The sequence below is a fragment of the Thunnus thynnus genome, chromosome 15 (genome assembly GCF_963924715.1).
Source record: "Thunnus thynnus chromosome 15, fThuThy2.1, whole genome shotgun sequence".
Classification (NCBI taxonomy): domain Eukaryota; kingdom Metazoa; phylum Chordata; class Actinopteri; order Scombriformes; family Scombridae; genus Thunnus; species Thunnus thynnus.
The window spans coordinates 5,550,503-5,838,860 of NC_089531.1; the positions used below are offsets into that span (position 1 = coordinate 5,550,503).

At 39.9% G+C, this 288,358-nt stretch overlaps 9 protein-coding genes, 1 long non-coding RNA gene and 1 other non-coding gene across 32 annotated transcripts; 7 read left to right on the forward strand and 4 right to left on the reverse strand.

The window, feature by feature from the left end:
• Positions 1-3,833: 3,833 nt before the first annotated feature.
• slc2a3a (solute carrier family 2 member 3a) lies at positions 3,834-21,157 on the forward strand. The gene is made up of 9 exons (XM_067612042.1): positions 3,834-5,202; positions 6,596-6,756; positions 9,003-9,243; positions 9,406-9,568; positions 10,789-10,976; positions 12,730-12,834; positions 12,938-13,036; positions 14,593-14,796; positions 15,010-21,157. Exons 1-9 carry the CDS (start codon positions 4,927-4,929, stop codon positions 15,325-15,327), a joined length of 1,755 nt encoding a protein of 584 aa, XP_067468143.1. The 5' UTR covers positions 3,834-4,926; the 3' UTR covers positions 15,328-21,157.
• Positions 21,158-22,463: 1,306 nt separating this feature from the next.
• LOC137198299 (polyhomeotic-like protein 1) lies at positions 22,464-37,109 on the forward strand. 7 transcript variants are annotated; one of them, XM_067612035.1, is made up of 16 exons: positions 22,464-22,788; positions 25,099-25,223; positions 26,745-26,861; positions 27,341-27,412; positions 27,505-27,633; positions 27,896-28,060; positions 28,175-28,256; positions 29,185-30,176; positions 30,721-30,856; positions 31,006-31,196; positions 31,304-31,394; positions 32,236-32,323; positions 32,946-33,165; positions 33,643-33,684; positions 34,222-34,435; positions 34,543-37,109. In XM_067612035.1, the coding sequence occupies exons 2-16, from the start codon at positions 25,101-25,103 to the stop codon at positions 34,692-34,694; spliced, it is 2,814 nt and encodes a 937-aa protein (XP_067468136.1). In that variant the 5' UTR covers positions 22,464-22,788; positions 25,099-25,100; the 3' UTR covers positions 34,695-37,109. The 7 variants fall into 7 exon arrangements, with proteins under 7 accessions (XP_067468136.1, XP_067468135.1, XP_067468137.1 ...); XM_067612034.1 differs by having other exon boundaries at positions 22,533-22,788; positions 25,096-25,223; XM_067612036.1 differs by having other exon boundaries at positions 22,538-22,788; positions 25,096-25,223; positions 26,745-26,855.
• A 1,541-nt stretch (positions 37,110-38,650) lies between these two features.
• On the reverse strand, positions 38,651-50,326 carry styk1a (serine/threonine/tyrosine kinase 1a). The gene is made up of 10 exons (XM_067612064.1): positions 50,212-50,326; positions 46,941-46,996; positions 44,336-44,539; positions 43,946-44,182; positions 43,382-43,563; positions 42,024-42,104; positions 41,398-41,612; positions 40,983-41,023; positions 40,789-40,885; positions 38,651-39,585 (listed from the first exon to the last, which is right to left on the reverse strand). Exons 2-10 carry the CDS (start codon positions 46,993-46,995, stop codon positions 39,390-39,392), a joined length of 1,308 nt encoding a protein of 435 aa, XP_067468165.1. The 5' UTR covers position 46,996; positions 50,212-50,326; the 3' UTR covers positions 38,651-39,389.
• A 2,070-nt stretch (positions 50,327-52,396) lies between these two features.
• trnae-uuc (transfer RNA glutamic acid (anticodon UUC)) lies at positions 52,397-52,468 on the reverse strand. Its single transcript has one exon. It is a non-coding gene; the product is annotated as a tRNA-Glu (tRNA).
• Positions 52,469-53,219: 751 nt separating this feature from the next.
• Positions 53,220-96,290, forward strand: clcn1a (chloride channel, voltage-sensitive 1a). Of its 2 annotated transcripts, XM_067612058.1 has the most exons (24): positions 53,220-53,378; positions 62,872-63,181; positions 63,264-63,395; positions 64,016-64,144; positions 64,373-64,506; positions 64,677-64,754; positions 64,886-64,964; positions 65,319-65,444; positions 65,981-66,065; positions 66,743-66,844; positions 67,417-67,501; positions 71,237-71,392; positions 77,023-77,092; positions 77,994-78,104; positions 79,407-79,620; positions 79,916-80,049; positions 80,262-80,353; positions 82,071-82,163; positions 82,304-82,403; positions 84,930-85,012; positions 86,558-86,602; positions 88,087-88,191; positions 92,041-92,127; positions 92,488-96,290. In XM_067612058.1, exons 1-24 carry the CDS (start codon positions 53,220-53,222, stop codon positions 93,058-93,060), a joined length of 3,282 nt encoding a protein of 1,093 aa, XP_067468159.1. In that variant the 3' UTR covers positions 93,061-96,290. The 2 variants fall into 2 exon arrangements, with proteins under 2 accessions (XP_067468159.1, XP_067468160.1); XM_067612059.1 differs by lacking the exon at positions 64,016-64,144.
• Positions 96,291-100,659: 4,369 nt separating this feature from the next.
• On the reverse strand, positions 100,660-166,870 carry fam131ba (family with sequence similarity 131 member Ba). 9 transcript variants are annotated; one of them, XM_067612050.1, is made up of 11 exons: positions 166,562-166,870; positions 133,242-133,276; positions 118,242-118,277; positions 113,871-113,976; positions 110,009-110,227; positions 109,055-109,195; positions 105,991-106,146; positions 105,731-105,906; positions 103,141-103,275; positions 102,205-102,339; positions 100,660-101,859 (listed from the first exon to the last, which is right to left on the reverse strand). In XM_067612050.1, exons 1-11 carry the CDS (start codon positions 166,587-166,589, stop codon positions 101,629-101,631), a joined length of 1,398 nt encoding a protein of 465 aa, XP_067468151.1. In that variant the 5' UTR covers positions 166,590-166,870; the 3' UTR covers positions 100,660-101,628. The 9 variants fall into 9 exon arrangements, with proteins under 9 accessions (XP_067468151.1, XP_067468152.1, XP_067468150.1 ...); XM_067612051.1 differs by having other exon boundaries at positions 113,880-113,976; positions 133,242-133,279; XM_067612049.1 differs by having other exon boundaries at positions 133,242-133,279.
• On the forward strand, positions 101,754-161,177 carry LOC137198307 (uncharacterized). 2 transcript variants are annotated; one of them, XR_010931618.1, is made up of 5 exons: positions 101,754-101,839; positions 110,094-110,236; positions 129,313-129,375; positions 159,748-159,855; positions 159,929-161,177. It is a non-coding gene; the product is annotated as an uncharacterized lncRNA (long non-coding RNA). The 2 variants fall into 2 exon arrangements; XR_010931619.1 differs by lacking the exon at positions 129,313-129,375.
• Positions 166,871-195,495: 28,625 nt separating the features above from the next.
• On the forward strand, positions 195,496-207,107 carry LOC137198308 (glyceraldehyde-3-phosphate dehydrogenase-like). Its single transcript, XM_067612057.1, has 12 exons — positions 195,496-195,645; positions 196,113-196,160; positions 201,991-202,090; positions 202,282-202,391; positions 202,497-202,587; positions 202,730-202,845; positions 203,153-203,234; positions 203,559-203,710; positions 204,665-204,743; positions 204,990-205,073; positions 205,432-205,529; positions 206,697-207,107. Exons 2-12 carry the CDS (start codon positions 196,138-196,140, stop codon positions 206,764-206,766), a joined length of 1,005 nt encoding a protein of 334 aa, XP_067468158.1. The 5' UTR covers positions 195,496-195,645; positions 196,113-196,137; the 3' UTR covers positions 206,767-207,107.
• Positions 207,108-208,732: 1,625 nt separating this feature from the next.
• Positions 208,733-229,229, forward strand: iffo1a (intermediate filament family orphan 1a). Of its 3 annotated transcripts, none has more exons than XM_067612060.1 (10): positions 208,733-208,856; positions 209,191-210,335; positions 219,201-219,261; positions 220,113-220,208; positions 221,023-221,163; positions 221,241-221,434; positions 221,596-221,713; positions 223,999-224,100; positions 224,325-224,455; positions 225,798-229,229. In XM_067612060.1, the coding sequence occupies exons 2-10, from the start codon at positions 209,323-209,325 to the stop codon at positions 225,940-225,942; spliced, it is 2,001 nt and encodes a 666-aa protein (XP_067468161.1). In that variant the 5' UTR covers positions 208,733-208,856; positions 209,191-209,322; the 3' UTR covers positions 225,943-229,229. The 3 variants fall into 3 exon arrangements, with proteins under 3 accessions (XP_067468161.1, XP_067468164.1, XP_067468163.1); XM_067612063.1 differs by having other exon boundaries at positions 221,599-221,713; XM_067612062.1 differs by having other exon boundaries at positions 221,244-221,434.
• A 3,870-nt stretch (positions 229,230-233,099) lies between these two features.
• Positions 233,100-243,619, forward strand: vamp1a (vesicle associated membrane protein 1a). Its single transcript, XM_067612065.1, has 5 exons — positions 233,100-233,391; positions 236,029-236,158; positions 237,061-237,219; positions 240,173-240,224; positions 241,268-243,619. Coding segments are annotated over exons 1-5 (360 nt in total). The 5' UTR covers positions 233,100-233,389; the 3' UTR covers positions 241,285-243,619.
• A 2,180-nt stretch (positions 243,620-245,799) lies between these two features.
• Positions 245,800-276,940, reverse strand: LOC137198314 (chromodomain-helicase-DNA-binding protein 4-like). 4 transcript variants are annotated; one of them, XM_067612070.1, is made up of 41 exons: positions 276,740-276,940; positions 276,088-276,247; positions 272,902-273,011; positions 271,760-272,002; positions 267,886-268,004; positions 267,360-267,625; positions 267,002-267,132; positions 266,741-266,879; positions 264,208-264,377; positions 263,007-263,240; positions 262,316-262,519; positions 262,018-262,226; positions 261,158-261,289; positions 260,952-261,051; positions 260,562-260,753; positions 258,466-258,666; positions 258,215-258,352; positions 257,265-257,386; positions 256,889-257,062; positions 256,619-256,760; positions 256,168-256,299; positions 254,620-254,737; positions 254,366-254,490; positions 254,156-254,248; positions 253,904-254,042; positions 253,616-253,794; positions 253,205-253,382; positions 252,298-252,387; positions 251,620-251,711; positions 251,351-251,484; positions 250,944-251,088; positions 250,131-250,284; positions 249,872-249,969; positions 249,474-249,765; positions 248,480-248,530; positions 247,527-247,748; positions 247,325-247,433; positions 247,055-247,187; positions 246,714-246,909; positions 246,240-246,415; positions 245,800-246,127 (listed from the first exon to the last, which is right to left on the reverse strand). In XM_067612070.1, exons 2-41 carry the CDS (start codon positions 276,146-276,148, stop codon positions 246,113-246,115), a joined length of 5,958 nt encoding a protein of 1,985 aa, XP_067468171.1. In that variant the 5' UTR covers positions 276,149-276,247; positions 276,740-276,940; the 3' UTR covers positions 245,800-246,112. The 4 variants fall into 4 exon arrangements, with proteins under 4 accessions (XP_067468171.1, XP_067468169.1, XP_067468167.1 ...); XM_067612068.1 differs by having other exon boundaries at positions 248,480-248,533; positions 264,208-264,374; positions 276,740-276,939; XM_067612066.1 differs by having other exon boundaries at positions 248,480-248,533; positions 276,740-276,939.
• Between the last annotated feature and the right edge of the window lie 11,418 nt (positions 276,941-288,358).

Genomic DNA, 288,358 nt, shown 5'->3' on the forward strand with positions numbered 1-288,358 from the left:
TATGCTTTAAAATGTTATTTTATATCAGTGAATATACACGCTGAGCCAGTGTACCATATTCTCTAAAAATCTCTAAAAAATACTCTAAAAATACTCATAGTAAAGCAGCAATGTCATTTTTATGTTTTTACACCCTTATTCAAACAAACTGAGAGTGGATAAAGAATATTAAACTGCACATGTGGATACAGAAGCTAATTATTCAACATCTGTAACATTTAGAGGATCCAGCAGATGTGAGTGTCATTGTTTTGTCATTTCGTACTGGCTTTTAAAAATATTAATGTAATTTGGTGGAAAGATAATAAAACCTATTAAGAAACTTTCAGAGACTTTAGTCCCTTTGTGGTCTCCATCCATTATAAACACTGAGTAACAATGAGAGTAGACAAATCCCCAAACGGTGAGAGATGCAGTGGCTTTTAGTCTGTGTGAGCTCACCGGATTATTGATCGCTCAGAAATGTCACCTAAATCCTCGGGGGAACGTATGTAAATGAAAGCAGGCAGCAAAACAGTGAAAAGGCTGCTCGCCAAAGAGGAAATTTTATCAACCTTGAGAGCTGAAAGGGATGGTTAGTTTGAAAATGTTTCACTGAGGAAGTACATGTCTTACTGAATGTATTGGAAGACATTAGATGGTGGATATTCTGCACATCCAACACCAGATGCAGGGCTGGATGCATGTTTGACCTTGGAGCTTGAAGGTTGAAACGTTGCTTCGTTGCATCTTTGTCAGCTTGCAATGTTTAGTGTACAGACTAGCTCTCCATTCCCTCTGTAAGAAATTATTTTTCACAATCAGAGAAGCCATAAATCTAGCAGAATTCCTGGTGAAATAAAACACTAACCATAATTTCTGTCACTGTTAGCATGAGGACATCAACCAGTCAATGACAAACCTTCTACAAACCTGCTCCACCGCTATGGTTTCTCTGTCGGACATGATGGATTTTATAAGGGTTCAACTGAACTGTAATTTAATTTCTTAAATGGATGTGCATCAGAAATGGCTACATAAATTCTTCCACAGGGTTTGATTGGTTGGGAGCAGTGCAGTGCAGTTTCATGGCATGTGAAGTTAAATCCAGCTTACTGGTTCTGTTCAAGGCTTAAAGGATAAGTCTGCTGGTTTTATATATTTTTCTTACTGTCAACAAGTCTCATGTTTGGAGCTAAACCAACAATGAATTGATCTACTAACAAGTTTTGTTGTGTGTATCCAAAACCTGATATATCTTATTCCTCTGTGCTCAAGTTCTTTGAGAAATTTACAATGTAGTACAAAGTCAAGATGTTGCGATACGTAGCGCAACAAGCTAGCAAAGTTGTAAACAGAACCGAGATCCTGCAGCAGCCTTGATCGCTGTTGAAGCCATTTCTAAACAAACTAACGTGATTAAACTCTTCATAATGAAGGAACATGTCACCCAGTGCAGCCGTGTGACTCATTGATGTCTTTTTTAATAGTTTTTGGACAACAACCAACAGAGGAATACGATATATCAGGCTTTGGATACACACACAATACTTGTTAGCAGATCAATTCATCGTTGGTTTGGCTCCAAACATGAGATTTGTTGGCAGTAAGAAAAATATGGAAAATCAGCAGCTTTAAATAGCAAGTTTCTGCAATATTTTGTGCAGAAAATGAAAAAGTGATTGTTACAACATATTTCGTTATATGCTTCTTTAATTTTCCTTTTCTTTTCGACATAATCATCATATACGATGACCACAAACGTTGACCTCCCTCCTTATCAGTACATTTCCTGTCAAACGTCCTAGCATTGAGAAAGTGAATGATGCCATTTCCTCTTCCACCTCCAATATTTTTCATACAGGACACCTCATCATGTACTATCACCAGCTAAAAAAATGTCTCACAATTCATGGTTGATGCTGTTCAACGCTTAAATTGGGATATTCTGAGATATCATGGAAAATGTTGAGGAACAGGACCACTGAAAAACATGGTTTTATTTCCTTATTTCTGGGGTCAAATTAACACTTTAACACACTATAACCACAAACTTTGACCTCCTTACTGTCAGTGGCCTTTAAAAGTTGCTGATCTAGGGCTCTGGATTAGACCATCAGATACACATATGAACTGTAAAATGCAAAAAAATCATCTTCTCCGCAGACGCTGCAGTTTAAAATCACTCATTTGACCTTCACATCATTTCTTGTGAATGTTTCTCTTCCTGTGCAGCCAACACCCTACGGCTAAAATGAATCCTGAAAAGCACGGTCCACACTAATATTATCTGACCTTGCTTTGATATTCTCATATTGGTTTAGCAAGGGCAGTGGATCACCTGAGGCCCCGCCAGGTTCTTCATACCGTCTCATATAACAGCAGCACATTCTGCACCATCAGCAGAGAGGAGTGTTTATTACTGACGGTGTGCTGCATGTCTGACATCAGCAGGAATAAAGACACAGTGGCCTAATTTCTACTGCTGCGACCCAGCGTGACCTGACCAGGAATTTTATATTGTTCATTAATATTAAAACGAGCAGAGATGTCTAACAAACTTTGATCTTTATTGACCTCTATGGTGACCAGGAGGGACTGCAGCTACACTGGTAGAATATGGGAAGAACTGACGGACTGAAATGTAGTTTTTACTGGTAGAGATCTACTGGACTGGTAGTCAAATGTGCTGGGAATGCTGGGATAGATTCTAGATAGATGACTTAATTCACTGAGACAGAAAAAAAGATAATTGTTGAGTTAAAGGATTCATTTTTCTCTTTAGCAGAGAGCAGTAAAGTTAGGAAAGTTAGGAAGTCTGTGCTAAAATGATTAGTTAATTAATTGATTAGTTTATCAGTTATGATAAGGGATTATTTATGAAGAAAAATTTCTCTGTTATATGTTATACTGTTATAAAATGAGTATATTTTGGGTTTTGGACTGTTGGTTGGACAAAACAAGTTTTTTTCCCACTATTTTCTAAGCAATTAATCAATTAATTGAAAAATAAGCAACAACAGATTATCTAATAATGAAAAAAGTACAGTAGCCATTTTTTCTGGAGGTTGTGTTATGGTTGCACTTCAGGCATTCATTCATTATTCATCACTCGGATCAATAAAGTATTATCATCTTATTTCAGGAAGTTGAACACATGTATAATCAGTAGTGTCTTGTTCAAGGATACTTTGACTGTTGATGCTAAATAATGGGTTAAAAAATGACAAATAACAGTCTTAAACTAGAGATCTGTCACTCAATCAGTAGTTCAGAGGAATAAAATACCCATATTTTATGGAATTTTTGATACCCTTTTTGATATTATTTCATAACTCTGCATTAGACTGAAACCGTATATAAATACATTTTTACCCTGACATTACACACCCTTAACACTTCTGCTAACTCCTACAATATTAACCGAGTTGTTAGCATGCCATCTTGCCTCAATCACCACTGTAATTTTTCATTTATTTTTCTCAGCGGTTGGATCCCCGGCTCCTCCAGTCCGCATACATCAATATATCTGTCTACCTCTTGTCCTTGGTTTGGGTTTTATTGTTTTGTTGTTTAATCTTTCTGTTCCTGTGACTTTGAGCTGCAGATATGTGCATTGCAGCAAAGCTGTGACATGGACATTTTCTCTTATGCTCACTTGTTAAATAAATGGAAAATCTTGATAAAAAGCTGTTTTAAAAAATGATAAGTAAGAAAAAAGATAACAAAATAGTGGAGAACTAATTAATAATAGAATTATGCAATATACATCTATTTTTTTAGCACAAGAGGCTTTTTGTTGTGTGTTTATGTGATTTTTGTTTTCTTTTTTTGTCAATAAAACTACAGTTTCTGATGTCATGAATAAATTTCACTCTCTGTGGTTACAATATCCAGGGCTTTTAATATAAAAATATTATGGTTGGTACTTGTGTACATAGAGAAGGGGGGGGTCAGTGACCTCACAGGACTCCACTGTGACACTGTGTTTTCTTATAATGTGCTTTACAAAGACCACATCCTCATGACTCTCTACTACAGTACGACCATTACCGAAGCTCGATGAGGGTCAGACGTTAGTCTATAACATCTGATCTTCATGATGACTGAGACTGCTCCTTTAATACCGACATTGATTTCATTACAGAGATGAATCGATAGCATGACAGGGCCTGGCTCAGTCGCAGACGCAGGTTGAACGGCTTCAGTATTGAATTTCATCTGTTTATGAAGCTGATTATGTTCAGGAAAGAAATACAATTGATCAGGAAGATGGTGCTCTACATACAGTAGAAAAAGTTTACCACAAATATTGTTTGATTTGATTTATTGATTGGGACAGTGTGCAGTTTTAAACATTAAAGATGCACTCGAAGCTAATTAGCATCCGTAGTCAATCCACAATCAAAACATACAACAGCATAACAACAAACAGTACAAAGCAAAACAAAAAAATAAAAAAAAACAAACAACAAAAAAAACACATACACACAAACACACACACACACACAGAACACACCATACAAAATACAAAGCTACACACAAGAGCACATCACATACACCCACAATGTCAATTAGAAATTAATAAGGTAAACTAGACTCAGTAATTATATGTAGTGCAAATGGGGTTATGTTACTTTACTTAAGACAAATGATAAGTTTTATTTTTAAGTTTTATATTCTATTTCTATTTTTGTTTTATACTTAACTCCCTATTTATAAAAAAAACACTATTTACATGAATTACATCAGGTTGTAGTAGCAGGTGCAGTGATGTCAGTATTAATATGATGAATAATCTTGTGTGGCTGCTTTTGAGTGAAATGTGAGCACAAGTTCACTGTTCGATACCCGATATCATGTCTATTTGTTTATATACTGGTGTGTCACCGCATCACTGACCTGTCTGGCATCAGCGTCACAGTTATACCGCATCTGTCGGCCGCAATGATTGAAAATCCCATTATGAGCTCAGATTTCATATTTATTACGACCGTGTTTCTTCCTCCCTTTGACATCCTTTCCTTTCCTCCTTCATCTTCATTTTCTGTCTGCTCTCCTCATTCTTCTTCTCCCCTTTTCCTGCCTGTCTTCTTCTCTTTTTTTTCCATCCCCCTACAGGAAAAGCAGGTAACAGGTTATCTCCTGTTCTCGCTGGCCACCGCTGTTATCGGCTCTCTGCAGTTCGGTTACAACACAGGAGTAATCAATGCTCCAGAGCAGGTTGGATTTTGCTCTTATCTCTTAAACCCCAAATGCCTGTTTGTAGAGAAGCAATCATACTGCACACCAGAATTTAATTTGGGTTATCTTCAGCTTGTTAATTAGTTCAGATAGGTGAGTTTTTTCTGACGCAGGAAAATATTTATATTTAGACAATGTAGACAAAGTCAGTGGATGTAAACATAAAAATCTTCAGCCTGTGCAGATTTAAATTGGGTTATTTTAGTACAAGTTAAGCAAAGCAGTTGAAGCTTTTCAAACGTTCCTTAATTTTGTTAATATAAACCATAACATTTTTACTCTGTTACTAATTTGGCAGCTACATTAAGTGTCAAACTCATAGAAAAAGGAGCACAAACATGCAAATTTTCACTCTGGATAAATATAGATACTGGATTTATTTTGGGAAGTTCACACTCATATCTGTGCATTAAATGTGGATTAGCCTGGTTTAGCATAAAGACTGCAAGGGGAAATACGCCTACCAACAACTCTAAAGCTCACTCATCAGAAGGTTGTATTTGATTTATAAACAGAAATATATAAAAATGGACATTTGTAGTTGTGGAGGGAGTTGGGTGCTGTTTCTTGAAGTGCTTTAGAGCTGTTGGTATGCATGTTTAACTTTGGACAGAGCATTGCTAGCTATTTCCCCACGCTGTTAGTGCCTATGCTAAGCTAAGCTAATCACCTCCCGCCTCTAGCTCCATACTTAAATTCTTGGGAAAAAAAGTGAATAAATCTGTTTCCCAAAATGTTGAACTATTCCTTTAATGTAAGCTAGCTACAAAATTTCTCCCTGATTTTAGAGTTTATGCTAAGTTAAGCTAATCATACTTAAACTCTTGGAAAGAAAGAATACACTTTCTTTCCAAGAGCGTAAGTATGGAGCTTCCAAAACATTTAACTATCCCTTTACTGTAAGCTAGCTACAAAATTTCTCCTTCATTTTAGAGTTTATGCTAAGCTAAGCTAATCATACTTAAACTCCTGGAGGGGAATAAAGAATACACTTTCTGTCCAAGAGCGTAAGTATGGAGCTTCCAAAATGTTAAGCTATTCCTTTACTGTAAGCTAGCTACAAAATTTCTCCCTGATTTTAAAGTTTATGCTAAGCTAAGCTAATCATACCTAACCCTAACCCTAACCCTTTCTTTCCAAGAGTTTAAGTAGCTTCCAAAACATTTAACTATTCCTTTACTGTGACTGATCAATACTAAACTACTATTATAATTAGCAGTGCATTTTTATCTTTGAATACTGGCAAGGTTTGAGAAACAGTAGCATCATCAGGCCCTTTTTCTACTCTGAAGTTTGTTGAATTGGCTCCAGCTACTTCTGAGATTTTTCTTCTCTTCCCTCAGTCTATTTATTAATCTGTCCCTTTTATCAGAAACTACGATCTTTCTTCAACGATACCTGGATGGAGCGTTACGGCGTACCCATAGAAGCGGGGGTCTGCACCACCGTCTGGAGTATCACTGTCGCCATCTTCAGTGTGGGCGGCATGGTGGGCTCCTTCAGTGTTGGCGTCATGGCGAATAGATTTGGCAGGTGGGAATCGAAACTTGTTGGATCTGTTGTAGAGTTTGTTATTTTCTGTGTCGTCTTTACTGACAAGCTAAACATATTCTTGTCAATAATACTGACTGTATAATGTGTAAGTTCTGTCTTTTGTCTGTCCTTATCAACTATTTCTTTACTTTGAACGTTTTTTCCCCCCTTTAATGGCTCTGTGTATTTCCTGTTTGCCTCAGCTGAACCGTCACAAGCCATTACTGTTAATGGAGCTTATGAAGCGTGGCTGTCTTGAGCCCACTGCTCGGCTCTAATGTTCCCCAGAGTTGTTCCTTCATTTCTCCATTTGGCTCTGAAAATTGCTCTGCTTCACAAACCACACTCCCTTTTTCATTCTGTCTAGAGACTGTTGTTGTTTTGACTGTTGCCATAACACTCAGAAAGAAAGAAGGAAATTTGGTGTTCACAGTGGAAATACATTTGGCTTTTTTTCCAATTCTTGACACATTGAAAATACACTTATTTGCTTTCTTTCCAAGAGTTAGATGCAAATATTGACACCACTCTCATGTCTGTGTGTTACGTATAGAGCTAAAGCTGATAGAGCAGTTAGCTTAGCTTAACCCTGGTCTCATTTTACACCCAAAAAGTCAGAATGAGTATAAGTGATCCTGAGAAAAATGCTGCCAAGGCTTCAGTTACCCAAAGGTTGGACAGAATGGAAGCAGGGGAAAACAGCTAGCCTGGTTCTCTTTAAAGGTCACAAATACGACTGCCAACACCTATAAATCTCACTTATTACAGCATTATTTTTCATTTTAGGGGTAGTTAAATGCTGTAACAATATGACTTCACCATAGACTTCATCACAATAAAGTTGCTAGCGCTATTAGCCGATTAGCCAGACACTAAAAGTTGTTTGTCAAGAAGTAGTTAGCAGGCAGCTCACAAATTGCTTTTAACTCTCTTTTTATATACAGATTTAAATAAATAAAAGATACAACATTTTAATTACAAAGTCTTCAAGGTATATTTGAACATTGGAGAGAGCCACACAAGTTGTTTACCCTTGCTTCCACTCTTTACGCTAAGCTAAGCTAATCGCCTCCTGACTTCGGCTCCATATTGAACACACAGACATGACAATGGAATCAATCTTCTTATCTTACTCTCATAATGAAAATGAATAAGTGCACTTCCAATAAGCACTGTTAAAACCCAAGAGTTAACAGATAACTAATGGAGGAAGAGCTTTTTTTCCCCATTATATGCACGCAAGGGCATTTATACCCACTAATGCATGTCTGTCAATTAACTAATTAGACAGAAAAACAAGTGACCTTCACAAACACTCAGGCAGGACAGTCAGATCTGACACACTTAGGGTTATTTCTAAGTTAATCAATGGACTTGTCCATTTTTATCTTCTTCAATCACAAACCTCCTGGCTGCTCTCCACACCACCCACCCCCATTTTTATTTTATTAGGAAGAGAAACAGCACAGAAACTGCTAACCAAACTACTGAAATATATTGGGATTGCTATGTTGTATGTTTAGAGATGCAGTTTAATCAGTTGTTCACAGCTACTGCTCCCCAAAAAAGGACCTCCAGTGTGCCTGTTCAATGAACCAATTATTTATTCTTAATGTGAGGTTTGGGCACCCCTGGGGGTCCGTAACACAGAGACAGGCAAAATAAATGTTATTATTCTATTACTATTATTAACTGCATGATGTAAATTGGATATTTATTTGATCTTTCAGTAACACATTATTTTGCAGGGTCATAATATTCAAATCATTTGCTAGTAAGTTTAAAGAACTATGTAAATTGATACTAATTATACTGCAAGAAAAACTGTAGAGAGAGTGTGCAGTAGGTACACATAAGAAATTTCAATATTTCAGTCAGTGCACAGTAGGTCAACTGAACCTGCAGAATGTGTATTTGCTCAACAGGCGTATATGGAGGATAACGTTTCCGATAAATGAATAATGGATGAATATTTGCTGTACTTTAGATGTAAATTGAGTAAGAAAATCAGTATTTTCACTTAAATTACTATGAAATCACATCCAGGAAGCTAAAATTCTAAGGAAATTACAGACTCATGAAAAGTGTTCCACATGTTTCATTTGATATTACAGTATGTTTTCTTAGAATTAGGGTTAAAAAACTGTATTGTTCACATTTTGTGACCATAACTAAACTTGTATCTCACATCTGGGTTGTGATTTGTTTTTCCCGTCCCTCCTCCTCCTTCTCCTCCTCTTCTTCAGGCGTCGCTCCATGTTCCTGGTTAACTCTCTGGCGTTGATCGGCGGCCTCCTCATGGGCTTCTCCACAATGTGCTCCTCCTATGAGATGGTGATCGCCGGTCGTTTAGTCATCGGCCTGTTCTGCGGTCTGTTTACCGGCTTGACTCCTATGTATGTGGGCGAGGTGTCACCCACTCCCCTCAGAGGAGCCTTCGGCACCCTGCACCAGCTTGGTGTGGTCGTGGGCATCCTCATCGCTCAGGTCAGCAGCCTTAGATTAACAAACTTTACTCTACAAGCAGTTGTCAAATTACAAGCTACTAATCTTGAGATCAGCAACTACATCAATATGAATTAGGTTTCATGCGATAACTGTATTACTATATTTGTCTCTGACCCTGCTGTTGTGGCCCCTGGTGTTAAGGTGTTTGGTCTGGAGGCTCTGCTGGGTTCATCCAAGCTGTGGCCCCTACTGCTGGCCCTCACCGTGGCCCCTGCTGTGCTGCAGTGCATCCTGCTGCCCTTCTGTCCTGAGAGCCCTCGCTTCCTGCTCATCAACCTCAAACAGGAGGAGCAGGCACGCAAAGGCACGCACTGATACTGCTTAAGTACTACTGCAACAACTGATTATACTGTTGCTTCTACTGCTATACTACTGCTCATACTGATGATACTACTACAACTATTGACAATACTACTGATTCTACTGCTATACTACTGCTCATACTGACAAGACTACTGCTTCCAGAGACAATACTACTGGTTCTACTGCTATACTACTGCTCCTAATGATGATACTACTACAACTATTGACAATACTACTGATTCTGCTGCTATACTACTGCTATACTACTGCTCATACTAACAATACTACTACTCCTAATGATGATACTACTACAACTACTGACAATACTATTAATTCTACTGCTATACTACTGTTCATACTGACAATACTACTGCTTCCAGAGACAATACTACTGGTTCTACTGACAATACTACTGATTCTACTGCTATACTACTGCTCATACTGACAGTACTGGTTCTACCATTGCTATATCTGCCAATATTAATTTAACTACTACTGCAACCTCTACTTGTGCTACTTCAGTCACACAAAATACTTTGTTGTCACTGTTAGTATAATATGGGCTATAGAGAAATACTATTACATTAAAAAAAGAGAGAGAAGAACAAGCAGAGAGGCAGACAAACGGATGAATATCAGATACTGTGAAATGGAAAAAGTGAGTGAGAGAAATAGAAAAGTAAAGATGGAGAATTATATGTGAGAGAAAGAGAGCAGGTAGAAGTGAGAGAAACAGCAACAAGAAAGAGAGAAAGTGACAGGTAGAGAGAGAGATCAGTAGTTATAGGTACAGAGAGAGATGAGATCAGGTGAGTGAGGATGATGTTTTAACCTCGAGAGAAGAGTCCTTGAACAAGCAGAAGGTTTTGGCGTCTGTTCAATGCGCAGCCTGTCAGGGTCGACTCTGAGGCACTGACCCACTTCTCCTTCACACCTCTCGTCTGACATAAACAACAACAAGCAGCAGTAAAACAGGAGGATGTTCTTATTTATGGTCAGTTGAGAAACAAACACATTATTCTTCTCATAGCCAAACTCTTTTTAACTCTCTGGTTGTGACTCTTGCTGTCAGATTTTCCAGTTTTATTACCAGTTATTGTAGCTGCTTGTTTTTCACACCAGTGTGCCAGCGCATGATTCAACACGACCAACCTGTTAGCGCAACAGAACCGACTGTAGCTCGTTGGTACCAATGTTTGATTGTTTCTGTTCTGTCAACAGTGCTGGTGCGTCTGCGCGGCAGTGAGGACGTGAGTAAAGACCTGCAGGAGATGAAGGAGGAGAGTGCTAAGATGGCCATGGAGAAGAAGGTGACCATCCTTGAGCTTTTCCGTGCAGCGGCTTACCGACAGCCCCTCCTCATCGCTGTCATGCTGCAGCTCTCCCAGCAGCTGTCAGGGATCAACGCTGTGAGTCAGCAACAGGCAGCATGCTCACACACACACACACACACACACACACACACACACAGGGAGCTACACACAAACAAACAATATTAAACACACAAATTTATTGTCTATTCTTCATTCGGATCCCCATTAGTTGTTACCTTGGCAACTACTACCCTTCCTGTAGTCTATGTTAAAAATACACACAATATAATCATTAAATGTTAAGCGTGGCGGACAGCTTTATACATGCCTGTGTATCGGAGATAAGTCACAATAGAGAGACTGAGCTTCTTTAATAATTCAGAAAAGGAACCACTTCATTCAGTAAGAAGGTCACTTCATAATACTTTATCCCGCTGGGTCACTGGGGACCCAAATGTCAGATACGTTCTCCCAGTAAGTGGCAGAGCTGAAATTTGGTTCAGGCATTCATGGTTCCAGTGTGACGAACTGGTTCAGAGTCAGTGACAGAGAAGGGAATCACACATGAATAAAGCTTCTAAAAATGAGATTTATTGTCAACTTAATATAAAATATAATAATGTTAGTCAGCTAAATCAGTCGTGAATGCAACGTATGGATGAGTGAAGTATGTGATACGTGCAAGCAAAACAAAACAAAACCAAAGTCTAACCCATCTGGCTGGTGGAGGCCTGGAAGGAAGAGAGAAAGAAGACACCTTAGGGCTGGAGGCCTAAACTACCCAGGTAGTTCCCTGACGTCCTCTCCAACCCCGCCCACTGGCTCCTGAATCAGGAAGCCCAAGCAACCTCTTAAGCAAGAAGGCAGAGAGAGGGACGTCACACGAGAAGATGATTCCCTCACTTTTCATTTAGTGCCACCAGCAATTTTCAGTTTTCCACTTGTGAAATGTCTCAACATATTCTAGAGGGATTGGCCTAAATGAATAACTTCTACTGATCTAATGATTGCCTCAGTCATCCTCTAGGGCCACCATGGGGTCAACATTTGTGGTTTTGAGTGAAATATCTCTAGTATTGGTTGTATTTGGTGCAAACATTCAACTTTCCCACAGGATTAATGTTGTCCTGACTTTTAATCTAGCATCATCATCATCTGGGTCAAAATATCACTCTGTCTAGTATTGTTTTATAAACAAACACCTGCAGAACTAATGACAGATACCATCGGCCTCAGCTGTTCTTTGTGTTCAGGCAAAGCAAAGCAAGGCGAGTTTAACTGTAAAGCACCTTTCAGCAACAATTCAAACTGCTTTATGTAAGACATAAAAGGTATTTGACTAAATGTAAAAGAAACACGACATTAGAAAAAAAGACAAATTTTAAAGAATCAAGTCAATTTTATTTGCATAGCCCAATATCACAAATCACAAATTTGCCTCAAGGGGGCTTTACAATCTGTATAGCAATATAACATCCTCTATCCTTAGACTCCTTATCTTAGAATAAGGAAAAACTCTCCTCCCAAAAAAACACCTTTAACAGTGAAAAAGTAGAGGAAACCTCAGGAAGAGCAACAGAGGTTGTTAAGAGTTAAATAGAAAATAAAAAACAAGCTAAAATAGAACAGGGCAGATAAAACAGTTAGTGAGCTAATTATGATAACACGTTAAACTAAGATGGTGAAGATAGTAAACATTACTCATGTGAATATACGTGCTGATGTTGGCATTTAGTTCAAAGCATGGTTGTGTTGAAGCTGCTGTGGCTCTACATCAGGAAAATACCTAAAAACGTTGGTATTTAACTGGTAAACTCATTTTTTTTTTTTACTCTCTGTGTCCCTTCAGGTGTTTTACTACTCCACAGGAATCTTTGCCTCAGCTGGTGTGAAACAGCCCATCTACGCCACCATCGGAGCCGGCATCGTCAACACCATCTTCACCATTGTTTCTGTGAGTGCTGTCAGTATGTGTGTGTGTGTGTGTGTTTCTCTAAGTGTATCTATGCTTTTCAACAGTACATCACTCCCTCCTGTCTCCCGTCTCCATCCGACAGCTCTTCCTGGTGGAGAAGGCGGGGCGTAGGACTCTGCACCTCCTCGGTCTTGGTGGAATGGCGGTCAGCGCTGTGCTCATGACCATCTCCCTCCTACTGGTGAGTTCAGCCTATCAGAGGGTTGTAGAGGGACTGAGTGGGAACAGCTCATGCGTGCAGGTGGCAGCAGCCTCGAGGTTAGAGGGCTGGAAAATGTGGGAAGGAAACAATTTGATCTTTTTTTCCACCCTCAACAACCAAAGTATGTTTCCTCGAACAAGGCATACAAATATATATATATATATATATATATACAAATGCCATTCATTCTGTAATTATGTTGTTTCAACTGCTTTTGAATTGTAGTCAGTAACCAGCAGCATGTAAGTAAAACAACTACAGTATCACAGACTTTGATGAATACCAAAAAGTAAGGGAAAATATATACAGGAAAGCAATGATTACTGCCAGTTATTCTACATTTTATCATATTTTTTGTCTTATTCTATGTATATTTATTTAGATTCTTGCTCAGCTGCTGTAACACATGAATTTCTCTCATGAGGATCAATTAAATGTTATCTTATCTTAAGCCCCCATAGAGTTGCACTACAGTTTTAATAAGCCTATTAGAGCTTGAATGACCAATTTTGGACTTAAAGAGCAACTTAAAACCAGATGACAGGCTTGGGTTTGACGACCTTCAGTGGTTTAACTTGTCACCTAGCTACAGTGATGTGTACTTTGTGTACACCGTGACATGCTGTCGGGTGTATCAAGTAGGGTTGTTGTTATGGGTAAGAGGATTAAGACTGTGGGAGTCTTTTTAATGACTGTCCAAATTCTGCAGAATAATGAAGAATGCTTTCTTTAAGCTGCATGAATTGGTTTTATGGCCACTTTTTTTTTTTTGGCAGCGGAACAAGCTGTTAACACAAATTTGGCATATTATCACCATATAAAGCTGTCACACTAACCATGTTAGCAAGCAGCCGCCTAGTCACACATCCAGCAAACACAGAGCAACATTATAATTGTTTGGGGTCGTGTTTCTGGCCATTCAGTGAATTTAATACCAAGATTCACTCTCTGTTAAGCTTTTTTTTTTTGTTTTCCACCTGCTCCTGAGGAAAATATCCTGACCTTAAACTGATAAATTCTCCACTTTGTTCATCAGCAAATCTGTAACCTTTTCTGCCTGCTGTTTGGTGCTGGGCCAGTGGTGGGTAAAAAACAAAACAATGAACTAAAAGATGCTAAAACGCTCCGTAAGCTGAGGTGAAAATTCTCAGTGGGGTTTTTCATGACCAGCACCACCTTTATACATAACGAATTTGACCCATTGTTCCTTTAAAAATATTGATTAGTGCAGCTTTAATACCAGAATTCTGACCTTTTGCCAGCATTTTTGAGAAACTCTTCATCCAAAATGCTCAGCCTCTGTTCAACAAACTAATACATAAGATCTAAAGTCATATGCAGAAACATTGCAGTAATGCATTTTTGCCACAAGGTGTTACTAGTTCATTTGGTTAGAAATCATGAACACATAACAGATTTATTTAAGGTTATGTCATTGACCACTAAAATGTAATTTTAAATAACAGAGTATATCTCTTGTCTGATGTCTCTCTCTCTCTCTCTCTCTCTCTCTCTCTCTCTCTCTGTCTGAGCAGAAAGAAACTCCCGCTATGAGCTACGTGGCCATCATGGCTGTCATGCTTTTCGTGGCTATGTTTGAGTTGGGACCCGGTCCAATCCCATGGTTCATTGTGGCCGAGCTGTTCTCCCAGGGGCCCCGCCCGGCAGCTATGGCTGTGGCCGGCTGCTGCAATTGGACGGCGAACTTCCTTGTTGGAGTCAGCTTCCCCACACTAGTGGTAAGGGAGAGGCGATGATCCTGGTTTGGACTGGTTAGGGCTCGGTTTGGGTTTCATTTGGACTTTGGACATTTTTAAATTAAACTAGATTTGTTCTTCTCCTTTCTCTTTGTCTTTCTGTTTTCCTGCTTTTACATATTCTTAAAGATCACCTTTGGGCAGATTGTGAGAACCCATTATCTCTATATAATTTTAACTTCCCTTCCTCCTCAGGAATGGTGCGGGCCTTGGGTCTTCCTCATCTTCGCAGTCCTCCTCCTCCTCTTCTTCATCTTCACTTTCATCAAAGTCCCGGAGACCAAGGGCAAGACCTTCGACGAGATCGCCCGCAGCTTCGGCAGCGCCCCGCCTCCCACCTCCTCGTCCATCGAGGACCCTCCAGCCAGCGCCAGCGCCGCCGCGACAGTCCCCGCCTCACCAGTGAAGGAGAAAGTCCCGCTGGTGGAGGCGCCTGTGGCAGCTCCGCCTGCGGCAGCTGAAAGCACACCACTTGACGATAAATCAAAGTCACCAGTACAGGAGAGTGTGTAGAGCAGCTGGAGATATAGTTTTAATAGGTGAGGGAGGTTATAAATGAGGGAAGGGTCACAGACATTTCAAAAACGCTGTAAATTGTTATTAACTATCACACTTTGGAGCAATAGAAACTCTATAATTTTATAATAGACCTAGAGTATGACAGCATTATCAATTTATAGGCTTTGACCTTTAAAAGCTTTCATGGTCACTCCTAGGGCTTCTTACTCTTCTGTGACATCTCCTTAAAATTCCTTCTTTTAAATCCTCCCTTCCTTAAAAGTGAAAAGGGAAGCAGTCACTGTACAATACTACAGATTAAATATACATTCCTAGGAATTCAGCTACACTCATTAAAACGGTGTGTCTTTTTCAAGACGGCTAGTGTGTCTAGTTTGGGATGACGCACTCTTCCGCCACGGCTCCACATGCTGTGTTAAAATCACTTAACAGGTGTCAGATAAAGAGGAAGGTAAAACGTCCACAATCATGACAGACTAGAAGCAGAGTGCGTTAACAATGATGCAGCCTCTGTGCAGGTGTTTCCAGACGAGTCCATTAACATAACATCTGAGTTCAGGTCCACTCAGGGTGAGGAAGGTGACCTGGATAGTGACGACGTGCATTTTTAAAAAAATTTTTTTTAGGCGTTATAATGGATAGTTTAGTGCAATTTTAACTATAGTATCATTTAGTAATATATAATTGTGTTGTATTTATTTTGTTCATTGCTGTCATGTTTTCAGAAGTGTTCTAAAATCACAGGTCAAAGAAGGGATTTTGTTTGTTTTTTTTAGATTTATGTTCTGCCCTCAGCTGTTGAACATGAGCTGATAAACTGGAGAGCTTTTTAGGAATGCCAAAGTACGGAATTTAAACCATCGCCTGGTCGAACACATGTAACCTCAGATGTGTTTCTTCTGGTTGTTAAAGTCAGGGCAGGAAACTAGCAGCCACAGGCCATGGTGGTAAGTTTATTAACTGTGGGAGCCACCTTGGTTGTTAAAGCTGTAATCCTACAAGTTGGTTTTAACCATTAATTGTTGTAGTATTCAGTTGATGAAGTTGGTGCTCAGTTTTACTATTTCAAACAAACAGGAAACTTACAACACTAAATTTTCTGTGCACCAGAATATTTTTTTCTTATATTATATTTTTGCTATATTAATAGGCAAGTAGTAAATATGAATGACATTTTTTTTTATGAATTTATGCTTTACTCAGCCAATATTTGGAGGGATTTTGTGCAGGTTGGTGAAATCATGATTGTGGCTTATAAATGTTAGGACTTGCTAACGACTGTGGCCTGTGGACAAAAACGTGTCGGCTAAAATGTTTCACACATATAGAATAGGGTAACGTGCAATTAGCTGTACATCTTTTTTGTTGTTGTTAAAGAGAAATATATGATATTTATTACCATAGTAATTAATTTTTGTATAGAGTATATAATTACCAGTTAATACACTGAAGAAAATTTAGAGTTGTAATGCTTTCCAGACTAGCCCTGAGTTAGTGAGCTTTCCCCGCAGTGGTGTAAAGTAAAACCTACATCACATGATGTGTAGCTCAGAGATTTACTGTAGATGAAGACACAGAGAGAGTTTAACACTCTAAATCTTGTTTGTTATTCTCTACGTAGATGCACTTTGTTACCAGATAAGCAGCAGAGCAACCATTAGAGCCACAATCACTAATAGAGGCTAAAAGTCATCGAGCACAACAGCGCTTTGAGTGAAATTAAGACTTTTAATGAATAATTCAAAACTGTATTTATCTGAGCAGTTGCTTATATCTGGCCTAGATGATGTTAGACTATATGATAAAATGTGCAATTAATGTAAACTTAACTACAGCCTAAACAATGTAGGAGCTGATAATGAGTAGAGGCAACTAAAGGGGGAAGTGCTAATACTGTATAAATGACGGGTAAACAACATTTTAGTGTAACACTTAACTCTCTTGAGTGGCTGCATTTCCATCAGTAACAACCACTTACATTATTCATTTTAATGTTCATGTTAATTTTTAATGACTAGGACTACTCAATTGTGTTGATCTCTTATGATAATCAGAGAAGATAATGATCTATGTAGCCTACTGTGAGTTTTAGATGGTCAATCTTCAATCAACAAAGGTATGATGCATTTAATGTGACATAAACAACATGCTGAAGTTTTTCAAACAATATTCGGAGGTAGCCCTTGACTACTTTGGCAATAATGATAACATTTCTAAGTAGTTTAAAAGGAAAAACTAAGAGGAAGATGCTGATATATTGAACCCTGGCATTCTTGCTCCAAAGTTAGCAAAATTAGCCAAAGTTGGCTAAGTTAGCCAGTTAGCCTAGCGATAGACTAGCTTATTCCTGTCAACAGTAGGTAAGCTAGCTAAGAGGTGTAAGTACCATCCAACATCATATGTGGCCATGAATGAAAAAGGGGAAAAAAAAGATTTTTCTTAGTAATTATTTGACAAAATGTCCTTATTTGTCTCTTAACTTTGCCTGTTGACCAGGTTAGCTATCTTGTGCTTCACAAAACTGTATTTTCAGTGTCTCAGTATGAGGAACGCTCAGAGAAACAAGGGTTACAGGTGGCACAAATAACCACAGTTTTTCTTGAAAATAGACGTACAGCATTTCAGAGTAACTCTCAGACGTGTTAACTTGTCACACGTGTTTCAGGATGCTAACATGACGTGTCTTTGTGACTCAACATGACGAATGTGTTCAACGCTTTAAAAATCCTTTGTATGACTCTTAAGGCCCAAACGCACTGAACGCATTTTAGTGTTTAGTGAGTGACATATTCTTTACTATTATAAATGCTAAAGCTGATCTTTGAACTTTTCAATCATGCCAATGTCGTGCACTAGTAATGGTTCTTAAATAACAAGATCTAAAATTGCACTGTAACGTTTAATACAAAAATTTTAATGAACTATATACTCAAAAATGGAAACACCTATTGAGATAATAACAAAACTAACCTTCTTTTCCCTTCATTTACCCCAAAACATTGCTTGTTTGGTGCAAAATTCAATGATTTCAGTGCGTTTCTGGCTTTAAATGTCGGGTCGAGTCGCTGTCTACGTCATGACAGTTTGTCTAAAAAAGTATAGCCATCTGTAGCATTGTTAACCTTCACCAATTTATGTATGACCAACATTGTACAGTATGTGTGGTGTTTAAGTGTATGACACAAAGTATATTTTCTATATTCTGTCGTGATTGCGTGAATTACTGTAGTTTGTTGAAAATACTACTTTCACTTTTACTTGCTGCACTTTGAGAACATATTTATTTATTTATTTATGCATTCTGTGTTTATTTGTCGACTACACTGAAAAAATATTGATCTTGACAAGTAATTTAAGTAACTTACACTGGTGACTCGTTTTAAGATACTGACTGATTTTAAGGCATATAAGCTTGTTAAGATGAATATTTCTCACAGTGAAGGGGGTCGATTAGGTTCGGAGTCATGGCTTCGTTGTGTATTGCTGTATTTGTGGATGATAGTGACGTGCTGTGTTTGCACTGGAGGAGGTGCGTGGTACACTCCTCTCACGGTAGTGTTCAGTGTTGTATTCAGCCTCTCCTGCAAGGCCCCTCCACCTACACCGCTCCTTCAGTATGGCACTAACACTGAACTTTGCCAAAAAACCCTGTGTCTAATATGGATTTAAAATGTTTTCTAATGCTTTCTGTGATATCACACATTTCACATACCTCCAAGATTTGTTCTCGTCGCACTCCTTTTTCTCTGAGTCTTAAGGTGAAATGGTGTGTGAAAGGTGACAAATTGAGAATTGTGTTTAAAATGGAATTTGAAATGTTTTAATCTTCCATTCAGAAAGCTTAAACGTTGTCCTTGACGTGCCAGATGCAAGACTTAGATTTGAATTTCTGTTAAAGGGGCAGCTCTATGGCCGATGCTGGGATGCAGTCACACCTATAATTAGTTTCCTCTGGTTTCAACCGTAGTGGAAAAGCTAATTTGCCTTGTTACTTAAGGTTAAACCTTTAACAAGTGACTGATAGCCTTTTTAACTAATAGAGATTTGGTTATCTCTCAAAAACAAATCCACATAAACTGAAGTGACTGAGTAAATACTTCAACCTAAATTGTTTGGTGCACCCTAACTACTGTGCTACTATGCACATGTACAACCTTCCACTCACTGTAAAAAAAAAATAGGAAAGTAGTATTAATTTGTATATATGTATTTTTTAAAAGAGGTGTTGTTGATATGTTGACCATCACGGTCACACCTGTGTTCGGATGTCTTTTTGGGGTGTTTTCATCGTGTAGAGAGGAGCAAAAAAAAAGATTGTGGATCCTGATTGTTAATAATTTAGCTATAATCTCATTTGACTTCCTCTGTGTGTGTGTGTGAATAATGGTGAATCACTGACTAACACTACCGTCTCCTCTCTTTAATTTACGTCTCACGTCTTCCCCGTCACTCAATCACAGCCGTTTATCCGTGTGCCTCATCAGATTACACTCAGAGCGGCTAATAGTTTAGAGTTTTGTCAGGTTTTTTTGGATCGATGTCCTTTTCTGTATTTTCATGTTGCCATGGTGACTGCCAACATTCTAAAAGTCAGTTACTATGGAGTTGTGTTACCTAGCAACAATCAGAGTAAATTCCAAATTTTTTTACCCAACAACAGCTGACTCGTTTACCTTTGAGTCAACAAAGAATCCAATTAGAGCTGCAACTAATGATTATTTTCACTATGGATTAATCTGTGGATTATTTTCTCGATTAATTGATGAGTTGTTTGGTCCTTAAAATGTCAGAAAATGGTGACAAATGACAATCAATGTTTCTCAAAGCCCAAGATGACATCCTCAAATGTCCACAACGAAAATATATTCAGTTTATTATCATAGAAGACTAAAAAAAGCAGAAAATATTCATATTTGAGAAGCTGGAATCAGAGAATTTGGACTTTTTTCTTTTAAAAAAATGACTCAAAACAATTCATATCAAAATAGTTGGTGATTAATCTCATTGCCGGCGACTAATCGATTAATCGTTGCAGCTCTGTGTAATTACACATGCAGGTGTTGTCATCTTATTCAGCCGTATATGGCTGCAAAGTGTCCAATACGTGTTCTATATTAAACCATTTGGCTCTGAAATGAATCATGTAGTATCACAGAAATCTAAGTCAAAGAAAAACCTCTCATCGACATGCTTTGGCAGCTGTGATATTTGTTTTGTCTTGTTTTTCTATCGTTTGTTCGGTCCTGACCTGCACGTTATCACTGTTTAAATAAATGTAGTGACTGTATGTTTGCGTACTGTAAGTCTAAGCTATTTGTGCCTCTCTGCACTGCACGCATACATAGACTGTTACTCACCGTGTGTGTGTGTTTGTGAGAAAACTTCCCCCTGCTTCTGTGTGTGAGCCGTGTCTGAAGTCGCACCCTCCTCCTCGTCACTACAGATAGTGAATGTAGTGCTTTGACCGGAGCGATGTCAGACTCACACAGCTGTCTTTTTGTATGCTTTGCTGTGTCGGTGGCAGCCGATAACTCAGATAAGACTAAGTCAGGTGATATTTACAAGATGTTTTGGGATTTCGGTAGCACTGTTGGATCAGTTTTTGGGGTAATGAATGACGACAGATTTGACTCCTGTAATGTGACATGAAGTGAAAGTGTGTAACAGATGATGATATATTGTGTGAATATCAAGGCTTTGTAACACGGTCTTTTCTCTGTGCCACACCAGTGATGCACCCTAACAGTTTTTTTGTTTTACTTGTGTTTGTATTGTACATACCAGATATAATGTTGTTAAATAAAATATTCATCATGTAACAAGACACAGTGTGAATGTGTACTAATGTTTTTTTTCTGTCTATGATTTTATTCGATTCATCAGAGTTTTTGAGACATGAGAGTTTAAATTAAATAAATTGAAGAACAGCAGCCGCTCTGTGAAACCACTGCTAATATCAGTGATCATCGAGCATCAATGACCTTATAATAAAAATTCAATAACATTATATTCAAAGGGACACATCAAGATGAGTTTATCAGTTTGTTTCAGAACAAAAACACTGTTATTTTAGCCCAGGCACATAAAATTATGTATAATTTAAGGAAAATTCCTGATTAATTTGATTAAGATTGGGGTAAACTAATCCATGTACGTGCATGTGTGTATGTATGTATATATATATATGTATATATGTTGTATTTAAAAAAAAACTGGGGGAAAAAATAAAACAAATGAACAATTGATTTTCCCCCTAGCTTTTAGTTTCCAATATTTCTGAGGTCAGACAGTGTTAAAAACTGTCTCCATCTTTCGTCCAAATGAGTCAAATCAAGTAGATATCTTTCAACGTTTTTTTTTAGTCTTTTTAGTGCCAAAGTTCCTCTTTTTGTTACTATACTTCCACCGCAGCTCAACAGGGAAAGACAAAGAGGGAATTTGATGCTAAAAAGACTGTAAATGTGGCAGATATCCACTTGATGTGACTAACTCAGACTGCTGAAGCCTCATATAAGCTTCACATCAACTTTTAAATGCATTTTTGCACTGAATGACTGTGTGGACACACTGTGGATTTTGGCCTCCATCACTTACACTGAAAGCACATTTGAAGGATCTTTTAATATCCAGTATGAACAGGAGGAATGTTTACAGCAAAGAAAACCTCTTTCACTGTTCATATGGACACCTGACTGATGTTTTAAGACACACTTGAAAAACCGTGAACCCGTCCTAAAACTTTTTCACATCAAGGACCCCTAAACTGACACAAATTAGACCACAGACCCCATTTGATAAGATTTTTGCTTTTAGATGTTTTATTACAGAGAGTGTATGTCATTGTGTTACTTATAGATGCAATTATAGTGCAAATAAATGATTCCCCTTTTTGCTGGGGACCCCCTAGAACCCCCTCAAGGACCCCTAGGGGACCTCACTTTGAGAACCACAGCTTAAACAAATATAATTGATTATAATAAATAAAACATTTTGGTTTGGTTTACCATCTTATCCTTCAGATTGATGTATTCTGAAGGTCCATAAATCAAATCAAATCCAGATCACTGTGTGCACATTTGGGGAGAGGGGCTTATCAGATACCTGCATGGGACCCCAGGAGGGCTTGGTCCGGCCCTGATGACATGAACCGGGGGAAAGTCCCCCTCTCTCTCCGGCCTGTTCGTCATTCCGTCGCGCCGGAAAAGGCAGAGCAGCGGAAAAAAGGAGGCGTTGCCCTCCAACAACACATCAGCTGCAAATTTATGCAAAACACTGAAAGCACTGCTGCTGCTGCTGCTGCTGCCGCCGCTGCTGCCGCCGTCCTGCAAAGCACCAGAAAGCAGCAACAACAAACATCACGTTAGAAAGAAGCTCCGCACACCGTCCAGCCGCTCCGAGTCGTTTCACCGCCGGCAGCCGGTGCAGGAGGAGGCTGAAGACCCCGGACCGGTGACGGTAAGGACGGACCGTGAGCTCCCCCCTCGTTAACGAGCCAGACAGCAGCGGCTAACGGGATGCTAGGAGGAGTAGCCTCCGGTTGGTCCAGCGTTAACGGGTCTGATTACACGGAGGGCAGCCGGCCAGCCAGCTAACGTTATGTGTGTGTTTGTGTCTCGGATGGTTGTTGCAGCTGCGGCTTTTACAGGCTGTGAAGCGAACAGACTGGCCGTGCTGGGACAGGATGGTGTGAGAGGAGGAGGGAGAGGAGGAGGAGGAGGAGGAGGGGTGATAAAGATACTGCAGGGATGAAAAGGTTATAAATCAACAGTAGACCTTAATTGATCTTGAGGATGTTAAACTAGAGGCCAAAAATAAATAAAGAGAAATAAAGAGTGTGGATGTTTTTGTGAATGAAAACAAAGATGAAGAGAGTTGAGCAGCTCAGAACCAGATCCTGAACAAGTTCTGAAGGTTTTCAGGCTCATTTGGTGACAAAAAAAAAGAAAAAAGGAGAAAAGAAAGAAACTAAAGAAGAAGCAGTGTGTCAGTTTTACACATATATGATGTTTTTGTTCCACCCGTCTTGATTTTCTTAAACCCAAAAAGATTTGATGTATTTATTTAATTTCTTTCAAAATCCTGATTGCAACTGCAGACTTTTGCAGACGGGGTTAATCTGTGCAATGTTGCATTCAGGTACAGTTTAAAAAATAGGACTGATATATTAGGTAATAAAAGACATATCAGTATTGGTTGTGTTTCAGGCAAAAAGTTACAAGAAATTGCAGTACAGAAATACCAAAGATATGTTTGCATATTGATGTATTTTAATCCATGAAGTAATAATGAATAAGTTCATTTATCAACTGTAATGTTGGTTCTCTCAGCTCATATCTAGTATAATAATATAGTCACAATTCTCTAGTAACCAAATGTCAGAGATCTTTATCATAAATGTTTCTTCATGGTCAACATCAGCTGATATGTTGCTGTTTATATCGTTAAAATGTTGATATATTTCAAACCATTAAATATTGATATTAGTATCAGCCTCAAACGTCCAGCGCTGTAAAAGAAAGAGTTGAAAAACTGTATTTTCTAATCATAAACTTGTCTTGTGAATGTGTTGCTGGTAAGTGTCAGACGTTGGACCCATCACTCATCAATCAATCAATACCTCTAATGTTCAACCTGTGGGAAACTCTGACTGGTTGATATACTGGTTGATTTAGTCTTTTTATGTTTAATATTTAATACATAATATATTTAATATTTGATATATCAGTCAGGCTCTGCTACACAGCAGCGATAATACAACAGAATCAAACTGAATCATGAACTTTGTGAATCATTACACCCTTACAACATGTGTTTGACTGATTTATGGGGGTTACATATTGCTTTCCCCCCCCCCCCTTTTTTTTTTTTTAAAAAATTGGATATTATATTACAGAGAGAAACAAGTCTCAGTTCTAGTAACAAATGTGTTACATGTTACATAAAAACGGGATTTATAAATACAGTATATAATATGATAACTGGGGAATGAATTACGTGCATCATCTGAACCACAAATGAATAAAACCTATTAGTCTAATAACATAATTAATACATTAATTAACTCATTAATTAATCTAATAATCATCAAATAACATTTGCATTTGGAATTCTTTGTTTTGCATTTATTTTCACATTTCTGAATCTGTATTGAAAAGTGGATTTGTTTTTCACATACATGCAGCATTTAGTGCTAATGAAAAAACTTTTCTGAGCATTATTTATTGAACAGCTTGTAATTAATATTGTAAATGTAAATGTATCATGAAACACACAGTTGTCACTAGTGTGGTTCCTCCCTGAACACAACTTAAAGGAAAAACTATTTAGAAATGCTGCAGAGAAGTTTGAATTTTAGATTTTTTTTTTTTTTAAAATGTTTGATTTAAAACCTTTTAAATGAAAAATCATCCTAAAATAAATAAGGTACAACCTGCTTGGTACAGTTTCACTAGTTTGCGTTTTAGTGCCCTGATTCTGCTGATTTTAAACATTTAGGAAACAAATTCAAAGTTATCATGACTTATCGTCAAAATGTTGATGTCAGTACAAGCAGGAGCGCATCAGTCAGAGTTAACGTCAGCCGCTCAGTAAAACATTGACTCAGTGTTGCTCAGCGTCTCGGCTCAGTGGGCGACGGTGTTTGTCAGGAACACTGACGGCCGGTTCTTCATCAGCCGGATGCTCTGACAGAGAGAAAGTGAAGTGTGTGTGTGTGTGTCTCACTCTGTGTTTGACGGACCTGTTCTTCCGTCTCCTTCTCAGCAGCCATGGAGACGGATGGAGAGCAGAACCAGCAGGGGGCCTCCACCAATGGGAACGCAGCATCCGGGACGAGCTCCCGACCCTCTCCGATGAACTCCATGTCTCTGTATGAAAGACAGGCGGTGCAGGTAGGCGTGTGTGTGTGTGTGTGTGTTAGTGTGTGTGTGTGTGTGTGTGGGCCTGAGCTGTCAGAGCTCTCGTTCTGTCCAGATCGATGTTTTTTCCCTCTTGTCAGCTCGAAAAAGCGTTTAAAAATCATCAGAGTGACATCCTTTGAGTTTTGTCCGAATCAAAATCTCTCCATTAGTGCTGATATTTATCCATATTTATAAGGGACACAATTAGTTGTCAATATTGCAACAGCTTCACTCCCTTGATTTCACAAATTAAATTTACAAATTACAACAAACTCATTAAATCCAACTTTTGTGTGTTTTTATTTTCTGTGCTGACTCAGCCGATCTGTGGTGTTGTCCATGACGACAACAGATGCATCAAGTGTTCAGAGGCCCTGCCAGTCATAAAAAATAATCAAATAACAGTAAACCAAAACATTTAGAATATTATAAATAGTGTTTATTAACTTTCCTGTCCACTGTTAAGTCTCATTTATCCTGATGTTGTTTTGTCAGCTGCTTTCTCTGCTGTACCTGTTCGCTGTGTATTACTTGTTTTAAATGAGATCATTCGGCTCTTAGTGTCTTTTTGGGGATTTATGACACAATATTACCTTTAACCTTTGAGAGGATTCACAAACTATTTTTATCCAGTTGAAATATATTTCCACCCTGTAAGGAACAATCTTTTCTTTTTCTTTTTTTTTTTTTTGTACCTTAAACTGCCCGTGTCATATTTCATCTTTTGGTTTCTCTTTCTCACCAAACTGTGCATCTAGAATAAGAAGCAAAGCTGAGAGGCAAAATCGAGGATTATCAGGAATTATTTACTCTTATTTTTTCCACAAATATTCCTTTTTCTCTTGTTATGAAGACAAAAGCCGGCCTGTTTGTGGATAAGTGAGGCTGAGAGAGAAGATGTGCCCGTTTTGTCTTCATAACTTCTGATTTATGAGTGAACTGATTGACAGAAAGTGATGGAGATTGAATGAAACCAGTCCCGCTGGTTTGATGGGGGCCTCTGTGTAATTTTCTCAGGCTTCTGTCACCCTGCACAGCCATCTGTCTTTGTCACCCTGCGCGCACTAATCCAGACCGCCGCCGCCGCGCTCGCTTTCATCCCTCGACTTATTACTATACGGGCCTCCACTCGTACATCAGGCAGCTGGCAGGAGGCCTCCACACTGCCACAGCATCCCTCCCTCTCACTTTCTCTGCCCTCGTTTCTCTCCTCTAATCTTTCATTTTGTATCATACTGTCCTTCCTTTTTTCTTCCCAGGTCTACACATTTGTCTTTATACTTTCCTCTACATCTTTCTGTCCTCTTTCCTTCAAGATCCACTTCTAATTATTTGCCTTCATCCTCTTGATGTCTCTTTTTCTACCCGATTCCTCCATCATCCTTCAGTACATCCTTCTCTCTTCCTTCCCCTTACTGCTCTCTAATCTCACTCTCAATTGCTTTACTGCCTCTTCGTTTTTCATTTTTCTCCTCTCTCTCTCTCTCTCTCTCTGTCTCTCGCTCCCACCAGGCCCTGCAGGCGTTACAGAGGCAGCCGAACGCAGCTCAGTACTTCCAGCAGCTGATGCTGCAGCAGCAGATCAACAACGCCCAGCTGCAGAACCTGGCCGCTGTGCAACAGGTAAAGGTGTGTGCATGTCATGTCGTTTCATAATATACTGCCCCTAAATTTATGTCATATTACATAAAGGCTGTTTTCAAGTTGAATTATTCAGATAACGGCTTTCACAAACAGGTCACAAATATCTTAAAAGAGACTAAAATTAGAAAACGCCACAGTTACTCAGCAGCAACTAGCACCTGTCAACCATGTACACACAAGAATAAACACCCATGAAAACCTCACTAGAAAAAGATGCTGGTCTGTTGTGGTTGGTTTGGTGTTATTTTCATACGGGTAAAGTGATGTATTTGACTAAAAGAAAGAACCAGATGTGCAGATTGGTTCCAGTTGCAATGATTCCTTCTGTCTGGAGTCGTCAGTGAGTCTTCTTGACTTGGCTCACAGTAATTTATTCGATAGCCTCGCAAACATCTCACATTTATTTTTGTTTGAAGTTGACAGGAAACTCTTCCTTTTCCTCTTCCTTTTCCTCTTCCTCGCAGGCTACTCTGGCTGCCAGTCGTCAGTCAAGTCCTTCCAGCAGCAGCTCCTCTCAGAACACCAGCACCACAGCTGTATGTACATGACAACCAGGATCACCATAACACCGTTTTCCCCCCACAAATGACCCACTTCTTTAAATAATGACTTATGACTGATTTTTCAGGCCAGTGTAACATCTGGATCAGGGTCCAGTACCAGCAGCCGTCCTATGGGCGCCTCGGCAACGTCCACAATCAGCCAATCGGTGCTGCTGAGTGGGACGGCGGGAGGGCAGGGTCAGATGTATCTGAGGGTGAGTTTTGTGTTAAAGACTACATTGTCTGTAATCACTTTTTATATATTGTAGCATCAAAGTAGTGTTTTATTGCATTTTTAGCGATTTGGGAAACAAGTATTGAGCATTAAAGCAGGATGAGAAAGGTTTACTTGCTGATTTTATAGCAATTTGAGTCAGATTTTATCCTCCGGGGTCCCACTGACGGGCCGATACTCACTTACTACTTGACACCAGTATCGGCTTAGTTTTGTGTCTTGATGACTGTCCTGCCCTGTAGGTCAACCGCTCCCTGAGGGCCCCCATCTCCTCACAGCTCATCTTTATGCCTGGCAACACGGCAACCGCTGCTGTGGCAACCGTTACCCAGCAGCCCCAGGCTCAGCAACAGCAACAGGAAGTGACACCAACTTCCTCTTCCAGCAGCCAATCAGATAACGATCAGGTTTGCGTCATTTTCGCGTCTTTTTAAAATTCAGCTCACGCTACGCTGACTCCTCGCCTGGCACCGTCCCTCAATGTATCGCTGTTTTCACAAAGATTTCATCTTCCTCTCCAGGTCCAGAACCTTGCTATGCGAGGTGTGTCCAGTCCCAAAGGTGTAGGTGTTAAGACTGAAGCCCCGGAGAGGAGTGACTCAGGTAAAGTGCTCAGTTCACGTCTTTTATACCGTTCATTCCTGGCTGATTTCACAGACGTGGAAAAAGCACAAAATTTGCTGCAAAAGTTCACATGGATTCATTGGTGATCACCGTCATGAACAGATGCACTAATCCTTCTTAAACCTGCATTAACTGATCTTTTTAGCCATTAGTTTTCAGCAGAAACAAGTAGTAAACACAACACTGACATATCATCACCTTTTAAGCGGATATGTTGAACTTGTTGGCAAACAGCTGCTTTTTTCCACATCCAGCTGTTACGGAGCAACATTATCTTTCATTTGGAGTCGTGTTTCTGTCCACCTGGTGAATATAAGTCCAATATTCACTCTGTTTTCTCCACCAACTCCTGAGGGAAATATCTGGCTCTTTAGCTGCTAAATGCTCCACTATGTTCACCAGCTAGTCTACAGCTAACTGTGTCTGTTTGCCGTTTGATGCTGAGAAGGTGGTGTACAGTGGCTTTTTAGAGCTTGAAAACAGCAGAAAATGACACCATGAGAGCGCTGAGAATGAACCAAAACAGTAAAGTTGCAGCCGGACAGATAAACAACAAGCTGAAACTCATTATAAAACTCCGTAAAGCCAAGAAGAGCTGCAGAGTCGTTGATAATTCTCTGTAGGTTCATCACCATGAACCATGACTAACACATTACACACTGACAGCTCACACATTATTATAAAAAATATTGATTTTAGCCACTTTAAAACTGCTATAATTAATAATAAATTACATGTAATGTGTTGTGTTTGTATTGATGAACCTTCAGAGACTCTGCAGCTCCTCTTGGCTCTATGGAGTTTATAGTCTCATCAGCCCCCGAGTGTCCAAAAAAATCAGTTAATGCAGGTTTAAATGTGATAAATTTTGGACTAACTTGTTTCTCTGTTTTGTCTTTTTTCCCAGCTGCCTTCTCCCTGGTCCAGCCCTCCCACCAGTCGAACCCCCAGTCCCCCACTAAGCCAAGCCAGCCTCAGCCCCAGCCGCCCCACATCAAGATCCCCACCTACCCTCAGCCCACCAACCTCAAAGCCCACCCTGCCTCCTCCTCCGGCGCCTCCTCCTCCTCCTCCTCCTCTTCCTCCACCTCCTCCATCCCTCTCTCCCAGCTCCTGCTTCACGGAACCCGGACCCTCACCACAGTAACCACATCTCCCACAGCAGCGCACACTTTGGTGCTGACGTCAAACGCGGCTTCCCAGCCCCACGGGTACCCTGTTGGCACGGCGACCATAAAACCGGCCGTCAACGCTCAGACTCTGGTGGTGCAGCCTCTGCAGAAGACGTCGCTCAGCGCCGAGAAGTCGGGCCACGGCAACGGACCAATCCCCATCCAACCCAAAACTCTGCAGGGCCTCCGCCTGCCTCTCCAGCTGCCTTCTAGAAACCCCCCTCCCATCCTGCCCGCTCCACCGCCCGCCAGCAGCTCCGCCCAGCCCCCCCAGCCGCCACACATCCCGGTTCAGATCGTGGGCGCCAGACAGAGCACGCTGGGAAACGCCCAGGCTCTGGCTCTGGCCCGGGGCAGCTGCAGCCAGGACGGAGCCGCCGTCCTCACCAGCTCGTCCAGCCTGCTCACCATGGTGGCGTCCATCGCTTCCAGGGAGGGCGGGGTCATGGGCAGAGGGGTGGGACTAAAGACCCTTCAGTTGCCCCAAGAGGCTCCTCCATTGGCTCAGGTCTCTCAGGTGCATCCGCAAGCTAATCAGAGCTCTGGACCGAGTCAGAACGGACCCCTGGCTTCGAGCCCCGCCTCCTCCCAGTCGCCCACCATTTCTTCTCCTCCCCCCTCGCTGTCTCGCTCAGCGCTCTCCCTCCCCCTGGCAGCGGAAGAGCAGAGAGGAGCGGCAGCTGGTGTGACAACCAATGGAGACTCAGCAGGAAGTCAGACACCACAGGTGAGCTGCTTAGACTCCGATTCGCCACATTGAATATTTGGACTCTTAGGGGTCATTTTAGAGTGTTTTAGTGAGTCACCAGAAAATAAAATATAGTTTAATTTCACAACAATTTAATATACTCGCAGTTTTTCCAATCAGAGACAGTGTTTAAAGGAGTGGTTTGACATTTTGGGAAATTTGCTTATTTGCCAGGAGTTAGATGAGAAGATAAACTTACCATAAAAACTGGAAGCAGAGGGAAAAAATACGCTGTTTGTTTAATATGTACACAAACAAAATATGTAGTTTTAAGGAGAGTTATGTGCTGTTGTTCTTTGTGAACAACAGCCGGAATGTCATCATCAGGAGGTTGCTTGGCAACAAGTGGAGATGCAGCATGCTGAGCAAAACAATGACTGAAACGGTGACTTCCTAAAGTTGTTGTCTTGTGTTTTCTCCTGTGTTGTTTTCTTTTATATACCACAACAAACTGAGATATGCTGTTAATTGGTTTGAATAAAATGGCATAATCAATTTATACTTTCATTTTTTTTTTTTTTAGGGAAAGCAGATGACAGGCTCGCTTAAACGTAAATCGGACTCCAATTCAGCTAATGATGAAGATGGCCCCTCCCCCCCACAGCTCCAGCCTGTCAGAGATCACGCCACAGCACTACCGACCAATCCCATCGAAGCAGGTAACGACGACAAAGAAGCACGAAAAGGTTCAAAGCTCATAAACATTTGTAACAAAGTGTAATGGCGCTGATACCGACAGTAGTACTTATATTTGAGCTTTAACTCTTCTACTGCTCCTCTCTTTTCCCCTGCTTCACCTCCTCGACAGTCCCTGTTGCTCCTCCTCCCGCCTCCTCCTCCTCCTCCTCCTCCTCCTCTCCCTCTCCAGCTCTGTCGGTGTCGCGGGGAGGCTGCGTTCAGGGGGAGAGAGCTCCTCCTCCTCAAGCCGTGGTTAAACCGCATGTCCTTACTCACCTCATAGAGGGCTTCGTCATTCAGGAAGGGGCAGAGCCTTTCCCTGTGAGTACCTGGGATTTGTAGTTTCTAATACAACTTTCCTACAGGAGACGTGTTTAATACTTGAACTGGTCATTGAGTGTTTTTTTTTCCTGCTGTTTGACCGACAGGTATGTGGTTCAGTAAAGGACTCGGCTGGTGAGGATTTAACAAACGACAGTCTGGACACTAATCAATCAGAGACCGTTACCACAGCAACAGGTAACAGCTCATCTCTGAAAGTACTGCTGCCTTCCAGACATGTTAGAGAGTAGGAAATTTCAGTTTTGCTTTAAATGAGAAGTCCTAGTGGGAAACATGATGAGGATTTTTTATCAGTGAGGTTTGTGACGTATGTTTATCTCCAACAAACAACAGTACTGTCATTTAAAATATGAAGAATCATCAAAATACACTTGAATTGGATTTTTAGCATCATATGAGTAAAATCTCTCAAAACATCTGTGTAGTTTGGTTTGTTTTGGTTTTATTCTGTCATGAAAAAAATCTACACATAAACACTTTTCCATGTATTCACCAGTAAAAAGAAAACAAAAAAAAAAAAACATTTAAAATGCAGTGTTATGCTTGACACACAGGTCACAGACACTGAAGCTGAGTCACAAAGCTGAAAATAACATAATGAAAGGATAAACACCATACATCTGAAATGTAAATTTGCACTTACAGCTAACTCCATGTTAATTAGCCAGTCAACCTCGCCATATATCATCACCGCAACATGACCCTCGTTTGACCCTTGTTTGTCAGAGCCGCGGGAACGCTCGCAGGGTTTAATTACAACCTGCGAGTTGGGAATTTCCCACCTCTGACTTTGACTGCGATGCAGCGTCAGGACACAGTAAATGTCAGGAGAGTTCTCCTATCTCAATACGAGAATAAGGAACAAGATTTAAAAACAATTTGTCCGCATTTACAGCTTGTTTCTCTCAGTTTTCTGATGCAACATCGTAGTGATTCAACATATTTATTTGTGCACAAATTCTAGAAACGCTCGACTTGACACCTGCTCTTTCTCTTTCTGAACTTTTCCCCCCTTCAGTGCTGAAGTGTGAGTACTGTAAAAACTTTGCTCCTGCCAGCCAGTTCAGAGGCACCAAAAGGTTCTGCTCCATGACTTGTGCCAAGAGGTACTTCAACATGCATGAAATATAATATATTCAGTGGAAGCCATCTTAGAAAAAAGCCCCTGAAACCCACAGCCGCTGTAACCTGTTCTCACACACATTTTAAAGAGAAATTACTGCAACACATTTAGACGTTTTTTTTCTACTTCTGAATGAGAGAAAATCAGTTTTTTCAGAATTTCTCAGGTGGCTACAGCTGGATCTTTCACAGCATGTATGTTTCGTTTGTTCTCATGTTGTTTTTCTGTTTGAATACGGTGTCACTTCATTCACTTTTCTCTTCAAAAGCAAAGGCATGTGAATTTAGTCTGTTTTTATGTCAAATTCCAGCAGTCCAGTTAGTTTTTTGATGTTTTTCTTTTTTGAAATTTGCTCCATATAAAAAAAACTGCATTTATCATGTTAAACTGTACGTTTCACTATATGAACAATGCTCTTGTTTCGCATTGTTTGAAACTGTCAGCATATGATTTTTTTACATTTCTTGCTTCTGCTTTGCATTTGTCTCTTTGACCACTACATGAGTATAGATTATATACCACGTATGGCGCAAAGAGATAAAAACTGTATGTGTTGCTCGTCTTGGCTTCAGTACCGTATATGTCACTCTTTGTCTACGATACAGTATGTATTGGTTCCCCAGGTACAACGTCAGCTTCAGGCAGCACTTCTGCGTGCGGCAGAGTCACAGCCAGGGTCAAGATCACGCTTCGGGTCAGGATCAAGGCCAAGGTCACTTCTCGAACTCGGACGAGGAGGGAGGCATCGCCAGGCGGAGGGTTCCACGCAGGACCAGCTCGGAAATAGCCAGTGCCAAGATAGCAGGGAGACCCATACCTGTGAAGGTGAGACGGGAGCGCACGTTTCCTACACAGCTCTCAGAATTAAATGAATATATATATATATGGAAAATGTATGAATTGGCTCCAGATTTTGAAATAAGCAGGTGAAATTGTACAGTAGCAGCAAGTGATCGCTGTTTTAATGTTTAAAAAGTGTAATTACCCAGAAATAATCAAAGCTGATGTTGATGATATCTATCCACACCTCAGAGGAGAGGGTGCAGAGAACAAATTTAGTATTTTGCTCACACTATAGGTTGTTTTTTAAATTCTTTGGCCTATTTGTATTAGAAAGCTGTAGTAGAGAGAGACAGGTCCCCGGCATGATGTAAACAAGGGATGTTGCGGTTCATGGTCGGCTTCCTTTGCTCATAAGTTTTAATTTAGGAAGAAAGATTTCATCGTTAATATCTTAATTAGTTGGGACAGAAGAGTTTTATCAGCTCGTGTCAATGTCAGATATTTGTTTTCAACCTACAGGGAGAAATTCAACTCGCAGCAAAGTGCACCGCACAGCCAAAAGTATGTGGACACCCGTACATTACATCCATATATGAATACTGAACATGTCATTCAAAAGCCATGTGCGTTAATCTGCTGCTCCATTCCTCTGGGAAGGCTTTGTCACGTTGAAATATATATCTGTGCAGTAGCTTTAAGATCACTTTTAATTGGAATTAATTGGAAGTATATGGGCAGGGGGGTGTCCACATATTAATGCAATGAAAACATCCCTGATTTATGTGTTTGTGTGATTGTAGGGATGGACATTTTTTAAGCTGAAATGCAACTTATTGATCCATTAATATCATTCAGTTAGAAGAAAAGCCACCCTGCCTCCTAGTGGCTGCTGTTAGGAACTGCAGGGTTCACAAACAAATCTCTAGGTCACTCGCTTATCTTCCCTCTGTGATGCTGCTTCACAGGTGTTTTATCTTTATTTATCTGCATCACCTTTATCATTTGTCAAACACGTCCAGTTCAACGACAGGCTCCGACCTCTGAGCGGTTTTTAATGCCTCGCTCACCTCTGCTTCCTCTGCTCTTCCTCCCCCACAGTGCCGTTCAGAGTCCAGCCATTCAGAGGAGGAGTCCAGCGTAGAGGAGGACGAAGACGACCCCATGTCCCTCTCGCCCGCCTCCTCAGCTTCCTGCCACCACCAGCCGCCTCCTCCTCCGCTCCCGACGGAGAGTTCCGCGCCCAGCTGCCTGACGGCCAACCCCGCCCAGTGGAGCGTGGAGGATGTGTCACAGTTTATTTCCTCGCTACAAGGTCGGAAGATCTTTAAAGCGAAATATCTGTTTAGCCTTCTTTCTATTTCTATTCTTTAATTCATTTTCTTTTCTCCTCCTCTTCCTCCCTTCTCTCCCACCTCACAGGCTGCGAGGAACTGGCCTCTCAGTTCCTGTCGCAGGAGATCGACGGTCAGGCTCTGCTGCTGCTGAAGGAGGAGCATCTCATGTCCACCATGAACATCAAGCTGGGTCCCGCCCTCAAGATCTGCGCCCACATTAACAATCTGAGAGACTGATGTCAGTGTGTTTCCATAAATCCACCATGTTCAAAGTCAAGCCCCGGGCATTTACCCCAAACTCTTCTTCTACGCTCTTTAGCCCAAACTGGGGCACTTGAATCTGTTGTTGGTTTGTCTACTCTTCACCACCATTTTTTTTAAAAGAGCACCTTGCAAATCTGCCATGTGTCGCAAGTTGCAAATGCAAATGACCATATTTATTTTGGTGATACATGTCCTCTAAAAAATACTATTTCTACACAAAATCATTTGCAATCCATAATTGTTGTGATTTCTTTGATTGCTTTTTTTTTTAGATTTCAGTTGTCTGCCTGTCATGAAAAAATGGAGAGATACTGTAGAGGAATGCATAGCTGTTTGTGAATGTATATTTTTAATGCAAAAATCATTTGCGTTAATCAGAAAACAAGAAAAAGTCAAATCTACAGTAATTGCACAGGATTCCCCAAATTATACCAGTTATGTGCAAATAGGGCTAAAGTTGTTCTCTCTTTGACTTAAGCTGTGCTGCTCTCGCTACACTTCTGCTAAAATACTACAAAACAGGCAAAAAGAGAGGGAATATACTGAAAAGGAAACGCGCTGTTGTTTCATTCATTGTATCATATTGTACAGGAAAAGTATTTTTTGAAAGGTTCGCCCACTTCTTTGGCTTCAGCTGAGAAAAGTCAAACACTCATGGCTTTTCCCTGATTTTTTTTTTTTTGTCTTGTTTTTCCGATAATATCGCCACACCTGATTTAAGCTACACTCTCAGTATATAATTAGGACAGCAACGCAATAAAGAAAACACGGATTTCATTTAAGTCGAACCAAAATTTATATATTAAGTCAATATCTCAAAGATTACAGTTGACTATTTTCAAAAAAAAAAAAGTATTTTGGAGGGAAAACACTCAGATTATTTAGATCTTTAAAGTTATGTATGTGATAAAATATGGTACTTTCAACATTGTAATTATTTTTAAGAATAGGCGTACTTTTTAAATTGTGGCCTGTTCTATAACTTACAGGGTACAGTGAGAGTTACAGGGTACCGGCTGCAGAAATGCTCCACATGAAAACCCAAATGTCTCCCGAGAGAATTTCAACCTTTTAAGTGAAAAAAAAAATACAGATTTTTGCACCGTTTTTCTTACATCTCTATGGTTTTTACATACAAAGCACATCGACAGTAGACGAAACCGCTGCTGCGGAACGCTTTTCTAAAACTGTTTTAACATTAAGAGTTTCTCACTCTGTATCTCCAGGAGATCCAGCCTTTTAAAGTGTTTTTTAACAGAGGACTTTCTGTTTATTCCACTCTAAAAAAAAACAACAAACTGTGATTCTTTTGTTATCAATATATCAATATTGTCACTTTTTTTTTCTTCAAAATGGTACACTCCGGCTGCTCCTGATCTGTAATTATGTGTATGAGTGGAGGGTAACGTCACGGGCTTGATTTTGTGTAGTGACAAGTGTTGAAAGAAATGCTGACGGAGATGAAGAAATGCAGCAAAATGTGATGATAAGCTGTTAACTTGAAGTATCTTTAAGCTACATTCATGAACAAAAACCAGAAAAGTAAGTTTAGGAAAATAGGCTGGTAGCCACATGGACCTACAAGTACAGTACGTTTAGGATGGATGAAATAAAATCATACCTGAATGAATGAGCGTGTGAATCGGTACACCTTAAACTATACTGTAATAAGTGTAATATTTGCCTTTATATTTAAATGCACATTTGTTTGCTGGACTGCCTTGTTTAAGCTTTTTACTGTAGAAGTTTTTTCTCATGTTATATATCTCTCTCTGTGAACCTTGTGGCCTTTTCTCACTAGTCTCTTTAATAGGTTTAGATGAGGATTGTCTGTTTTTTAACTGCTTTTCATATCATTCCTTGTTTTATATTAGTGCTTACTTTTTTACAATTCAAGCAATGACATCTGTTGCCTTTCCCAAAAAGCGTGACTTAATAGTAGCTACCTTGATCAAGGAAACTTGCTGTCTTCCTCATAGCTTTTGTCACATAGCGTGTAACTACCAACAGTATTTACCTTTTTAGCTAGCTATCTTTGGCTTTATTGTTAGTGACTGTGACTATTACATTATTATCTTTCAAAAAGGATGATAATCTTTGATAGCTGTGTGTTTATATTTCACAGTCGCCCCAGGATTTTGAAGTGTTAAATCAACAGGTCCCTCTGCATATTGGGAAAACCAAAAAAAAACAACAAAAAAAGCACTTGTACTACATTACAAGTGATGTGAGCCACAATTTCTCAGCCAAATCATCGCAATTCTTAAGTGTAACATTTGTTAACAAGCAGACTGTCGTAACTTTGTTCAATCAATCATTGTTTTCCCAGAGAAGTAGCACTTTTCTCACAAAATAACAGTGGATTCTGCAGAAGGCTTTTTTTTTTTTTTTTTAATAGAGAAGCTGCTTCAGAATCAAAATGCGTTTGCTTGCAATAATCAGAAAAACTGCAAAATCTTGGAGTGACTGAGTTCGGCGAGGAGAGGTTAACAATACTATCATGCAAATAAATAATCAAGGAATTGTTTTAAAACTGGGCTTTTGTTTTTATTTTTTGAAATGGTACTGAACTGACCTGAGTTTTTATCTTTTACTTGTATGGATTGCTTTCAGTATGCACCATTAGCCTGTTTGACAGGTGAGAAAAAGATAATTACAGGTTTATTGGGAGAGTTATTTGAGCAAACAGGGTCTTTCTCAGCAGTGCAATGCTTAAAAATTAACATTCATTAGTCTCCATCCTCCATCCTTTAGTTACTGTTGCTATGGGCATCAAGCTGTGCTGTATTCTTTGACCTGATTCAGGACCTGAATAGAAATTTCAGTCCTCAAGAAGATCCTCTTGGGGTTAGATGTCACAGAGATGACTTGTTAGGACTAAGGTTGTTGCTAAAGTTTAATGTAAGGTAAGAAACACTAAGGCCGAACAATCTGATGGGTCAAATGTAACACTGTTCAGTGATGGAAGAAGTACTCCAATACATCAATGTAAAAATACTCCATTACAAGTAAAAGTCCTGCATGAAAAATCCTACTCAAGTAAATGTACATAAGCAGGAAAATGTAAAATGTACTTAAAAGTATTGCAGTAAAAGTACATAAGTATTATGAGCTTGATGTAGTTAAAGTATTGCAGTAAAAGTACATAAGTATTATGAGCTTGATGTAGTTAAAATATTGCAGTAAAAGTAGTGGTTTGGTCCCTCTGACTGATATATTATTGTATATGACATCATTAGATTATTAATAGTGAAGCATCAGTGTTAGAGCAGCATGTTACTGTTGTAGCTGCTGGAGGTGGAGCTAGTTTACACTACTTTATATACAGTTAGCTAGTTTAGTCCAGTGGTTCCCAACCTAGGGATCGGGCCCCTCCAAAGGGTCAGCAGATAAATCTGAGGAGTCATGAGATGATTAATGGGAGAGGAAAGAAGAAAAAACAAAGTTCTGATACACAAATGTATTCTTAGTTTTTGGATTTTTTGTCTAATCTTTGATTTTTGGTGAAATATTGGATCATCTGAACATATTATTGAAAATTTACTATTTGGTGGAGCTGTTAACAACTCACAGACATGTGAAATGTGACCCCGACTACACACTGCTTTTTGTAAGATGTCAAAAGCCAAAAAGGTTGGAAACCACTGGTTTCATCTTTAACAATGTTTTGTATTTTAAAAGCTTGTTATATTATCCATTGAGTCAAATCTTCATCTGAAAAGTAACCAAAGCTGTCAAATAAATAAATAAAATAATAAAATTGATGAAATATTGATAAAATAGTGCAAAGTACAATATTTCCCTCTGAAATGTAGTGGAGTGGAAGTATAAAGTAGCATAAAATGGAAATACTCAAATAAAAGTACAAGTAACTCAAAATTGTACTTTACTTCCAATGTTCAATTGTTTTTACTTCGAGCAGTGATGTTGTAATAAGGTTCAGAACAGTGACTGTTTTGCCAGTTGAAAATCTTGATTTCAAACAGAAGTAGACAAAGTCTCACGTTTAGCCTGCAGCCATTGATTGTTGGCAGCTGTTTTTATCTGGTTAGCTAATTAACATTAATTCATGGAGTTTGTCAAACTGTCTTCAGCTGACATTTTGTTTCTGTCTGGCTGAGTCATTTCACAATGACAACCCTGCATAAGCATGTTCTGTATGCATTTGCATAAATAGTACCATGCTAACTATAGCTTACAGGTCCCAAACAAATAGTCAGCATCCTCATCATTTAATGGTCAATGTAGAAGACATAATAAAAGAGCAGCATTGTTTTCCATAGTATTTATAGTGCGGTATTATGGTCACTTCAGTCTCTTGGGATCTGTAATGTAAAGTGCATCCTTCCATTATCTGCTGTTCATTTCTGAGAGGCTGTGTTCCTATAATCTTTTGTTACATTTAAAAAGCATCGGAAACATGCAATATTTTCTGTCATTATATTAGTTCTTTACAGTTTACAGAAAAACATATTTACAATCCATATATTACTCTTTAAACATATTAAGTGGATGTGCTTTATAAGTGTTCTAACAATATAAACAAGTATAAAAAGATTTACGAACAAGTTAAATTATTTTTCAGCAGGCCTTAGTAAAAAAAGAATCAATTGGACAGTAGGCCGGTACAGCACCAATGTAGTCCTGACTGATGGCACTCTTAGCCAATCAAAGCACAGCATAATTGTAGGCTTCTCCATATCCCGCCTCCCTCAGGTATTTCTCGATGTTCAGTGGCTCAGGCACTCTGAGAACTGTCCTCCCATTGGCTGATTTCTCTCCCGCCTGAAGTTTTCGAATTAGCTCCGACATGGAGAGACGTTGCCGGGGGTCCCACTGGCAGCACGACTTGATGATGGAGTACCTACAACCCAGGGTAAAAGATAGTCAAACTTCGGCAAATTATTTATTATTATAATTATTTATTTACATTATTACAACATTTTGATGATGTGCTGAGTTATGTGCCCTTTTTTGCAGTTGGAACTGGCTAGCTTAAGGCTAACGGTTAACCGTTAACAAAATGTCGGCAGTTAGTCAGCTAGTTTGTCAGTTAACTTAACTAGAAATTTGACAAATGTATAGTAATAAGTAAAGTAATAAAGTAAATAAAACAAACAAACAAAAACCCAAACAAAAAGCCGTTTTATATGTTCCAGTTTCATATTTGACCTGCTTGCTTAAGAATACGTTAACTGACAGTGCTTTCTTGTTAGCCATGCTAACAGTTAACGGTTAACGTTAAGATAAATCAAGGAATGGCAAACTGACTGGACTCTATGGCAGGAAAGGTTACAGGTTTTCTGCTGCGAAGTGTAGTTAGTGGCTGGCTCAAAAAATATGCAGTTTATACCTTTGAATTGAAATGTTAACATTACAGGGAGGCACCAAATGCCCAAACTGTGAAGAAAATGGTGCAGAATTCTTATATTTCCACTGCATTTTCTTTACCAGTTCCCGTTATAATGATATAATACGTTCTTCAGTTAGAGTCAGAAATAATATGTGTTCTCAAAATTAAAATGGCTGATGCATCATTTGGGTAACATATTCATGCAACTACTGCAACAGGCAGTTGTGTAGTGTTTGTGGTTAGTTTAATAGGCTTGTTGACAAGTAGTGTTACCAAAATATCTTATTATTATTATCATGAGTCGTTTTTTGAAGAAACTTTTTTTCAACATCAAATGAGTGAAATATCTCAAATGTGTGTTTTTAATTTTGTCTACAGCCATACAAGAACTTTGCCCAAATAAAATAAATTCAGAAAATCTGCCTTAATTGACCTAATTAATTTCAGGTGTGACGGAGTATTGTCACCGGTGGAAAATCTTGTCAAGAACCATCATATTGTTAAAACCATAACTGCTTGAATAGCAGTCCAAATGATGGCTGAATCAGAGGAAAATGCACATTTGATTTTATATCTGAGGAGTTGATATTAAATGATTTGTGGGTAATGACGGCCTCCAAAGAGTCTGTTATAATTGTGCTACTGGGGGTTGGCGGTGTGCAAAAGTCGGCCATCTATAACGTTATAACTCATGTGCTCTGCTGTCGCTCTTACAGTGAGTTGGAGCAGGAGGCCGGTCGATTGAGTTGCCTTCCTCTTTGGAGATACTGCAGGAGTTCAGTGGCCATTAGCTGAGCAAACGGTGGGTCACCTGTATACATGGAAGGACAGTATTAGATTGAAATGTTCAGGCTATCTGGTGTAATTGTACTATTGTATGAATATAGGAATTTCTTAACAACATCTACCTAGTGTGACCATTTCATAGAGCAGGATACCAAAGGACCATCTGCAAAAAGGACAAAACAAAAAAAATTAAAGAAGGGCATTATGTAAATAAAAGGGAGAGAAGAATGAAACTAAATATACTGGTGTAAAGACAGTAGAGAAATGTTTACTTTATGTCCCCCAACAATAAGGTAGAAACACAGGAATAAACGTGCATTTTCAAACACACACACACATTTTTCACTTATCTAAATTATGCACAAGAAATGTGGCGAAATGTGTCAAATATGTAAGTTATTCAACAACTTAAAATGAGTTGTGATAGTAGTCAAGCAGCAGCATCTGTCTCCCTCTTTATTCAACTCTGGCCGGGACATTTCAATGACATGCTTTATATTCAGTTTTAATATTCTCACTGAGGACTCGGGCACTCACACATCACTGCTCTGACTGACATCTCTCCTGGACAGCACTTCGGGGGCCTGCCACTTTCTCAGCTCCATGTGCTCCACTTCTCCTGGAGAATCGACCTGTGTTGTCCTGCGGTAGGCCGAGCCCAGTCCCCACAGCTTTGCTGTCAGATCTCCGCCAACCAGGACGCTGCGAGCTCCCACGTTGCCGTGAACGCAGCTCTGACTGTGCAGGTACTCCTAGAAGATGTTCAGATGAAGACGGAGAAGAGAAGGATGCTGCTTTTAGGACCTGACTCCGGACTTCAGTATAGTTATTATGATTAAGTAGATGATGATTAGTAGTTTTAACTGCATTCACACTTAATTAACATTGTATTTGGTTTAAACTGACAGCATCACCTTAACCTCAAACTAAAAACTAAAGCAGATTTTTGAAAAACATTTTTGTCTAGTAATTAATGACTTGACTGAGAAATGGACAGTTATAAACTAAGAGACTTTAGCTGAGTTTGCCACAAAATAATACAAATTAAAATACAGATAGATTGAGACAAGCAGGGAGACAAAATGAAATCCCTCTTCAAATAATTTCCACATATACAGTATTTTGGTCCATGACGTAGGGAGAGAGACGGACAGATAACCAACCAGAGCAGAGGCCACCTGTCCTGCCATGGTGAAGATCCTCTTCTCTGTCATGTCACACGAAGTCTCAAAACCTGAGTTATCCTTCAGTGAGAGAAAAGGAGAAACATGTTTATATTATTGTTAGTCTCACCTTTTGAGTCATACTGCCGGACCTGTCTTTTATGTATAGTGATAAACTCCTCTCTCTACGCTGCTGCTACACTGGAACATGAGTGTATCAGACTACTTTTCCTGTAACTTATAATAGAAGCAGGTGAACATACTGTAACTGTTTCTGTTGAGTGGATGGATAATAGTTTCACTCTCTTTCAGTAACATGATATATATTACCCTCTACTGCCCCTCAAAGGCCAACAGCAGTCATGACTTTATCATTTGTCATGCCAAGCATTTGGGAGTTCATAACCAAGTGATTATCATCATAAAATGATGTACAGTCATTATACAGTCATGGTGTGAAGAATATACAGCCCATTTCAGTGTCATTGATTTTGTTTGGAGTGAAAGATTTGAATTACTTTACAGGTTTCAGTCTTAAAAAGATTTTTCATATATTATTATGTATTTTTGAGGAGTTTTTCCTCAGCTGAATGGAGGATGATTTTCTGTACAGATTATAAATCACCCTGAGGCAAATTAATGATACTGGTCTGTACAAATGAAGATTTACTTGACTACTCCCCAACTACTGTAAACAGACTTTGATGTGTAAATCTGTGGAGTTTAACTTTACCCTTTTTTGCTCTTTAAATAAACCTTCACACAAAATATTTATATATATATATCTATCTCTCTCTCTCTCTCTCTCTCTCTATATATATATATATATGTATATATGTGTGTGTATGTATGTATGTATGTATGTATGTGTGTGTGTGTGTGTGTGTATATATATATATATATATATATATATATACATATACATATATATATACACATATATACATATATATATATATATATATGTATGTATGTGTATGTATGTATATGTATGTATGTATGTGTGTGTATATATATACATACATATACATACATATACATACATATATATATGCAAAGTCTGAAAAATTCACCGTCACCCTGCAAACAGAATAGTTCTTCTTCTAGATGGTATATGTTTAACAAGTCAGTTTTGCTTATTAACACAAATGAGTTTATAAAAAGTTTTGTATTAGACTGATAAAGGTCCTGTATTCTGTTTGAGATTATGACATTCTATACGTCAAGTTATATAGATGTGACTCAGGTCACCAGTAAGTTTTACAGCTTGCAGATTAAATATAAACCAGATCGTAAAACTGTCTCTGACACCCTGAGTATATTTTACTTTTGTGGTGGAAGGTAATAGATTACTTTACCTGTCTACATCTCCACAGGAATCCCAGCAGGTCCCTCTGATGCAGCTCCTCCACAACCATCGTCAGGGGCGACTGCACTGAAACCACACCCAGCAGTGCAGGTAGGAAGGGATGCGGCCTCAGTCCAGACACGAAGGAGGCAAAACCCAAGAAATGCTGCTTCTCACTCTGGTTTGTTGTATCTGTGGAAGAGGTTTAGTAAGTTTGTGATCTTTACTCAACAGGGGCAGTTTCTATGAGCAACAGTACCCTGCTTCCTAATCACACTCTATTGAATATTTAGTCGTTTTTTTATTATAAGGATTTAACTTTGTCTTTTCAATTGGACAAGTCACAAGAACCAGCAACACATTTATAGCTTTTGAACTTGTGCTACTGATTGTGTAAACTCTGATATGAAGTAAAACCAGGTTCATAAAACAGTATAAAACTCTACAATCTCAATATAAACTGGTTACCAGACCATTCTTTGTATTTTTCTGTGGCTGAAACGAGTAAAACAAAACTGCACTAATTCAGCAGGGATGCATTTATCAGCTGTCAGTCCAGGACAACTCAGTTTACCTTTCAGCACCCTCAGGACAACGTCCCTGTTGTCCATGCGGGCTCTGTAGAGGGTGACTGTGTTATCAGGCTTGATGGAAAAGGACAGTGGCAGGGCAGTGACCTGGCTAAAGGCTCCATGATGCCTTTGTGTGGACGTCTGCGGTACTGCAGCGAGAGTGGGCACTACCCTCTGCTGCACTTGTTGAACTGACATTGGCAGCTCCTCATGTTCCAGTGGGTTTAGCCCAGGGGGCGCTAGAGAGAAAGAGAAATAGAAAGCAGGAAATAATGATGAATCTGTACTGTGTGTTGACTTGGAAAAGTAGTTCTTAAACATGTTTGCTTCACCCTGACCGTATCCCTGCGGTGTCTGACATTAATGTGACAAAATGAAGCATGTTCGCTCACCATCGATACCCTGCAGGTGATGCCTGTGGCTGTTCCTCTGCGTGTGTCTGTGCGTGGAGCTGTGGTAGTGTTGAGGGGCAGCGGTCCGTGTCCGCTTCCGTTTGGGACAATACCTCTTGAAGAACAGGAACAGTAAGACGACCAGAGTGGCAAAGAGGAGCAGCGTAGGGACGATAATCACCGCCTGTTCATGCTCCCGGATTCCTGAGAGAGAGAGAGAGGGAGACAGACAGATAGAGAGAGAGAGAGGGGGGGGGGTTCATGTATAAATGTCAGGTCCAAGAAGAGTTGAAGCATTCTCAACACTATGTTGTACCAGGTTTAATGGTGTGCACAGTGACAAGTCGCTCTGATGAGAAAAAGCGTCACACAGCTGAAATGTCACAGGTCCGACCCGTGTGTTTCTTCTACTTGAGTTAGGACAGTAAGTAGTGTGGCTTGTGTGCATGCATTTTGTGTCTCGCAGCGGATGTGCAAATACACAAATTCCTAATCACACTGTTTGGTGCAGGTTTGGTTTCAGTGTCTGACTTTAGGGAACTTTGACAGGATGAAAATGTTGGCTGTTACAACTGTTGGACCTCTGAAGTCATGACAGGATGTTCTCTCTTTAAAAACATCCTCACATTAGATCCCCTTTTATGACTGTGTTGAAATGTTGATGTATAACTAGCTGATCATGATATGCTCATTGTAATGGTACAAGCTAGAAAATTAACTCATAGATCTGCAGAAATCTCCACTGTTAATCAGACTATAAGCAAGTCAATCATTGTCATTTTATCTGTATTTCTCTACTTTTTAATCACTATGATAATGAGGCTGCATCAGTCGAGGCATGTAGACAGCATGTTAAGACAACAGCATGTCATTGCCATGTCATTGCAGCGCTCACTACCTTTGCCTCACTTGGCTGAAACAATTTTTGTCCTGCTGCATTGTTAATGTAACACAATCAGCCAGTAATTAGACAGTCAGACTGGCCTCAGTGAACTAGGATGAGTCATGATCTCACACCCAGAGAATAACACATGTACACAGCACTGATTCTTTCATTATATGTATTTCTCTTTAATGTCATTTGTTTGATTGCCGTGCCAGAGAGTTTACACACCAGCTGAGACTTTTTATCAGCATATTATTAACTGTAAAATGTAGAAATTTATAACTAAAGGAGGATTTTTTTTTTAACATGGCAATCATTTTTACTCCTTTATTTGAATTTCTGCGGCTCTCTATGTATTCATTCAGTTTTCATTTATTTACGGCTTTGATTTAATAATTCTCCATATTGACCCTTCACTGACTGATTGCCTGAGTAGACACACACACACACACACACACACACACACACACCCTTATACAACATTACCGCAATAGCATGTTAGCAGTAACTGATCCATCAATTTACACACCTGCTGCTGCTGTTGAAATCCTGAAGTCAATCTAATGTTAGACGGATGAAACTAGAATGTAAAAGCACTGGTCCTGGTGAACGTTGCGGTCTGGTTTGGGCACATTCTTAGGTGTGGTCGGGGACGTACAGAAGGACATAAATCGTTTGTTGTCACTGTCATTAAAGGCTCGAACTTAAAACACCTTTGCCCTATAAAAACTCAATACAACTCCTTACTATACATGTTACACCCATTCTATTCTTTTTAAACAAATATTCACCTTAAAGAACCTGCCTGAAATGATCGTTAACTATTTTAAAAAAGGTGTTCTTCCTGGAAAAAGTTAACTCAAGATAGGACTTGTGTGTCACATTATTAATACTTGGTAATACAGTTAAACGTGCAGATCTATCAGCTGTTTGGAGTCTCTGTATTTAACAGAAACCTGCTGAGATGATGGGAAAAACATGTTGAATAATCTGACTGTTATGGTCTTTACATTATTGTCGACCATTTTAACATATTATCATAATTGAATAACTGTGTGAACACAAAGGCTTCCCAGCAGTAACAGTCATTAAACAGTTATTACACCATCTGGTCATGTAATCACACATCATTTAGAGCTCCAGTGTTAAATGTGACAATATCGCCTAGCAGTTAAATAAATGAAACTAACCATATACTTCACGCTTGTTTAATACCAAGACACCAAAGATTTGAAGAGTAAACGTCTGTGTGGCTTTGAACCAAACTCAGCAGAAGCATTCACGGTTTGTCTGCTGATGCACCGCTGTCAGTTTACAGCCAGAATGAGGTAACTGTCGGTATTGACAGTATGTGCAGAGTTTGACACTAGAAGAGCGTGTTCACATCCATCTGCTGGAGGAGTATTTTTTTCAATGAGGCACAAAGATCAGATGTCATTTTAAGGATTTGAATGAGATGATTGAACTTATTTGCAGAAATATCAGACACAAATTATTAAAATATATCTAGAGGGGATCTTTAATGAAAACAGATAGCAGAGAACTGAAAAATTTGATGAATATGAAGAGAAATTAACCAGAGTCAAAATGCAAAAGCTAGAAAATCACAATAATCATCAATAAAGATTAAAAACAAGAGAAAAATGGAAAGATGTCCTGCTAATTTAAGGATAGAAGATGATAAAAGAGAGCGAAGAAGAGTGACAGTGGTGTCCTTACTACATAGGTTGTCGTCCGGTGCACACAGATTATCGGCCGTGGAGTTGGATGACATGCTGGAGAGGAAGACAGGAACACAGATAGATCAACGTTACTATCAGCTGGGGGAAGAGATCAACATTACGTCTGCTCAGCAGCAAGCCTAAATCCCCTTTAAGCTTAGACAGAGCGGTGCAGCATCTGCCTCTCCAATAACTGTATATAGTAGCTGGATGAAGCAGCCTGTTCAGAGTTGAACTGAGCCTAACGAGCTATCAGTGAAGTTCAGTAAACAGCAGAACACACACCAAGAGAGATGCTGTTAGTATTTACTGTCTGTGACCTTTTTTCATCTGGACTCACATAGCAAATAAAAAGAAGAGTTCTCAGTTACTTGTTCTCTATGTGTTTAGTTAAGCAGCTATCAGTTACAGAGATAATAAAGGAGCAGAGATCAGTATTACCAGTGCGCAGCAGTGACCCGAAATCCAAGTTTTGAAATGAGAACTTGGCATTCAGTAGCTCATTAAACTTCTGATATAACAGATATATTTTAGCATTACTTTAGAAGTGTTATTGGTTTCAAAGGTGTCATATTTTTGTGTACACTATAGTGTCATTGTGGGGGAAATTCGTCTTGCAGCCAAGTAAAACATAGAAAACAGACTGACCAAAGTGCATTAAACGTGATCAAATACATAAAAATACATGTATACACCAAGCGACACCACAAAATGTCGAGTATGTTTAGCCACCAGCCATTCAGTCTAACGGTCAAAGGTTAAAACAACATCCCCATAACCCCCCCCCTCAATAGATATATGAGAAACTCCTCATCAGCTGGGTCATCATGAGTATTAACAAGCAATGATTCACTGTTAGACCTCTGGTGGTCTAAATCTCCACCCGGAGCGAGGAATCTCGAACTCTGTGTACAGAGGATGAAGAGGACACTGTAATATAACTCGGGTCCTTACGTCAGGTATCACTTCAAAGCCAGTGATCTTACCGGACACTTTTACTATCTGTTGAAACTATGTTTCGCAACCTGTTCTTGTCACTTATTGAGATATATTACCTGCCTATATAAGGAGCTGATTGGTTGGTTTTTAGATTTTAGGGTTTCAGAGAGAGTTAAGGATTGTTTTATAATTGTTATAATTTTAAAAAGGAAGCAATGAGCCATTTGTAAAGACAATGTATGAGGTAAAGTCTGAGGGAAATGAATTATAATGTGCATGGCGACTGCTAGCCTGTCAATCTGATGCATTGTCTTTTCAACAAGGGTCACCATGGAGTAATTCTGTAAATTCATACACAGTGGGTAATTGTTTTGAGTGTTGTAGTCAGGTTTTTTAGAAAGCTCTCTATGCAGGAAACTGCCCGCAGCTGTGATGTTGTATATACAGTATTTAACCCGACTAATCCTTAAATAAGCAGGTTTCAAACGATAACACAACTAACAAAGTGCAGTATCTGTAAAGCAAACACAATGGTAACGGAACACAATGATAGTAACAAGGGAAGTGAAACATAACTGATGGAGAACATGAAGCTTCAGGGGAAGTGTGTGTGTGTACTGAATGCGGGGGGGAGGAGGGGGGGGACACTGTGTCTGCGCTTGTATGCAAATATCCTCTGAGCACATTTGACAATGTAAATTTGAGCTTGTGCCCTAGATCTTTTCAAATAAGCATATTTTACACAACTAAAAGATCACGTTATCAAAATCAGGAGGTTAAAAGTAAGGGACAACCATCGCCACGGCAACCACTTTTATTCTGGCCAAGTCGTCGAGGCACGTACGCTGTTGTCTTCCCGTCCGTTCGATTTGTTTAACATATGTAGCCGTGACAGAGAGAGAGAGAGAGAGAGAGAGAGAGAGATGAGATGTTTGGGTGGAATCAAAACAGTGATTGGCTGGGATTGAAGAGTTCACAACAGTACCGCGCCATCTGAAATGTTGCAGGTGGCCTCCGGGTTTTACTAAAACCTCCCCCTGTCAATCACCATTATCCAAACTTACTGTCAATTATAAGCATGAGAATAGTCTGTTTATAAGAAGAAACAGATATGAGATGAAGCCTGGATGTATAAATGTTATCAGCCAGGGCTTATGTCTATGTGCTCTGTAACATGAAGTCATACATTAATAAAGTAATAACCACGGAGACAGACAGAGACAACCTCCTCATCTCTTATTTTAGTTGTAATATATATTTTAAAGCATTTAAATCTAACTTATTAATAATAAGAATTTAAAAAAGCTTTGAATAAATCTGTTTGCCCTTTAAACGCTTTGCTGTTTCTGGTTTAATCATCACAGCAGATTATTTAGCTTGTATTTAAATCATAATATCACAGAAAAATATGATGTGTCAGTGGAATACATTAGTCCCTTAGTCGACTATTCTATCTATCGGTAGTTTACAGGCTGTCAGTCAAACAACACTTAATAATTAGTTCACATTCCTACCTTGTCCTCTTCTGTCATGTGAAGAACAGTTTCACCAAACACTCTTAAACCTACACTGGCGGTTGCGGTGATGTAATAGAGCAAAGATATTCATTCACAACACATTTACTCTACAAGTACAAGTGTGTAGCAATAACTCATCGTCATCCTCACCTCTGAGAACATTGACATTTCTATTATAACATACTTTCATTGTGACACATGTACACACACCCTCACGCAGTCACACTGGTATTTAGTAAGCATTTTTTTAAAGACAAAACATTCTTGACACACCGGCACCGGAGTCAACCTTTTAGACAGAATGGATGTGGCCCAACCTGTTTGTCCGCATCACTCCCTCACTTTCATATGCACCAGTAACTCCCCCTGCATCAACACACACCTGCCTGCACAACAATAGACCGGGCCATCTCACAAACAGACACACACACACACACACACACACACACTGTATATACAGATACACTCAACAGTGAGAACAGACAGACACTCAAAAATATGCCGTTGAAAAAACACAGACGTTCAAGTAAACAAAACGGTGCCGTCAAAACACATGCATGCTGTTTAGGATGATACCACTAATAATAAGGCTCTAAAACACATACTTTTAATTTGAAATATGTAAATGTGAATCCTAAAAATACTTGAAGTGGCCAAACCTGAGCACTCTGCGCTATAAAATTTGATGTTTTGTTGTTTGTGTTGGGAAAAAAAATCACAAACAAGTGATTTTTCCACTGTTAAATTGGCGTGTTTTACATCCCCACATCAACAGTATTTAATTTGCCTTAACAGAGTTGTTCGTTGTCTTACCCTGCTGACTCTGTGGGACTCGTCAGGTGTCAAACTCTGTCTGCCGCCCGCATCCAAAACATATAGTTTCTCCTCCCTGCGAGCCATATAACTCTAGAGTCGCACGAGTATAAATTCAAGTCTCGGTTTGTTCATGTTTTCCCAGTCAGGCCGATGCACATGTCGATATCCGCGGGCAGATACATTTCCACTGAAGATAATGGTATGGTTAGAATCTCTGTCTCTATGCTGCAGCACGGTATATTTCCTTATGACTCTCTCTCTCTCTCTCTCTCTCTCTCACTCACTCTCCCTCCCTTTGTCTCTCTCTCTCATGTTAGCCACACCCACCCCTCCAACACTTTTTCCTTATCGCCTTTATGACCTGCACGCAGCCTGCAGTCCATATTTGTGTGCGTATATGTGTTTGTGTGTCACTGTTCATGTGGTTTTTGAATGTGTGTCGAGCATCCAAACCGCTCGCTATGCTGTATTTTAGTTACTAAGTGGAGGCGAAACGACAGATTACACATTTTTCTGTCACCTGTGATTTGTTTTATGTTGTATCTTATAATTGTTGAGGTGCAACTTCAAAACTAAAGAAACTAATGAACTTCTATCCAAATAAATGAGTGCAGTGTAATGTGTAGTAGAGAAAACTGGTTGAAACAGCTGAGGAACTGCTGTGTTATTGTGTTTGCTGTGTTATTGTGTTTGCTGTGCCCCACAGCAACTTAGCAAGAAAGTTTCCATGATGTAACAAAGGGGAAACTGTTAAGAAATCACTTTTAAAAAGTGTTGGACTTATCTGCTTGATGTTATTGTGTTTGCTGTGTGGCTGAAATGGAACCATTTTAACTTAGTGGTCAAAATGTGCCAAGAGTTAAAAGTTTACATACATCTACTTTAATCAAACAATTAAAAAAATATATAAAAATGGCCTCCATTATCAAAGCCTTAGCTTTATATTTCTCCCTCATGCTCTCCTTGTAATAATGTCCTCATGATGCTAAATGTATAGTTGCTCAATCAGGAACAAGTATGTTTACGTTACTGTATCTTACGTGTCAAACTGAGGTTTCAGAAAGGTTATCGACTAGATCCTCCAGATAAAAACTACACTGTGTTGAAGCTGCTGTTGTACTGGAACCTTCAGATAGTCTTCAGGGGTTTGTTTACTGTATGCTCACACTGGCAGGCTATAAAAGAAACAGACTCCAATGTACATAGTGCTTTTATTTGAGCTGAAAGGTGTGCCCACTGGTGTCTTTGTGTGTGTGGTCAGTATTATTGCTGCATAATCATGACTTTTCACCTGCTGGGACACCTCCGCCCTTCTTCCCTTAAGGAAGTCAAGCTGGTGTCTTTGTGTGTGTGTGGTCAGTATTGCTGCATAATCATGACTGTTTACCTGCTGGGACACCTCCACCCTTCTTCCCTTAAGGAGGTCAAGCTGGAGTGTTGAGACACACCCGCAGACACTGATAGCAGAGGGTTCACCATGGCTATTCTTATCTATTTAGAACTAAAATTATTTCACCAGACAAAACATGAATTGTTTCATGTATTTGTAAGACCTCAGTGCAGTGATCTTATGGTTACCAGTATGATCTGCAAAGGTCACAGCAGTGTTTGTTCAGCTGTAGACACTTGTCCTGTAAAACTGTCCTTTAGGAAGACACATAACTTCTGTGGGTGCTTTGGTCTGAAGCAGTAGCTGCATCACTGTTGATCCCGTCACTGTATTGTTACGGCCGTGTTATGTCACAGTCAGAAACGAAGATGTGAAAAATCCTCCGTACTCTTTTTTGACAAGCCAAATATCAAAAATGTAATATTTTTACTTTGGTTGAATTACATTTTCTCTCTGCTTTCTGAGAGATTTAGTGTACATTATTTGGTGTGATTTTGTGTATTAATATTGTATTATGAAAGCGGTGTACCTGACTTACATTGTGGCTGATAAACACACAACTAAAACTGAAAGAAGAGCCGATTTAAGGAAGAATCATCAGAAAATTTACCTACATAAAGTTTAGGATCTAATAAAATAAAAATTGACTAGACTTACAACAGCTGATCTTAACTTGAAGAAACCAGGGTGAAAACCTGGACTCTTGACCACATACAGCTGACGTCTCTACTCCTGCCTTCAACTTCACATTGAACATAAAACACAGGATCTGCTATAATCATTAAACATGACTTCCCACACCGGGAATTGAACCCGGGCCGCCTGGGTGAAAACCAGGAATCCTGACCACTAGACCATATGGGACTATAGGAAACACTTGTGTCATTCCTCACTGACAGCCAGAAAGCAAGTCCACGTTTAAACCGCAAACTAAGAAACAAGCAAGACAATTAGTGAGTGAAGCTTCAGTAGAAACGCCCGCTCTGTAGAGTCTATGAGAGTATACTTAGTGCTTTCTGACAGGGACACATGTGTTTCCTCTTGATAAACACAAAGTCACCAGTCTTTTCACCTGCCAGCAGGAGCTTAACTGAAAGGGACCGACATGCACGGAGGGTCATGTTGCCCCTTTAGATCTTTACCAACTCCCACACAGGTGCTCTAACTAGCCGGTAGGAGTTGCTAGTGCAATGACAAAGAAATCCCTCACTATCTGTTCACGTGCAAACACCGTAGTCGTGTTCGATGGAGCTCCTGGACGAGCCCGGATCGAGGATGTCGCCGTGGATCGACCCAGGTGGCGGCAGCGGCACGCAGGCACCCCATTTCGCTTTAAATGTTGAGCAATCATTGAGCAAGTACAGTATCACTTTGAATTTACTAGATTTAATCTTTCTGGTTCACTCACTGCTGACTTTACTTCACAGGAGTTAGCTTGGCGTTGTGTGTGTGTGTGTGTGTGTGTGTGTAAGGGGGGGCAACCCCAGCTGGAGCTCGTTTACACCGTGTCAGAATATATGTGTGTGTGTGAGAGAGAGAGAGAGAGAGTGTGTGTGTGTGTGTGTGTGTTTGTGTGAGGATCCATGCGTGCGTGTGTAGCGTATGTGTGTAGCGTATGTGTGTGTGCGTGTGTGTGTGTGTGTGTGTGTCCAGAGCGGTCCTGGTAATGCTGAGACAGACGGTGAGCGGGTGGGTTTATTTTTGGGTCAGTGACAGTGTGTCAATGGCCGCAGATGCGTCGGAAAGGAAGGCTCTGAGATACAAGCAAACCCTGGTCAGTGTCCCTCTCTCTTTCTCTCTCGTTCTCTCTTTCTCTCTCTGTCGCTCTTTCTGTCTTTCTCCGTCCATCCGTCCGTCTTTCTCCGTCAGAACTCTCCCTCTCAGGTTTCCGTCTGATTTTTTTAATGTCGTGTGTCTTCAGTTTTTGAATCACTTGTGTCGTTCTTGCATGACGCACCTGTATTAGCAGTGCAGACTACATTTTCATGGATGGAGCCTGTCTTTTTTTTATGTGTGTGTGTGTGCTTGTTTATGAGCTGCATACTGTTTGTGTCTGTGTGTGAGTGTGTGTGTGTGTGAGAGAGTTGTAGGCATGGTGAAGACCAATTAGCTGATGTATAACAACAGGGTCACGCATACGGTCACGCAACAGGTGCTTAGACACTGTGTGCACTTTCCTCACCCCTGTTCTTGGCATGCATATTAACACGTGCACACACACACACACACACATAGACTCACTTTCTCACTGTCTTGCTGTTTCCTACTTTCTCTGCCGGCCACCTGTTTGCTACCCTCTCTGCGCCTCGTTTCTTAAGCTCTGGTCGGTCTTAACACATGTAGGATTGACTTCTGTGATAACCCAGTATGTTTCATATGTGTGAAAGCGTGCACATCCATGTTTTTCTTCGCATGTTCCATCCATGCACATCTACATGCATGTGTTTGCGCTTTTGTTTTCTTGTGCTTATACATCTCTGTGTGTGTGTGTCCATGCGTGTGTCTTAAAGAGGTGAAACCTGATCGTACATTTGCGGTGGTGATAATCTCCGTCATTCATGTAGTTACATGTATGTTTTGGAACAAAGCGGCGTTTAGGGTCTTTCTGAACAATTGGAGGATGTTTATGTTCCAATAAAGAAGTCTGAACATTCTCAGAGTTGTTTAGGGATGTATATTGAAAGACTGGAAAAATGGAAACACGTATACAATAGCTTTGAAATGATAATAATAATCCTTGTTGTGAGTACACAGTTGACATTAAACACTGTTGTGTGATGGAAAAAAAACAAACGCTGCTGCTGATGCTGCAAATCAGCCAGAAACAAAAACTGGTGCAACTGAAGAATCTTCCCACTTGCGCCTGCATTTATTATTATTTCATTTTTCATCTGGACTTTACAATATTATTATTATTATTATTTTTACATCAGATTGACTCAGGTTTTGTTTAATCCAAAATAAAGACTAATTTAGTCTCGTTGTTTTCCATATTCTGAATTATTGGTTAAGGATACCAGTATTTATTTGTTCACTTAATGTAAATATCATGATTAAAGACGTGCAATAATAAAGCTCCCCAATATAAAAAAAATAAATCAAGTGCAATAATAATAATAATAATAATAATAATAATAATAATAATAATAATATCTTCATTTATATGATACTTTTTAAAAATAAAACACACAGCACAAGCACATATGAAAAATCAATGTATTTTTGAATTACAGAGTTAAAACACAATACAATGATATCAACAGATTAAGATAAAGGAAAAGAAAAGGAGAAATTAAAAACTCGGGGTACTGAACAATAAAAGGCCGTGAAAGACGACATCACATAAAAGCACATCTATAAAAATACGCTTTTAACCTCAGAGCCTCTGGCAGGCTGTTACATCATTTTGGGGTCCTAACAGTAGTGTAATTGTGTAATCATAAACATCAGAATAACAGGTTATTTTGGAGTCTCAGTTACAAGTTTGAAATTGCAGCGATGATCTGTATGTTTGGATTATTTACGTCTGTCTCATATGAAGCTATATACTCTAATGTTATAAGCCTGGATTTGCTCCAGAATCTCTTACACTAAAAACTCTTTTCATTTCACAGTCTGGCAAAGTTCATTTTACAAGCGTAGGAACAATCTTTAAACACTTAAACACTCTTATTTGTCTTGAATGATACACCGTCTTTGGAATAAAGTCGTATTCCTCTCTAGAAAACTGAAGGACTAATCCATACAGCTGCAGAGCCTCTGCCGTGTTGATTGGCTGGTATGTGAGGACTGGTGATCATGGTGACCTATAGAGTTTAACGATTGTTGAAACCCTACGCCTATGGCTGGTCCAGGCCGTGCAAAGTCATCTAACCTGTGTGTGTGAGTGAATATGTGAGTGTGCTTTTGAAGGCAATGCAGGCTGTGTTAACCCTCATGTTTACACTGTCACCCATGGGAGCAGAGCTATAAACAGGAATGTTACGTCACTTTTTGTCCCTTTTTGAATGGGAGTTTTTGCTATTTTTGCTCATTTTGAGTGCATTATGTGAGTGTTTGTCTCTGTCTCTATGTGTTCTAACCATTCGATAGTTAATGATCCCTCATAGATCCTCTTAACTTGACCCACAGACTAGGCTGAATTGGAAACCATTAAAAAAAACACAATAAATAAATAAAAAGACATAATAAAAGTGCTCCCCCGCTACTGTAATCTGTCACAAAGACAGGACACGTGGCTGGAGAGTTGGCAGTCATGTAGAGAATGTATGGAGTTAAACCCTTCTCTATTTTAGAAGACCTTCGTATGCATTAGGTTTGACTTAAATGACAGCTTATAACGGCATGTACTCACATTCAGCTGCACACACGGAGTTATGCGGACATCAGAAGGCTGACAAATGACGTTCAACGGAGTTTATTCTCACAATGTGATAAGATCCAGCTCGGAAAAAAAACATCATCACCATATATCACTATATCACCATCGCTATGTCGTCAATAAATATCTCTAAATGTCTCTCAAAGTAGAGAGTTGTTCTCTAAAAGTGACTTTTTTTATTGTTTTGGTTAGAAAGTAATATATGGTTAAGATGAGGTAAATTATATATATTGTTTTTAACACTAAAAGTAAGAGTCAGTGTACAATAGAGCTGCAACGAATAGTCAATTAATTAATCAGTCCGTTGACAGAAAATTAATTTGCTAACTGAGTAATCATTTCAGTCATTTTCTAAGCAAAAATGACGTCGTTCTCTTGTTCTAACTTGTGAGGATTTGAGGCATTTCTCTGTTTTAAATCATTTAAAAGTGAAAAGCTTTGGGTTATAGACTAAACAGTCCATCGATTAATCGAGAACATAATCAGCAGATTAACTGATAATGAAAACACTTGTTAATTGCAGCCCGGTTGAAAAATATAGTGGATTACAGAGTTTTTTATAAAGTGTTATTCCTTTCCTCAAGGTTATTGACAGGAAATAATGTGATATATTAGATGGACAACAAAAATCATCTCAGTAAATGTGTTTGGTATGTATAGCAGGTAATAAATGGTCAGGAAACACAGTAAAAAGTGTTAGGTGTGTAAAAACACTGTGTAATTATCAGAGGTTAGAGTTATCAAAGGGCAGAGCAGGTTTTTATTTAAAACAGAACAGAAGGCTGGGTCGTTTACGCTTAATAATGTCTCCAAAAAATGTAACAGCATACCGTTTATTAATTTAACACTGATCGTTATTTTCAGTATGTTAATGACTGTCAGTTCTTCATGGTCCAAACAGCCTTGACCTTCACCATGACAGCTACTGTTACCACAGTTTGAAGATTCATTCCACCTCTCATTATACGTATGCAGATAGTCTGTTACTGCCTGTATCTGTGTGTGTTGTGTTTATGTGTGTGTGTTTTTTATCTTTGGGTGATCTGAGTTTTAGATCTTGACAATGAGGCTGTTTTTTGGCTCCATGAAAGGCCTGTTTTAAGTCCAAGACAGTTGTTTGCATACTGTTTCTCTTTACGCATGTTTTATCAGAGGATTTTATCAATGAGTCAGTCATCAGTACATTTACTACTACTCACATACATTTCCATGGCTGCCAAAGTAGTTGTTAGAAAAAAGAGCAGGTTCAAACAGACTTTTGTATCATTCTATAAAGGTTAGTACAGGGCTCCTGTTTCAGACCAGTCAGCTGGAAACTTTATGCTTTTTGTATTTTAATGGTTTGGGTGTCTCGGGGGTCTCCAGAGGGGGATTTGGGTTTTAGGGCGGATCGTGAGTAGATAGGAAAAATTCCCCCACTCCCTATGATGCGTGCCAACAGATATGTTATATGATATATGTGTGATTATATACAGTATGTATTTACTAATGTGGGTGTGTGACAGGTTTTTATGGTTTTGTCTGTGTTTTGTTTGTCTTTAGAAAGTGATTCTTTAGGAAACATACCTAATATGTTTTTATATTCTTACTTTTAGATACTTTGACAATGACTTTTCCCACATTTAGTATATAGATAAATAGAGTATTTCTGCTAAACATGATTTTGAACTGATGACACATAAGAAGTATCAGAAAATCTGATACAGAAAATGACATGTAGTGTTTGTTTAGGGCTCCAGCTGTAAAACATGGTTGAATATAATGAATTCTCATAATCTAAATCAGTGATTGGTGTTGACTAGGGCTGCAACTAACTATTATTTTCATTATCAGTTAAATTGCAGATTATTTTTTCAATTAATCAATCAGTTCTGTCCATAAAATGTCAGAAAATAGTGAAAAATGTTATATGACAAATACAAGCATGAAATCATCACATTTGACACTGATTACAACAAATATTTGACATTTTTGCTTAAAAAATGACTAAAACGGTTGGCGATTAATTTTCTGTCGATCGACTAATTGATTAATCGACTAATCATCACAGCTCTTGTGTTGACAGTACTTCTCACACAGCACTAATGAAGTCTATTTAGATTTCTCTTATTAAAGTCGTATAACAGCTTGTTTAGAAGAGGCCTCACATGGAGTTAGATCTCTACATAAGTAACATCACTGTGTAGGATGTGAACGACCTTTTGGCAGAAAAAAATAATATATATTTTTTCATGCATATAAGATTAGTTGGTCTAATAACATATTTCCTCATTTTTGTAGCAGAGGAAAGATTTACCACTTCAGCACTTTTCTACATATTGAGTTTTAGGTCAGCAGAAAATGAAAAAATATTTAAAGGAAAATATTGGGTGATTTTTAGTAGTGGAGTCCAAAAAAATGACAAAGTAAAGGCAGTATCATCACAACATAAGGGTTAAAAAACATATTTCCTCACTTGATCACCTTCCTGTAACGGAGAGGAAACCTTTATTAGTTCCTCTAGCAGGAAGAGCAGAATAACCTTTTTGTATGGAAATAAATTCTTAGCATAATTAAATCAGCAGACATTTGTGAGTTCATCATCTATGTTTTTTACTACTATGACCCACCGGCTCTGGTCCCAGCTCGGACAGTCCCAGTTGAGTTGCTCTTGACCTCAAGATACGCAGAAGTGACTGTGAGGAAGGAACTCAGTAACTGATCCTCCGTTCAGTATAACGTATGTCCACGCTGCGTGTTACGTAACTTAGCGTATGTTGGCACATTGTCTAAGAAAGAATTTTGTGAATCTGTTCTGGGCGGTTTATCTTTCCTGTTCACAAGTCCATGATGGGACCAGAAGACAGCTGGAAGGACACAGAGAGAAAGAGAGATGGGGGGAAAAAAGAGAGGGAATATGATGAGGCTTTGAAAGGTACACTAATGGTGAGAGAGAGGGGAAAGAGGTGTGGGGAAGTGTAATGAGGAATATTGGATCACACCACTACTAAATTTAGCCTAGAGTAGAGTTTCACCAGCAAAGACACAGAGAGAGAGAGAGAGAGAGGGAAAGATAAAAAGGGGGAAAGGGGGTAACGAAGGAAGGAGGTAGAGGAGTACGAGTGATTAGTAGCAGAGTAGAATTTCACTGGTGAAGAGGGAAAACAGGAAGGAGAGGTGGAAGGAGGTAAAGGAGGGAATGCGTGGTTAGAGATAGATATCAGACAACATGATATACACTGTGGTGGCCATATTGGAGGTCCCCCTGTCCTGAGCCGCATAGTAGAGAACAGCTGGTTGCTTTTCCAAATATATGACTCGGACGTCTCAATCAAATCCAGTAGAGAAGGTTCATTTATGTAGTTTATTATAGTAGATATGATCAAGTCACTGCTTTAGTCAGATTGACAATAATATCTGGTCTGTGGATGATCATCACTTTGTTGTCATTGTAACTTATCATGTATAGATCGTGTTTGTGCTCGTCACAGATGCAGATTTTATATGATTAATGTTAATTAAACAACACACAAATAATTTTGATCGTCCTCAAAGTTAATGAAGAACATCTATCAGGCAGTTGTATGCATCCCTAGTGCTCACCGTGTTCACAGCTGCATTATAATTAGTCACTCTTCCAGTTATGTCCATCATGTGGATCAGTAGCTAATTCATGAATTGATTAATTTACTGTCGTCCCATGTAAACGTACATTTATGCAAGGTGAGAGTATATATTTATTCTGACAAAAGGCTAGATAGGGACAAGGGTTGAAGACAAAACAGATCTGTAAATATGAAAACAAATCTCTGTCATTAAACAATCAACCTTAAAATTATAACAATGCTAAATTAGCTTACCCTGAAGCTGCAGCATTTTGATCCTGGTTGTGACATTTAGACTTATTTAGAAATAAGTTGTACACAGTTCTCCACCGGACTGCTGTAATGTTTTTAAAAAAATCCAGTCTGAACAAATGAAAACTAACATGTAAATCATTCTAAGTAATTAGAAAACAACCCAAGTAGCCTAAACTATGTTTGACGCCCCCTGCTGGAGGACAAGACTCCACCTGTTGTACTTATACACTCTGGACCATGAGATGAGGTAATTCTTTGGAAAACGAGTGAGTGGACCTTTAAGTTGAGATGTTTTTTACTGTACATATTATACAGATTGTAATGTCCTGATTTGGAAGAAAAAATGAAAGCCCTTAAAGCATCTATTAGAGTAAATTGGAGAGGAAGAATTTATTTAAATCCCCAGCCTGTCTGTTTGCATTAGTAAGAGGAGCCTGTATACAGTTTTTGTCTTTATGTTTAATATACAGGGGTTGCCGAGGTGTTTTTATATGAATGAAACTGTCTTGAGTCTTAAGAGGAATCAGTTTCGTGTGGTTACTTTAGGGTGTGATGTTGACAGTGTGTCATGAATCTGTGTTATGGTAAGGTGATAGTTGTCCCCTTTCCAGTGTATTTGTGTGTAATGCCCTTGCGGTCATGAGTGTACAGGACATGTCAGGAACAATTTGTAATGAGAGAATCCGCACTGAGCATCTTTTGGAAATGTTGGTTTTGAACCACGTTGTGCACTCATACAAAAACACATGTCCAAGTCTTGTGTATCAGCAGGACAACAGTGTGTGTTATAACATTAAACAGTACTGCCTACCAGGTCAAGTCATTACTGGCCTCTATTATTTGAGTCTGTGTCGGCATCCCGTTACAGCACATTGTGTCTTAATGCTCCTCGAGTTTCACTGTGCATTTACCGTCATCTCTGCTCACACAGCATCCCCAGAACTATATGTACGTGTGTGTGTGTGTGTGTGTGTGTGTGTGTGTGTGTGTGTGTGTGTGTGTGTGTGTGTGTGTGTGCGTGTCTAAATCCATCCATCCATCAATCTGTCCGTCCATGAACCTGCTAAATTAGAAGCTGTTGAAAGGTTACTGCCCGAACATCCAAAGTGTCAGCACCAGACACAACTTACCAGCTTGTCACTTGTATTCCTGGAGTGCTATTGTCTGCTGTTGATGTACTAAGAATATATATCAGCGCTGGTGGAATATTTGTAGCGCAGTGTTGGAATATCAGGCAATGCTTCAGTCATGTGGATCGATGGATAGTTTCTGATTAACTGTGATAGTTAGTGATGGGAAAATGACTTGATGTCCTGTTGCACATTAAACTCCCAGTACTCAGTATTATAGTCAGTGCTGCACAGTGGAAAGTAATGTATTGTATATATTTCTGGGCTTCATTGTATCTTTTCTCACATTGAATCTTTGTACATCATGAGCAGGACAGTGCTGTATAGTAGTTTTGTGTATTTTATAAAGGATGTTTGTCATGATTAGACTGTCTTGGATTGCTACTGATTGCTTGTCTCTCCTTCTTACAGAGTATGTTATTTTTTGTTTTATTTGTTTTGTTTTATATCTTCATGTGTGTGTTTTTGTTTTAATTTCTTAGTGTGTATGTTTGTGTATATTAAGTATTGTGCACATATGTCAAACCACTTTCCCTCTGGGATAATAATAAGTTAATAATAAGTGCAGCTTGCACATAACTAGAATCCATATGTGTTATTGGCATTTATGTGTACAGACTGAATCAAAATGACATGAAAGCCTTTTACTTTCACATTTGAACCTTTATAACTTTGCTGACCTCTGGTGTCCCCATGTAGTATTGTTTCATGTTTACACTTAAACATTTCATTATAAAACAATTGCGCCACTTTTCACAGTAGAAAAACTTTAAAACCAATGCATTGCACTATTTTATCGATCAGAAAAAGCAGGAAATGTACTAATATTCTACACTTTCTTCAGTATAGATTTTTTTGGTCTTTCTGTAACTACATTACTGGTAATAATGCAGAACATATACAGAACCTTACCTCCACTTATCTACCTAAACACTAAGGAAGCGCTACTACAAGTTTGTTTGGAAGAGATAGAAGTTTATGACAGCGGATAGTAAGTTAAAGCCAACTATACAGAGGTGTTATTGTAATGTGCGATAATTAGTCAATTAATCGATTAGTTGATCAAGAGAAAGTTAATCTGCCACTATTTTAACAATCAGAATTATTTCAGTTATTTTTCAAGCAAAAATGTCAAAGGTTTGATGGTTAAAGATTCTCAAATGTGATGATTAGCTGATTTTCTTGGTCTCACATTATGGTAAACAAAATCATTTGGGGTTTTATAATCTTGGACAAAACAAGACATTGGAGTCAACTGATATTGATATTTTTCACAGTTTTCTGATTCTTTTTATAGACCAAACAATTAATCAATTCATTGAGAAAATAGCTGTCAGAAGAATCTATTATGAAAAAAACTGTTAGTTGCAGCCCTAGTCTCTTTAAACTGTTGAGGAGAAAAGAAAGAATATATGTTATATAGTTGATAGAGAGAGAAGAATGTAATGTATGTCCTATAATGTCTTGGATATAGACGTTATGGGACATAATGTCTATATCCATAATGTCTATGGATGAAGAGAAGGACAAAACAAATGAAAGAGGGCATCTCCTACTGAAGGGGTTGAGATATCTTTGCAAGGGAGAGAGAGAGAGAGAGAGATGAGAATTAAACTCTTCCCCAGATGTCCCGGCCAATTTTCATGGAGTGTGTCCAGAGGTGATAAATCTCGAGGCAGAGCCCATGTTTCCGCTTCCATTAGAGCTGTTTGGGTCGACACGTGGTCCTGTCTATTTTTAAATTCAGCCTCTCTCTGCCAGGGTGCCAACAGGAGAGTACTATAACACTCCACATTCTCAATTGCTCTGGAACAGCTTGTGCATGTTTACGTCTAATGAATGACTGCTGCATCTTTTAGTATTTCCTCTCTTCTGTACTAATTGATTGAACGGATCGCTTTACCGATTGATCGATAGCTCTATGGAGAGTACCAAGAACACCACGGAGGCTCCCGCAGACGGGAGGCCACACGCCTACTGACCGAGAGACAGATCAAGAAACATGGCAACCATCCCCACGGCCACGGGAGGTCTCGCCACGGACACGGCCGCCGTGGTCACGGCCAGAACGGATACCACGGTCGCCACGGACACCAGCATGGCTATCACGGCAGGCATAGAAACAGGCGTCAGTCCAACATGGAGGGGGATGCTTCTGGAGAGCAAACAGCTGAACCCGACTTTACATCTTCACTAAAGAACAAACGCTCGTACTCCAAGTGTAGAGGTGAGCAGTCCAGAGGAGAGATGTAAAAACCAGTAAAAATAAGATGCTTTTTGTAAGCTTTTGTGCCATTTGCTTTCATCAGACTGCATAGCATGGGTGCAGCGGTTCCTCGTGACCAGGTTAGGAGAAGATTGGATCTTCCTTGTTATGCTGGGCATCACAATGGCACTGGTCAGCTGGACGATGGACTACGCTAGCGCAAAGAGCCTGCAAGGTAGGACCGCAGAGGCCGAACATAAAGGAAAAGCAGGTGCAAAATAGGTCAGATGTTCTTTCTCTTAGTCTCTGAATATTCTTATGTTTTTTATGCCTGTCTCATTCCTTTACCTTTCATCTCCTTCCACTATCCTCTGTTCTCTTTCGTAGGGCTACCCCCGAAAAGTCGCCAAGTCGATGCATCGGCCGATAAATCCCTGAGTCGACCTGCATTTTTTCAGTCGAATCGCTCCCTTTTTTTTGCTGACTTAAATACATAACTGTGATGAAAACAGAGCGAATGTGTTTCCTGCTGCTAGCTCTGGCGTTAATTACAGCGAAGTCGGCTAACCACCTGTTTAAACAAACACTGAACACTTTTTATTTCTCTGGCTGTGGAAATCGAGCGTTTTCACATCACAAATGATGAATAACAGCATTAAAGTATGAGCCACCCCCCCCCCCTACCGAGTCATGTATCGGTCTGAAGTGCTGAGTCGGGGACAGCCCTACTCTTTTGCTTCACCCTTTACCTACTCCCACTCTCCTGCCATTCATCCATCCCCATTTCTCTTCTTTCCAATCAATCTAAATCTTTCTTCCACTTCTCCTTTACCCCCCCCCCTTTTCCTCTCTCAGCTTATAAATGGATTCACGGGGAGCTGAGGGGGAACATCCCCCTGCAGTATCTGGCCTGGGTTTCTTATCCCCTGCTGTTCATCCTGTTCTCCTCCTTCTTCTGTCACCTGGTTGCTCCTCAAGCTATCGGTCTGTACCTCTTTTCTCTCTTTTTCCTGCTCCTGCTCATCTGCCTTTAGTCTTTTGTATGCAGAATGGTTACTTTAAAAGATTCAAGGTTATGGAAGTGCTTTGAATCAGATCAGTTTCCAGCTTTTCACATGGCTTTCCACTGCACAGTTGCTCCAGCATTAACAGGACCTCTCTTCGTCGTCCTGTCTCCCCTCTGAACAATCTCTGTCTCGCCTTCTGTCTCAGGTTCTGGTATCCCAGAGTTGAAGACCATCCTGAGAGGCGTAGTGCTAAAGGAATATTTGACCATCAAGGCCTTTATTGCTAAAGTCATCGGTCTGACTGCTGCTCTGGGCAGCGGCATGCCTGTAGGCAAAGAGGTGGGTGAACTTAGATAGAGCTGGACCATCCAATCTCTCCCTATAGCTTTTTTCACTCTGTCTGAGCATTGAAACAGCAGATGTGGTTTTCTGTGGTCTTGTACTGTCTGTACTTCTTATAATATAACATAATTTAACTTGATTGTCTTGTGCCCTCCTCCCGCACTCAGGGTCCGTTTGTGCACATTGCCAGTATCTGTGCGGCCGTTCTCAGCAGGTGCATGTCTATCTTTTCAGGAGCTTATCAGGTAAGCTGATGTTAGGAAAGGTTTCCATCTACATTCAACTATGAGTGGAATTATAAAAGAATGTATAAGATATTCCTTCATCTTTATGTTTTGTTTTTTTTTCTCCCTCCTCCTCCTCTCTGGATCAGTAGAATCCATACTGTTATACAGACATCCTGACAGTGGGCTGTGCTGTGGGAGTGGGCTGCTGCTTTGGTACTCCACTTGGAGGTACACAACCTTTTGCCTTTTTCTTATTCTACTGTTGTTGTTGTTGACTCTTCTCTTCCTGAATGTATATATGATAGCCATCTCTGCACTAGGTTTTTTAAAATTTCCTCAGCCCATATTGTACACTCTGACACTCAGGAAAATGTGATGGTAATGGTTCTTGGTTTTATGTGCTGATACAAGTTGAAGGAACCATTAAAATGTGCCATTTTACAGGAAATACAATGACAGAGGTCATATTAGAATTTTAGAATATCACCTTGTTTGTTAATATTTCTCTGTTGCTATGAATCAGTGCCTTGTTCCTACCTGTTAAACTAATGTTTCTTTTTCCCTTTTTTCTTTGTTCATCAGGTGTGCTCTTCAGTATAGAGGTGACATCCACATACTTTGCTGTGAGAAACTACTGGAGAGGATACTTTGCTGCTACATTTAGTGCCTTCATATTTCGAGTATTATCTGTATTTAACAAAGATGCAGGTATGGATGGGAGAGAAAGATATCATATATGTATAAACACTATTTATATAGCATATTTTCTGTTTTATTAATTATAGTATCATCACAAGCACTCTTGACAGTCATTGTATTTGCGTGTACGTGAGCTAGAGGGCGCCCTTACTTTAAGCAAACTGTTGTATCTGTTCAGTGACACTGACATAATGAAAGTACTGTAGGCACATTGTGTATTTTCCACTAGATGGTGTTGTCCTCTACCACATGTAGCAGCTGGGTGTTTAATGCATGACTCAGGTCACCCGAGTGTCTCTCGCAAGAATATTGAAATGAGTCTTTGACAAACCAAGAAATATATTTGCTCATCTCACTGTGCCAACACTCTCCCATCTCATTTAGTTACTAGTAGTTTGAACAATACTGCAAATCATACCGCCCAGTTCTGTATGCAAACAGATGCTGAAATGCTGAGAAGAGCACCAGTACCCATGCTGTCTTTTTAGTCCTCTGGAATGAAATACTGATGGTACAAATGTCACCTTCTCATCTTCATTTTGCAGTTACCATCACGGCTCTGTTCAGGACAAATTTCCGCATGGATTTCCCCTTTGATCTGCAGGAGCTACCTGCTTTTGCCATCATTGGGTGAGTGACTGGAAAACTGGAAATCCTTACATTTTGGTGTGTGTGTGTGTGCGTGTGTGTTTGTGTAGACTTCCTCATGGAGATGATAAATGCAGCAGTTAATAAGTCAAACTTTATGCAAATGTAGCATTTGAGAGACGACGAGAGAATCCAATTTACTAGTTCACCGTTTACCTCGAGGAAGGAAGGAGAAGCTCAAAGAATGAAGATGAACACCTTCATGTGATGATGCTCTGGACTCATGTACTGTATGTCATAATGTGAAAAGTTTATTGCCAAAAATTAATAGCCACTATGTTGTTATATGTATGTATTGTATTTTAATGAATTAATTAGAGCATTTACTAAAATTAATTAATAAATTACCTATTTTGTTACCTTAGATTGAGTCCTTTATATCTACACAGGGAGCAGGTCCTCTTCCACAGAGCCCACCATGTTGCACCTGCATGTTTCTACAGTAGCCCAGAACAGACAAACCAAACATTAGCTCTAGAAAGGACCTTTCATGCCACCTTAGGCCCTATACAGGCTTGAAATGAAGTGGTATTCAGTTGGTTGCAATCTGCAACCTAAGTGCTAGATGCCACTAAATCCTACACACTGGTCCTTTAGAGGGTGTTGCAAATGAACAGCTGACTTAATTTGGCTAATGTGATGTTTATTTGTTTGTGCAGGATCTCCTGCGGTTTCCTGGGGGCGTTCTTCGTCTATCTCAACAGACGGGTGGTATTGTTTATGAGACGACATAACGCCATGACCCGCTTCCTGACCAAACAGTGAGTTTCTGTGCATCAGAAGGGCCAATATTTCACACATGAATAAAGCTTTTAAAAATTAGATTTATTGTTAACATAATATAAAACTGTAATAATGTTAATCAGTTAAATCAGTCATGAATGCAGTGTATGGATGAGTGAAGTATGTGGTGCGTGCAAGCAAAGCAAAACAAAACAAAACCAAAGTCTAACCCATCTGGATGGTGGAGGCCTGGAAGGAAGAGAGAGAAAGAGGTTAACACAGAAGACACCTAAATAGGCTGTAGGCCTAAACTACCCAGGTGCGGGTAGTTCCCTGATGTCCTCTCCAACCCTGCCCACTGGCTCCTGAGCCAAGAAGCCAAAGCGACCTCTTAAGCAAAAGGCAAAGGGGACGTCACACCTTGCAAGGCAGCTGGATTTGCGATGCTGATTGGTAGTGCAGACACATACCTGACAAGATGGATTATCGCGTGATGTCTTGATCTCATGAATCCAGCTGCCTCACAAGGTTTCCAGGTTTAATTGGGATTTTGAAAGTCGAGGATTATTATTAAAGTCTGTTTAATAACCAAGTTTGTCTCCCATCGCAGCCGACTGATCTTTCCTGCGATGGTAACTTTGGTCATCGCCACCTTGACCTTCCCACCCGGGTTCGGACAGTTCATGGCAGGAGAGGTCAGCGTTCATATCTATTCATATCTTGTCCTCTTCTACTGCCTGTTATGTCATGTAAACAAAGGAGAATACAGGGCATGTGAATCTGTTTGTACCTGCATGCAACGCTGACAGCAACAGAGAGTTGATGAGCAAAAACCAGCAGCAAATGTCACCCCACAAAAGCAAACAGCGGTAACTAATTTACATGTTTTAAAACTCAACCAGGAACATAAATTTTTTTAAAAATGCAGCTGCTTAAAAACAACACAGAACAAAGTGGCCATGAGAAATAATAACCCAAAAAGAAAGATTTTAACAGCAGGGAGAAACCTGCACTCAACCAGTGAGCTTTTAGATCTTTTGTCTCTTTGGTTTACTTTGTTATAAAGGGTTTAAAGCATCGTCACAGACCAGTCGACTTGATTAAATAAGCCTGCTCTGTTCACAGGATTTTGGGGTATTGAAGTTAAAAAAAATTTGAATGTGACCTCTCGGTGCCACAGGGAGACACCGCCTCGCGCACCTTTGAGATACAAACAGCAACAAACTTTGATCAGGTATCGGTATGAGGATGAGTTCACTTAAAGGGGAACTCCACCGATTTTACACATCAAAGTCTGTTTACAGGCCTCGGGGAGGACTATTGCATATGTGAAAAGTAGTAATAAAGCCTTTATTGGCTCCAGAGGGAGCTGTGTGAAATCTCTTAAATTTGAAAAGAGAGAAGCTGCCAGACCTCTGTAGCGCGCACGCCACAAATCTGCTTGAGGCTACACTAGCATAATATACCTGAAACTGAGACAAAAACATAAATTTAGGAGTGTCTGTTGAAGGGGACCTGAAACTATTAGAAAATATGAATTCAGCTGCTGGCAGTGCTGTACTGTGACAGAAATAATAAAAAAGAAAAGAATACTTTGTCTTTGAGTTTGGATGCTAAAAATGTCTTTCTAAAGCAAAGCAATCCATGATGGGAAGCGGTCATGTGACAGTAACAGAGGTATCGGAGGAGAGCATATTATAGCCTACAGTAGGTGATGTTACATTGTCGGCTGCAACACAAGATGATACTGGACAGAGAGCTGCAGAAACACCCTGAGTCTACAACAACTACTGATACATAGAAGCTGCAGCACCTAAATATGACAGTAAAAATCATAAAATCTAAAAAACCTCGCAGTAAATTGGCAGCCAGGATGATAATATGGTTAACAGAACATTCATTTTGCATTTTTTTCCTTGTGAAGAAAGTCAGACTATCTGTTCACGACCTGTACGACGAGGCCTAAATTCACAAATCATACCTAAGAGAAAATTCTCTATATGAGAATATTGATTGAATACCCCAAAATTGTCTTAAATTACTCGTACGTGCCTCTTAACCCTCCTGTTGTCCTCGGGTCAATTTTGACCCGGGAGGACAACAGGTGTCATTATGTGTCAGTCAGTGTCAGATAAAATAATTCATAATTTCTTAGTCAGGATACTGTTTTGAAACCATTTCAATTTTTTTGATGACAGCACATAATGACACCTGTTGTCCTCCCGGGTCAATTTTGACCGGTTTCAAAACAGTATCCTGGCTACATAAGAAATTATGAATTATTTTAACTACAGTTGAGGTCAGAGGAAATGTGTTGATGGATTATGGCAAACTGGTATATGACACATAATGACACCTGTTGTCCTTCCGGGTCAATTTTGACCTTAATGACACCTGTTGTCCTTCCGGGTCAAAATTGACCCAAGGACAACAGGTGTCATTAAGTGCTGTCATCAAAAAAATTGAAATGGTTTCAAAACAGTGTCCTGACTAAGAAATTATGAATTATTTTATATGACACTGAATGACACATAATGACACCTGTTGTCCTCCCGGGTCAAAGTTGACCCGAGAGGACAATAGGAGAGTTAAGAATGAATCTGTTTGTACAAGTAGTTCTGTTGCATTAACTTCGATACTGTTAACTGCCTATCTCGAGTCTGACAATGTTAAATGCTGAATTGATGAAGTAACTGATGAACTCTTTGGAGTGTGTAAGAAGCATAAAAGGATGTTTTATATTAAATCTACAGGAGACATGACAGATCAATTTCTGCACAGCTCGCCCAAAGCCAAATTTTCGTTCAGTATTCTGGCAAAGTGGAACAGCAGGTTAGATGAAGTTGGACACCCTAATGTTTTTAATAATCGGGATTAACAGTCGGGGTATGAGCCGTAAGAGCTGTTGCTTTAGCATGAACCAAAACCAAAATCTATACTTGAATATTCAGAACACCATCAGCTTATTAAATCTGCGGTGTCAGTGTCTTGCGTTTCTGCATGAATGGAGGCTTCGTGTCTTGTAGCCTTCACTGACGTGTGCACAAAGGGAGTTTTAAGGTGAAAGCTCAGACAGCCACATATCAACAGCTCAGCCACCCAGAGCTAACAGCTAATCATGTGTTTCACAGACGCTCAAGAATAGAACCACAAAGTGTGAACCAGGTGTGTGTGTGTTATGTGCTGTTTTAAGTGCATGCAGTCTGTGTGCATATGTCAGCGAGCAACACCTTAACATGTTTTTTTTGTGCCCTTCGGTGCATGTCTTTCACACCCACGATTGTAGAAACGTCTCACACCTTTTTTTCTAACAAACGCACAGCATTGTTTTAACACAGAAGGGGGAGTGAAGTGATATCTCAATCTGAATCAAATCTAACCGGATAGCACTGCGCAGAGCGACAGAAGAGGCAGCGCAGCGAGAAGAGATTAAACGCTACACGGGTCGCGACCCAGACGTGAACCCGCAACTTCAAAAAGACACAGGGAAAGCCTGTCATTACATCTGTACCGCGGCCCACAGCAGCCTCTCACACAGCCCATCCTCTGCAGTTTCTACTCACACACCCAATGATGAATTTCAGGTCCTCGATATTCAACTCAAGTCAGGAGGTACAAAAGTAGAATGACGTTGGTGTTGTTGTTTTTTTTTTTTCGCCCCGGCAGCGGCGTTATGCAGATGCAAGAGGCGCCGCTGCAATTTGTGTGCCTGTGAGCAAAACCGGAGGAATATATGCAAATGTGGAGCAAAAAATGATTGAAGTGAATTCGTCAGTCATGAGTCATCTAAAGAGAATGAGTCATTGGACACGGCTTTCAGCTTTCTGGATGACTTCCTGCCTGTTTATCCCACTTGACATTCTCCCTTCTCTTCACTCTCTGTCTCCCCTTTATTTTTTATGTCTTTACTCACTTTCCTTTACTCTCTCTTTCTCTTTTTTTTGTCCTCACTCTCTTCTCCTTTTCTCTCCTGCCCCCTCTTCCTTAAACTTTCATTCTCTCCCTCTTCATCCCTCTCTCTTTGGCTTCCTCTCCCCACTTCTCATCACCTCTCATATCTCAACCTTTCTTTCTTTCTTTCTTTCTCTCTCACCCTTCCACCTTTTCACGACCTCTTTACTCCCTTTTTCTTTCTTCTCTTCATGCATCTATTTCTCTATTTATTTCCATCCTTTCTCCCACTTAATATGTTCTCCTCTTGTCCTTCCCTGCCTCCTCTCCTTCCTCTCTCCTCTCATTTTTTTCTTCTCCACTCTCCCTTCCTCCCTCTATGTCCTTCCCTTTTCCATCTTTTCCTCTCTCTTCCACCTTGCCTCTCCCTTTTCTCCCTACTTCCTGCCCACCCCATCACACCCTCATCATATTCCCTCCTTACTCCGTCCTCATCTGTTTCCCTCCTCTCCTCTGCTTCTCCTTCCTCACCTCTCTAGTTGATGCCCAGGGAGTGTATCAACTCTTTGTTTGATAACTTTACCTGGACGAAGATTTCGGGGCCCCCACTTCCGCCCGGTCTGGGTCGTTCCGCTGCCTGGCTGCACCCCAACGTCAGCGTCTTCATCGTCTTGTTGCTCTTCTTCCTCATGAAGGTCCGTGGCATCTGGGAAATGTATTGTTGGATGTGTGTGTGTGTGTTTGTTTGGGTGTCTTTTCCAGATTGAATTTGTGTGAATTTGTGCACCAGCCCTTTTTGTCTATGTGTGTGTGTGTGTGTGTGTGTGTGTGTGTGTGTGTGTGTGTGTGTGATTGGCTCCACCTGACGTCAGCATTTTCGTCATCATCCTCCTCTTCTTCATTAGGGGCATTTGTTGCAGGTCACTCATGTCGTGTGTTGGTGACAGGGACATAGTGTGCGTTTGTTTGTGTATGTGTGTGTGTGTGTGTGTGCGTGTTTGTCTTCTTCCTGTTCTTCCTGTCCAAGGGCACCGGCCCTGGCAGGCTGCCAGCAGTTGTAGCTTTCTTATGCTTTCTTAAAAGCAGCCACACACACACACACACACATGCTGGAGACCAGCATTCCTGTGATGCTCTCTGTTGTTCACTTCAATATTTTATGAGCAGAAATATGTTCATAAATCTGGTCTATGGGTGCTGGGTTGACTGTGAATCAGCAGAAAGTTCACGAAACTATCAAATCTGTAAAAAAAAAAAAAAAAAAAGCATATATGGAGAAATAATCAGTAACACACCATAAACAAACCATATCAATGTGAATCACAGACACAATGCAGCCACTGAACACTAATGAGCAGTTTGTCATATCATCGTAGGCGCATACAGATCAGAAATGTTCAAGACAGCATGAGGTAACTAAAGAGTTTCAGGGTGGCCGAGAAGCCTGATGGATCACTAAAGCTGCCGGTTATTTATTGGCTAAGAGAGCAGCCTAGAAAACCAGACACACTGCATCTACAAAGACAACAAGAGCCGAAAGCTGAAGCTTACTGACAAGGACAATTATACAAAAATGCAAACCTTGTACTGTATGTATAGAGTGTGGAACTTAATTATGTTCATTTTCCTCAGCAAATGGCGACTTAACACTTCAAACTCACAAACAGCATGATGTGTCTGTATACTGACAGCTGTCCAGTGGGTTAACAGCAGCGTTGAGGAACATAAAAGGAACATAAAACTTTTTTTTAACACCACACTGAAGTGCAGAAATCACCTGAGACAGTGTTGCAGTTTTTCCACAGCCTCATTCAGCAGATAGATCTTGTAAATATCTCCACAAATAATACAGTATGACAAGACAGAAAACCAGGGTAGCCCTTCTCTTTATTACTTACGTACTTAAGTTATATTTTAAATATTTATATACTTGATACTATAGAACATTTTTCTAAAAAAAAAAAAACTCCATGAAACAAGAGTGAACAGAAATTCCAAACCTGCTTGTAACAGTAACATAGTTTGGTTGCCACCCAGTTTTTTTTATCATACCAGTAACCAGTAAACTATTCAATTTGACTTAAAGTGTTATCAAGACACAAACAAACGTCTCCAAGAATCACAGCTCCTCTGAAGGTAAAGAGTAACCTTCCTCGTGCGTAGCCTCATGATATTCATACAGTCTGTCCGCCCCTAGTATCGTTCTTCATTTAGAAACGGTACGACCAGAGCTTCCCAGTTCAAGCGTCTCGTGTGAAAAGCGCAGACAGACAAAGCGCAAAGTCTGGTCTCTAAATACTGTGAGTCCTGACCCGCCTACAGTCTGTCTGTTGCTGCAGGAAACAGCACCAAGCTGTTGCTGCCTCCTGTTTGATGAGAATCCGCAGCATCTCAAGAGCTCAAGCAGAGAACAGCCAAGAAGCCGGTAACTGGGAGAGCAAATCAAACCCGCTCTCTTCCATACTGCCAGGCGATCTTTATTAAAAATCTGACAAACAGCTGTGTTGTATTGGCCAGCATTGTCAGGTGTTGTGAATCATAATTTAAAATTACTGTCCAGTAAAGTTAAATTGTTGGGATTGAGCTCTTCTTCTTCTCTGTTTTTCTAACACAAGCAGGGTTTGTCCTGAGATTCAAACACTGTAAACAACAAACTGCTGTCAATTAACTCTTAATTTTGACTTTTTGTCCTAAAATTTCAAACTGGCCCTACATAATTTGTCTTAGATCGGCTCTCTGTGCAGATAAGTGTTATTAGATTTCACAAAAGTCAACCTCACTCTGTTTGTTGTTTGTTTTTGTTGGTCAAATTAAGCATAAATACCACATAAATAATCCTATCAAAAGCATATTAAAGCCCGTCACTCACTGTCACACACCGTATCGGTTGAGTCACGGTGATTCTCAGCCGAGCAGAGCGGCGCCTTGTCGTGAAAACTCGATTCAACCAAAAACTGAGAGCAGCTGGCTGGTTAAAAACTCTGCTCACAACACAAACACAACACACACACACACACACACACACTCGCAGTGTTCCCTGCTTTTCCGTCACCCTCTGCTGCTGTCAGCCTTTCTCTAATACGCTCTCAAACAAACACGCTCTCTCTCTCTCTCTCTGTTTATGTTTCTCTCTATCGCCCTACACAGGATTAGACTCTCTATCTGGCTTTGTCTGATTTCTGTCCAACAGATAAGCGAATCTTAAGAATATCATGTCAAATGAAGTGCGAGTTCGGTACATTTCCAGCCAGAGCTCAGCTATAGTGAAGTTTAAAAAAGATATTGTGATGCTTTCACACTGGCAGCTCAGTATGTCTTTAGTAATAAAAAGCCTTTTTCTTTTTTAATACACTGTGACTGTTCCTGAACAAGGTGTTCTGAGACTGCGTTTCAAGTATTATAATTATCCTTATTATAGCTGGAAGACAATGAACGCGCTCATGTGTTGATATCATGTTCTGTGACAAAACGCCTCATTAATATAAGCAGAGAATAATTATTTTTAGGAGGGTAGTGGTTACATTGCTCATCCAGTCCTACATTGTGTTCTGGCACCAGTGGTAACTGGTAAACATCTGCACTTTGATGTTGAAAGCGTTGCACCAACCTACCGCTGAACACAACAACTGTAAACAAGTGTGAAAGACGACCAACAGCGATAAAAGGAAACTAAATTTGGTTACACAAATTTATCCTGGAAATGTTTTGTTTGTTTTCTTTATCGCATATAGACGACCCCTGATGATTCAAATCATCAAACAGTGCAGAATAACAAGATCACTTTTACAAACCGAGTCTCAAAATGACTCAAAATAACTGTAATGGAAGTAGAGATGGAACCAGCGTGACTTGTTTCTGTTCACTCTCAGCTCCAGCGCTGAATGTTTGCAAAGTGGGATAAACTATTGTTGAACCAGATGGTGGCACAACCTCCTCCACCGCCGTCCAGTGTAATTAACTCTTCATCTGACAGCGCAGCAACACAGGAGAGACGCTTCATGGTGCAGGAGGATTTTAGAAGTGAACAGGGTGCACATTTTTTTATTTCTCTGACTCTGGAAATTAGACAGAGATGATGAACAGAACAGAGGCATCAGTGTTGTAGGTAAAACCCGAGACTTGACATGTAGGTTGTTGTTGGATTAAAGTGAGGGTGTGCTGGGCTGTACTGTAGCTGGGCAGACAGATAAAACAACAAGCACAAATTAAAATACAGAAGTGGAGTGGAACATACCCCTCTGCTCTCTTTGGTGTTTATGCTAGCGAACCGTATGACTGTTCTCTCTCTGTCTCTCTTTGTGTGTGTGTGTGGTTCCTTTTGTCTCTCTACTACACAGTCAACCTTTTCCTCTCTATCTTTATTTTCCTTCATCTCCACATCGTTCTCAATCAAACATCAGAGCTTATTTTATGTCTCAGTGTTTCTTCTCCCATCTGTCTCAGGATGTGTGTGGTATTTTTTGTAGTGCTTCATGTGTGTTTCTGCATGAAACTGTCAGGATTAAAGGACCAGTTTGTAGAATTTAGTGGCATCTAGCAGTGAGGCGGCAGATTGAAAGCATGTAAGAGAAGCTACAGAGAATGCAAGAGGCCCTCTTTAGAGCCAGTGTTTGGTTTGGCCGCTCTGGGCTACTGTAGAAACATGGCAGTGCAACGTGTAGATATAAAGGATCATTTTAAGGTAATGAAACACAATGATTCTTATTTTCAGGTGATAACACACTAATTAAAACATACCGCTAGTCCGTACCGCTAGATGCTAGTGAATTCTACAGACTATTAGACCTTTAAAAGAGATCGTACAGTTAGCGGATCAGGATAGCAGCCACCCTGTGAAAGACGCGCTGATGAGTTTTTATCTTTTACTACAGTAATTAAGTTTTCAAACGATGATGACAAATGTTAAAATGATAACGTAGAGCGTCTCACCAATACCTTCAAATCAAAAAGAGAAAGCCCAGCATGTGGCGCCTGTGAAGTGATGCTGGTGAAACACACACAAAAAAACACACACACACACAGCAAAAATCCAGAGCCTGTGTAAAGGTAATCATTATCACTGATGAGCTCTCTGCAGCCAGGAACAAAGCATATTATTAGGCCAGCTATTCTGAAGTGACATCCTGATGTATACAGAAATTGTTTGGAGACAGTGTTTGTGACATTAGAAAGGCGAGTTAGGCTTTAAATCTTCCTACAGAGGAGTTTTACACATTTGCTCTTTTCACACTCACTCTTAACACTGTCGCACAGCAGCTGGGAGCCGCCCAGTACCGCTACAGCACCATCATCTGCGGCTTCACTGGAGCAGCTGTTGATTGAGTGCCTTGCTCAAGGACACCCAAGGGTAATTGGGTCCCTCCTCCCCCCCTCACACACACACACACACACACACACACACAAATTATCCAGATTCACCACTCCTGCAACTCAAGAAGCCGTGACCAAGTAGGAAGGTTATTTTTTTTTTCTCTCCTCCTTGAATGCGAACACAGAGATGAGAGCTTTAAATGGTGCAGGGACTTTACATCACTGCTGTTGCTATGCAACACAACATCTTGGAAGCGATCTAATTAGTATTAGGTGGGTAACCTGCAGAAACAAAGGAGATACTACTGAAAACGGTGAACGCAATCATGAAAAATAGCTGTTGACCTGTTTGCTCTTGAGAGAGAAGGTGATTATTGTGATTATGGAGCAGGTGTGCCGGCATGTTCAACATGTGATGCTGATATAATGTAAAGCTGGAATATAGACTTTAGCCACATTAATATTAGGAAAAACACTCACTTAAGTATTTAAATTGTATGAAAACAAAAGCAATACTGTCCACAAGTGGTTTCCATCACTGATTAAAGGATAATGTCAACAAATCAACATGCAGAGCCAAACCAACAACCTACAGTACTCACATGTATTGTGTGTGTATCTAAAGCCTGATATATCTTATTCCTCTGTGCTGTAGACATCTGATGTTTTCCAAAAACTAATATAAATACGTCAACGCCGGTAATTTGTTTAGAAACGGCTCCAAAGACTAACGACAGCCATCATGTTTTCAGTCTCTGTGTACGTATAAGGCAGACACCACTGAGCACGTGCAGGAACGTGATACTGTTTACAGAGCTTTGCTAGCTTATCGCGCTACATAACACAACCTCTTGACTAAAATTCTTTGAGAAATTTACAATGTAGTAAACCCAACAATTGATTAATTAAACGTGAGGTTTGTTGACTGCAAAAAAATGATTCAAGGCCTCACTGATATCAAGCTAACGGCACAGTTTATTATCGGTCCTCATGTAGAGTGTTTCTTTTCCTGCAGTTCTGGATGTCTGCAGTGGCCACCACCATGCCCATCCCATCCGGAGCCTTCATGCCCGTCTTTATTCTGGGTGAGCAAACACACTTGACACCTTACTGGTATATAGCATGTGATTATTATTGTGAAAATGTAAGGAAAACAACATTAGTTTACCAGTTTTTGCCAACATTATTGCTAGTTGTTTACTATCTAAAGTTAAGTTAAACTGAAGTTAGAAAACATTGCTTTCCTCCTGTTCATATAGTGATATTTGCCCAGACTGACAGATTATTATAATACAGATCAAGGATTACATTAGAGGAATTAGTGCTTATGTGCAGCAGTTTCCAGCTCGTGTCTTGTTTTTTGTCTCTGTGAGGTGTTGGGAGCGTGACCTTTACCAGTGCTTCACTTTAAAATATTCATCATTACCAGCAGTAAACAAGTTGAATGAAAGAAACTCGGCATATGCCGGGTCATGTCGCGTGCGTGCGTTCGGTTTTAAAGACGTGATCTTTCGCACCGTCACGCAGAGAACATTACAGGAGAATAATAAACAATACAAAGCTCTGTAGTGTTTCTGTTTTGGACATTTTCAGAAATGATTAGTCACTTAAATGAATTCGACAGCTACACTGACAAAACAGTTTATGTGACGCAGTTGAAATAATAATAATAATAATAATAAGTCACTACTGTTATATCTTCACTGAGGAAGATGATCCTGTTGGAAGTGATTTATTTCATCAGCATTTCCGCCATCTGCTGTTAGTAGAAACACTGAAGACTGTTTGATCTGCTGATGTCTGATGTAAAACGCAGTTAAAAGACCAACACATGTTTTTGTTTGTTGACAGTATTCATATGATTTAATTACAGTAAAAGGCCACTTACGGCATTCTCCCATCTTCCAAGGTTGATCTTTTATTTTGAGGATATGTTTACTTGCAGCAGTTTGAAAGCTAACTTTCAGTTTCTCTTTGCTTTTGTAGGAGCTTCGTTCGGCCGGCTGGTGGGAGAAATCATGGCCACCTTGTTTCCTCACGGGATCGTGTTCGATGGCATTCTGTACCGCATTATCCCCGGAGGGTACGCAGTCATTGGTTAGTCTCCCTTTCCTCCTCTTCCCTCCTAATCCCTCCTGTCCTCAGAGTGTCTGCAACTTCAACTTTCAATCAAACCTCCACTTATGACTGACCTGACTGACAACATGCAGGGGCAACGTTTGAGAACCGTGTTCATTTGTGCTCCTGACTGTTTAAGACTTTAAAAACCATGAACCCATCCTTTAAGGCAAGATTTGATCAATACTATCACTGTCACATCACTCGTTTGTATCGGCTCTGCCTTTCTAAAAACCCATATCAAGCTGTCCCCCTCCCCTCTCCTCACCCCTCTTCCTCCTCCTCCCCGTCTTCCTCTTTCTTCTCCTTAACTGTCTACCTCCTGCGCCCTCAGCTCGTCAACAGCGGTCAAGACGTCCTCTTCCTTCTCTCCTGTCACTTCTCTCCTCCTCCTTTAACTTCTCCTCCTCCTCCTCCTCCTCCTATCCTGTCAACCTCTCCGGCCCCTCGACTTGTCACTTGTTGTTAAGTCGTCCTCCCCAACTAATCCTCCTCCCCCCTTTTCTTTGTCATCCTCTCCCTCCTGCTATTCCTCCTTTCCATCAGAGCATGTGGTGCCTCTGCTCTGACAGTAAAATGTCACCGTGATGTTCCCTCCACTGTCCTCACCTCAGCCACTGACCCAGAAACACGGCCCTCCTTCAGTCCTCCTCCTCCTGTTGCCCTACAAAGCTCATCCCTCATCCTTCCTCCTGTTACTCCTTCCCTTCCTGTTCTCCTCTTCGTTTCATCCAGCTTTTTATTCTTCTCTTTGTCATCGCTCGCTCTCTGATATCCTTCTCGTGACCTTTGTTTTCCTGCCACCTCCTGTGTAACTTCTTATTAATCTATTTTTGGTTTAAGCATCCTTTTTGTGGAACTTTCTCTTGCTGCCTTTCCCTTTTTCACTCAGCTGTCCTTTCTTTTCTCCCTCATCCCCTCTTCCATTCTGTTCTTCTCACTCCTATCCTACTCATGTTTGATTCTCCTTTCTTCCTGTCCAGTCCCTCCTCTATACCTCCTTCCCATTATCTCCTGGTCTCACGCTCTATCTTTTAGCCTTTTCTCCACTTTATTATTATTTCTCCTTCCTTTCCCTGCTACCCATCCCATGTTTACTCCCTCCATCCTGCTTCTACTCCTCCGCTTTTCCCTCTACTCCCCCAATCGTCTTTTTACCTTTCCTTCCTTCCTTGTCCTCCTCCCTCTTTACCTTCCATCCTCCCTCCTCCCTCCTTCCACCTCAATACTTCACCCTCCCTCCCTTCCTCCCTTCATCATCCCATCCCATGTGTCTGACAGGAGCGGCAGCGTTGACGGGGGCGGTGACTCACACGGTGTCCACAGCGGTTATCTGCTTTGAGCTGACAGGCCAGATCTCACACATCCTGCCCATGATGGTGGCAGTAATCCTGGCCAACATGGTGGCCCAGGGCCTGCAGCCCTCCCTGTATGACTCCATCATCCAGGTCAAGAAGCTGCCGTACCTGCCGGAGCTTGGCTTCGGGCACATGAGGTCTGTACACGGTTGGATGTTATCATGTGTGGGGAGGATTAACGAGGTCGTCCTCTGCTGTGGAGTTTGGCTAATTCAGTTTTTAGGAGACGGTCTTTTCTTGTTTTGCTTTTGCATCTCAACGACTTTCGCCTGATGTCCTGCATGAATGCAACAAGCAAACAAATACGTGCTGTTTCTGTGTAATCTGTGTTTACAGTAAAGGTTAACTGCCTGTACAGTGCTATTTTTTGAGGGCATGTTTGTGTTGATTTGTATATATTTCTTTCAAACATAACGTGTATGTGTTCCACAGCCAGTACAACATCTTTGTGGAAGACATCATGGTGAGGAAGGTGAAGTTTATATCCTCTCAGTCCACCTACAGAGAAGTCAAACTCCTCCTGGACACCTTTACACTCAAAAAAATCCCTCTGGTTGATTCAAAAGGTAAAAAAGCTTCATTCTGAAATTCATCTGAATTCATCTCAGTGTGAAGAGAAATGTGTTGTTACTTCATATAATGGTGCAGAGAGAAAGTTTAAGTATTTAAATAAAGGTTTTTTGTCACAGTATTAATGAAACCATGCAAATGAGCATCAAAGTTCAGCCGCTATCAAACTCTGTATGATAGTTGAGATGATTTTCCTTCCTGTTTCCAGATTCGATGATCCTATTGGGCAGCATTGATAGGCTGGAGCTGCTGGCTCTCTGTGATTGGTGGTTGTCACCAGAAAGGCGGCTCCTGATGCAGGTGAGGACAGTCTCAGGCTGCATTTGTTAAAGTGTGTATTTTTGTTATTTAGTTTTCAGTCAGGGGCTCAAACACAGGACCCTTTAGATACTGGGCTTTAAAAACATATCTCGACATATTGAGCTTCACTCTATCACAAGTGGAGCAGAGCAGATGAATCTAAATGCAAGAGACGGCCGTCAGGCAGACCACCAAACTGAGCAGACCACTCGACAAAGACTGAACTGAAGACTGGACTGAAATACTAACTAAAGTAACAAGGAGAAGCTCAGGTGAGGGGAGCGAGGTGACGAAACAGGAGAACAGACAGGGAGGCGATGGGCTGGGGGGAAACACTCTGCAGGGCACAGCTGATGAGCTTGACGCAGGGCGTGTGTGGAGGGAAAAACAGACTGGAGAGGAGCGCAGGCACACAGGAGGGAAACACAGAGCAAACAGAAAACACAAACGTCCTCATCACTAAGACTGAGTCATCTGTGTGAGTACAGAGCGAAATAAAAACAAAGACAGACTGACTAATAAAGACAACTTAATATCACGCCTCCTCCAACACAGTCCGGTTTTAACATAACAGGGAGGAACAGAGGAGACACAGAGACGCACTGTGACAGAAAACTTAACAGGATTAATAAGCATAAAGAAGAAGTGGAATTTAACAGACACACAGAGTGAACACAGGAACCCAAAAACACAAAAACTATGAGTCCACGACACCTCCAGGCTTCAAATAAATAGTAAAGAGTTCAGTAAGAAGCCTCATGAAGTTAAAGAGCTTCACTCCAAGGTGAATTACACTCTTATATCATTGTGATAAACACAATAACTGAAGCCAGTTACTCTGTACAGACTGTACAATATTAGAACTATATCTGAACATCGCAGATCCATTAGAGATTATGATATGAAAATATTATTATCACCAATGTGTTAAAAAACAAAAACAAGCAGTGTTACGATTGATTTAATTATTTACCTGAATAGCTCGACAGGTCATGTTTAATTTACACGGTGATTATGACGCTACATTAGGCAGCACAAGTACCACTTTTAGCCAAAGCTGTTTTTTTTACCCCTTGTTTCCATGGAGACAGACCACGGTGCCAAAAAGTAAAAGACAAGCCACAGGTGTCTGCGTTTCACTAAAATCCGTTGGAAATTAAACGATGCACTTTCACAAACATCCTTCACTGGAACGAGTGGAAATGTAGATGATGTCATAGACGAAGCTGCTGCAGTCTGGCTTTTATAGAGATGATGTCATCCAGCAAAGACAAACAGCCATAATACTGTGTTTCCCTTAAAAAAGCCCAGAAGAAGAGACATCACATCCTTGTGCAAAATGTGTAGAGCTGCAACAATTAGTCAATTAACAGATTAGCTGCCAACTTGTTAAATTAATTGTCAACTATTTAGATTACGGATTAATCATTTTGTGTAATTATTTAAGAAGAAAATTGCTAAATTCTCCTATTCCCACATGTGAATATTTACTCATCTGTTATAGTAAAATGAATATCTTTGGCTCGTGGACTGTTGCTAGTGAGAAAACTAGACATTTTAGGATGTTATCTCAGACTTTTTCACAATTTTCTGACATTTTATGGACCAAACAACTAATCAATCAGGTAGCACATGCTTTTCATGCTTTTTCACACTGAATTCTGATAATATGACAACCGCGGTCTGTATTGATCTGTTCACCTGGATTTGGATTCAGGGTCGCAGTCTACAGGAGCAGAATCAGTCTGAGAAACACAGCTGGGAATCCTTCGCCTTCGTAGATGAGGAGGAAGAGGAGGACGGAGAGAAGGTGGGGCTCCTAATTCGCCACCAGTATTAAGAGTATCCCGTGCCTACATAGTCAGAGGTGGTTTGTTTCAATTTTCAGTTAAAGGTGCTGTTTTATCTCAACAACTTGTAGTTACATGTTAATCAAGTTGTCCTCTGCAGGGCAGCCCGATGCAGGAGGAGAGGAACGGCCCGCTGCCTTCTCCAAAACCTCAGGAGCCTTCCTCCAACCACACTGCTCCTGTTCCTGGAGAGCAGACTGGTGAGTTTCGTCTTTATATCTAGGGCTGTAGTCAACCAAAGAAAATGTTGGTCGACTAAAATCCTACATAATCTTCAGCTAATCGATTAGTGGCGGGGAGGGGAGATTTATGGGATTTCTCAGTTTTCTATTTCTCTGTTTAGCGTCTTTATGCTAACCTATTGTTGCTAACTTTGGAGCTAACCTCCTTCACTTTTCCAGCACTTGAGGAAACAACAGACGTGACTTTTTAGCATTTATTAACTGACACACTGTAATCTGTACTGTACATTTACTGCCAGACTGACAACTTACTACTAACCTTTTCCTCTGCCCCGCTGGCATCCACCATCACTTCTCTGTCGCTCACTCTTTCCCACTTGCTACGCAAACATACTCCTTAACGGAGTTACGCGACCAGTGGTTTCCCAGCAACAACACAGAGGTTGACTCACGTACCCAACAGCGCTGCACAGACTCGCAAACGCTGTCGATTTCTGAATGAACGGATATTTGGCGTTCATTTTGGCCTTAAAAAATGTTTTTTCGGCCTGGCGAGGGTTCTACAGCCCTAATAATTACCTTCTTCATAAAGTTTTATGGGAGAAGGTGCTTGAGCAGGAATAAATGAATCACAGTGGTCTAAATAGGATGTTATAAAAGCATCAACAACTGTCTCCAGGTCAACAAAGGATAAAAAGACCTTTTGGAGTCCAGTTGAGTTTGAGTTAACGCCACCCTCCACATGGAAATACATTAAACTGTAGAGGACAATTACAATCTCTGAGCTCTTCCGTGAGATCTTCTTTAGCTCCGTTACACATGTGGAGTTGTGTGTGTGTGTGTGTGTGTGTGTGTGTGTGTGTGTGTGTGTGTGTGTGTGTGTGTGTGTGTGACAAGAAGGCGATCCAGGCATTGAAAGCCTGGCGGTGGCTTGTCATAGTAATATTGATTCCTTCAGACAAGTTTTGCTCACTAGGGAGATGTAATTGAATTTATTCTTTTCCACGTCTCCCCCCCCTCGACTTCTCCTCCGAAAAAAAAACATGTCAACTGATATGACTAAGCTTTTAGTCAGAGCCCAGATGGTTATGTGAAACTCACCGGCTTCACATATGTGTTGTCTAACACACAACACACACACAAAGGTCAAACACATCATATCCAAACACACACTGTTGTTTGTGTTGTTATGAAGCTGAATATTTGACGAGCAGGTTGTCGTTTGTTTGTGTCTCATTTCACTAATACATAGACGATACACACATGTACCATTTTTCTTAGTCAAGACTTGGAAGTTTGTTAAAGTGATTTCGTAGAGAACTGGGAAGCCATTAATCACAACTAGCAGCTTTTCTTCCACTTTGTTTTAAAGTTATTTTCGGCAGCGTGTGATTGGTTCTCACCATGTTGTCGCTCTCGTCCGTTATTTACATAAAGAAGAAGGTTTCTCAACTTCCCCTCACTGCGCTGCCGGGCACCTTTATAATCTTTTAAGCCTGGCAGATACCGTACGGATTGAGCCTGATTGGTCGGTCGCCCTCCACTAATTTTAGAATTGGGTAGAATTTCTGCTAGATTAGGTTTGTCGTTCGACATGCAGCGTGAGGTCACGTCGTCCCAATTAATCGCCTGAACGATCGACGATCCAGCTGTCGGACCATCAGTCGGATTTCTGGCGTGTCTGAAATCTTTGAACAGTTCCACAGTCAGATTTTCATCCATCATACTGTTAACTCTAGCGATTACTGGAGTATTTTACATGTTGTAGACGTGACAGAGACTGCTGAGATCAAACTGAAGCCTTCTTATGCTCTCATCATAGCAGAACTGCTCAAAATAACGTTGCTTTTCTCTCCGTTTGTCAACACTGTCGAGGATGCCTCCGCCTTGCTGGAATAAGCTTTATCGGGATTATCGATGGACAAAAACAACCAGAATTTCTTTAGTGAAACTGCACAGTGTCTGCTCAGCTTGAGTTATGGTGGCTGTCACCAGTGTGTACAGTAGTAACAACTGGAAACTTCTTAATGCTAACGGACAAGAAAAATTCCGTTAATTCCACATTAGCTGCACCCTGCAGCCGCCCAGATGTCCGTCAAAGCATTTAGTTTGAGTTCCTATCTGTTTGATTAATTCGTCAGCCTTTCACACAGTTTGCCATATTGTCTTGTTTGTTTGTCTCTCCGCCCTCAACAGATGTCACACATTTGGACTTTAATAACTTTCGCTACTTTAACAGGAATAAAGGAATGTTGGGCAGCATGTCGGCTACAAATAACCAGATGGCCTTTGTGTATCTATCGTGGCGCGCCGTGAACTCCTCAGCAGCCTATCAAACACAACAGCAGACATTTTTCCCCACTGAAACGGTATCCAGGCAACAACAATAATGGGTCGGTCGGGTTTGTCAGGAGTCTCTCTCAAAAAAAAAAACCCTCCATTTGCTGTTAGGCTTTTCCGTCCAAAGGCTGCAAGTCTTTCAAAAGTCACATTTGTATAATTTATTGACCTTCACCTCTTTCTCTCTTTCTCTCTCTCTGTCAGAAAAAGGTCCTCTGCAGTCTGTGAGGAAAACACTCAGGAATCTCTTCACCCCTAAGAGCAGACAAGCAGAGGGACAGTCGCAGGTGTGTGTCTGTCCACGTACGGTAAACATCTATAAGACGTGTTGGTAATCTTGCTCCTTGTGTGTTTTACATGTCTTAAAGCTTTTCTAACTATTCAGAGATGTTCTCAGTAGCCAAGACATTTTCCCTCGAGTTAAGAACCATTGAAATGCAAATAAACCTCCTCATTTGTTTGGCAAAGCCGTCCCAAAACCACAACCTCACACTGGCACACTGAGGATATAAATATTTATCCATTATTTATTTATTTTTTTTTGTGCTGGGTGAATTTTTCATTACGGGGGTCTGCTTTCTATTCAGGCAGATACTCTTTATCTGATTGACAGAGGCACACGAATACACAGACAAACTCCCCAACGTGGAGAATCTTTCCCTCTGTCATGGAAATGCGGAAGCCAGACACTGGAGGAAGAGTTATTATTCGTCCTGGCAGTGCTCCCGCCTCACAAGAAAACTAATACATGTCATCTCTTTTATACGAGCGGGAAGGAAAACCACACTGGAAATAAAGCATACGCTTGTAAGCTTGCAAGATTAGAATTTGATTTTTTATTTATTTTTTTGTTGTGCCCACTGCTGTGGCTTGTGTATTACCAGTCTGATTTTCTATTATGTTTTTTTTTTTTTTTTTGGATTCAATCCTATTCCTGCATGGGGATTGTTTTTACAGCTATTCTACAGCCCTGAATATCAAATAGACACACAGTGGGAAATTGCCATCAAGCGTCGAGCCAAATCCTGGCTGTGAAACAGGTATTTGTCGACATTACCAGCCACTGATGTCAGCTAACCAAACACTGACCTTTAGAAGAAACCATCCAGCCGCTGTAACGGTGTCAGCGTCTCGTTTAACTCTAAGATGAGTATAATCGCTGCGGTTGCAGTAATACGACTACACAGAATGCAGAGATGTAACTGCTGATTTGTGCAGATGAGATGATAATAAAAGTGTCAACCCTTTCATTCATTTAAAGCCAACTTCCTGTGCTGTCATAGACAACTGTTGCTTTCTCGTGAGCAAGGTGACGTTATTATTTTTTTTTGTGGCTTCAAGGACAGAAGCAGCCGACCCGCCTGGACAGCGAGTGAACAAATGAGGGAAGCAAAACAGGTCACAGCAGGTGTCGCACTGAGTTTTCACCAGTTTACTCACAAAAAAACCTGCCGGATATGTCGGGCAGTGAAAGATGACACGAAGAAACTGGACGACAGTAACCCGTTTATCTCTGTAGACAATTTAAAATACAGATACAGAATATTCAAATGATATTTCATACGTTTTCTTCTACAGATGGCAGAAATCCAAAAGTAAATGTTGAGTAATGAGATGAAACAAGTCAGTGGAAGTGCTGTGAATATATGAAAGAACGATATGAAACAGATTGTACTTTCCCTTCACTCCCCCTCATGTAAGATTCAGAGTATTCTCGACTTAGAGGTCACATCCAGCCTGTTTCAAAGGAACCAAAGTGAAAGACGATGCTCTTAAAATAATTCACAAACATGTCTCATCTCTCATGTGTCTTTTTTTTTTTTTGTCTCCAGGAGCCCTGTCCTCCTCCCCTTTCAGACACGATGACACCAGAGGAGGTACGCTGACGATGAGTTTGCATGCTTTTACAAAGATATATGAATACTTTCTGCCAAAGAAATAGTGCTTAAGGAAAGCAAGGTCTGTGGGTAATTTTTCAGCACAATAAAAACTCATTAATTACCTTTATTGTATTTGCAGCAGCAGAAGTGTCAGAGATGTTGTGATATTTTAATATCTGGGGGATAAAAGAAACCCCAAACCTATCTGGCAAGACTGGTGAATATGGGTGAAAGGATCCTTTAAAAACCTGTATCTGTCAGCATTATGATTATTTAAAAACACATTAGCAGAATGACAGTGTGTTTACATGCACTTAAATGACTGTTTACAGTCAGCTTTTTCCAGTTAGCTGATTTCTTCACTGTCTTGTAAACGAGAAACCTGGTTACAGTAATCAGCGCAGGGGATTAACCTGAGAAACCAGGTAGATATATCCTGGAAAACACTGGTTTTATGACCATGTACATTTACAGTATATGCATAATGGACTTCCTAATCATCTTTTTACAGTATGCATGTGCAAGACAAAAGACTGCAGACATGGAAAGTAACACCAGAGCTAATAAACTAACACAAACTACACAGTAACACTGAACGAAGCCTATCTGTTAAATTGAGAATCATGCCTCTCCTCTCACTGTGCTCTCAGTCTCTCTCTGACACAGACACTCATACTACCGTGCATGTAAAAAGCGTTCCCCCATTAATCCAGGTAACCCGGTTGCTCCGGGTAACCTCGGTTGCCTAAGTGCACATATTAGCAAAATTGCAGCTGTGTCGAGCACATGACAGCCTTTTGAACTGAAGCATCTCTGCCAACACAAGCGAAACATATCACCGAAACACTACAGCCACAAATTCACATCCATATCACATGTATGTCACAAGTGTTAGAGATCTGTCACATCTCTTAACTGCAGCCAGAATTTAAAAGTGTGTGTGAACAGCAGCAAAACAATATTGTGTCCTCCAGTCCTCTTCCATCTGCTGCTTCCTTTACTCTTCCTGACATCGTCCCAAAAAAAACGCCCCGTAACACAGTCCCTGTAAATTCTACAAGACCGCCCCCCCACCCCCCTCCCGTCACAGCAGGCTGAGGCTTGTAGGTGAAATCCATAGAGAGGCTAAAAGGTGTCAGACATCCTAAATCTCAGAGGGGGGAGAGCGGTGACACGCAAGGACGCAAACACAGAGCTTTTCAAGGTTTTTCATAGCTGCAACGGTAGCTAACCTACCTCTCCTCTCCTGCCACCACACACACACACACACACCTTCACTTTCACCCAAACAAAACAGCTGAATAATGTTTGAATCATATGCTTTATGTGCTGTACATGAGCCACTATAAAAATGAATCTTTCCCTCCGGTTGAACTCATACGTTCAGATAGAAGGAGGGATTTTTTCCCATCACGGGAGCGACTGTGAACTAACGCCAGCCTCTCCACCTCACTGACCTTGCTTCTTATTTGCTGCTGCAGATCAAAGCGTGGGAAGAGGAAGAGATGGACAAGCCAATGGAAATCGATGAGATACGAGTTGACCCTTCCCCTTTCCAGCTGGTGGAGAGAACATCATTACACAAGGTTGGTGAGGAAAGACGGAAATAAACAGGCGTCACAGAGGTCAACACACTTTAAAATCTACTCTCATTTACATTCTATGAAAGGAGGATTTCAAGGTAGGACATAGTGTGGGAAGGGCTTGTTTTAAAATATTAACTATGTCAGGTAGAGAAAGTAGGTGTGGGAATCTTATTATATAATAACGTCATGTCTCTGCTGCACTGATAGCCCCGGGGACCATCGCTGTCCACTGAACAGGTGAAACAGACACTGACTTATTTTCATCACCCAACAGTTGGTTTAAGTTTTTGAAGTGCTGCAGTGTGCGTTAGTCTCTTGGTAATGATGTGATTTACATATATATACATATATATATATATATATATATATATTAATAATATACTTCATGTTCGTCTCGCACAGGTAATTATTAAGTCTTTAAATCAAAAATGCACCCAAACATCTGCCTTTGTTCAAGCTCTGTAGACTGTCCGGGTGCATTTGAGTTCCATGTTTTTTGTCAACATAACGTTATAAACTAACATTTACAAATTTTTGGCATTTATGAATCAATTCAGAATCGTAGAGGATAAGAATGATGACTCTAATGTGACTTTTTTACCCAGCCCAAAGAGAAAGACAGTTTGATTTGATAGCAGGGTAGAAATTTTATTGGTTGAAAAAGTAAAGATACCCTGATAGAGTTCTGTTCACATTCAGTGTTTCTCACTAAAACACAGTGTGTGTATCATTGAGGCCTAATGAATGTGTTAAATGCATTTATTTCTTCATAAAAAAATATAAACATATTTAGGTTCCTGCATACGTGCTAGTATCCTGTCTTTTGCTGGCACATTGTTATATTTCTGAGCACGAGATACAAACTAAATGAGACGTCCTACATAAGAACATTACTCCATTAAACTACAAGTGGTCAACTTTTATTTTCCCTACAAACGTCGCTGCAATCAAAGAGCTTTCCAGGAATTTAAATGATATTGATATAAAAAAAATAATTTTTCTTTTTTGATTCATTTATTTAATGTTGAATCTGTATTTCAAAAGTGGAAATTGGAGAATGTCATTTTCATATTTCACTGAAGGTTATTGCACGTGTAACGGCCATGGTCACTAATCACTTTTATGAATTTGCCACAGAAATTAGTATTTATTTATGCCATGAGATGTTCACCAGCAACATCAATTAACATCAGTCCTTTCTATAACCCCTGGTGCACATCAGGTACCTCTTGAATCAGCAGGTGTTTGTGAGGAGCACTGGTATGTAGCAGTTGCAGTTAAGTGTAGTTAGTTAGAGTTAGTTAGAGTTAGTTAGTGTTAGTTAGAGTTATTTAGAGTTAGTTAGAGTTAGTTAGTGTTAGTTAGAGTTAGTTAGAGTTAGTTAGTGTTAGTTAGAGTTACTTAGAGTTAGCTTGTGTCGCCTTTTTGCTCTAACTTGCTGAAAGATTTCCTCAGGTTTGTGCTCCAAGTATCAAAACCTGCTGAACTCTCAGCAGCAGGTTTCCTTCCTGTGTATTAAATATAAAGTACCTGACACTTAGCTGAAGCCGGCTCTTATTCATCCAACAGCTTCATTTCCATCAACATTTATTGCAGTTATTTTAGTTACAGAAGACAATATCTCAATTTCTTCCATTTTCATTCAGATTTGTTGTTCATTACATCATAATTTGCATGAAATGACCCTGCAGTTGATTTTATTGCAGAGTCTAAATTCACCACGGACAAGAGTTGATGTTTGTTTTTATACAAGTGAAGAAGCATAAAAACTGGAACCGAGCACCCCGAGCACTCGTCAAGTCTTTTGTTTGTGTTCCCACTTTCAGCTCCTTAAGTCGTTTATTTACATAACATCTCATTCAGCCGAGGATGTAGATAACCTTGACAGAGGGGTAATGGCACATGAAAAACACTCAGGAGAGACCAGGCTTTATTCACGTCCGACTAAATGCAGACAGACACAACAAGCTGAAAACAGAATCTTATTTACAGCAGGTGAGTAGGAGGTTGTTACATAATCACCCAAGCATTCATTCTGTGAGTTGTTCCTGTTACTTCTGAAGTAGGAAGAAAGTTTTTTTGTTTTTTTTTAATTTATTACAAGTCATTGTGAGAAAAACTTAAAATCTTAAAATCCGAGAGGTAAACAAAAGAAGCATCCACATTTTCATGAATCTTTATATTTAGTTGCAGGGAGCTCTTCAGTACAAACACTGAGACACAACACTGCAACTAACAAGACGTTTCCCTCACAGGAACCTTCTCAGGGGACCAAGAACTGTTTGAGGAACTCAGGAAGTAAAAGTGTGTTTCCACCGGAGGAAGCAGGAACTAAATTAAGTTCCTCGATGTGATAAATGTGAGGAAGAACTACCTGATGGTTCAGGAACTGTAGGGACAGAGTCAAACACAGCCGCTTCATCTCATGCACCACTATTCATAAAACAAAGATGTACTCTAGTGTTGATATTAGCGTTAGGTACACTTTAAAAAAAAAAGTGTGCAAGAGATGGATAAACAATGTGAAGGAGCTGCAGTGAATGAGGGAGAGAGAGAGATGTTATTTTCTGATTGTTGGTGGTTAAATCCTAAAATAGAATTAAATGATCATCAAACACAGATCTTCTACTTTGCAGCTGTGGTGTTCTGGAGTTTTCTCTTTTTCCTCCGCTGCATTTCTCCTTTTTATTCATTCACTACATCTGACTCAAACATCAGAGTAACGCAGCAGTAAATACAAAAAACAACAGGACGACTCTTCTTAGGGCTGCGACGAATGATTATTTTCATTATCGATTAATCTGCAGATTATTTTCACAGTTAATCAATTAAACATTTAGTCTGTAAAATGTCAAAAATATCTAAAAATGCCTGTTATAATTTAGTCCAAGCTAATGTCTTCAAATCCAAGAAAGAAACCAAACAAGTCAGTTGCACATTAATTTTCTCCCCACCGACTCATCGTTGCAGTTCTGCTCTGTGTTGTTGTTTCTTTGTGTGAAAGGCAGCTTCTACTGAGTCTAATATGCTTTACTGACACAGATGAGGTGGAAAAGCAAACGCACAAGAGGAGCTTTCACTTCCTACTTTAGTGCCTGAGATTAGTTTCTCTGGTTCCATAGTTCCTGGAACTTTTTTTGGTCCAAAAGAGGCTTAAGCGCTTTGCTCAAGGACAACTCAACAATAGATGATTAAAGGAGGGGAGACTCTTCACTCTGGTTCATACTGTTTCCATCCTCACGGCACCAGCTAATAGTCAAGGATTTGTTGTTGCTTGAGGTTGAGTAAAGTGTGTTTTAAAAGGCTGCAACTACATTATGCACAAAAAGCTCATATGAACCAAATCAGCAGCTCATATCTCTAACCTGCTGCTGTCCAGCTGTGCAGTTATATTCCAATAACGTTAATTCTGATTGGCTCACATCCTCCTTAAGACAAATCTGAAGATGATCCAGGATTTGCAGGAAACTAAAGTGTGCTTCATCACCTTGTACTATTACTGTTGAGGAGTTTTTTCTCGTCTTCAGGGTGATTTTTTTCTTATGGTAATATCCGGAATATTCCGCTTATTCATGTGTATATAAAGGGCCTTTGTTATCGAGATGTGCTGATGCATACAAAGAGCTCTTTCAAAGTGTGACCTTAGCAGCACTAAGAGCAGAGAATACTTTGTGCACGGAAACACACTTCCTGCGGTTCACCTGGAGCCTCGAGTCAGTTCGCTTTCATCTTTCCCGTCTCTGTGACATCGCGTCTAGACAGAGACGCAGAGGCCTGTAAACTGTCGTCCCGAGATGAGAGGTAGAAAGTTTGACGCCTGACCTTTTTTCCTCCGCTCTGTCTCCGCAGACCCACACCTTATTCTCACTGCTGGGGCTCAGTCACGCTTATGTGACCAGTATCGGCAAACTGGTGGGGGTGGTGGCGCTAAAAGAGGTAAGAGACTTCGTTTTTTGGTCTGTGTGTCTTCTCTCTCTCTGATGAAGGTCATCTGGAAACCAACAGCTAAGCAGTAAATGAAACTAAATTCACAGTTTTAGAAGTTTTCCCTTGTCTGTCTTTGGTTTTTGCTCCTGATTTGCTTGAAGTCTCATAAATCTTTTTTGAATTATGTATTAGTGTTTTGTTAGCATAATCAATATCCTCTCTGTACGTTTCAGCCTTTCTTTGATGTACTTTATTCGTCATGTCTTTACCTATTATTGTCTCCATCTTCCCTTCATTTATTCCTTCTATCCCTCCATCAAATCACCCACCAATCTTTCTCTATTTCCTCAACTTATCCTCCTCCCCCAGCTCCAGAAGGCCATCGAAGGCTCCACGCGCTCCGGCGTCAGGCTCCGCCCTCCGCTCGCCAGCTTCCGCGACATGAGCACCCGCAGCTCCACCGTCTCTAAACCTCCACCCTCTTCTCCCTCCGCTCCCTCCTCACCGACCTCGCCTCATTCATCTCCAGCAGATCCCCAAGCTCCCTCGCCCTCCCCCACTACGGACATCCACCACCACCATCACCACCATCATCATCATCACCACCACCACGAGACTGAAGCGGAGGTGTGGATCGAGGGCCTGACGAGGGAGGTGGTGGTGAGCAGCAGCAGCAGCGGCAGCAGCAGCAGCGCAGAGAGCAGCAGCGACAGTAGCAGCACAGGGAGCTGCAGCTCAGCCAGTAGGAGCTGCAGCAACAACAGCAACCTCACCCTCCCTCCTTCCTCCACTCCTCCTCCAGTCCCTTCTTCTTCTACTCCTCCTCCTCCTCCTCCTCCTTCTCCTCCTACTTTCACTTCCGCCATCCCTCTCTCCTCCCTGAGGCCGCTACAGGAACTCCTCGAGGGGGACGAAGACAGCGACGATGAGCCAATGGTTTAGGTTTTAGACGAGTGATGGTTATGATTTTTTTTTTTTTTTATAATGGAAAACTTTTTTTAATGGTGTGAGTTTCTTCTTCTGTTCTCGATTTATTGCTCTGGTCCCCATCCACCCTTTTTCCTCTCATCATCTAAGGTAGAGCAAAGATTTCAAAGCCAACGACGTGTTCGCTTGAAGCTACAAGTCACACCAGACTGAAGATGGTTAATCCCACTCTTACTGGTTCTGTCTCCTCATTTCACACACCTTTGCCTAATTAGTAGGGCTGTAGTCAATACAGGTCGACTGAAATCGTACGTAATCTTCAACTTATCGATTAGTCGTGGGTGGGTTGGGGGGGGTGTAACGGGACAGTGAACTCACATTTCTCTGTTTAGCGTCTTCAGGTTAGGCTAACCTATTGTTGCTAACTTTGGAGATAACCTCCTTCACTTTTCCAGTACTTGGGGAAACAACAAACGTGACTTTTTAGCATTTATTAACTGTTACACTGTAGTCTGTACTGTACATTTATTATTACCGCTAACCTCCGCATCCACCGTCACTTTCCTGCCACTCTTTCCTACTCGCTACGCAAACATACTACGGACGAGAGCATATCGACCAACTAGTCGACCAGCAGACTACAGCCCTACTAACTGGTAGAGATGTCCTGAGCTGATATCTTAAAGGATTGGTATTAGCTAAAATAAAATAAAATTGCCCAGACATGTGAGTGAAAATTAGAGTGTGATTGTTTGAGCAAGTGACTGAATTTTGACGTCTTGGTTGGCAAAATACACGGATTCGCTAAACTCTAATTGTAACGTTCTTTCTCATTGGCGAAGAGCAGCATCGTACAAAACATTCAGCTAGCAGCTTAGTCGGCACTGACCGTCGCTTTCGCTGGTTGACAACATCGCCGTTGTTAACTGTGTGAGTAGCTTAACGGGAGGCCAAAGTGATATTTGGCTGTTGTCGGGTTTGTGTGCTCTCTGTCTCTACTCGGCCGAAGATCATTTGTGAGGGAAGATACCTCACTCTGTAACACGGCTGCGTTTCTGTAGTTCCAACCACTTCAACAGAATCACGTCTCTCTAGCCGATCACGTCTATTTCAGTCAAATTTAACACAAGCGTTCTTCATCCTTCATATCGTTATCAATAATCAAAGACGATTGAGTTAATAGTTTTGGACCAAGACCTTCAGTATTTGGGTGAAGTCGCTTGTGACAAACGTTTGCCAAAGTTCGAAGTGCCAGATATATATATCAGGTCATACGTTTTGCTGCTATGTGAATATAAGTATCGGCAGATAACCGGTATTAAAGGACTCAGATCAGCCATCCCTACTCATCGGTGTGAAGATGACACTCTGACCTTTGCTCTGCCCCCCCACCCACCCACCCCCCATCCATCTTTCTTAACAAAGATCTGTATGTATATGTTTTTTGATACGTGCCCTGCCTCACTCTCTCCTCATTCTCTCTCTCTCTCTATCTCTCTCTCTCTCTCTCTCTCTCTCTCTCTCTCTCTCTCTCTCTCTCTCTCTCTTTCACACATACAGTCTGTAGGGTTCAGTTGTGGGTTGAGCCCTAGATCGAGATTACTGCCTGCCGATATCCACCGTTTATAAACTTGATACGTTTTATACCAAAGAATTGACTGTTTTCTCTAGAAACACCAAAAAGTTACCACTGCAAAAAAAATAAAGTTTTTCTAGTTGTTCTCTTATAACAGATGATCCTCCTGTTGAGTTGTAGGTTATATAATACATCTTTTAAATCATGAAGAATTCACTTAAAAAAAACAAACATTACTAAGTATTAAATGTGCAAGGATGTACTGTTAATTCTTGCAGTCCCAGTACGGGTCTGGGGTCTGATTCCCAGTATGAATCAATATTTTTTTCATCAGAATACACTGTGTTTATGAGTAAACCAGTCATGCAGTAAGACAAACTAGTAAGTGAACCCAGTGAACCTCTGCACTGTAGCTCTGTGTTACCTGATTATTAAGGGTTTTTTTTTTGTCAGATGAGCACAGGAGCTATTGATTTTTTTTTAAACTGGCAACAGACCATCTGGATAACAGTAGACTAATGGAGCTGCTCGGTCCACTGTGGAAGATTGGCCGAAGCCCCCAAAACGACCTCCAAATTGTGCGCTGACCTTGTGGACGCAGCCTCAGAGCTCATCTCATCACTGTTAAGTTGATAGATGGCGCAGCTAAAGGCGACTGACGACAGCCGAACCCCCCCCCCCCCACCCACAACACCCCCCGAGCTGCAGAGATGCTCGAGATTTTTCTTTTTTCTTTTTTTTTCCATAACTATGACGCCTCCTCATCCTAGCAAAAAAATTTGGGGTTTTTATGACAAAAAATGTTGCAGAGAAGTCAAACATCATCCTCCAAAGACAACGACAACATGATGGATGATTCACATGAGTAAATGACAGCTGACCTTTTTTTTTTTCACATAACACCTATATGTTAAACGAAGATGAAAACGTATGTTGACAGAGAGATATTTGTTGAACGGATGCATTAATCAACTTAATGAATGACCTCAGTAGCACGACCGATGTTTTGCATAAACCTGTCATGATGATTATTAGAAGGCATGAAGCTGCTCATGTGAAACCCCCCCCCGCCCCCCCGTCAGACTATATTTGAACACACATGAAAAATGGCTTTTATTTTATACTTATATGATTTTTACACCCCTGCTGGGATCGGTGAGAGCTGTGACACCACAGCTAGAGCCGAAACAATGAGCTAAAACAGGCTAAACTAACTTTAAACCCAAAGATATTACAAAACGTCTGCATCATGTGTCGTCTGCTTTCTCTCCATTAACATCTATAAAACTGGATTTTGTGTGACTACCTTAATAATTCTGTTAATCCAGGTTGTTGAGCCTTCCTTTTCTTTTCCTCTTTTTTTTTCATTTTTATCACTTCATCATCTCCTCTTACACTGTTTTTATCTCTCTCTCATCTCCTGAACTCAGTTTCTCAGGTGCTGCCTTGAAAGTCTTTAAATCCGCAGATGTTACAAAAAAAGCTTTTCTTTATGTCTTTATGTGTGTGTGAAGTTAAATGTGTGTGTGTCTATTTTTTCTTAAGAGGGGTCTGTACAGATGGCTGTGGCTAATGTATTTATTTATTCATCTTTTAGTAGATTAAATGTTAATCTCAAAATTTATAAAACTGTGAACAACATAGCTAAATAAAGTATTACTAAGTGAAATGCTTTAATCGTTCGACCTCATCTTTTTTTTTTTTAAATTTGGCATCTAGGCGAGATTCGTTGTAAAAAAGGCAGACGAGACCAGACAGGCAGACGGAACAGAAGTAGAGCATTTAATTAGAAAGTTTCTCCTTTACTCAGCCAACTGGACCAAGAACTGAACTCAGCTAAGGTAGGGCAGAAATATTGATCTTTTGCTTCAGAAATTACATGAGATCATTGAAAAAAAAATGTATGAAAAATGTTTTCCTTTCCATTTTCCTGTAGATATTTGATATTGTACTTTAATTTGAAGGTGTGACTGGTCCTGGTGCTTCCTCCTCAGGCTGCACTTCACTCAGCTGCCTGTCAGACCAGCTGCTTCCCTAACGCTCCGCTAGCCTCCCAGCTAACGTTAACCCCCGGCTCTCCATGTGGATCCAACCGGAGCACCGAGCCCCAGTTTGTTATTCAGGTTAAAGTGGGAAGAAACAGCTGATCTGACGAGCAGCTTGAGTAGAGTGGGGCCTGCGGAGGAAACACCGGGTCCGTCAGGGTAAAATAGTCCGCGGAAGAGCTGCAATGTTCGTTTGCACAGATAGGAAACACCTAGGATAGGATAGGAAAAAAAATCCTCTTCTTTTTGGTTTATAACGGCAGTTGGCAACCAGCGTATTAGGTGCATTACCGCCACCTTCTGCTCCAGAGTGTGGACCAGAGATTAAATCCTACACATTAATCCTGTCTGTCTAATAAACTCAAAGAAAACTCTACTGCTCCACCAATTTGGCAGGTTCATTAAAGTTTTAACGCTGAGCTCCTGAACTCCAGTCTTCCTAAGTTCTTCCTTCGTGTATTGTCTGTCTTGATCATACTTAGTACAATCTATGATTGCATGTGTAATAGTCTCCTCAGCCAGCTGGAAAAAAATATGTGCATATATCGACATCGGCAATCGGCCACAATGAGTTGGAAATATCAGCATATCGGATATCAGCAAAAAATCCAATATCGTGCATCCCTGAAAAAAAACCCAAACATTTTCTCAAAATTAATTTCTTCATGTCATCAGATAACTCAGGACGGTCGTATGTCTGCAGAGTTGATCGAGTTGATGACAACATAACAATACATCCATTAAATTAAGGTTTAATCACCGTGGACAGACGGCAGATGTGTGATGTGACTCACACAGACTCTGTGCTGCTAAAAAATATTAATTAATCATTTAAGTTCAACAACACATCAAAAACACATTTGATTGCTTGTCATATAAAACTTTATTTTGACAGCGCTTCAAGACTGCAGTTTGTTACCTTTAATTGCTTTTTGTCTTATTTTGTAAGAGTCGCTGTCACTTTTTTTTCTCAACATCTCATTTTGAGATGAAAGTAGTTTTGGGCGTTTAGTTACAGCAGACCACCGCACGAGGGATTTGAAACGATGACTATCTCATTTGGAACAGAACTTTTCTATTAACTGGTTTGCCTGAACTCATCAGAAGTAATTTAAAGTTATTGAACTCCTTTGTGATTAAACAGCATGACTGACACCTCAGATCTGTGAGCGCTCGCTGCACATTTTGTTTGGTGTATTTTTATTTTTTTTTAAACTCTGGATGTGATCTATGGTCAGCTCATGCACTTTGACGTTTAAACCATTTACAGGATGAGATCTCAGAGAAACAAGAGGACGAACGGAAGGACAGATGATTATCGCAGCGATCGGGGGCATCGTGGGTCTTGATCGCCGGAGTGAAAGAGTGAACCGTCCTCTCCGGCAGCCGTGTAAAAACACAGTAAAGTGTCGTTCAGTTTTTTATGTTTCTACAGGATGCTGTTCTGTCTGACTTCCTCTTGCACAAGTGCACCGTCATGACAGACACTGTTATGCTTGCATGATTTCAGCTCACAACAACACAGCAACAAGCTTTTTGACTTCATGTTAATGAGTGAAGCGGAGCACACATCCATGTGAAGTCACTAAAGCATGTTGCTTTCAAGGACTTCTTCTATTATTCGGTAATTTATTCAACTGTTTTCTGATGGTTTTTGAAGTAGCAGTTACCTAAAACATACCTCTTATCACTGACTTTGTGAAAAATGAGAACAAACAGCACAAAAAAAAAAGCCTCAAAAGGATAATAGCACTTAAAACGTACAAGGGCACTTCCATGCCTCCAGTCTATGATGGAGCCTTAACATGGCACATTTTAATGAATGAGGCTGTTAAAATGTTTGAGTGGCATCGATGACTACATGAAAGCTAACACAGCTTTGTGAAGAAAAACCTCTGACTCACACTGCAGCTTCAAAAATATACAGCAGGACATTCAGGTCATGTCTGTTCTTTGCATTTTCTTTGTTCCTCTGGATTTACTGTATTATATATATATATATATGTGTGTGTGTGTGTGTGTGTGTGTGTGTGTGTGTGTGTGTGTGTGTGTGTGTGTGTGTGTCCTTAATGTCATGTTGCATTATTCTGTGTGTGTTTGTGTATGTGCTCTTGTATGTGTTTGAGGAGACTTTCTCTGGTATTACACCTCATGAGTGAGGACATTTTTGTTTTAAAAGAGAAGTTATGATTGAATGTTTTAATATCTTTTCTCAAATGTAATTTAATTCAGAAATCTCAGAGATGGATTTGTCAAAACCTGGGCAAATACAACCAAAACTATCCACTATACATGGCTACATACCTTCTCAGGTAAGAGAGAACATGTTTTTTGTCATTTTCAGGTTATTTATATAGTGATGATTAGGGGGAGGGAGCAACAGTCTGCCCATATAGTCTCTTTATGGGGACACAGCGCAGGTTCCCACAAGGGTTAGTTTTAGATTAGGCATGTAGCAGCTCTGTCTGTTATAGGGTTTATCTTCAGTGAATTGATGTATGTTAAAGGTCTTCATAAATGACTAAAATGACTGTAGTATGTGTGTGTGTGTGTGTGTGTGTGTGGACACTCTTGAACTTCTATCTCTGCAAGGGCTGGTTTTACACCTCAAAAGTGGCTACATGAGGATCTCAATCCCCAAGGCCTCCACCTCCCTCACACAAAAATCTCATCTAGAGGGAAGACAAAGATGAAGTTGAGACAAAGAAAAAGGTTATTTTGTATCAGCTGGATAGAATATGTAATCCAGCTGCATTGTCTGAGTTCCCCTTCCTACTCCATCCTACCTGGTCATAGCCAGGACCTGACTGGACACATCATCCACATGTTGACCCCCCCTCCTGTATTTTCTTTCTAATCACAGTGAGACATCCTCGACGTGTCACAGAGCCTAGAAACATGCTGGACGTTCACATCAGTCCACTATATGACACATTTTTTCAAGTAATGTAAGTCATTGCAATGTTCTCCAAAAGTGCTGCTAAATCTGAAATTCACAGCGACTTTATGCAGTGATTGGACAGGTGTGCAGAGGTGAGAACGTTGGCAGGGTTTGAGCCAGAGAGGCAGAGTTTTTTCAGTCTTAACACAACTATTTTAGGCACTTTTCATATGTACGAATTGCAACACTATGAACGTCTTCCAGGAGAGACTGAAAATATGCTCCCATGTTATCCCCCGTCTAACAATTATCACGTCTCTCCCCATTCTCACCTCGCCTTCGAGTGTGACTGTTTATGACAGCTGCCTTCCAATATGGTCAAACTAGTTCTTTTCAAGCATACCCCCATTTTAAGACTGGCATTTGGTGAGGTTAAAGGACAGGTTCACATTTTTTCAACCACATTTTTTTTTAATCATTCCTCCTTTTCATACCGATCACTAGAGGATCCCTTCATAATGCACTTACAATGGAAGTGATGGGGGACAAAAATCCACAAAAATGTATTTAAAAGTTTATCTGAAGCTAATATGAAGCTTCAGCATCTAAATGTCTTTTTACTGTCAAAGTCCCTCTTTTTGTTAATATACTTCCACCTGCAGCTCAACAGGGAAACACTGTCTGAGGAAACACAAAGAGGGAATTTGATGCTAAAAAGACTGTAAATGTGTCAGATATCCACTTGATATAACTAACTCAGACTGCTGAGGCTGAATATAAGCTTCACATCAACTTTGAAATGACTGTGTGGACACACTGTGGATTTTGGCCTCCATCACTTCCATTAAAAGCACATTTGAAGGATCTTTTAATATCCAGTATGAACAGGAGGAATGATTACAGCGAGGAAAACCTCTTTCACTGTTCATATGGACACCTGACTGTTGTTTTATGACAGACTTGAAAAGCTGTGAACCCGTCCTTTAAGAGTTGGGATAAGGCATGTATATGTGAAGGTTGTTATATCTACTAACATCCTCACAAGTATAGAAATACAGACGTGTGGAATTACTTCAGCCATGTACGACAAAACAGACCAGCACCGAGAAGAATCTGTTTTTCCAGAATATATATATTTTACACACAAACAAAGCTACATTCATACAAACATACATACTATACATACATACATACAGTCTTACATTCATACAAATACATATAAGTTTATCGGATTTTTTTTTCTTTTATTATAAAAAAAGCAATTTGATATATTATTACTTTGTATACCGTGTTATACTGTTAGGGCTAGGTCACTGTTTAAAAAGCATGCACTTTCTTTTGGTTGTGTCCTGATTAAATATTTGCAAATGATTCTTAAGTGTTTGCTTCAAGTCCCTCTCAGTACCTGATGGGTGGTGTTTACCTTCTCAGCTAGGGCCCAGGCAAGCTGTCACTCAAAAGTACATTAATTAGCATATCAAACAGCTCTGTGCACCTGCAAACATTTTCTTGTCTGACATCACAACCCACCAACAAGTGATGCTCAAAGCAACTTGAACCAAACACTCTGGAGTTATTTGCAAATACTGTTTAACCCAAGTCTGGTTTGTGTCCATGTTCGTTGTATTGCACTGATATTTTAAACTAGGCCCCTTTTTTTTCTTCTTTCGTGTCCTACCGCCTTCCCTCAGTTTCACATACATCCGTCCACTGTTCGGCTCTCAGTCTTGTATCTTTGGTCCGAGTGGTCCAAACATTTATTTATTTACCCGATACGGCTTGTTTCAGCAGTCACTGAATTCAAGTCCTCTCGGCTGTCCGTCCTCGTATTTGATTTTGTTCTTTGTCACGTACGTAATGTTCCCCGCGTTTCTCACAGTATCTCAGGGAGAGCTTATTGGCGTTGAGTTCATTACATCCCACATTTCCATCTGAAAAAGTCTTCTAGCAGTTCCTCCGACTCAAAGTGGGTAAATAGTTGGGAAGGGGGGGAAGGGGGTTGGGATAATAGCTTGATTGATTATTGGAATATTTATTTCCTGTTTTTGTGTCAGTCTGTTTTTTTTTTCGAGCCCGTAAACTCAGTTGGTTGCCACGACAACAATGGAGCCTTCCTCCGGCTCCTCGTCTTTCTCCTCCAGCAATTGGACGACGCAGGGGGTGACGTCGAACGGTATCCTCTCCGGGACAGATTCGGCGATCTGTGTTGGCAGTCCTGGGCTTGAACCTCTGGTCGACGGGGCGTCCTCCCTCAACGGGGACGGGGTCAAAGAGCATGGCTCCGGCTCCAAGGTTAATGTCACCTCCTCTACCTGTGACAACCAGAAATCATGGTTTTAACAGACAATTCGGGATGCTAGTTAGCACAAAAATAGTTGAGCTGTCCTTCCTTTGTATTAAGTATTTACAACTGTCAAATAATATATATATTTTTTGGGGCTTTTATGCCTTTTAGTAGATAGGGACAGTGGAGAGAGATAACAGGAAACAAGGAGAAAGAGATGAAGTAGGACAGCAAAGGTCCACTGCTGGCACCAAACCACAGATGTTGCGGTTTTGTGCCTTTTGTCTCGACCAGTTGGGGATTGTTCCCAATGCAGGAAGACTTTTGGTGGTTCATAATCATTCGAGCAATGTGTGTTATTGAGTTAACTCGCCTTCGTGAGCTCCTCTTCCTCTTCATGCTGCTCAGGGATGCCTTCAGACTCGGGTTCTGGCTCTTCCCCAACTGTCTCCACCAATCCTCCGACCATTTCAGCCATCTGTCCACTCAGCTGCCCAACGATCTCCACCTGCAACCAGTTACGTACACTGATTTAATCGCTTGTCATTTTCTATTTGCTTGATTTTAAACTGGAAGAGGATTCAACTGGTTACTAGCATATCGACAAAAAACCACTGATATCAACCCTTCACTTTCAGTTCCTGTAACAGACAAGAGAAAGAAAAGAAAGAAATAGACACCGAAGACAAAGAAAGGAAGGAATATACGATCTCCTTATCTCGACCCCGGCTTGGGTTGCCTGTGCGTGAGACATCAAGAGAGAAAATACAGATACTTAGGAAGGTACAACAGATACAGATGCTGATTCCAAATGCCCAGAGTTGTAAACATGCTACTCTAAAGACCAGGCAGATTTACGGATGGCTGTTGTCAAAGCTAATTCGAGTCTGCTACAGGCTGTCATGCAGACTTCTGGGAGTACTCCATGCAGACTTCCAGTCTGTCTCCTACCTTACTGACTTCTCTGGCAGTGTTTCCCATCATTCACTGCACTACAGATGTGTGCTAAATATGCCTGCTGATATAAACAAAGCCAGATCAAAAAGACAAAAAAAAATATTAGCAGAGATGAACGTCAGACATGATGGAAAAATTGCTATGCAGATTATTAACTCTACTACTTGATTTAACTAGATTACGGCACTTCATTCACCTTTGAAGACATGTGCCTGAAAGATGGGATGAAAAAAAATAAAACATAGCCTCCTGCAATAGCCTGAGATCATTAAATGCATATTAAGACATGCTATGAAGGGAGTCCAGCAAAGTCTGTGATCCGACCGTTCGGATTCAGCGGACGAGCGCCTACCTGGTGCGCCTCGACCTGTGCCGCTCCCCACAGGTCAGCTAGCCGGGGGTGGGTGGGAGGACCGAGGCTGTGGATGGTGCTGTTGGGAGTGGCTTGGAGGGAATGGGAGGCACTGTGTAGCCTGTGCTCCATAGTCTGTAGTCATAGAGCGAGGAAAGAAGAGAAGCACCTTTTAAACAACAAGGCAATTAAAATGGCTTTTCATAAGACCTAAAATATATTAAGACAAGATATTAAAGAAACACTAGGCAGGATGGATAAAAGTGCAATATACATGCAGCCATTTACCACAATGCAAGATATAAAAAGACATACAAATAAGATTCAATTAGGAGAAAAACATTACAGTGTAGTTACAGTGCAGTATATGAATAAATGGTCCCCAATATCATTTAATAAAAGGCAGCGGCAAACAGTTTAAGCGCTGATTTAAAAGAAACCAAGAGTCCAGTAGTGCAGGAAAACTGCTTCTCCATGTTTTATTTAGACCCCGAGGACAGTAGGCAGACCTGTCCCAGACCACCTCAGAGGTCTGGGACAGTTTATAACATTTATTTTGGACCAAAACTTGTCAGTGCTTTTTTTTACAAATAGTGTTTGATCTTTGACACATGGACAAATGTCATCCATTTCTCAGTCTTAGTGAGGACTCCAGCTATAGCTGTCTGATCAATTCTGAGAGACCTATAAAGACCTTGTTACAGTAGTCAAGGCTGCTAAAGATAAAAAGGAGGGACAAGTTGTTCTTTGCTAAGACATTAGTCCTTCAATTCTTGGTATATTTGGAATTTTTGGTCATAATAAGCTGATTCTGTAATTGTCTTGGATGTTAAACTTTAACGTTAGCGATTGAACCTGGTTTGAAAGAGAGATCAATAGAAACGACTCAAGTTCACTCAACGGTTACTTAGCAAGTGGCCACATTTCTTTTTTTCAAAACTTTCAAGAACCACCCACTCTCATCCTCCTCAGCTTCTGACATTTTTAGCAGTTCACTAAGGGACAAGAACGCCACTGCATCACAACATATTCAGCTGGGAAGGTTTAAAAGCTTTGTTATGCCAAAACAAATGAAAAAAAAAAACAGTTTTATTTTTCCAAGCGTTTAGCGATCTGTGCCTGAGGCTTGTGTAGGAGGAAGAGACTTCTGCCTTTTTTTTTCAGTTCCCTCCAGTCATGTATAAGGTCTTGCATCAACTTTTAATTCCCGTCTAAATTATGAGTCAGTGATGGTGCTGCGGTGAACAGTTGGGAAAATGTTTCAGTCTCTTCATTATAAATGTAATATATTCAATAGCCTCTTTCACATTAGAAACCGTATAAATACACAAAGTAAAGCTAACAAGCTCATTTCCATCGTGGTCTCGGATCAGTACACCTTTTCTGAGACACAGTCAATGAGCTTTTTCGAGTTATTATTTCATAACCCTCAGTTGTTTAATGAGCTCTGAGATTTAACCAATGCAAGAGTGGTGACAGAAACCCCCCCAAAAAGTCTCTGGGTGTCACAGTTCATCATCGTGACTCACTTAATTTACAGAAAACTTCCAAGCATGCCTGAGAGCTGAATTTACATTGATAAAACAGATTTACATCAATAAAAGCAACACAGAAAGTGAAGCCTGTCGGATAAAAACTGAGGCGTTTTAGCTCAATTCATTGTTTCAACTGATTCAGTCACCCAAGATGCTAATAAATACCTTTCATTCACCAGGATGAGGCAGTTCTGAGTCCTACAAATTACATTTATACACAACTAATTTGAACTTGCTATTACATTTTTATTATTATATAACTCTTTTAACCTGTTGTGTTGTGTGTTTTAGTCGTGCAAGCAGCACTAGCGGCGGTAATGTTGGTTGGTTGATCTGTCCACAACAACTGGGGACGAAAATATCTCTTCTACTGGATGAATTGGTGCAGACATGTACGGTTCCCAGACCCTTGACTATTAATGTAGCACCACCATGAGGTTGACAGTCAGATGTCTCAACTATTGGAAGGATTGTAATGATATTCGGTTGAGACATACATGCCTCCCTCAGAATGAATCGTTTTTGTTAGGTCAAAAATTAAATTTCCCCAATACTTTGGTTAATATCAATCATCCAGTACATCATATTTAGTGCCAACCGCTAAACTAAGATGGTGAACATGTTCAACATACATGCTATAAACATCAGCATGTTAGCATTAGACATTAGCATTTAGCGTCAGGCACAGACGTGGTTGTAGAGACTCTTTGTCTTGTTCAGTATTAAACCAGAACCAAGATGTTTCCACTAACCTGCATCTAAAAGTGCTCTGAGTTGTTTTAACACAACCATATAAACCTTATCCATGCATGAGTTTTCCAGGAGCTGTTATTGCGAGGTAATGAACATTTTGCTGATACATTAAACATGAACATTTAATCGCTACATTGATAAAAACATAATCTGGGCAGCGCTGCATTAGCTGATGCAAATTAGTCGTATATGAACAAATGTGTAGAGTTATTTGAGAGTCGGTTGCAGGAGTCATCAGTGTAACAACAATAATACTGAAATGTTACTGTTCATACTGTGTGTGTAGCAGCAGTACAACTGACCTGTTGCTGTTGTTGGTACTGCAGTAGCTGTTGCTGCTGGTAGTGGTGGAGGTGCTGGAGCTGTTGGAGTTGGTTCTGCTGCTGCAGGGTGAATTGAGTGTGGTGCTGCTGAATGTAACCGCCTACTGTGCCCTCAAACCCTTCACCGGGTGTACCTCCTGTTCCACTGCTGCCACCTAAAAACAACCATCAAACACCGATAAAATACCTTACAGACACAGTGTATGAGGCAACGACAGATTTATTGATTTAATCCTCACCTGCAGCCATGATGTAGGAGCCTGCAGCGGGCGAGGCCATGCCAGAGGGCTGGCTGGTGATTGGGTCCCAGGCATCGGAGGACGACAGGCAGTACAGGCCCTGCGAGACGTAGGTGTGAGGCCAGACGTCTGCAGAGGAGTGATGGAGCACCTGGTCTGTTGGAAGAGTGCAAGATTGCATGCAAAACTGGCATGTTTTTAGATTTGACATGACATTTGACTCGGAGGCTTTTGCACAAATCAAGAGATCTGAGCAAATTATTATAACGCTTTTCCTCAGCATGTGAAATATACTGTAGTAGAGCAGAAGCAGACACTAAACCATCAATTCAGCCATTAGCAGTGCAGTTTCCATGCTCTTATGAAGCCATACACAGGGATAAACCTGACCTCATCCGAAAACAACACACTGTAATAACTTTAATAGGAGTATGATTAGCCTATCTGCAGCGGTGTCATTATAGAGCAGATCCACGGAGGGGAGCTGAGGACTTAAACACCCTGTGGACTGCGGAGGAGAAACATCCCCCTTTACCGCTGATAAAAAGCAGCTTTTTTTAATCGTTGCAGTCGTCGTGTGAATGCGTGCCGTACATGCATGATAGACAAAGCGTGGAGCAGAGCCCATATGGCGTTGTTAATGAAGTCCTTGTGCTAACCTACAGGCTCCCTCAGGGTCTGGACATCGCTCTGCTTTGCTAAACACCAGCGAGAGCTAAAAAAGAAACAGTTTACAGTGCTACTCAAGTGGAAGTGGCACACAGGTCAAGTATTTAAATGAGTTTTGTCTTGTTTTTTTAAGCAAAAAAAAGAAAAATAGCAGTGGAATTGTTTTATTTTTAGGAGGTTAGAAGGCTGTTCCTGTGAGGTCAGATGGGGTTTCCTAATCTTGCCTGAGCAAATTGCTCTCTTTTCCTCCCTTCTATCTGTTTTATCATCCTATTTGCAACTAAACTGAACAGACATCTTACCACCTGAGGCTCAAACCGCAAATCAGGATATTAGTTTATTTCCCCAAACTGTTTTTTTGTTTGTTTTGTTTTATTCAACCAAGTGTAAAATGAACTCCTTTTTTCATTTCCTTATTCTTTAATACAGCAACTCGTCTTTTAGATCTAAATTCTTAAGCTCGAGCCCTCATGAAACCCCCCATCAGAACGTGCTCTTGATATTTCAGAAATGACAGGCTGTCATTGGGATTCGTCATTTGGAAGATTTTGAGGAAGTTCCCCCGGTAGCAGTGAAAGGCAGAAATGTGGTGCAGCTGTGTGCCTGCCCTCTAAAAGTCCTTTACAGCTGCTTGGCAGAATAACTGACGTGGCTGTTTTTAGTTTCCAACAGGGCTCCTCGTTTAGGTGACTCTGAAAAACTGTGCATGTACGCACGATAGTAAACACAACAGTTTTACATTGTGGAACATGACAAGCTATATATCCTATACTTGGCAAATTTGCAGGATGTAGTAGGAATACCCATAGTGATATTGGGACTACGTTAGTGGGTCAGTCAGGTAATTTGCAGTGTGTTTAATAAATAAAACCCCCAGTCCATCCTTTCTATGAAGTTATTATTATAACTAAGTTCAGGAACAAGACCACGCCCCGCTCCCTCTCACTAATTCAAAGCCTCACAGCAAGAAGGTCCTGGGTTACGAACTTCAAGCCGTCCCAGGTCCTTTCTGTGGAACCACCAGCCTTGCTCATCGAGACGTACCCCCACCCTGAGTCTCCATCCCCGGGTTCCTAGACGCTCCAGCCTCAACTCAACTCCAACCAGTCACCATTCATCCAGTTCATCCACCCTCTCTCATCCCTCCCCTCGACCCCTACCATCCCTCTGTACACGACTTTGACCAACATCCGGCTTCCATCGACCCCTTCTCCTGGACCCTAGCATCCCATCACTATCAACCCTCATCCTATTCTTTCCTGAATCTTCTTGCCAATCCAAATAAACCATTTAAAACTATACAGAAATGGCGTGGTCTTAGCTAGCGAATCAACCTCTAATAGAGCAGAGCTTCCATTAACTGATTGGCATCAGCGTCTTCATTCATACTTCACCATCTGCGTGTCGTTCATCAGCTGTTTGGCCAGCAGCCGACTGGTGACGTCCAATCATGCTTTCATGCAGGTGTGCACAGCAGCCTTTATACTCTTGACTCCTCTCAATGAAAACTCTGTTGACACCTTCATACCAACTGTTGCTGCTGTAGCTCTCTAGACTTCCTCTTTATATGCGAAGTGTTTTGGTATTTTTTTTACATTTGACCTTAACTTGACATTTTTAAGACTTAATGTTCATGTTCGTGAATATGTAATTCAGAATCTCACATTCAAACTCCCTCAAGAGGAGGAGAGCTGTTTCTTCCAAATCTGATTCACCCAACTGTATAAATAGTCAATTGCTTGACATATGTCACTCTGAATGAGTGAGGTTTATGACTTTATGATAGATCCAATAGACTGTGATTTTCAATTGTTCCAAACTTTGTTCCATCAAAGTCATTGAGTTCACAGTCAAACACTTTGCCAGTAGAAGACACAGAGCACAAAAACCCTCTAACTAGATGTGACACCCATCACTATAATTAGATTTAAGATGGTATTTTGGCATTTTTTGCCTTTATTAGATAGTTGAAAGTGCAGAGAGACAGGAAGTGGGTAGAGAGAAGGGTAAATGCAACAAGGTCCAAGCTGTGGACACTGCAGTTATGTGTTATGTGTCATAACCAGTAGACCACTGGTGCACCCCAATCACTGCAATATTGACCCTGCCAACAGCCCCTTAGGGATCAAGTCTTTGTCTCTGTTCTGTGTTCATAGTTATGACTAAAAGTACTGTGCATGAATCCAAGACATAAATATTAATAACTGAATAATAATTTATATAATAAAGTAAGAAATATCGTCAAACTAGAAATCTTAAAAGCAGACCACTTCTTAAATCAAACCCCAGGCTGATTGACCAAAACTGATCTCTCTACCATCTACGTCTCTATCTAACAAATGTCAATAATGTGTCCTGTAGTCATGTCTAGAAACCATGTGGCAGACACCAGTACCTCTGCTGGTGATGCTCTCCTGGTTGACCTCACTGAGGTGAGCAACGCTGCCCTGGTTGGAGCCAGCTCCCATACTCTCCCCGTCCATCGAGTTCCAGCCGAACAGAGTCGCCTCAGAGATCGCAAACTGCTGCATGATGCCTGAGGGGGGAGGAAGTACTGATATTAACAACAGCAGCGTGTTCCAATAATAGGAAGACCCCTTAACTCACTGGAACACACTCTGAGATACAGTACAGCTTTACTAACACATACAGAAATTAATTAGTAATAAAAACAAACAAACAAGAGGTAACAATAGTCATTAACACGGCCAAACAGGAGATTTTTTTGGGGGGGAAGAGGCAAAGGAGAAGAATACTCAGTGTTTATTCCAAGTGTGTAAATGTTGTACACAAATAAATGTGTGTAAGTAACTGTCAAAAATTATTTATTTAATTTTGCAAGATGTAGCAGATGGGCCAGAACCAATTAGATTTTCCAAACATTACTGAATAAAAACAGTGCACCAGTGGGGCAAATCTTCCTTGTGATAAATCTTTGCCAGTTTGTCCATTTTGGGACTCTCTAAAATGAAAATGGTATTTCAGCTTTTGTTGTTATTATACGGGCGATCTGAAAAGCCAAAATACTTAAAATCGTCTCTTAAGGGGCAATTTGAAGTGAGCAAGTTTGCAATCAGAAGTACAAATAGACAATTCATTTACACACATGGAAAACAATCTAAAAATACAAATGACGATGTTAGAAAGAGTTGAAATACACAAGGATTAATGACAGAGGCCACTCCATCGCTGGCCACCAATATCCAACAACACAAAGGCAAAGTACAAGTGCATTTATCAGTGTATACGCAAGGTAAAAACATTTAAATAACTGGTCTTAAACACAGTTAACCACATGTTGTAAATTCATACTTACACCTGTACATTCAGTACCCAGATGTAAGCTCACCTGCAGCGAAGCGAGCCTCCTTCTCGCCATCACTAAGGTCGCTGTAAGCGTCATTCTCCATCCTCCTCTCCTTTTCCCTCTGCAGGTTGGTATGACCGGCGCCTCCCATCGGCCCCGCGGAGGGTTTGCCCCAGCTCTGCCACTCGATCATATGAGCGACGCGACCCTGGGCCATGGCGGTGGGCTTGGTCACCTTGTCCTTCATGGAGCGAGTCACACCTACAACAGGTACACACAAATACTGTCAAAACTACTTCTGGCCTTTGTAGTTGAGTACACCTCCGAGTGAGGCTGAAGAGGGGAAGGAGGATGATCATGAGGAAGTTTGAAATGTTGCGGGGAAACTGTTCAATGCATGAAACTATATGACGTAAATGTATTGGTGTGGACGGATTCACATAGTTCTGTGACTAGATATGAGAGTATGACCTTGCAGTGTATAAAAATACATTCAGTAGTCCGCCGAAATTTGTTCAGTTATTGACTTGAATACAATTTAACCACTGTATATGTCAAAAGCAGCAGTTTTCCTCTCTGTTATCTTTATTTATCCAGAGTATTTTTCCAGACTCATCCTTCAAACTCGTCTAATATTTTGTTATTCTGCTGATGTGTTCGGCCCCAGCTTTCTTTAAACTAATCAAGTACTAGACACACTTGCCATACAAGTGAAATGACCTTTTGTTCAGAGTTCAAAATACCGACCTCTTTAGGATCTAATTAACAATTAGATCAGTCGTTTCAGCCGACAACATGAACATACTACTGCGTTAATCTTGTGTGATCAAATACACGAACTGATTAATTTCTTGCAGACTTTGTAAAATCCTGCTTAATTTTTGAGTGAGTGGATGGACAGGTGGTGAACGGGTCAGAGGTGAGATGACGAGGCGGTAACCACAGTGACCAGATGGATGCCTTTGCGCTCGTTAAAGTTTGTTAAAATAAACAGAAAAGGACAAGTATGACAGCTGAAACGCTGACGAATCCGTATTAATAATTAATGCCATTACTCATCTCCCGGTAAACAGAATAAATGAGATTCATTAGACTTTACGTAATTAAAAACGTGTTACAGAGACTAAGACAGGCAGAGGAAAGTAATCCAGAACGTCGAGAGCGGTCCACTGGCAAATCTCTGCCCAATTAAGATGCAAATACAGGATTCAAACAGGGGACATATTCACTGAGTCAAATGCTTGCTGAGAGGCTGATCGATAAAAAATTAAATTAAAATCAAACAGGCATGAATAAACAGAGACAGAGCTTCGGAAATTGCTCCCTCGGTCCGTGGGGCAAGTTACAGGCTGGGTTATAAATAGAAACAGTTTTTCCCCTTAGACAAAGAGAGCCAATCTCATTTGAAAATCAAACACTCCCTGCAGAGTCTAATTGGGGATGGAAATTGGAATGGAAAGAATGGAAATGGAGGGAGGGTGTTGGGGTCTATTCAAAGGCTCCAAAAAAAAATAACACTATACACTGTTAAATGATATCAACAGATTTATTTAAAGTGCACCAGACACAACAGGGAAAAAAAACACTTAAGAGATACTACACTTAAACACTACAAAAGCACAGAGCACTACAGTTTGAAGCACAAAAGCACGAGATAGCACAAAAGAGGCACCAGCCACTCAGTAGGCACGACACTGCACAAAAGAATCACTGCTTCACAAATATCCACCAGCACTGCCACATTACAGATACACTACATTTCCCAACACGCCTGTGGAGATGCTTCGGTAAGTAATTAAAGTAAGTAATCCCACTTACTTTAGTTCCTTTTGAAATCATAGATCGGATTGGGTTTCCATCAATGACTCCCGCGAAATATGTCTGTCATTGACGTCTGTAGTTGATATCAATGGAAGAGGGGGGGGGGGAGTAGGGAGTGATATAGGAAGGGGCACCCACAGGGGCGGCCATGTTGGTTCCAAGCTCCTCCTCCTCCTCCTCCTCCTTCTGCTCTCAGATGAAGTTGTCTGTTGAGCCGACGTTTCGTTTACAAGTTCTGCCATTTCTGGCAAAAGTTTAAAAGATAATTCCTGTTTTTTTTTCCCATGTGTGTCAGATGATTCTTTGGCCTGCAAGTAGTTCAAAAACCAGGTGAAAGTAGAAGCAGATTGTAGTTTTTTATGAAACTACAGAGAGATTAATTGGTTAAGTAAGGCCTGCGGGGAGCTTTGGACATTCTGGTGGTGGATAATATAATGTCAACATACCCGGTTTGAGTCTGGCTGCAGATCTCTGTTGTATGTCATTCAGCTTCTTTCTCCCTTTATTTCCGTTCAGCTCTATACTCTCCACTGTCTAATACAAGCATGAAATGCCCCGAAAGGTTCTAAAAATCCTTAATGGGGTCAAAGAATCTTTTTTTTTTTGCCTTACTAGCAACATTGAATAGCAATGGAGAAGTGTTCAAGGCCTGCATGCTCTAGGAAGATCATTTAGTTAATGATCAGCTAATTAGCTAGCTAATGGAGTTTGGAAGGTTAGCTAACCTACATAGTTTTGTGTGGGGGTGTTGCATTTATCTCCATTTGCAAGAGCAGTAGATTCAGTGGATGCTTAAACACTGCAGAGCGGTGAGAGGGAACATGTTACAACTGTGGAAAGTTTTCATGGAATTTCTTTCTTGAGAATGGTGGGGTAAACAGTAGAGTGTTAACATTACACAGTAATCTATAAACAATGTGCACTTGCACACGTTTGAGCAACAGCGTATTTCATCGCTGAATGATGCTGTAATTTCGCCGTCTGCATCGGAGCCTCCATTTCGCCAGCAAAGAAGTCTCATTTAAAAGAAATGTACGGCTGCATTTTTTATGCAATGATAACATCACTCTGAAGGATACCTGGCTCACCAACATGTTGTCATCCAAGGTCGTCAAATACCAACGCTTCGTCACGCCCCTCCGGCGTCTCATACAGACGCTAGAGGAAGCCTTCTGCGTTGGTATCAGACGCTGAGGGGCGTGACAGAGTGTCAGTATTTGACACCCTGGGAATAAGAACAGGCTGAGCTCACTCATTTAATCTTAAAGTCTCCCTCCACTTGAGAATGTGTTTCACACACTCACATTCATCTGCTGAGAGTGGAAGGTTTCTCTGTGCTCAGTGAAAATCCAACTAGTTTTGAACCCGGTCCTGGTCCAATATTCAACTTATACAAGTGTGATGTGGAAACTTGAAGCTTTGAAGTAGAAGACATCTTGTGTCCAGATGTTAAACTTTTGAGATGAACAATATCTACATATTTATAGATTCTAAGAATTTTTAAGTAGATGCCATTTTAACTATTTTAACCTGGTGTTTATACTTTTTTTTCTTGAAAACCCATATCAGACACACATTATTATTCCAAGTAGGGCATTTTTGTTTGTCTTGATACATGTGAGGAGGACATCTTTAACTTAACCAATAAGCCTCTGCTTTCATACTTTATCAGCCTCTGAGAGAAAAGTTAGCAGAAAGATAAAACTCTATCCTGCAAAGATGACTGAAATGCTAAATGAATAGTAACCCTTAACAGATTTAAAATACGTGGATTTAAATACCCCAAAGACTCTCATGTACATTGTAGCAGCTCCGGCAGGAAATAGTGGTTGATTTTGTCTGATGATTATTGTTAAACCAAAGCACACATTGGTCTTTCATTTGGCTTGCGCTCTACTCTGACGCCAAGAAACCATCTGAGCATCACAGGCAAAGAAACCAAAAATTATCTTTTTTTTTATACAATAGGGAAACAAAGTTTAGTCCCCGTAAGTGCTCAACAACAACTTCATCCTTGACTTCCTGTGGAGCATGTGGAGGCAACATGGGGGCTGTTTTACCATCTAGCAGCACAGACACACACCTGACACACCTGACAGAGAGGACTTAGCCAGGGCACCGATCCCATAGGTGTTGTTGGGCTTCCTCTTGAGACGAGGCAGAATGGAAGTTGTGTCCTCCATGGACAACTAAAGAGAGAGGGGGGGAAGGAGGATGAGATGTAGTCGGAGTAGAGAAGAACAGGAAAACAAGGAATAGAAACAGAAATCGAGGTGAGGAGAGAGTGTAGATAACAGGATAAAAAAAAAAGAAAAAAGTGTGCAATGAAGTGAAAGGACAGAGAGAGAAAGAGAGAAATGCGAGGAAATGGAATAAAAGAAATTGAGGTGACGAGAGCAGATGATTGAAGATCCAGAAAGTAGTTTGAGGGGCGTAGAAGAAGAAAGGAAGGAGGTTATAATAGAGGGAATAAGAAAGAAGGATTAATTATTTGAACACCTTGTAAATGGCTAACAGGGATCATTGATTGAAAAGAAGAGAACCATATATATAAAAAAGGAAAACGGATGTTTAAATGGCGATTCAAAACTAACATAAAAGGACAACAGAGAGTCTTTCATAGGCATAGAAACCAAAAACTGTCATAAAATCATCATGAAAAACTGGACGATATGGAACAATGACTGACTGATGAAGCGTTGTCTTTCGTATAGTACAAAGATTACATATGATTTAAGTTGTTAAAAGCTGTGATAGATGGTTAAATAGTAGAAACAGCAGTCAAGAGATGTATTGATTAAAGGTGCAGTGTGTAGAATTCAGTGGCATCTAGTGGAACAGACTATTTTATAAGTATGTTTTAATTAGTGTGTAATCACCTAGAAATAAGAGTCATTGTGTTTCTGTTACCTTATAATGAGCCCTTTATATCTAGAGAGGGAGCAGGTCCTCTTCCACGGAGCCCGCCGTGTTTCTACAGTAGCCCAGAAACTAAATCCACTAAATCCTACACACTGCACCTTTAATACAGGTACAGTATGTTTTAGCAGGAGCTACTTCCTCTCACAGCGAATATGAAAGAAACAGCGGCTCCTGTTGCTCAAAAACCATTTTGTTGACCTTGACAGGACTCACTGTGTTGCCTGTGACTGGTAATATTACTAGAGCTGCAACGATTAGTCGATCAATCAATTAGTAGATCAACAGGATATTTAACGGCAACTATTTTGACAATCGAATTATGGTTTTTAGTGATTTTTTGAAGCAAAAATGCCAAATATTCAGTGGTTGCAGCCTCTCAAATGTGAGAATTTGTAGCTTTTCTGTGTCATACATACACAGAAAACTGAATATCTTTGAATTTTGAACATCAAAAGCAAAGACTTTCGAAGACGCCACCTTGAGCTTTAAGAAATTATGACAAAATGATTAATCGATTAGTCAAAAAATCCGGTCAGATTAATCAACAATTAATAAAATGCCCTCATATATCTCCACCTTGAAGTGGAAAAAACTGCAAAAGCTGATGTGAAAAACATAAAGCAATAAGAAACATGAAGTGAAAACCCATTAAAAACATCAGTCTCTAATCACAGTGTGATGTTGCTTTAGAAGTGTGTAGTGTATGAGGTTAAATGCACCTATTAAACATATCCCACATGTTGCTCCTCTCCCAACACACTTCAAGAGATCAATCAGTTTTTTTGAGGATTTAAAGAACTATTTTTAAATCCGGAAACAGGAGAATCAGGTTTGTAGATACTCCATCAGATCACTAAGATTAAGCACGCTCGGGTGTGCAGCACATCAACCCGAAATTGGCTCATGCTCATCATGTGATTTCTACTGTACTTCCTGGCGCCAGCGCTCATGGCAAACCAACCAGCAAACTAATGAACACACAGACAGAGCCTGGCTCTTAATGAGGTCCTCCCAACAACTAATTACAGTAGAAAATAGTAGGAAAAACATGTGGACTCTGTTACACTGGGGGATTCTGCCATAGATGTGATGTAATATATTGAGTTAAAGTGCATTAATTACAGTATAAAGGCAAACTGATGTTATCTGGTCCCTTTGTGGTGTGCAGGAAGGGTATCATTCCTGTGTTATCCTATCTGCCGTAGACTTTCTGTATGTAACAGTAACATTAAATGATCTCATAATCAGTCTCCAGTCATGTCTTTTACCTCCAATTGTCATGTGTCCACTGTACATTTTTTTTAAAACAAACATAACATGAAAAACAGTGATGTGTAACAAAGCTGAGATCTGGAGAAATTGTAACAATTAGTGCAGCAGCATTGTGGGCTCTCATCATCATTCAGATCAGTTCAATATGAGGTGATAGGTCTGAGCATTGGCACTGGTGTTCAATTCTTCACCACTGGCAGGACAGCTACTGTTCAAGAATCAAGATTTTTTATTTTATGAAATGAAAGTAAACTGAAACACTGCGGCTCTGTTTCAGCTCATTGTGTTGGTTTTACATCATATCTACTGTATGGTTCAGTCTCAGTTCTCCATCAAAACCCTTTTCTTTCAAGAAACAAATAAGAGAAAGCAACGTTATGTAACAGCAGAAAGACACAGTTAGCGACTCACTGGTGAAGAAAGGTGAATATCTAGAAGTTGTTTGCGACCAAACCAGAGCTATAAGGAGAGTGTATACTGGTGGACAGTGGTGGATGTGTAAGTTGGTAATGTGATAATATGTCAGCGCTTTGTGTTCATCTGAACTGCTGCTGTTACAGCTGCATCAAATGATGCAGCTGTAACAGCAGTGACTTTGCTAATCAGTGGAGCAGTGAACAATATATCAAGGCCAATTCACTGTTGTTGCATAGACGGACAGCTGTGGACATACAGACATGCATGTGCTTTTGTACATACTCCATTCAGGAGTCTGTGTACGCAAACACACCACAAGGTGGCGACCTCACAACAATGTATGATCACAGATTTTGGGCTGTGCTCTGATGTTTGCATAGAGGTTCACGCAGACCATAGCCTGTATATAAAGATGGACTTAGCGAGGTGTCACCTGTTGGTTTTCATTGGAGCTGGTTTGAAGTCCAGAGTTGCAGCTTATGGTTGGCGCCATCTTTTCTGTTTGGAGCCAGGCCCTTCCAGATAAGGAGTGTTGGGTGTTGCCTTTCACACTCTTGAAACACGCCTCGCTACCTCGATCCCAAGCTAACACTAGCTTCCTAGGAACACTGAGCAATTGTCACTTGGGCTAACATTAGCAACTTTAGCTAAATTGTGCTAAATTGTGACAAACGGCAGACATCAAAGCTATTATAAGTCTTCAAATCTTATTAACGGAGCAATAATATCCAAAATGACCACCAGCACACTGATCAGAGGGCCTGAATTTAGAGATTTAGACCATAAAGACTCTGAAAAAAACGATTGACTTAGTATTTCTAAGTTACTTAAGAGAAGTTGAGGCTTTTTGAACGGGAGTCAGTTGGAGCATCTAGCGGCCGTCGGTGGCACTTTAAGGTTATTCTGTATTAGCTTCAGGAGGTTGGCGCTTGGCACAGACCCTCACAGCCATGTGGATGCTATGAATTGGCCTTTTCTCGTGAATTGCAGAGAGGAACACTCCGCCTCCTTGTGATTGTGAACTGCCGTCACTTTTGTAGTATAATATTTTGCTATGGAAACAAGCATCTCTCTTCCATTTCAAAGCATGACATGCTGTGAGACAAGTTTGATAAATCTAACTCCATAACTGCTAACAAATTAGCGAGCACTTAACATAACAATGCAAAGTTGTTGCATTGTTGGTTAGAAAAACAAATCAAACAAGCTTTTTTTTTGTTTGATTTTTTTTTTTTGTGCTTGTACAGAAATCCTTTGGGTCAGCAAAGAATTTCACCAGACCTCCGTCGGTTGAACCAGAAGTGTGTCTATGTGAGATTATTTGCGTCCAGGTCTTATTTTTTTTGAGCAAATAAATTCTGCTTAAGGTACAGAATCAGCTCAGTAGCGATGCACTTCACCATGCAGTGCTTTCAGTAAAAAACTGGGACTTGTACAAAGGCTTCAGCTGCGGATAAGATAAGCTTATTACAGCCTATTATCTGTGACTCTATATATATATATATATATATTTATATATATATATATATATGAAGCTTGCAGTACAGTAGATTAGCAGAGGGCCGAGAGAGGAGACGGATGGAAGCGAGGAGAGTTTACAGGGAGAAAAAGAAAAAGTCGGGGATAAGAGAGAGAGAGAGGGTGTGGGAGAGAGAGATAAGAGGCAAGGAAAGGGTGGAAGGATAAACGAGTGGGATGTCAACTTATGTACTCAAAGCCCGAACTCAGGTAGCGGAGGAGCGATGGAGGAGGGGGGGGTGATGACGAGAAGAGAAGAGAAGAGATTTTTTTTGGGGGGGGGGGGAGAGAAAGAAAGGAAGGAGATTTAAACAAGGAGACTTACATTGATTCCTTCCCAGGGAAACTCGGCACAGCCATGCTGGGGGAGGGAGAAGAGGGGAGAGGAGGGGGAGGGAGGAGAAAAAGTGTAGGAAAGTATAGAAAAGGAGGGAAGAAAGGAATGAGATTTAAAAGAGAGAAATGGTGACATATAAACTGGTCTTAAGCCTTAGTCCCAAATACACTAATTTAAACATTTACATTTTGGATAATGGAGTGTCAGCTGTTTCCGAAATATACTGAAATATAGTTTGTAAATCTTTCCTCTGACAGTTCACAAGTGTTTGGTTTTAAACTACTTTATATTTCAAGTTAACATGGTCTTAAATTGAATTAGAAATGTGATATCTTAAGAGTTTCAGTCGCTTCAGTTGTAATTTCAGAGTCCATTGTGATGCAAAATTACAAAAATGGATGGAGCACTGAGACTGCACCGTACAGTAAATAGTTCAATCCGTTCCCTCCTTTTCTACACCTTATGATTCTTTTAATGTTACTGCATCAAAATGCATGCAGGAATCATATTTAGTTGACGTAGTATTTGTGTATTATTAGCTCACAGCAACAATAAGCTTGAGAATTATAATTTTTTTGTAATGCTAACAGACACTAAAGAAGCCAGAAAACTGCACCAATTGTATTACATCATAAACATAAATACAATAACCTAATCCTGTAAGATTTAACAACATAAAAACCACTTTTATATTATTTCAATCAGCTCAGACAAAGAGGACATGAGAGCCATTTGGTGGAAAGGGAAGGGGAATACTATTTGTGTGCAGCATCTCTTTGTCCGTCTACACTGCCCAGAATGTTTAGGTAACCAATGGATACCATTCAGCTGGCACACTGTTGCTGGGGGCAACAGTAAATCTGACGGGTAGCCAAACCTGGACGCCATTAATTCTGTGTTCTCTTACACTTCCACATACATACACACAGACAGACAGAGGAAATCATGCATATTCATCATACTGTTAACAGACACAAAGACAGCGGAAACATTGAAATTATTATTATATAAAGTGAGAATTTAAATACCATGCTGTCAAAAGGATTTATTTCTTCTTCACATCAGGCCATTTGTCACATCACATTGCCCTTAAGACTTTCTCCTACTGGCACTTTAAGCTTGTTAGCATAGTTGTACTATATTCAGAGTCACAGATCACGGACTGCATGAGAGGTGAAACGGAAAATGCCCTAAACTTTATGTCAAAGCAAATGCCAAAACTTTTATCTCCTTTCTTCACAAAGCTGCTGCTGCTGCCACAGACGTGACTCAAATAGCTTTTACTATCTTTGTCAGGGTTTAATTTATGATCATATGAAAAAAGTTAAAAGTAGTTTTTTTTAAAACCTTTTTTAAAGCCTGTTTGCTTGTATAAAGCAGCTTTAGAGCAAAAATCTCATGCAGAACCTACTGCAGTTGACAAACTTGTGTTTACATTTTTGGATAAAAGGTCAATAAGAGAGTTGTAGTGAGTAAATAAACAACATGCTTGCAGTTTATCTGTTGCTATATTGGCTTCCCAGTTTGCCATGAAGCTAGCTAACGTCGTTGCTTGTCAGTAGAGTGGAAGATAGCTGATGGGTTGTTAATGTATATGACTAACTGATGTAACGGTGCAGTAAATAACATGTCATTAACTTGCATTTCAGAACAGTACGTGTTAGTGCAGTTACAGTTAGGGATGCACGATATTGGATTTTTTGACGATATCCGATATGCCGATATTTCTAACTCATTGTGGCCGATTGCCGATACTGATATATGCACATATGCTAGCGGAGCGTTAGCCAGCCGCAGCATGACTGGAGGGAAGCGCAGCCAGCTATCCTCCCAGCTAACGTTAGCTCCGGCTCTCCATGTGGATCCAACCGGAGCCCCGGTTTGTTATTCAGGTTAAAGTGGGAAGAAGCAGCAGGTCTGACAAGCAGCTGAGTGAAGTGCAGCCTGCGGAGGAAGCACCGGGACCGTCAGGGTGACACAGTCCGTCGAGGGAAGCACAGTCAGGTAAATGCTGATATTTCATTTTAGAGCGATTATCGGCCGATACCGATGACGTGCCGATAATATCGTGCATCCCTAGTTACAGTCTATGCATTGGAAACATGTCTGATGTGTTTAAAACTCCATCACTGCATCAGTTCAATGCATCATTAAATATTTGTTTTTTAAACCCCTTTTTTCAATCTGTTGACATCAATAGAGTCATGGATTCAGGGTTTTTGGACTCTAGTTTTGTGTTTGGGGGTTTCTGGTTTTATATGTTGCAGATGGAGGTTGAAGTGTTGTGTGTTTGGGTTAGGCTTCATGTATATTCTTGGATGGGTTGGTGTATGCTGGTTTGTATCAAGAGGTTTTGTGTTCCAGTGTTTGTTTTGCCCTTTCACACACCTGCCCTGCATCTAGCCTCGTCACCCCTGCCCTGCTCCCCGTGTCTCCCCCCCCAGCCAATCACCTCCTTGCCTCTTGCCCTGTCTAGTCACCTGTTACCCATTTCCTCATTAGTTCAGTTTGTATTTTAGCCCTGGTTTTCTGTTCAGTCTTTACTGGATCCTCTGTTCTGTTCAGTTTGTTCTGCTCCTGTTCAGCGTCATTCAGTTTGTTCTGCCTGCAGTCAAGCCTTAAAGACTTTATTCTTCAGCTTCGCTCAGCTTGAAGTCTCTTATATTTGACTCTGTTCCTGCTGCTCTTCATGACAAATAACGTTTGGAAAATGCTTTTCTGTAACTTGCATTATAATGGTGGAAATAAAAGATAAAATTGTAAGATAAATTGGTAAAGTGGATAAATTAATACACGAAAAAGTCATTGGTGACTGTTATTAACTAACTATAGACTATATAGTATGCATATATTATAACAAATGTATCAAAAATCCATTTAGCCCAATATCTATTTTTGTTTTAACTATAAAGGAGAATCTTTGCTTACTAGACAATTTAATCAACAATAATAATGATAATTCCAGTGAAGTTTACTGTTGTCATTGCTGTTAGTTATATTTTTGACAATAAAACAAGTTTACTTTTTAACTGCATAATGTCTCCACATTTGAGATGTTGGAACCAGCAAACGTTGATCAGAATCTCATCTTATTTCAGTCCCAACTGTGTGATTTCAGACGACACCAGAGGCCTGCTACTATGAAGCAGGATTTGGGGTTAGTGAGATAACTTCAGACTTCAGAGGATCAGATCACAACCTGTCAACACTCCGACCACTGACCAATCAGATCACTGGAAACCTACAAGATCCCGACATGGACAGAAGTCTTGAGTTTACAATAAAGTGACAAGTAAAAAGGAGCAATATATATTTTTATAGTTCAGTAGAAACATTTTATTGTTCCAGGCTTTCTATTTCTACTCTGGTTTTAAAACAGAACTTCTAACAAACAGAGAGATCGTTTATGACTCTAAACACATAATGATGATTTTAGCTGCATTTTAAAGTTCAGAACAACATGAATCAACTGTGTGATGATAACTGCAAATAAAAACGAAAGATTGTCTTTTATTAGAAAAATAATCCACACACTGTTAATTGGCTCCCGTTATTATAAATGCAACATTTGGGTCAGATAGACTCATCAGTCATTAACTACTTTCTTTCTTTTTTTTATGTGACATATTCAGAATGATTTCTTCATCATCCAACTAAATAGCAAAAAATACTACATCTACATCTTCTCATTCTGTTGTATGATTACAGGCTTCGTTGAATATGGCACTTTTCTGTCCCTAAATCAGAAGTTTTCCGCAGGTTCTTGGTATCACTGTTTCATCTCATATCATGAAGTACTTCATTTATGGATCTGATGATGTCACTCGTAGTTAACAACCCCTCCTCTTTCACGTGAACGCGCTTGTAGCTGGATACAGGCCTCTAGTGTATTTTTACATGGACATCTTTAGGCTGTAAAGGTGTGTGTGTGTGTGTGTGTGTGTTGTTGTACAACAGATACTCTTTCTTCAATATCTATAACGTAACAGAGCAGGTCAGGATCCTTTTTCATATAATAACATTATTACCGCCGGTGAGATCGACTATGCACACGAGGTCATCTAAGGAAACAAAGCAAACAATAATAAAAATGCTAATAGAGTAATAACATGGCTGGTGGACGACGGACAAGCTCATTTGAATTTGGCAATAAAAGAGAGAATGAGAAACAGAAAACACGCACCAGCGGTGACACAACATTAAGATGGAGCTCGGCCTCTGTCTTTGTATTTATTCATGCTTTAATCAGCAGCTGCTGGGCACAAGTAACACTACGACCAGAATTATCCCCATGAATGAATTTTGTTCTGACTCTGATTTAAACCCTCACCGCCCTGATAAACATTTTCCATCTGGTGTCAAATACAGGGGGATGGTTAGCGGACACCAACAGCTAAAATTAATTCTGTCTTCCTGCTGCGGGCCCCCTCTTTTTTTTTTTGCTTTCTGGGAAGCATCGATGTAATATTCATGTCAGAGATGTTTATTTTCATGACAAGTGAATGAGGAATAAGAATAATCCCTCTCTAACAAAAGCAGCCAATGAGATGGCAGAGGGATTTAGCAAAGCCTCGCACAAGTCACCAGTCGCCTTTTTTTTGGGGGTTTTTTTTTGCCTCAGATCCACATTAACAAGAGCAGGGAAAGATGCTGGATCATACAGGTTTAGTAACAAGCTCACCTGGGTCAGAACCTCAGCGTCTATTCACTGAGGAGGTTTTTTCCTGAGCAAACATGCCGTTAATCACAGACACTCATTGTGTAAAACTCACACAGCTGACAGACTAAACTGAACTAATTGAATACTGTAATGCTTTATTTAATCTCAAAAAGCTAATGAACACGCTCAGCAGTGGAGCTGCAGCTCGGACTGGAGCAAATTAATCTTTCACTTTCATCAACTAAAGTAAATCGCTCACAAAGATCCAAGGCGACCGAGGAGGAATCGTCTCATTATCATTTAAAATGTAACATATATCGAATTATTACTCGTATAATCAACACTAGTGATGTATTTTTTATGCTCATTAATTTTATTTTTAGTTAAATGTTAATGTATTGAGTGTTAAAGGTGTATTGAGTCAGTTATGACCTCTGTTGGAGACATTATCTCCTATTTGTATGGAAGTTCTTGTACTTTCAGTGTTTCTACGATGCTAATTGAAAAAGTTTCAGTAAAGATATCGGTACCATAAAGTGGCCCTTTATCGTGAGGTTGTAAGTTTTAACTAGTGTCTTTATTAATGGTCAATAAATTATTTGTATATCGGTAATAAATCATTAATAAGAACGACTTTAATCCAACAACAGACACTTTGACCTTCTGTAAAAGCTGCAGAGCATCTGGAACACAATGTTTTTATTGATATTTACAGCTGTAGCCTTTGATGGATTGTTGTAATAATCCTTTATTTATGTATCATTAGCATATGTAACTGCAGACAGGTTGGTTTATTAGTAAATTCAGCCTTGAGTGTCTGCATGAGACAAAGTGTCAGTATTTGACAACAAGGATCCATCAAGTCACTACTGAAAACACCAAATAGAGGATGATCTACTTCAGTTTGAAGGTCTACCTCTGTTTGGTGCTTTTTTTAAAATCTAAAATGTGTGCTGAGGGATCAGTTTAGGGCGCAGAGATGCTCCACAGAACGATTTAGAGGCTCTTTTGTGTCCACAGCTGTGAGACCTTTGAATGATGACATGTGATACTTGCTTGTTTCCTGAGAGACGGGTTGTGCTTTCGACATAGTAATAGTAGTAGTAGTAGTAGTAGTAAGGTCTTTTTTATATGTATTCTTTTTGGATGTGTTCATTTTAAAGGTTTTTTTTTCATATTTATGTTCTGCTTTACTGGGTCTGATTTATTATCTAGGCAGAATCCGATCTTTTGTTATTTGTCACTGTGCAACCAAGGGCAACCAAACCAGTCATCTACCTATCAATCAAGTCTGTGTATGTACAGTGAATGTTCATTTATATTTAAATCTTGTAACTACATTTAAACAATCCAATAACTACCTAACACCTCTCATATTTATATACTCATTTATGCTGGACTGGTTTCTCTGCACTTTTTTAATTGAATACACTACAAATTTCCTTCAAACTAGATTCTTTTGATTCCTCTTAGAGATTTTAAAGCTTCATTATCTGATGTCTGTTATTTGTTGATTGTGGTTGTCTGGCTGTAGTTGTGTTGTTTCTGTACGCTGGTTGTCTGATTATGGTTGATTCTTGTTCTCGGGTCTCAATCTCAATGACACAACCTGATTTAAATATTAAGTAAGAAATAAAAAAATAAATACTTGTTTGTCAACTGATTTTGAAGGTCAAAGGTCAAACTGTCCAGACAAAGCAAGATAAACACTAGCCAAAGGGATTTTTCACAACCTGGCAACCCAAAGTTATTAATGACTTATTACTAATCCGTAAAGCATTTCTCAACCATTAATTAAGCTATTAATCACAACGTATACATTATTTATAAAGGATGACCTAATAGACAGTAGTACCAAGAGTATTTCTATTATTACGTACCAAAGATACAGCACAGTGAATCTTAAAAAAAGCAGCAGCTAATCATTCAGTCCTTGGTATTGATCAACGACCCTGCCAACCGCTGCAGATAAATTATCATCATTTTATGCCACGGAGCAGAAAACTGAAGACATTACCCTCTCAATTATTCAGCTAATACTAACCCAACAGGGTTCAGGGTCAGTGTGCTGCTCACATAAATGAATTAATAACTGTGTGTGTGGGAGGTTTCAACCGTGATTTATCATGGTCAAATGTGTGAGGAGACGCAAGTGATGTCATCAATGTCCTTGGACTGTGTGTTGTGTTGTGTTAGAGGTTGCAGGATTTGGATTCACAAACACCCCTCAGTATGTGTGAATGTTAAGCTCTCACGGTCAACTGAGGACAAAAAAAAAAATCAGACGTCATCATCACTGACTCTATAAAGTAATAGCGGAGCTCTTCCCCCCCCCCAGAAGCCTTGTCGCTCGCGGCCCTCCTCTCCTAAATCGAAGTGAGACGCGGCGGCATTGTCCGAGTCGAAACTCCAAAATCTATTCATCCACGATAACATTGACAGCCGCTCGGTGAACTGATATTGTCAGCTTCAACGTTTAACTCTGTGCTCAGATGATTAAATCAGCTCTTTATGCAAGTGGGAGTCATGCCATAAAGCGTTTTCACTGAAGAAGACCTTTTTATGCAATAATAATTCTATCTAACCAACCATTTTCTATACATACTGTATTCATCCTTTTCAAGGGGTCACAGAGTGCTGGAGCCAATCCCAGCATGCTTTGGGCTAGAGGCATAGATATATTACAGTCATAGCAGGAACTTTAACTGTGTATTTGACAAAAATGTTGAATTTTATCCTAACCCTAACCCTACCCTAACCCTAACCCCAACCCTACCCTAACCCCAACCCTACCCTAACTCCAACCCTACCCCTAACCCTACCCTAACCCTACCTTAACCCTAACCCTAACCCTAACCCTAACCCTACCCTAACCCCAACCCTACCCTAACCCTACCTTAACCCTAACCCTAACCCTAACCCTACCCTAACCCTAACCCCAACCCTACCCTAACCCCAACCCTACCCTAACTCCAACCCTACCCCTAACCCTACCCTAACCCTACCTTAACCCTAACCCTAACCCTAACCCTAACCCTACCCTACCCCTAACCCTACCCTAACCCTACCTTAACCCTAACCCTAACCCTAACCCTAACCCTAACCCTACCCTAACCCCAACCCTACCCTAACCCCAACCCTACCCTACCCCTAACCCTACCCTAACCCTACCTTAACCCTAACCCTAACCCTAACCCTAACCCTAACCCTACCCTAACCCCAACCCTAACCCTAACCCTACCCTACCCCTAACCCTACCCTAACCCTACCTTAACCCTAACCCTAACCCTAACCCTAACCCTACCCTACCCCTAACCCTACCCTAACCCTACCTTAACCCTAACCCTAACCCTAACCCTAACCCTAACCCTAACCCTACCCTAACCCCAACCCTAACCCTAACCCTACCTTAACCCTACCCTAACCCTAACCCTACCTTAACCCCAACCCTACCCTAATCCTACCCTAACCCTACCCCTGCCCTAACACTACCCTAACCCTAACCCAGGAACTTTAGCTGTGTATTTGACAAAAATGTTGAATTTTATCCCAAATTAAGAATCTTAGAAGCTGTGAAGAGTGAATTCTGGGGTTTATGGAAGTCTTTCATTTCATATTTCTTTCTCTTACATCATTATTAGTTCATTGGCCCCCTTCAGTTAAAGAGTAAAAGTTTATCAGTGGCTCAATGTGCACAAAATAATACATAATTGAAACCAGTTGTAAGGTTTTGTATCACATTGCATACAAGATAAGCAATTCTTTTAAAGTTTCGTGCTGTGGGATCATCTTGCTGGGAGAGCTGCTAATCTTTAAGGAATTTCATTAGGTTTTTTTTTTAGTTGTATGATGTAAAAATGCTGTTTCACATTGAAAATATTCAAGTCCTGGTGAAAACAGATGGAAAAACATTTAAGAATTTGAATAGAAACAGGAGCTTTCTTTGTGGTTTCATCTATCAGTAACTCATTTGATGCCATGTGTGTTTCCTGGACTGAAAAAAAAACCAACTGCTAATGGCGCTAAATTAAGTCTTGACATCAGCTGCAGCTAAATCTCAGTGAGATCTGTTTGTTGTTTTCCATCCTTGTAATAATACTTGTGTGAGTTTGGAAGGCGTGTATCCTCCGAGGAGATCTGATAGGAGCACTCAGTATCGATCTGACTTTTAGTGGAACCACAAACAGGCTGATGTTTCAGGCTAATGTACCTTTTTGCTGAGCCCGAAGCTGCTGGGATGTTCTTCTTCTTCACTTTAGTGGACAGAGTTTCATGTGTTAATGTGAGTCCAGCGTGATGAGCTCATAGCTTTGATTACTGTGTTTGTTCATCTACTAGAAGTATATTGTTTGTATTATGTGTCTAAATATGCTAAAGTATATTAAAGTATATTAATGAATGTAGGGCTGCTAACAATTGCTAACATATACAACTAAGAGCAGCAAATCCCTTTAAAAGTGACTGAGGCAATTAATCAATTATCAATATAGTAGATCAACTAATCATTGCAGCTCTAAATGAATGTTCATATGTCTGTAATGGTTAGCAGTGAGTCTGATGATTTAATAATGATCTTGCACAAAACTAATTGAATCTGATATATCAAACACACCATTATAATTAATAACAGATTAGTTAAGAATTACTAATGACATTAGTTATTATAAGTCCTTGTGCATGTAAAGTTATCAAGAACCCAGAGAGAATTATCAAATAGAAATGTGAAGAAGTAGAGGAGGGTCCTTCAGTTCCCAGATCAGATTCTTATCATGAGCTGAAGACTTTCTATTAACATCAGCTCCCACACAGAGGATATAAAGAGTTTAAATGATGCTGCACAGTTGTCTTCATTTCTTATTTGTTAACACTTTACCTATTTAGCATTTATAAACAGTTAATAAATGGTTTATAACACATTATAATGTAGTTGTAAGCAGATATAAGTGTTTATCAATGTATTTGTTAACAACTACAACTCCTCCCATAACTGGGGACTGCTGTTTAAACAGATAATAAATGACAATATAGTAAAACATAGTTGTAATAACATAAAATATATCTTCATAAAGAAGATATAATTGCTGACAAATACTCTACACACTTAAAATGTCCTTATATCTGCTCATAACTACATTATAGTGTCATAAACCATTTATTAAATGTTTATATACTGCTTATGAATGTTAAATTGGTAAATTAATAAAGTGTTACCTGCTATTTTAATAATAGGGAAAGTTTGTAATCATCTGAATCTGGATTTACAGTACTGTGAAAGCCCAAAAGTCATAGTTTTAATTGAAAGAGACACATGGAGGATACTGAGATGTTCATAAAGCTGAATTTTCTGCAGACTTCTCCTTCATTCGTCCTCCTCTCTCTGGTTAATGTTGAAGAACCAAAACTAAAAAGGAATAACGTGACAGTTTTTCATTTGTTTCTCACCAATAAAACCCAAAAGTGGCCGAACTCCAAATCTGTCGTCTTCAGTTCAGATTTCTGAGTTTGTCACGTCCAGTTTGTAAAGTGCAAAGACTAGATTAAAAACTTGTAGCTCCCGTACAATTGCTCTGCTTGTATCTCTGAGTCTGTTGTATGACTCAGAGATGTATGATGATGATGATGATGTTTCCATTTCTGGTCAGAAGGTTTGAATTCTGAGTCTGTGCTATTCAATTAACTCTTGCACATTCAGTCTGTATTTCTTATCAAATCTTTTTTTAATAGCCTGTTTCTAAGTCTGGGTGTATAATATTTATTTTATTTGTCAGTCTTTATAGTGTTTGTTGCTCTTGGTCCAGAGCCCCACTGTTTTCTGAGTCTGAATCATCTCTCTGAGCTCCTGTTTATTATATTCTGTCAAATCCCTCTCCACCCGCTGGCCTCTCCCTCTCTGCAGGTCTATAAATTACACAGAGGAGACATGTTTGTGAAAGTAAACAACTCGAAGGCTGCCACAGGATCGGCGCTCAACAGGAGCAGCGGCGCTTGATCAAAAAAAACGAATTCCGCTAGTGATGCCGAAGCCACCGAATATCACATGTGCGATATTTTCTGTTGTTGGCAGGAGCGTAGAGAGGAGGCAGAGAGCCAGGAAGCAACAGGATTTATGAGAAATGTGACCAGGACTCACTTGTAAACCGTAATTAACTTATAATGTAATATGGTGATGTCAACAAATGCACCTTTTATAAAGTAATAAAACTACTGGTGCATGTTCGCCTTCCTGACATCGCCCTAAAAGTATAAATGACAACACTGAAGAAAAAGAAAAGCAGTAGCCAGTGATGGAAAAAAAACCAATAAGATGGATGTCTCTGTTTTTGTCTCTCTCTCTCTCTCTCTTTCTCCCTCTTTCCGCTGCTCTCTCTATCTCTCTCTCTCTCTCCCCGGGGTCCACAGCTGAAAAGTGATACATGGCTCAGTAATGGTCTGAACCCTGGGGAGAGCGGCTCTGTGGCCTTGGTAAGAGACTATCAACACACACACACACACCCAGTCACGCACAGCTAGTCACGGGCGTGTTGGCATACACACACACACACACACACACACACACAGGTTTGACTAATATGAGCTTTTGAAGGCTGACGCTAATATATCTTCAACCCTTTGTTTTTTCATTTTCTTGCCAGATATTGAGACATATTCAGTAGTTCTCGCTTGAAAAGACTCGGAAACAGCACCATCGAACAGTAAAACGTTTGATTGAAACTGACACTAGTGCATTTATTTTGGTATTAGCAGTTCTTTAAGGCAGAAGCTATGTAAGACTGCTTTTGATTAAAGGATTAACTCACCAAACTCACAATTGAATACTTTATAGAGACAGTGCAGTCAGAAAATATTAATAAAGTGACACATTTTTCATTGTGTTTCTCTGTACTGCAGCACATTTGATTTAATATAAAACAATGAGGGTAAAGTGGCGACTTTCAGCTTTAATTTGACGGTGAGAGAGCTGCAGTGAAACCGGAACTTCTGTTCAAGTAAAAGGAAAACTTCATTTTAAAGCCTCTGGAAATGTGGCTTGAAATCATAAAAATGCATATACGATATCGAAGTTGAGTGTCTCATTAAGTATCCACAAAATTCTGAATGAAAATAAACATTCATAACTATTAGAAAACTTAGCTCAAAAACAGCTCATTTGGCTGCTCAAACCATTTCTCAGGACTCACATTTGATTGACAGCTCACTTTAAGCTCAAGTACCGTTTTATTTTCCATTTATTCACTAAAACGTTTTGCTGATATGGAATAAACCAAATATATCAAATGGACCCTATTTGGTTAGAAAGCTTGACTAATCAACTAACTACTGAAACAGATTAAACCACCCAAATCTATGTTTTTATTTAACTATATCTCCCAGAGTATGATGCTAATCGTTTTAGCATTCTCCATTCACATACATGAAACCGTTAGCATAGCTTGAATGTTTTGCTATTAACTACTAAATCTATCAAATGGACCCTACTTGGTTGAAAGCTTGAATAATCCATTAACTAACAAACTGGGTTAGACCACCTGAAACTGTGTTTTTATTTAACTATGCCTCCTGGAGTATGGCGCTAATCGTTTTAGCATCTTCCATTCACTTACATGAAACGGTTAGCATTAGCTTATTATCAACTATCTCAGTGGTCTACTAGTTATCTTGACTAATCGGCTAACTAGCAGACTAGACTAGACCACACATATCTGTTTTTATTGAACTATACCTTCCAGACTACGAAGCTAAGTGTTTTAGCATGTTTCATTCACTTACATGAAACGGTTAGCATTAGCATTGCTATGCTACACTTTTGAGCTACTTATCCACTCCGTGATTAATACAGATTTGGATGGTGTACCCAAGTCTGCTAGTTCGCTTAACACAGTAACTTTCAAACCATATCAGGCTAATTTGAATGAAATTAAATCTAAATTAATTTGACTCCCACTGACATTTGTAGTAACGCAAATAACTAAAATTCCAGCCTTAAAACAGAGCCTTTCTCAACTGTATGTTGTGTTGTTCACTCCATATGTTTAGAATAGGACGGTAATTGTTTTAAAAGGGATCCCATATTGTTGTTTATTCAGTATGTCTGTTCCCATAAGCCTTAAACTATCGTCATATCTGTACAAGAGATGTGAGCCTACTGGCAAGGCGAGTGGAGGTGATAAGTTCAGACATGTCTGTAACATGTCAGCAGAAATTACATCTAAAGAGTTGGAGAGTTGACTTCAAATGAGAGCATTTGTGAATATTATGTACACGGATGAAGTTACAATGAGGTAAATACCTGCGCTGCATACCAGTAAATATTAATGGGAACTTTTTGAGTTGAAAGAGCATAATTATATGCATGTTGTGAATAGGCCAGTAAATGTGCAAAGATAACATTTACGTCAATAAGAGACAGTTCCCAAGGGAAGTTGGAGGCGGATGATCAGTAATGTCACATTTTAATTTTCTGTGTATAATGAGTGAACTCCGCTAGGCCATGCGTATTGTGAGAAATGTGGAAGATGCCAAATACGATTGATACATGTTAGAGAAGTCTGAGACACCGTTGTTTTCTGAGATGAGTCATGTCTGGATTATTACCAAAATGTTGAGATCAAGCAAGGTGGGGTTCAGCAAATAAGCTCCACATTAGGAGGGGTTATGAGAGATATATTATCTAATTTATCCCAGGATCAAGGCCTCGATTTGCTTTGTATTGCTCTTTATGCAGAGTAAACCTACTCATGTTGAACTCTACCAGCTTCCAGTGTATTTCTTTGAGTCTTTCTCTTATAAGTTTTGAGTTTAATACTAAGTTGTGGGTGACCTGAAGATTTATTGGCCCATCTGAAGATTTCCCACAACAACTGAACTGAACTGGAGCTGATTTGACCAAGAATATAGGAAGTAAACTCCAGGAACACGTTTCATTTTATTTTATCAGAAGGACCAAAGAAAGAAATGCTGAAGGTTGGTGGAACCGACTCTCTATATCCAATGAACAGTTTAGGAACTGTCGCCCTTTTTTAATGTATAGCACCCATCTTTCAGCTGCATCCAACTGTGCACTATCTATACTACTGTATAGCTGCATATCGTGCAGAGGAAGCTGAGCCTTTCTCTGCTCACATCGGGTGAGAGACGGGAGACGCAGCCTGGACAAGTTGCTATCACAGGCCTGACACATTCAGACAGACAACCATTCACACCTCCGCCAATTTAGAGTCGGTGATTAAGCCGGACTTTTGACTGCGAAAGGAAACCAAAGCGCCCGCTGAGTCGAGAACATGCGAACTCCAAAAAAGACGCCAGCTGTCTGGAGGATTGAAATCCAGGATCTTCTAGCTGTGAGGCAGCAAAACGAACCAATTAGCATAAAATTAAAGTCTTCAAATGCACTATTTCTCTTTTTTTAAGATGATTTCTTTGGGAATTCTTGCCTTTATTGGAGAGTGATAGTACGGAGACAGACAGGAAGTAAGGAGGGGAATGAAAGGGGTGCAATGAGCAACAAATTAACAGTGCGATTATACGCTGTGGTGTGCTCCTTAACCACTTAGCCACCAGGACGCACCATCATATTTAATATTTCAGTGACTGTCTGAAGTCTACGGCTCACAGACGTCCCTGGTGATGCCCTGCCAGACCTTTTTCATCGAGAGCTTTTAACTTTCAATCTAGTTTTCATCACTAAAACGAATAATCAGTCGGATTGAGGTCAAGTAACTAACTCGGCCAATTAAAAAACATCCCACCGTTTGTCCGCAATGTCGTAGAAATGAGGGACTATGTATAAAAAGCGTCTGCGTGTCCGACACTGCTGATGTAACACTGATGTAAACAGCATCAAATTAAAGCTGAAAGGCAAGCATTTTAACCTTGTAGTTATTAATTCAGCTCAATATGCTGGAGTACAAAAAAAATATGTCACTGTTAACCTCAGACACACCCAAATGCTCAAACACACACACACACACATAAAAAAAAAAAACCCACTCTTCAAACATTGTGAATCTGTCTTTCAAAGTTTGCTTGAGCGACCTTTCTTGAAGCCGAGGCCCGGCCGTCTTAACAGTAAGAGGCAGTTCTGGGTGAGTAACGGCGCTTCTTTTCTCACCTCTAAAAGATTCGAGGAGACAAGAAACGACACCCTCACGCACGTCTGTCTGCGGACCGTTCACATGTTAAGAGGAGAGCCGAGGACACTGGCAGCACCTGTGTCTTTTGTATTCTGTCACAGTGACTTTCAGTGAAATGGGAAAATAGATTGAGGTGTGAAGAAACAGTGTAGGCATTTAAAAAAAAAAAAAAAAAAAAAAAAGATAATAGCATTTTACCTGATCCCCATCTTTCCGTACCGGCACCGCATCGGCTGCTGGAGAGTCAAAGAGAAAGAAGACAGAGAGGGAGAGATGAATTTAAGATAATTTTGATTATCACAAGTGCTTCAGTAGCTACTGGTATCAAACCATGAGGAGGGAAAAAAAAAAAATCCAATCCAGAATACACAACTGCTTTGTCTCCATCCATGATAAGAGAGGGCAAGTGAGGGAAGGAGAAACATGAAGATGGAAAGAGGAGAAGATAACAGTATGTCAAGCTGATTCAGCCTTCAGCATGCTCGCTGAGGGAAAATGACAACGCTGTCCAGTATCTCTCTCTCTCTCTCTCTCTCTCTCTCCCCCACTAACACACACACACACACACGCCATGCTAAAATTAGATTAATTATCCACGCCAAGCTTTGGCACACAGAGGGCACAACCAGTTTGAGTCATGAAAGCCGGAGATGATTCTAAAATATTTGAGGGCGATTAAAAGGCGACACCATTCTGCTAGTTAATATCATAAGTATAATAGTGTGCGTCTTTATTAAATTACTGCGAATAAAAAAAATTAAAAAAAGGAAACAGGCTGTTCTCAGTGTTTCTGGTCAAGCAGCAGAAACTCTGATTTAACCTTCTGCTTACACAACACGATGACCTTGAGTTTGACCTTAACGGTAAGCACTTAACAGCACTGTGGGAGAAAAAACAAGCAGCCCCCTCATTTATTTGAATGTTGTTGATGCAGAAGGGGTGCCAAAGTTGAATTCGACTCATCATTTAGCAAAACACAATGCAATGTCATCATGTTAGCCATCAAAATACATGCAAACACACAATCCTGCTACATTAACATGAATGCCATATTTCTGCTGTTCATTGCAATAAAAGAAAAAATGGCTACAAAGGAAGGGGATCCCTCTTACAGTAAGGACAGACATGTGATATGATGAGCTTGTCCTCCCAAAGGAAACACAACATAATAGGTCATAATGTCAGTCGCCAAAAACAGCCTATAGTTACGTTTGACAGACGCCATCTAGCAGCTGTAGTAATTATGACCCGCAGATGTGGTGCAGTTCAGATGACGTCGATATAATGTGACTGATTTCCATATTCTGAGGTGGCGGGTTGGGGTGGATGGTTGGATCCTAACTTGTAAAAAGTAGATTTAAGCTGTGTCTCATGTCATATGCTTCTGTTAGTACATTTTCATGTAGTACACTGTGTACTTATTGGCATAGTGCACAAACTTTGACAGGTTAGTGTCGTCTAAAATCAAACATGGCCGTTGTGCACTTACCGGAAATGACGATCGCCAATTAGCATTAGCTAGCGCTAGCATTCACGTTATCGTTTGTGCTACCAAATCATTACAGACTGCTAAATTAACCCAAAAAACATACTGATGGCTTATATCCGACAACAGTATAGTGGTGCTTAGTGCTAAAAAGTCACCGTAGTTACAACGTAGCCAAGATGGCGACCACTGAGGGTGATAAGTGTCCATAGTTCCACACTCAACGTTTTGACTGTTTTGAGTGCATTTTTCCATACTACTCAGTGTGAACACACTTATGCACTCAAAATGTGAAGTGTAAGTACAGAAGTGAAGCGATTTGAGACGCAGCATTAGTAGTTTGCTGCAGGAGACCACTGTTCGCTTCTTGTTTCCAACCGCGAGTCGGGACAGTTTTTTTAAAAACCGTAACTACAATTGTCTTGGTGTTTACTGTTGCCATGACGGTGAAGGTTGACTAACTTTAAATAGTGGCTTTAACCCACACCACGTTTCAAGTGATCATTTTAACCCAAACCATGATCTTTTCTTAATCCTAACCAGGTGGTTTTTGTGCCTAAACCTAACTAGACCTTAACCACAGCGTTGTCACGGCAATAACATCACTATTTTTTTATTAACAGTTATTTGTAACGGTTTTGGAAAACACAGACAAATGATGTTGTCTTGACGATTACTGCTGATAAAGGCGCCTGATTAGAACACGTCGTTTTTATGGTCTTTTAATTTGGAGGACTTGTTGGATCTAATGCAATAGACTGAAGAAATACATTAACTCAAAGGATGCAATTCACTATATGTCTCTCATTGTCAGCTAATCTCATGCAGAGCTAAACTAACAGTTAGAATTAGATTAGAAAGAAAAACATGATCACTGTTATTATTCTTTGGAGCCATTTTTAAACAAACTAACGTGACTAAACTCTTCATAATGAAGGAACATGTCACCCAGTGCAGCGATGTGACTCACTGACGTGTTTTTAATAGGTTTTTTTTTTTGACAACAACAGAGCTCTACAGCACAGAGGAGTAAGATATATCAGGCTTTAGATAAACACACACACAATACTTGTTAGGTTCAGTGTTGGTTTGACTCCAAACATGAGATTTGCTGACAATAAGAAAAATATCTAATCACCAGATATATCCTTTAAGAGTTGTTATTTCTGTCAGCGAGTTTACAACGTTGATCGTTGTTGAATGTTGTTGCCCTTTTTGTGGTTATTTTCCTTTCGCTACTTTTCATGGATTTAATGATTTTTCTGGCTTTGACGAGTGAAGATGGCCACGTCATCCTTAACCCATAAGAACCCGGACCCATCTCTCCTTAAAGGAAAATTATGGGGAATATAAGGAACACATTTCTGAATTTATTTTTTTTTTTAAATTCTACCTTCAGTGTCAAAGATCTGTAATGTAACATATATGTCATAACGATATTTCTCTTGTTTTATACTTGTTTTATATCAATTTGTTCAAGAAATGTGGTCAGAACAGGTTAAATGTAATACAGGACGTCTTATTACAGCATCAGAATTGTTAAATGGGTTGAAACTTACCTTTAGTAACAAAAAACACCATGGGTTCTTATGGGTTAATTCCACCAACACACTTCTGATTCTAGAGAAACAACCATCAATGAGCACAACAACTTAAACATGTTGAGTGACAGCGGTCCACTTCCCATGAGCAAGAAAACAGATTTGTTCACTATATAACTTAACATTAGATACCAAATAACACAGTAGAGCTAATGTTGCCACATTCACATCTGGATTTATGGCAGATAATAAACCACATATGTTGAGCTTTTCCAAACATCCCATCACCTACTAAAAAATTCAATAATATCTTTCCACAAAGCTCAAGAGATGTTTGAAAATTCATGGACATATAATTAGTAATTAGTTCACTTGAATCATAAAATTGCAGCAGCAGGAACTGAAGCTACATGTTGTTAGCAGCTGTGTGTTAATGCAGATGTGCCATCAAATTACTAAACTAACTCCCTTAAATGAATATTGTCACTTGTCTGTAGAGCTTTCATACAGTTTTGATGTTATATTGGATGTTGTTTTAGCTGCTGGAGCAGACGTGCTGCTGTGTAACAGTGAAAGATGTCATGGAGACAATAAATGGGAAACCAAACCAAAATACAGATGTGGTTTGATTTTGGACTGAGATATGTGGACTTGTTTTTGAGGTTTTAGTTTTTTGAACACAATGCTGTGTTATCTCTGAAAACCCTTCAACGTATTTTACAGGGTGATGGATGTTTTCTGTTTTGTTACTTTGTGTGAACAAACACTTTGAAGACGTTGCTTTGCTTTTCAGCAGCTTAAAAATGACTGAGCAGCTCTTCTATTATAGATGGTGCAGATAGATGGATAACTCTACACAGTCTGGAGAAAACGACACCGGGATTAGTGCAGCGTGTGTGTGTGTGTTAGCAGTGGAGAGATAATGAGTCGGCATCAGTGGTGGCTCAGACAGTAGAGGGTTTATATTTTAAGTGTAAGGTCACTGGTTTGATTCCCAGACTGGAAAATGTATGAAGACAAAGACGTAGAAACAGTCTCTTCTCTTCTCTTTGACAGCAACCACAGAGCTGTCAAAGCTGCGTAAATGATTTAAAAAAAACAATTATTCACAGTCTGCTTTACCTCAATAACTAAAGAATCAACAAAAATAAATTATAAGAATAAATTAGACAAAAAGATTTCAGTATGATCCTGGTTATGATCACTAAGGAGTGTTTTTATGTGTTTGTACATGTAAAAATTTAAAAAATGTAAAAATTCTGGTTGTTGGAACCCAAATAAGTCCTTGTACTGGATTTGAGAGACCTGAATATGCTAGCTTGTTTATTAAAATTAAAAAAACAAAAACAAATAAGTAACACTGTGGTTTCTAATTACTTTCAGGAATTTCTATGATGTTACATGTTGATGGTACACCAAAAACTCAGCTTTAGACCAGTTGAATATTTACTGGTATTACTTTTGTTCTTTCTTTCTTTCTTCTACTTTCTACAACTTTGTTTATTTTTGATTATTTTGCTTTTGCCGCATTTGAAAACCACTCAACTAAATGATACTGCTGTGCACTGCATTTCTGTTTTTCATGTAACAGATACTCATAATCAAAATTGTACAATCAAAGTGAAAGTTTACGCCAGTAGTGTGAAGGAAAGGTTGAGTGTAGGTATCGTTTGTCATGCAAATCTTCTATCACCATTAGTTCAGTAAGACGACACCAAATCCAGCAGACGGCGTTAAAGGACGTGTCCACAGTTTTTCAAGTCTTTTAAGGAGCCCAAATGAACATTTAATTAGGTTTTTCTTGCTGTAATCGTTCCTCTTGTTCATACTGACCATTAGAAGATCCTTCATAATGACAATGGGACAAAAACCACTGTATTTCAAAGTTTATCTGAAGCTAAAATCAAGTAGATATGTAGTCTTTTTAGTGCCAAAGTCCCTCTTTTTGTTACTATACTTCCACCTGCAGCTCAACAGGGAAACACTGTCCACTGCTGAAGCCTCATATAAGCTTCACATCAACTTTTTGGCCCCCATCACTTACATTGAAGGGGATCTTTTAACAGATTTGAATTGTGAACACATCCTTTAAACTGGCAGCCATTAGTCAAAGTGGGTCCATTCTCAGCCGTTTTTGATAATTTAGTATGTACAGTGATGTTGCAGACGTCAGACAGTGGAAGACTCGTCTGCACCCGTGTCACTAGTGAGACACTCTGAGAACTTTTTGAAATCCTGTATCCGAGGATATGAATAATTCTTTTGTGACATGCCTCCCACTCTGTCTCTGTGAGCTGTCTTCCTGCTATGATTCAGAAGGCAAACAGCAGACTGTGGAGGGTTGTCAGCTGACGTGCTCCACCTGGTCATCTCGGGCCCTGAAGGTAATAAAAACTGGCCCATTAGCTCGTTTTCTGCCTCGTTTCCAGCTGGCATCCACCAACTTCCATCCACTGCCATGGTGTTTATCTCACACATCCCTGCATTTAGAGCCTCAAGTAATGACTATTTTTCATTATTAATTCATCTTTTGTTTATTTTTTCCACCCATCTATTAATTAATTAGTCTATAAAATGTCAGAAAATAGTGAAAAATTTCACAAATGCCCATAACATAATATAATATTCACAAAAGCAGAGAGTTATCTCATTTGGCAATGACTAACAATTAGCAAAATTGTTGTCAATTTAATTTTCTAGTGTCTCATCACTGCGCTGCTGATTCTGCTCACTCCTGCACTCCATAATTTCATGAAGTTAAATCTGAGAAAAAAAATGATTTGTTTAATTAAATCTCCTTTGTGAACCAACATATCATCACAATCTCTCAGCCGGTCGGTGACATCGTGTCACCAGATCCTGAATACAAACAGAAACAGGACATGACTCATAGCGTGCATGTAAACATACTCCTCATGGACGTTCTCCACGGATACACGCCGATCATAAAGAGTGTTTTCTTCCGTCGCTGCATTAAGACGAGTGGAAAATGAAATCTCTGTCCAGTATAAGACTCAGAGCCAGTGCTAAAATTAGATTAATTATCCACGCCCTGCCTTGGCACAGGGGGGGCACGGCCTGTATGACTCAGCGAAGCCTGGGATGTTGACGGATATTAGATTTAAGTGGCGATGAAAGGAGAGCCCTCCCCTTGTTAACACAAATTATAACCTACATCTCTAATATCTTGGTGGTAAGAAGTGAGATAAAAAAAAAAAACACACTGCTGCTTCTTCTTCTGCTTCTTTCCAGGACGCTAAAAAAAAAATACTTAAAGTCAAGTGATTATTAAAATCAAGACGGACTTCAGCTACAAATAAGTGAAGATAAGGGTGCTTATGTGGAAAATTGCTTAAGTTGTTGAATATCGCTCTTACAGATTGTTTCACGCGGGAATCATCTTCATCAGATCTCCACACTCTCATCAGCGGAAGCTTTAAAAAAAAAATCCTCCTTTAGCCCGTCACCTCTCTTTCATCTCCTCTTTGATGAAAGGCTGATTGAAGTGGATTTAACAGCTGGAATCAATAAAGCAGCCCGGACTCACTTATCAGTCTACTTCGCACTAAGAGCCGATATTTCTTATGTACTGTATTCTCAACATATGGCCCAACATCCACATCGACGCCTGTCTGCATCGATTTTGTGCTCCTCGCCAGGTCCCGCCCCCGCTGAAGGGAGCGCTGCCAATCCGCAGCGTCTAAAAATACCTCAGCCTTCATACTCCCTTCAATGAAGACTTAAGCTTTCCATCCAAATCAATATCAATAAAAAACCCTGCTGGGCAAAAAAAAAGGGGGGGGGGGTAAAAGATACAGTCGGAGATGTTGTTCTTCATCTCGAGGGACGAGAGATGACAGCTCGGTAGCAAAGTCACTCCTACGATCGATCCACACACAGGTTTTTAAAAAAAATCTACTGTTGAGCAGCAATGAGAGTTGATTTCAGATATCTATATGTCCATTTGGAAAGGAAAAATACTCCTAATAAACACTTCTTCTCTAAAATACTGATAGTGAGTATGTTTACAAGCTCATGAGTATCCGGGTTATGATCAGGTTTATGGAGTATCCCAGTTTTCTGTTGTATATGTTAACATCATATCCAGGTTTCTGATCATTCTCTGCCATGTTTACATGTGTATCATTGACTCGAGTTACATGGTAGTTAGTAAAACATGAAATATGATGGTAAAATAGTGTATCGATGATCATAAATTGTATTGTCACTCTTGGTTTCTGTTACCGGTGATCAGATTAAGAAGCTAAATCCAGCAGCAGAGCAATAAATGCAGCAGACAGCCAGAAACCAAAAATGTCTTCTCAACTGTTTGGTACAGAAATAAGAGGCTGAGATGTTTTGGAATAAAGACACATCTGAAACATAGATACTGTCATGATCATGTAAACAGGAAACATGGAAACGCCATATCCCGAATATGATCAAAACCGGAATAATACTCAAAACCGGGATGTTAAAGTGCATGTAGACAACAGTCAGGTGTCCATATGAACAGTGAAAGAGGTTTTCCTCGCTGTAATCATTCCTCCTGTTCATACTGGCTGTTCAAAGATCCTTCAAATGTGCTTTCAATGGAAGTGATGGAGGCCAAAATCCACACAGTCATTTAAAAGTTGATGTGAAGCTTATATGCAGCATCAAATTTCCTCTTTGTATTTCGTTATGTAGTAACAAAAAGAGGAACTTCAGCTCTAAAAAGACTAATTTTGTTATTAGAATAAGTGAATATAATGCAACCTGCAATATTAACACCTTTAAAGTCATTATTTTAAGATGTAACTCTGCATTTCTGGGCCCCTTCATTGTTGCCAAGTGGTGTATTTTCCTTCCTCTTAATAAGTGTGGATAACTGACTAAATGTCCGTAGCATCATGACACATTATAATTTTCCAGCTCCTCTCCAGATAGCGGTGAGACGACGCTGCCCTGACAGATTTTCATTTTCATTTCAGCTCTATTTCACCAGGCCGGTCCACTCACTCATGATATATTTCTTGAGAGAGCCCTCCTGGGTAAAACTACAAAGGGGTTTGATATCAGAGAATTTTTTTAAAAGCAGCAACAGTAAGCTACAGGTTTTTGATTTGAGTCCCCGAGAGCGTCTTTCTAGAGCCACCAGTTAGCAAACAATCACACAGAAGAGAGAACAAACCAGACCAGAGTTCAGTGTTTTTAATTGTCTCTATTGGCCTTACAGATATTATTATCTCTATTTATACATATATTACTCTCAAGACATGTTAAACTCAGCAACTACTCATATCCAAACATCAAAATAGATCATCAGTACTTTCCACAGTGACCCGTTTTACCTCTACCCAACTGACTCATGGGGGTTTTCTGACCTGCTGACTCCATATTTAAATTTAGATAACATTAATTAAGGATTGCAGACAACATAAGACTGACCAGCAACATGGACAAAGGAAGGAAAAACTTTTAATTTTGTGCACATAAGAGTGAAATTAGCGCTACAGTGATTTGCTGAAACATTGACAGAAAGTTATTATTACAGTTTCTAGGTTTTCTCTTTTGTAAATCCTTTGACTTCAAGGGTAGAAACAGAATCATGTAAAGTGTTGGAGAAATTCAGTTTTTGCTTAATCATAAAATGTTTGTAAGCTAGCATGCAACTTGGTCGTTAGCAATGGTTTAAAGGCGCACAGGAACAAGTGAGAAGTGGTGGATCCTGCAAGATTTGTTTGCTTGCTCTTTACTGTTTTGTTGTTTTTTTGCAGCAGGATAAAGTTATGCTATTTCTGCCTTTGCTATTTCACATAAATATATTTAATCTGAATAAACTACAGCGGTTTTATTATTCATCTCTAAAAGCCGCAACATGCTTCAGCTGCTTCAAAGAGGTTTTTATAAAAATACATTCTGGGTAACATAGAAGTAGAAACAGAACAAAAATACATCACAACAAATAATTACTGCTGTAGTCAAATCACAGACTGATGAAGGAATTTCATTAATATTTCATGTAAAGTTTTACGTCCAAGCCAGATATTAAATAAACTAGTTTTAAAGGTCCAATAAATACATTTCCATCTCATCAAAGGTCCAGTAAAGGTGCATTACAAGATGATATTTCAGTACAAAAACTGCAGAACTCTACATGAACAGCATTACTGTACCGCATATTAAGTATGTATAATATAAACAGATTTTAGACTTATGCCTGAACACCTGAGATGACCTACACCCACACATTTAAACACGTACATACCAAGACATCCAATAATATCAGACCCATTTTCCTTCACACATTCTGCAGACTTGACCCTGTACTTTTGGTGAAGGTCAACAATTCAACCAGAGAAGTGAGAACAGCTGACTTATTCAAATTTGTTAGACACACACTCACTCTCCCTCTCTCTCTCTGTGTTAATGAAAGGCATGCAGTCTTAGTTATGACTCTGCTCTCTGTGAGTACATTTGAGATCCAACCCAGGGGATCCTGAAGGCCATTTACTCCACACAACACACATACATGCACACACACACACCAGAGACCTCTGGAGTTGATGGAGCTCGCTGCCGGAGCCACAGGGGAGGAAGGAGAGGGTGGGAGAGTCACAGAAGGAAGCCGAGGCTCTCAAAATACCAGAGAGAGGAAAATATTGAAGAGGGAATTGAGGGGAGGAACATAACGGAGATTGATCGAAGCTCAAAACTGCAGGACAAAAGGGTGAGGAGAGAACAGCAAGGGCTGCTGGGAAAATAGGATAAAGCAAAAAAATAAAGCTGAAAAGATAAGAAAAGGAGGAATAGGAGGAGTGGAAGGAAAGGCAGAGATGTGAATGAAAATGTCAGTAAAACTGGATTCAATTCAACTTTATTTATTTGTCGAAGGGAAACTATATACAGCAGCTCAACCACCCAGATCAACAGATATACACAGTTTATAATAAAAAAGAATAAATAATATTCATCATAAAGCTTAAGACTATATGTTTAAAAAAAAGCATATGTGGAATTGTTAGTAAAAAATGAATAAATAGAGATAATGTCGTCATTTAGCGTTATTGCAAACACTCTGCAACGTGACCCCAGTGACGTCTGACAGTTTCTCCATGACTGTACAATTAATGGAAACACTCAAATATGAATAAATAAACTCTGGTCAGATCACTGACTAGCTTACTAATGTTGCTTAGCAACCGCAGGCAGCCGAGGACTACTTTCTAAATGATTCTTGTACTGTAATTGTTATTTAATAAAACAGTTATTATTCAATTGTTTCTATATTGTAATATTAGGTAAACATTTTATAAAAGTAATATTCCTCTCCTGGTAGTGGTATATTGTGGTATATTATATATATTAACTGTGATATAATCACAATATACCACAGTTAATAATAACTGTCTATTTTCAATATACAGTAAGTGTAATTTCTGTCAGCTACATCTAGGTTACATCTATTTGTCACCAAAACAAATGACTTTTTAAAAAATTATTCATATAGCTCATCTTAAAAACATGTTGAGTGAAATGTACAATTATTTCCTTAAATACTACAATCAGTTTGATAGCGCAGTGAAATTAAGGTAACATCTTCATTATCGACATCCCTTAATTGGTTTCAGGTTGCGTTATTATTTTGCACGTTTAGAAGAAAAAGAAAAACATAAGGCAAGAGGAGCTTGTATGAAAATAGTTTATAAAAATGCCCAAAGCAGCATCCTGTAAAAAAAACAACAGCTGTGTGATTTAACAAATGTCTCAAAAATCTGTGCTCTTTGTTGCACTACACTTCCCACGTCCCACTTATGTTTGGATGCATCAAAAAGAAAGAAAATAATCAGCAGACTCTGCAGCTTTATAACCTGTTTTAGCTCATTATTTCTGCCGTCACCAACCAGCTCTACGTCATCAACAGATGAAGTTTGCTCAGTAGTTTTGGAATTGTAGTTTTACATTTTTCTCTGAGGACGACTTCAAGGATGACCTTATAGCTGATATCCTCATGGTGAGACTTTGTCAACTGCTGTTTTCCAAGGTCAAGAACAAACTTTAAACCTCAATTTTTAAGCCAGCGTGGACAAAGAGTCGTTGAGAATGTTGTATAATCCATCAGGACAGCTTGTGGGATGGTAGGAATAGCTTTGGAAACTGCAACGGCATTGTGTACAATAATTTCTATAACCTTCAAAACCACTTAATGCCGTGATTGGCAGCTGTGTGGAGGTGAGAAAGGAACCAGGGTTTGAACTTCTCTCTCAAGCTCTCTGTTGTCATTCTTTACACAACTATTTCTGTCACTTTTCATGCAAACAACCGAGTGCAACACTGTGAATGTCTTCCAGAAGAGACTGTCTGAAACTGTGCTATGCATTTAAACAATATCACATCTTCCCCTTCTCCGTGACGGTTGCCTTTTCGCTCCGCCTTGAAATGTAGCCCTTTGGAACAACTACAAACTAGGGATGCACAATATTATCACCATGTCATCGGTATCGGCAGATAAAAGCTCTAAAGTGAAACATCGGCATCGACGAATTCTGCCAATTAAGAGAAGCCGATATGTTGCCTTCTCCTCTGCCGCCTGACTGTGCTTCCCTCGATCGGACTGTGTCACCCTGACGCTGCTTCTTCCCACTTTAACCTGAATAACAAACCGGGGCTCGGTGCCCCGGTTGGATCCACACGGAGAACCGGGGCTTCCCTCCAGTCATGCTGCGGCCGACGCTCCGCTAGCCTCTCAGCTAACGTTAGCCCCGGTTCTCCCTGTGGATCCAACCGGAAGTCTGACGGGCAGCTGAGTGAAGTGGAGCCTGCGGAGGAAGTGCCGGGACCGTCGGGGTGAAACAGTCCATCAAGGAACTGCTGTTTGGCTGCACAGATAGGAAAAACCTTGGCTGACAGGATGTACCACTCTGTTTGGCAACCAGCGTATTAGGTGCATTACCGCCACCTTCTGCTCCTGAGTGTGGACCAGAGATTAAATCCTACACATTAATCCTGTCTGTCTAATAAACTCAAAGAAAACTCTACTGCTCCACCAACTTGGCAGGTTCATTAAAGTTTTAACACTGAGCTCCTGAACTCCAGTCTTCCTAAGTTCTTCCTTCGTGTATTGTCTGTCTTGATCATTCTTAGTATAATCTATGCTTGCATGTGTAATAGTCTCCTCAGCCAGCTGGAAAAAAATATGTGCATATATCGGTATCGGCAATCAGCCACAATGAGTTGGAAATATCGGATATCGGCACAAACAACAAACACTTTTGATTTCCGACGTGACCAGACAACACGTCACTCCTTTTCAAGCACAACCTGCCCCTTTAAAGGACGGGTTCACAATTTTTCAAGTTTGTCTTAAAACAATCAGTCAGGAGCCCAAATGAACACTGAAATTGTTTTTTCTTGCTTTCCTCCTGTTCATACTGACCATTAGAAGATCCCTTCATAACATCTACAATATTCATTCCATTTGTTGATGAAAATGTGATATGCTTCTATGAAAAACTCCACAATAGCTAACAAATGGATCTTGAGGTGACATTGTTTTCTCAACTACCCATATTTCAGTCGAACAGGAAGTTTAAAACAAATTATTTCAGGTGCATCAGAGGATTAATCCCACAAATGAGTGTTGCATCTCTCTAATCATGACAGTGTGTGTTTTTCTTTTCACTACAATGTCACTTTGGGGAAATTGGCAAAACACTGCTGTAAAAGATGCTAATTCTTGTCCGTTGCATTGTACTCGGTAATTAATCCGATTCCAAGTGTGATTAAAGCGTTGAGGCGGCGGCGGCGGCGTAATGTTTGCTTGTTAGACTGTGAAACGCAGCTCGCAGCCTTTGAGGTTTGGCTACAGTATGTGTGAGGCTACCGACCTTTTGGAAAATGTCATCTCTGTTTGTGCACCAAAGTCTCTGAACTGGAGTCAAACAAAAACAAAAGACCATCAGATTTAAAAGGGAAGGTCCTCTTCTTCATGACCTTAGATGTCATTTACAGTCATAAACATGTTAGGAGCTATGAATTCCATTAATATACAAATTAAAAACCAAAAACAGCTCTTGGTTTTTATTCCCTTGAAAAACAGCATGAAACATATGATCTCAAACTGTTTACTGCGGTAATCAATTCTGTTATAATTGGAGAATAAACTGTTCTTTTAAACATAATTGGATTGCAGTATTTGGTTCAGTTCATTAATTTGCATTGTGATAAAACACAGTAATAAATTAAAAGTAACAGACGCAAAATCACATTTTGTGTAGGTCAGAAAAAGTCAACAGTACACATTTAACATCTCCAAACAAACCAATTATACTATGTAAAGATTCAAACTAGTTTCTGTTTAAACTCCACTTCACACACAACTACAAATGAAAACAAGCAGGTTAGGTTTCCATTATTATATTTCCTACGATATGAAACAGCTACACAGTTTTTGTTTTGATTACTGCTGTCCTTAGAAAGGCTCTGCTACTTTCCCTTCAGGCTATTCCTCTGTAGTCTGAATATTACGAGGTCACGAGCGCCGATGTCGGTGCTGTGTGGTCTAATCTGTTTGGCAACGAGGCAAAAGGTCTCAGGGAAAAGAATCGGGAGACATCAAAGTATGACAGAGAAGTGCCGCACGCCAAATGGCCTGCTGGAGCTGCACGCTTCATTTAGCCAAGAATTGAGTTTTTACCTCAGTCAATCTGCTGGAGTTCTGTTTTTTCACTTTTAACACCAATGAATAAGAATATATGTTTGAGATTTACTTGGAGAGAAGGAGAGAGAGAGAGAGAGAGATTTGGGGCGACTTTATTTAATCTGTCTTCAAAGCTACACCAGAAAAGATATTTATGTAGAAATACACCAGTTTTATCAGCATTAAACATAAAGAAGAGCTGCAGAAAGAGGATCTCTGCTTGCTGAAAATTCAGCTCTATTGCACGAATGAAATTCTGCTGTCAAGAAATGTGCGGTCATTTCTCTGCTGACATGAGGTTAGGAATTAAAACCTGAAAGCGAAAAATCCAAACTGTTACTGGTTTGTGAACAGAATTAAAACCTGAAAGCAAAAAATCCAAACTCTTACTGGTTTGTCCACTTACAAACAGGACTCATGAGCCAAATCATGATCTGTTTTCTTTTACATCTTTGGTTGTGGACTTTGAGACTGTCCCCAGAAAATCGACAGGATCAGTCGTCCATGCAGGCGTCCCAAAACAACATATATTTATGAGCAATTAATTATGACAGGAATGAAGAAGGAAATATATGACATTGTTATATAGCAACAAAGAAGTAGAGGAGGTCAATGTGGAGGGATTGGTTAACAAAACATCAGACCACTGTTCATTTCCTGTTTTCACTTGTGAGTAAAAACCATGACCATGATTGTCCCCTAAATCTTTAATGCAAACCATGATGTTTCCTGAATCCTAACCAAATGATTTTTGTGACCAGACTTTAACCACTTTTCACCAGTTATTTGTAACGGTTTTGGAAATCACAGATAAAAGATGTTGTCCTGCTGATTACTGCTGATAAGAGTGCATGGACCAACTACGTATATTGTGTTTTTATCTGGAGGACTTGTTGGTTATTTTCATTAATTCACTTAATGGTAATATCTCAGTCTGTCAAGATCTGAAAACATATAGGAAGGCCCTCTGTAATGCCAGAGCTGCTTATTACTCATCATTAATAGCAGAGAATAAAAACAGCCCTAGGTTCCTTTTCAGCACTTTGACCAGACTGACAAAGAGTCATAACTCTACTGATCCATGTATTCCTATAGCTCTCAGTAGTAATGACTTTATGAGCTTCTTTAATGATAACATTCTCACTATTAGAGACAAAATTCATCACCTCCTGCCCTCATCAGGCACCGATTTATCCCCAAACACAAGAACCTTAGAAACAGCTGTAAAGCCTGACATATATTTAGACTGTTTTTCTCCAGTCGACTTTCCTGAACTAATTTCAACAATTTCATCCAAACCATCAACCTGTCTCTTAGACCCCATCCAAACTAGGCTGCTTAAGGAAGTCTTAGACTTAGTTAGCACTGCTTTACTAGATATGATCAATCTGTCTTTGTACCACAGTCCTTTAAAGCAGCTGTAATTAAACCTCTTCTTAAAATGCCTACTCTTGATTAAGGTGTTTTAGCCAACTATAGACCTATATCTAACCATCCCTTCCTCTTTAAGATCCTTGAGAAAGCAGTCTCTAATCAGTTATGTGACTTTCTACATAGTTTATTTGAGGATTTTCAGTCAGGATTTAGAGCGCATCATAGCACAGAGACAGCACTGGTGAAAGTCACAAATGATCTCCTAATTGCACCAGACAAAGGATTTCTCTCTATACTTGTCTTGTTAGATCTTAGTGCCGCATTTAACACTATTGACCATTACATCCAATTACAGAGACTGGAACATTTAATTGGTATTAAAGGAACTGCATTAAGCTGGTTTAAGTCCTATTTATCGGATAGATTTCAGTTTGTACACCTTAACGATAAATCCTCAAAACTCAAAAGTTAGACACGGAGTTCCACAAGGTTCTGTTCTTGGACCAGTACTATTCACTTTATATATGCTTCCTTTAGGTAATATTATAAGAAAACACTCCATAAATTTTCATTGCTATGGAGATTATACCCAAATATATTTATCAATGAAGCCAGATGAGACCAATCAGTTAACTAAACTCCAAGCATGCCTTAAGGACATAAAGACCTGGATGACCTGCAATTTTCTGCTACGAAACTCAGACAAAACTGAAGTTATTGTGTTTGGCTCTAAACATCTTAGAAACACATTATCTAATGATATAGCTACTCTGGATAGCATTACCCTGGCCTCCAGCTCCACCTTAATGGATATGTCCTTAAACTCCCACATAAAACAAATTTCAAGGACTTTTTTGAGCTACATCACACTGCAAAAATCAGGTACATCCTCTCCCAAAAAGATGCAGAAAAAGCAGTCCACACATTTGTTACTTCTGGGCTGGATTATTGCAATTCCTTATTATCAGGCTGCCCTAACAAAGACTCTCTAGCTGGTCCAGAATGCAGCTGCACATGTACTGACAAAAAATAGAAACAGAAACTAGAGATCATTTTAGCTTCATTTCATTGGCTTCCTGTAAAATCCAAAATAGAATTTAAAATCCCTCTCCTCAACTACAAAGCCCCTAATGGTCAAACACCATCATATCTTAAAGATCTCATAGTACCCTATTACCCCACAAGAACGCTGCGCTCCCAGAATGCAGGCTTATTCTCGACTCCTAGAGTTTCCAAAAGTAGAATGAGAGGCAGAGCCTTCAACTATCAGGCTCCGCTCCTGTGGAACCATCTTTTAGTTTTGGTCCGGGAGGCACTGAAAAAGTGGGTTTTTCATGTGGCCCCTTTTAAGAACAAAAACAGAGCAAAAAAGGCACCAGGGGAGAAGGGGATGAAGACATTGAAAAGGCAGATTTCTGCTGTAAAATGTGTTACATTTAAAGCACTGCCTTGCTTTAACTGTTCCACAAGGACTAATAAGGCTCCATTAATGCACCACTGGGATACAGGTGGGAGAGGGATGAGTGAGAACAGGGGGAGAGAGATGAAACAGAGGGATTGGACAAGGGGAATAGTTGAGAAAATTATGAAGGGAAGAGACATTGATTGCTCAGGAAATTTTAAAGAAAGAAGAGAATATGGGTGGATAGGGAGGAAGGGGGAGGAAAATTAAGGATAAAGGATCACTGGAAGCTTTAAGTAGAGGAAGAGACGTAGGGATGCAGAGATTGAAGGATGGGGAGATAAGACGGAAAGAGGAGAAAAGGTAAGAAGAACTTAAAGGTGATCAGCCGGGCAGAAAAGAGGAAGCTGCCACAAACAAGCCATCATCCACATGTGACACATGGACACAAATACACACTGGGATAAACACAAATGCACCTGAACATGTACGCTGACATACACACACACACACACACAGTGTCTAAGGAAGGGTGGCATTGTGAGACGATGCAACAATAGGTCCTGACAGCTCCTCTGGCAGACACTCGCCTGTCTGCTGCCATCGCTCTGGGCACTGGGTGTGTGTTTCCGTGTGTGTGTGTGTGTGTGTGTGTGCGTGCGGTGTGAGGTGACACACGGCCTTGTGACAATGATCCGAAGTGAAGTCTGGAGTCTGACTCACCTCCGCTTCAGCAGCGGACGCTCTGAGCCGACACCAAACACTAAGGGAGTCCTGCTCACTACGGCTTGTCGGGGTAATACCTTCATCCATCCATCCGCCCTTTCTTCTGTCTGACTGCGTGTGTGTGCGTGTGTGTGTTTGGCATTTTATAAGACATCTTGTGCCACCTCAAATTTCTTCAAGCCTCTGTGGCTTTCTGTTATGTACTTGAGGTCCCATTTTGATGCAAACAAAAATCTGAAGTTCTTATGCAATATTCACATAATCCTGGAAAAACAGCTTTCACATGCACCTACTCATTATCGTGTATGTTGTGTGTTGCAACGGTGCACCAAAGATTAAAATTGGTAAAAAAAATTGACCTGAGCTGCTCTGAACTCTGTGAGCACAGCCAGTAGCTAAAGGCACCTGTTTGTGATGCAAATAAACCTGCGTTAACTGATTTTTTTTGGGGGCCACTGACATATAATCGCTTTTTGAGTTAATATGTTGAACTTATTAGCAAACAGTTGCTTATTTCCACATCCAGCAGCTATGGAACAACATTATCACTCATTTGGAGTCGTGTTTCTGTCCACCTGGTGAATGTAAGTCCAATATTCACGCTCTTTTAGCTCTGTTTTTGTTCTCCACCAACTCCACCAAAAAGGTAGTGTACAGTGGATTTTTAGAGCTTTTTCTCTGAAAACAGCTGCCTGCTGCGGCTGAAAACAACGCTATGAGAGCGCTGAGAGTGAACCAAAACAGTAAAGTTGCAGCCAGACAGATAAACAATGAGCTGAAACTCACTATAAAGCTCCATAAAGCCGAGAGGAGCTGCATAGTCTCTGATAATTCTCTGTAGGTTCATCACTACGAGCCACAACCAACACATTACACACTGACAGCTCAGATATATGAAAATTTTCAAATATAGCTGCTTTAAATATGGAAGATGAATGAGCATTCACAAGTCACACTACAGGTGACACCTGCACATTTGTTGATGTGATTTACCTTCTATCTACCTTCTATTCTAATCATTTGTTTCCTTGTAATGAGACCACTGACAGTGCACCGGAGGGATCCAGCAAAAAACGCGGAGTCATCTGTCAAAAAAGTTAGTTTTCAGAGTGCAATGCTGGGGTGGCTATTAGATCATGATATATTTATATTATTATGACAATTATTTTGTTAGTATTCAACAATAAAACCGCTTACATAAGCTGTAGTAGAACTTTTTGGTCCATGGCTACATCTTTACGCTGACAGAAGCTTTGTTTTTACAGGTAAAAAACAAATTTTAACAGCTTTTGTGCCTTCTCCCTTTCAGTCAAGGTCACTGTCCTGTTGGAGCTCTGATAATGTTGTTCAGCGTTAGATCTCAGCAGTGAAGTCACAGCGAGTAACACACAAACACTAAACTGTGTGCCGGCTTCCAGTTACACCACTGTAATTTGATTTTATCTTTTACAGTCTTAGTGTGAGATGCTGTAGAGACATTTTCACACCCAGAGGAGAAAATACACTTACTATAAATTTGTCTTTGCAATCTGATGTTTCAGCCTGCTGTTGAGCCTTCCTCGAGGCATGCTGTAATTCTGTTTCTTAAACTCCCCCAAAAAACCCAGTAAAGCTTTATCCAACCAAGCAGCTTAAGAAGACTCAGAGTCCACGCTGATGGCTGAGCAATTCTGGGAGTTACTATGAGACAAAGACTGCTTCCCAACATGGATTATACTACAGAAGACAGGGGGACGACAGTTGGGGAACGCCCTTTCCTATTTCAACATGACAATGCCCCTGTGCACAAAGCCAGCACCATAAAGAAATGTTTTTCCCAGTTTGGTGTGAAAGAACTCGACCTCAGCTCCATCCAACACCTTTAGGATGAACTGGAACACTGACTGTGAGTCAGGTCTTATCACCCAGCATCAGTGTTGGACCTCAGTAATGCTCTTGTGGCTGAATGGGAGCAAATCCCTGCAGCCGGGCTCCAAAACCTGGTGAAAAGCCTGTTCAGGAGACTGGAGGCTTTATAGCAGCAGCTTAAAGCATGTAGCGTGTATTCTAGTCACATCCTAGTATTTAATTTGATTGAAGACAATTTAGTTTATCAGTGCTGTCCAGCTTTCTTAAATGATATGTGCAGAGCCAAACCAACAATTAACTGACCTTCTTACAAGTGTTGCTGAAACGATTAGTCGATTAATAAATTCAACAGAATCAACAGAAAAATAACTAATGACTGTTTTGATAATCCACTTTAATATAATAATAATAATCCATCATTTCAGCCACTTTTCAAGCTAAAACAGTAAATATCAAATAGCAAACATTCTCTAGTTTCAGCCTCTCAAATGCAAAGATTTGTTGCTTTTCTTTGTCATGTATCTTTTTAAACTAAATATCTTTGGATTTTGGAACGCCGAAGATGTCATCTTTGGTTCTGGGAAGTTGCAATGGGAATCTTTTCTCCATATTTTGTGACATTGCATAGACTAAATTAAGTGATTAATCAAAAAAATAATCATCAGATTAATTGCAGCCCTACTTAAAAGTATTGTGTGTGTATCCAAAGCCTGATATATTGTATTCTTCCATGCCATAAACTTCTGTTGTTGTCCAAAACTTATTAAAATCACATCAATGGGGTGACATGTTTCTTCCTACACATGCTCAGTGACGTCTGCCTTACACAGGACTACTCTCTGGAGACTAAAAATCGCGTTATGAGTCTTTGGAGCCGTTTCTAAACAAACTTCTGTGCCCCAACTCTTCGTAATGAAGGAACATGTCACCCAGTGAAGCGGTGTGATGCACTGATGTGTTTTTAATAGTTTTTAGACAACAACAGAGCTCTACAGCACAGAGGAGTAAGATATATCAGGCTTTGGATACACACACACAATACTTGTAAGTAGATCAATTCATTGTTGTTGATTATTTTCATTGTGAAACTGTTGGATATTGAAGATCTCTCTCTCTCTCTCTCTCTCTGCCCTTCAAGTCCTTCAGGTCAGAGATGCTCATGGCCACCTGCCAATCACATTATTGACCGGTCGCCTCACTCCGTGTATCCGTCACCCTTTGACTTGGTAGCAAGATCACACAATCCATCTGCAAGTCTGTGTGTGCATGCCTATGTGTGTGTGTGTGTGTGTGCTTGTCCACACACATTCACACACAAACCACTTAGTACACAGGGCATCCGTCAGTTGGTCTGTCAGCAGAGGTAACACAGTCAATATTTTGGAGTTGGGGAGGGGTGGGGGGGGGAGGCTTTCCTGTGTAAGGAGATACCTCAAACACACCTGACAGAGCAGAACAAACACAACTTTAACTGTTTAACTAGAAAGCTGCTTTTGGAGAATATTTCAGTGACTTTTAATGCTTTATATAGAAGATGAAGTGTGCAAAGTTTCAAGTGAGTCTCACTCTTGAGCTTGAGCTATTTTAATTTTATCATGTTTCTGTAAAATATCATCAGCCTGATACAGCGGTATATGTCAGTTATGTCATACCTACAAATATGCTGTAACCATTTAAAGAATAACTTTAATAACAATATTCTATACGTTTCTAATTGTCAACAAATGCAGTGAAGAGATTAAAACTTAGAATTATTTGATCCTACTAAAAGTACAGATATATCTTGTTCCTCTGTGCCACAGAGCTCCATTGTTTTTTAAATTGAATCTTTATTTAATCAGGTAGTCTTATTGAGATTGAGATCTATCACAGTCAGCAAACACAAAACAATACAAATGAGGCCAGACAGCCACAATCGACAAAGAATTCATAAAAAAGTTACAAGAGTCATAAAAAAAAACATCAAATAATAAAGGTTTAAAATCAAAAATTGTTGTCCAAAAACTATTAAAAACACATCAGTGAGCCATAACGCTGCACTGGGCGACATGTTCCATCATTTGACTCAATCACACACACACACCATCCTGCTGCCAGAAATACTCACTAGAGCACCAAATTTGTATTGATCCACCGTTTAAAATAGTCCCCAACAAATAGGCTTTTTTCCCCAGTCTGAATAATGTTTTCTAAAATCTGCAGTGTCTGACTGCTTTAGGGAATTACTAAGCCTTTTATTTTTTAAATGAAACTATATATTTGTGAGAGAAAAAGAGCTGAGAATCACAGAAAAAGATTGTAGAGAAGTCAGAAAGCATTGAGAGGATTTTGTTTGGGGAAATTGGCAGCCTTACTTTTTCTCTTGGTCATCATCATTTTTCTTTGGGAAACTTTGTTATGACAGAAAATATATGTAGCCTGAGATGGTTGAACCCTCTATGGATTGATCCACCTGGAACCAAGGAGTCTGCTATCTATACCAGACAAAAACTAATCAGTTTTCCTTTAATCTATGACTGAACATTCTACCAACGTCTTATTTAAATCTGCTTTGTAGTTTTTGAGATATGCTGTTAACAACCAGACAAACCTCTTTAAGTGACAAACAGACCAGACGGTTTGACCGAGAAAGACACTCTGTGCTATCAAAGTATGTAGAGAGCCAATAGATAAGCTTTAGTGCTCGTCTTGATAAACGTTTTATAAAAGGACAGTGTGTGCTGGAACAGACTCCAGCCTCCCTCTGTGACCTTGGAGAGGGTAAGTGGGTTAAGAAAATTCATTAACCAATGTGCGAGGACAGTTTTGGTTGCTGCGGCTTGCAACAGAGCCAAAACTGAACGCTCCTTTACATATGAAGGGTAATGCTCAACGAGGTGCAAGTCCATTTAAATCTATAAACCTTGTGTATATATAAATATGCTGCTGTAACAAAGGAGAGTGTCACATCCAACAAGTCCTCCAAATTAAACGATGAAATACATTGTTGGCATACGCACGCCAGATCAACATAGACAATCAATTTCTGATCTGATATCCTTATCAGCAGGCCACCATAATTTGTCTGTGCTTTCCAAAACCGTTACAAATCACTGTCTTAAGGTCTTGTTAGGTTTTCAAACAAAAATTCTACAATAACAAAAGAACTTTGTCTAAAAAAAGATCATGGTTTGGGTTAAAATTAGTACTTTTTTTAAGTTAGGCAACCCAAACCCAAAACATCATGGTTTGGGCTGAAATGACTACTTCCTTAAGCTTAGGAGACCTTTGTCATCTTGGTTACAACACTAACTACATGGTCATAGTTAGGGGACGATCATGGTCATGGTTAGGGGGCAATCATGGTCATGGTAAGGGGATGATCATGGTCATGGTAAGAGGTGATCATGGTCATGGTTAGGGGATGATCATGGTCATGGTAAGAGGTGATCATGGTCATGGTTAGGGGTGATCATGGTCATGGTTAGGGGTGATCATGGTCATGGTTAGGGGTGATCATGGTCATGGTTAGGGGACAATCATGGTTAGGGGACGATTGTGGTCATGGTTAGGGGTGATCATGGTCATGGTTAGGGGTGATCATGGTCATGGTTAGGGGTGATCATGGTCATGGTTAGGGGACAATCATGGTTAGGGGACGATTGTGGTCATGGTTAGGGGTGATCATGGTCATGGTTAGGGGATGATCATGGTCATGGTAAGAGGTGATCATGGTCATGGTTAGGGGTGATCATGGTCATGGTTAGGGGTGATCATGGTCATGGTTAGGGGTGATCATGGTCATGGTTAGGGGACAATCATGGTTAGGGGACGATTGTGGTCATGGTTAGGGGTGATCATGGTCATGGTTAGGGGATGATCATGGTCATGGTAAGAGGTGATCATGGTCATGGTAAGGGGATGATCATGGTCATGGTTAGGGGACGATCGTGGTCATGGTTAGGGGTGATCATGGTCATGGTTAGGGGTGATCATGGTCATGGTTAGGGGACGATCATAGTCATGGTTTTTAAAAAACCATGTTGGCTCATGGTTGGAAATGTAAAACTTGTGTTTGGAAACAGGAAAACAACAGCGATCTCTTGTGTCAAGATCCAAAGTTTTCACCCTGATCACCTCCCGATAGAGTTTGACGCTATTTAATAAAGTCATCTGATTTCCTCCTTTGCTTCCGTCATAAGTACTACATCTTCTGTCACCTGAGCTATAACATAATATATAATAAATATGATGTTTTGGGGCACTTGCATAAACAACTGACCCTGTACGATAAAGTAATTGAGACCCTGAGAGTCACCCAAGTTTACCCAAATTAAAATCCAATGTGTTGCCTTTCCTTTCAGGTTTTGAGTATTGAAATTCATGCATTTATCTTAGTCCAGCTTACAAATTGAAAAATTGCCCAGTGCAGCTGTTACATACTTTCCCAAACTGCTTCTCACATCTTCACTTAAAAATTGAAGTAGATCTATTGTTTTAAATGGCCGAACACGCACCAAAAGCGTTATGAGGCGTGTTAAATTGCCTTGACGCCCTTACTCTGACCTTATTTCGATTTTGGAGCATCAAATGAGGACCCGGCGACCAAAGCTGTTTTTTCTGCAGCCAAAAAAAGAGAGAGATAGTGTGAGTGAGCTGAGAGCACCAGCGAGTGAAAGAGAGAGAGAGAGAGAGAGACAGTGTGTTATGATCTAAAGTACAAATAAATAACCATCAAACACTCAGCAGATGATTTACTGTGGAAACAGACGCCCTTAGTTTCATTTTCCTAATCTGCATTTCTCCTTTTCATTCATTCATTACATCCAACTAATGCAGCAGTAAATACAGAGAACAACAGGACAAATCTGTGTTGTTCTGTGGTGTTGGCATTTCAAATCCGATGCCTGCAGTGCGCCATAGGAGCATCAAATGAGGCGCGTCAATTATCGCTTTTGGGAGTGTATTTGGGACTTCAGGCTTCCATCTTGAGAACTTGCAGAAGAAGAACGAGGCCGCTGAGCCATTGTGATGCAAATTGAGGAGGGAAAACGTGAAACGAGAGACTCAGAAAAAGAAAAGCCTGAAGGAGGCATCATCTTTTTCCATTACTGGCCTCAATCGATTTTGGCTAAAAATAAAAACCAGCAGGACTGTGATCCCGTTGCATTCACAGATGACCGCACAAGCCAAGTGTCACATCAGATGCTACTTGAACCTGTGTTTATTTATGTGGAAATCTAGCTGCTGTCTGCCAAACTGAGAGTCTGTTCTCTACTCTTGGTCGGAGCGTCTCACTCTGTCGCTGTTTCCTGCCAACTGAAATTTAGGAGCCAAAACAAGGACTACACTAACAGACTGATGGATCACTTTACGTCTCAGATGGCACCAACACTGACAAACAAAAGTTGGTATAATGTATAGATTTTAATATTAATATCCTTGTAATATTGATATTTTACACATGAGAAAGATGATTGTCGAAGGACAAAATAATAGTTTGTTTACATGTCATTGGATCTTTTTGTCTAATGCAGCATTCAGCACTATGAGCATGCTAAGTGTGGTTGAAGAGCTAACCTCAGTAACACTGCTATATTACTGCTCATTGAGCCATCCATTGCTGTATAATGACCATGCTGAAGCAGGAAATCTCTTAATTAAGGGCTTCAAGGTTGAAACGTGAACAAAATATTCAAGCTAGCTTCTACAATGGTTGCCCAGCTAGCTGCTAACTTTGTCTGCTGTTTGGTGCTGAAAAGTTAGCATACCAGAGCTTTTTTTAGCTGAAAATAATTGCTTGCAGTGAAACGGCGGTAATGAGAGCCATGAGACTGAACCAAAACAGTCAAGTTGTGGTCCAGAAAACCAAAACAATCGATTGTTAGACGCTAAAACACACTTTAGACTTGCAGGTGCCAACACTCTATGGGTTTGTCACTACAAACGACACCTTTAACATTACATGTAGTCATGTAGTACAAATGTAACAGTCTTATTAGACTTATGACTTTAATGCAAGATTTCATCAGTCGAAGCATAACCAATGTTGACTTCCGAGACTGGATTTTTCAGTGTGCATGTTTTAGCAGCAGCACTCTGCTTTAAACTATTTAAACATGAGTTTGTCAGTAAAATGATGGAGCGGCTGTGAAACAATTTTTTTTTATGATGCTCTTAATCACAGTGCTAAAGTGCTTCACAACGGCCCGACTGTGAAACGATAAATAGGCTTAAGTCTGCTATTAAAACCCTCTGTGAGAACAACCAGTCCTGCTGTGCTTCACTTTATGACCTTGTGTTTACAGTATGTTTTATGGAAGTTAGCAACGCGTCTTAAAAACATAAAGATATAGTTTTGATGTTGAATAACAAACGCCTGATAATCTCCATGACAGTGTTCAACTCTAGCTGCACTCCAGCCTCAAACAACCTCCATGCTGTTCTTCCTGTTCAGTCATATTTGGAGGGAGAAACTCTTCCAGACAAACACAAGAGTTTCTGATGATGACAAACTTTCACCTTCATCATTTTGTTTTTTTGTGTGTGCTTTGGGTGTATTAAGGAGAACAAGTGTGTTTTCCCTCTAAACTTTACTCAAAAATGGCACTTTTGAAATGTCACACCGACCAGTGTATTCTACATCCATTCATGTTGTTTTCTGTTTGGTTTGTTTGTGGATGTGGGTCATAGCAGCAGCAGTCACATTGTGAGAATTTGCTAAATTACTGACACTGTCAGAATTTTGCCTTCAGGCTGTCTTTGGTTGGCCGATGTGTGTCACAGTGCAATCTAGTGTGCGACCACCGTTTTTTTGGATCGACAACCACAGATTTCACCACTTTCATCTCAGACAGGCCACCGTGCAAAGTATCCTTTACACGGTGAGATGTGGATGTGAACTGACAATTTCCAGCCTCTCAACACATCAAACAGACGACGCCTCAAACCTCTTTTCTCTGATCGCTGTTAGCCGCGGAAGTCGTCGCCTTCCGGCCCTGATTAGAAAGTGCGGAGACAGAGATGCAACTGAGTGCCTGAAAGCCTTTTTGTGCGACTGTCCTGCTGTTTGAGTGATGACTCCTAAACATCAGCTGTACTGTAACTGAGGGATAATTGAGTGTAATGGAACTTTAGTGCAAATTCAGCGTGAGGAAGACTATCTTTTGCATGCTCAGGTCTGTAGTTTTATTTCTCAAACCATCTGTCGTTCCCATCCCTCACTCATGCTCACTCATAATTATCTTGCTGTCATTGCCCCTGGGCATCAATTGAGATGTCAGCTGTTCACATCAGTCGGTCACATCTAACCAATAGCGTGGTGACATACCATCATTGTCAGCCTATCATCTTGCGGCTGTCTTTTTAGATATGTTTTCTTGCTTTCATGCTGCCCAGTCTTTGCAGATTCATCAGTACATCACTTTATCAACCTCATCAGCCTTATCAGTCTCAGCAGAAGTCATCCGCCACCACCACCGCCACCAGTGTCTGGACTCCATGGGGGGGGATTTATCTTGCTGCTGCTCAGGACTGATGTCCCTCGATTTCAAAATCTCCCTGTAGAGTCTAAGCGCCAAAGACTTTTGAGAATCATCGGTATCATCTATATAATAAATATAATTCCTTTTGTTTCATTCACTTGTCTCTCCTGATTGAAATGGCAGGCGGTGATGCTTCGGTTAAATGGCCCTCCACAGGAAACACACGACTGAGGGGGAAACAATACAGCACTGCCAGACCAAGAACCACGATGACACTGCAGAATCACCAAGGTAATAGAAAGGAGCTAGAATATAACTGAGCAGTTCGTTTAGTTTTGTTTCTAATTTATTGTCTTTTCTACAGATCACCGAGATGAGACTTATTGACATTTGATTCACTCGCATAAAGTCAAGGGTGAGATGTAGAAGAAAGAGCAAGAGAAGAAGAGATAGATAGAGAGAGAGAGAGCTGTTGACCCATATTTACTGTATCATTTTCCCTCCCCTCCGTCTCTCATTGACCTCCCTCTTTTACCCCGGATCTATTTTTAGCTGCAGCCACTCTCGCTCAGGCCTAATATAAGAATAGATGTTCCTCGCAAGAAACGCAACAGAAAATATTCTGCAGGCAATAAGTTTTTAGGCGATCTGGTCGTTTTGCTGTAAGATGTGGGTTGACTGGACCGTGAGGCAATTCATTTATTTTGTTAAAACGCTTACTGATGATAATGATGGTGCTTTATTTCCTTATCTCTCCCCAACAACTCAATCTTCCACCTCGTTATTCAGCTTTTATGAGGCTGTTTTTTGCCTTTTTGACGCAGTGGTTTGTGAGTCCTCAAAATTAAACAACCAAATACATTGTTTGACCATGTGACTCCAAAACAACACATCGGCAGTATTCAGCAGAACATCATCATTTATAAAATAAAAAAAATCACTGTTAAAAAAAAAAAGATGTTTTAAGATGTGACAACGCTGTGGTTAAGGTCTGGTTAGGTTTAGGGAGGATCATAGTTTGGGTTAAAATGATCACTTTGTTAAGGTTAAAGTTACTACTTCCTTAAAGTTAGGCCACCTTTGTTGTCATGGTTACCATAAAAACCATGGCATTAATATTAGGGGACGATCGTAGCTACACCTCCATCCATCCCTCCTCCTCTGAATGAGGATTTAGTAATTATGTATATATAATAAGTACGGCCACTAGATGGCGACTGTCACTCAAACGTAACTATATGTCGTTTTTGGGCGACCGACATTATTCGTAACGGTTTTTCTTGGGAGGACGGTCTCTGCTAATTCTGGGTGCACACTGCTAATATTTTCTACTTCTTCACTCTATGTACTTGCTTGTTTTCAGGATATAAACCATTATTCTTACTCTGAATTCATGTATATAAGTCAACAGCGTTATTGTTTTGATTATAGTCACTTTTATTGCACCTGAGTTGGTGAATCGTTGAACCCGCAAAGAACCTAATAGCATCTGATTGGACTTTTTCATGTATCAACTTGTGAAAAAGATCCTTGGCTCCCACAGAGAGGGTAAACATATATTTAATTTAATGTGATATCTCAGCAAATAAATCATAAGCGGGGTTAAATACAAACAGTGTCTTTTCTAATTATTGTGACCTTATTTAAGGACATTTTATAAACTTTCAAGGACGTTCTGACCCAGGATCCTGGGTCTATTGCTAATTTTATCTTATCCTGATTTTGTACTCACTGAATGTTGGGTTGTCAGAAAGTTGTGGCTGTATATTCCAGAACATAGAAACAGAAATAAAACAATGACTACTGAATGTGTTGAGCATAAAGGTTCATTCTTTGATCTTGTAAACAATAGTATGTCCAAAAAAAACCATCTTCTCTCTCTAAATCTCTAAATTAAGAACCAAATTATACCTTATTTTTCTTAGTTTTAGTCACTTCTCATGCGCTACCTTGGTGAGCTGAGTTTGATCAGTCGTCATCATGTGACCTAAGTATTGAACTCCAGTCACATGCTTTAAGGGTTTTTCTGGGGTTTTGCTAAAAAAGAGCTAAAATATATACAAAATTCATCAGATATGGAAGAAAACAGCCTCTAACTAAAGCTGGAGATCAAAACTTACATCTTATGGTTGTTTAATCTTGAATCCTATGGACCAGATAACATCTAATTATCCATTTCAGTGTGTAAACATAATAGAGGGAAATCATCCAGATGCTGATTGGTTAACTGCTGAATGTAAAATGTCTTCTCCAGGAAAATTATATCATTGGATATTAGTTTAAACAGCATAAAACCACTTGTGTCAATGGTCCAAGCAGGAAGTGTGACGTTACAGTGAAAACTAAAGAATGAGGTTAGGATGGAGTGGTTGGGTTTCCTACCAACAGTCAACATTAGTTTCCTTGACCCATGATGAAGATCTTTACCAAACTTAACCAAGTAGATTTAGATAGAAGCAGGTATGAAGTGGGTTTAGTATGAACTGCAATCTGGTGGCTCAGTGATCAGCACTGTTGCCTCACAGCAAGAAGGTCCTGGGTTCAAACCCCAGCTGTCCCAGGTCCTTTATGTGTGGTTTCCTCCCACCATCAAAGACATGTATGTTAGGGTTAATACTCCTGTCAGTGCCTCTGACCAAAGAACTGGAGTCGGTCCCCAGGCGTTGCACTGCGGCTGCCCGCTGCTCCTAGTGTGAGTATATAGGATGGGTCAAATGCAGAGGATTTATTTCATTTCAATGTATGTGAGTGCTGAGAAATGACAGTAAAGAAATCTTAATCTTAGATCTTAATAACCTAACGGGAGGCAGATATGGAAATAGTTGTGTTTTTTTATCTGTTTGAAATGTTGCTGGTTCAATGAACCAGTACAAATCAAAGAAAGGAGGCTTTTTCATTATCTTGTGCTCGAGTAGTTGTTTAGTTTCTCCTTAGAAGGATGTTCCTCATGTCCATTCTGGCTACAAAAACATCCTCATCCTAAAGCGATTTCAATTAGATCGGCAACAAAATCCAGAGTCTTTGTTAAGAATTTCTAAAGTTCAGCTGGATCTCATCTTAACTTTGACTTTTACTGAAAATGCTTTTTGAGGGAATCTCTTTGTGGCTGGTATGAACAGGAGAACAAAAACTCTTTGAATTTACATAAATGGACATTACAGTATTATTTTGAGACAGACTTGTCCTTTAAGACAGAAGGTCGATTTAAAAACTACAACAACAATGTTCACGTCAGTGTTTTTATTCTGAAGAAGGCCAGATGTGCAGAAACTTTCAAGGGATTGCACTGAAGGGAGTTATGACTGTGCAGCTTTCCCTTCCTTTCTTTGACGTCTTTCTGTGAGTGAGCACTTCTCTAGAATAGCTTTTCCTTTTAGTTCTTCAAAGCTGCCACTGTGTCCCTGATCAAGGTCACATAAGATCCAATTAAAAACTTAAAGGTTTTTCATCTGCATCTATTAACGAGTGTTTAGTTTCTGTGTTCAATGAAGGTAGTTATTGCTAATCGTGCAAACTACCCAGCTCTTATTCTTCTATTTATTCCAACAAATTGGGAACATAAAACACATTATTTCCTGCAAGAGAGACACTGATTCCTGCAGTGTCAGTCACTAAACTGACAGCAGACAGTTGCAGATGAAATGTCCTGGATTGTCTCTAGCTAAAATCTTATCATACAACAGGAGGATGTTTTGCAACCTGCATTGATTTTTCTTTACTACAACACACTTTATTGCTCTGTTTCTCCTGTCTTCTTCTTTTTCTTCTTCTACTTGTCCAGATCTGTCAGTAACCATGAAGCACTGCTGCAGACTCAGTTAACCCCACACTCAGCTCACTCCTCGCCGTCTGGAGCACACGTTTCCAAAAAATGAGAATATCAACCGGAGTGAGATAACGTACCCGGCACATAGCTAACGTAATATGCTTTGATCTACTTCTGACACGGCAAATAATGGAGAGGGAAGGAGAGTAAGGGGAGGGAGGGAGGGAGAGACAGCCAGGAGGAGATAAGATGAGAGCAGAAAGCTAAACACAAAGGGGAACACACCCACTTATAAAACCAAAAAAAACAAAAAACAAAAAAGACCAGGACATTTATTTGGGCTCTTCACACCACAATCTTCTGCGCCCCAAAAAAACCCTCTCCACTCTCTCTCTCTCCTCGCTTATCGTTCCTCACCAACCACCACATCCATCCCTCCCTCGGTTCCCTCGCCGTCCGTCCGTCCGCGCCAGCTCAATGACAATCAAAGGTCAAATTTTCCCTCCCTTTTATTTATTTAAATCCCCCCCTGCAGCCTCCATTTGTTTTCATAAAGGAGCTGATGAGGCTTTGATGGAGCGTTTTAAAAGACGGGAGGGAGGTGATCGTTCTCCAGTTAACAATGTGTGTGTTTGTATGTGAGTGTGTGCATGTGTGTGTCTGCATGCATGAGCACGTGAAGGCAGGACACACCGGCTGCATGCTTCGCTTAATTGAAATGATACACAGACACACAGAGGAGTGACCATGCTTTACTTAAAAAGACAGCAGAGCAGTTTGAACCACGTCTCTCGGGTCTTAGTGTCTGAAGTGAAGAGGTTTTCTTAGAAAATTTAAAGCTGTCTATATCTGTGTGTGTGTGTGTGTGTGTGTGTTTGGACGTTCTGTTCTTCCATCTTTGTGAGGACCAGTTTTAGACCTTGAAAGTGGGGACATTTTGTTCTGGTCCTCAGTTCTTTGAAGGGCTGTTTGAGGTTTAAGTCTTGGTTTAAAGGGTTAAAGTCAAACTAAATTAATAATTCTTTTCATGGTCTGTGTGGGGAAATATATACTATATATTTCCTTTTTAAAAAACAGGAATTTTTTGGCATATTTGTGGAAGATACACGTAAATGTCTCTGTGAACCTACATAGAGAAGGCTGTTGTAGGTAACTAAGTCACAGAGGAGCCAACATGCACACCTTCCTAATCTCAACAACATATAGTCTGGATCTGCACATCAAACAAGTTGGTTGCTGTTTGGAGGTGAATCCCCCGCAGAATTTTAGCTTTAGCCTAGAATCGTTGAGATGGTTTCACTCATAACATTGGTTAAATTTTAGCTAGCCCAGCTTGCTAACATTAGCACTGATTCCCGTTAGATGTTACTTTTTTATTATGAACACCTGCTGAGTCATTGGGAGCTCCTGAGACTATTCAAGGACTCTTTGAAATGTCAAAGTGTCAACCAACCAACCAACCAATCAACCTTGTGATTAGTTGACATGGCGCTCAACCTGCCAAGCCACAATCTAACGGTCTAGCGTTAGCTGTTTCTCCATCATGGATTCAGTTGTAATGACAGACCTGTGGATTCTGTGATCCGTATGTTGCCCCCTGACATAAATAAAGCTGGAATTATGCTTCTCCAGGCAGCATGTAGGCGACGTTTGCACGGGTGTTTCTTTTATTCTTGTCTGTAAGTTTACATTTGTTTTTGTTTTCGTGTCTGTATCGCACTCACCTCCAAACAGGAAGTGAATCAACATGCTTGATGCACAGAGGATTTGGATGGTGTACGTTTTGGCTCATCACGGTTACCCATAACACCCTTCTCTGTGCAGCTTGGCACGTGTGTTCTCTGAGAACCATAATTCCAGTTTAAGTCTGTGATGGCACTAAGCAACGGTGAACAACGTTGGCCTTCAAGTTGCCTGAACAGAATTGAAGGGATATTATGACCTGTTAGTACCAAAGATTCACACCCTCCTGTAGTAGAGTAACGTAGGCGGAGCTGTTCACTGCAGGAGAATAAATTCAACTGTGATTTTGTCAAAAGTCAAAACAAACACCAAGGATAGAAAGTCTGATTCTTAGCAAAAACGACTTGTAATTCCAGTTGGACTTCAAGGTTAGACTTGGGTTTGGTTTAAGGTTACAGTTAATACATACTGTTAACGAGGGTCCTCACAAGTGTTGTATAAAATGCTGCGTGTGAAGCTGCCTGCACTGTTGACTTTGCAGAATTGACCTACATGTGCAGAGCATTCAGGATCACACCTGAGTTTACCGAGCCCGGTTCTGACTCATCCTGCACGAGTCATGCTCCAAGCTTTCTGCTCATAACGGTGTGTGTGTGTGTGTGTGTGTGTGTGTGTGTGTGTGTTTGTTTAATTGGATTCCCATTAGTTGCTACAAGGGTAGCAACTATTCTTCCTGGGGTCCACAAAGTCACACCTCGTGTGTGTAGGTGTGTGTGTGTGGGTGTGTAGGTGTGTGTGTGAAACCTGGGGTGCACTGCCTGCGTCTTCAATTTATTACGTCGCTGCATGACGCACAGTAGAGAGAGAGACAAGAGGATGGAGGATGAGGAGGAGAGGGGAAATTTTCTCAGATACACAGCATCCAGCATGCAATGACCTTAGTTTTATGTAAAGGCGGAGGTCTCTCTCTCTCTCTCACTCTCTCTCTCTCTCTCTCTCTCTCACTCACTCACTCACTCACTCACTCATACACACACACACACACATAAACACACACACACACATATATATACTGCCTGCCTGGTGTCATCCATGTGGAGACAGAAACGTCAAGCCGCATCTTATTCCGCTCACATCCCTGCTGCCTGCCTGTCTGTCCCGCCTCTCCCCTCCAACACACACACACACACACACACACACACACACACATAAAAAACACACACATACACACACTTAGATGCTATCCCTATAGTTAACAACACACACACACACACACTACACCCCACAAAAAAAGACCCCTTATGTGACCGAAAAGCGCAGGAGACGCCGCTGCAACTCCCTGCAGGATTATTATAAAACTATTACAGGTTTATTTATCGCCGGTGCCTTATTGCTTCTTCTTCTTCACATCTCCGCCCTGTAAAAGCACTCATTTCTCTCTCTCTCTCTCTCTCTATCTCTCTTTCTTTCCATGCATCCATCCATCCATCCATCTATCCATCCATCCCTCCACATGGCAGAATATACAGTGAAGCGGTGTGTTCTTACTGATCGTCCGGGATCCAATGCAGCCCATGTTGTCTTACAGAGGCTCGTACAGCTCGGGGAAAATAAAATCCATCCGTCCAGCGGGCATCTCTCCCCGGATCTCTTTCTTTCTCTCTTTCACTCTCTCTCTCTCTCTCTCTCTCTCTCTCTCTCTCTCTCTGTCTTAGCTTTCCCCCTCTCTCCTCCTCTTCCTCTCTTCTTCTCCTCTCTGTCTCTTCTTCCTCACTGTCCTCCTCTCTCTCCTCCGTATGTGAGACAGAGAGGGAGTGTATGTGCGTGTCATCCGCGTCGCTTCCTCTCTCTTTTCTCTCTCTCTCTCTCTCTCTCTCTCTCTCTCTCTCTGCCGTGCCGTCGTCACACACTCCTGTTCTCCCAGTCAGCGTCGATGTCACTCTCTCTCTCTCTCTCTCTCTCTCTCTCTCTCTCTCTCTCTCTCTCTCTCTCTCTCTTTCACACATCCATGCACACACACACTGTCTCACACACACACATGCACATAGAGATTGAAGTCAAGCTGTCAAAGCTAGGTGCAGTGTGTGTTAAAATGGTCACTTAAGAGTTTTCTCATTAATAAATCATGAAATAGCTTATTGACAACATCTGAGAGGGTTTTCACAATTGCTCAGATTTTTAAAAAAAGACAGTTAAAAGTGTTACAACAAATACTAGAGAGACAAGATATAAGGTGCTTGAGTTGTATGGATCTTTAACTGTGCAGAAAGTGCCATGTGAAGCAACAGATATTTGGTTGAAATACTGTTCATAGCCAGTAAAAAAAAAAGGCTATTATGAAAAATTATGGGAATCTGTGGTGTAATTATTCTTGTAGGAAAGGTTTGCAATTTTTCAAGTCTTAAAGAAAAAGAGGTTTTTCCTCGCTGTAATCATTCCTCCTGTTCATACTGGCTATTAAAAGATCCCCTTCAGATGTACTTTCAATGTAAGTGATGGAGGCCAAAATCCACAGTGTGTCCACACAGTCATTTAGTGCAAAAATACATTTAAAAGTTAATCTGAAGCTTATATGAGGCTTCAGCAGTCTGAGTTAGTCATATCAAGTGGATATCTGACACATTTACAGTCTTTTTAGCATCAAATTCCCTCTTTTTGTTTCCTGTTGAGCTGTGGTGGAAGTATAGTAACAAAAAGAGGAACTTTGGCACTAAAAAGACTGTAACGTTGAAAGATATCTACTTGATTTGACTCATTTGGACGCTGAAACTTCATATTAGCTTCAGATAAACTTTTAAATACATTTTTGCAGAGAAGGAGGACTGTGGATTTTGTCCTCCATCATTATGAAGGGATCTTCTAATGGTCAGTATGAACAGAAGGAATGATTACAGCAAGAAAAACATGTCAATATTATGGAGGCTCAATAACTGTAGGCTGGTTTCTCTCAGTTATAATAGTGTAGTGTGCATCTGTTAGAATGTTCCCCCAAGACTTGATGTGAATAATGAATCCTGAGACAGTTGGTTATTATGAACATTGTATGTGGTTCTGAAAGACAAAACAGTACAAAGTAGCCATTAATAACAGCTCACTCATAATAAATGTAGTAACATTCAATAGCAGCAAATATCCAGCAGCCTACATCTTGGCTACAACACATAAGCTAACAAACTAATATTAGACTACAGTATCGTAGACACAGTGGGCTAATATAACCAAAGAGTTCACTAGAAACCTAAATTATCATTCAGAAAAACTGTTTGCATCATTGGCAACATTATATAAATACATTACAAACATTAAGAAAGTGTCAGAAGTACACTGTAAAAAAAAGAGTTATCTCACAGAAATTTACTGTATTATTTTACAGTTTTTTTTGTTTTTTCTACATTAAGTGTAAATGCCATAAAAACACAATAAATTATTTTTATTAAAAATATTCACCATAAAATAAAGGCTGTAATCTGTAAATTAATATAATGGAATATTATAGTTTTTTAACAGAATTATTCAATTACTTAATGGTCTTTAATGTTAAATTACATTGAATTCTATGTAAAAATACACATCCTATTACTGAATGTAAAATTAAGGCAACTTTCTGTTTTTTTACAGCAAAACTTTAAATTTAATGTAAAAATAAATAAATAAACAAACAAATAAAAGTAAAATAAAATAAATAAATAGTAAAAAAAAAAATGGTAAAAAGTTGCCAAACACTTACCGTCAAATAACATTAAAAAAAAAAAAATTTTAAATAAAAAATACAGATATTTACTGTAGACATTATCTGCATTTTTACAGTCCAACTGTTGTAAAATAAAAATGAAAAAAATTATAAAATATTGCTAGTATGTTAAACAAATGTATAAATCTGCACAAAAAAGAAAAACATTGAAGAAATACCTTAAAATTACCTCATGTAAATAAAGGCTTATTTTATACAGTATTCTTTTGTAAATTCATAGAATTATACAATTTATCCTTAAGACTGCCCCATCAAAGCACGGATTTATGGATGTAAAACATAAAAAAATTATGTTTATGCTTATATATAAGCATAAACATAAAAGGACAGTTCAGTGCCATCCATGGTGATAAATGACACATTTCACTACTACACATTCACACTGTATTTATGGAATCATAACAGTGTAATGACAGCGTATCCGCTAAGTAAACAACTTACATGTCTCTGAACACACACACAGGAATGCAAGCAGTGGATCAACTGTGAAGTAGAGTAGCGACTTAAACTTGAACAGACAAACAAAAACTGTCTCATGTGGCAGCCGCTCAGCTCCAATAAACTAGTAAAACTGCTCAGCAGAGTCTGCAGCAGAACTCCCAAACTACCTGTCTGCTGTATAATCTTCAGAACAGGCACCTGACTGTTGTTTTAGGACAGACTTGATGTGAACCAGTCCTTTTAATGGAATAACTGACACACAGTATATCTTATGACTACAAGAAGCACAATTGGAGGAAAAAAAATGGAAAAGTTGACATCATACAAGACTCAAAATGAGCTTCAGAAATGCATTTAACAGAACTGCATGAATGATGGAAAAAATGAGAATGAATTAAGTGTTTTTTTTTGTTTAATTTTGCAAATCGTTTGCCAGCAAAGATTTAAGTGAGGAAAAAAAGAAACAGATGAACCAAAAGATACTCCTTACTTACTTTATTATTTTTTTTAATTTAATGTCTCTTTTGAGTCACTGTCCTCTTATGCTTGATTGTCTTGCCCCACTTGTAAGTCACTTTGGGTTAAAGCATCTGCCAAATGACTAAATGTAAATGTAAATATAGATATATTGTATCTAGATATTATATCATTATGTCCCTGTGTGCTCAAATGTTGCAACAAGTCCTCCAGGACCAGGATAGATAACAAAATAGATTGTTGGTTTGTGACTTTTTTATAAATAGATACACCAAGTATGATTCATATGCACGGTCACGTTAACATTTTAAAAGGCCCCAGGGCCAAATTCTGCTATTGGGCCCCTACGGAGCTCCCACCTGCTGTTGCCTTCACGTTGTAAACATTATATTATGTTCCCATTAAGCACAGTACAGGAGACCAAACATGACAGTTTCACTACACCGTCCCCAGAGATCCACAAATCAACCAGTATACTCCAGTACTGGAACGACCCAACCTGTCCTCATGCATTCTTGTTTTTTATATTTTGATTTAACTGAACTTTACGTTGGCATAAACAGGATGTGAGCACAATATAAAGTCAAATTCTAAAAGGTCTTGAAACAACATTTTCATGCAGATTTCTACAAGACATGATACCAAAATGACCTAATAATGCCTGGTTTGATAAACAGTACTGTAATTGGTTAGAGACTTTGTGGCATTAACAACATCGAAATACTATTTCCATTTTCTGACAGACAACAGTCGTGACTTACACAGCCACCTGTTAACTAAACATAGGTTGTTTTAGGCATTTCTACAAATAGCCGATCCTGTCATTTTCCCGGTGAGGGCAGAAAGAAGAGCCTGTTCACCATCCACCGCTCAGAAAATCCTCTCAATGAGAACATGAAAAGAAAAATGTAGAGAAAAATGAAGTAAGCTGCTGATAATGCGAGACATTGTAAGAGAAAAGGACCAAGAAATGGCTGCAGAATTACAATGTTGGAACATTTCAGCACCGGGATTTTCTATTGCTGATTTTTTTTTTTTGTAGCTTTTTTAATTTTTTTTTTGAAATTTGTTTTTTAATTTTTTTGTAGCTTTTTTGTAGCTTTTTTTTTTTTTTTTTTTTTTTTAATTTTTTAAAAAAATTGTAGCTTTTTTAAAAAAAAATTCTTTAATTTTTTTGTAGCTTTTTTTGTAGCTTTTTTTTTTTATTATTTACTTCTTGAACCTTTCCTCCCCTACATCCATATACTCAGTATTTATTTTATCTCTTACAAAATTAAATACTAAAACTTTCAGTTTGTTGCTGGTGTAGTCAGCAGTTTACATCTCCCCGTGCAGCAGCATCAGTAACAGATGTAAACATGTGTATTAACAATCAAATGTAATCTATTATATTCTATCTTCTCCCATCATGTAACACAAAAACATTTGAAACATGTCTGAAGACTCTGCAGCTGCTGGAAATATCTGAGTCATTTACATTTGACCCTTTGACCTTTTAATTTAAATTTTTATTTGCTTGCAGTTGCTTGTGATGTCAGTGAACTAGACGTTTACTCCGAATGAGTGAATGCAGAACAGAAATGTGAGCGAAAGGCCTAAAATGTAAACCCAGTCGCATTAAAATAGTCCCACCACATGCAAAGTAACTCCTCCGCTCCGCCGGCAACATGCTTATTCATCATTTCCTCTCAGACGCTGCCCTCTCATGAACTCTCTGTTGTATAATTTTTATATTCATCATCGCTGGGGGATTTGAAAGTTTTATTCCGCTCGAGTAAATGCGAGCACGTGTCGAGATGTGAGCAATATCTGATGCATGTAATATGTATCACACTTCAGCACTTCTGTGTTTGAGTCTGCAGCTGGGCTTTCCTCTCATCTCTCACCTGTCTCTCAAACAATGCAGTACAGCTGTTCTCCTCCTCCAAACATCTCTGCCCTCGCCTCCCTCCCTCGCCTCCCTCCGTCTCCTCTCTCACACAATATGAATATGAAAAAACGCACAAGTGATTCAGCTCAGGAGTGCAGGTGAGGAAGGGCGGCGCTTCCGACTTCAAACTCGATCTCCATCTCAGACGGAGAACAGAAGTGCAGCCTTGAACTCTTCTCCCTGAGCTCCACACTCAATAAATATCCAGACGACTGAGCTGCAGACTCACTGGTGAGTTTTACAGAGTATCTTTTTTAACAGAAGGAGAGTTAGAAATATGATATACTTTGACAAAAACATTTATATACTTCTATATATTAAGGTGAGGCAACAAGTCCTCAGAATTAAATTAAGCAACAATCTGATCTGACAACGCTGGTGAAGGTTTGGTTGGGATTAGGCACTACAGTTTCTGGGTTAGGGTGTGGAAAGAGAAAGGGTGCGGTTTGGGTTAAAGAACGGGTTCATATTATTTTCAAGTGTGTCTTAAAACAACAGTCAGGAGCCCAAATGAACAGTGAAACATGTTTTTCTTGCTGTAATCATTCCTCCTGTTCATACTGACCATTAGAAGATCTCTTCATAATGATGGGGGACAAAATCCACAGTCCTCCTTCTGTGCAAAAATGTATTTCAAAGTTTATCTGAAGCTAATATGAAGCTTCAGCATCCAAATGAGTGAAATCAAGTAGATATCTTTCAACGTTACAGTCTTTTTAGTGCCAAAGTCCCTCTTTTTGTTACTATACTTCCACCACAGCTCAACAGGAAACACCGTCTGAGGGAACACAAAGAGGGAATTTGATGCTAAAAAGACTGTAAATGTGTCAGATATCCACTTGATATGACTAACTCAGACTGTTGAAGCCTCATAGAAGCTTCAGATTAACTTTTAAATGACTGTGTGGACACACTGTGGATTTTGGCCTCCATCACTTCCATTAAAAACACATTTGAAGGATCTTTTAATATCCAATATGAACAGGAGGAATGATTACAGCAAAAAAAAAAAAAAACATGTTTCAATGTTCATATGGACACCTGAATGTTAAGATGCTGATGATATGATAATGATACATCAACAACTTAAATATATGTACAAGTAAAATAGTGATAATGACATATTACTGATAGTGAACCTAAGTCACTGCTTGGTAAAGGTTAGAGAACCATGATAGAGAGTATCATAAGTGCTTTGTCACTTGAATGTAAATGTATGTGTTGGGACAACAATGTGCAGGAACCAGCAAAGATTTAGTTAATAATATTGTTTTATTATAACTGGGGTCAATCATATGTGACAGTTTTTTAAGGCACTGACAAATGACCTCGTCCTGCCAGTAGCTGTGTCAGACGTTGACATGGATGGTTTTGGGAGAGAATGATGATGAAATGCTTGTTTTTTTTACTGCTTATGTACCGACTTCCTCCACTTCAGGGAAGAAGAGTTATCGTCATGACATTTTGTTTAGGTGTTCAGTTCGGAGGACTTGTTGATTTTTTTTTACTTCTAATTAAGTTTGGCTTTGACTTGTGGGGTTTGTTTACAACCTGTCTGTGTTTTATACCCTGCCTGGATTCTTTTTAATGATCTGGCCACATTCCCAGATATCAGCCATTAACTCGGTGAGCGTGATTTTGTAATTACTGATAAAAATGATGATCAAAATACTCAATATTTTAATAACACTCTAGTTGTAAAAACACTAGAGTTATCCTTTAAAAATCATGCAGATCATTGTGATCTTGTAAAAATAATTCATGAACTAAGAAGAACAGCTGTTTTAAGCTTCATGTGATCTTATTTTATAGTTTTATTTTATATTATATGTATATACAGCATTCTAAACACCAGCCTACTTTACACTGCATGAAACAACATAAATAGTCATCCATGACGTTTGTGTTAGTGTAATCTATCAAAAAATGTTCCTATTAACAACTAAAGACATGTATTCAGATTTTAGTTTGAAGTTTTATTGAAAATAGTGAAAATATTTAATTTTAAAGATAAATGTTCAACAGAAACTAATGATTCTGTCCCAAACTAGTCAACATGTCCTCCACCAATCTTTCTGTAAAAAGATGCATGGTCCCTTCAGGTTTTATTAGAGCCGGCTTGTCGCTGTGGCGTCTCTTCATTCTGACTTTTAATTATAGCTGCCCCATCAGGCCGGGCAGTATAAACACTCATAAACACCAGAACACGCTGCCAAAACGTCTTCTTTCCTCTTTCGTCAGAGTTGTACCAGCAGAGTCTGAGATTTTGACAGATTTAAAGTCCTCGCTGCGATCCTGACGCGACTGAGGACAAAAGAAAACAAAAACATAATTACTTACCAGTAATTATATAACCAACCTCAACACACACAGACTGCTCAGAGATGTTCTCAGTTTCACTCTTTTGCCTGAAATCTGCTTTACTTCCATGACAGCACTCAGTAGAGAGAGTAGAAGTTATATTTTCACACTTTGAGTTAAATATTCAGCATCTGTTGCGTTTATTTTGGCCTCTTTCTTCGTTTTCTTCGCCCACAGTCAAATGAAACACCAGGAACAGCTGAGAGTCGCTCGGTGGATTCTCGGCCGTGTGATTTCTCCTCTTCTTCCCTCTAACGGCTCGTTCTGATGACTGAGACGCTGACAGCTGGGCACAGTAATGAATACCAACATCCACCGCTGCTGCTGCTGCTGCTGCTGCTGCTGCATGGACTCCTTCTACACATACTTTTTAATGATGTTTCTCTAAAGGGGACATAACATGATTTGGGGGATTTTCTGTTGTTTTTATACTGTTATAATGTTGGATGTTAAATATGTTCTAATGTCCAAAACTTGAGGTGAAGGTGTGTAAATGCTCACTGAAAGTCAAAAGCTTGCAAAGTTACCTCTACTTCCTCCTTGTGATGACATCAGATTGTTCGACATGTACGGGTGTATTTGGGGAGTTTCCATTTGAAGTAAAGAATGAGAAGAAGAAACTAAATCCTACTACTATTATTGGTTTATGTAGCTTCTGGAGATGATGGAGGTCTGCTGAGATGCAGCTTTTCCTCTCAGCGCCACCTGCAGGTTGACAGTTTTGGTTCAGAGTGAGATGTTTGTTCCTCTCAGGATGAACTATAATCACTCTGCTGATCCCCTGACTTTACATTCAGCGCCATCATCAGGTCAAACTTTTCATTTGTCCAATAGTTTTTAAAACAAAATACCTTTAAAATGTAATCACATTACCATTCACCTTAGCTGTGCTTTGTGTTTAGTGCTAATTAGCAAATGTTAGCATGCTACCATGCTAACTTAAGATGGTTAACATGTTAAACATTATACCTGCTAAACATCAGCATGCTAACATTATCAGTGTAAGCATGTTAGCATGTTGATGTTAGCATTTAGCTCAAAGCAACACTGTGCCAAAATACACACACACACACACACACACACACACACACACACACACACACACACACACACACACACAGAGCTGCTACATGTAGACTCTTAGCATTCTTTGTAAAAATCACATCAATCAATCAATCAATTACATAGACAGAAGTAAAAGTGAATTGCAATGAACTAAATAAAACAAATCTTAAATGACTAAATTGATCAGTTTTTAATGAGAATTTGTTGTGAATCATTGTGTATGTAAAAATGAAAATGTGATATGATTATATATTCATATGATTCTAAGAAAGTCAATAAAACACCAGCAGCTTTGTAAAAATCCTGTTTTCTTCCCAAACAGAAACGTCCCATGTGAGCAGATGTGTTTTCTGCAACTCATTGATTCTCATAAGTGAAAGTTAATCATTCACAGAGAAGCATCGATGTTTTCACTCCTGACTGAGAAGAAATTTTCAGTAAATTACCGAGAGTGGAGGTGTTGATTTTGATCAGTCTTTCTTCTCTTTATATAGAAACCTGCAGACTTCACAATGAAAGCAATCACACAAGCTGTACATGGTGTTACAGACCTGCTCGTAGCTGAAATATAGACTAAAATTGTCCAAGATGGAGTGAGTCATTTCCATTTTAGCCTAAGTTTTCAAAGCCTTTTGGCATTAAAATGCTTTGGGGAAAAAAGGTGTGTTTGCTTGTTTGTCCGTAATATATTGTAGGTATCTGTTGTATCTTAATCTACAGTATGATGGATATACCCTTATATACACATCATGCTTTTATGAGCTTCTGTTATTTTTATACTGTTATGATATTGGATGTTAAACATGGTCAAAGTTCCAAAACTTGAGGTGAACATATGTAAAAATGTTGCCTGCAAGTCAAAAGTCAGGGCTTCATCCTGACCTGAACTGAACTAAGCAGCAACTATAACAGCTTAAGGCTGAAATCAATGCAGACGACTCTCAAAGATGCTCCAACTGACTCCCATACTCCATACTAAGTCAATAATTTTATTTCAATGAGTCATTCTGGTCTGAATCGCTAAATTCACACCCTCTAGTAAGTGTGCTGGTGGTCATTTTTTAAAATATTGCTCCGTTAAAAGGATTTGAAGACTTATAGTAGCTTCGATGTCTGCTGTGTGGGCGTTGATTGACAGCTGTGATTGACAGTTGTCTCACCGGCTCCGGGCCTCTGAGACAGAGAAGAAGTTTAAGAGGGTTTATTGCAAAAACTTAAAATCCATCAATATGAATGAAGGTAAGGTGGTGGGTTGGAGAGGCAGGAGAGCGCTGGGGGCTGAGAGCGGAGCAGCAGGGAGAGAGTGAATGTGGCGGTGCAGGCAGGAGAGGAGCTTGAGATGGTGGTGGAGAGAGCGGGCAGGCAGACAGGTGCTCTGAGGGGAGCAGAGTGGTGAACAGGTAGACGGAGGGCTGGAGGAGTCTTGGCAGGCAGCTGGCTGCCACTTGAGGAGGAGCTCTGGAGCAAAGGGAGGCACAGAACAGCGAAAATACTTAAAGAGCAAAAAAACACACTTTAAAGTTGGCCTGAGCAGCTAAATACCACTATAGATGATGGAACGATCTGGCAAAGACTGGAACGAGAGCCAGATTAGATATATTGTCTAATTGATGAGGTAATGATGAGCAGGTGTGCCAGTCGCAGGCTGAGCAGGAGGAGGAGGAGGAGGGAGTAGCTACGTTCACGCAAGAGCACACACGAACACAGACACAGACGGGGGAAATTTAATATAAATATATAAATATACACCTGGAAATGTGCATGATAGGTCCCCTTTAAATTTTATTCAAAATTTCACACCGCAGGTTAAAAAACAGGCACGTGAAGTGTTTGCAAACACACTTTGCAGACAGGTGTCTCCATGACAACATGGCGTTTTGCATAGACACACTGTGGTGCAAAGTACGAAGATCCTACAGATTGTCTCTCCGAAAACATTTGCAAATACAGCAGTTTGCCTTCGGGGGGAAAACATGTTGCCTGTGAGGAACGAGGAGAAGAAGAAAAACTAAAGAGAGAAGAATAGAAATTAAAAAGAGCAAGAGGGAGTTAAACCCCGAGCAGTCGTGGAAGCTTTCCAAGTAAAACTTACCCAAGAGAGTGAAGGGATGGAGGGATGAGGAGGAGGAGGAGGAGGAGGAGGAGGAGATGAGGGTATAAGTCTATGAGTCATGCTGAGAGATAAGGACAAAGAATTCAAGCAGCAAACATTTATGGGAAATATGAGATTCTGTAGGGAAAAAAACACAACCTGAGATGGAGAGAGGGGGGAAGAAAAAAAAGACGAGAGGAAGGAGGGATGAGGAGGAGAGACGTGCAGGTTTATTAGTATTCTGGCAGAAAGAAGAGGAGGAGGAGGAGAAGTGAAGGTGAAAGGATGAAGGGTGCGGAGGAGAGAAATGGGTGAGGTGAGACGAGAAAAGGAGGGAGCTGACAAGAGGGAGAAATGTTATGTATCTGTATACGAAGACAAACGTACTATTTATAGCTGCGAGTGTGTGTGTGTGCATGTTTGTGTGTGTGTGTGTGTGTGTGTGTGTGTGTGTGTGTGTGTGTGCATGTTTGTGTGTGTGTGTGTGTGTGTGTGTGTGTGAGAGCATGAATGCATAATTGTACAGCTGGTTGGCTGTCTGTGCGACTGTGTGTGTGTGAGGACAAAAGAAAATGATGAAAGGCTCTTCAGTGGACAATAGTTGTTAAATTGCTTTTTTGTTGCAGAAACAAAAAGAAGGAAAAATCACATGAAGAATAAATATGAACTTTTTTTTTTTTTTTTTTTTTTCTACAGTGAAGCGGTTTCATGCTGCAGGCCAGATGTCCTCACAGGGATAGAAATATGAGGAAAAATCACCAAAACTGCTGTCAACAAATCCCAAGAAAAGACCTTAAAAACTAAAAATACTTCCTGACTTTTCCACCCAGCTCATTAGTTCCTACACAGCTCTCACATACACTATATACTCCCTCACTCACTGTATTGTGTTTTTAGTAAATGTGACTCAAAGAGGAGGAAGATTTGTTGGGACTATTTTCAGTCGTGCAGTAATACGCTTTGGGCTGTGAGTATTTCTGGCAGCAGCGGCGGCAGCAGCAGGATGGTGTGTTTGTGATTAAGTCAGAATAAACTACAGCGTGTGTTCATGGTGATGAAGCAACAGTGTGGCCTCATTAATGTGTTTTTAATAGTAATACTAAGATAAATAAGGAGTTTTTAACTGTAAATTATGCAAAAATATTCCAGTTTAGCCTCCAGAATATAAATATAGACGTGTAAATGTGCATGAAATGTCCCCTGTAAGCTTCTTTTAGCCTCTCTGGATGCACACAGGCTATCTCAGCACTCTCTGTATTAAACCGTCCGTTTGTTTTCAGCAAACAGGCTCTGATGACTATACGCTTACCTGCCAGGCAGCCGAACAGCAGACGGACGAAATTATAGAAACTAATCTGGTGAAGAAAGTGGAGCATTTTAGCAACTGAAGATATTTCCCTGAGGAGTTGGAGGACATTAAACCAGAGATAAAATGAGAGTGAATATTGGATTTTCCTTTATCAGGTGGACAGAAACACGACTAAAGCCGCTCTGTGTCTGCTGGATGTGTTAATAAGAGGCTGTTTGCTAACACGTTGGTAAGCCAATGGTATAACAGGGATGTATTTCTTTATTTTCTGCTCTTTAGTGGTCAAAAGTTGTTTAATACGTCTTTAAGAAAGTGTGGATTCTTCATATTGGCCACCTAAAAATCAGGTTTAGTCAGTTTTTCACCTGCAGATAACTGAAAAGTGACAAATCAAACCTTTAAAATGTCTTAATGTTACTTCAAATACACAGAAAATGAATCCACAGCATGAAGAATGAGGAAAAAAGTCAATTAAATGACAAATAGAGTAAGAAATAAAGCAAGAAAATGCAATTTTGCCTCAGTAACTGTTAAAAATAGCAGATTACTAACACATCAAATTAATTTTTACCACATAAAAGTAATTTAACTTGCTTAACTTGTTGAAGTTAGCTCTAGGATCAGGTTAAGAGTTGTTGAGGGAAAGTTGTGTGTCTGTGTGTGTGTGTGTGTGTGTGTGTGTGTGTGTGTGTGTGTGTGTGTGTGTGTCTGTATGTGTGTGTGGACAACAGGGCGGGTCAGGGCGAGGGTGACGGCGGCAGCGAGGCCGGCCGCTGGGTAATCCTGTCCTTGGCAGCCGGAGGCGATGAACTCACTCCTTAACCGCTCACCCTGACTGCTTAAAGAGGCGTCGACAAACAGGGTTTCCTCAGCAGGGTCGGAGGGGCGAGGCAGGCGTTACATAAATCAATACAGATACTGTATGATATGTGACAGGTACATCTGATAATGATAACAAAAGCTGATAACAATTTTTTGCTAAAGTCACCTTAAACGTACTAAAAAAGACACGTCGTAAATCATACACATATCACCAAACATGATCTTACACATGCACATGTTTATAATATTTATAGTGTTTCCTTCTTCTGTTATTGTTTATTTATGTTTTAATTGCATATATATTTGTTCATTTCTTATCTTTTTTATCTGATTTTTGCACCATCTCCTAGGAGCTACAACACATAAATAAAATAATTTAATCACTTTTGGTAGTGCTCCTGACACACATCTAACTTATTTTTACTTTTATTTATCACATTATCAGCTTTAGTCCACATTTAGCCCAAATATAGCCTGCCATATAAATTACACTGTAATATAAATTTATGATTTACACTCACTGAGCACTTTATTAGGAACACCTTTGTAATCTAATGCAATCCAATACAACAATACAAAGTTTATACATTTTCAGTTTTTGTTGAAAAGTGTCCCTTATATTTTGTCCCCCCTCATGTATATTAATGGTGTGGACAAAATAGTAGGAACACCATTCAATATAATGCGCTCTAGTAAATCAATAATACACATTAAGTAGCATTATCACCTTTCTGATGATGCATAAGCTTCATAAATGTAGAGTTTATAGCAGAGCTGTTGCATTAGATTGCACAGGTGTTCGTAATGAAGTGGCTGGTGAGTGTATGTTACAGCACATATAATAATGTATTCAGTTATAATCATAATAATCACTGTAAAAATACCATGCTGGGTAAACACAATGATATAATAATAATAATCTTTATATGTATGGCACCTTTCACACAGAATGAAACATACAGCTCAAAGTGCTTTAACATTTAAAACAGCAGAAAACAGAAATAGAGGCAAGTTAAAAATGAAAATATACAACATACATACAACATAGTTCATAGTTAATTGTGTTCAAGGACATGCTAGCCGGCTCAAGTGCAAACTAGGGGTGTGCCCGAATACAAATACATTATTTGGCAAAGCACAAATAGTGGGTTTTATACGAATATTTTGTTTCATACAAATATTTTTAAAATTATTTGTTGGGGGTGTTCCCTCAGAGATAAAGCTGAGCTACAGATACAGGCAAAGTTCTCCCAAAGGATTCTCCATAATTCGTTGTTCCCCTTCTCCTTCTCACAAAGTTAGGTTGTAAAAAATAGACAATAAATGAAAAGTGCAAAGCAATAATCGCCTTTGAAGTTCTTCCCTACACGTTACACGGTGTGCTGTCTCTGTGTTATGGGTGTATAAATAGGTAGAGGTCAGTCTGCAATGAGGCAATGAGTAAAGTTTTAGTTCAGTAGTCAGTGCAGTCGTCTATGATCTGGGAGACTCCAGTTCAAGACCCGATGTGGGGACCTCCTTCGTAAGGTAGTTTATTCATGAACACTTATTGTAACACTTTAATTTTCTAAAATTAAAAGTGTCATAAAAACAAAAACAGGATTTTTAAGCCTCTTTCCACTTTTATTTGAATACAAATACAAATAATTTTGCTGCCTCAACAAATACAGATACAAATACAAATACTGGGATCTCTGCACATCTCTAGTGCAAAGCATGGCCAAAATATAGGTTTAAAAATCAATCACTCACTAAAATTCAATTTAAACCACAAGTAAATACGTAATAAAACCTCCAGTTGAAACACTAATTAAAAGTTAAGTGAAGTAGATTTTTAACGGTTTCTTACAGATGCTCTTCTTAACAGCAGACTTGTTTTACACCCATGTTGGTCAGACTATCTTAGAAATGCTTTGGTTCAACCTTCATACAAAACACGACACATCAGTGTTTTTCTCACCTCGAGCCGCTGCAGCTCAGTGACATGAACAGTGACGCCCCTGCACACATCACTTCCACCCACACAGATACACACAAAGTCCACCAGCCGCAGCCAGTTTATGGGCTTCACAGAGCTCACAGTATAAATGCCATAACGATTGATCCCACACTTGAGTCCGGCTGAATCGATACTCTTTGTTTTTCTGTTCACAGTGTCGCCCTGCTGCTCGGCTCCCCGCTGCTGTGAAAAGGCCTCTGAAGCCGCATTTGTGCCGCACGTCAGGCTTCTGAAACCAAAACAAACCGCTCCTGAGGGTCGAGTTCGCCGCCTCTGTGGAGAGCAGGGAACCAAAGCTATGCAACAAAAAACTCATTATCTTTAATAATCATCTGCTTTGATTATTTCTCTCACTCTGTCATACAAATGACTGATACACAGTATTATTAGCACTGTATAGATGCTTTTTTCTTTTATAATTTTACAACTTTTAGAGCTAGTATTATAAAAATACAACCAACAGACAACTACACAGGTTTCATGCATGACCAGATATGCTGTATCTCTACTGTCTATAGCAAAACAGGCTGAAAACGTCTGTACACTGTCACAGTCCGGAAATGACTGTGACTTAGAGGCTAATTCAGATAAATTATACATAGAGCCACACTCAGAAGGACATTAATCAACATGCACTACTTTGTAGCAGCAAGTCCATTTGCTTTGTGATATATAACCAATAAAGGAAGGAGTGCCAACTCTCCTCCAAAGAACGGATACTTTCACTGTTACATTTATAGGAAAATTACAATTTGTTACAAGAATGTACATGCAAACTAGGGGCGTGCCCGAATACAAATATATTATTCAGCAAAGCACAAATTGTGGGTTTTTTTACGAATATTTGTTACATGCAAATATTTAAAAAAAATTTTGTTTTTGGGAAGAAAAAAAAGTGAAAAGCGTGCAGGTCAGTTACATCACTATCTCAGTCTCTCTCCTCTGCCCTGCTGTTACGTCTATCAGCAGGTCTCAACGAGGGGAGTCACATCCACCTGCTACATGATGCGCATTTCCTAATTTGGACATCACTCCCGGAGTTGAGGGTGTTCCCCAGAGATAAAGCTGAGCTACTGACACAAGCAAAGTGCTTACAAGGGACTCTCCATAACCTGTTGTTCCCCTTCTCCTTTCTAGGTTGTTAAAAATAGACAATAAACGAAAAGTGCAAAGCAATAATTATCTTTGAAGTTCTTCCCTACAAATTATGGGGTGTGCTGTCTCTGTGTTATGGGTGTATAAATAGGTAGAGGTCTGTCTGCAATGAGGCAATGAGTAAAGTTTTAGCGCAGTCGATCTGGGAGACTCCAGTTTGAGACCCAGTGTGGGGACCTCCTTCATAAGGTAGTTTGTTCATGAACACTTATTGTAACACTTTAAATTTCTAAAATTAAACAAAACAAATAAAAATTTAACAAAAACAAAAACAGGATTTTTAAGCCTCTTTCCACTTGTATTAGAATACAAATACAAATACTGGGCTCTCTGCACATCTCTAATGCAAACATCATATGATGAAATTGTAAACCTGACTGAAAATGGGTCTAACATGCAGAATATCTCCTCATTTTGTTGTTGCTTGACATGTGATGCATCTTAAAACATGAGTTGTCATCTTATCAGAGTAGAAAGGAAGTGACTGCTGCTGTAAAAGGGGCAGGTGTTGGTTATAAACTTTTATGTCATGGACACAGAAAATAGTTTTTCTTATCAGCTGGCAGGTGGCATAAACGTGAAGCCAAAAATTATACCTCTGCTCCATTTCACATCATCAGAGAACACCTCACACATCATGACGCTCACAAGTAGCCATGACGCTCAGATGAAAGTTAGAAAATTAGACTTATAACGGCTTTGCATCTCAACTCCGCCTTGTCTGTTTTTAGTATTTTATTGCATATCTGGATGTCTCAGTGATGGCGGTAATTTACTCTCTGATATCACAGCAGATTTTGGGAGTAAAGGTTAAAGCTCTAAAATGTAAATAAGGTCTGAAGACTATTTAAATAAAAACCTCGGCTGCAGTCTGGCCTGGTTGTTAGAAAGGACGTTCCAAAAAAAAGGTTGCAGCCTCCACCTGTACGTCACAGCGAATGAACGTCAAACATGTGTCCTGTCAGAAAGACTTTAAAGACAAACCCGAATCCTGAACTGAACCCTTTAAAGTGGACGTGTTGTTGTTGCCAGTCAGACTTTCTGCAACATGTTGAGCCACAGAAACGGGAAAAAGGTCTGACGGCAGAAGCTGCAAACAACTTGTTCTTTCTTCAGACATACTGCTTGATTTATTTTAGTTGATTTGTTTTTTCTTATGGATTTAGAACAAAATTCTAATAGGAAAAAAAATTTATAACCACCAGTGGCTCCTTTCAGAGCAGCAGAGTCACTTCCTTCATCTCCTGTGAAATGAAAAAACTCATTTTTAAGACTTACTACACGTCACCTTCCTCTTTTCACTCTGACTTCTGTTTATATGATGTCAGTTTGTTCTCTCGTTTACCATCTGGTCAATAAATCATCACAGTCATGGTGATTCAGTTAGCAGCGACTTAGCAACATCCTGACTTCTCTGATTTAGACAGCTGTAGTGATACACTGAAACTGTTTGTTCTTATTACTTACTCATAACTCATTAATTTTCGAGCTCTTCATCTGAGGTGGAAACATAAAAAAATCCCCAAAACAGGAGATACAAGGTGACACTAAACTCTTCTTCACAATGGACGAGTTTACATTTGACGCTTAAAGTCTCCTTCCACTCAAAAATGTGTTTTTCTTTCTGCTCCTTCAGCTGGATGTTGTTCTTCTTCTCTGTGCAGAATGATTCATTCAACCTTCATCTGCTGAAGGAGGAAAGTTTCTCTGTTCTCACCTGAAATCTGAGTTTAATATGTGAACCTACGAGCAGGATTTGTGACATCACAACTAGTTTGGAGCCAATCTTGGCCAAGTATGTAACTTATACATCATGATGCACAAATACTGATAATGAACTTTACAGTGAAGTAGGAGACATCTTGTGTCCAGCAGGAAAACTTTTGAAATTATTTAACATATAGTTCCATATTTACATCTACATATTCTGTATTTTTGTATTTTGAACCTTTTTATGGAAAAAAAAAAACATATCAAACACTAATTATTATTCAAAGTGGAGTATGTTTATATGTCTTAAAACATTTTAAGTTTATTTTACTCCTAATATTTACTTTTACTTGAGTAACTTGTCAAATGGAACATATTTAATAATAATAGTGTACTTTTATTATTAACTGTGTCCATGTACTGACATCATTTTCATGCATTTATTGGGTTTCTTTGTATTATAACAAAACGTTTACTACTATCAGCATGCAAAGTTTCCTGTACTGCAGCTTTTGAGGGTAAAGATCTCAATCACTGTTTATTCTAGAAAAAAACAACCAAAACATACAAAGACTGCTGCCAGAAAAAAAGTATTTACCTGAATTTAAGTTCTTCTGACTACAGATGTACTTATGAATTATCTTCTACTTCTGCTACAGAGAAAAGTCCTCACAGGTGTTTGAGGCAGATCTCAGACCAGCCAGGAGTCTCTGGCGTTAACCAGATGAGCTGCGGAGGAGATGAACTCCTCGATGCCTCAGCAGAAAGATCTGACAGAGCCTGAGACAGCACAAAGATCCCCATGAAACATACAGAGTGACAGCTGGAGGTGTGTGTTTGGTTTATAACTGAATGTGTTGTTGTGTTTCATGGATTTGATGTAACTGAGATGCTTTGACTCCCTTCATGTTGTCTGTCTGTCTGTCTGCAGGTCAGGACTCATCAGTCAGGTCTGCTGGAGTCAAACTTATAGACAAATGCTTTGTTTTTTAACCTTTATTCAAGCAGAGAAGTGATTTCTGGCAAACCGCCATCTTCTTCTATGGTGCATGAAGAAAGAAAAAAGTCTGTCGAGGTCAAAACTCCACCAACACTTGTAGTGTAAAGAATGTTATTGTGTTTCAGCTTGTCGCTTTCATCAGGGTCAGTAAACATGTTGGTCTCGTATCCTACAAGTGTTGCTGGAGTTTTGACCTTTAACCTTCATTCAACCAAGAATAAAGAGTGTACAGACAAACAACATAAGACTTACTTTAACAGAAATGTGATTATAAAATCATCAATACAGTCATTTAAAGATGTAATCCTAAAAACAACCTTCATTGCATCTTAAAACAAACCAAGAGCTGTTTAAATCCATACAAATATAAAAAAAGAATAATAAACACCAAGACCGACCCAAAGCAATAACTTCATCAGATTAATTTATCAAGATTCTAAAATATCCCAAAACATCTGCAGCTTGAATGAAAAGATAAATAAATGAAGCTTTTTTTAGTCTTTATTCATCCAACTGCAAAAATCTTTATCTCATAGTACGAACAACTTAATTCTTCCAAAACAAGTGGAAATAAAATCTGCCAGTGCAGTGAGAATATTTATAAGAGATGAGTGTCTGAGTAACATCTCTGTACTAGGATGCAATTTAATTTACATTGAAAACAGGTTGAAATGCTCTTATTGCACTGGTAGATTTCTTCATGTGTTTAAAGAAAACAAAAGGACTAAAATCACATGATGAGAAGAAAAAGAAAAGAATGATGAAATTATTTTCAGTGCAGGAACAGTTTACTGAGCATGAATGTCCTTTTTCAGCAACAATCTTCCAAATTATTCCAAAACTGGCATAAAGAAATAAAACACGACTCCACCTGCTGACAAACACAATGAGATATGTTTTGAAGCTCAGGAAGTACAGTTAGTGAAACTTCAGGTGAATAATTAACCTGTTTTGAAGTGTCTTCAAACTTTGTGACACTTTTGTCCCTCAGAGTCCGACCAGCATCAGATATGAAGAAACTTTCCTGTTTGCTTTAAATCATGTTGAATTAATTCATGAGTGAAAGACCAAATTACCTGATAACCAAGTGTAATCTAAAATAACCTATGATGTCCTTTAAAGTGTGACTCACTGAAGTATATTAGGACTGAAGGAATGATTAATGAGTTAATGCAAAGACAAATTTATGAATGAAAGTAGAAAAAGGAGATAATTTGTGAATGAGTTCATGCCTTGATGTTGCAAAATAACCCTGTGAAAACATAGAAAACTGATTAAAACGTCACTTATTTACAAGAAAAGTCTTGAAGCAAGAACATAATTTGCTTGTGTAGTGATTATTTTTTAAATGTCACACTTATTTGCATACCATTCTTGCTGCGTGAGCTAATAAACAACAGGGTGAATAAATTATGAATGGAAAAAAATCCCCACACGGTCCTACCTCAGCCTACCTCAGCATCATCCATCCCGTCTCATTTACCTCTCCTCACCTGGTTTCCTGCCAGTTATCCCAGCATCCTCTCTGCAGAGCTGATTAGAGGCCCCTTCCTGTAACAGAGGACAAGACAAGGACGACACACTCTCCGTCTGCCAGGAAAGCTCTTAGATTTAGTCGGGCTGGCCGAGGCAGAGAGGCTGCAGCTCGATGAAGACGGATGGTCTAATCCTCGGAGGGGAGAGAGAGAGGTGGGTTAAAATGAAGGCCTGCAAGGTGGCAGTTGCATGAGGAGTTTGTTTAACGAGATAATCAAAAAAAAAAAAAAACACACCAAAAAACGCTGTGGTTTCTAGCTGTGTGATCTGCAAGTCAGCTACTGTTAAATTTTTATCATGTTAGTTTGACCTCTGAAGTCTTTTATTCCTTTATTACTGTTTGTTTGGCCTTGTGAGAGAGAGATTCAAACTCCACTGGCACCGAATAATGTCACAGTGATGCCTGAAAATGAGACATTTTCTCAATTAATCATTTTGTCTGTGAAATGTCAGAAAATAGTAAAAAGAAATGCTGGTTGTAACCTCTTAGAGACCACAGTGACGCCTTCAAATGTCTTGTTTTGTCTCACCAACGGTCCCAAATCCCCAAAAATATTCAGTTTACTATCACATATGCCACCGAAAAGCTTCCTATCATATGGACTGATGCTCATTTTCACCCATTTCTTCACAATTCCTTAGCAGGGATGAACCACAGTAGAAAAAGTGACGGCTGAAGACTGAAATTATTATATTTATGAGTCCATGTAACTCATGTTAACAATCTCATTTCACTTGTGAAGAGAAACGTCACCAAACTAACCCAAAAAAAACAAAAATACAAGCAAACAAATTTACATTAAACTGTTTAATTGATGGTTTTGGTCACTTTGTCCCTCAGCAGGTTGTTATTGTTTTCACTAGAGGGCGTCACACAGCAGAGAACCAGCAGAGTGATCTTTACCTCTTTACCAAGGCTTTATTCTGTTACTGGACTCTGCATTTGGTCACTGAACGCACACGTCAAATGTATTTGTGTTAGAGAGTTTTCCTCCACCTGACTGACTCCGATTTGTCTCCGTCAAGACAGATGATTTATTTCAGCGGTGTTGTGTTGTGTGGATGTGGATTTTCTGTGGATAAAGTGGGCTCTGTTTTCTCTGTCTGTTCAGCCACAGTGCTCCTGCTAACTGGACTGTAAAGCCATAAGACGTCTCCTACTTCACTATATGGGCACTTTTTGGTCTGGTGCTGTTTTTCATGGTTTAGTTGAGGCCTGTTAGTTCCAGTTAAAGGAACCACAGCACACAATCATATCTTGATTGAAGACAACATTGTGCTTCCAACTTTGTGGTAACAGTTTAGTGAAGCCTCTCGGTCATATTGAGCTACTAGACCTACCTTCAGTTGGATGTTAAATCAAAGGCGTGAACATACAAGCATGATTTGTGACATCACAACTAGTTTGGAGCCAATCATGTTCCAGTATGCAACGTACGCAAGTGTGACGTGGTAACTTGAAGCTTCCAGTAGAAGCTCAACCTTTGACATGAACAATATTTACATATTTATAGCCTTTCAATGAGGGAGAAGGAGTAGATGTAATTTTAAGGATTTTAACAAGGTAATTGCACTTTTTTTTTGTGGAAAAACCAAAACACAAGTAATTAGTCAAAACAGAATATTCTTATATGTCTTCAAACATCTCTGGAGAGGAGCTTTAGATTTTTATTGCCTTTCCTATATTACTGAAACTTACTGAAATATTTTATTTTATTTATATTTTTTTGCTGTATTTTAACCCTTTCATGCATGAATTATGATAACCTCAGTCAGGATTTTTATTCTCCTTTAGGCATGAAAAAAAAAAATTTGAACTTCATTTTTTTTAAAACATGGGATGACACACTAGAGTCCACTGTGTTGGCTGATGTGCAACTATATCATCAAAACCCCATACATATCTAAGAAAACGGCTTTTGAATAGCTGTCCACTGTAGTGACCACCATGCATGAAAGGGTTAATACAGTATGTACAGTACTTTGAGCTGCATCTTATATATGAAACATGCTATATGAATAATGCATATTAATATTTACTATAATGCTGCTGTGCACAAAGCCAGTCCCATAAAGAAATGATTTTCCGACCGATTTTTCAGACCTCCATCCAACATCGCTAATGTTCATGTAGCTGAACCTGCAGCCAGGTTCCAACATCTGGTGGAAAACATGAAACCAACAGAGTTTATGTCTCTGTAGTGCACTCATCTCTTCCTTGTCTGTTCCAAACAAACCAAAAATGCAAAAGTGCATCACTTGAACCTGAGGAGTTTTTTTCCCCCCAAGAGACGCTACCAGACAGTTTAGCAAATGAAAAGCTGGGTGATGACAGTTTCAAAACAAATTTGACAGATGATCACATGCATATCCTACCACACTTTACTTTAGCTTCTATTTTACTGTAAGATGCAGATGTGAGAAGGCTGTGGAGGACTGTGTGTGTGTGAGACGTCCTGGTGGCTCAGCAGGTCTTATCACCCACTGCCGTCATCTAGACTCAAATCTGCTTCTTGACCTTTGTGTTGTGTCTTCTTCTTTATTTCTCCCACACCCACTGTCACATTCACTTTTTAATGAAGAGGAGATGCTATAAATGTCATCAGCTTTAAATTATAAAAGGTCGTCTCCATAAACAGTTTGAGCCTCCCGGGGGCGACTCAGATCCAATCATTTCATGGCAAAACAACAACAACAACACAATATGAAGTTGATTTCCTGCTTTTTGGATGCAGCTTTTTTGCTTTATCAGATCTTAATGAATATTTCTTTACACTGTAATTTTTTCCCCCTCGTTGTTTTAATGAATCCAGCCGCTCTGTGTCCTGTCTTTACCCTTTTACCTGTTCAGACTTCCTGTCCAGCCTGCCAGTGCCTGCTGATATTTGGATTTATTCGATCTGGCTGACTGCACGATGAGTAAACTGCCTTTTATTCACCAGTTGAAGGACCATATCTGCAAACAGCAACCTGCAGTTATTATGGGGGGGTCAATCAGCCATTAGTTTGTTTGCTAAATGTCTAAATCTGATGCCATGGTTTCAAGATATTTTCATTTCTTTTGCTTATCTCAGCCCTGTCATGTTACCTAATAAACTGCCCTGCCCACCCTCTCAATAACAGACTGCATAGATGTGTCAACAGAATATTAAAGCCTGTGAGTTATGATCTGTGTGAGTTTTGGCTTTCAGACTGATCATCCAGGAATAGACTTCAGTCTGTGAGAGACACACAGAGTTAGACGACACCGTCAGTCAATGCAACTGTTTCATTTGTCTTGATCGGCCTTTGGGAGCTGATCCCACATTCTCCATTCACTTTTACTGACATGAATCATGTAGTTGTTCATGAATTACTGAATTCTTTAGATGATCTAGTTACATGTTTGCCTTCATAACGAGGAGCTACACATTAAGTGTTAGTTTGGTGATTTGCAGGTCAAAATACATTTAGACTGTAAAGGATAGGCTCATAATTCTTCAGGTTCATATGAAAACAACAGTGAGGTGTCCATATGAACAGTGAAAAAGGTTCATCATTCCTCCTGTTTATACTGACCATTAGGAGATGTGCTTTAAATGTAAGTGATGAAGGACAACCCTAAACCCTAACCCTAACCCCCTAACCCTAAACCCTAACCCTAACCCCCTAACCCTAACCCAACCCTAAAAACTAACCCTAACCCCCTAACCCTAACCCAACCCTAACCCTAAACCCTAAACCCTAAACCCTAACCCTAACCCTAACCCTAACCCCTAACCCAACCCTAACCCTAAACCCTAACCCTAACCGTAACCCTAACCCTAAACCCTAACCCTAACCCTAACCCCTAACCCTAACACCCTAACCCAACCCTAACCCCAACCCTAACCCTAAACCATAACCCTAACCCTAACCCCTAACCCTAACACCCTAACCCAACCCTAACCCCAATCCTAAACCCTAACCCTAACCCCATAACCCTAACCCTAACCCTAACCCTAACCCTAAACCCTAACCCTAAACCCTAACCCCTAACCCTAACACCCTAACCCAACCCTAACCCCAACCCTAAACCCTAACCCTAACCCTAACTCCATAACCCTAACCCAACCTTAACCCTAACCCTAACCCCCTAACCCTAAACAGAAGTCCTTTTGTGCAAAAGTTTATCTGAAGCATATATGATGCTTCAGCAGTCCAGATTAGTCAAAATTATTGCATATCTTCCAAAGTTAGAGTCATTTTAGTGTGTTTTAGTTATGTTTCCCTCTTTTTGTTATAATCCTTCCACTGCAGTTCAACAGGGAAACACTATCCAGGGAAATACAAAGAGGAACCTTCAAACTAAAGAGATTGTAACTTAGTTATTAATCTTTACATAGCCACAAATAGATCCATCACCTCATCACTATGCATCCTGCAAACAGCTGTTTAAAAAAAGAAAAATAAGTAGCTCTTTCTCTCACTCGCTTCCAAAACAAATGCACGCGCGAGACAAGATCTTTACAACATGAGGCAGTGGTGCTCATGGGAAATGCAGTCTTTGTTCCGGGATAACACTATAGGGGTTGCTTCATCTCGGCCCCACAGAAACCAATTTCATTCTCCATTGTGGTTGATTTGTGCTGACATGTTTGATTTTTGGTGACCTTTGTCGCACTACTATACCTGCTGTAGCTATGCTGATGGTGAAAACACTGTTGCTGCAATGATGGGTACAACCAGAGAGCCCAAAATAAAAAATAAAGAACAGCAGTGCTTTATAGCTTTTTCACGTTAATCCTGGAATATAAATGAATGTTTTACAGAGCAGGACAAGTCAGTGAATTTGTTGAGCTCTCTGTGGAAGTTTGGGAATATTAAGAAATATAATAAAATCACAAAATGTATTGTAAAACTGGTCTAGATGTAGATTATCAGCTCTATAAAACAGACTGAGGAGAGAAACAGCCTCGGGTCATAGACGAGCTCTGGCTCCATTGGGGAGAAAAAAAGTCATGAAAAAGTCTTTGAATTGAAAGCCAGAAACCAACACGTTCATACAGTCTGAGAAGCAGGAAGACAAATATCAGACAGCAGCGAGCAAGACTTGAATTACTAACCAGCTGTCTAACCACGGGGGTTGTCATAGCAACCAGATTCCCTCTTTTTGATAGAGCATGGTTGTGGCGGATCATGGGAATTATCAGTGCAGCTGGAATGCACCCTTGACCAATGACAATGCATTTCTGGAGCGAGGTATCTACAGTTACACCATAACATGCATGTGCACACACAAAAGGAAGCAGATTTATCTTATCCTGGTGTTTCACTGCTTTTCGTGGCCTTTCAAACATTCAAACCTTCAGTCATATTTTCTTTTCCAGACGTTCTCACCCCTGATGGAGTTAACCCCCCCACCTCCTCCCTCCCCCCACGGCATCCTTAACTCCAAACGGCTCACCGTGTCGTCCTGCCAAATGTCACACCCCTTGACATATAGATTCTATATGAAGAGAGCTCATTCTTGGTGCAGGAGAAGGTTGGATGTCATATTTATAGGCTGACCTTTACTTCACCCTGCTCTGACTGACGTAAAAGAACTGTATATTCATCCAGCTGCGCTCGTCATCACATGTACGCAGACACATGTACATGAACAGGTTTGAATCCTACATATGACTCATGTTGCTTATTGACAAAGGTGTAGACTTCAGACTTAAAAGGGTAAAGTCTGGCAACATTCTATATTTTTCTTCCCGTCAACAAACCCATGAAAATATGGCAGCACAGAACTGCCATAGTAGTAATAAATATCAAGATTTTTCTCGTTTTAATGAGAAAATGTCAAGAAAATGTGTATTTCATTATTATGAGATACATTTCTTATCAATATACATTTCATCCCATGGTTTTTTCTCTAAAATGAGACGCATAATTATGAATTTTGGTAGTTCATATATCTGTTAGGCAATACCTACAATATGCTGCAACCATTTAAAGGTAACTAAGAAGGCAATATTCAATATTCTGAGGAACAGTCAACAAATTACATGAAGACACCAAAACCAACAATGAGTTGATCTATGAACAAGAAGCCAGATGTATCTTATTCCTCTGTGCCGTAGACCTCTGTTGTTGTCCAAAAACGATTAAAAACACGTCAATGAGCCACACTGCTGCGCTGGGTAACGCTCCTTCATCACCATGAACACACACACTGTAGTTTATTTTGACTCACTTTAGAAAAAAAGATGTCATTTCTAATGTTCTTTCGTCATTAAAGGGGAACTCCACTGATGTTACACATCAAAGTGTATTTCCAGATTTCAAGATTGCTGCTGCATATGTGTAAAAAGTACGATAAAGCCTTTTGTGTCTCCAACCGCTACTAGCATAACACAGCAGAATCTTAAAACTGAACCGTCAGCGGTTGAGTTGCATTGTGGGTAATGTAGGCGCCAAGTTTTGACAAGGATGGAGAATGTGTGGAATAAAGAATTTGGTATCTCTGCTTCTGCTTCGTTGGTTTTGATCGCCATGAATCTGACTGTGTTATAGGAGTGTAACGCTAAATCGGTGCACAAAGTTTCTCTGTGCCGGTATGTACTGAAGTCATTTCCATTGTTGGTAGAAGATGATTATCAGACCCAGCAGACCACCAGGTATCACAGAACAACACTCATTTTGGCCAAAAAGTGAAAATTCTTCTTCAAAACAACTTTCCCTCAATCACTGATATCAGCTTTTCCTTCATACACGTATCGTAAATGTGGCAGATGAGGCTTGAAACAGAGCATTTAAAAGTAGCCGTGACATAATTAGTATTGATTACCAAGTCTAATAACACCCAGCAGATGTAAAATAATATTTTGTTGCTGTGTGAAAAAAAAAATCACTTATAGTTTCCTGTTAAAGTTATAAAGTCGAGCTTAATGACTTGCGGAGGGATAGAAACTAGAATGAGTGGTGCAGCCAGAAGCATGTGTGAAGTGAACCTGCCATGACATTTCCTCTCCACCTCCTCTCTGTGCATGCTGTGCTTCACGTAGCAAAAGTCTCCACAGCAGCTCATGACCAGCAGACCCACAGTGTCATACAGCGAACATGAGACTGGACACGGAGCGGGGGGGGGGGGGGGGGGGGGGGGGGGGGGGGCGAGGGGGAGCGAGGGGGGGCTGCACAGTGCTGATTTTAGACTGAGGACCAAGTTAAAAGATCAATTACATTCCTGTGAACTCACACTTGTTAAACTTTGCATATAAATATGTGCTTGTGTCATCAATAATAATCTTTGTTTATTAATTGGTGGCTACTTTTTTGTGCTTGTTGCAGCTAAACGGAGATTTGACAGAAACAATCTGAGAACAATGCAGCTACAGTGATGGATGTGTACTGTGTACAAGATGTGAATAAATTAACTAATATGTGTGTGCAGTTCTGTTCTGCAGTTTCTTGAAATACCAAAATACATGTTTGAGGTTATTTTGAAGCAGTGACTTCATGTCCAACACAGAACAAGTTTGCTTTTCTGCAAAACGTCCCACAGTCTTTGTCCAACAGAAATCATAATGTGTAGTTTTACAGAGTGACACAGTGTAACTATTTACAACTGTCTTCAACATGTTAAAGCAATAAATACAAACAACATAAACAGACTAAGACAATTGATAACTGTTATACACATAAAGCTCGGAAGATACCTGCTGAATTATTTTTAGAATAAGCTTAAGACATTATTTGAATTTAGCTTTTAATTAGTTTTGTGTGTGTGTGTTTAATTGTTTTTGTGATATTTGGCTACACAAATAAACTTGAAACTTGAAACTGTCACATGATCAGAGTAGAGATACAAAATATCCAGTATCCAGTTTTAAAAAAGCAAACGGTATTCAGTTAAGATGCATACATAAGTTTTATTTACCCAAACTCTCTTAAATAGAATAAAAAACACAATATATTTTAAAGGAAACATGCATTAAGTTTCCAGATCACTTAAAATTGACTTCAATTCACCAACTGTCATCAACTCTGATGATGTAAAATCCTTCTTTATATTGTTCCAGGTGCTGTTGTAGTATTAGTACATGTACATGATACATGTACTAATGGATTCACAGTTTTTCAGGTGTCCATATGAACAGTGAAAGAGGTTTTCCTCGCTGTAATCATTCCTCCTGTTTGTACTGGATATTAAAAGATCCCCTTAAAATGTGCTTACAATGGAAGTGATGGAGGCCAAGACTGAGTTGGGACTTTGGCACTAAAAAGACTTTAACGTTGAAAGATATCTACTTGATTTGACTCATTTGGACGCTGAAGCTTCATATTAGCTTCAGATAAACTTTTAAATACATTTTTGCACAGAAGGAGGACTGTGGATTTTGTTCTCCATCATTATGAAGGGATCTTCTAAAGGTCAGTATGAACAGGAGGAATGATTACAGCAAGAAAAACATGTTTCAATGTTCATTTGGGACCTGACTGTTATTTTAAGACAGACTTGAAAAATTGTGAACTCATCCTTTAAAATATTAAAGCTATTGTGATGTGTCACCACACCTTTGATTCTTTAATATAAACAAAATAATAAAGTATATCTGAAAATCACCACCTTACAGTATGTCGTCACTCGCGTTGTCGCCTAGCAACCACATTGTTTCCACATGCTCGTGGACTACTTTGCTCGGCGGATGAATAATAGGCTATTTATTAGAAAATAGACCTTATAGTGAGGGAATAAAAGAAAAGGAGACACTGAGAGCGGTGATACCGAAGCTCAGATGAGTTTTTAGGAGGTCTAATTCGTCTCTCAGCTGCTGTAAAACCGCCTGTAAACCTCTTGACTGGAGTCTTAAATAAACTCTTTGACAGGCAGCTTCAGGCGACCTTGACGTGCGGGCGGGCGGGGGCGTGGCCCGGCGGCGCGCAGCGGGGATAAATTGCGGTGATCACCTCTGCTCGTCCCCGCTCTCACTTCTTCCCTCCCGAGGACAGAACTGACCGAGGTGCCTTCACAAACGGTACTTTTTCTTATTTTCTTCTCTTCAGCTCTGATTGTTTGACTGCAGGTGCAGAAACGGCGCGATGGAAAAGAGTTTTTATACTTTAGTGTTGGTTTGACGCGCTGATCAGAGCGACAGCTGGAAGACAAACTGCTTTAAAAACACCTGTAAACTCCTCAAACTTAGACTTTTATGGTTCTTCAGTGGTTGTTCATTCAAGTTTCATCTTGTAATTCTTCTAATCTGGGTTTCTGATCATGCATATGCTGTTAAAAAGTTGTTTCTTGTGGAAAATGCTGATTTTAGATTTTTAAATTTTAAGTATTTCTGCAGTTTCTATTTAAGGAGTGCATTAATTTGAGGATTTGTCTTTGGATTCATTGCTGCCTTGCTCTACATCTTTGCATGATTTGTCTGTTTCGTGTTTTTAATTTTGTTTTTGGATTATATATTCATTTATTTTGTTCCATTTCTGTCCCTTCCAGTGAGGACTAGACCATATCAGGCAAAATGGTGAAGATTGGAATCAACGGGTGAGTTGATGCTTTTTGATTTTAATCTAGTTAACTTTATTTGCACAGCTCAATATCACAAATCACAAATTAGCCTCAGGAGGCTTTACAGTCTGCACAGCAACACAACATCATCTATTCTGAGACCCTTGATTTGGATATGGAAAAACTCTCATCATTTTGTGTAGTGATATGATATGAATAACTGATTCTCCAGAGATGTTAATCTGTCTCTCATGGGGAGGCAGTAGATATTATGTGGCACTGGAAAACTTTAAAGTTCTCCTTCAGACATGTAATAAAATGCTCCATAAAAAAGTTAAATTACTTTCAAATTCTTAAAGATCCCGACCAGACAAGTTTTATCACTTTGCTTTGAATAAAAAATGTTTCAATAAGGTTTTTCCTCAAAAAAAGTTGAATCAACTTGTTAGAAATTTAATCCACAGTACTCCTTTGTCATTGGGGGGAAAAACAGAATCTATGAATAGTTAAACATTCATTTCAAAAGGCTCCAAATTAGCTGTGACGTCACATATCCTGCTCGTACGCACAACACATCTTATTCTCGGTTTTAAGGTGAGCAGATGAACGTGAAAACAAACTGCACGTACGTCGTTCTGCACAGAGAAGCTCAAACATCCAACTGAAGTAACTTTAAAGGGGATGTTGCAGAGGTAGATGCTTCTGCAGGAGTCTGTGCTGTCTGATCATTTAGTCTATGAAATATTTTTTTTTAAATAGTGGAAAAAAATGGCCGTCACAGTTTCCCAGAGCTCGAGGTTTATCTCCAACTGTCGTGTTTTGTCACTCTGCCATCTGCACTCTCAGACGTTTACGAGCTGAACTAACATTTTGATTCCTTGGGAAAACTATTTATTCGGGTGGCAGCGACGATGACGACGATAGATAAATTCTCTGTGTGTGTGAAGAAACTAAACACGTCGGCATCCTGTGACTCGGGTATCCTTTAGCTCACTAAGTAGACATTCGATGTATCAAATAGGTGTGGAAATGCTGCACCGGATACACAAGCTCTCCGCACCATCTTTACATTCTGAGCTTTCAGCTGCTGCTCTGATCCGGAGCGACGTGACGTGAGAGCAACAGAAGAAAAGACTCGGTTCCCTTCATCACTAATAAATCACTAAGTATTCAGCAGTTGACAGTGTGTAAAGGTCACGGAGCTACAGGACCCCCGACCGTGTTCTTATGACCTTTTTGAATGATTATCTTTAGAAGAGATAAAGAGGTTGTTTTTTTTTTAATTTACTTGAAGATAAGAACATATTGGAGAGTTCAGGAGACACTGGAAAGGAGAGATGACCTGATTTTCCTTTGTAGAGTAATTAAAATGTATAATTTTAACTAATTATTTTGTCTTGATGAATCATTAAGTCTATAAACCATCAGAAAACTGTCAATCACAATTTCCTGGAGCCCGAGATGATGTCATAACATGTCTGAAAACATGACCAACGGTTGAAAACCTGAAAATAATCAATTTATTTGAATGTAAGAGAAGAAAAAGCAGCAGATTCTCACCAACCACCAAAAGTTTTGCAAGTTTTTTTCTTGAAAAATGACTTAAACTATTTATCAGCTCACTGTTGCAGCTTTACTTCTCAGATGTGGTTGAGAACCAAAGTGTTAATAGACCAAAAGCAGAAAAAAGTAAGTTTTAAATCATAAATACATGTTGTTTTAATACATTAAATACATTTAAAGTAAAATACAAACATTTAGAATTGTTAAATTTCAAAATAAAATGCTTTTTTACATATTTGTAGGTGTAGCTCAGCTAGTAGAGCAGCGTTGCATCTAACATTCATTTGCATTATTGATTAATCTGCCAACTTTTTAATTTTTTTCTATAAAATGTCAGAAAATATTGAAAAATGGCCGTTACAACAGGCCAAAACCCAAACAGTCAGTTTACTATCATGTATTAAAGGTTAAAAACTGCGAATTTGTGGCTTTTTTTCTTTTTAAATGACTAAATTTTTTTTTTAAATTAGTTGGCTAATCGTTGCGTTTTTGTATTCATTTCCTGCTGAAGTGAGCTGCAGCCACACCTGAGTATCTTTTGAAACTCTGTTGTTGAAGTGACAGAGCAGACCAGTAGTCTGGACCGGACCCGTCTATTCTCTGGTTATTTATAGTCGCGGTGTCACGGATGGCGTCCTCTCTCTCTCTCTCTTCCACACCCTTCAAACCCCTCCAATCCCCTCTCAGCCTGCTATCGCTGCTCTCCTCAGCTGTCACATTCCTTTTATTCCCCCCTCCCGTCCCCCCTCGTCTATTTTTAATCCTCTAACCTTTCCGTTGAAGTTCAGAGATCATCCGACCGGCGGTTTATGGATGCCGCTCAGAACAAGATCACCAGTGAAACATTTTTCTCCTCCGTCAAGCAGCTGCTGCCGAGCCGCGGGGAGATTTAGTTCCTCGATTCTGGCCTCGTACCAACACCAACACTGAGCCTCAGAAACAGAAGACGGGCTCCGGTCCATCTCGGCCTTCTGACTGCTTGGTGGCGTCCCAAAGCTAATCGAGAAGAACACTTTGCCTCATGTCTCTTCTTTATGTGAAGGAAGGCAGAAATGTAGTTTAAGATGTTATAATAAACCAAACCAGGCTTCAGGTAAAGTCTCTCTGTGGAGTTTTACATGTTCTTCCAGTGGTTGGATATTAGAAATACTGAGGTCTGCTGCCCATAAATATGTAGAATGGTTAAAATACAAAAGTTTCCTCATTGGGATTAAGGTAAAATGCACTGCAGCTGCAAATAATTCTTTTATTTTGAAATTGTCAGTCATCTAGTCGTCAGATTATTAGTCTTCCTACTCTGTGACGTCCCTGAAGCCCGAGACTAGACTAAAAAAAAAACGCCACTAAAGTGAAAACCTCACCCGACAATTCTCCATGAAACCCACGAAATATCACTCTTCACTTCCATTTTTTTAAATTAAATCAATTTATTTTTATGAAGCTGCAAACGTTTCCGTTTGAAATCAAAGTCAAGACGTGCAGCAGCGGCCGTCCGCCGTCTTGTTAGCGAACACTAGCCTACTTCCTGAAGCACCTTGACCCTCGACCTTTCTGTAGATAGACGCGGTATGCAGAGTGTGTGATTGTCTCTGTTGCAGGGTAAAGTTTGAAACTGTCCCATGAGAACATACAGTAAGTATGTAATGTGACTCCTCAGTGCTGCAGACATGAGATGTTACATAACAGGAGTCAGTCAGAAGACCTGAAGGATAAAGTTTATTATGACAGTGACGGGTCTTCTTCTTTTTGATCTTTATCATACAGTTTCTTCTTTTTTTTTTTTTCTTCGTCTCTTTGTGAGGCTGCATATTCATTCATTCATTCATTCATTCATTCAACCTTTATTTATATGGGGGTCCAATGAGAGCTTTTGCATCAGCACACTATCTAAACAAGACGGTGTCACAAAGAAAATACAAACATTAAGAAATTTTCAAAATGCAAATAAGAGATAAGGATACAGTGGTTAAAGGATAAGAACAGGAGTAAACCAGCACTAAATACATTTGAATGCAGCAATAAGGAATAAAGACCAAGTTAACTGTAAGATCTACACTCACATCAGAAGGTTTATAATTCATCTTTTATGACTCGTCACATGACTTGGATTCAGTTTTAAGAAAGTTTGTACTGTATTTAATAATAAAACGCTGAAATGAGTCATTTTCCTCTCAAATGTAGCAGTTGAGACTATAAAGTAGCATAAAATGGAAATACTCAAGTACAGTTTAGAGGTACTTGTACTGTGTACTGTACTTGAGTAAATGTACGTAGTTTTAACACATTTTTGCTTTCCATTAAATTATATTTTCTGGTAAACATGTTTTTTTTTTTTTTTTGCTCTACATGTGAGGAAGCTCTTGAGTAAAGGCATCACTGCTTCAGCCGACGAATGTGTTAAATGAGTTTGTCCTGTTTGTCCTCTGGGGCACCAGGACACTCGTCCTCTGTGTCCCAATTTCATGCAACATACTAACCGTTTATTTGAATCTTCATAGTTTACTGTTTTCTGCAGTTTAGTTTAGTTTATACAAGAAATCAACAAACAGGAAATGATGCAATATGTGTGCCGTGCAACAAAAAGTCTAAAGTTCAGTAGTTTGTTTTCTAAGGTGTTCCTGTAGCTGTTTCACTAAAATCCACTACTAGTTTTAATTTGGTCCAGCTGTGAGCAGCTCATCCCTTTCCTGTGCATTGCATGATGGGAGAATAGTGTCCATCAACAGCACAGTCTAAATGAACAGCTCTATAGTCCAACTGTTTTAAGTAAACTTAGTTTTTATACTGTTAATTTTCAAAAGCTGCATGCTTCACAATGTGAGTGAAGTTGCACATCCAGTGACTGAGGTCTGTTTGACCTGCCTGGTTCAGTACGTGTTGTCTCTTTTTTTTGGGGGGGGGGGGGGCAGGCGTCGTCTTCTATGTGTGACAGAAAGCGTCAGCAGGTGCTGCGTGACTGCAGCAGCCTCGTCTGTACTCTGATAAAGGTTACACAGTAACTTCATATCAGACGGCCATTATTGCTGCTGTATGGACAAAGCAGGCAAACATACACACTTCACCAGCTGAACTTTACTTATGTGGCAACTCTGTACTTTTGGTTGAAATCATTTGTTGGAAGACTGTGGAAACATGAACATACATGAAACTTGGGTTTTTCCAGTCAGACAGTAGCAAAGTTGCAAAACCAAATCTGGATTTTGGAGCATCTCCTACTAGAGAAGTGATATGAATGTTAACTTGTTATCAGCAGTCGGTTGCAGGATGTATTTACAACACTAGAGCTCATATCTTCCCTTAAACTGCCCTTAACAGCCAACGTATTAAGCTCTGAATGTCCTCAAGGATTCAAACACGGCCGTTTATTCCACACTAGTTTATCAGAAAACAACCTGTGTGGTTCCTCTTGCAGTGGATTTCTACTTTCCCGCCTCGTTGCACCGCTGTTTGACCTTTTTTTGAAGCTAAGACTGCATCAGGAAGGTCATGTCGCCCTCTTCCACATGACTGCACTTCCTCTTCTCTTACTATAATCTCCAGTTAAATTAAGGGTGAAGAAATCACTTGCTTATGTCTTTCCTCGACCTTCTATCAGACGATCTCTGCGTTATCAGACAGCCCCTGCAGCTCTTCTGGATGAAATTGTCAGTGAAGTGGTTAATTTGTAAAGTCTGTTCTGCTTCTGCCCTCCGTTTGCTCCCCTCTTCGGTTTCAGGCCCCTCACTGTTTTGACCCGCTGTGACGGCAGCCATATTAGGCGTAAACAGGCTTTCGGCTGCCGGTGCCAACTATTGTCATCTTCAGTCAAGGTTGGCAGGCCTTGTAAGGCCCGGCGGTCCTCCGGGGTCGACTCCCGTCTTAGGCTGGGCTTCAGTGTCACCTGCTGGTCGGAGAGGGGACGGTGTGAAGTAGATGCAGCAGTTCAGTACAGAAAGCTGCTGAGAAGGAAGATAAAACAGGTTTTTAAATGATTAGGAGGGAAATAGATCTGTTTGAACTAATCAAAGGCTCGGAGCCAGAGGCAAACTTAACAGAAAAAGACAAAAGACTTTACATTACATATAAAATTACACCTTTTCTTCCTGCAAGACCTTTTAATTCTACTACATTTCAAAGCTCCAGAAACTTTAAAAACAAAGTATCTTCTGTCCACGTTTCACATCAAATTTGAATTTTCTTAACTGTTCAAAACTATCATAAAGTGGCGTCTTTACACGCCGACTCATGAGATCACGCTGAGTGTTTTTTTTTTTTTTTTTTTTTTCCACCTCCGTTCTGACCGTGTCCTTCCTGTGTTTTTCAGATTCGGACGTATCGGCCGTCTGGTGACCCGTGCCGCCGCCTCAGGAGGCAAGGTCGAGGTCGTGGCCATCAACGATCCCTTCATTGACCTGGACTACATGGTGAGAGGACCGTCTGTCTTTGCTCGCTTGTATCTGACAAACTGTTTCATTCCAAACTCGGTTGTGATGGTAGAGTGGACAAGTTTAAAGGATTAAGACAGGAAGCCGATATGAAGTGTAGCTGCTACACTGTGCAACATCTTAAGACCTTTATATTCTAATTAAACTCATCCCATCTTCCTCTCCTGCAGGTCTACATGTTCAAGTATGACTCCACTCACGGCGTGTGGAAGCACGGAGAGGTGAAGGCCGAGGGCGACAAGCTGGTCATCGGCAACATGCACATCATGGTCTTCCACGAGTACGTACTCCTCCTCCTCCTTTTTTTATATTTACGTTTTCAGCAGTTTTACCCTGTGAGTCCAGATGTTGTCTAAACTCTCTTCTACATGTGATTTACCTGCAGGAGAGACCCCGCCAACATCAAATGGAGCGATGCTGGCGTCGACTACGTTGTGGAGTCCACCGGTGTGTTCACCACCATCGAGAAAGCCTCTGTAAGTTTGAGCACTGACTTTAGCAGTTCTCATTGCACAATGACGATGTGTCTCAAATCTATCATTTAAAAGGCAGAAATTTGTCATTTTAAGCTCTATATGACACCTCCTGACCTTTGCTGCCCTCCCGTGTGTCCGATAGGCTCACCTGAAGGGCGGCGCTAAGAGGGTGGTGATCTCTGCCCCCAGCGCTGACGCTCCCATGTTCGTTATGGGTGTCAACCACGAGAAGTACGACAACACCATGAAGGTTGTCAGGTGAGTCTCTGCTGATTTACTGCAGGAGTCATGTTTTGGATTTTTTCATTGTCACAGATGTTTCTTTTTTAGTTCATTTCATTCATTTAATGGCGTCCTAGATTCATAATTAGAAGTGAGACGTTTCTGTTCGGCTGCAGTGACATCATCTCGTCTTGTTTGTGTTTTTTCAAACCTGGCGAGGACAGACGTAAACATCTAGATGCTTTCGTTGCTGCCAGAATAAATGTCGAACCAAGATCATTGCTGAAAATATATTCCAAGCGTCTATTATGTTAACTTTGTATCGTTTTGTCTATCTCCATAGCAACGCTTCCTGCACAACCAACTGCCTGGCTCCCCTCGCCAAGGTCATCAACGACAACTTTGGCATCGTTGAGGGTCTCATGGTAAAGACTGCAGACATTTAACTGATTAAAAAAAAATTACACACTGCAGTAACGCAGCTGCTCCAACTTCATTTAATAGCAGGTTTCAGTTTGACACAGGAAGTAAAAAAAACATTCAGGGACACTTGACTTTTCAGTACTTTTAGTTTAAAGACTGATTCCAACTAACTGTTTCCATTATTTGATTTATTTTTTATTAATAATTAAATTAAATTGCTTCCTGACTGTCAGCCAAAAACTCAATATGAAACAGAAAATACAAACATTTTTAATCACATATATATAAATATCATGGATCTTTCCTCTCTTGTCTGCTCCCTCCAGAGCACCGTCCACGCCATCACCGCCACACAGAAGACCGTTGATGGTCCCTCCGGTAAGCTGTGGAGGGACGGACGCGGTGCCTCCCAGAACATCATCCCCGCCTCCACCGGAGCCGCCAAGGCCGTGGGCAAGGTCGTCCCCGAGCTGAACGGGTACGCTTACCTTTCTTCTGATTTTCCTCGAGCAACTTGAGCACGTTTAGCAGTTAATGGAAAAACTGTTCACACTCGGGGGGGGGGGGGGGGGGGGACTTCACAGTAGTAGGCTTTCAAATACAGCAAGTATAGGGACAGACTGCAAGTTTAATGCTGCCTGACCTTTTTAACCTCTCAGGAATATTTCCCTGCAGTAATCAGCCAGCAGTGGTAGGAGAAGTACTCAGATCCTTTACTTAAATAAAAGTACAGATGTAATAATGCTGCGTTACAAATTTAAGTCTTACAAAGTCCAGCAGAATGTACTTAAGTATTAAAAGTTAAAGTACTCGTTTGGCAGAAAATTGGACCCTGGAGGTGGAGATACTTTATATACATATATATATTGTAGTCCAGTGTCCTTCAAAGGGTCACAGAATAAATCTGATGGGTTGTGAGATGATTTTACGAGGAAGGAAAGAAGGAAAAAAGTCTTTTTTTTTTTTTTTTTTTTTTTTTTTTTTTTTTTTTGGACTTTTCTGTGTTGGATCATTTGTTTTGAGAGGTGAGTTGTATCTTTTAGAAGTTTAGAGGGGAAATATATCTTTGTAGCTGCTAACAACTCAAAGACATCTGAAACATGATGATGAGTCACAACGCTGTTTTTATATGAGAGGTCACAAGACCAAAAAGTTAATTATGTTGTATTTTATAAGCTTTTGATGTTTCATCTAAAATCTCAATCTTTTAAGTCACTAAAGCTGTCAAATAAGTTAAAGTACAATATTTCCCTTTTTAAAATATGATGGAGTTGAAGTGTTAAGTTGCATAAAATGGAAATGCTCAAAGAGCTGCACTTCTTTCCTCCTCTGGTCTTTGGACTTTAAGGGGAATAAAATCATGAGTTAATATAAACTCATGAACTTTTCACTTTGGGTTTGACTCTTGGATTTTTTTTTTTTCTTCTTCCAGCAAACTGACCGGTATGGCTTTCCGTGTTCCCACCCCCAACGTGTCTGTTGTTGACCTGACTGTCCGTCTGGAGAAGCCCGTAAGTATCTCTGATCATCTGAAGCTTTACATCAGTTTAACCAGGACGCTGCTTTACTTTAGAGCCAATAAACGGCTGATAATTAACTTTTTCTACCCTCATACTGTATAAAAACACATGTGATCAAGCTGAAATATTTAGGTAAATTATTAGTCAAAAAAAGCCAACAATTTCTTCTTTTTTTTTTTTTTTGTTAATGGTCTTGCTGCTCCCATTATGATTTCATGTCATCGTCCTTTATTTCAGGCCAAGTACGACGACATCAAGAAGGTTGTGAAGGCCGCCTCTGAGGGACCCATGAAGGGAATTCTGGGATACACAGAGGACCAGGTACAAAAACACACATCACACATTGATGATGTGGGTTTGTGGTGGGTTGTGTGTAGCATCACACATGAGCCAATAGATGGCAGCACGTCTCCAAATTAAGCAGCAGCATCAAAGTGTCTTCTGAGGAGATGAAAGCTGCATGGATCTGAATCTGTAGATATTTATACTTTTATATTTATTTTAAAAAATCAGGTTTGTTTAATCAAGAATCATCTGCTCTGCCAAATATTTGTCATAAATACTCGCCTGAGACTTTAAGACTAAGTATAAGTGTCATAAGTATGATTTGATACTTTATTTAAAATGTATTTATGCATGTATAAACACTTATTGATCGATCTCTTCTGTCTGCTCTCAGGTTGTGTCCACAGACTTCAACAGCGACGCTCACTCCTCCATCTTTGACGCCGGCGCCGGCATCGCACTCAACGAGCACTTCGTCAAGCTGGTCTCATGGTGAGTTAACGATGTCCAGAGTAGCAGGATCATTCATGTCTCTGTCTGTAGGTATAAACACAGATCCATATTTAGCAACGTCAGCTGAGCAAAGTTTATATATCACTGAGGAGGAGGAGGAGGAGGAGGAGGAAGAGTTCCCAGCATTCTTAAGCTGGTGAAACTATTTAGAGGCTAAAAGTTCTTTCCATCGCTGTCCTGTTGTATGAGTGTGTGGATCATTATGTGAAAATGACAATTTGACAATTGTCTATTTTGTTAAGTATTGTACAATGAATTACATGGATTTAAATGGAAAAATGGATCATTTCCAGTAATGACTTTGTTTATGTTAAAGGATCAGTTCATTTTTTTTCCTCTTTACTATAACATCATCCTGTTCATACTGACCATTAGAAGATCCCTGCAAAAATGTTCCTAAAAAGTGTATTTGAAGATAATATGAGGCATATGTTTCAATGTTACAGTCTTTTTAGTGCTAAATTCCCTCTTTTTGTCACAATCCTCCCACTGCAGCTCAACAGGGAAACACTGTCCGAGGAAATATAGAACTAAAAAGACTTTAACTGTGGAAGATATCCACTTTATATGAATAACTCAGGCTGCAGGAGCCTCATATTATCTTCAGATGAATGTTAAAGTAGCGGTCAGTATGAACAGTTGGAATGATTACAGCAACAAAAACATGCGTCAGTGTTCATACGAGAACTTATCGAGATGTAAAGTAGAAAAACTAGTCCTTGTGACCTATTTTTAGAATTTTAGTTCTGATATTATTATTATTATTATTATTATTATTATTATTATTATTGAAAACTGAGAATTAAAGAGTCAGGTTCAGTCCTCTGAAAAGAACAATATCTCATGCACATTAATAAAACAATGAATAATGAAATATAGTGAACTTCCACACTCTGTCAGCACAAAATGTATTAAAGAGGCAGCTACATATTCAGTCGCAGCTCTCTGTAAGACAGAAATGAATATAAAACCAAAATGTAGCTGCTGTTGCTTTAATAAAGTTTGTGCTGACTGTGCAAGAATCCTCTACTCAGAGATAATTCACCCAGTCATCCATCCAGTTTCATAAAACCTGCACACTGTGATTTTTCTTTTTTAATGTCCATCTACAGACACGTATCCATTAAATCTCTTGTTCGTCTGCAGGTACGACAATGAGTTCGGTTACAGCAACCGTGTGTGCGACCTGGTCCAGCACATGTTCACCAAGGAGTAAAGTCTCTCCTCGACCGCTCATCGCTCTTACACCATGATGCAGTGTTCCTTCCCATGATCCCCCTCTTCCTTTCACCTGTAACTGGATGCCACGCCATCCGCTCCGGGAGCAAACTCTTCTACAACAAACGTCTATCTGATAATAAAATAAGCCTTTTTATAAGATAAAGTCACCTCTGTTCTGTCCAGCAGTGAGGACTGCAGCAGGCTTCGTTCGCTGCATATGTACAGATGTTTTTTTCCATCACTGAACTGTATTGTACTGAATGGTCTTGTTGCACTCTACATGCACAGTGGCTCCTTTGCACTTAACATGATAATAAAGTCCTCAGTTTGTGGAAAGACTTGCATTTTTCCTTGTATGGAAGCATCTGCATGTTTATTCAGGTTTTTCTTTAGTTACTCTTCATTATTTTCATTAATTAGTGAAAAATATTTAGTTTAAGCAGCAGGCTTTTCTGTTAGTGACATGATTCTGCATATATAAAGTATAATTAAGCAGTTTATCTAACATTAGACTGAAATCCAGGAAAGTGAGAGGGGAAGTTTCTTTTTTCAGTTTCAGAATGCTTAACTCGTGTTTTAAAGAAGAATAAACTGATTTTAGACAGTTCTTTAAAATGGAGATACAGTGTTACAGCTAATCTGATCACTCAGATATCTATAATATTTGACAGTGTCACTGTTTAATATGTATGAGCAGCAGTGGAAGAACTTTACAGATTCTTTACTTAAGTAAAAGTACCAATACAGTAATGTAAATATACTGAATTACAAGTAAAAGTCCTGCAGGAAAAACCTGACTACAGTAAAAGTACATAAGTATTATGAGCTTGATGTAGTTAAAGTATTGCAGTAAAAGTAGTGGTTTGGTCCCTCTGACTGATATATTATTATATATGACATCATTAGATTATTAATAGTGAAGCATCAGTGTTAGAGCAGCATGTTACTGTTGTAGCTGCTGGAGGTGGAGCTAGTTTCAACTACTTTATATACAGTTAGCTAGTTTAGTCCAGTGGTTCCCAACCTAGGGGTTGAGGCCCCTCCAAAGGGTCAGCAGATAAATCTGAGGGGTCGTGAGATGATTAATGGGAGAGGAAAGAAGAAAAAACAAAGTTCTGATACACAAATCTGTTTTCAGTTTTTGGACTTTTCCTCTAATCTTTGATTTTTGCGGAAATATTGGATCATTTGAACATTTATTGAAATGAAAGCATGTGAGAAGTTTAGAGGGAAAAATCACTATTTGGTGGAGCTGTTAACAACTCATAGACATGTGAAATGTGACCCCGACTACACACTGCTTTTTGTAAGACGTCAAAAGCCAAAAAGGTTGGAAACCACTGGTTTCATCTTTAACAATGTGTTGTATTTTAAAAGCTTGTTATATTATCCATTGTGTCAAATCTTCATCTGAAAAGTAACTAAAGCTGTCAAATAAATGTAGTGGAGTGGAAGTATAAAGTAGCATCACATGGAAATACTCAAGTAAAGTACAAGTACCTCAAAATTGTACTTAAGTACTTCAGTAAATTACTTTCCACTACTGCTTGGAGAAAAGAGACTCCCAGTGTGGTTCACACTTTTGTTAACAATATTACCAGTAATGACAAACAGGAGCTCAGTTAATTAAGGTTAATTACTTTATAAGGGATATTAGGACCTAGACAGAGTTGTGCCTCTCACTGAGACTCAATTTGGGGTTAATTCAGCTGTGATCGATCATGATGAGTCTGAAACTGCAAGGGAAGAATTTTGTATATTGTCATTTTTGAAAGCTGCACTTCTCAAATTCAATTTTTGCACTGCCCCTTTAAACACCTTCGATTATGTAAACAGAATAAACCCAAAAAGTTTTACTTTTCAATATTTGCAGCAGGCGTCCTGACAGGTGCGTATTTACTCTTGTTATTACGGTACTTCAGACCACCCGCTGCTCCTCTGTTATCGTCAGTACGGTAGCTGAAAGCCGCAGTCATTCGCTTGTTTATTCCAGAGCTTTGCTGCACCGCTGCCCGACACTCCGCTCAGGCTGATTTCACCTCACTATCTGATACCAAGCTTACTGTTTTCTCTTCGTGCTTCCAGGTAAGTTGCTTAAATTTCATTATAGTCGCAAAATATCCGCATAGATCTTTATTCTGAGGCTTGGAATAAACATATTAATGGCAGTGCGCTTCTCCCGCTGAGCTCTCGCCCCAGAAATTAGTCATACCTGAAAGTAAACTGAGTAATTAATTCTGCTGCAGGGACCAGCGGTCTGTCTGCGAGTTTACAGTCACTTTGTTTTACTTTATATCATTTTTATTCATCATAGCTTGTCATCATATGTTTATTGGAGTATTATTTGGGGATTTTTGTTATTTTGCTGCGATATCAGGCCCATAAAGCATCCTTTTAAACCGCATCATTTGACTAACAGCCCACAGCTCATCTGCGTAAAGGTTACCGTCGGGTGAAATCAAGAGAGAGAGACGCAAAGAAAAGGCTGCGGGGCAGTAATCATCCTCACACGGAATTACCTGACGAGTTGAATATATAGAAGTCTGAGTTCATGCCGGATTTCGAGCACTTCAGATTTTCCTATTCTAGCATGAATCCGGTTCTGGGGGAGAGCGGCTTCCTGGCCCCGCAACAGCAGCACCACCACCAGATGACGGGCCAGACCGACTCCGCCATCCCGGAGCCCGGCTACTTCCTGGGGGACCACGCTGGGTTCGGGCCTGATGGGTTGTCCGGGCTGGACCTGGGCGCCTTGCCACCGTCGGGCCTCGCCTACCTGCACCTGAGCAGCCCCCTGCACCGCGTCCCCCCTGCGGCCACGGCGCTGCGCAACGACCTGGGATCCAACATCAGTGTGCTGAAGACTCTGAACCTGCGCTTCCGCTGCTTTTTGGCCAAAGTGCACGAGCTGGAGCGCAGAAACAAGGTGTTAGAGAAGCAACTGCAGCAGGCTCTGGAGGATAATAAAGGAGGGGAAGGACACCCGAGGCCCCTGACTAAAGAGATGGGGGTGCAGACTGGATTTATCGGGCCTATCCCAGGCAGGCCGGGCCTCATCCCGCTCCACAACGCCAACAACCCGGCCTACCTGCCCGGCGGCCTCCTCTCTCCCACCCTGAACCCCCTTCCTCTCTTTGACAACAAACACCTGCTGGGGAGCAACCTGAACCCCTTTACGGATTCAAACTCCAACCTCACCACTTGCGGTTTCTCCATCAGCCCGGCGCTGAGTCCCTCCGACCCCACCAAACCCATCACCAACATCAACGAGAAATACGCAGATCACACCGGGACAAACACCGACAACACCCTTCCTCCTACTCCCCATCCTCCTCCTCCTCCTCCTCCTCCTCCTCCTCCACGATTCCTCCCCGGGACTATCTGGTCCTTCAACCACACCCGCAGGTTTGGCACCGGGAGGGAGTCGTGCGTCACGGGCCCCGGAGTCTCCTGGACGCACCCGGACGGTGTCGGGGTGCAGATCGACACCATCACACCGGAGATCAGGGCTCTGTACAACGTGCTGGCCAAGGTGAAGAGAGAAAGAGACGAGTACAAGAGAAGGTAAGGATGGTTTAAAGACATTTTCATCAGCAGGATGGAGCTTGTTGAATGTTGAACATGACTGGAGACCTGATTCATTTATAAATTATCTCTAAAACAGACAATTTGGCTGATTAATATGTTTTGCCATTATTATTTTCAGGGTGGAGAAGTTTGTAGAGCTTCATCCTTTCAGAGTGAGCAACTTCTTAATGACAGATGTCCCAGGTCTGCCACAATTACAATAGTTCTCCAATATTAATATATGTCAAGATATGACAAATACACAGTATGCAAAACCACATGATTCAATGCTTTACATCACAAAAAAAACCTCTTCACATGTGTAAATTATTAAAAATGCGTTTTTAATTAGTTAAATAGTTTGCCAGAAATTATTTATTTAAACAACATAATTTTGTAAAACAATGTGATAATTTGATCATATTCTCACCATCCAGTTTCCCCCAAACCCAAAATATTGGCCTGAACAAAGATGACTCACCACACAGCATCAGAGACGGAGGAAACTATGTATAAAAGATGAATTTATTAACACAAATATCACAACAAAACAATCAGTGGCAACAAAATAGTTATTGGTCATTAATGATTAAGTTTAATATCTATAACCAACTGATGTGTTTGTAAAGATGTAGCATGTGTGTGTTTGTTGTGTCCAATAAGTGTGAAGATTCAGTTTTCTACTGCAAAAAATAAATAAAATAAAGCACTTTGACTGAATTCTATAATATTATTATGGATGGTTTGGTGCATCAAGGAGAAAGATCAGAGAAATGTTGACTTAAGTGGCCATAAAAAAATAATTGCATTAAGCAGAGTATCTTCAGGCCCAGCCAGGTTCTGTTCTGGCAGACTGAAGTATTGATTTCTGTTGCAGAGACTCACTGTCACCTGCAGCACCTCACATCTAATCTAATCTCTTTAATGTAAATTAAATAACGCCTCAATCTGGTTAATTATGCAGTTTGTTAGGAGGAAATTATCTTTACATTCTGTCAGGGCTGCAACAATTAGTCAATTCATCCATTAGTTGATCGACAGAAAACTTTTTTTGATAGTTTTTTAAGCAAAAATGCCCCAAAATTCTCAGTTTCAAGCTTATTTAACGAGTATTTTCTGCTTTTCTTTTGTTATTATACGATTATAAACTGAATATCTTTAACTTTTGACTGTTGAGTGTACAACACATATTTAAAGGAGATTATAATAGATATGATGTATCATAATGAAACTACAATTAGTTGCAGCCTCATATTCTTTACAATAAACTTAATGGATAATAACTAATAGCGCAGATCTACATTAGTTTCTGTTTCACAATGTGCTGCATCTGGGCTCTGAAGGTTTTAATCAATAATCTTTCTGAACAGCTGAAACTTGATGCTGATGCACAGCTGAGTGATGTGTTGATCAGAGTTACTGCTGAAGCAGCAATCACTTAACTCTCTCTGGATGTATTATTGTAAATCAATAAGCAGGACGGCGTTCTGGCAACATTTGCTTTAAAGGATTTTTCTTCTTTTTTTTACATTAAATGACATTTATTTGGCAGACGCTTTTGCCCAAAGTGACTCACAATAAGTGCACTAAAACGTGATGGGGGTTTAAGATTTGCTGAATTTGCTGAGCTGCAGCACTTTTCCTCCGTACACTAAATAAATGTATTAATTAAAAAAAAATCCACAAGGACAAGAGTGCAGCTCTTTTTGCATCCATATGATGAAGAACTATGATTTGTCAGGTATTTTAACTCAACAGATTATCCCAAAAACAGCACAGAATGACATATACAATCATATTTTATTGATACTACTAATTCAGATCATTTTTTAAGCTATATTAGTAACTTCCTGTATGTGATAATAAAAAGTAAAACACCTGCACACCTACAACTTTGATAAGTATATGACATTTAGCTCTATGAAAACCTCAGAGACGTCTATAACTTGTTCTTAGTAAGTTATTTGATAGATTACAAGAAACAAACTATTTACTATGAGGAAATATCATCGTTTATGCAGGGCAGGATGCTACAAACAAACACAACAAACAAAAAGCTTAATTTGCAGCTTTTATTTTGTATTCAGACAAACGTATGTAGTAAAATTAGTCATCTGTAACCTATTATCTCTGTAAAGATGTTTGCTTAGCAGGCAGTTTTTGTCCAGCTCTGACCTGCTTCACACTAACACACACACACACTAACACACACACACAATAACACACAAACACACACACACTGACACACAGTGGTCCACTGCTGTGTTATGCTAAAAAACACTGACCTCATTGCTTTGGGCTTCAGCCTGCTGAGGCAGGACGCCACTGCAAGACAAACCTTCCAGTCACATCGATTTCAGAACCAGCTGGATGTTTCACTGAATGGCAACGACTCGCTCTGACCTGTTTGATGTTCACAAACTGCTTAGCGTTTACATTTTACTGTTGCACTAAGCAGTGTTTTAGTTGTTTGCTTTTAAAGCTATGAAACTAAGGGTCAGGAGAGGAAAAGTCCAAATGTTTTTGCCAGTTAGATTGTATTTTGTGCGAATTTTGTGTCCTTAATGTGGTGTGTGTACATGGATTTGATGGTTTTATTGGGTGGAGTTTTTCTTTCACAGCATAGAGTTATGAATAAGGAGTTATTTCAGGTGTCCAGCCATCTGTATGTAATGTATTGGTCATTTTCCTACATAGACAGACAGTTGAAGCACTTCCAGGTTTGGATGGACATGAATTAGGAAATATCAGGTTCATTGATTAAAAGTTAAAGGTACAAACCTGTGGACATAAAGAAACCTTTAAGACACATGTTAACTACAGTTCCCAGGATGCATTCCGGTTAGAAACATCCAATCACAGAGCTTAAAATTCTGTTTCATGTACCGCTAAAGATCACAGTTTAGTTCTGGACGACTTGGACGACTACGCTGCAGTGTGTTTTGTTTTTCTTTGCGATGACAAAGCGTTGCAAGTTTACTGCAGCTCTGATTCATGCCTGTGATTGGCTTGGTCTCCATAGCAACAGCAGCTAAGGCTCATGGGTATTGCAGTTTTTACAGCCATGCACCATACTTCAAGAGTGAAACAGTTACATTTAACGGCCATAATATAAACTTTTAGAAATACTGAGGGCTCTGGCACACCCTCAGATAATTTGATCAGAAATTTAATTTTTTTTAAATTATTTTGATTTTTTAATGTTTTATTTATTCAGTTACATGTTCAGTTATACATTCTAAGTAAGTTTTAGTTCCCACCATGAAGGTTTAAATGTTTCAAAGCTCTTTCTGACCTTTTTTGCAGGCAAAAAGTCGTCAAATTTAAAGATCTCCTCCCGTCATTTTTAAAGACAAACCTAAATACTCTGTTTGGAAGAATAATTGGTGTGTGTTCAATTACATCTAGTCCTTCTCCCTGATTGAAAAAACCAGAGGAGAGGAGACTTTAAAGTTATTGAATCTAAAAATACTGGAATCAACTTGAAAAATATACCCATCAGTTTTAAACACTAGAATGTAAACTTCCCTCAAGTAAACACACTTCTTCTTCTCTCTGAAAATGTTCTGACTTTTGCTACAACTTACAAAAAAAAGAAAATATTTCAACTTTTTTATTTTTGTGCAGCTGATACACATTTTTGTACAAACTATAGAGAGTGTTCTGGGTTAAAGTTGACCCATATTTATTAAAAAAAATCAAATAAATGCTAAAAAATGATGCATTCTGGGTACACATTCACTGAAATCCTGATGGCTGTTTTATGTAACATAAGATGATAATATAGTGTGACTGTGAATGTTTTTTCTCCATAAACAAATAGTGTAAAACCTGACAAAGCCATTTATTAATGACTGATGAGGTATTTATGTATGAAAGATACATTTGTGGTTCAGAGAATAATCATGAAGGGATACTTTGAAGGGTCAGAATATCAACAGTATGTAAGGGGTTAAAAACATCTTCAGATGTTAATCTGAGGAGGAGTTTAAAGGTGTTTTTGTGTCTCTGTGAGCGTTTGATGGGATTATCTGTCTAAGTGAAAGTTTAACCTGAGCTGTTGTTTTTTTTTTTATCACCATCCTGCTGTTCTCTCCTTTCTCCTTTTCCCTCCTTCTCTCTTTCATTTTCCTCTTCTTCCTTTTTGTTTCTCTCTCTCTCTCTCCCCTCCTCCTCCTCCTCCTCCTCCTCCCCTTCCTCCTCCTCCTCCCTGCTGGGTGGTTTTGTCCTGGTACCTGCAATGCAGCACTGGCCTGTGACCGCCAACAGTGATGTCACCCAGTCTGCCGTCTCTCTCTCTCTGTCTCCATTTCTATCTCTTACCCTCTGCCTCCCCTCTCTCACTTTCTCTCCTCTCGTTTCTCCCTCTCCACTTTAATGCTCTCTCTCTCTCTCTTTCTTCTTTGTTGGTTTGCTGCCGTCCCTGTTGACTCCTCTTCCATCTACGTCCTTCTGTGTCTCTCCTCACCCCCCTTTTCTTTCACTCTCTCACACATGCCCGCTCCTCATTTCAGCCCCCCCTCTCTTCTCCACCCCCTCCCCTCTCCCCCCTCGTCCCATGTGAGCCTCTGCAGCGTCAGACAGGCGCTGACATCATCATTAACATCGTCATCCCTGAGTCACGCCACTCCAATCAACCCCTGCAGATTTTTGTTCTCTTTCTTTCTCAGTTTACGATGATTCATTTCAATTAAGCTTTATTGTTTCAATGTTTTTGACATTTCCGAAAACATGTCGCCAAAAAAGTATGTGGAAACCTGAACTTTACAGCCACATGTGATAATCTGCTGCTACTGTTACAGCCTCTAAAGTGAACGACTATCTTGCCCATGTGTTTACTTCAGGGGTTCGGGTCTGGTTGCAGATAATTGTGGGTCGATCCTGGTACAGAGCTTTGCTGGTGCAGGTTTGCAAAACTGAACCCTTGCAAGCTGCTGGTTCCAGGTTGGGGCTGTTGGCTGTGATTGGTCAAACAGATGTGTCTTCACACAACAACACAGCATTTCTATGTGTACATCAGAAAGGACTTTTTATAGCGAGAAACAACGGGGAGCAGATTTTGTACTCTGCAAACATTACATCCAATCCTTAATGGTTCAAGCAGTCGGCATTCCAGTTCATCCCGGAGGTTTTGGATGGGGTTGAGGTCAGAACTCTGTGCAGCCCAGTCAGGTTCTTCCACTGTTAACTGGGAAAAACATTTTCAATTTCTATTCGGTCAGCAGAATCTCTTTCTGTCTTCAGAAATCACTTGAAGACCTACAGCACCTTTTCCAAGAGCACCTACTCACCTATATGCTCTTTCTTTATCTCTCGATCCTTCTCTAGCTCCTTCACAAGAAAAAAAAAAATCAACTTCTTCTTGCACCTGCAGCCTTGTGGCACTTACGCCAGGTGGGACATGAAACTGAGTGCTGAGACGATTCTTCTCAAAGGCATCTGGAGTTTGGATTGTGCCTCATTTGTACGTTGCTTTGGACAAAAGCATCTGTCAGATTGATAAATGTATTTCTTTATGAAGCTGGTTTTGTGCATTGTCATGTTAAAACAGAAAAGGGCATCACCAAAAGCTGTAAGCACATTATTGTCACCGTATGCTGCAGCATAAAGAGTTTCCCTTAATCAGATCTAAGGGGTTTACCAGGGAAAAACAAGCCCAGGTGTGTCCACATACTTTTGTCCATATAGTGTGAACATGCACGTGCATTGTCTCCACATGCTTAAACGCTCACTGTACTAATAATAGAGAACAGAAGCAAATGTCAGCTCTCTCATCTTACCGATATCACCTCCTATTATAGATGACGTGAAGGTGCAGTGAGTCCCAGTGTGTGTGTGTGTGTGTATGTGTGTGTGTGTGTGTGTGGAATGATAATAGAGTAAGAGAGATCTCACCTTGTGTAAAGATACAAGAAGGCCACCCGGGCTGCTTATTGGCAGTGATACTAGCTCACTGTTGTTTTTACCTCCCTCTGCAGGTCTTAAACACACCTGCTGCAGCCACACAGGAGTCGGGACTTATTTTGCCTCCTGTTAGCTTTTTTGCATCTGTGAGGAAAGAGAAGTTAACACAGGGAGAGCTCTATGTAGCCTCAAAAAGTCAAAAAAACATTATACATTTCATACCACTGCTAGAAAAACATCCCTCAAGTGTGTAGATTGATTTCTCCTGTTTCTCCAGGAAGCTGTTGGTTTCAGTTCAGTATGCTGAGTCTTGCTTGAGATCGATGATCCATCACAATGTCATTATTTTTCTTGCGGTCAGAGTTTTGTTGTTGTGTGATGGTGCAAGCAAAAAAAAAAAGTTATTCCTCTTTGTTAAGTTGAGATTTGAAAGTTGGCTGTCGACTCAGCAAAGGGATAGCTTGACATTTATAGAGAAATATGTTTCTTTGCTTTCTAATCGAGACTTGAATGAGAAGATTTAAACCGCTACTGTTTTTGTACTGTGAGTATAAAGCTAGAGCCAGGAGGAAATTCATTCATTCATTCAACACTTCTAAAGCTCACTAATTAACACCTGATACCTTGTTTGTTAATGATGTAGTTTATAAGTGAATAACATACTGTAACTGTAGCACATAAGGTGACATACAGGTGAAAACAAACCAGAAACAACATATTAATTCATGAGATTTGAACGTGTTTGTAGGTGTATTTATGAAGTTTGCACAGAGCCAGGTCAGCTGTTGCCATCTGATTTTAACCTCTATGCTACGCTAAGCAAACATCCTAAAATCATTAAATTGTATTAACTGGGAAATCTTTAGTGGACCAGCTGCTCCGTACCAGTGGAACATATCGACAGCCGGCCGCATCGCTGCAGAGCCACGTGTTGAGACTGACAAACAGATCTTGAGTAGCAAGGACATCAGCTGTGACAGTGTGACACTCTCTGTCTCTCTGCAGTCTCTCTGTTCAGGAGGATCATATCTGCAGCTCAAATAACACCATAATCCTGATTTTATTTCCTCTCATACACGCCTGATCACCAGTATAACCAGTAGAAATCAGCCTGGAGTCAAACTGCAACGTTAATGTGATTGTAGCTGAACGATTGAATTGGAAATTGTCTCTGTTGACATGGAGCTAATTTGAATCGAGGTCATCCGCCAGAGACATGAAGTCTTCATTTCAGAGCTACAGCTGCTCGGAGGAGTTGAGTCTGTATGAAGGACAAACGGATCATAAAGACGACAGCAGCAACAATTACTCAACTAATCAATTAGTTGATTAATAGAAAATTAATCGCCAGCTGTTTTGATAATCATTTAATTATTTTGAGTCTTTTTTTTTTTAGAAACAATGTCCAAATTCTCTGATTTCAGCTTCTTAAATGTGAATATTTTCTAGTTTTTAATCTTCTATGACAGTAAACTGAATATCTTTGGGTTATTGATTGTTGGTCGGAACAAAAAAGAGACATTTGGAAACACTGATCAACATTTTTTTGCCATTTTTAGATATTTTATAAACCAAACTATTAATAGATTAATCAAGTAAATAATCGGCAGATTAACTGATAAATTAAATAGTCGTTTGTTGCTGCTCTAAAGGATTTGAACCTTTTCTTTGTCATATATGATAGTAAACTTGATATCTTTGGGTTTTGGACTGTTAGTCCGACAATATGAAGGAGACTTTGAATGCATCGATGTTTTAATGCTGGAATGACCGATCGATTTACCTATCGCTATGAGTTCATATTTGTATTAGACATTAGATATTGATCACATTACAGCATAAGTTAAATTCCTCCAAATGAGATGAGGTGTGATTCAGTCCTGCAGTGTACAGTATGTGCAACGTCTGTCTCTGCTATCTATTTATTTTTATCTTCTCTCCATAGTGACTGAGTAAGTGTTGCAGTGTGATGTTCATGCTCTACGTGCACGCCTCATGTTCTCTCCTTATGTAACACATGCTGAGTAATACTAGAGGTGGTGAGAGGAGCCTTGATGCTGTGTGACAGTGTAGGTCAGTCAGGTAACAGTGGTGGGTTCACGGCTGATTATTTTCATTATCGGTTGGTTATTTTCTTGATTAATCGTTCAAAATGTGAGAAAACAGTGAAAAACCTCCTCTTATAACCGCCTCTTATAATTTCTTAGAAACCATCTTCAAATGTTTTGTTTTGCCTGACAAACAGTCCAGAATCCAGAAGATATTCAGTTTACTATCATATAAGACAAAGAAAAGCTTCATATCCTCACATTTGAGAAGCTACGACCAGCAAATATTTAGCACTTTTCTGGAAAAAATGACTAAAATGATTATTTGATTATCAAAAATAGTTGCCAATTAATTTTCTATCAATGAAGAAATGTATTAATTGACTAATTGTTGCTTCTCAAAGTGCGTTTAAACCTACAAAAACAGGCTGAATCTTAACTCACCTCTGAAAATAAGGCAAGTTGCTGAGGTTGTAACTGTCTTGCAACCAAATTATAATCACTGATCCAATCAGTGTCAAGCTAAAAAATAAAAAAATACCCAATAAAACAACTGGAACTACAACTAAAGATAAAAATATCACTTGAGAATCAAATATAAAAGCATAAATAGTCCAGCAAGTTGGCAGTTTGAATCCTGGAAATATCTGGAATAAAATTTGGCTGAAGAGTTCAAATCTGGAGCTTGTTGTACTGGAAATATGTCGATGTATGAATGTGATGAAGATGCAGCAAACCTCATAAATACATGTTAAAAAATATGAATACAAAATGTTGTGCAGCTCCAGCAGAGATGTTCATCATATTGTTGTTAAAAAATATTTTCTGCTCCATACTGCTGATTTATTCTACATACTGTAATTCTCTGTATCACTTCATTCATACTCGTTATGTTTTTGTGTGTTTGTAGATGGGAGGAAGAGTACACAGCCAGAATAGATCTGCAGGAGAAGGTGGTTGAACTGGAGGAGGTAATACTGTTACTGCAACCTACACACACACACACACACACACACTAACCCTAACCCAACCCTAACCATAACCATAACCCTAATCCTGACCCTAACCCTAACCCTAACCCTGACCATAACCCTAACCCTGACCCTAACCATAACCATAACCCTAACCCTGACCATAAACCTAACCCTAACCCAGACCCTAACCCTAACCCTGACCATAACCCTAACCCAAACCCAAACCCTAACCCTAACCCTGACCATAACCCTTACATTCATTTCCTGGAGACTTACCCTGACCCTAAACTTAACCACTGACCCAAAACTCCACTTTTTGGGGGGCATGGCTTTTGTCCACAATTGGACAAGCCATCTTCAATCAACTGGTCTTAAGTCTGTGTCCACGAAAATGGCTTAAGTCATACCGACACACAAACAAAAATGAACTATATCCAATAATATCCAGTATTTACTTCACTTATTTGACTTCTATTCAGCTTTTCTCACCTACATCTAGTTCTTCTTCCTCTTCATAATAACAAATAATGTTAGAAATGATGAACTACATTCTCTTTGTGCTACAGAGTTTATGGGAAATATGAAACAAATACCCTTTTATCTATTGCAAAAAACATTTTCACATGAATACAGTAAATTATTGCTTATTGTTGATTAAAGTTTAATACAGGTCTGATCAGATTCTATAGGTTTGACAGAGAAGAACATTCATAAACCTCCTGATGGTAAAATTAACAGCACAGATGTATGAATCTGCAGAACTACTACTGTCATTTATTATCAGAAACTCATCTATATGAATAACTTCCTACTACTGTGTGTGTGTGTGTCTGTGTGTGTTTTTGCAGGATCTGCAGGAGAGCGAGGTGTGTCAGGATGAACTCACTCTCAGGGTGAAGCAGCTGAAGGCTGAGCTCGTTCTCTTCAAAGGACTCGTCAGCAACGTGAGTCTGTTCTGAGCTGCGTTCAACTTTATTTTTTTGTATTTAGTAGGAAAAATATTTTGAAATTGGCCTCAAATCTAGTTTAGAATTCCTCTTTTTTGATTGTTTTTTTTTTTATATAGATTTTTATTTATTGAAATCTTTTTATTTTCATGCATTCAAATCCATTTTTACAAGCTGTCATCATTAGATAATTAAAAATGTTCTGACAAAGTATTTACTGATAATTTATTGCTTGCCGTCATGACTCAGCAAGATGTTCAGCTGGCATGAAGAACATTTATCAATCTGTCAGTTACCCATCATTGATGACCCTACACCAAAACAGGACTAGATTATTTAAAGGATAATATCTCTATATTTTTGTTATTGTAAACAAATCTCATGTACAGAGTATTGTGTGTGTATCCAGAGCCTGATATATGTTATTCCTCTGTGCCGTAGACCTCCGTTGTTGTCTAAAAAATATTAAAAACACATCAATGAGCCACACTGCTGCACTGGGTGACATGGTCCTTCATTATGAAGAGTTTGGTCACGTTAGTTTGTTCAAAAACAGCTCCAAAGAATAATAACAGCATCACATTTTCAGTCTCCAGAGAGTAGTTCTGTGTAAGGCACTGAGCATGTGCTTTGCTAGCTTTGTTCTGCTACATATAACACACACAATACTTGTAAGTAGGATCAATTCAATTTATTGGTGGTTTGGTTCTGAACATAAGATTTGTTGACAGTAAGAAAAATATAGAAAATTGCCAGCAAATCCTTTAACTAAATGTAAAAAGATGAAAAATCTTCTCCGTCTGTCCATCAGAACCTGTCAGATCTGGACAGTAAGATCCAGGAAAAGGCCATGAAGGTTGACATGGATATCTGTCGCCGCATCGACATCACCGCCCGCCTCTGTGACGTCGCCCAGCAGAGAAACTGTGAGGACATGATTAACATCTACCAGGTATGTCTGTGATGATAAAATACATTCAACAAATCATCCGCCTTCACCTTTAAATAAACAAACCGGTTTCCTCCCAGCAGGTGGCCACGCCCCCCTCCACCTTGAACCGCCGGGCCAGGAAACACAGCGGCCAGTCGGCGAAGAATGGGAATGGGGACGGAGATGAACTGAGCATGTCTGAGAGCGAGGGAGGCGGGGCTAAGGACGAGGAGTCGTGCAGCTCGTCGGCCAATCAGATCAACGAGCAGATGCAGAGGATGCTGAATCAGCTGTAGGTGTTTTTTTTTTTTTTTTACCTTTAATGATATTTAAACACACTTGTGTTAAATCATCATGTAGTTGACATGTCTAATGTGTGTGTGTGTGTGTGTGTGTGTATGTGTGTGTGTGTGTGTGTGTGTATGTGTGTGTGTGTGTGTGTGTTCTGTGCAGTAGGGAGTGTGAGTTTGAGGATGACTGTGACAGTCTGGCCTGGGAGGAGACGGAGGAAACTCTTCTTCTGTGGGAGGATTTTCCTGGATACTCACTGGGAGTGGAAACACAGGGAGAGGTACGACTACACACACACACACACACACACACACACACACACACACACACACACACACACACACACACACTCTTTCATATCTATCTTATATTCTTACAAAGAGAAAAAACTAAGTGTCACTTCACCCAAATTCCAAAAAAACATTCTCAAACTGTCAGATTATTTTGGTTTATCTGCTGAAGTGCTGAGATAGCAATTTATAAAGATTTGCTTAGAGCATAAAAATTATTAGACAACAACATATTTCCTGAAACTGTGTGTTCTGAGGATTATCAAGAGTAACAGAGACAACAGTTGACTGTATGGAGACAAAACTCACTGCGTGGATAGAAAATGTCTTGTAATTTGCGTGAATTGAGCCTTTTATGATATTATCTCGGAGTAATATTGCAACTAATGCTTATTTTCATTATAAATTAATCTATAGTTGTAGTTTTTTGTTTTGTGAGATTAACTGACTAATAAGTTAATTAATGAAAAGCAGGAAAAAGGCTGTGAAGTGATTTGAAAATGAGAAGCACTTTAAAATCAGTTGTGCATCTCACAGGAAGCCAGTAGAGGGATTTTAGTCAGAGGGTGAGATGTAGTGGCTGCAGTGTTTGGAACCAGTATTAGATGTTTGATCAGGTTCTTAGGAAGACCAGTGAGATGACTATTGTCACTTTTCTTTCAGTTGTAAAAGGTCACTTTAGTGGCATTTTGAATGTGTGCTTCAAAATTTAAATTACTGACATAATAAATCCAGAATTATCCAAAGAAGGCACCAGTATAGAGAGCCGAGGTCATGACATCACGTCGGGGCCTCTGTTCCAATAACTTCTGTAACTCACTGAGCATTTTTTTCATGTTGTTCCTGGAGTTTATTTTTCATATTCTAAGACAACTCAGCATCTGATACAGCACTTGCTTTTAGTAGTTGAGACTTTGCCATTTCAACAAGGTTAAATGATTTTTTTTTTGTATTAAAAAAACAAAAATTACAGCTCCCATAAAAATTTTGGCATCATGGGTACTCACACCATCGTAACTTATCATCCATATCCATAAAATTCACAAACAAATGTATGTTTTATGAGAAAATATGAAATACATATTGAATAAACAACTATATTAGATAATTTTTTGTTTTTTAAAATTTAACATGTATCCATGTGTTTACCTGATCTAAACATGGAGTGAACAACACGACATATTGTTGAGAAACTCTCTGCTTCAAGGCTGAGTTTTTAATTATTTAAACACACAGTTTTTTTTTTTTACTTCTGAGCAGAATCTGGAAATTCCAGTTTCACCTCGACTGAAAAGCAGATCTCATCAAAAGTATATCTGCAGGCTAAATCAATAGTGAGGAGTTAGAGCAGCTTTAGATGTAACATCACGGCCATCAGATCGTGTGTCATAGAGAGGCTGCAGTCATCAGCAGCGTTTCCTGCAGTGTCCCCCCATCCAGCTACGTACGGATCTAGTTTCCCAGCGTCAGGGAAGCCACTGGTCTTTCCTGTCAGTTTGACTTTGCCCCACTTATCTGAAATGACCTGTTCTTAGTCTGTTATGACATTTAACTACAGCAGCCTGTTGTTTGTGAGTTCAGTCCTGATGATGCAGGACGGCTGCTGTCTATCCTGGTGACCTGAAAGCTGTTTTTAACCAGATAAGCTCAGAAAGGTTAATGACTGGATTAATGAAGAGCTGAAAGAAGCTACAGGGAAACATACAGAGATTACACACACTCAGGTGTTTTCACATTTCTTGATCGGTTACATCATTATCTCAGTCTCTCTCCTCTGCTCCACTGTTTCTATCAGCAGGTCTCAACGAGGGGAGTCACATCTACCTGCTACATGATGCACATTTCCTAATTTGGACATCACTCCTGGAGCTACTGCCACTTGAATTTTCTAAAATTAAAAGCATAATAAAAATAAAAACAGGATTTTTAAGCCTCTTTCCACTTTTAATCGAATACAAATAATTTTGCTGCCTTAACAAATACAGATACAAATACAAATACTGGGCTCTCTGCACATCCCTAGTGGGCAGGTTCTTGCATCTCTTTCACTCTTCTCAAGCTCTGAGTGCTGAAATTATAAATGGATTCATCAAAATGTATCCTCAATAAATGTGATAAAATGATTCATCAAGGAAAACTCCCAAATTTTCAATGGTTCCAGCTTCTTTAAAATGATCTGCTGTTGTGTTACATCATCTCTGTGCCCCCCCCATCCAAAATGTTTAAATTGTCTCTTTCTTTCTTTCCCACACTGACAAACACTCTCTTCATCCAGCTGCAGCAGCAGGAGGAATCCATCGAGAAGGTGATTAATGACACGGAGTCTCTGTTCAAATCCAGAGAGAAAGAATACCAGGACACCATCGGCCAGATAGAGGTGAGACCTTCTGTGTTTATTATGTTGTCAAGACAAACACGTGTTTATATAGTCACGTTGTGAGCATTTACCACTAACATGGAGTCAAAAAGTGCCTCTAACAAGGTTTTATAGTTGTATAAGTAATTGTAGAAAGAACTGTTCCCAAGTAGTTATAGTACTCGTATAATGGGAGTAATAATACCAGTTTTATTGATATTTTTTCATTTTTCTGTCCTGATCAGTTGGAATTGGCTACAGCCAAGAGTGACATGAACCGTCACCTGCACGAGTACATGGAGATGTGCTCAATGAAAAGAGGCCTGGACGTCCAGATGGAGACCTGCAGGAGACTCATCACACAGAGCGGAGAAAGGTAACACACACACACACACACACACACACACACACACACACACACACACACACACCTAATCATAATTGTTTGTGTTGACTTATGGTTGGTTTGGATTTGCTAATATACAGTACTTAGTTTCCAGTTTATTAGGTTAAAAATAATTAAAACTAATGTAGTCTAATACAGCAGCCCTGCAATAAATCATCCATGAAGGTTATAATGTCCAGTTCCTCAAAACTGTTTACAGAGTTGTTGATTGACGTTTGTGGTCCGAGGGCAGTTTATAATGTTAAGTAGATCCTCTACCCCTGATATAAATGGTGTGAACAAAATACTTCTCAGTGTAACACAAATATAAAACAGCACCACAAACTACAGCCTCCATAATGACTGCAGAGTTGAATCACCTCTTGAAAACAGTTTCAACAAACACACAACATTATGACCTTCATGGAGGTGAGAGTTACTGCAGGATCTACCGAATAAACTGGTGAAAGAGTGTATTTACACATTACAAAATGCTTTAGAGACACATGTTTGCTCAGCTGATTTCCAGCAGGAGATTATTCCAGAGTTTTGGAGCAATGACGGCAAATATCCAACCAGCTTCTGTCTGTAGCTGAACAACAACCAGTCAGCACACAAGCAGGAGTGTGTAGAGAGAGACGGCCCCAGTGTGTGCCTCCATATTATTATTATTATTATTATTATTACATTTGAGACACAAAGCTTAGAATCAGTTTTTATGAAGGATTCATTTCTTGAAGATCTTTTTGAAGCTCAAAAGGATGTTGATCAAAGTTAGACCAGGTTTTCAAAGAACAATTAGTCAACAGGAAATTAATAACTACTTAGATTATCTATAAAAGTTACAAGTCAGTTTTCAAGAAAAAATGCCAAAAATACATCAACTACATGTTCAGTTTTGGTTCTAAATGTGGATGTTTTCTGGTTTTCTTAGTCGTATACAATAAAAAACACATTACTTTGTAATATGGGAACTGTGTTAAATATTTTTTGCTATATTCTGATGTTTTTTAGACCAAATGATTTATTGAGAAAGTAATTGGCAGATTAGGCAGATTAATTGATAATGAAATTTATCATTAGCTGTAGCCCTTAGTGCTTAGATTTGTGATGCAAATGTAATAATGCAGAAGAGGCACAAACTGAGGATAAATCAGGACCTGCCTGCGTCTTAAAACACCAAAAAATAAAATGTAAAGATAATGAAAACAGAGTAAAAAAGCAACATGTTGGAAAGTTTGAACCAACAGAGAACAGAGCAGCTTTCTGTCCTTTCAGGTTCTCTCTCTCTCTCTCTCTCTCTCTCTCTCTCTCTCTCTCTCTCCCTGTACAGGAAGTCCCCGTCTCTCATCACGCTGACCGACTCTGACAGTGAGGAGAAAGAGAGGAAGAAGCCGGCTCTTGCCACCGACTCTGACAGCGATTCTTACTTCGAAGCCAACGCCGCCATCCCTCCTCTGACTTGGAGGAAGCCCTAACACACACTGTTACACACACACACACACACACACACATCCTGCTGGTCGTCATGCCAACGCTCTTGTTATCCTCTAGTGCTGTCTTCATTATTCTAAAATCAGAGCCAGCAGATGTCATGAGTCTTTTCTTGATCTTTAAGCTTCTCTGAGAGCAACCAGTCTGATGTTGTTTGATCATTTTCACCGACTCAGTCAACATGACAGCAGGTGAATTAGAGCAAAAGGTGTCTGACCAGGTGTTTGAAACAGACTTCAATCTGTTTCAGGTGGCGGGAAAGTTACACCATCTTACCTAATAAAACCCCATAATCTGCTTGCAAAGCTTGTATAGAAAAAGAAGCAAGTTAAGGGCACTGGTGGAAAGATAAAACGCTTCATCAGAAAAAAAAAAAGCAAGAATAAATCTTCACTGTGTGTTACTGCTGCCCTCCGGTGGTCTTCAGCTGTAACTACACCTCAGTGAAGGTCAACCAGAACAAAATGGCACTTTAAAAAGACACATTCACTCATTTTTTAAATTTTTTTTTTGCCTTTGATGCTCCTGAGAGATGAGATTAATAGGATGCATTTTATTTTTTAGTTTGCACATGTATCTTGCTCTTTAGCGCAGGAGCTAATTCTTTTTCTGCACAGTTTCTGTAATAATGCCTGTCAGCTGCAGGTCCAGACAGAGGACAGAAGAGCAGTGTAAATGCACGAAGAAATAGTTTGCACATAGACTGTCATGTAGTGGTTAAAAGTGATTGTATGAACAGTTATTTCCACTTATTTATTGCAATAAAGTGCTTGCTATTTTTTAAAATTCTATTCCATATTTTATTTTATGATTTTACAAAATGTAACAAGTATAGTAGAAGTTAAGTTCATAAAATATAAATTGCCTGATAACCATTTTTTTCTGGGACTTTACTACAGGTACAGGAACTATAAGATGACAAGTCCTCCATCTATCTACGCCCAAACTGCCTTAAAGATATCCAGTACTTGAGAAAAATGACACCTTCTGATTTAAAAAAAAGAACAGTTTTCCTGCATCTGAAACGCCAAAGCTACCACTAAGGACGCTGAAGTCATGTCCTTGGTATGGTTTATGGGAATATTTTAATGAGTTTTGAGGTGTTTTTTTTTGTTGTACAATTACAAATTACACATGTTGGATTTTTAAAAGGCTGATTCTGATATTCTTTAGGGTCAATATCTTTAAATGTGACTGTCTTTATTGTTAAAAATTAAGTGAAATTACACTACAAAGTTAAATTTAGTTAAATTCTGAGAAATGTGGACTAAATATAATGTGAACATTTTTAATTTACAGACTTTTAGGGGTCTAACAGGATTGTGCAGTGACCCTGACCACATTCTTAATAATAATCTTATATTGTAGTTAACGCAGACTCAACCCTGACACCATCTGTAAACACTGTTACATCATTTGCATGGAGAAAAGTTACCAAAGGTGCAAGAATTTATAGATTTGTTATTTTAAACAGTTTTCACAGAGTCAGAATCAAAAGCAAAGCCTGAGAAGTTTTTACTGTTTGTTTTTTTTTTAATTTTCTTTTTCTATTAATTTGGAATTTTTTTTAATTGCAAGTTTTTATTTTATTTTCCGATTTTTACATGTGTCTTTTTAATTGTTTTATTGTTTTTGTTTGTTTTTTGGGTTTATGTATGACCAAACACACGGTCACTTACGGCGTATAAATGAAGTATTTTTATTTGCTAAAATGAGTATAAGAAAAAATCTGTGAATATAGTTTTTAAGATAAATGAACTAATCTTTCAACTGATTTTTCCTCTAAATCTAAAAAAAGGGAAGGTGTCACATTTTTCAAATTTGTTACCAAATTATAGTGGAAGTCAATGGGTTATGAAATAATTACCCTCAAAATCCCACACAGCCCGTTTCATACATTTCTACTGTAAAATGTGTGAACAGATTTGTTTGAAAGGACTCGTCTGAGATTTTGACAGTTGGCATCAACAGAATTATATTAAGAGCTTTTTATTTTTATTTTTATTTAACAAAAATCGAAAAACCTATTTTACGAAATCTTTGTCCTTGAAACCTGTACAGTTTGTAAAGGCTAAATACTGTATCTAATGTATATAATAAGGCTGTGTATAATGCTGAACTAATGAATGCTGAGTAAGTTATTATGTCAATTTAGTTGAGATCAGTGCAATTTAAAATTTTATTCATATATCATTTAGTTTGAACATTGCATTTGCTGTTGATTGAACTATTTGTAGTTTCATAGCACTTAAATTAGCAAATAAGTATTTTTTAACAAGGTTTCAGAGCAAAAAACACGTCCAGAAATGTTAAAAGTTGAATTGATTTGACTTTTATCGGCTGGATGATCAGAACAACTTTGAGTTTGCGTTCTTGTTTGTTTGAGGACTCATATGAATGTTTCACAGTTTACAGTTCACCTCTTCAAACACTGACACATCTCTCATTAAGTGAATGTCTTGCTTATTCAATAACCTGCCATGTTTACCACAGAAAACAGACCCGTTAAAGGAACACGTTTAGTTTTAGTCTCGTAATTTTTCTTCATTGTGCACATTTCTAGTTGTGACTAAATATCTGAAATGACTCATTTCCATAGTATTATTTTATCAGTTTACATTTTTGTACAGATAGTTACAAGTGCCCAGTGAAGAAATGGACTAAAATTCAAAATGTTATATTGTTCCTTTAATGCCAAGAATGCAACTAAGCAACTGCAAGTGTACAATATACTTTAATAATAAAGCAAAATAGACAAACATCACTCACCTCATGAGACTACTGATGCTGCTTTAACTGAACTGTTGAGATCTATATTAACAAAAGTGTAAATAGCATCTGTTGAGAGAGCAGAACATGGAGAAATGCTCTAAACGAGCATGTGAAAATTACAATAAAAACGACTTATAGACCTCATGAAACACAAGTTAGAGCCTGTGAATGAGTGTGTGTGACTCAGATCAGCTGATTAAACAAGAAATGGGGGTGAAAGGTACATATAGAAAAGAATGACAGGAGTGAAAGAGTCTGTGAGGAGAGGGACTGAATTCCTTTTCCTCGTTAAAATGACGGGTGAAATGCATGATGGTGATTGAAATAATGTTACTGAGATCAGATGATGTTGGTGAATTTATGAGATTTGAGAAGTAGAAGAAGTCGTTATTGTTTTCATGAGGTCTTTAACTTGTTTTCTTTCAGTCACAATGTGCAGAGCTGAATGTTTGATCTGAAGCAAAATGAAAAGTTGCACAGAATAAAGTACTTGAAAGAGTCTCTGTTGTGTCCGTTTGTTGTTTACAGAAGTGGAAAGTAACTCTGATTCTACTTAATTATATTTACTATACTTAAGCATTTCCATTGGATGCTACTTGTACATTTCACTTCACTACATTTGAAAACTACACAATGTAATAGGGCTGCAGCTAACGATTATTTTCTTGATTAATTGATTAGTTGTTTGGTCCATAAAATGTCAGAAAATGGTGAAATGTCTTCTTTTCCCGACTAACAGTCCACAAGTCAAACATATTCAGTTTACTGTCACAGAAACCAGAAAATATTCATATTTGAGAAGCTAGAATTTAAGTAAAAGTACTATTATTATATTGATGCATTAATGTGTACGCTAAGCAGCATTTTACTGCTTTTGGAACTAAATATACTATTTTACATCCTGTTGAGTTGTTAATCTACAAAAATGCATCATAATTTATCAGCTCATGATACTGTAAAATAACTACAGCCGTCAGATAAATGTAGTGAAGTTAAAAGTACAGCATGTCTCTCTGAGTATTAAGTAGAAAAAAAGAAAAACACAAGTAAAGTACCTCAAAATTGTACTTAAGTAGTTTCCTTCTGCTACTGATTACTCTACATTAAACTATCCAAAAGTATGAATTCTAGTAGTACTAGTATAGTTATTTTTAAATATAATCATTTGAGCACCACCTGGATCAGGTACAACATTAAAATATCATTCACAGGTTAATTTGAAAGGTAAAAGTACATTTTAGTGACAATACTTGTGTACTTCTACTAAAGTGAAATACTTAATACCACTACAGCTACTTTTACTTCAAGTAAAGGATCTAATTGCCTTCTGTTCAGACTGTTTTATTGGATAAGCAGAAAACAGGAGTCCAAAGCAGCAAAACAAACAACTTCACAGCAAATCAATAAAGAGGAATAAACACTAAAACCGCACAAGAAGAAAAAGCTGCTTAGAGAAAACAGCTGTGCTGCTTCAGCACATTAAACACTGAGTGCTGAGAAAACCAACAAACACTCTGTGTGTTTAAATACTACATGAAGACAAGATACTATGCAGTATTGTGATAAAATGTAGTAACCAAGTACATTTACTCAAGTGCTTTACTTTTAAATATTTCCATTTTATGTTACTTTACACTTCTACTACTACTCCACTCTGTAGATACTAGGGATGTGCAGAGGGCCCAGTATTTGTATCTGTATCTATATTTGTTGAGGCAGCAAAATTATTTGTATTTGAATAAAAGTGGAAAGAGGCTTAAAAATCCTGTTTTTGTTTTTATTACGCTTTTAATTTTAAAATTAAAGTGTTACAAAAAGTGTTCATGAAGCTTGTGTCAGTAGTTCAGCTTTATCTCTGGAGAACACCACCAACTCCAGGAGTGATGTCCAAATTAGGAAATGTGCATCATGTAGCAGGTGGATGTGACTCCCCTCATTGAGACCTGCTGATAGACGTAACAGCGGAGCAGAGGAGAGAGACTGAGATAGCGATGCAGCCGACCTGCGTGTTGGTATTTAACATGTTGTTTTTTTTTCTTTCCGAAAACAAATAATTTTTAAAATGTTTGTATGAAACAAATATTTGTAAAAACCCCACTATTTGTGCTTTGCCGAATAACATATTTGTATTCGGGCACACCCCTAGTAGATACTCTGAGATACTTTTTACTCCATTACATTACTTGATATCTTTAGTTACTTTGCACAATAAGATTTTACATTGATGCTATTATACAATATGATGTATTGTTATAGATTAAACTACTCAAAAAGTATTAAAGTGTATTTTACCTTTACTACAATGAAAATCTCATTTTAATGCATTATTAATACCATCCAATAAAAACAACGCTGTGAATTCTGCATACTGAGTAGTTTAACTTTTTATTCTTAGAATATATTCTGTTTATATTTCTGTAGTTTTACTTTAGAAAACATTTTTAATGTAACATTTTCAATCATAATAGAGTATTTTAAAGATAAGATTAAATATTTAAGACAACAGCACAAGAGGTAGAAAACATAAAGAACTATTTGAAATTAAATAAATCCAGTAGAAGAAATATAATTAAGTCAAAAACAAGGTTGAGAAAGAAGGAGCTGCTGCAAAAAAACAAAATTTGAATAATTCTTCCACCTCTGCCTGAATAAATATGAATAAACTCAACAGAACTTCTCCACTAAACTACAGTGAGACTAAACTAATGATTATTTTCATCATCGATGAATCTGTTAATCCGTAAAATGTCAGAAAATGGTGAAAAATGTTGATTAATGTTTCCCAAAGCTCAGAGACGTCCTCAAATGTCTTGTTTTGTCCTGATCAACAGTCACCAATCCACAGATATTCAGTTTACTATCAATGAAAACTAAAGAAACCAGAAAATATTAATTTCAGATGATATTATATTCATTTGAGAGGCTGGAACCACAGAGCTTTGACTGCTTTTTCTTTAAAAATGACTAAAAATGATTAACCTATTATCAAAATAGTTGGCGATGTAATTAATTTTCTGTTGACTAATCATTATGACTCTAAAAGAAATCTTACTTTTTTATTGAAAGTCACAATTTTCTGTTTATGTTGATATTGTTGATTCAGCTGTGGCCTTTTGACATTATAATGTAAAGTGTTTCTAATATTTTGCTTCTCCGTATACACACACGTCTGCAGTAAATCTTATAATATATAACATTCAGTTTATGTTGAAACTGTTTTAGGGAGGTGTTGATTCATATTTTGGAGGCTGTAGTTTGTGGAACTGTATCATATTATACTGAGAGGTGTTTCTATTATTTTGTCCATTTCAGGGTAAACCAAACCAGCAACCAAACTGTACAGTAAAGAACATTTATCAACATTTTTACTAAAAAATCTACATAAAAATCCTAAAATGAAAACAATACTTAATATTCCTCAGTGTCAAACCGAACATTCAGGGAAGGAGCCACGCAGAGGGTGTGTTTGATTTAGTCACCTAACATAAAACATTTAAACTTCACACTTAAACGTAAAAATGTATGCTTAAAAATAGCAAAGTTAATGTTATTTCTAAACCCAACCTTCACAGTTTGCTGGACCAGTTAGACTACAGGGCCTCTACCCAAAACCCAAAACCTGAAAGTAGACTTGAACTGGGAAAAAGTAGTTTCACAAAACAACTAAACGTCCACTTATACTCTTTTTTTCAAGCTTTCAGCCAGATCACACAGTCTTCATCAGCAGATTGTTTTGTCAAACATATACATATAAAACCAAATATATATTTTATATTTGTAATTAATTTAGATCACATTGTTTTTATTGTTCAGTGACAAAAAAATACACATTAAATCTCATTTTCAGTGTTGTACGCTACAACATTAAAACAAGAAAAAATATAATAAATATAACACTGAGTGAGGCTGTTTTGCATAATGAGAACTTTTACATTTAATACTTTAAGTGAATTTTGCAACTAATACTGTTTAACTGCAGCACTTTAACTTGTAATGGAGTATTTTTACTGTAGTTTTGTTACCTTTTCCTAAGTAGAAGATCTCAGCACTTCTTCCAACACTGGTATCTTTAAAAGCACTCTATAAATAAACTGTATTATTATTACTATTATTATTATTATTAGGACGGTACGATACAGTTAAAGCTCTGGGAAAAGGCTAGTAAGTGGACCTTTAGTTGGGATTAGTTTGTCAAATATCATTATCTTCATTAAACCCACTTGCAATGTCACAGGGAGACTGAGTTCACCTGAGCAGGTGAGTTTCACCTAATTGAGTGCAGTGCGCGTGCCCGTCAGAGCTATTTAAAGGAACAGTCTGTAGTTTATATTAGACGACAAATACTATACTAGTCACTGTTATCAGTATTAAGCTCGAGCCACTGACCGGGACAGTGTGATGTGTGTGTGTAGCATCACTGACAGGAGGACAGATTGTTTTTTTTCATTTGTAGTTTTTGTTTTTTTTAGGGAAAAGTGAAACAAGAGAGAAGACTGAAGTCATCCTGCTTCATTTATATTCAGCTGGGATCTCTCTCTCTCTCTCTCTCTCTTTGTCTCTGTCTACCCCCCCTCCCTCTCTCTCTCTCCTCTCTCTCTTTATCTCTCTGTCTGTGTCTCTCACTCGGACTCAGATTATCTCCATCATCCTGCCGCTGAGATGTGAGTACACCGAGATATTTATTCATTCATATTTTTTTTTATTTTAGCTTTTATAAACCACAACACTGAATATCTATCTTAAAATTCATTGAATATACTACAGAGAGCAGCTTGTTAATAAGTTATTTTTTTAATTAAAAGTACTATGTTCTCATTTTAATTCATATTTCATGCTTTCATTCCGTTTTATTTCACGAAGACGAAACTTATCTGGAAATTTCTGGGCTGCAGCTGTGAGACTCTGCAGAAATATGACCATGACTCACCGGCTGACTCACCTACAAAAACTATCCATCAATACTCTGATCGGGCTCGAGAGCTTTTCTGCACCAGCATCTCATTTATGAAACAAATTCACTTTATTCAGCATCATAATAAACTGCAAAGAGTCTGTAAAGTCAAACACAAATGTGTCTTTAAAGTAGCAGACGAAACTATAAGAACATTTTAGAAGCAACACACATATTGTGACGATTCATTTATGTTTTTTTATGTATTAATTCTTGCGGGGGAGGCGGGGTGGGGAGGGTGGGGTGAGGGGGAGGTTATTGCGTGCATGTTTATCTCAGTCGGTCAAATCCAGCTCTCTCTGTCAGGAGCCTCTCTGACTGCTGCTGCTGCACTAATCTTTCTCCATTTTGTCTCTGGAAAAAACAAGCCTGTTTGTTAGAGCAGAGGCAATAAAAGTGAGCAGCTGTTTGGTGTAGTCATGCATCAAAACACCTGCTGTGTTATAGCCTGTATATATAATATAGTATATGTGTGTGTGTGTGTGGGTGGGTGGGTGGGTGTGTCTGTGCACGTACAGTGTTTATAATATTTTATTTTTCTAAACTGCTGAGCTGTCACAGACACATTCATAGACTGAATTATATGGATGGAGGCCAAAGTTAGACGAGTCTGTTTCAATTAGAGTTTGTGTTTTTGTTTTATAAAGTTGCTGACAGATGAAATATTTCATATTTAAGCTTACAGTGAACATATTTGCTGTTTTATATGAATACAAATACAATTTTATTTCTTTTTTTGTAGTTATAATTGTTTTTATATAAAGATTCACCTGCTCGGTCATTATGCACAGTGATGGAAGACGTATTCAGATCCTTTACTTAAGTAAAAGTACCAATACAGCAATTTAAAAATACTCCATTACAAGTAAAAGTCCTGCATGGACTACTTAAGTAAAAGTAAATAAGTATTATGAGCTTGATGTAGTTAAAGTATTGCAGTAAAAGTAGTGGTTTGGTCCATCTGACTGATATATTATTATATATGACATCATTAGATTATTAATAGTGAAGCATCAGTGTTAGAGCAGCATGTTACTGTTGTAGCTGCTGGAGGTGGAGCTAGTTTACACTACTTTATATCATGGATGTATAAAGTGAACTGGATACAGCGTTGGAGGCAGGGTTGCTCAGTGGTGGATGAAGCCAAAAAAAGCCACTTCCTGCTTTAAAGAAATTATATTGGATGAAAACATACTGAGCATGCTCTGTGGCCCCCATGCGCCCATGGAGCACGCTCACTAGAGACTTCCAGAGCCAGCTAACTTCCGGTTTAGCCCTCCGGCTAACTTGAATGGGGATAAAACAGTTCCATCGTGTGGCTCTTCTAGACTTTCAAAATGTGATCAGACCAAATGGATCAAATTCTGAGTCATTTTGCAGTGGTTGTGACGCTCAAAAAAAAATGTATCCATTGTTTTACAGCCGCTCCTTTTCCCATGACTGTGTGCAGGAAAAAAATGCTTTTTGGGCTCCTGTCGGACCTGGAAGTTGTAATTCCACAGTTTGGCCTCTGTGTCAAATTGGCTTCGAAGCCCAGCGCTGTTAATGGGAGCTTGAATCACATACAGTCAGCTAGTTTAGTCGAGTGGTTCCCAACCTAAAATATTGGATCATTTGAACATTTATTGAAATGAAAGCATGTGAGAAGTTTAGAGGGAAAAATCACTATTTGGTGGAGCTGTTAACAACTCATAGACATGTGAAATGTGACCCCGACTACACACTGCTTTTTGTAAGACGTCAAAAGCCAAAAAGGTTGGAAACAACTGGTTTCATCTTTAACAATGTGTTGTATTTGAAAAGCTTGTTATATTATCCATTGTGTCAAATCTTCATCTAAAAAGTAACTAAAGCTGTCAAATAAATGTAGTGGAATAGAAAGTACAATGTTTCCCTCTGAAATGTAGTGGAGTGGAAGTAGAAAGTAGCATCACATGGAAATACTCAAGTAAAGTACAAGTACCTCAGTACCTGATATGGCATAAATGTTCTTTTCCTGGTTTTAAAGGCTGCATTACAGTAAAGTGATGTCATTTTCTGAACTTATCGGACTGTTCTAGCTGTTCTATTATTTGCTGTTACCCACTTAGTCATTATCTACATTACTGATGATTATTTATCAAAAATCTCACTGTGTAAATATTTTGTGAAAGCACCAACAGTCAATATTGTTGCTATATCACTATCGAGGTATTTGGTCAAAAATATTGTGATATTTTATTTTGTCCATCTTGCGCAGCTCTAATATAAAGTGATAAAGAAAAATGTATTTGCATTCTGACCTCTCCTGAACTTGATACGTTCTCTCATACATCCTTAATCCTGCCAATCCATCATCGTCCTGCAGGTCGACTCCAGAAGCAGCAGGTACTCCAGGAGCTCCCGGGGCCCCGGACGGCGAGGGCGGCCCTGCAGCTCCGGCCCCAAACCTGACGAGCAACAGACGACTGCAGCAGACACAGGCTCAGGTGGACGAGGTGAGGACACTGTGTGTGTGTGTGTGTGTGTGTACTTACCGTGAGCATATTAGTAGGTGCTGATGCTGTCTTTGGTCTTCTTAATACTTCCGCTGTGCTGCTGTGGAGCAGAGCTGAAGAATCACATTTATATGGAGTTCAAGTTCACTACAAACAATGTTAATGGTAACAAACATGGAGGATCATTTTAAACAGAAATAAAAATCACCACCGTAGGTTCTCCTACACGCTTGGAAGGGGAGGGGTATGCAGTTGGTTGCAATCTGTAACCTCACCACTAGATGCCACTAAATCCTACACACTGGTCCTTTAAAGTAGCAGCGACTGCAACTCGCTGTGTTTCACAACTTCAATATTAAACCTGTTAAAGTGCAACAACGTTCTTGTAAACACAATGAATTTCTGGAGCTTCTCTCCGTTCTCACACCAAGAAACAGCACAAAGAAAACAAGCTGCTCTCACACACCCCTGCATCACCCTGTTGTTGTTCTCCCAGCCAATCAGTAGCTAATGAACTTGATGTTGTCTCATGACTGACTGATAAGAGGTACAATGTAAAAAACAGCACTATAGGATGCAAGATTAAAATAAGCAGGCTAGATTTTATGTTATTGTGGATCCCACTGCTTTTCTTGACAAGACTCGCCCTGTGTAGCATTCAAGCGCTAGGACTGGCCAGGTGTCCATGATCTTGCCACTAGTCTGCTATTTCCTAACTGTATGTTCAGTGCGAAAGTGTAAAATAATAGAGGTTGTCAAAGGCTCAGACGCTTTTTAGTTTATTTACAGTAATTATATTCATGTCTCAAGATTAATTTGGTAATGATTTAATGATGCTAAATGTAAGAAAGCTGTATTTCTACCAGCGACCACGCTGCTAACAGGTGTTGTGTGTTCCTCAGGTTGTGGACATCATGCGTGTGAACGTGGACAAAGTTCTGGAGAGAGATCAGAAGTTGTCGGAGCTGGACGACCGAGCCGACGCCCTGCAGGCCGGAGCCTCGCAGTTCGAGAGCAGCGCCGCCAAACTCAAGAACAAGTACTGGTGGAAAAACTGCAAGGTGGGTGTGCTTGTTTCCCATCATGCATCAGACGTCTGTCTCTCAGTGCAACTCCAGGATATTTTTAGCAATGATTCAAATTCATCCTCGTGCTTCTGAAACATTGATCTATGTTTGGAGGTCTCTGATTTCTGATACCAATATGAACTGTGATGAAATTTGTGCAGAATAATAGTTGGATGATTGTCCTCTCAGGAAACTGATGTCATTGTTGCTCAAATACCTGAAACACTGAGCAACCTCTACTGTGTGACATGATGAGAGAGCCACAAGGGACGAGGTTGAGGTGGATTTTGGACTTTTTTTAGGGCGTTTTCACACTAGTTTGGTTGAATCAAACCCTGGAGTGTTTACTCCCTTTGTGCGATTCATTTCGGTAGGTGTGAACACAGCAATCACACTCGAGTGTGGACCAAAACAACCGGACCGAGACCTTGTTGAGAAGGTGGTCTCAGTACGGTTACAAACGAACTCTGGTACGGTTTGTTTGCAGTATGAACGTGATCCGACCCAACTGCAGGAAACATTGCACATTTTTTGGATTAAACCAGCTCCAGTATCCAGCTGCGCTGCGCGTTATCACATCAAGCTTAGATGACTCGTCTCCAGTTTAACAGTTTGAAGGTTAAAAGGTCGTGGTATGTGCTCAGTATGTGCTCCCTTCTCCTTTTCAGCCGACTGAAGGCAACACGTCTTCTTCACGTAATGTGAAGCAACACATTGTTCTCTGGCACATTCGAAAGCACTGCAAGGCAATGTCTCTTATGCTTTGGCTTGGTATATGGCCAAAACGATGACCGCAATTATGAAGAAATGCCAATTTTGCCGATCATCCATTTTGGATGACTATCATGGAAGAAAAGCAAACTCTCCTTTCTCTGCCCACCAACCCCCCGAGATTTCTGACCAATGAACGGTGTGACAGCTCCCACATGGCTTTCGCTGATACACTTTAGTTTGCTTGAAAATGGACTATACGTTTAAAAACACCCTTACAGTGGGAACATGATACGTCCTCAATCCGACCCAACTACTAGGCTGCAAGTTTGAAGGTGAGCTTTGCATGCTGGGATACAGATGAGTGAAGTTTGTTAGCAGCTATCTGGAGAGTGAATCGAGATCCAACCTGGATCCAATCCAAAACGAAGTACACTTGCATTCTTGTTATTTTGCCAGAAGACCTTCTTCCTGTGTTCAACCCTGACTTTTGCCTGACTTTGGGTGATGTAGGCACCAGGTTTTAACAGGGAAGAAGAATGTGTTGAATAAAAAGGGCGATATCTCTGGTTCTGCTGAAATTTGATACTTTTATATAAAAATTGTCCCTTGTGAGTCAGACAATGATGTAGGAGTGTGATGCTAAATCTGTCTTTTAAGTCATAAGAATTAATGCTTCTATTAATATATTAATTTAAACTCATTGGCTGAAGCTTGAATAAACGTGGGAAACAGTTCTCAGCCCTGGATTTGCCCACCAGCCGCCATCTTTATCCCTCATTCACCTTCGTCACCACATCATCCATCCATCCATCCATTCATCCATCCATCCATCCGGCTTCAGCTGCCAATCCACTTATATCTCAGCATCAGTTCATCAAACCCCGCCTACAAGGACCTACTGCTGCTGGACTCTGATTGACGGACAGTGTAACTTCAGATTGTCCAATCAGGAGCTGCCATTTAGAGAGGCAGAGGATTACAGTAGAGGAGGAGGAGGAGAAGAAGAATCTCTTTGATGGACAGCGACCAGGAAGTCAGAGAGAGAGAGAGAGAGAGAGAGAAATCCCAATCTGGATTACAGGGACAGTCAGAGATTAAAGAGCCAGCTGTGATTTGTGATGTAACTCTGCCAACCCCCAACACACACACACACACACACACACACACACACACACACAAATACATACAAACACTATTTTTCTGCCTGTGATACTGTATGAGACATTAACCTCAACCTAAACACACGTCTAAATTTGACACTAAAACCGAGTCTTTCACTCAAACTGGTCCTCACAAAGATAGAAGGACAACCTCTAACATCTGGTTCCTTTTCTTTCTATTTTTACACACAATGCAAACACACACACACATCGAGCGAGCAGCTGCACCAATCTCTCTCCCTCTCTCTCTCACCCCTTGTTCTCATTAATCTCTCTCGCCCTCCCCCTGTCAGAGGTGATGTGATTTCCTGTCTGTCGGCCTCTCATGTCATCATGTGGATTTATTGATGGAGTATTGAGGTCCCAACACACAAACACACACACACACACACACACACACACATATTGTAAATTTTCCATCTTGGTCTTGTCTTGTCTTTCATGTGAAATAAAATGCTGTAAATTCAAAAGCTGCAACAAAAAAGCTGATTTTTAAAAGATTTGCATCATTTGAATCTTCATTTCCGGGTAAATAAATTGACTTGAAATTTGATTTAGTGATTAACATTATCTTAGGTATGGCTTTATTTTACCTGTCCCTTAATTACAAATCAAATCAAACCCTTATTGTATTATTTATTCTTACTTTGTGCTCTCTTTTGGCCGCCATAGATAGATAGATAACTAAACAAAATAGAGAATTAAATATAAAACTATGGAAATTTCAACTAGAAGCGTAATATATACAAACTTTACAAGATATAAATATAAAATTAGATAAAGACATAAAAATGCATACAAATGTAAACATCACTTGTCATCTGATTGTACTTTTAGCTGCATTGTATGTGTAGAGGACCCTGAGATTATTTTCCTGGAAAATCACTCATATGAGGCTGAATTTCTCTGCTGATTAAGAAATGATGTGCAACTCTACAGGTGTATAAATACACAAATACACAAATACAACAAGACTCTTCCTGAGAGATTAAAAGAATTATTTCCCCTTCATCTGTTTATTCATCTGAGTCTAATTTTTGTTCTGACTTTTTTCATGTTTGTGTTTCTTCCAGATGATGATCATGATGGCGGTCATAGGTGTTATATGTGTTGGAGTTGTCTTCTGTGAGTATCACACACACACATTTTATCACCTGCAGCAGTCACACTTCAAAACATCCAAGTAACCTTTCAAGCATCTTTTTTGTTTTTGCGGTTCAGTTGATTGACTTTTCGTCATGTTCGTTATTTTGAACTGACAGCCTTTCAGTTGTTCTTGTTTGTGCTTCATTTTGATCACTTTAGGAAGATGATTCCTGAGGTTTTTGGTAATCATCTGACTTTTTGTCCATCGCCAACATCTGGCAACAAACACTTTGATCCACAACAAGATGTATAAAACCATAAAATTAGCTGTGAACATTTATACAAAGTTTAACCTCTTAACATCCACAACATCCTCTTCAGCCAGTTGTTAGCGGTAGCATCACGCAGTAATGAGTCAAAGCAATCGGCACAATTTGGCCAATTGGAGATGAGTGGAGAGGTTCGGGGACACCAGTGACACCACAAACTAAAAACTCCATAGCTCCCATAAGGTTAGGCCTAGAGGTCTGGAAATTTATACAAGTTGATGTAGAAGGTTTATGGTGTTCTGCATAGTTGTGGCATAAAGTGTGTCCTAATTATTGTTATTAAAATATGACTCATTATAGACAAGGACCAGAAACACTGTTTTTGAGCCTTATTTGAACTGATTTTAGTTTTGGTTGTGTTTTAGCCACGTGCTAAACAAGCACATTTCCAGAAACTAGAAGATGTCACTTGTCAAATGAAGTCTCATACATGCATCACAGCCTTACAGTTCTTCTGTTATAAGCTTTTCCATTTGGATGTGCCAAATAGGCGAAAATTCTCTAAAAAAGGATGGATGTTAAGGGGTTAAGAGCTTGATGGACGGTCAAATAGCTTCAGAAACTTTCTCCTTCTGTTTGCAACCACTTCTGTAACTTTATGAAATCAACATACAGACACATGATGAGCCAGTGGACCAATCAAAAGCAGGCAGGAAGTTAAACTTTGCTCTAAAGCTGAATCACTGAATATATGAAATGCATCATAAAGTTATTTTTCATGTGACTCAGAAACTCTCTCCTCTCTCTCCTCAGTGTATTTCTTCTACTGAGCTGGTCTTCAGGGATGGACACACTCCGAGCCAAACCCAGCCTCTCCTCAGCGCTCTTCATCCTCCTCTTCCTCACCGATGCCTTCCTCAGAAAAAAAAACCTCCATGCATGGTCTTTAATGTGCTCCAGTGCCTCCTCTTTGTCTCTGCTCCGCCTCTCCAGGCAGGTTTCCTGAGTCAAATAGTAACTAGAGTATAACTCTTGGTGTTTGTTTTAACTACTTGGGAGTACCAGATGGGTGGGGTTTAACTGCATCAGGACAGTTTAAACGATCATGTCAAACTGATTTTAAAATATTTCCCTCTTTAAGTTATTTTTCTTTTGGCACTGCGTATGTTATCCTGTGAACCAAATATCATCCTCGGGGTTCGATACAAAATTTTCCAAACAGTATTTAATGCAGTTTTGAAATCTAATGACCCAGGTTTGCTCTCACAGCCAGATGAACCACCTATGGGGCAAAAGTTTGCCGTCAGGCCCCTACTGACCCCGACTATACATGGTAGTATTCTAGAGCTGAAATGATTGGATGATTAATCAGCTGACTAACGATTAATTGGCAACAATTTTGATAATTTTTTTGTTGTTTAAGCAAAAATGACAAAAAATCCTCGAAGCAAATTTCTCAAATGTGAATATTTGTTAGTTTTTCCAGGTTTCAATGATAGTAAACTCAACTTCTTCAGGTTTTAACAAAACTAGTCGTTTAAATATGTTCACTCGGGCTTCAGGGAATAACGATCGGCATTTTTCACTATTTGCTGCCATTTTATACGCTGAACAATCAATCAATTATTAATGAAAACAGTTGGTTGCAGCTTTGTGTACTCCTATGATGGAATAATACTACCTATCTCTCAGTTTCCTGTGTGCAGTTTGATAAAACACAACTAAACACAGTCCCTCTTCAAGACCAGGAAGATGAGGATGGAGGACATGTCAGAGTTGATATGATGCTTCAGAGGTGCAAATTTCTAACTAATCTCCAATTTACCAAATTATGAACCCAAATGATGTGAAGGAAACCTGAGGCTTTCACAGCTGCCTGCTCAGTAATCCAGTCTTGATGACTAATCATGGTTAGCTCTGTATATGTGTGAAAGGAGAGACAATGAGTTGAATGAGTTATAAAAGTTTTCACCTCTGCAGAACAGGATTTACTGGCCAATAGGAACTGCAGAAACACAGATTTCTGGTGGCTTGTGACTCCTCTTGTGTCCTTAAAGGTTTCCTGTGGAGTTTTTGACCTCTTGTAGTGATATAGAGCAACGTTTTCATGGTATTGTATTGTGCAGCTTTAAGATGCAACTTGTATTTGACAGAACCTACATTTATACAATACAGTATAACACTGAGGAGTAATCAGACCATCAACTGAAATGTTGAATTTTTTTGACTACTTTGCAGTTTGGGGATTAGAGTGAAGCTTTGGTCAGTCTCAGTTTTTTTTTTTCCTAAACAGGCTACAAACTGAGCTTTAGAAGCCAGAAATCTCAGCAGCAGGTGACGCAGTAAATCAGCAGAACGTTGTAGAAAAACTGCAAAAGCTGCAAAGGATCAAGAGTTTATCACACAGTCTCTTAACACGTGTTTGTCCTGTTGTGTTGCCCAAAAATAACTCAGAATACTCAGATTAATCTGATTCTAAATTGGTTGACACAATATAAAAACATAGCCTTGCTCTTTTTTGTGACAATCCTGACTAACTGGATACTGTATATTAAACATATATATCAAACCTGGGTTAATGGATTCCTGCTTCCTGTTCCTCTCTGTCCTCTTATCAAGCCGTATTGTACTTATTCAGTCATTTTTTCAGGAAAGCTGCCCCCCCCTTGCTGTCAGTATTGGAACTGCTACTGTTGTATGGAGCGATACAACAGGAACAATATAGATTTTCATCTTTCCGTTTGTGTGTGTCGAGCCTCCTTTTTGAATCGCTGCAGCTGTAATTATGGGGAGTATCACAGTTATCGTCTCGTGAACCGACTTGACTCTTATTTTCTGTTCTCCAGCTGTGGTTTGAATGTACAATGTGTCTCTTTGTTATGCTTGAATGTGATTTCTCTATATAAATAACTTTTTGGGGGGATTTTTTTTCCACTGAAAGCTCTCAGTGGATTGTAGATATTACAGATAAAAATAGATTTTGAGATGTAAAGCTGTAGGGGGGGTGACGTTGAGGACCTTGTCCGGTATATTTCAGGGATGCTGCAGTGACTTCAGTGTCGCTGGATATTAAAGGTTTAAGAACTTTCCGTTTGACAGATTGATGTTATACAGGTTGTTCTGATTGTGACGTGGGATTTCAAATAAATTCATGTTTGCATCAGATGAGCAGTGTTTGTGCTGATTTACACATTTTCATTTGATGCTGCTGTTAGAAAACAACTCGAATCTGTTTTAACCAATGTTGTGAACAATGTCTTGTCTCGATCTGACTCTTAAAGACCTTCTAGTCATGTTATAAGACCTGTAAATATCCTGTTTGGAATCATAATGTGTCTGATATGGTTCAATCACCTTGTTAGAAATCCTTAAAATGATGAATAGTCCTCCCTCATTGAAAGATCTATAATCTATGAATATTTAAATATTAACTGTTGGACACCAGATGTCTCTCTTGTGAACTGGAGGCTTCAAGTTTCCACATCACACTCATGTAAGCTGAATATTCAACCAGGATCGGCTTCAAATCACGTTGCCATGTCATAAATCGTGTTCATAGACTCGCACCTTAAAATCAGATTTTCAGTGAGCTCAGAGAAACTTTCCTCCTTCAGCAGATGAATGTGAAAACAAATTCTGCACATTCGTCATTCTGCAGAGGAGAGAAAAACACCTTCTTGAGTGGAGACTTTAACCCATAAGAACCCACAGGTGTCACCAACCCTTTCAGTGTTCTGAAAAATTCCTTATACAGCTTTTATCCTTGATTTTAACTCATGAAGTCCCTAAAGTGACATCTACTGAACATCCTGGTGCAGTCATGTGACAATGTGTGACATCACTTCCAAAGTGGCGGCGTGCTTGGTCAGCAAATGTGACAGAACTAGCTAATTTTAAAAAGCTTGTTTTTTGTTACTAAAGGTCGGTTTCAACCCATTTAACAATTCTGATGCTTTAATAAGACGTCCTGTATTACATTTAACCTGTTCTGACCACATTTCATGAACAAATTGATATAAAACAAGTTAGAGAAATATCGTTATGACATATGTTACATTACAGATATTTGACACTGAAGGTAGAATTTAAAAAAAAAAAATCAGAAATGTGTTCCTTGTGGTCTATTTGGTCTGTTTTATATTCTCCATAATTTTCCTTTAAGGAGAAATGGGTCCGGGTTCTGATGGGTTAAGACTTTTAAAGACCTTTTTAATATCACATAAAAAGCAATTTATTACCAGTTTCACAATCATACTGGCCAAAGTATGACAGTATGATGGAAAACCAGTAGGAATGATATATATCACATTTTCTCAGTACCTCCCTGCAGTATATAACAAAACTCTTAATGGTGTTAAAGATGTTTTAGGAGGAAACTAAATTTAATGCTTGAAGACTTTTCAAGACCTGCAGACACCCTGACCAGTGCTTTAGATTCACCTGTAAAACCTCAAAATGTGTTTTACTTAAAGGACAAATCATAGTTTGTCTGTCTTATAACAGTCAGGAGCCCAAATGAACAGTGAAACATGTTTTTCTTGCTGTAATCGTTCCTCCTGTTCATACTGACCATTAGAAGATCCCTTCATAATGCACTTACAAAATCCACAGTCCTCCTCCTGTGCAAAAATGTATTTAAAAGTTTATCTGAAGCTAATATGAAGCTTCAGCGTCCAAATGAGTCAAATCAAGTAGATATCTTTCAACGTTACAGTCTTTTTAGTGCCAAAGTTCCTCTTTTTGTTACTATACTTCCACCTGCAGCTCAACAGGGAAACACTGTCCGAGGAAACAAAGAGGGAATGTGATGCTAAAAAGACTGTAAATGTGTCAGATATCCACTTGATGTGACTAACTCAGACTGCTGAAGCCTCATATAAGCTTCACATCTACTTTTAAATGACTGTGTGGACACACTGTGGATTTTGGCCTCCATCACTTACATTGAAAACACATTTGAAGGATCTTTTATTAGCCTGTATGAACATGAAAACCTCTTTCAGTGTTCACCTGACTGCTGTTTTAATTTTTTTTTTTTTGTTGTTTTGATAAATTGTGAACCTTTAACTGATTCAGCAAAGCTTGAAATTGGATTGAACGACACATTAAACCTTTCAGATCTGAGGTTCCACTTCTGCTTTCGTTTGTCATGATGCAGAACGAAGAAGAAACAGAAATTACACCTGAAATTAGAATAACAGGATTAGAAGAGCTGTGTTGACAAACCTAATGTAGCTAATCTGAGTTTTTAATTAAATCTGGCTCATTTTTAAGTTAATTGAATTGAATTTGACCACAGAAGGACTCTGCAGCCTTCTTCCCCCCAAATCAACCAAACAAACAAGTTCTTTATTACATTTTTTTATTTAGGTCCCAAAAAAACCATCATAATAACATTATATCAATAATATTAATACAGAAATTGAAAAAAGGAGGAAAAAAAAAAATAAAATAGCTTTTCTGTCCACAGCCTCAAACTTGGGAAGGGATTCGACCCTCCAGAAAACTCTGTAAAGTCTGTTTTTTGGGGGGGGAAGGGGGAGTGAACTGGGCGTGGCTTCAAGCTTGGGCGCGCTGTCCGTCGGTCTGCTGTGCACCAATCAGGAATGTCGAGGTGAGGCAGGGGGTGGTTTTCGAGGTAAAGAGCCGAGTTTCAGTCTACTGCTGCGACATCTGAGGAGGAGAAACAAACAGAAAGTGTGAAATTTTGTGACAAAGTTTGCTTCCGTTCAATCCGCGCATAATAAAAATCAGAGTGGAAAGTCGTTCTCCGTCCCGTCTGTACCTGTTGTGTCTGTGCCTGCGTCTGTGTCTCGGGTCCTCGGCTCGCCAGCCGGCTCAGGATGTTCCTCTCGGACATCTGGAGTCGCACGGCAACCGGCGGTATCCGAGCGATGGTTGCCGGGAGGCGGGTGACATCTGCCTTCATGTCGCTCAGCAGCTCCTCCAACTGCTTCAGCACTGAGAGAAACAGACCAACGTTTGACTCTCGCTCACCGAAGCTTTTGTTTTTTTTAAGTTCAGGAGTCATTTTTGTCAACTTCCATTTCTTAATATTTTCCTCTTTCTTCAGGTTTTTCATGTCCTGCTCTCAAAGCAGAGAGATAAAAGCATCTCTGAGACCTTTTACAACCTAATGGACTTCAAAATATAAGAATGAAACTCTTTGAAACTCTTGTTTTTAACATTTAAAAGTGATAAAGTTCATTTAAACTGTTCGGATAAAAGACACATCCTGCGTTCATTCACTTCGTCTCACCTTTGTGCAGGACGGCGTTGGCCGGCTTGTTCCCGGACATGGACTCCTTGCTGAGGTGCTGGTGGGACTCGGCCAGACACTCCACCTCGCTGAAGCGGGTGTTGAGGGCCATGGAGGGGTGGGAGGGGTCCTCCGACATGTTGAGGTAGGCGGCGCGACGCAGCTGCTCCTCGATCACCAGCGCCTGCTCCAACAGCTGGAGGAGGAGAGGAAGGAGGAGGGTTGATGTAAGATTAACTCAATCATCTCTAATTTTGATCTCAATTCATCCTGGAGCTGAAATTTCTTCTACATTCAACAGGCGAGTAACACCGTTGCAGCGCCGACGTTTCCGTTCGTACCTTGAATCTCCTGGCGAGGAACTTGTTCTTGATTTCCAGGAAGTTTCCTCGGTTCATTTCTCCTTTAAAAGGCTCGTTGAGGATGGCGAACTTCACGTCGTTCTGGATGTCCTGCCAGCGGGCGTAACCGTGTCTACAGGAAGTCACGGGTTAAGGAGAACAACGGTTTCACTTTATTACTGCCAGGGGGTCAAAAGGTCACCGCATATAAAAAAAGGCACCAGAACAACGATCCCCCCTTGTTACAAACATCGAGTGGGAAAAGGATACTGTATGATGCCGGCCAGCAACCAGTAGTCATGGCGACGGTGCCAGATCTCATTGGTTTTCTTGGTAACCGTGGCAGCGCGCTCCTCGTTCTGCCACAAGGAGTGAAGCTCTGACAGAGAGAGAGAGAAGAAAGACGTCAGTGATGAAATAAAAACAGCTTTAGACGAGTGTTTCTCTGTGTGTGTGTGTTTGTTTTTTCTACCTGTGAATCCTCCGTCAGCGATGTTGAACATGAACCGGGTCTTGACCTTCTTCTTCTCTTCGCTGGCTCCGCCTGCTGTGGCGGTGGCAGCAGCGGTGGGGGTGGCGGCGGCTGAGGCGCTGCCCTCCTTACTGCTCTCCTTGCCGCCGTCCTTGCTGCTGTCCCCGTTCTGCAGTTTGGTCGCCTCCTCCTGCTTCGGAGCCTCCTTATCCTCCTTCAGATCTGCAGAGAGAGAGAGAGAGAGAGAGAGAGAGAGAGAGAGAGAGAGAGAGAGAGAGAGAGAGAGAGAGAGAGAGAGAGAGAGAGAGAGAGAGAGAGAGAGAGAGAGAGAGAGAGAGAGAGAGAGAGAGAGAGAGAGAGAGAGAGAGAGAGAGAGAGACAGAGAGAGAGGGAGAGAGAGAGGGAGAGAGGAGCGACGGTTAACGACTGGACGACAGACGATTTAAAGCTGTTTTCTGTGTTTAAAAATTTAAACCAAGTCGTTGTTTTGTAACTTTGTGTTTACTGAATCTGTCTCGTTAGTGGTTAAAGTAACAGTTTAATTACGGAAAAACATTCACTGTATTTCATTAATTGTTAACATTTAGTCAACTATCGATTAAAGTCTCCCTCCACTCAAAAATGATGAAGATGTTTGAGCTTCATCGTGCAGAGTTTAACACTAGAAGTTCACTGAAAATCTGATTTTAAGAGAGTTAAACTTCTGAGATGAAATATATTTACATATTTATAGATTCTGGTCATTTTAAGGGTTTTAATTTGGCAATTTTTGTTCGTAAACCAAATCAGATGCACATTATTGATCCAAGCAGAGTATTAATACGTGTCTGGAGGAGATTTTTAAGGATCTTTAACTGAGATTAATATTACAGGAAGCAAGTTAAGATGACCTGCAGACCTCCTCTCCTTACAGACTGACGTTATTTTACTGTTTGTTTCTGTGTTGTTGGTACCTTTCTTCTCCTCTGCGGGAGGTGTGGTGTCCATCTTTTCTGTCTTTTCTTCTGCTGCAAAACAAACAGAGAAAAACATTAAAAATAGAGAGATGACGCGTCCGTGTTTCTAAACTAACCGGCTGGACAGATTTGGTATCACAGACGTCAGATTTGAGTTGTTGTGTTCAGATTCTAGAGGACGATCACATGTCTGAGCTGATGTGTTAGAATCCAACATAGATGCATCCTTTAGTATAACTGCATCATTTAGTCATCAGCTCATCATCTCTGCCTTCAGTTTTTCTATATTAGCATCATCTTTCTTAGCTGCAGATTCAAAACACAGCTTTGACTCAAAGTGAGAGACCTGAATTCTAAGAATAACGTCTGCAACTAATAATTATCTTCACTATTGATTCATCTGTTGATTATTATCTCGTTTGGTCTACGAAATGTCAAAAAACAATGATGAAAAATGTCGATTACTGATTCCCGAAGCCCATTAACATTCAGTTTACTGTCATAAAGGAGTAAATAAACCATAAAATAGTCACGTTTGAGAAGCTGAGATGAGAGAATTTCGACTAATCGTTTCAGCTCTTCTGAAAACTTCAACATAACAACATACGTCCATGAAAACCTGAGTATGAACATGATCCGATAAGTATTACAGTTTAAATTTCACTGTGCTGCAACCTGCTGCTACATATTGTTGTTCTATTATTACTTTATTTGTTAACATTGAGCTCAGCAGCCTGACGATGAACAAACAAACTTATCGTTGTGGTCGTAGGCGGCACAAAATTAATCTCCACATCTTATATTTACATGAGATTAACTTTGAATGTTTCTGTCTTATGTCGATCTTAAACTTTATTATTAAACATTTTGTTTGTTTTACCAGCTAAATTTAGTTCAAGCCAAACTTTTTGTTCACAAGTGCTGATCAGAGTTGCCGAGATAAACGTTCATGAACCGTTTTTAGTCGGTCTAACGGGGAAAATATTCGTACCTTTGACCTCAGAGTCTTCGGGTTTGACCTCTGACCCCTCTGTCTTGGCCTCTGCGGGTGACTTTGTTTCCTCTCCTCCTTCTGCGCTCTTCTTCTCGCTCTCTCCCTCCTCCTTCTCTCCTTCCTTCTCCTTCGTGCTCTCCGCCTCTCCGTTGCTGGGTTTGTCCGTCTCCATCGGCTCCTCCCCGTTCTTCTTCTTCTCCTCCTGCTGCTGCTGTTGCTGCTGCTGCTGCTGCTGCTGCTGCTGGTCGGCCGGCGGACTCTTCTCGTCATCGTCTGGGATTGCGATCACCTGGAGGAGACGTGGAGGTGAATTTCGTTACACATAACACACAAAAAAGTTCAGAACCCAAAGATCCTACGCAGATTCAAGTCATGTGAATGCATCGTGTCTTCACCTCGCCGCCGGCCTTCGCCGAGTCTTTGCCGTTCTTCTCTGCTTCGCCCTCCTTCTTCACCTCCTTCTCTGCCTCCTCGGTCTTTGAGGAGTCGTCAACTACAACAAACAAACACATTCATTCATTATATTGTTTTTAATGTACTTTGTGACCTTATCCAGGATATTTTTTACCAGAAAGACGTCCTTATGTACAGTAACTGGCCAAGAAAAAACCTGAGTTGTGCGTGTGTGTGTGTGTGTGTGCGTGTGTGTGTTACCTGGAGCGGGGGTGTTGGGCTGTGTGTCGGCGGGGGTGCCGGTGGACGGGGTTTTTCCAGGAGATTCAGGCTGAGCGGCGGCGCGTTTGTTCTCCTCCAGCTCGGCCATCCAAGGCATCGACCACTGACCGTTCACATGTTCAAACTCCTGAACCTGCAAAACACAAAGAGTTTAAAGTCAGTTCAATATATCACAAAAAAAATAACTTAAAGACACTCGGATTATAAGGCTGAAATGTTATTTCTGACATATTCTACATGGCAATAGGGAACGGTTGTTTTCATGTGTGATGCCTCCCTAAACGTAGAAGATTCGATGCATCAGTAGATTCACAGTTCGCCTGTTCAATCGTTGTTTACAATGATTCTGCTGATAAAAAGGCAGAGTAACGCAGGCTGTAAACCGTCTAGTCTTCAAATGTGTTGAATGTTGTGATCGACTCTACAGCAGCAGAGACGCTTCCTGCTGCGTCGGGAGTTTATAATTGACTTTATACCAGGATGACTAACGATGATGAATAACGGCCTTAAAACACAACTCTTACAGGCTGTTTTAATGTCCAGGTCTTTAAGTTGCTTCTTCTGTCTGACAGACAACACAAATCCCAGAGATATTTAATTTACTATGATATAAAACAGCAGAGAAAAGCAGCTGGAACCAGTGAATGTTTGACACTTTCAAACTTAAACTATTGAATGATTATCAATACTGATCAGCTGATAGATTGAACCACTAATCACAGACTCAAACAGACATACATTTATCACCAACTGCTTTTTTTTTTTTTTTAGAGTCAAAGTTTTGTCTTTTACCTTTTTGCGAATAAGCGACATGACGCCGATGCGAGTGAGGACGTGTTGCCGGGACAACCCTTCCCTGGGAACGCCGTCCGCGAAGGTCTCGGCCCCGTCGGCTCCGGGTTCACAGAGGTGACGCATAAACAGAGAGACGTACGCCCTGAGAGAGAGAGAGAGAGAAATCTTCCTTTAGTAAATCTGCATTTTTTTCCTACTTAGATATGAATTCAATAGTTCAATAAACAAAAGAAAGAACAAAACATGAAATAAATAAACTTACATCTAATGAAAGAAGTCAGAGGAAACAGTAAGAAATACATTTTTACAATTAAAAAAATGATTTAAATGACTTTTTAAGACCTGCTGACACTCTGAAATCTTCTATTTTTAAGTCTGAGGATTATTTTTTTCTTGTTTCTTACTTGAACTCCTTCTCAGATTTCCCTCGCAGGTCTCGGACCAGCCACTGGGTGGTGAAGGCATCTTGAGGAGGCATCCCATAACGCATCACTGCGTTCAGGAAAGCCTTCCTCTGCCGAGAGTTGAAACCCAACACCTGGGAGAGAGAGAGAGAGAGAGAGAGAGAGAGAGAGACGGCGGAGGATCAAACATCAGACTTTTAAACACAGACAGTTTCAGTCATAAAACACGGAGCTGCCCGACGGTGCCGGGCGAGAGGCGAGCTGCTCACCTCGATGTTGCCTCCCACCCTGGCCAGCAGGGGGGGCAGCGGTTTGTCTTTGTCGTTCCTCAGGCCCTTCCTGTTCGGCCTGCGGGAGTTGGCTGCAGAGAAGAAACAGATGTGGTGATTAAACGGGTAATAACATTAAAATATTTGTATTTTATGATCCGGTTCAGTGTTAGAACTGCTTCATCCTGCATCATGTGACCTGTTCTTCTCCCTTCTTCATTTTATTTGCTGTTTATTATCAGCTGTTTTTAATGTTTCCTCAGTTCATCTTTCATATGCTCACACATATTTAAACCTCCAGCAGCACTTTTGCTCTCTCTGCCCCTAAACTGATGTTTGTAGTTTTATAAAATCTATTTAGTTGTTTTTGTTCATATTATTTCTGCTTTGTGAACTTTATTCCATTTTCTATTTTGTCAACTCTTAATGATCATGCTTGTTTATTAATTAATGTTTTAATGTGAAGCACTTTTATATAAATCTGTATTTACTGTATTACATCCAGATACAAAGTTAGGACACAAATATCAAAGTTTCACAAAACAAAAATCACAATATAAACTAATTTATAAATCAAACGAGTGACTTTATGAAAGCTGACAATAATTCTGGTGCTGAAAACAAACAAAAAACCTTTAGATTTAGACTTTAGATCTGCTAAAACTCAGATGTTTTTACCTTCTGTCCGCTCGTCAAAGTCTTCGTCTCCCTCCTCAGACGCCACGGAGTAATCGGACTGGCCGTCGGACTGGTCATCCTGCCAATCAGCTTTGAGATAAAAAAAAAAACAAAAAAGGAAGATTATTAATCCATGTGACAATCTTCTTGGGTTACAGAACGTCGAAGCAGGGCTGCAGGTTTCTATGAATGAACTCGTTAATCTGAAGCCGAACTGAATGTGAGACTCATAAAAACTTCTTTGTGAACTCGTGTGATGAAACTGACATTTCTTTCATATGTACATGTAAACACAAAAGAGTCATAAATCATCCTCTGTCTCACAAGCACACATCACGTCTGTTGTTGTGTGACTTTGATGTGCGTGCAGGTATTTCCTGCTCCTGCTGACTGCAGGCCAACAGCTGAAATACATCAGGAACAGACGTGGCGGAGCCTCGCTACCTGCTGCACCGACTCTGTTTATGTTGCGTGTGTCAGCCATGTTTTCTGAGGAGATTTCAACTAGGATACTTTGGAAAGCAAAGCATTTTCCACTTTAACTATTACAAAAATAAGAGCTGTCTACATGTGTACAGTACATTTATTTTCATATGTGCGTGATCCATACAGCTTATTAACATTAGCGTTGCCATGTTTGAAGTTGCAAAACACAAAGTTATGATTATGAAGGGCTTGTAAACGTAGGACAAATCAACTGGTACTGAATTAATTAACTAGATCATTTTAACTACAGAATCATGGAAATGCATTGATTGGATTTAATGTGCGGCAGAAGAATAAAGTTTTTTTTAATAGATGAAAATGTTTTTTCTACTTCTTTTCCTAAAGTTTCAGTTGAGAAAGGATGGAAAAAGTGGCTAAATTCCTAAAATGTCAACATCCTAAATACAGTCTTTCCTCTCACCTCTGTCTTCTTGCGATCCGTCGTTGTAGTTGACCTGTTTGCGGATACGTTTGCCTTTGCCCAGGTTGCGAGCCAGATCCTCCTGCTGCTGCTCGTAATGGTGACGCAGCAGCTTCTCCCAGTAGTCCGGATCCACGCTCTCCTCCTGCTTGATGATCTCCCGCTGCACCTCCTCCTCCTGAGGGGGCGGCAGAAAACGGGACGGTGAGGGGGAGGAGGAGAGAGGAGAAAGGAAACAGGTGAAAAGGAGGTTCAACTTCGGTATTTTAATTTGTTAAGTGCTTGTGGGTCATGCTTCTTATTATAAAAACTCAATATTATCACTGATGTTTTTTTCTTCACTACTGCTGACTAGAGCTCAAGCAGCCTGTTGGAAAGTTTGCGAGAAGAAATCGCAGTGCAGTAACTCACCTCCTCCTCCTCGTCTTTGACCACGTACTGAGCGACCTTGAAGGAGCTCAGGTACTCGTTCATGCTCTGCAGCTCCGTGTCGTCTGTGGCGTCCTGGTTTCTGTCCAGCAGACGGTCGATGGCCTTGTCATCGTAGTGAATGATGCTGCTGTCCTCCTCTTTGTTCTCACCGGAACGCGCTTTCAACAAAATCAGTTAAAAATTAGTTCAAATCTCAGCGTATTTGTGTGCACGTAATCGTCGGTCCGCCGAGGCTCGGTGTTTTTAGAATAAAACCCCCTCCCTCACCTTCCGCCTCGTCCTTGAAGAGCTCCTCTGTTCCGAACTTGAGAATGTCGTCCAGTTCCTGTTTGGACATGGAGCCAGTTTTGGATCCGAGACCGGGTCGGACAACCAAGTGAGTCAGCATCATCTTCTTCTTGGCAACCTAAGAAAGGAAAGATGGAGGGGAAGCACAAAGACAAAGACACCTTGTAAATAAGCCTGGTGAGAAAACTACAAGTGTTTAACTGTTGGGTTTTGTGTGTTGCACCTGCTCACCTGAGTAATTCTCTCCTCCACGGAGGCCTTGGTGACGAAGCGGTAAATCATCACCTTCCTGTTCTGACCGATACGATGAGCTCTGCTGAAGGCCTGGACACACAGGAGGAGGAGGAGGAGTTGACTAAACTAAAATCTTTGCAATAAAACTGCACATTTAAGCAGAGTATTTCAATTAATAAAGCAGAATCAGCAGTAATCATGCCGTACCTGGATGTCGTTGTGGGGATTCCAGTCAGAGTCGTAGATGATGACGGTGTCGGCGGTGGCCAGGTTGATACCGAGACCTCCGGCCCTCGTCGACAGCAGGAAGGCAAACTGCTGAGCGCCCGGAGCTGAAGGAACAAACCACAAACTGTTCAGATCATTTCTAGACTTTCTACATCCACGTTTAGAAAATCTTAAGATTCTGCATTTGTGTATCTACGTTAGAAGGGGCAGAGGCTTTATGTCCTCTGTCTCACCATTGAAGCGGTCAATAGCTTCCTGTCTCATCCCTCCTGTGATCCCTCCATCAATCCTCTCGTACTTGTAGCCTTCGTTCTCCAGGAAGTCCTCCAGCAGGTCCAACATCTTGGTCATCTGCGGCAAAAACATAGAAGACAGTTGTTTAACGGTTGCTTTTCTGCCTGTTCTTTAAGTTGTAATCTTTAAAAGGCATGTGTGTAATCCACCTCAATTTTATCTGACAGATTTCAGCCTCACTCTTCGCTCTCTACATCATATCAAAGCAGTTTCGAGTTACCGCTGATGCTAACCCAACATTTCCTGCTGCTGCTGCTTCATATTGCAGAGTGTTTAATATTTTGACTGTTAACTAATGTTTTGTCAGCGACCACAGGACACAAAAATCATCAAAATTTAATAAAACGACAGTCTCTTTTTTTTGGATCATTTATAATTTTTGCGAGGGAGTGAATAGAAGGAGTCACAGTGAGCTGTTAGATGAAGAGCTGCAGGCAACACGCAAAACAACCCAAACTTCTCAGCAGGTAACTAACTTCACTGCTGTTGTATGAAAAACTACTCGCAGTTGCAATTATTTCTGACTGACGTCTTTATTAAAAACAATGCAGGTTTGTTTGGTTGCCTGTAAACAGATTCACCTGCTCATTTTCTGTTGTATTTCTGGTTGTCGCCAAATCAAGCAGGACTGAAATCTGAAGCAACTTTAAATTTAAAAGATGCACGACTTTGGGTTTCAAGTTTAATCCATCTTGCTGTATTGCATTGCATTGCATTTTTTAAAAATGTATTTATTTTTTAAGTGGCAGGAAGTCTTTCCTGCGTTTCACCTTTTCCAACAGAAAGAAGTGTTCTTACTAATTTTACTACCTTATTTTTGCCATTTAAACTTCCATTTTTTGACTTTTTTTTGTTATCAAATGTTTTTATTTCCAAAGGAAAAAACATAACAGAATTTGTTACAATAACAACACAAAATAACAACGTATAATAACATAATATATCCCACTATAACGTGAAGGGGGCAACAGATTTGAAACATTCCAGTAAAAGTCCGATACTAATGATGATCTGTCAAAACACAACTGACAATACGGCCGACAATTTTTTAGGGATTCTTCAAGCAATTAAGATAAACTAAAGTTGTGTTCATTTTCTCAAATGAGCAGATTGAATACATGATAATAAACTGTTAGACGATACTGATACCATTCAACGTAACAGTTAGGAGACTGTTTGAACATTTACTGTGATGATACATATTCAATTAGTTTGCTAAAAAATCTACGTTTTGACTTTTTGATGATAGTTTTATCCAGAATGATTGACAGAGTCAGAGCCAAAAGGAAATATTAATTTGACCCTAAATAACCACACAAAAGAGAAAAAGCAGGACATGAAAGAAATGGAGCTACTGACACCTATTAGAGGGATGATTTTGCTTAAACGTGTATTTTATAGTAACACCGTAAGAGTGCAGAGTGGAAGATGTGAAAGTGTTTTATGATTCGGTAAATTACAGTCGAGTCATGTCTCCGGTCTCTTACCTGAGAGAAAATGAGCACTCTGTGTCCTCCGTCCTTCAGCTTCCTCATCATCTTCTGCAGCAACAGCAGTTTCCCAGCAGCCTTTGTGAGAGACTGGCCGTCGTACATCCCGTTAGGCATCTTTGGAGCTTCCTGTTGGGAGTTACCGAACAAGCGTTAAGGTTTAGCGAAATCTGAAATGACTGCAGATAAAATTCTGCAAAAGGATGGAACCAAAAATAAGTAAAATTTTGGAAGAAATGTTTCCTAAAAAGACAAATCGACCTTGATTTAAACCCTCCAGTTAAAGCATGAAAATATAGAATTTAAGTCAATTTCATGGCTTAAATAATTGTAGAAAATGAGAATCATTTGGCCACACCGTAACGAAGGCATTTTCTAAATAGTAATAAAAAAAAAATTCACATGAATCTGAAATAAAATAGTTTCTCCCTGATGTTCGGGGTCGTACCATAGCAGCCGCGGGGAAGAGGTAGGGGTGGTTGCAGCATTTCTTGAGGTCCATGACGACGTTGAGCAGAGAGACCTGGTTTCCTCCTCCTTTGGTGTTCAGAGCCTCAAAGTTTTTCGTCAGGATGAATTTGTAGTACTTCCTGCAAGCAGAAGACAGACACACATTTACCAGATTTTACTTCCTGCCTGGTCCTCCTCTGTCCAAACAGCATCCACGCTTCCATTTTCATCTTTTTATGCCGTCTCTTTATCTCTCCTCCTGACTCACTTCTGCATGGGGCTAAGCTCCACTCTGACAATGAGCTCGGTCTTTGAAGGCATGTGTTTGAAGACGTCGGCCTTCAGCCTCCTGAGCATGTGAGGACCCAGCATGTCGTGCAGCTTCTTGATCTGGTCCTCCTTTGCGATGTCTGCGAATTCCTCCAGGAAGCCTTCGAGGTTACTGCGGGCGGAGAGACGGACACGGACAGGTCAGTTACCGCGAGGTGAGGTATTAACATTACTCATCAACTTAAATCTCTTTGGACTGGTGCTACCGTGTCCAGTTTGCTTCCTGATCTATAAATTATGACGTTACACCTGAAGGAAAACCCTCCAGAAATCCTCTAAAAACTGTCCTGCTATAGAAACATTTCATGTCCTACCTGAATCTCTCAGGTGTGAGGAAGTTGAGCAGGTGGAAAAGCTCCTCCAGATTGTTCTGCAGAGGTGTTCCAGTCAGCAGCAGTTTGTGCTGAAGAGGGTAATTGTTCAACACCCGGAAAAACTACAGCAGAGGAAACACACAAAGAGAGCAGCATGTTTACGACATCAATTCATGTTTATTACTTGATTCTATTTATTCCAGTTGTTTCCGAGAATCATAACCGACTGGTAATGATTCTTCAAATAATAGAGCTTAAAAGCAAAGTCTTGACCTCGATGAAGGCAGCTGACGAAATAATGTCCACTGTGATGAGAGTAGGTGTGATGAACTGTGGTTCATTTAATTTTTTAACTGCTGATTCTAACATGGAAAATAAGTCTTTAAAGTGCTCATAAAAAGAATGGAAAGTTGAACATCTACAATTGAATCACAACCTCGATCTACTAATGAAAATCATGTGACTTGAATGAAAGCTCCATAACAGCTACTTAACTCTTTGTTCTGGGCATTGCCTTACTGGTTTTTTTTGGATACTTTTATAAATGTAGAACTTGAGGGATTTCCTTTTTTTTTGTTTGTTTCATGTTGCATTGTTTATTTCGTCTTGTTTTGCCTTTTATTTATATTTTGTCTAACTATATTTAATTCCTTTTTTGTAGAGAGTAGGAAGATCTGTACAGGTGCAGGTGATCACATGATTTGTCTTTAACAAAAGAGAGCATACTAAGTTACCGTTAATGTGAACCCGACATTTCCTACTGCTGCCGCTTCATATTACAGAGCATTTAACATTTCGACTGTATTGTTGTCATAAACGCTCTGATAAAGGCTTCGTGTAGAAACACAAAGCAGATTCGTCAGCCTATAGATTGTCTGTATTTCCCCAAAAACAGGAAGTCAGGAAGAATCACCTGTTGATCTTTTGGATAAAAGAGTGCGTGTTCATACCTTGGACTGGTTGTTTTTCAGCCTGTGGGCCTCATCCACCACCAAGCAGGCCCAGTCTATGGAGCCCAGGATGGCCATGTCGATGGTGATCAGCTCGTAGGAAGTCAGCAGGACGTGGAACTTAATCGACGAGTCTTTCTGTTTGTGACAAAATCACAGGAGACCTTAAACTCAATTCTCAAATGATCTATAATTCATCCAGACTTTCGTTATGTCTATAAAATGCATCAGTTCACCAGCCGTCCTCTCACCTTCATCCTGGACGCCTTCTTTCCTCCACGGATGGCGTTGTCCTCGAAGGAGAACTCGTTCTCTCTGATGACGGCTCTGCTGTCTTTGTCTCCGACGTACGTCACCACGTACATGTCGGGGGCCCACATCTCGAACTCTCGCTCCCAGTTGATGATGGTGGAGAGCGGGGCGCTGACCAGGAACGGCCCCTTGGAGTGACCCTGGAGGTGGAGAGAGAGGAAGTCGGTTCAGTATGTCGAATTAAATCACTGGTCAGTAAACTGGATGTTTTATACATTAGTCAAAATACAACCCTGTCATTTCAGAGATGCAGTAACCAACACTGTGTTTGTATCATTTCAAACAGATGAGAGGAAAGAAGTTTGAAAGTAAAATCTCAGCCTTCATTTGCACGCTTTCTTTCCAAAATGAGATATTAGCCTTTTGGTGAAAGGGACACCTCATAATTCACTTTATGCTACCAAGTATCACTTTGCATAAATGATAATTAACTCTTAAGAAATATTTGAAAATGCTTGATCCTCTATCACATAAAATTACAGAAAAGGTCAGAAAAGTAGTTGAGTCCATTCTCAGTGTTTGTGCACTGGAGGCTTCAAGTTTCCACATCACACTTGTGTAAGTTGCATATGTAACATCTGCCTCTTGCATACATTAAATACATTAGTTGTGCTTTAAATGGTCACTATGTCTAACAGCAAAATCTTTTCATATAGAATATAATTTTGTCAGTAATTTTACCTTTATCTAATAGTTGTAAGGTGTACATATTTGTGTCATTTTCATTATTTTATGCTGTTATATTTAATACTTGGCTACATAGTATCCAAGGTAACGATGCAGCTATAAAGCCCATCACCGGGGCAACAAGTCAGACCAGGTGAGTGTGTGACTATTAAACCTGTAAATAATAATGTATAGCTGACCTGAGATAGACTTTATTACTAATTATAATTATATTGACATTCAGAGTGATTTGTGATCTTTGTGTAATCTGTAATATAGAGAGTTTTTGATCCTGGTCAAGGTTAGACCGTTGGTCCTGTAATTTGTTATTTAACGGTTATTAAGCTTCGTCACAGAAATCATTTATTAGTTTTGTAAGTTTCCTTTGATTATGATTTTATTTATGTTAAATAGTTTTACTGAGACCGGGTTTGTATCCCCCAGATCCCGGAGTGCTTGTAAGCAATAAACAGACATCATTGAATCGACATCGGAGCTGTCTGGGTGTTTTCGTTGGAGTCCACCATCATCATCATCATCATCATCACAACACAACGCAGAGACTATAGGTTGTCACTATTATCAGCCATACAAAACAAACTTAAAGGGGGGCATCATAAACTGTGAGGCTAATATAGTCCCCCGTTACACATACTGGACCAGGATTGGCTCCAAACTAGTTGTGATGTCATAAATCACGCTCGTAGGAACACGTGTTAAACGTGAGCACTGAGAAACTTTCCCTCTTCAGCAGATGAGCGTGAAAAAACAAACTCTGCACGTACATCATTCTGCACAGAGACGCTCAAACAAGAAGCAAAACACATTTTTTGGAGGATTTAAACTAAATGAAAAAAACAGAAAAATATAAATGAACAGACGAGGAGTAAATGTGTGAGAATAAAATCCTTTAGTTCACTCTTGTGTTTATCTGAAGGCTAACTGATCTCCTGCTGCTCTGACAGGAAGTGCATTATGGCCTCCCACCTTTAGGTGGCAGCAGCTGCACATGTGAACTGACTAAGTATTTACTGTTTAAGATCCAACTTAATGTCGTCAGATTTCACCTGACTTATACAAAATGGCTGGATGGCTACTGGCCAATAGGACGACAGCTCTCTACGGACAGCTACACTGTCACACAGGAGACATTACAGCTGAGCCAAAATGCTGTTAAATATGTAAAATTAATTAGTTTTTAACAAAATATGAGATAAATTTAATGAAGATCATGGAGAAGACAAAAAGTTAATCTCACTTCTATTTTATGTGCTGAGATAATGGTTTCCAACAAACCAGTATAGAAGAAGTATATCCAAAGCATGAATGTAACACATTCACACACTTACTACAAACAAACATAACACACCTCTTTATAGAGCGAGTAGAGGAAGACGGCGGTCTGGACCGTCTTTCCCAAACCCATCTCGTCGGCCAGGATGGTGTCGGTGCCCTGAGCCCAAGAGAACCGCAGCCAGTTGAGTCCCTCCAGCTGGTAGGGATGCAGCGTCCCGCCCGTGCTGTCCAGGTACTCCGGCTGACGCTCGAACTTGATGGTCGGCTGTGAAAACCGAAAAACAATCATGTTAATGTTACTTGAAAAGCTCTTCAGTTTAGAGGTTCTAATCCAATGGCAAGGTATTAAAAAGGTCAAAATAAGCAATAATAAGAGCAGAAACAGACAAAATACTGTCTATATTGGGCTTAAAAACATATTTGAATTTTGTACAAATGTCAGTAATCGATACTGTGAACTTACATCTACCACGGGGTTCTCGGGAGGTCTGTCCGGCCGCTTCACTCGACCTTTCACCTTGATCTTCTTTCCAGGTTTTCCTTCCTCTCCCATCATCAGCTCTCTGGATGAAACACACATATACCCGGTTAGTGAAGCGGTTCGCGTCGGTAGATGGTGTACGTAGGTTCAAATCTGCATCGATGTGTTTTCCGTGTCTTTATCGTTACCTGTGGTTCCAGTACTGCACTTTGTAGACGTCGAACTCGGGTACGTCCATGTCCTCGGCCTCCCAGGTCGCCTGGTCGTACGGCAGCTCTCGCCACTTGATCAGGTAGTGGACGTTATTCTTTCTGTCCACGCTGCAAATAAGAGCAAAAACAACAAAAAAAACACTGATTAATTTCATATTTAGGTGAGTAAAGCCTGACACTAGAGCTGCAACGATTAGTCTATCAACAAAAAATCAATTGGCAACTATTTTGATAATCAATTAGTCGATTTAATCATTTTTTAAGCATGCTTTCATACTTTTCTGTGTCATATGTGATAGTAAACTGAATATCTTTGGGTTTTGGACAGTTGGTTGGACACTTGAAAATTATAAAACAGCCATTTTTCATCATCATTTTCTGACCATTTATAGACCAAATGAAAATAATCATTAATTGCAGTTCTACATGACACTAATACCTACAATATTAGAAATACTTGCATCTGGTAGTTTTATGTGGAGCTTAGGATAAAAGCCTGCAATATGTTTCATGTTATCTTTTAAAAATGCACCATTCCTACTGTAAAACGTCCCTCTGCATGTGTCAAAAGTGGAATAAAATGTGGTTAATGAACAAAAATTGGTCTTATAGGAAAGAATCTCCATTTGAAAATAGAAAGTAATTGGTAGAAATGTTTTAATTTTTATTTTATCTGAAATTAAAAAGGTTTTCAACGATTCATTTTGGCCATTTTAATACGATGACTGGATTTTTAACTTTATTCGTCTTCGTGTAAATGCAGCCGATGTCTTGTAATCTTTAAAAAGGAAGTTTTACAACAACAGTACTGTGAGAAGCTCTGACTGTGTGCTGACCTGTGGTTGAGGATGCGGTGGATCATCAGCCACTCCATCTTGATTCCAAAGCGGAGGTATTTCTCCTCCAGCTGTGCGTACATGGGGTCCTTGTTCTTCCTCTTGACGCTCTTGTCTTCCTCTCCGTCGCCGAAGTCGATGGGCGGCGGCTCGTCCATGTCGTTCTTCCTCTGGTAGTTTCTGAACATCACCTGGCAGTGAAGCTCCAGCTGGAGAGGAGATGGAGGGAAGAAAGTTAGAGAGGAGATTTCTAATCTTTATCTAAAACAATGTCAATAATGTGTTTTTTTAAACATACCTGCAGCTCTGTGACCCAGGAGCAGTGCCAGTATGACATGTTGGACCATTTGGCGAAGAACTCCCTCTCCGGCCGCCCTGCCAGCGGGGCGGGGTCGGGGGCGTCAGCCGGGAGGTCTGGGGGACGGGGAACAGGTGTAGGGGGAGGAGGTTCGCCCCACTGCCACGTCAGGATCTTCTGGACCTTCCCCTTCATGGGGGGACACTGGAGGGAGGGAGAGAAAAATTATTATAGCATCCGTCCTTTTCTTATCACATCAGGTTCTCTGAAAATCTGCAAATGTTTGGTGCAATTTATGAACTTTCAAAATAATATGTTTTCTGTCAATCAACTATTTAAAGATCTGAATATTATCTAATGGTTAGTTGCAACTTCCATTTCCCAAAGTTTCTCAAAAAGCTGCAGCCAAAGATATGATAAAATAAATGGTGGAAGCCATCAAATCTGCCTGAAGTTTCTCTGGTTACACAGAGGAATCTCTGAACGTGCCTCTGCTTTAGTTGCTTGAGCTGGTTGGGGAATTTTTAACCACTAATCGAGCCACGCTGACCTAAACGAGCACAGAAACACCCACTTCATCAATAATAAACCTTTTCCAATCCAGTTACGCTGAGCAGAATGAGAAGAAACATCCAGTGGGATCAATGAAAAACCTCCAGCAGATCACATCCCTGACTATCGGCAGACTCACCAGGCAGCGGGGGCAGATCCACTCTCCGTTGGGGATCTCGGGGAGCGGTGGGTTGAGGCAGTGGATGTGGTAGGACGAGGGGCACGAGTCGCAGCACAGGAGCTCCCCTCCGTCCTTACACACCCTGCAGAACTCCATGTGGTGGTCGTCTTCCTCCATCTCGCCCACCTCACCGTTGTCCTCCTCGCCTTCTGAGCCCTCCTCTCTGGCCTCCCACTGGATGCCCTCCTTCTCCTGGAAATGAGGAAATTCAGGTCTTTTATTCATTAACTTTCTAAAAACACAAATGTTCTTGCTGTTCCTGTTTCAATTTTTAAGAAAAAATCTTGATTTGAAGGCTTTGTTTTTGTTTGTCCAATTCCATATTACACTGTACACTAAATATCATAGTAAACTAAGGATGTGACAGTTTGTGTATTCGTCCCAAACCGTTCGGTACGCAACTTTCCTCAGTTTAGCATCCTCCGTGATCCAAACAATTACTGTCAAAATAGTTTAATATTCCACTTACGTTTTGGCAGTGCACCACTTAGCTGTAGCATGCTCATGGGTGTATGCTAGCCCGGTTACCCTGGTTACCAATGCTCATGTAGTGTGACAAACGAGAGACCCAAGCTAACACGATTGACAGCCAAAGTGCAACACTAAAAGATGTGCTGTTATCCCCGCATTTAAACAATATTGCATCTCCCCCCTCCGCCTTTGAGTAAAGCCGTTTGGTATGACTTATAAACCAGTAAGAACCAGTTCTGAGTGACCATAAATCATCACAGCTGTCAGGTGCAGGTGTCCTGACCCCTTGCAAGAAACAGAAAAGTTGTTTCTCTTTTCCACTGCACAACTAAACTGTTTCAGTAATAGTTACAGACATGTTATTTTCATATTTATTGTCCATAGAAGCTTCTCAAACTACACCTGCAGCATGATCCACATCTCCACAGTTGCTCCGTGTGTGTTTGGCACCTTCCAAACAAATCATTACTTTGGTAATAAGTTGTTAAATATTCCAGCGGAGCATCAGAGCAGCTTTAGAACATTCAGCATTTGGATCAATGGCAGATAAGTGGATGATGCTGCAGGAGAAGTCTGAGAAATCTCTACGGACGTTTTAAAACCTTTTTCATGACTGTGGGTTTTTTGTTGTTGAATCTAAGCCGACTGCAGCTGCTATCCACCACATGAGAGGAAAAAAAAAACTTACGCAGTGCGGACAGCTCCAGGTGCCCTCAGGTGCCTTCTCCATGTCAGGGTCCAGGCAGACCATATGGTACGCTCTGGGACAGGTGTCACACAGGATGATCTCTCCACCCTGCTGACAAACCTCGCAGTAGTCCTGGTGGTCCGTCTCATAGCCGTCCCCGTCCTCTGCTTCTGGTGAAAAGAAGCAAGTTTAATAAAAAATATCGTTTTCTAACTAAGGATGAATGATGATGCACGCTGTGATCCAGGCTTAACATTTATTAACACTCCGCTGCGTGTTTATGTTGTTTGTCAGAGGAAAACCCACTCGGTGAGTCATTCTTTCCCCTCATGAATACATTTCCTCAATTACACCAACAGACTGATATTGAAGGGTTTCATTATTACATAAATGTACATATAAAACTGAATATTTGCTACAAAACAAAATTTCCTATCTACAGTTTTAACGCAAGGCTAAACAAAGCTAAAACTCAACCTTGAGGTGTTTCAGTATCTCTCAACGTTGTGTTTGATATTTTTTGAAAAACAGCATGATATACTTTCAAATGTAAAATAACTAAACACAACACACCCAACACACTAAAATGGAAACTGGTCCACCCAAAAGACCGCACACCCAAACTGAAGATAGGCAGTCTACTGTAAGCAGTCCGATGCAGTGAAGAATGCACAGACTTGCATATCGGGAGGAATTTAACAACCATTAAACGCATGACTCAACTCTGCAGGTCACGACTCAGCAGTTTATCTACACCTGAAAGATAAGAGAGACTCTTTCAAGGAAAACAACACACATATTTTGGACAGGGAGTAGTCAACAAACCGACACCCTTTAACTGATAACTAAGCGGTTAATTTTCAGGAAAAGTTTGAAAAGTAGCTTTTAGCTCATCATTCTTCACATCAAAGTGTTTTTCAAAGTAGCTCTAAATGGCATAATGTACTCGGTCTCAAGGTACAAATATAAATAATAACACAAATATTAAGTGACCCTGATTATGAGACCCCGCCCCCCTTTTCCAACAGCTGTTTTTAGAAAAATAACAAAAATAAGCTTCTTTTTGAATATAACTTACATCATAATACAGTTACATACTCACACGCTCTCCTACCAGGCTCTTGGAAACGGTCAAAAATGATTTCTTTCGGCAGTTAGTATTTTTACATTTCATCTGGTGACTGTGGTATTTGGCGGCTTGATATATTCATTTTATGCAGCAGAGATGTTGGAAGACGCAGTGGACTCGTTTTAACTCGTCATGAATTTATTTCCTCCATTCCACGAGCCTTCAGAAAGTCCTGCAGGTTAAACTGGACTGACGAAACCCTTCTAGGGCTGACTGACTCTAACACACTCACTATAAACTGACTTTAAGACACTTGCTAGCCTAGCAACATTAATACTACAAACAGCCCATAACGCAACACTCACTCAGTGTAGAAGTCAGTTTTACACCGGTACTTTCTCCATTCAAGAAGAAGATCTGATGCAAATTAACCTATAGCCTGACATGCGTAACCGGTCAAAAACATTCTCAGCGGTTAACCGACTGACTGTTGACATCCCTAACAAGGAGAACAGATGGTCTGAAAGAAGAGCGAAGGAGGCAAACGACGTCAAAGTAGAGAAACCATCCGTCAACAGAGGTGGGGGTCTACGACTCCATTTATCCCCCACCTACAATGCCGTCCTTTCATCCCTTCACATCTAGCCTCATCATGTGACAACTTCAACAACTGTCATTTACGCTTGGCCTCAGGTGACTCTGACAACTCTAATGACTGTCGTCATAACAACCAGGAGAACTAACAAACTGAGCGGTATCAATGACCTTGATAACGACCCCGCAGAGGTTAAATACCTGGGACTCCCTGCCAGTCAGAACTCAAGAAGCCTCTTGGATAAGAAGCAAAAAGTCCAGCTGCCTTGGGTCCGACCCTCCTTGGATAACTGAGAATCTTCACAGACAACTGAGCCTAACCTTTCACCTAAAGTCCACAAAGACTCAACAAAAACACCACCGCTGCAGTTAAAAAGATTTCCACAGTGAAGCAGCCATGTCTGTTTGACCCCTTTCACCCGCTGATCTGAATCAATCCGTGACGTCGTCTGTGCTGCTCTTCGATCTTGTGACAGCAGCTAGAGGATGCATCAGTGGGCGACAGCTCAGTCCAAGATGTTGTCCTTCTAAATATATCAAACTCTGCTGACTCAGTCACAGTGACTAATGTGTGTGTGTGTGTGTGCATACACCTCCTCATATTGTTGTGCATTCCTCAGATTTTTAATGCTTTACCCTGCACGCACTTGTTACTATTCAACACTGTTCGCTTAACCTGTAATCTTCAGGTAGAGCTCTGACTCTGACTCAGCAACCTGGTCCCATAGTTTACACAAAACTTCATGTATTTCAGAGGTTTTCCTCACTGTAATTGTTCCTCCTGTTCATACTGGCTATTAAAAGAAAATTAAATTGCAAAAGCTTCATAACATCCAGTCTCTCTCACACACACAGAGCCTGAAGACATACCTTTCTTCTTCTTGGGTTTGCTCTTGGACGGCTTCTTTTTGCTGCGGCTGCTGCGGCTGTTGGATCCCTCTGAGACGGAGACACTGTTCATGCTGCCATCCTCAAAATCACTGTCCACGTCGGGCTCGTCCTCCTCGCTCTGCGCACACAAGCATGGAAAAACAAACACTTGAATTTCATGTTGTGTTAAGGACACTTCCCTGTGCCTGTCTCAACTGTATTCATGTGAGAAATGTAGGAAAAGAAGAGGACTGGTCGTACCGATGAGCGTTTCCTCTTGCTGTTGAAGCCTCCCAGTTTGATTTTGAGAGGAGCCACTTTCTTGGTTTTTGCGTTATTCTTCTTCTCTTGTGGTTTAGGTGCAGTCTTGGACTTCTTGCGGGCGTTGGGACCTGCAAAACAAAAAAAAAAAGAGAAAGGTCGGTCATGCACAGAGTCTGAGATTCGGGGAGGGGAAACTGGCCGGTGCTCCTGGAGCTTTAAAAGAAAAGCCACTTCAGCCGCTAAACATTCTTACTGGCTGATGAGGCTTTTGTTTTCATTTGCTCTTTGGGCAGAGTTTAAAAAAAAAAAAAAAAAGTTATATCTGGCCATGATACCCCTCCTGCCCCCCTTGTACCTTTGCCTTCCTTGGTCTTGGCCTTGCGGAGTGGTGGTGCAGGAGGCTGTGGAGGCTCTGCTGGGGGCGCCGGTGCGGCAGCAGGTGGGGCGACTTCTGCTACCATGTTGTCGACAGCGGCAGGTACATTGGCGGTGGCCAGGGCAGCGTTAGCGGCGGCAGCTCCCCTCAGGGGGTTGTTAGTGCTGAACTCGCGCCACTTGGCACCCAGAACCATCATCATCTTGGACACAGCGATCTTGGGATTCTTGGCCGCAATGAGGGGCCTGGAGGTGAGGAAAGCAAAATTAAAAAAAAAAAAAAAAAAAAAAAACACAGAAAGCTCATACACATTTTGGGGACTTTTCTGGCCAGTTCATCTTAAATGTTAGATAAATTTCACTTCCACATTGGCCAGAAGAATGGAAAAAAAAAATTAAAAAAAGATCAGTAAGTGAAAGCCAGTACGAGCAGGGATTTCTTTCCAGGAAGAGCAAGATCACTAAGAAAACATAACGATATTTGATCAAAATGTGTGCGTCTCTACCTGACGAATTGGCTGAAGGCCTTGTAGTTGGTCAGGGAGCGATAATCCTCCTCAGTGAACATGTGGTCAATGTCCTCCATGCCCCAATCATCAAGCAGCTGGGATGACGACTTGGGCTCCTACAGGAAACATCATAATAAGCAGCTATATTAAGTAAAAATGTGAAAGATGAAAACAACAAGCCTGTGAAAAAAGTTGCTGGAAGATTTTTTTTTTTTTTTTTTTTTTTTTTACTGTTGTGAAAACACAGTTCGGGATTCACAAGCTTCTGAGAATAGTAGAACTTCCTGCTTCTAGTATTTGTCTGTTTATAAAAGCTCCGCCAACTCTTGAGAAATTCCCCTTCTTAAAAAACTCCTTAAAGCTTCGCCTGTGCCAGTCACTGGAGAATAAAACCAAGAAAAACAAGCCCAGCACAAGAATTTGACAGAATGATTACAACCAAAAAAAAAAAAAAAAAACGTTACTGAGTGGTAAAAAACACAATCTAATAATAAGACCCCTGGGTCTAAAAAGGCCATCTGCCCAACTTGTTTGAAACATTTAGAGATTAATGCCGACAGAGTCACATGGGTGAAAACATTCACATAATATTACACAGACTGCACAGCAGCTGGGAGATTTATCTACAGTCTTTAGTGCCAAAAACCCTAACCCTAAACCTGACCATAACCCTAAACCTGACCATAACCCTAAACCTGACCATAACCCTAAACCTGACACCCTGATGCCCTAACCCTAAACCTGACCATAACCCTAACCCTAACACCCTGATGCCCTAACCCTAAACCTGACCATAACCCTAACCCTAACACCCTGATGCCCTAACCCTAAACCTGACCATAACCCTAACCCTAACACCCTGATGCCCTAACCCTAAACCTGACCAAAACCCTAACACCCTGACCATAACCCTAAACCTGACCATAACCCTAACCCTAACCATAAATCTAACACCCTGATGCCCTAACCCTAACCATAACCCTAAACCTGGCCCTAACCCTGACCATAACCCTAACCATAAATCTAACACCCTGATGCCCTAACCCTAAATCAAAAATGGTATAAAACATAAAAATCTGTTCTCACAACCACTTAAACTGAGCGAGCGTGAGGAGCTATCGATACTAATCTGATCAATTGATTAGATGACCACAGTGTGGACCCGGTTTAGCAGACCTTAACATGTGCAAAGCTGTTATGACATAATTCAATATATGCCAGAGAGACAACATGACTGGTGCCAAGGTTATTGCTAAACATTATTGTTATTATTCACAACAAAACAAATTTTTTTTTTTACGTCAAAAACCTCCCGCTGGATGATTACAGCGTCGACTGATCACGCACGGACTGAGTGACCGACATGTGGGACCAGCTGTGACTTTTAATTCAACGTTGACTGCTGAACAGTTCCACCTTGGGGGGGGGGTTTAGAAAATGTTGTTTGGTTCCTGCGGTGCGTCACAAAAGCCAAAAACCTTCCAACTAAAAAAAAAAAAAGACTTTTGTTCCCTATCTGGACATCGGTGAGAGCTTCTTATTGGAGGGTCTGCGGCAAAATAGTCTTCCTCCCCCTCCCCAAACAGCTGAATTTCATGTTCATTTAGAAAGGATTTTATCTGCTCTACTAGACCACATTTGCATGGTTAAGGAGGTAAAAGTGGGTGGTGAAGAGGGTCAGAAATTAGCAACCATCAAGAAAGCAAACACCACAAAACACTGACAACTAAATGAAGACAATTACATTTAACGGCTTGGTGATAGTTATTCTTTCAGCACTGAAGAAAAAAACATGATTCACTGGTTAAATCAACAAATTCATGACAGCCAAAACATCTGGTTCCAGCTTCTTAAATGTCAGGACTTGCTGATATTCTCAGTTTCATTTTACTTTTATGAGTGTTTAGTCGTAAAAAGTGAAAACATCACTTTAGGCCCCGACAACATGTGATGAACATTTTCCATTACCGCTGACGTTCTTCAGACCAGGGCTGCAACTAATTATTTTCATTATCAATTAATCTGCCGATGATTTTCTTGATTCATCATTTAGTTGTTTCATCTATGAAATGTCCAAAAATGTTGATCACCGTTTCCCGAAACCCAAGGGGACGTCCTTAACTGTCTTCTCTCTTTTCCTGACCAATAGTCCGCAACCTAAACTAAACAAACCAGGAAATATTCACATTTAAGAAGCTGGACTCAGAGAAACTCAAACCACAGAGAAGAAGAAAATCCTAACAATGGAGAAGATGGACCTTAGTACAAACGATTACTGTTTAAACTGTCAAAAACTGTGTATTACTGGTAAATATGTTGGCCAATAAAAAACAATTCCTTCTACATTGGAACTTTTTACCTAAATGTTTAAAAAAAAAGGTCCCGTTTATTGCACAGCGACACCCTTTCACCAAAAATCCATTCCCCCCCCCCATTTTGCCGTCTTACAGAGTGGCCCTGCAGACAGAATTGAGGGCGGCTCTGCAAATGAATCAAAATGTGTTTATCTAACCAAAAAGAAAAAGGGTCAAGAGCGCAGTGCAGCGCGGTGCTAAGCGGGGTTGCCATGGTAACAGCATATATGCCTTTACACACCCGCCCCAGAGATACAGACACACACACACGCCCCACACAACACCCCTTGCATAAGTGTCATTAACTACAAGGCCCCCTATTGGCCGCCGGGGCTCCGAGTCCACCAGACAGCTCTTTGTTTAACCATCTCTCATATCACATCTGTGTTTGTCAAACCATGACTGACTCCATTACAGGTGCACAGTCAATAGGGAGCTCATCATGTGGCAGAAAAAGAAAAAAAAGGGCTGTTGCAAAAGTTACATTCATTTAAAAAAAAAAAAAAAAAAAAAAAGATGCATTTGGGCCACAAAGGCAGAACTCCATGTTGGTTTTCTGTATGTTATATATCGTTCGGTTTGTCACACAGCTCGCATCGATCGACCACGTCAATGATTTTGCACGTTTTAGTGAATCAAACACTGCAACCTACATACGCTTTACATCACGTCTGACCACTTTCCTAGCTGTACGTCTGTTGTTGTAAACATCTGAATGCATTTTTTTAACCATTTTATCGGTGTCCATTCCTTTCTCTTCAAAATAAAAAATCTATTTGTACTCTGAAAACTTGTTGAAACATTGTAATCCATGAGTGAATATCAAATCAGCATTTTTGTCAAAAGATACAGTATTGCTATGAGGTGCCACGGTGCAACAAAAATGTTATCTTGGACAAACAAATAAAGCAAGTTTGGAAAAAGTATGCCAAAAATGTGGATTCTTTCTATTTAAAAGAAGCTAAAACTTACAAACATGCTAGTATGGCCCCTTTAGGAGTCACATCCAACATTATTCCTGTGCACACAAGAGCCAAAACTAAACACCTGCAGTCATATCTTTGCATTTTTCATTTAAATACAGACGATCCAGGAGGTAAATATACTTAGAATTCTCTGACAGCTACAGACTGTGACTTAAAATGCACCAAAGTGTGTTTTAATTTCACATCACAGTCATTCTGTCAGGAGGATGCATCATGTTTCCTACCTGACTGGTTTTTATTTTCTAAGAATGAAACTCTTTCATCACTACGTCTTCTACTCTTCTTGACATTTGACCGTCATTGTTGCCTGTCTGACATAATGCACGTCATTTAAGGGGGAAAATCTCAGCTGATTTCACAAGATTCCACAGAAATATGCATGAAACCAAATGTAATAGTAAAACTGCGACTTATCATTACAATTCATGAGCGTTCTGTGGTTCAAACAAGACGTTTTGTGTCCGATTACGGTGGAAATACTGTGTCAAGATATTGATTATTACATATATTCATCTGTCCGGCTTTTCTTACCGAGCTGTCGTCATCATCGTCGTCCTCGTCTTCCTCCGGTTCCGGGTCTTTCTTCTTGGAGGCGCTCCGTTCGGCGCCGGCGCTGCTCCTCTTCTTTTCTTTGCCGCTGCTGGCTCTCTTCTTCTTCTTGCGTCCCGGAGTGTAGTCGCTGCCCTCGCTGTCGGAGCGTTGGCCGGGACCGCCGTCTTCCGCCTCTTCCACCCCGCCGATGTCCATGAGCTCCGGGGAGCTGATGGGTAGCTCCTGGGGGAGGAGGGGGGTGGAAACGAGGAAACTCAGCGTAAGAACATTAAAAGAACTCTGATGTCTTAGTGTTGCACTTCTACGACGACAATAAGTACTTAAATCAGTGCAGCAGAAACAGCGATATCATCTTTTTTAATCCACCTTTTGTTCCTTGTTAAAATCTGGTGCCTACATTACCCACAATGCAATTTGACCACCACAGCCAATTTAATTTGAAGTCAAAATATCAACTTCCTGATTGATTTGTAGACATACTTCTGCTTTCAGTACAAAGCAGTGTTATTAGATTTCCTTAAGTCATACAAGATAATAACTCTGACTGTATTTCTGACTGGTCAGTTCCTCAGTTTACTGACGTCTGAGATCCTTTAAAATTGATCAGACTTTCTTCTCGTAAAAACAGATATTATTTAGACATGTAAGTATGCAGGAAAACCACCTCTTTATGGTTAATGATTGGAGGGAAAAAAAGATGCAGAAAAAAATGCAAACTGGACAAGTTTTACGTTTCTAACATGAAGAAAAAAACATTGCTTTTGTAAAAAATAAGGAAATATGAGCAAGAATTAAACATTTGTAGATATTAAATTCTACACAATGAAGGCGAGAAGAGATCTTTAGCAGCTTTATCATCTTGCAAAACATTCAGCATTTTACAATCATAGTTACGCCCCGTTGAATTTGACTTTGGTTGCTGTTTTGCCTATATGAGGAGATTATCGCAACCTGCAAACATCATGCGTGGAGCTAAACTAACAGTGTCTGGGGTTCACATTTTGCTCCTGGTTTCCAGTCAAACCAGACTCTGGACTGGATATTTTATTTTTTTTACCTCTAGGATGTAGCTATATGACCACACACACACACACACACACACACACACTCTGCATCCTTACCTCTCTGCGCGACCGCCGCTTGCTTCCCTTGCTCTCTTTACTCTTCTTGGCCTTTTTCTTCTTCTTCACCTTCGGAGTCTCACTCTCCGAGATCTCCTCTTCCTCATCATCTACAAAAAAAAAAAAAAAAAAAAAAATCAGGCCAGTGGAGACATTTCATGGTCAGGATACACAGAGGAGTGACTACGTGTCAAGTGTATTTGGGCCGTGTGATAACGTTACTGAGCTGTAAAGATATCATTGTATTATCAGCAGACGCTCGTATGTCCTGCTGGAGACCGATCACCAGCCACACGCTGGTTCAAATTTTGGCTGCGGATCAATTTGTTTAATCTATCAGCCAATTTGGCAACTACGGTAACTATAACTGAACAGTTTCATGTATTTGTATATCAAACACTACATAAAAATGTGTAAATCTACTTCTGTTTTTTTATGGCTCGAGCCACTTTGCAGCATCGCCGAATACGAGGAGGATTGATTGAGCTTTATTGGTATTTAAATGATCGCTATTAGGATGCATATTTTCACTTTTATAGTGACAAACAGCTGTTGACTTAAAGTTCAAAACTTTTTGGCTTTTCAGCGAGTCAGTTAAAGCTTTAACCTGAGTTAATTTAACTCTCTTTCCTCCCCTGTCAGGCTGTTTTAACCACATTCACCTGATGTGAAAGGATGTCTCCTGATTAGGGGAGTTTTAAGTCCTGACGACTAGAACTGGTAGAGGATAAACTGTTAGTTTGCGTTACTTCCCCTTTTTTTTTTTTTTAATAAGTTTCCCTTCGGCGGTGGGGGTGTTGATACTAAAAAAATCAGTTTCTCTCTGGCGGTTAAAACTGTAATTTACAACTGATTAGTCATTATGATTTACCGCACGCCGCCGCAGGCCTCATGACAAGAGAAGCTCTCAGTCAGTCAGTCCAGCATCTGGCAGCACCTCAGCGGTGGCTCCACAGTGAAGTAGTATGGCGAAGCCTATTAATGTAATTGACTATGGTAAAAAAAAAAAAAGTAATTGGCGAGCGGCCATTAAGATGCACCTGGTAAAAGAGAGAAGCTTTAATGTGATGAGCTTTTCAGGTCATATAAAGGAGACCATGCTGTGTGTGTGTGTGTGTATGTGGGCAGGTGCACAACTGTAAATTCATGTGGACAAAAATATCACATTTGAGTGTTGTTAAAATAAATCCAGAGCTCACGTTGAGCCTTTTTTTTGTAAACACTGTGGAAGCTTTTCCTACTTGAAGACGGTTTTGTATAAAAGAACAGAGCTGCAGACTTGGACTCGGATTCAAGTCACATAAATGAGGACTAATAATTGACTTACTTAAGATATGACCCCTTAAGGACTTGACACTTGAAAGCAAAAACACTTGAGTCTCAAGGGTTGATTTGGAATTTCAGAACAATGAAACATAACAATAAAAACATTGATAGACGAGCCTTGAATGGCTAAATATCTTAAATATTCAATTAACGGCTCTAAACTGGAAATACAATTAAACCAGCTAGAAAAAGGAAAATGTTCATGATAATGTGTCATTTTAATAGTCAGCAGTCTGAAACCGAAAAAAAACAGACTTGCGGCTGATTTGCAGTTTACTTATCAAGGTCTGTGACCAGAGATGAAACAATTCATCAATCATTTTTAAGCACAGATATTAATCATTCTGTGGTTCTAGCCTCTCTAATATGAGGATTTCCTGCATTTCTCTGTTTTACAGAGATTTATTTTGGTTTTGGTTCCGTTTATCTACTGAAACAAGACGACTGAGGACATCACCTAGAGCTCTGAGGAACTGTGATGGCTATTCTCCACTGTTTTCTGACATATTATGGACTAAACAATTAACTGCCTTGATCGAGGAAACGATAAGATGAAATGAAAGTGAAAATAATTGTTAGTTGCAGCCCTACTTGTGCCTTGACTTGAACTTGATACAAACCAAGTGCATACATGAGTTTAACTGATGTCTATTATCATGAGATGACAGTAACTTGATTTGTCGTTTTTCTGCATCATATATTTCTTTTTCTCTGGTTCCAGTCTCTCCAATTTGCTGCTTTTTTACTGTTTTATATTACTGTAAAACACATTTCTTTCGGTTTTGGACTGTTCATCTGATAAAACAAGACATATGAAGACGTAACTTTGAGCTCTGAGGAGCTGAGGATATGGATATTTTCCACTACTTTCTGACATATTATGGACTAAACGATCAATTGATTAATTGATGAATGAAAATAATTGTTGGTTCCAATCCTACTTGTGCCTTAGCTTGAACTTGTTACAAAACAAATGTCTAGACGAGTTTAAATGTGTTACTAGTTGTGTCTAATATCAAGAGATGATATAAAGTATACTTGATTTGTCGGTTTTCTGCATCAAATTCAAATTAAATCGCATGTTAAAAAGAACAATAACGTGCCTTTAAACCCGAAAATAGCATGGATTTAATTCATCTTTCTATTTGTTTACAAAACCTCTTTTTCTTCATTGCTTCTCAGATTCGTAAAAAGAAAAGTTGGCATTATTTGATGAATGAAAAGAGCAGTTTTTGTGTCGATTTTAGCGCTTGAAGCTAACTTGCGGGACTATTTGTTCTCAATGGTTCAACCGTGTACGCTGCGCGTGCCCGTCGCAATTATACACATTGTAAACAAAGCGATTTTCGGCCACATAACCTGCGATAATAACCACTAGTTATTTTATAAGACATACGGTAAGGTAAGACACAAGAAATCTTTATTTAACTGTGTTATTTTTTTCACTTTTCCCACACTCAAACCGGCCGGCCATGAGGAGGGGAATTGCTACTGAACGTCATCCGCCAGCTTCCAAGCTAACTGGCTGCCTCCATCTTGTCATCGACACGTAAAAAATACCGGTAGCTGGCTAACGTTAGGCCCCGGGAACATGCCGGGTAGTCGACGTGACTTCACTATAATGCATCTGTCAGCCATGCCGCCTCTGGTTGGGGTAAAAGACTGGATTTTATTGAGGAAAAAACAGCCGCGAAAAGAAAGGGGGTTAGCTAATGTTGCTTTTAACGTTAGCTACCCGGTAGTTAGCCAGCCAGCACCGACTAGCGAGCTCTCCATTAACGGAACATGATTGATATGAATGTCAGAAAACAACCAGGGTGAACATTAGCAATTTCAGCTAACAAATGAGCCTCGTCTTACCGTGCATTAACCGGTCCTCGGGGGCTCCGTAATCATCTCTGTCGTCCTCGCTTCCAGACATAGCGGACAGCAGAAAACTTTCTATTTAGTTAGCTAACAGTTTAGCTAACTAAATAAAGTTTGGAGGGTAATCCAGAGTTTTTTGTCCCAGTCTTTGAGTCTGTCCAAGTGTAGTTTGTTAGGAGCGGGCAGCCGGCCAGGTTTCGACAAGGGACATAAGAACAAAAAAAAAAGGAAAACGGAAGTGAATATTTAGCAGCAAAGAACATTCAAAGCACCCGGTAAAACACCGAGCAACATAAACACTCACCGCATGGGCTTCTTCCCGGACAGTGAATATAACTTTATCTTTCTATCAACTTGGACATCTCGTAAACATAAGCACCCTCACTCCATCTCTGCGTGCAGCTGACATCTTGCCACTATCTATCGTTAGTTTCCGTCCCATTAGCATGCGTGCTAGCTGAGCTTGACCGGCGGCCAGGTTTCAGATTGGAGGCGAAAGTAAAGAAAAGGAGCCGCTCACGCATAAATATCTTATCATAAAATACCATTAATATAACACCGGCATCCCAGGCTGTCTCCCCCCGACCATCTTACCCGGGCTGAAGTAAATTCACAAACAATAAAAAAAAAAAACTGAGATACTCACAACTTGATTCCACACAGCTTCCAAAACAGTAACTCCAGGCTCAGTTTGTCAATCAATCAATACTTGGAAGCTCGTTTGTGAACGTAACGGTATACATACAATTTAAATATATTTCCGTGTTTTTTATGTGGCAGCGTGTGCGCACGACGCCGTCTCCTCTTTCTCTCCCTCGCACACTACACACACCCCGCGCGCGCGCGCACACACACAAAGAGATCAGGGGGCAGGCATCCCATAATATCCCCCCCCCCCCCTCCACACACACACATACACACACTTCAGTCACCCCTCCCCCACTCTGCATAGTTACCTTGCAACGTACAGACCATAATAGTCAACTCACCCCCTCCCTCTCCTACAGTCTCTTCCCCATTCCTCCATGCACCCCCCCCCTCCACCCCCTCCCATAGCAACCAGGGTTACCATGGAGACGCTCACCCCCCCCCCCCCTCCCCTCCCACCCCCGTGCGGCATCCCATAATAGTAATGAGCGCAGTCACTGACATCCCACAATAAGCATAATTCCAAAAAAAGAGATAGGAGAAAGGAGGGGGGGGTGGAGGGGTGGAGGGGTGGGGGGGGGTGAAAAAGGAAAAGCCGTCACATGGCAACTGTGTGTGCCACATGACTGCTTAACTTGAGTGTGCATGTTTGCATGTATGCGCAGGCACTGTACTGTATATGAGCCTGGCTGCTGCAGACTGTGCACACAATGCAGATGCAATGCAAGGCTGGTGACCACCTTTAAAGCACCCGAAGGGGGTCACCAAAAGTGGGGTGACAGCGGGTGACCCAGGTGTAACCCCCCCCCCACACCATGCCCCCACCTCCCCCCCTTCCCCCCTGCCCCACAATAAGGCATTATGAGCAGAAATATAAGCATCTTTATACACACACTTACCATCTTTCCATCAGCACATGTAAACTGACTTTTAAGGGAGGTTGAAAAAAAAAAAAAAAGTCTTATGAGCCGGTCAGCGTGAGGTTAAAAAGTTCAGTAACATGCACGGCCTATCGGTGAGGACGATACATAGAGGTCACGGAGGTCAAACTGTAGTCAAAACCTTCAGCAGGTCCGCTGCTTAACTCCCCCCCCCCCCCTCAAAACAAGAAACAGGGAGCCCAGGAGTGCAAGAGCCAAGCCAACAGCTGAGTTAAGCTGTCTGCACACACACACACACACACACACACACTAACACACACACACACTGGCTTGCTCCACAGGCTGCTTGGAAATACATTGCAGTCAATGGTGGGAAAAATGTCTGGGTCCTAGACAGTTTTTTCCCACCATTGACTGTCTGTAATACATTTAGACTGTGTGGGGAAAATGCAGAAGTGTTTATCCTTTAAAAGTGGGAAGAGAGGCTTCTGAATGACATTTTACCACATGGGAAATCAACGGTACACACGTCAGCTAATGGGGAGGGGGGGGGTAGTTTTTGTATTTGAGGTCTGTGAAGCATCAGGATGAGTTATGTGTTGTTATTGTAGCACTGCGGGACCGGTCTGCTCTGCTGTCGCTGCTCGAGTCACCCGCAAGTCCTCCAAAAAAAAAAACAAAAAAAAAACAACCCAAAATTCAACAGCTGGTTTACAATCCACATAGCACTATACGGCCAAAAGTATGTGGACGCGTAAACAGCACTGATAAAGCGGTGAATATCTGCACACTGACTCTGAAGTAGAGCTGCAACCATTAGCTGAACGACAGGAAATCAATCTCCAACTATCTTGATACAATTTTTAAGGAAAAAGTACCAAAAAATGAGCTGTTCAAGACTTCTCACAAATATGATGATTTAATGCTTTAGTTTGTCACACAGTACGTGATAGTTAACTGAGTATTTTGGGGTTTTGGACCAATGTTTGGACAAAAAAAGACATCTGAAGACGTCTCCTTCGACTTTGGGGAATCGTAATGGTCAAGTTTCACTATTTTCTGACATTTTATAGACCAAACGATTAATTGATTCATCAAGAAAATAATCAACAGATCAATTAAAAATGAAAATAATCAAATTTATTTATGTTTCAATCCCAGTCGCATCTTCGTCAGATCAAAAAATGGTCCCCACACTGTTTATATAGTACATACCAACAAGCTAATTGGCTCTATGATAACAAGTGTGATCAACCATCTAACCTGTGATGAAGAACACCTCAAAACAATTATGTATACAATAAAAACAAACACCAAAGAGTAGGGGCACAAATTTTTAGCATTTTTATGTAGTTTATATATTTGATGTAGATCCATAAATTTAAAGGCCAATCAGACAACAAATCACATAACAGGGTTTATAATAGTATGAGACAGATTTACAACTTTGGGAAGTTATTAATCATGAGGTAAACAACAGAAATATGTCGTTTATATGTCAGATTCATCACCAGGAATGTGCACTATTTGACACAGGGCCTCGCTGGATGACGTCATGTTGACTTGCAGCAAAAGTTGAGCTACTGTAGGACCGGATGATCCTGCATTTATCTGCTGGAGTCTTCTGCACCGGCACCCCTGTTGTGTCAACGCAGTGGGCTCCATGAAGTGCATAACACACACACACACAGCGTTACGCCTCTTTCTGAACAACTTTTGCTCTACATGAAAAAACACACACGCAGCACCCTCAGTTAATCTGAATGAGACCTGCCCTGCGACACACGGGGGTGCCAACGCAGAGGGCAAAGTGAAGGTGCAAACGGTAACGCTGAATTTCTACTTTCATCACTATTTCAGATGAAATGACAGCTGCCGGTGTCTGATAAGCTTCCAAACTCATGGATCTGTCACTCAAACTGGACGTCTTGGATCGTATGTCTTAACCTGTGCGTTGTTTTAACTGTTTTTTCAGTCTGAACGCTTGCAGGTCAGTCACTGATGTTTGGCGATGAAGCCGGGCTCGCCGTAGAGCAGCAGCAATTAATCCCAAAAGGTTGATGGTTGAAGTCGGGGGGGCTCTGTGCAGGTCAGTCAAGTTCTTCCACACCAATTATTTATGAACCTGGCTTTTTTTGCACGGGGGAATTGTCATGTTGAAGCATGAAACAATTGTTCACTTAACTGTTGCCACAACATTAGAAGCACACAATTGTAATATTGAAATTTTCGCTTCATTGGAAGTGGAAGTGGCGTTGCCCATGACCGAAAATACACTCAGGGGTGTCCGCATACTTTTGACCATATAGTAAATGTTGACGAAGAGAAAGGAGAATAACCTGTTTGGAGGGAAATATAACAGCTGGTGGTAATTTCCCAAGGTGAGTGTGCATTATTCACTCATTAAGAATGACTTATTGTGCAGGAAAATGCACAGCTTCTCGTGCAGCGACGACCACGACGCTCTGGGTTACAGAATTAATCATGAAATGCACATGAATGTCATTGTGTCATTTTTTATTTTTTATGTGAAATAGGGAAAATTAGTACCTTTGTGATATTGTTCTAATTGCTGGGAGTATTTATGAATTACCTGACAAATTATTCATGCGAGCATATTGTTGCATTGCCCTTTCATTTTGGCTTTTAACCCGCTTCAAGCTGTCTTCCCCCCCCCCCCTCGGCTTTAGCTAAAGGCCTCTCTCTCCTCTCTTTTCTTACAGGCGGTTCTGACTCAGCACACCTACATTTCGACTCTATCTCTGTCTTTCTCTTCCGGCTTTTCCTTTGTCCCATCGTGGAGAGCGGCAGTGCTCTTCCCTCGCTCTATCTCTCTCTCTCTCACACACTGGCCGACACAAAGGCCGACTTAAAAAAAAAAAAAAAAAGAACTTCTCTGTCTCTCTTTTCTCTCCGTTTCTTTTCTTTCTCTCTCCTTCGGGTTTGCATCTTTTTTTTCTCCCCCCTCCCCCACACCGTCTCCTTTCCTTGACTATGGACACAGTGTTCATGTGTGCATTTGGGGAGGTGGGGGTGTAGGATGGGGGTGGTGGTGGTCGGGGAGGGGGGGTAACATCCCATAATCACCAATCAGAAGGATACTGGGGGCAGTTGTCATAGAAACCTCGTGCACGGCTTGCGACGCCCCTCCCACCCCACCGCCACCACCACACTTGCAGAATTGCATATCACATAATGATAATATCATTTCTGAGGCAAAAAGGAAAAAAGGAGGAGGTGGAAGAGGGAGGGGGGAGGTGGGGGGGTGGACTACAGACCATAATAGTGCTCCTATGCTGCTGGTCGCCATGGAGATAAGCAAAGGGGTGGAGGTGGTGGTGGAGGAGGCTTACAGGCGGGGTCAGATTACCATGTAAGTCAAAATGCATACCATAATACTTCTTGACTGTGCCTTCTCCTCCTCCTCCCCCAGCTCAGACACCATCTCCTCCCCGCTCCACCTATCCTGCCCTACAGTACGTGCTCCAAAGCTGCACCAGATAACAAAGTGCAAATGGATTTGATCAGACCCAACATGTCTGCCACATAAGATAACACATAGCAGCGGTTGGTTGACAGATTGAGAAAACAAAAAAAAAGAGAGAGAGAGAGAAAGAAAAAGGAGGATGAAGTTATCCCAGAAGGTTCAGATGTTCTGGAGATGTTGCAGAGTTCAAATCTGCCCCGTGACCTTTTCATCTTTCCAGTCTCACCTTTCGTCTCGCTTAAAAAAAAATGTGTCAAGTGACAGAAAATGTATATATAAGTTAGATAATTTCAAAACTAAAGCCCCATTCAGGTGGGCTTATAGGGGGAGGTGCTGTGCTCCTCTGTAATTTAACACTCTGGACGGCGTTTTAACCTTTGCAAAACTGCAATATGTGTCCTGTAATAGACATTCAGCAGGACTAGCCAAAAGAGAACACCAGTATCTACCTACCTACATGACAACAGTTTATTTAATGATCTTTCAGGGGTCCTGTTCTCCTGATGGCTTGTTCTCCAGGTCTATATTTATATTCTGGGGCTCTACTGGAATATCTTTGCATGATTTACTGTTCAAAAAACCTACTTATTTAACGTTACACTGGCTCCTTATGCAGCCCTTCAGCTGAGACCGTGTCCACACTAAGCCGGCAAAATATGTAAATGCATCTTTTTCTCTCCATTTTGGTCCTCCGTCCAGACTAAAACGACACTTTTCTCCCCTGAAAATGGAGGTCCAGTGTGTGAATCTGAAACCACCTATTGGTGACAAAGCAGATGGTGGTTGTAGCACTGCTTGTTTTTCATTGGAAGAGGAAGAAGGTGGACAGCTTTATGCGAGTGTCCTCTTTATTGTCTACCTTGATAGCTTGTTTAGAGTTAAACATAACTATCTACTACCTTTCTCTCGCTGACTGTTATAATCTGCTTGCAATGAACAAAAATATCAGGAAGCTGTCGTGAAAACAGAAATAGCACACAGTTTCTTCTTCTCTGGTTTTCTGTGACTGACTTGTTCGTTTGTCCTCCGTGCATGATGGAGAATTACCCGTTTCGGTGTTTTAATGTGGACGGAGATATTTACAGAAACAAGCTGAAACTCCTGCTATGGACGTGTCATTTTTGCATGAAAACAGCATTTTAGACCAAGAGACCGTTTCAGCTCCTGTCTCTATAACTGTCACTCTGATTGGTCAGCTTCAGGAAGCTTCTGCTTGGCAGACTCCGGAGGCTACGTAAACAAAACATGGTCAGATTTAAATTTTTCTAGTTCTTTACTCCAGATATAAACTTCTCAAATACATCCATCGATGTTCAAGCTGAAATCGGACCCAAAATATGCAAGTAAACAACACGAACAGCCCTTAACAACAAAGTCCATGGAACGGACGGCCATTTGACCAATGACCTGATGTCAGTTCGAGGGGGAAGTAGAGGTAACGTTGGCAACAAAGCGTTCAGAACAGGCTGAAGTCCTGGTTTCTGACTTTCAGGGAGCATTTTTACATACATGTACCACAAGTTTTGGAACTTTGACAATGTTTATCATGGGTATTTGACATAACAGTATATAAATGACAAAAGAAAAAATGGATGATATATCTCCTTTAATTTTTTTCTGTCCTCATTTTGGTTCCAAAATAAGCCTGTATTTTGGATTATCATTCATTTTCACACAAAAGTCAAATTTCACACTGAGTTGATAAGATGCAGTAGAAGGAAAAGCAGCTCTTCACATTGAAAAGAGACATATTTTAAAATACAAGGACTGGATTGGATTTAAATTAGCCTTAGGAAGACATGGTGTTTGCTGAAGAACAGTAGGTAACTGCAGTTGTAATTACAAAATTACACACACACATTCCAGATTGGATTAAAATCACTAGCCAACATGGGTAATGTTAAAATCACCCCACCTGCCTTACAGATGTCAACCAGTCTAAAAGAGCCATGCTAGCAGCTCTGTGAGGCTGTTCATCAGTGGTGCTTAATGCTAATGTCAGCATGCTAACATGCTAACAATAACAACATGCTGGTGTTTAGCAGGTATAATGTTTACCATGTTCACCATCTAAGTTTAGCATTTTAGCATGCTAACATTTGCTAATTAGCACTGAACACAAAGTGCCACTGAAGCTACTGGGAATCTCAGTAGTTTTGTAGGTATTTGGTCATAAATAACTGATGTTGGAGCTAGATGTCAGAAGTCCATCCAATAGTTGTTGAGACATTTCATTCAAAACCCCAAATATCAACTTCATGGTGGCGCTAGAGGAAAAGTTGGGATCACCAAAGTCTGTTGGATTTATCATCTGAGAACCATGGATAACTGTGCCAAATGTCATGCCAATCCACCCAATAGTTGAGATATTTCAGTCTAGACCAATGTGGTGGACCAACCGACAGACCAACATCAGAGCCATTCTGCTATTTACTCCTTCCAGCTTCTCAAATATGAGGATTTGCAGCTTTTCTCTGTTTTATACAATTAAAAACTGAAAAAAGCTGCAGATTGAAACATAAGGCGTTTATTGCTTAATTGTACAGAGATGATCTTTTTTAAACTGGAAACAGCTGTCAGGCTTACAGGCTTACAATGACAGTAATGATGATTTCACACCCATGCTTCGTACAGTTTTGAATCGATACTGTTTAAGAAAGTGAATAACAGCTTCTTAACCTCCCAAATGTATAACTGAATTAGCTTAACGGCCAACTGCAGTGAACAGAACAGGGCTGGAACTTATTATTATTTTCATAATCTATTAATTGTTTAGGGAATTAAACATCAGAAAACAAGGAAAAACTTCATAATTTCCTGGAGCCCAAAACCCGAAGATGCTCAGTTTATAATGATGTTAAGAAAAGGAACATTTGAGAAGCTAGAACTATCAGATATGAGGCATATTTCCTTGAAAAAATACTTATATGATTCATCAGTTATTGAAATAGTTCATAGGTGATTCATTTTTCTTTCAATCTACTAATCGTTGCAGCTCTAGAATTTAATGGATTTCAAGAAAAGGGGATGTTTCTATCCACACAGAAAGGACAGTGCAAGCCATACGGTCTGCAAAGGATCTAGTTTGGGGCCATAAACAAGGCAAACCAGCTCAGATAAACACATTCATCGCTCTGTCGCGGCCTCAATAATTTACATTACAGGGGACAGGGAGTGTATTGTGCTGCTCAGATAGTTTGCCCGTGAAGTTTTTTGATGAATTCCCAGCTGCCACTCTTGCTTCTGAGTCTTTGTGCTGCCTCGTCTCACGGGTGAGTCACTCTGCACCTGAAGATAGATACTATTTCCCTGACATACATAGTCTGCGCACGTCGAGCTGTGATGACAGTGCACGTGCACACACACACACACACAAAGCTTGCATGGACTAGGGGAAGGAGGGGGGGAGGGGGGAGCCACCGCACACAAAAACAGGCCTAGGCCAGACCATAATACTCACCCCCCACCCCACCCCCCCACCCCCTTCCTTACTTCACTGCGTTCGCCCCTCCCCCCGCCTGACAACGCAGACATCCCATAATATGCATTTGCCTGCCCCCCCCCCCCACCACCACCACCACCACATCCTCCTCCTTCCTTCACTGCTTGGCCTGCCACTCCATAATAATCACACTGCTAATTCGCCTTCTCTCTGTCTCTCTCTCTCTCCCTCTCTCTTACTCCCCCCTCACCCTACCACCGCCGCCGCCGCCGCCATCATCATTTCCTGTCTTATAGGTTCCTGAAGTGCAGAGTACAGTATGTCTCTCCAAACAGCAGCCACTTAAAGAGGCTCAAAATACCCCAGCCTTCCTATCTGTGACGTCTTCAACGCACTTCGTCAACCCGGGGTTCCTCTCTCTCTCTCTCTCTCTCTCTCTCTCTTTCTCTGTCTATCTCTCTCTCTATCCCTCCCATAGTCACACACCACCACAGATCAACACAGATACAAATAGATAGGAGATACGGCCTGTTTATTTAGTCTTAACCACAATGAGAAAGTTCATCTTGTATTTTTTGTGGTTTGACTGTTAGAATCCAAAAAAAACAAAAACAAAAAAAAAAGCGAGTCACATAGATCTTTTTCGTTGGTAGTTTTATCTGTCATCCTGCCTTCGCACCAGTTACAAACACATAAACAGTACTGAGTATTAACCCTAGTGACAGTCTGTCTTACATTATGTTTTGTTAGGCCAGTGGGTTTTCAGCCTGGGGGTCAGCAGAGATTGTGACATGTCACAGCAGGAAAAGCACAGGTGTAAATAATGAAATTAATGATGGCTGCTTAGGTTTCAGGGTCTTGCTATTGTGGATGCTAAGCTCCTTGTTTTAGCTTAAGGCCCCTTTACACACTGTGTGATTTTGGGCTGTCGGAGACAAAAGTTGTGACAACCATGAGAGCAACGTGGTGAAATCTTTGGTGGTCAATCCAAAAGAGTCCTAGATCTCATGGTGATGTCTCAATGTTCAACAACGACCACGTTCTTATAATGTGACTGCAGCTACAACACATACAAAACCACAAACCAACCAATCAGAATATGACATGACGTCATACAAAACACACTGGTTTGACATTTTGTAAGTGCGGTTTTTGAATCAAGTTTAGGGGGAAAACATACTCCTTAATACGTCCATGGCACACGAATGTCAAAATGATTGAGGTGAAATGAAATACACGTTTGTGTGACTTTATGTCTCTGGTTTCATTTACTTTTTTCTATTTACATTGTAGTGCTATGATTCACCATAGCAACCAAGATTTCATCATCTCGTACAATGTGACGTGCAATAACCATACACAATCGTTGCTGTCAGACAGTGTAAAGGCGTCTTTATTGACACTTGAACAGAACGGAAACCTTGTTAATGTTATCAGTAACACCTTTGCTTTTCCTGCTATGACAAGTCAAACTGTCTGCTGTGAAATACTGAATACTTTCACCTCTTCAAGCCTCTAACAATCCTTCAAATAAAACACTCTAACACAGGAAAAAAAACACTTCATGTCCACACTACGGCTATATATAACCTGTGATGTGAGGTCCCAGGTAGACATTGCGTAATTTTTCAGGATCACAGGCAAAAAAAGGTTGGAAAGCACTGTATTTAGCCATGTTCACATTAGTAAGTAGATCGATTCATTGTTGGTTTGATTTTGCACTTGAGGTTTGTAGAGAAAATCACCAGCCTTATCCTTTAAGGTTGTGGTTGCAACTCATGATGTGACTTTGTGTAAATTCCCAACCATAGCTCGTCACAGATGGATTTCCGATCACACTCAAACGGTCCTGACCATTCAGGGAATCCCAAATATTCACAATAGTGGTTGTAATCACGTCTGTAATACACTGTAGAGCTGTCAACATGTGATCGGATCACTGCACAGATTTTTGGTTAATTACAGCTTTTGCTTTGGAAGAAACCCTCAGATCTGCATTTTAAATGGCGTAATTTACAACTGAATTGTTCCAATTAAACTGCTCCAAATCTGCGTCGTGTGAATGCATTGAGCAGATATTCATGTTCTCCACTTTCATTGACAATTTCTTGAGGTCTCTTTTACTCCCTTTAGTCTTTGACCACTTGCAGAAACAAACCTGCTCTTCATCCCCAATTCTTATTTCTTTACTAACCAGTCTTCTGTCACACACGATTCTTCTAGAAAATACAAGAATATTTCTGGCAGCTGCTCAAAATAAAGCCTAACGTTCAATAATAAAGTTAACTGAAGCAGAATTGCATGTATTGATCAGGTGCAGTCAACACACTGTGACTTGGTCATGTGTTTGCCGCCGCATCAAAATGTCAAAGTCATTGTGCAAGGACGTACGGAGCTGTACATACTGATCACTGAACAAATCAATGACAGAGTGGCTGATGGGAAGTCTTTTAGACGTGGAGCAGTGATGCTGAACAACAACCTTCTCGTCAAGAAGTCTTGTACTGTGGTATGATGTCATTCAAAGGTGATTTTCTCCATCGTTTTGGACGAAGCATACATTCATTTCCTAGAGATAGGATTTTGAATGATTTTGAATAATTTTGATTGATTAAGCAGGGTTTGTCATATATAAAATGCCATCTTTGACATAGATTTATCCAAGACGGTTAGATTTTTGACTGTTAGTTTGTCTTTTAGCAGGTTATCTAAAAAAGTAAGCAACAGATTTCCCTTGTCTTTGGTGGACAGACCTGTCTTCGCAAAAGTAAAAAGATTTGGTGGTAATTCTGATCAATTATATGACTTTGCTAAGACAAACAGAGACTTGATCCAGAGACCAAGCCTAAGCCTACAAATGTTCTGTCTGGGGATTTCATCCAATTTTCATCTTGACAGAGTGAGAAATGTTTGACCTAAGCAGTAACTACCACAGTTTGAGGCTGAAGCCAATTCAGAAGTACCTTGAACTGCAATTCCACCGATGGCTGCTAGATTACAGTGGCCCCTAAGGACAAAGCACACACAAGAGTGAAAGCACAAACATTGATTTGGAGCACTTTTTCTTAATGTTTGTGCTTTCACTCATGTGTGTGCTTTGTCCTTAGGGGCCACCGTACTAGATGCCAACTGACTCCTGTTCAAAAAGCCTCAACTTCTCTCTAGAAATACTAAGTCAATCATTTTTTTCAACTAATGCTAATAAGTGTGCTTGTGGTCATCTTAGAAGTTATTGCTCTGTTTATAAGATTTGAAGACTTACAGTAGCTTTGATGTCTGCCGCGTGGTCGTTGATTAACAGCTGTGATTGACAGTTGGCTCACCTGCTGCCGTCTTCGGCTCCGGGACTCACACTGAGTCAGACTATTGTCACAATATTTCACTAAGTTTAATGTTACTTGATTACAATACCTGCCCTGTTAGCACAATTTAGCTTAACTAGCTAATGTTAGCCCAAGTGTGCAGTGCTCTGTGTTCCCAGTAAGCTAGCGTTAGCTTGGATCCGAGGTAGCGGGGTGTGTTCCCAGAGCGTGAAAGGCAACACCCCTGCACTCCTTATTTTGAAGGTCCTTGCTCCGAAAAGATGGCGCCAACCATAATCTGCAACCCTGGGCTTCAAACCAACGTCCATCTTTATATGGTTTCACCATATTTGTTGGTGACAGAGACAAGATGAGGTCAGGACTTAAACTCCATTTTGGTCTTGCTGTAATGCTGATTCTAGAAACTCCGTCTTGTTGTCTAGTAGGCGCTTGGTCTGATGTAATCTCTTAATTTCCTGCTCCTTTTTGTATTTTCATTGGTCCC

Bases quoted from the DNA above. Each gene is read 5' to 3' on its own strand.
- fam131ba (XM_067612049.1), bottom strand. From the start codon at position 166,589: ATGGGCTGCATTGGATCCCGGACGATCA. The intron at 133,280-166,561 runs GTAAGAACACAC...TTGACTCTCCAG, and splicing joins CATTGGATCCCGGACGATCA to CAGCCGATGCGGTGCCGGTA. The intron at 103,276-105,730 runs GTCAGTTGTACT...CTATGACTACAG, and splicing joins AGTACCAACAACAGCAACAG to ACTATGGAGCACAGGCTACA.
- slc2a3a (XM_067612042.1), top strand. From the start codon at position 4,927: ATGATTGAAAATCCCATTATGAGCTCAGATTTCATATTTATTACGACC. The intron at 5,203-6,595 runs GTTGGATTTTGC...CCCTTTTATCAG, and splicing joins TAATCAATGCTCCAGAGCAG to AAACTACGATCTTTCTTCAA. The intron at 10,977-12,729 runs GTGAGTCAGCAA...GTGTCCCTTCAG, and splicing joins AGCTGTCAGGGATCAACGCT to GTGTTTTACTACTCCACAGG.
- clcn1a (XM_067612058.1), top strand. From the start codon at position 53,220: ATGTGTGTGTGCGTGTGTGTGTGTGTGTGTGTGTCCAGAGCGGTCCTG. The intron at 63,396-64,015 runs GTAGGACCGCAG...TTCCTCTCTCAG, and splicing joins TAGCGCAAAGAGCCTGCAAG to CTTATAAATGGATTCACGGG. The intron at 66,066-66,742 runs GTGAGTGACTGG...TTGTTTGTGCAG, and splicing joins CCTGCTTTTGCCATCATTGG to GATCTCCTGCGGTTTCCTGG.
- styk1a (XM_067612064.1), bottom strand. From the start codon at position 46,995: ATGTCATCCAACTCCACGGCCGATAATCTGTGTGCACCGGACGACAAC. The intron at 44,540-46,940 runs GTAAGGACACCA...TCTCTCTCTCAG, and splicing joins ACCGGACGACAACCTATGTA to GAATCCGGGAGCATGAACAG. The intron at 39,586-40,788 runs GTAAGAGCGACA...CCTGGGTTGTAG, and splicing joins GCCTCCTGCTCCAACTCACT to GTACTCCATCATCAAGTCGT.
- LOC137198308 (XM_067612057.1), top strand. From the start codon at position 196,138: ATGGTGAAGATTGGAATCAACGG. The intron at 203,235-203,558 runs GTAAAGACTGCA...TGCTCCCTCCAG, and splicing joins GCATCGTTGAGGGTCTCATG to AGCACCGTCCACGCCATCAC. The intron at 205,530-206,696 runs GTGAGTTAACGA...GTTCGTCTGCAG, and splicing joins TTCGTCAAGCTGGTCTCATG to GTACGACAATGAGTTCGGTT.
- iffo1a (XM_067612060.1), top strand. From the start codon at position 209,323: ATGCCGGATTTCGAGCACTTCAGATTTTCCTATTCTAGCATGAATCCG. The intron at 224,101-224,324 runs GTGAGACCTTCT...TGTCCTGATCAG, and splicing joins ACACCATCGGCCAGATAGAG to TTGGAATTGGCTACAGCCAA. The intron at 224,456-225,797 runs GTAACACACACA...CTCCCTGTACAG, and splicing joins ATCACACAGAGCGGAGAAAG to GAAGTCCCCGTCTCTCATCA.
- LOC137198299 (XM_067612035.1), top strand. From the start codon at position 25,101: ATGGAGACGGATGGAGAGCAGAACCAGCAGGGGGCCTCCACCAATGGG. The intron at 30,857-31,005 runs GTAACGACGACA...CCTCCTCGACAG, and splicing joins GACCAATCCCATCGAAGCAG to TCCCTGTTGCTCCTCCTCCC. The intron at 31,197-31,303 runs GTGAGTACCTGG...TTTGACCGACAG, and splicing joins AAGGGGCAGAGCCTTTCCCT to GTATGTGGTTCAGTAAAGGA.
- vamp1a (XM_067612065.1), top strand. The intron at 236,159-237,060 runs GTGAGGACACTG...TGTGTTCCTCAG, and splicing joins CACAGGCTCAGGTGGACGAG to GTTGTGGACATCATGCGTGT. The intron at 237,220-240,172 runs GTGGGTGTGCTT...TGTTTCTTCCAG, and splicing joins ACTGGTGGAAAAACTGCAAG to ATGATGATCATGATGGCGGT.
- LOC137198314 (XM_067612066.1), bottom strand. From the start codon at position 276,148: ATGTCTGGAAGCGAGGACGACAGAGATGATTACGGAGCCCCCGAGGAC. The intron at 258,667-260,561 runs GTGTGTTATGTT...CTCCACCTCCAG, and splicing joins TCTACTCGCTCTATAAAGAG to GGTCACTCCAAGGGGCCGTT. The intron at 257,387-258,214 runs GTATGAACACGC...CCTCTGCTGTAG, and splicing joins TGAAAAACAACCAGTCCAAG to TTTTTCCGGGTGTTGAACAA.